Source organism: Caenorhabditis remanei, chromosome II, assembly GCF_010183535.1.
Source record: "Caenorhabditis remanei strain PX506 chromosome II, whole genome shotgun sequence".
Taxonomy (NCBI): Eukaryota; Metazoa; Nematoda; class Chromadorea; order Rhabditida; family Rhabditidae; genus Caenorhabditis; species Caenorhabditis remanei.
In genome coordinates, this window is record NC_071329.1 from 15,335,797 (window position 1) to 15,574,378 (window position 238,582).

A 238,582-nucleotide genomic window follows, 5' to 3' on the forward strand; every position below is an offset into this window, starting at 1 on the left:
TAGTACCGCTCAAAAGGTTATCAACATTGGCTGTTTTCAGTGAAAATGACCAAGTTTGACCATGAATTTCGATGTAACCTGATTGTCCGATAAATTCAATTTTGCATGAGCTGAACAGAGCAAAAACAGCACATCATTTTTGTTTTTGACTATTTTTCCGTAGGGACACCGCCTTCAAAGTTACAAGGTTGTCAAAGTGGAAAGCTTCAAAAGTTCGCTAACATGCCCTGAAATTAGTCGGTTTCAGGGAGAAATGGCTTTGATTACCTGTAACTTTCATGGTAGTGTCCCTACAAAAAAATGGTCAACAACAAAAATTATGTGCTATTTTTGCTCTGTCCAACCCATACAAAATACAGTTTATCGAACAATCAGGTGACAACGAAACACACTGTCAAAGTTGGTCATTTTCCACTGAAAACAGCCAAAGTTGATAACTTTTTGAGGGGTACCGTATACCGGATAATCTTACCATGAAATCTCCGCCCGCCAATTTTTCCATTTTTTAATTAAAAAAATGCTTGAGGAATGACCTTACGGAGCGCCGACGGAGCGTCCTCCCATCTCACAAACTCGCGAAATTTTGTTCGTTAGATTTCATGAGATTTCGATCGACAACAGAATGGTACCATAAGTTACAGCGACCCGACACAAAAAAAACCAAATGGTAGATCAAAATCCCGCCGAACCGTAAGGGTCACGAGGCGCCGCGTCGTATCAAGATGAATTAAAATAAGAATTTGTGTTGTGGTTCGGATCGGGAAAAAGAAAGAAAAAAAATCACAAGTTTGGAATGTATTAATTTTCACGGAACCATTGCAAGCGCGCTCCTCCGGAATCCTCTTTAGTGGACATCTGGACACACAAGGGGAAGGACAGAGAAAATGTCTCTCCGCTACTCGACCCCCCCCCCCCCCCTCCCACTGCGCGCACAAAACAGCCTATCTCTCCTCTTTCCAAACGTGCACGGATGGCCGAGTGGTCTAAGGCGCCAGACTCAAGCGATGAATTGCTTGCCTCGAGTTCGAGGTCTCTCTTCTGGGTGTTCTGGTACTCGTATGGGTGCGTGGGTTCGAATCCCACTTCGTGCAGATATTTTTAGCGTTTTTAGAGAAATTTTTATACATATTTGGAAATTTTTAGAAGAATTTATTCAATTTGAATAGGAAAGTACCCGGAACAAATATTTATAGACTAGAGAAGTTTTCTCATTACTCCTCCTTGAAGCGGTCCTCAATTTGAAGAGTGTGATACACCTTGAGCATGTCTTGATAGACATTCTGGAATTAATATTTTTAATTTATTAATTTTCAAGTTCCGTCGAGATTCATATGAAGAAGAAACTTACAAAAATAGGTGCAATCAACAAAGTGATATCTGCTAATCTCGTGGCCATTTCAAATGGCGCCATATTTTTCGCAACTTGATAATAATTGCTCAATGCACTTGTAATCCCGAAATACTGTTCTCCAGCAACAACTTTTAGCGTCAAAGTTGAATCGAGAATTCCCAATTTCCAAATGCAAAACGATTTCAGAGCGGCATACTCAAAAATGTCGAGTTGCAAACGGGCTAATTGTGTGGTGATGGCGGCTTGGAATTGGTGGATGAAGGCGGTCAGGATACTGTAACAAAATAGGAATCAAGGTTTTTCAAAAGATTTCCTTAGGCTTACTCTTCTCTTTCCGATTTTTCTGTATTAACCCAATCTTGACGGCTGGCACTAATCCACGCAGAGTCCATCCAGAGACTGGCAAATGAACAGTAACGGAATAAGATATTGATATCAGCGGTTTCGAGGAGATCTGTTCCAGGACACATTGTGCAAATGTCGACGGCGAGAGAGTCGGTGCGTTGTTTGGTGGAGATGAATTGTTGGAGGGTGGTCTGGAAAAAAATTGGTTAGGAGTTGGAGAGAAAATAGAGGTTTAAATTGTAATATAAAATATATTATATTTTGGCTTTTACTGTATTCACAAGGCAGGAAAAAAAAACAAAAAATCGATTTTGTGTCGATATTGATAGGTTATGAGAGGAAAACAATTTGGTCAATCAAACATTTTTTGAACCATCGATATTTTTGAATTTTCAGATGCATCTAACAAACTCATATTTAAAAAATTTCCCAATTGTTCTCCACATTTTGAGCCCAAAACTAAGAAAAAACCATTGAAAACTCACAAAGTTACAGATTTTCGAAATTTTCAAACTACCGTAACCCAATCAGTTTTGTGTTGAAATTCATAATATTTATATTTTTGGATCCAGCGTGTTTTTAGCTTTCAGAAAAGTATAATCATGCCTATATTCTAGAAATTTTGCATTTTGGGGCTAGAGACGCAGAGTGTCTGGTATCTCTGCGTTTTAACGTCCTACACTAAATGTCTCATTTTTTTCTGGTTCGCATTTTCCGTTATTCCGATATGGTGTGCTATAACATCAAGGTGCCAAAAATCTGAGCTTCTAGGAATCTGGGCACCGACATTCCAACAAAATATGTTTACTCACCTCTGACAAATCAACCTCTGCTGCCTCCCGACTTGCCATCGCATTCTTGATTTCCTTCACATAATACAACATCAATTCTTCATGTTTTACATTCAATATCGTGCTGAACCTCTCCAATTCTCCGACCTCCGAACTCGTCTCTTCTGGACTCGATTCTCGGATCGAACTTTTCCCAGGAGTATTGTACGCGGATGTTATGTACCCTCTGACGACTTCTCGGACTCCTTCTTTTCTAGATTCCAGAACGTATTTCGGGAGTTTATTGTCGTTACGTTTAGCTTGAACCACTGAAAAGCAGAAATTTGAAACTGGATGGTTTGACTGTTAACTCACTATGTCGTTGCATTCCGACAGCCTCACACTTATCGAATCGACACGAACGACAGATGAATCGGAGGTCTAAAGAAAGCAAGAAAACTTATGTCATCTGGAATTTTTTAAGTATCATACCTTGAGCAATCCGGCATTGATTTGAGAATCTACACAGAAATCTAATGTTGAATGAGACAGTGCGTCGGAAGAATGAGGCGCAAGCCATGCAGACGACGGCGCCGAAGTGAGTGCTAGCTTTGGTAATCCCACAGACAAGGCAGCTTTTCGGGGCTGAAAGTTAAGAAAATAGGGAACATTTGGAAAGGAGTAGGCAGAATTATTATGACGTTCTCATGGTTTACTAAGGACGGTCATTGTGTCACTTTGGAGTTATAGGGTGTGAGCTATATGATTGGAAAGCTGAGAAAACGCTGATTCTAAATATATATTCAGTTTTAGCCCTCGATGTCTGGTATTCGAGAAAAACGAGGTCAAAATTAGCAAAAATGGTAGATTTTCTTTATGACACAGAAATAAATTTTGCTTTTTTTTTTGCAATTTTCAAATCGTTATAACTTACCGGAAATTCTATAATAACCAAATTTTGGAATCTTTAAACATTCAGACATTTGGACACACCGACTTACAGATAGACAGGAAGTTTGTGTTTTTGGTGCAGGCTTAGGCTCAAAAGTCTAATTTTTTCAACGAAATGTTTTTTACAAAAAATGTTCGCGTTTATTTTCAAATCCTTCTAACTCTCTGAAAACTCAACCAAATATAAAGATATTGATATAATTTTGATAATGTTGAAGTTCTTGACTTCATTTTTGATTGAAACTACGATTCAAGGTACTTGGAGCCTTCGGTTTTAAGCCTTAGGCCTAAAAAGGTAATAATTTGTCATTTTCTGAAATTTTGACCTTGTTTTTCTCGAATACCAGACCTCAAGGGCCAAAATTGAATATATATTTGTAATCAGCGTTTTCTCAGCTTTCCAATGATATAAGTCACGTCCCAAAACTCCACACTGACGCTTCCTTAGTTAGAAATCAAAAATCTGAAAATTCTCACCTTTTTTCAAACCATTGACTGAAGGAACCATTTTTCGAATTTAGGGAAAATATTAGAACAACAGACAACACCTATCCACTCCACTCCATCCCGTCCCCCTATTTTATAGCCCCACTCCTCATCCATTTTTGAGAAAAAAAGCGTTTCGCTAGAAAAAGAGTTGCGAAGGACGTCTCGAGACGTTGACCTAAAAGACAATGGACCACTATAAAAAAGTATTTGAAAAAGTATTTGGAAGAAGATCGTGAGATTTCATCTAGTTGACACTTCGCTTTGATCGGTGAAGACAGAGTGAGAGAAGGAGAGAGAGAGAGAGATGGACGGCGAAATATTTCATTGAGATTTAAAGGATTGATATTAATAAAGTGTTTGTTCTAGACGAGAATGGATTGAATCTCGAAGTATTTCGTAAACGGATGAAGCGGAGAAGAATAGTGATGTGTACGTTTGTGTTCAATTGAGATGAGATCATTCAAGATTTTTAGAACGTCAGTAGATTCCTCCAATTCACTCGAATGTTTAAATGTGACGTTACCATATAATTTTCTCAAATAGTTTTATGTACGAAACATTTACAAAAGTTGAGACTGACAAGATAGAAATGCATTTTTCAAATAAACTGGTTTATTATTTGTATGCACAATACTGTTTTAATCGGTCACTCAGCAAAAATCCCAACTCAATATTCCAAAAAATCAAGCGCAAGTCTGAAAGAAATAATTATAGGGTGTCGAATAAGGGTATTACAGGAGCCTGTGGGCTCTTTCTATCTTTTCCTCAAACAATTTGCCCTGCCCTGATCATATCCAATCTCATTTCCAGAACCCCCTCAACCAACTCTCTGCTATAAAACTCCAAACGGATGACGTTCATCATGAAGGCATACATCATGATTGTACAGTACTACAGGTTTCAGATAAAATAAGAAATATTGAGCACATGTCCCGTCGTGAGTGATTGACACAGGGGATACATTGTTAGTTCGGTTTGTGGATAAAAAGTAGGACTTTATTTTAATAGTTGATCGTCCTTTGCATAAACTCCAACGATGTTTTCACCAAAGATGGGCCGTATGAAAACCTTTAAATTGAACAAAGTTACAGTGTCTCAAAGTAACCCAATCAAAAAATTTTGAAAAAAATGAAAAATGTTTGTCATTCGTTGGAAACGAGTTTGTTGCCACTAAAACATATAATGTTGTTCAAGTCTCGGTAAGGCCCATCTTTGGTAAAAACATCGTTGAGATTCTCGCATTTCACTCAGGGTCATTCCCTTGTCAGTTCATTAAGTCGTCCGAAAGCAAAATTTATAAAACAAGTGTCTACAAATTGAAAAGTACAATTATAGTGAAACTATAAAGAAATTTTCATATTTTTCAAGGGCTGGGCCGTGCCGGACTTTTTATTCAAAACTTCCGGCCCGGCCCGTGATTTGACAAGTATGGAATTTCCCTCCCCCCCCCCCATTACAGTTAATATTTGAAGTTAAAAAAATTATCAGACCTCCAACTTAAAATCTAATCTTTTTTAATTAATCTTCTATCCGTTACAAATCTAATATACCACCTTCCAAAAAATCTGTTTCTCTTGCTCGTCTTCGCTCTTCCCAAATCCTCAAATCCTTCAAATCTAATAATCCGGCATTTTACTCTTTTCTATTCAAAACATATGTTCTTCCTATTCTTGAATACGCTTCTGTCATTTTCTGTCTTGCCCCCTCCTCACCTCTCTCTAGACTTCTGGAATCCACTTTACGAGTTTACTCTAGGAAAACTCTCCAACGATGTAATATCTCTTTTTCGTCCTACTCACATCGTCTTGAACTCCTCTCAGTCCACTCTATAAGACACCGTAGACTGAAAGCTCAATTACTCCTTCTTTACAAATTTATTGCTGGCGCATCTCATTTCCCAAACCTCAATTCCTTTATCAGACTGTCAAGTTCTCCTCGAAGACCCATGACCCTCATTAATCTCTCCCCCCTGTCCGATAACTTTTTCTCTTTTATTCTCCCCATTTGGAATGCCATTGTTGCCAATGTTAATAGTTTCCTCTCACCCACCCAGTTTGAATCTTTCCTTGACACTGCCATCACCCGGTTTTAATTATGTACTTTTCCTGGTCTTTTCGTATAATATAGTTCTTTCTCTTTTCCTTTTTTTTTTTGGTCTTTGTTACGGTTTTCTCTTCCCCCTTGCCATTATGTCTGTATTTTCTACCTTTTTCTTCCTTATTCCCTCGATTCTTTATTTCATGTCCCCCTCTTTTTCTTAACTCGAAACTGTCTCGTGAGGGACCGTTTCCAGTCTTTTTGTATCTATATTTTTCTCCTTTCGTCCCAATAAAATAAATCTCTTCCTCTCTCTGTTACTTCAAATCAAGCACAGAATGTGTGACCACTCTTGAGGCCGCCTTCAAATCTTCGATTCAACCTCCAAACAACCTATCAAGCTACATATCTACCGTATATTACCTCTCTATCTACACATAGTCTCCTTATTCCAATCTTTCTCATCTTCAATCTGCTCTCATTTTGAACTGAATTAGAACAGGTTCTTTTTTTTTGACTCGTCAAGTTCTCCCCTTTGTATCCGATTTTTTCGTATGTTGTGAGTAGTATAGACCAAAGAAAATATAAAAACATTGGAATCCATCACGTAATGGAGATCAGATTCTTCTTGATCATGTTAATAATCATCTTTTTGAAATCAAGCTACATCTATTTCTCTTGGCGAGTTGATGGTGTAGATTTATAGTGGAGATTTCAGGAGGTACGGGTACACATCGTTTTCTTTGTTTATTTCTTAATTGGGACAAAGCCAATTGGGTATCTATAGGGTAAATTATCAACTTAGTCAAGTATTTCAATAATACAATAAGCCGTGTCCAGCACTATTCGAGGTACAGTACCGTGCAGTAAGATATACAATTTGGTCTGTGCCAGTTGAAAATGACCAACTTTGAGATGTTGTTACGGTATCACAGATGGTCCTGCAAAGTAAACTATGTATAAACCATACAGAACAAAAGTAGAGCTGTATTTTTGTAGTTGACCATTTTTTTTTGTACGGACACTCCCTAGAGAGTTATGGTCATTTTAAGCAGACAGCATAAAAATCGCACTATTTTGCACTGAAATGCCCTGATTTGAGGGGGAAATTTTTTGTCGATATATAAAAATGAAGCTCTTTTATTGTTCTGTATAGTTTATACATCATTTCTTCTGTGGAACAATCAGTGATACCGTAACACGGTACTGTACATAGATACACTACCCTATTCACTTTGTCTCAATGAAAAAATAAACGAAAAAAACGATGTGTAACAGTATCTCCAGAGATCTTCAGTATACATGTTTTTTTCGTATTTACTAGTCTACAGACGAATTCCTCGCGTATTGGAGAACGGATGTATTGGATGTATCTATGTCTTGAACATCTTCATCAGATTAAGTTTTTGAATTCAGGCTACAAATATTTGTCTCGGCGAGTTGGCGGTGTACATGTATACCGACGATCTCAGGAGATACTGTTACACATCGTTTTATTCGTTTATTTTTTTCTTTGAGACAAAGTGAATCGGGTACCATATTGGGTAATTGGGTACTATAGGGTTTATACATAAGTTACTTTGTGGGACAATCCGGGATACTGCAACACCCTCTCAAAGTTGGTCATTTTCAACTGATAAAGGCCAAATTGTATAACTTACTGCACGGTACTGTATGTAGCAACTCTTTCAAAATACAGTAAGCCGTGTCCAGCAATATCCGAGGTATGATTGTCTCCAATTCCACAAACCCTACACTCTATGAATTCTTTGTTGAAAATTAAATCATTTCTCAAAATGCAAAAACTCAAGGTTTTTCTTATAGCGTATATTCTTTTCTGTCACTGCAACATTCTATCAGAAAACCAAAAAGTTCTTGAAAACGCGCCGACGTCACGCCATCTAGTCCACTCCACCACGTCTTTCCTTTTCGCCTATCCGCCTAGTCAAACCGACTGTCTTCAATATTGATGGGTGTCTAATTCGACCCGGGTGTTTCGATCTCGAATAGGATAACATCTACAAAATCGGGTAGAACCCAAAATTCGAAACATTCGAAAGATCTGTTTCAATCACGAAGCGTCTTTATGAAGAAAGGTCAACATGTTGGATAGATGTTGAGTACTGAAACTTCAATTTATAGGGATAAATAGTGAATAAAAACATGCGAGACTATTTATTGGAAAACTCAAGAACATTGAAAATAAGAATGTACTATAAAATTAAAAGTTACAGTGGAAAAGATTTATATTGTACCGGGAACGAGTTATTGTTATATAGTTATTGTCATATAAAATTGGACTGGTGTCATTCTATGCAGTCTTTGATATTGAGATTACTGTATAGTTGCGAAACGTCTTGGTAGACACTCTGCAATAATTTTTTTCAAACGAAATAACTCCTATTACTCAATTGCTAAACTTACAAACATCGGACCAAGTAATAATGTTATGTCCGCGATTCTTGATGCTATTTCAAATTGTTCCAGATTTTTAGTAGACTGAAATAAAAAATTAGGCACTAAAAAACTTGAATATCATTAAAAAACTGAAATTATGCTGATTTCAAATATATATATATATATATATATATTCAGTTTTTGCCATTGAGGTCTGGGATTCGAAAAACATTTGGTCAAAGTTTGGACGATTGACAACTTGAAAAATATCGGCAGCGTGGTGGGTTTGACATCATGTTTCTCGAATCCTAGGCCTCGAGGACAAAAACTGATTATATATTTGAAATCAGCGTTTTATCATCTTTCCAATGGTACAGGTCACATCCTATACAGTCAATCGGTAGTAAGAGAGCATTGCTACTTACCTGATAATAATGTGCCAACGCACTGGTCACTGCCAAATAATGCTCATTTGCCACTGCCTTCATAGCTGGAGAAGAATCAAGTAGTCCAAGTTTCCAGATGCAGAATGCTTTGAGAGCTGAATATTCATAAAGGTCAGGTTTCAGACGAGCCAGTCCAGAAGTGACAGTTGATTGAAAATGGCGGTTAAAGCGCAAGAATTCACTGGAAAAGATGATGTTGAAAAAAGTTGAGAAAACTCTTTTACATACGTACAGGACCGCTCAAAAAGTTAGGCTGTTTGGAGTGAAAAAACTTTGACAGTGTAATTGACAATTTTTTTGTAAAAACACTATCTTGAAAGTTACAAGTGGTCAAAGTGAAAAGTTCAAAAATTTTGCTTAGTCGATTTCTGGAAGAAATTACTTTGATCACGTGTAACTTTCAAGATAGTGTCCCTAGAAAAACATGGTCAACAATAAAAATGATGTGCTATCTTTGCTCTGTCCAACCCATACAAAATAAAATTTGTCGAACAATCAGGTAACACCGAAATACACTGTCAAAGTTGGTCATTTTCCACTGAAAATAGGCAAAGTTGATACCCTTTCCGACGGTACTGTATCATGTCAAACTCACTCCTTGGTTTTTTCTCTCCCACTCTTTTTCTCCTCAGCTTCATAATTACTGACTGACATTAATGCAGAATCTAACCAAATACTAACAAAGGAGCAATGTTGGAACATCAAGTCCAAGTCACTTCTCTCCAATAAATCAGTTCCAGGACAAACCAAACATAACTCCATAGCGATTTGGTCGGTCAGTTTCTTGGTTAGGAGGAATTGCTCGAGGGCGTCCTGAAAACAAGACGGTATTGGTAGGTCACTTTCAGAATATTTTTGAAAAAAAAACCTGTGGCGATGTACTCGATGAGCCTTGCAGTCTTCTATCCATAGCTCGTTTTGTTTGACCTACGTAAAACATAAGAACTTCCGGATAACTCATTTTCAGAGTTTTGCTGATTCCTGTGGTGGAACTGGTGGGTTGACTGGAATCAGCGTTTCTCACGACTTCCATTCTGGCTACTGTAACGGAACTACATATTGGAACACGTAATTCGAACTCACATTCTTTTTGCATACCCAATTCAAGACACTTTTCGAAATGACAAGATTTGCACTTGAAATCTGGAAAATGTAACTTCGGGTAAAAAACTAAAATTCCAAGGGGTCCGCAACGAAACGATTTGATTTTTTCCGAGTCGCGTTGCGTGCGCGTCGCGGTTAATACTGAAAAATACGACAAATAAAAGTAAAAATTGAATTTGGCACCGTGCCAACAATTGTGCGACGGAGCGCGTTTCCGCGACCTTAAGCCTCACACTTCTGTGCTAACAGAAAACACATGACATAAAACATCACTGTGAAACGAAGCTCCGCCCATTGTTCGCGGTCTCTCGGACTAAAGGAGAAAAGGCGTGATCAAAAACGGAGATTGAGGACACTTCTATTTTTAATTCAAACGCCCCCATTTATTCTTTTTGGACCATATTTTGATGACTCACCGGAAGTTGAAGTTATGGGGCAGTTGTTGGATTTTTGGCACTGATAGGTAAGATTGAATAAAGTTGTCCGTTGAAAGAAGGAAGAACACAACTGACAAATTGTGGAACCAAAATGAGAGTCGATGTTGTCAGATGAATCACAGACAAGGCAGTGGGGAGAATCTGAAATTGAAATGAAACGGTCCGTCGATGCAGCTTTCGACTTTTATTCCTTAAATTCTACATCTTTTGGTTAAAAAATCACTTGATTATCTTGAAAAATCAAAAGGTTACAGATTTTCGAAACATTTCGAAAGTCTCAAAAATTTAAATTAACTGCAACTTGGTCAGTTTTGCTCCATCTTCAAAATTCTTTTCAGCTTCTGAATATACGCTTTACCTTTTTTACGTTAGACCTTTCAAATGAGTCTAATCACAACTAGACTTGAAAAAAATTAGGTCTCACCACGAAAACTACAGTAACCCGAGTTTAAACATGTCTGGGAGGATATGAAAGGAAGTTCAGGCAAGACCTAGGAACTCCAACGGCATTTGTTTTAGCGCTGTCGTTGAATTAAAGATGCACAATTGTCCGAAACCAAACTGACATGTAAATATGTATGATCATACCAAATAACTAAAATATAAATTCACTCACTTTTATTATTCTCTGAAACAGTAGTAGTCATTCCTAGCATCAATATCAGGGAAGTTTCCTTGAAGCAACTAATTCATGACTCCTCTCCCGTTGCTTCTCTCTTTTATACCGAAACATTTTTTTCCGATTTTTATGGTTTTCGATCGGTTAGTAGGTGTCACCATTCCACAAAAAAGAGCTGCGATTTTAAAAGTCGCTATCTGATTTGTAAGTGCCTGGTTGTGTGATGTTCCGATGGAGTGGGCGGCGACACGATCTTTTGGTTTTTAGTGGGTGGGTTACGGTATTTAGGATCGCTTGTTGTCGGAGTGTGCGAATTAGTTTTGGTGGGATTGGTTGTGTGGACAGTCAAATTAGTTGAAAGATAAAAAATAGAGTATAGAATGAAACTCATTTGACGAGGTTTTGATTCTCTCACAAAACTATTGATCTAGTGAATATAATATTGCAGTTATCCTAGAAACCAAGTGAGATATCAAGGGAAAATCAAAGAAAAAGCTGATGACAACAATAATGAGATATTATTTGAGCCACTGCATGCTTGTAATTGGAATTTGTTTTGGTAAAGGATTCTACCAAAAATATTGAGAAATGAACTTTTATTTGAAAACCAACATAATTGTGAAGGGCCGGGTTTTCTTTTTCAAAACTTCCGGCCCTTCTTTTGAAGGAAATTATTATTCTTTTAATTTGAGTAAGTTTGAAGGCGTCTCGCTGAGAAATTAAGTCAATCTTTTTAAAAATTTACTAAAAAACGAGTAAATTGGGAAATTTTTCGGCATGAAAAATTGAAAACTTAAAAAATTATTTGTCAAAAATCCCATATCCTTGAAAAGACGGGTCTGACGGGCGGGACCGTGATTTGAAAAGTATGAAAACCAAAACTTTCTTTTCATTTGGAAGTTCCTCAAAAAACATGGAAGGTTTTACCATTAAAACGTGTAACAAAGCACCCAGCAGTGTCCGTTCACATATTTTAGTTTGTATAAAGACATTGAATAGTTGTCAATTGACCATATATACTTCGATATTTATAGAATATTTCTTCAGTTCGAATAAAAACTTATTAGATATGAAGCCAGTCGAGATATTATGCTGGACAAACAAGATGAGTTGGAAAAAAGCTCCTACAATAGAGCATGTGCTCGTTTTCATTCATTTTAATGACAACTTTTACCTTTTTTGAAAATGTTGTATTTCCAAATTGATTTGGATTTCTTCTTGACACTCATCCACAACGAAATCCGGAAAATAGTAAGGTGTCCGTGACGAAGAATAAATAAATACCGTATTATTCTATTTCTTGATCTTTTCGTCGTCTTTCCGAATGACTTTTATTCGATAAAAGAGACCTTTCAAAGAAAATAAATAGGAGATAGGTGGGAAACACTCTAGTCGTTTTGATGGAGGCACGGATAACTGAACAACGTTTTCGATTATCTGGAACTATACTGAAAAACTGGATAGAAGAACTCATGGCATGCATCAGAGTTGTCCGGAATCCGGATTCCGGAATTCCGGAATTCCGGTTTATTTTTCATTCCGGTTCCGGATTCCGGATTCCGAATTTTGAAAATATGATTCCGGTTCCGGATTCCCAATTCCGGAAACCTAAAAATGACATTCCGTACAACTCTGGCATGCATATTGAATTGTTCTTGAATGAACATTTTGCATTCTCATTCTAATGTACAAATTGGAAAATTCGAAGATTGAAACCTTTGTATGATTCCAGAATAAGCTCTTCCCAATTTCAAATGTTCTAAACATAAAGAAATTGTCTTAAATTCAAACATCCTGCCTAAGTTCTAATAACGTTGGAGTATACCGTGATGTTATCTCTCCGAAAAATTGCTGTAGTGAGAAACGAACTTTGGTAGATGAAGAGAGGAAAAACGTGAAAGATCTCTTCCAAAACGGGAGAGGAGATGGTATCTGTGAATGTCGAGAAGTAATTGAGGGGGATAAAGTCTGTAAAAATGGAATTATAGTTTAGGCGGTATGGCTTTTGAAACAAGAGTCGATGAGACATTATCTAAAACTTTCAGGAACAAACAAAATATTTGTAGGCCTTTTTATCGTGATATTATCACCGCGCGCTTCTTACAAACGCGCTCTACCAAAACCGAAGAAAAATGTGAGAAAAATTGATAGACTCAGAGAAAAAGAGAGGTTTTTCGAGGGAATTCCGATGGATCGCAATTCTAAGAACTGTGCTGAGCCAATATGTAGCTGAAATATTTCAAAAGATAAGTCTAACGATCCGAGTTTCCCAATGAAAGGTCTCCCGGGGAAATCTGGAGATTGAAACTGTTTTCGCAGTGCATCCATTCTGAGCTCCACATGCATAAAATCTGACGCGAACTACCAAGGTTTATACTTTTTTTTGTTTTACTTTTGTTTCAAATAATCAGATTTTGAAATGATGTATCATTACCTTGGAATACCCATCTAGAGCTGATAGTTGTCTGTGTCCAATCCACTGAAATCTACCGCCTAGACTCCAAGATCTCGTTCAAACATTTCTCTCGACAGACATTTTCTTCATTAGAAAAACATCAATGATCTCCTCAATCCCGCTGATCTTTAAATAGTCCGCTTTGGATTTGGAGATTCTGGGGCCGTAGACAGTAGAATATCTTTGAGATACCATCTCCAGACAGCTAGGACGCACTTTTCGTGTTGCTACTGGGGAATTCACGAAAGGACAATCAGATAACTTCATGAAAATTTAAAAAAGGTTAGCTTCCTTCTTACTTAATATATGCTTGGAATCAGCGTTTTCTCAGCTTTCCAATGATATAGGTCACGTCCTATAACTCCACCGTAACTGCATGACCTTCTCTAGTTAACTCAAGGAGTGCATATTGAACACGTATAAAAAATGAACTTTAGGCTCCGCCCACAAAATATCCACGTTTTTCGTAATTAACAAAACAGAACACGTGGAAAACTTTAAAAAAAAACAATTTTATATTCCGCTGGAAAAAATAATCGATAAGAATGCTAACGTGACCTCCACGATTCAAAAAACTAGATTTTGTTTTTTTTTTGTTGATCGAAGAAAATCCACATCAGTTCTGCTTTTGAAATTCGCTTGTGATGACGCCTCAACTCTCTCGTCTTTTTCCGGTGAGTTTTAATTTCAAAAAAAATCTGAACGAGCTGCTCTCAATATGCTTCGGCTGTATGAGGGCAAAGCAAGAAAATATTGAATTTTTGATGGTTAGAACCAGACTTGCAACGGGCCGGGCCGGAATGAAAATTTCTAGGGCCCGGCCCGGCCCGGTGGGCCCGGAAGTTCAGTACTGAAAAAATTCAAATTTTTTTTTCGAAAATTTCCCGATTAAAAAAAAATTTTTTTTTAAACAATTTTTTGTAGGTTTCGAAGGTTTTTGAAAAATATACTTGAGGAAAAATATGAAAAATTATCAGAAAATAAATTTTTGGACAAAAATTGCAGTGAAAAAAGTTCAAAAATTCAAATCCGGGCCGACCGGGCCGGGCCGGGCCGGAGCTTTCTCGGCTCGGCCCGGCCCGGAATTTTGCAAGTCTGGTTAGAACCCTTGATTTTTAGATCAGCAAAATGGCAAAACTCGTTTGTAAATTCACGCTATTTTATGATCGCCACGTTTCATATGAAATAACAAATGAAAAACAAGGAAAAAAAACTGCAGAATAAACGCGTGTGCAGCCCTAATAAACAAAGAAACCACATTGCCTCGAAAGAATTTCATCAGTTTCAGTTTTACAACTCCCTCGGATTGTTGGCTCAAACATCTCTTCAATTGCCAATCAGCATGGAAACAACAAAATCCCTCTTACCGGTGAGAAACGTGAGTGAAACATAAACATATGACGTGGGCACAGTAGGAAAAGATTTGTTGAAGAGTTGAGTTCGGTGGGGGAATAAACGGTCGGGGGAGCAGCCTCGAGATCGGGGACTAACAATAGTTATAGTCCTGTGTTGGAATGTAGAGGCGGAGTCGTTGAAGCAGCTAGGTGACGAGAGCAGACTGTGAGGGTGAGAGATCAGGAGGTGGTCGAGAATGAGAAATTTTTGGGGGTGGATGCTTGCTTCCCGCTGGGCTCAAAGGGGCTACTGTTCAAAAGAGACAGTGTGCGAGCCAATGGAGACGCAGATGTAGTTTGATACGTGGCACAAATGGCTAGGGAGATATAACGTGTGATCGGAAGGGCATTAGAGAGCTATCCTGAACAGGACTTTGAATCTAGCTTCCTCCAAAAAATACTGTTGGGAAAAGCGTGTCATTCCCGGAGGAGGAAGAGGCAATATCTGAGTTCCTACCTGTATCACAAATAAAGTGATTCGGTTTCTTGATTGTTATATCAGAAGACACGGGCTAGTAGGAATCGAGAGTTCGGGCACTTGATACCCGCGAGACCAAGTTCGGGAGGTCAGTGACTGTATGACACAGGCTAGCAGGTTTAAGATATTCTGAGTATCTGAAACTAGCGAAACCACGTTCGGGAGGTCCATGACTGTATGACACAGGCTAGCAGGTTTATGATATTCTGAGTGTCTAAAACTAGCGAAACCACGTTCGGGAGGTCCATGACTGTATGACACAGGCTAGCAGGTTTAAGATATTCTGAGTATCTGAAACTAGCGAAACCACGTTCGGGAGGTCCATGACTGTATGACACAGGCTAGCAGGTTTAAGATATTCTGAGTTTCTGAAACTAGCGAAACCACGTTCGGGAGGTCCATGACTGTATGACACAGGCTAGCAGGTTTAAGATATTCTGAGTATCTGAAACTAGCGAAACCACGTTCGGGAGGTCCATGACTGTATGACACAGGCTAGCAGGTTTAAGATATTCTGAGTTTCTGAAACTAGCGAAACCACGTTCGGGAGGTCCATGACTGTATGACACAGGCTAGCAGGTTTAAGATATTCTGAGTTTCTGAAACTAGCGAAACCACGTTCGGGAGGTCCATGACTGTATGACACAGGCTAGCAGGTTTAAGATATTCTGAGTTTCTGAAACTAGCGAAACCACGTTCGGGAGGTCCATGACTGTATGACACAGGCTAGCAGGTTTAAGATATTCTGAGTGTCTGAAACTAGCGAAACCACGTTCGGGAGGTCCATGACTGTATGACACAGGCTAGCAGGTTTAAGATAATCTGAGTGTCTGTAACTAGCGAAACCACGTTCGGGAGGTTCATGACTGTATGACACAGGCTAGCAGGTTTAAGATATTCTGAGTATCTGAAACTAGCGAAACCACGTTCGGGAGGTCCATGACTGTATGACACAGGCTAGCAGGTTTAAGATATTCTGAGTGTCTGAAACTAGCGAAACCACGTTCGGGAGGTCCATGACTGTATGACACAGGCTAGCAGGTTTGAGATAATCTGAGTGTCTGTAACTAGCGAAACCACGTTCGGGAGGTTCATGACTGTATGACACAGGCTAGCAGGTTTGAGATAATCTGAGTGTCTGTAACTAGCGAAACCACGTTCGGGAGGTTCATGACTGTATGACACAGGCTAGCAGGTTTAAGATATTCTGAGTGTCTGAAACTAGCGAAACCACGTTCGGGAGGTCCATGACTGTATGACACAGGCTAGCAGGTTTAAGATATTCTGAGTATCTGAAACTAGCGAAACCACGTTCGGGAGGTCCATGACTGTATGACACAGGCTAGCAGGTTTATGATATTCTGAGTGTCTAAAACTAGCGAAACCACGTTCGGGAGGTCCATGACTGTATGACACAGGCTAGCAGGTTTAAGATATTCTGAGTGTCTGAAACTAGCGAAACCACGTTCGGGAGGTCCATGACTGTATGACACAGGCTAGCAGGTTTATGATATTCTGAGTGTCTAAAACTAGCGAAACCACGTTCGGGAGGTCCATGACTGTATGACACAGGCTAGCAGGTTTAAGATATTCTGAGTATCTGAAACTAGCGAAACCACGTTCGGGAGGTCCATGACTGTATGACACAGGCTAGCAGGTTTATGATATTCTGAGTGTCTGTAACTAGCGAAACCACGTTCGGGAGGTCAGTGACTGTATGACACAGGCTAGCAGGTTTAAGATATTCTGAGTATCTGAAACTAGCGAAACCACGTTCGGGAGGTCCATGACTGTATGACACAGGCTAGCAGGTTTAAGATATTCTGAGTATCTGAAACTAGCGAAACCACGTTCGGGAGGTCCATGACTGTATGACACAGGCTAGCAGGTTTAAGATATTCTGAGTGTCTGAAACTAGCGAAACCACGTTCGGGAGGTCCATGACTGTATGACACAGGCTAGCAGGTTTATGATATTCTGAGTGTCTAAAACTAGCGAAACCACGTTCGGGAGGTCCATGACTGTATGACACAGGCTAGCAGGTTTAAGATATTCTGAGTATCTGAAACTAGCGAAACCACGTTCGGGAGGTCCATGACTGTATGACACAGGCTAGCAGGTTTATGATATTCTGAGTGTCTGTAACTAGCGAAACCACGTTCGGGAGGTCCATGACTGTATGACACAGGCTAGCAGGTTTAAGATATTCTGAGTATCTGAAACTAGCGAAACCACGTTCGGGAGGTCCATGACTGTATGACACAGGCTAGCAGGTTTAAGATATTCTGAGTGTCTAAAACTAGCGAAACCACGTTCGGGAGGTCCATGACTGTATGACACAGGCTAGCAGGTTTATGATATTCTGAGTGTCTGTAACTAGCGAAACCACGTTCGGGAGGTCCATGACTGTATGACACAGGCTAGCAGGTTTAAGATATTCTGAGTGTCTGAAACTAGCGAAACCACGTTCGGGAGGTCCATGACTGTATGACACAGGCTAGCAGGTTTAAGATATTCTGAGTGTCTAAAACTAGCGAAACCACGTTCGGGAGGTCCATGACTGTATGACACAGGCTAGCAGGTTTATGATATTCTGAGTGTCTGTAACTAGCGAAACCACGTTCGGGAGGTCCATGACTGTATGACACAGGCTAGCAGGTTTAAGATATTCTGAGTGTCTAAAACTAGCGAAACCACGTTCGGGAGGTCCATGACTGTATGACACAGGCTAGCAGGTTTATGATATTCTGAGTGTCTGTAACTAGCGAAACCACGTTCGGGAGGTCCATGACTGTATGACACAGGCTAGCAGGTTTAAGATATTCTGAGTGTCTAAAACTAGCGAAACCACGTTCGGGAGGTCCATGACTGTATGACACAGGCTAGCAGGTTTAAGATATTCTGAGTGTCTAAAACTAGCGAAACCACGTTCGGGAGGTCCATGACTGTATGACACAGGCTAGCAGGTTTATGATATTCTGAGTGTCTGTAACTAGCGAAACCACGTTCGGGAGGTCAGTGACTGTATGACACAGGCTAGCAGGTTTAAGATATTCTGAGTTTCTGAAACTAGCGAAACCACGTTCGGGAGGTCCATGACTGTATGACACAGGCTAGCAGGTTTATGATATTCTGAGTGTCTGTAACTAGCGAAACCACGTTCGGGAGGTCCATGACTGTATGACACAGGCTAGCAGGTTTAAGATATTCTGAGTGTCTAAAACTAGCGAAACCACGTTCGGGAGGTCCATGACTGTATGACACAGGCTAGCAGGTTTAAGATATTCTGAGTGTCTAAAACTAGCGAAACCACGTTCGGGAGGTCCATGACTGTATGACACAGGCTAGCAGGTTTAAGATATTCTGAGTGTCTAAAACTAGCGAAACCACGTTCGGGAGGTCCATGACTGTATGACACAGGCTAGCAGGTTTAAGATATTCTGAGTATCTGAAACTAGCGAAACCACGTTCGGGAGGTCCATGACTGTATGACACAGGCTAGCAGGTTTAAGATATTCTGAGTTTCTGAAACTAGCGAAACCACGTTCGGGAGGTCCATGACTGTATGACACAGGCTAGCAGGTTTATGATATTCTGAGTGTCTGTAACTAGCGAAACCACGTTCGGGAGGTCAGCGACTGTATGACACAGGCTAGCAGGTTTAAGATATTCTGAGTGTCTGTAACTAGCGAAACCACGTTCGGGAGGTCAGTGACTGTATGACACAGGCTAGCAGGTTTAAGATATTCTGAGTGTCTGTAACTAGCGAAACCACGTTCGGGAGGTCAGTGACTGTATGACACAGGCTAGCAGGTTTATGATATTCTGAGTGTCTGTAACTAGCGAAACCACGTTCGGGAGGTCAGTGACTGTATGACACAGGCTAGCAGGTTTAAGATATTCTGAGTATCTGAAACTAGCGAAACCACGTTCGGGAGGTCCATGACTGTATGACACAGGCTAGCAGGTTTAAGATATTCTGAGTATCTGAAACTAGCGAAACCACGTTCGGGAGGTCCATGACTGTATGACACAGGCTAGCAGGTTTAAGATATTCTGAGTTTCTGAAACTAGCGAAACCACGTTCGGGAGGTCAGTGACTGTATGACACAGGCTAGCAGGTTTATGATATTCTGAGTGTCTGTAACTAGCGAAACCACGTTCGGGAGGTCAGTGACTGTATGACACAGGCTAGCAGGTTTAAGATAATCTGAGTGTCTGTAACTAGCGAAACCACGTTCGGGAGGTCAGTGACTGTATGACACAGGCTAGCAGGTTTAAGATATTCTGAGTTTCTGAAACTAGCGAAACCACGTTCGGGAGGTCCATGACTGTATGACACAGGCTAGCAGGTTTAAGATATTCTGAGTTTCTGAAACTAGCGAAACCACGTTCGGGAGGTCAGTGACTGTATGATACAGGCTAGCAGGTTTAAGATATTCTGAGTTTCTGAAACTAGCGAAACCACGTTCGGGAGGTCCATGACTGTATGACACAGGCTAGCAGGTTTAAGATATTCTGAGTATCTGAAACTAGCGAAACCACGTTCGGGAGGTCCATGACTGTATGACACAGGCTAGCAGGTTTAAGATATTCTGAGTTTCTGAAACTAGCGAAACCACGTTCGGGAGGTCCATGACTGTATGACACAGGCTAGCAGGTTTAAGATATTCTGAGTTTCTGAAACTAGCGAAACCACGTTCGGGAGGTCCATGACTGTATGACACAGGCTAGCAGGTTTAAGATATTCTGAGTATCTGAAACTAGCGAAACCACATTCGGGAGGTCCATGACTGTATGACACAGGCTAGCAGGTTTAAGATAATCTGAGTGTCTGTAACTAGCGAAACCACGTTCGGGAGGTTCATGACTGTATGACACAGGCTAGCAGGTTTAAGATATTCTGAGTATCTGAAACTAGCGAAACCACGTTCGGGAGGTCCATGACTGTATGACACAGGCTAGCAGGTTTATGATATTCTGAGTATCTGTAACTAGCGAAACCACGTTCGGGAGGTCCATGACTGTATGACACAGGCTAGCAGGTTTAAGATATTCTGAGTTTCTGAAACTAGCGAAACCACGTTCGGGAGGTCCATGACTGTATGACACAGGCTAGCAGGTTTAAGATATTCTGAGTTTCTGAAACTAGCGAAACCACGTTCGGGAGGTCCATGACTGTATGACACAGGCTAGCAGGTTTAAGATATTCTGAGTTTCTGAAACTAGCGAAACCACGTTCGGGAGGTCCATGACTGTATGACACAGGCTAGCAGGTTTAAGATATTCTGAGTATCTGAAACTAGCGAAACCACATTCGGGAGGTCCATGACTGTATGACACAGGCTAGCAGGTTTGAGATAATCTGAGTGTCTGTAACTAGCGAAACCACGTTCGGGAGGTTCATGACTGTATGACACAGGCTAGCAGGTTTAAGATATTCTGAGTATCTGAAACAAGCGAAACCACGTTCGGGAGGTCCATGACTGTATGACACAGGCTAGCAGGTTTAAGATATTCTGAGTGTCTGAAACTAACGAAACCACGTTCGGGAGGTCCATGACTGTATGACACAGGCTAGCAGGTTTGAGATAATCTGAGTGTCTGTAACTAGCGAAACCACGTTCGGGAGGTTCATGACTGTATGACACAGGCTAGCAGGTTTGAGATAATCTGAGTGTCTGTAACTAGCGAAACCACGTTCGGGAGGTTCATGACTGTATGACACAGGCTAGCAGGTTTAAGATATTCTGAGTGTCTGAAACTAGCGAAACCACGTTCGGGAGGTCCATGACTGTATGACACAGGCTAGCAGGTTTAAGATATTCTGAGTGTCTGAAACTAGCGAAACCACGTTCGGGAGGTCCATGACTGTATGACACAGGCTAGCAGGTTTAAGATAATCTGAGTGTCTGTAACTAGCGAAACCACGTTCGGGAGGTTCATGACTGTATGACACAGGCTAGCAGGTTTAAGATATTCTGAGTATCTGAAACTAGCGAAACCACGTTCGGGAGGTCCATGACTGTATGACACAGGCTAGCAGGTTTATGATATTCTGAGTATCTGTAACTAGCGAAACCACGTTCGGGAGGTCCATGACTGTATGACACAGGCTAGCAGGTTTAAGATATTCTGAGTTTCTGAAACTAGCGAAACCACGTTCGGGAGGTCCATGACTGTATGACACAGGCTAGCAGGTTTAAGATATTCTGAGTATCTGAAACTAGCGAAACCACGTTCGGGAGGTCCATGACTGTATGACACAGGCTAGCAGGTTTAAGATATTCTGAGTTTCTGAAACTAGCGAAACCACGTTCGGGAGGTCCATGACTGTATGACACAGGCTAGCAGGTTTAAGATATTCTGAGTTTCTGAAACTAGCGAAACCACGTTCGGGAGGTCCATGACTGTATGACACAGGCTAGCAGGTTTAAGATATTCTGAGTATCTGAAACTAGCGAAACCACATTCGGGAGGTCCATGACTGTATGACACAGGCTAGCAGGTTTGAGATAATCTGAGTGTCTGTAACTAGCGAAACCACGTTCGGGAGGTTCATGACTGTATGACACAGGCTAGCAGGTTTAAGATATTCTGAGTATCTGAAACAAGCGAAACCACGTTCGGGAGGTCCATGACTGTATGACACAGGCTAGCAGGTTTATGATATTCTGAGTATCTGTAACTAGCGAAACCACGTTCGGGAGGTCCATGACTGTATGACACAGGCTAGCAGGTTTAAGATAATCTGAGTGTCTGTAACTAGCGAAACCACGTTCGGGAGGTCCATGACTGTATGACACAGGCTAGCAGGTTTAAGATATTCTGAGTGTCTGAAACTAGCGAAACCACGTTCGGGAGGTCCATGACTGTATGACACAGGCTAGCAGGTTTAAGATATTCTGAGTGTCTGAAACTAGCGAAACCACGTTCGGGAGGTCCATGACTGTATGACACAGGCTAGCAGGTTTAAGATATTCTGAGTGTCTGAAACTAGCGAAACCACGTTCGGGAGGTCCATGACTGTATGACACAGGCTAGCAGGTTTAAGATATTCTGAGTTTCTGAAACTAGCGAAACCACGTTCGGGAGGTCCATGACTGTATGACACAGGCTAGCAGGTTTAAGATATTCTGAGTATCTGAAACTAGCGAAACCACGTTCGGGAGGTCCATGACTGTATGACACAGGCTAGCAGGTTTAAGATATTCTGAGTTTCTGAAACTAGCGAAACCACGTTCGGGAGGTCCATGACTGTATGACACAGGCTAGCAGGTTTAAGATATTCTGAGTTTCTGAAACTAGCGAAACCACGTTCGGGAGGTCCATGACTGTATGACACAGGCTAGCAGGTTTAAGATATTCTGAGTTTCTGAAACTAGCGAAACCACGTTCGGGAGGTCCATGACTGTATGACACAGGCTAGCAGGTTTAAGATATTCTGAGTGTCTGAAACTAGCGAAACCACGTTCGGGAGGTCCATGACTGTATGACACAGGCTAGCAGGTTTAAGATAATCTGAGTGTCTGTAACTAGCGAAACCACGTTCGGGAGGTTCATGACTGTATGACACAGGCTAGCAGGTTTAAGATATTCTGAGTATCTGAAACTAGCGAAACCACGTTCGGGAGGTCCATGACTGTATGACACAGGCTAGCAGGTTTATGATATTCTGAGTATCTGTAACTAGCGAAACCACGTTCGGGAGGTCCATGACTGTATGACACAGGCTAGCAGGTTTAAGATATTCTGAGTTTCTGAAACTAGCGAAACCACATTCGGGAGGTCCATGACTGTATGACACAGGCTAGCAGGTTTGAGATAATCTGAGTGTCTGTAACTAGCGAAACCACGTTCGGGAGGTTCATGACTGTATGACACAGGCTAGCAGGTTTAAGATAATCTGAGTGTCTGTAACTAGCGAAACCACGTTCGGGAGGTCCATGACTGTATGACACAGGCTAGCAGGTTTATGATATTCTGAGTATCTGAAACAAGCGAAACCACGTTCGGGAGGTCCATGACTGTATGACACAGGCTAGCAGGTTTAAGATATTCTGAGTGTCTGAAACTAGCGAAACCACGTTCGGGAGGTCCATGACTGTATGACACAGGCTAGCAGGTTTGAGATAATCTGAGTGTCCTGTAACTAGCGAAACCACGTTCGGGAGGTTCATGACTGTATGACACAGGCTAGCAGGTTTGAGATAATCTGAGTGTCTGTAACTAGCGAAACCACGTTCGGGGAGGTTCATGACTGTATGACACAGGCTAGCAGGTTTAAGATATTCTGAGTGTCTGAACTAGCGAAACCACGTTCGGGAGGTCCATGACTGTATGACACAGGCTAGCAGGTTTAAGATATTCTGAGTGTCTGAACTAGCGAAACCACGTTCGGGAGGTCCATGACTGTATGACACAGGCTAGCAGGTTTAAGATAATCTGAGTGTCTGTAACTAGCGAACGACTAGCGAAACCACGTTCGGGAGGTTCATGACTGTATGACACAGGCTAGCAGGTTTAAGATATTCTGAGTATCTGAAACTAGCGAAACCACGTTCGGGAGGTCCATGACTGTATGACACAGGCTAGCAGGTTTATGATATTCTGAGTATCTGTAACTAGCGAAACCACGTTCGGGAGGTCCATGACTGTATGACACAGGCTAGCAGGTTTAAGATATTCTGAGTTTCTGAAACTAGCGAAACCACGTTCGGGAGGTCCATGACTGTATGACACAGGCTAGCAGGTTTAAGATATTCTGAGTATCTGAAACTAGCGAAACCACGTTCGGGAGGTCCATGACTGTATGACACAGGCTAGCAGGTTTAAGATATTCTGAGTTTCTGAAACTAGCGAAACCACGTTCGGGAGGTCCATGACTGTATGACACAGGCTAGCAGGTTTAAGATATTCTGAGTTTCTGAAACTAGCGAAACCACGTTCGGGAGGTCCATGACTGTATGACACAGGCTAGCAGGTTTAAGATATTCTGAGTATCTGAAACTAGCGAAACCACATTCGGGAGGTCCATGACTGTATGACACAGGCTAGCAGGTTTGAGATAATCTGAGTGTCTGTAACTAGCGAAACCACGTTCGGGAGGTTCATGACTGTATGACACAGGCTAGCAGGTTTAAGATATTCTGAGTATCTGAAACAAGCGAAACCACGTTCGGGAGGTCCATGACTGTATGACACAGGCTAGCAGGTTTATGATATTCTGAGTATCTGTAACTAGCAAAACCACGTTCGGGAGGTCCATGACTGTATGACACAGGCTAGCAGGTTTAAGATAATCTGAGTGTCTGTAACTAGCGAAACCACGTTCGGGAGGTCCATGACTGTATGACACAGGCTAGCAGGTTTAAGATATTCTGAGTGTCTGAAACTAGCGAAACCACGTTCGGGAGGTCCATGACTGTATGACACAGGCTAGCAGGTTTAAGATATTCTGAGTGTCTGAAACTAGCGAAACCACGTTCGGGAGGTCCATGACTGTATGACACAGGCTAGCAGGTTTAAGATATTCTGAGTTTCTGAAACTAGCGAAACCACGTTCGGGAGGTCCATGACTGTATGACACAGGCTAGCAGGTTTAAGATATTCTGAGTGTCTGAAACTAGCGAAACCACGTTCGGGAGGTCCATGACTGTATGCCACAGGCTAGCAGGTTTAAGATATTCTGAGTGTCTGAAACTAGCGAAACCACGTTCGGGAGGTCCATGACTGTATGACACAGGCTAGCAGGTTTAAGATATTCTGAATGTCTGAAACTAGCGAAACCACGTTCGGGAGGTCCATGACTGTATGACACAGGCTAGCAGGTTTAAGATATTCTGAGTTTCTGAAACTAGCGAAACCACGTTCGGGAGGTCCATGACTGTATGACACAGGCTAGCAGGTTTAAGATATTCTGAGTATCTGAAACTAGCGAAACCACGTTCGGGAGGTCCATGACTGTATGACACAGGCTAGCAGGTTTAAGATATTCTGAGTATCTGTAACTAGCGAAACCACGTTCGGGAGGTCCATGACTGTATGACACAGGCTAGCAGGTTTATGATATTCTGAGTATCTGTAACTAGCGAAACCACGTTCGGGAGGTCCATGACTGTATGACACAGGCTAGCAGGTTTAAGATAATCTGAGTGTCTGTAACTAGCGAAACCACGTTCGGGAGGTCCATGACTGTATGACACAGGCTAGCAGGTTTAAGATATTCTGAGTGTCTGAAACTAGCGAAACCACGTTCGGGAGGTCCATGACTGTATGACACAGGCTAGCAGGTTTAAGATATTCTGAGTGTCTGAAACTAGCGAAACCACGTTCGGGAGGTCAGTGACTGTATGACACAGGCTAGCAGGTTTAAGATATTCTGAGTATCTGTAACTAGCGAAACCACGTTCGGGAGGTCCATGACTGTATGACACAGGCTAGCAGGTTTAAGATATTCTGAGTTTCTGAAACTAGCGAAACCACGTTCGGGAGGTCCATGACTGTATGACACAGGCTAGCAGGTTTAAGATATTCTGAGTGTCTGAAACTAGCGAAACCACGTTCGGGAGGTCCATGACTGTATGACACAGGCTAGCAGGTTTAAGATATTCTGAGTGTCTGAAACTAGCGAAACCACGTTCGGGAGGTCAATGACTGTATGACACAGGCTAGCAGGTTTAAGATATTCTGAGTGTCTGAAACTAGCGAAACCACGTTCGGGAGGTCCATGACTGTATGACACAGGCTAGCAGGTTTAAGATATTCTGAGTGTCTGAAACTAGCGAAACCACGTTCGGGAGGTCCATGACTGTATGACACAGGCTAGCAGGTTTACGATATTCTGAGTGTCTGAAACTAGCGAAACCACGTTCGGGAGGTCCATGACTGTATGACACAGGCTAGCAGGTTTAAGATATTCTGAGTGTCTGAAACTAGCGAAACCACGTTCGGGAGGTCCATGACTGTATGACACAGGCTAGCAGGTTTAAGATAATCTGAGTTTCTGTAACTAGCGAAACCACGTTCGGGAGGTCAGTGACTGTATGACACAGGCTAGCAGGTTTAAGATATTCTGAGTGTCTGAAACTAGCGAAACCACGTTCGGGAGGTCCATGACTGTATGACACAGGCTAGCAGGTTTAAGATATTCTGAGTGTCTGAAACTAGCGAAACCACGTTCGGGAGGTCCATGACTGTATGACACAGGCTAGCAGGTTTAAGATAATCTGAGTTTCTGTAACTAGCGAAACCACGTTCGGGAGGTCAGTGACTGTATGACACAGGCTAGCAGGTTTAAGATATTCTGAGTGTCTGAAACTAGCGACACCACGTTCGGGAGGTCCATGACTGTATGACACAGGCTAGCAGGTTTATGATAATCTGAGTATCTGTAACTAGCGAAACCACGTTCGGGAGGTCCATGACTGTATGACACAGGCTAGCAGGTTTAAGATATTCTGAGTGTCTGAAACTAGCGAAACCACGTTCGGGAGGTCCATGACTGTATGACACAGGCTAGCAGGTTTAAGATATTCTGAGTATCTGAAACTAGCGAAACCACGTTCGGGAGGTCAGTGACTGTATGACACAGGCTAGCAGGTTTAAGATATTCTGAGTGTCTGAAACTAGCGAAACCACGTTCGGGAGGTCCATGACTGTATGACACAGGCTAGCAGGTTTAAGATATTCTGAGTGTCTGAAACTAGCGAAACCACGTTCGGGAGGTCCATGACTGTATGACACAGGCTAGCAGGTTTAAGATAATCTGAGTTTCTGTAACTAGCGAAACCACGTTCGGGAGGTCAGTGACTGTATGACACAGGCTAGCAGGTTTAAGATATTCTGAGTATCTGAAACTAGCGAAACCACGTTCGGGAGGTCAGTGACTGTATGACACAGGCTAGCAGGTTTAAGATATTCTGAGTGTCTGAAACTAGCGAAACCACGTTCGGGAGGTCCATGACTGTATGACACAGGCTAGCAGGTTTAAGATATTCTGAGTATCTGAAACTAGCGAAACCACGTTCGGGAGGTCAGTGACTGTATGACACAGGCTAGCAGGTTTAAGATATTCTGAGTGTCTGAAACTAGCGAAACCACGTTCGGGAGGTCCATGACTGTATGACACAGGCTAGCAGGTTTAAGATAATCTGAGTTTCTGTAACTAGCGAAACCACGTTCGGGAGGTCAGTGACTGTATGACACAGGCTAGCAGGTTTAAGATATTCTGAGTGTCTGAAACTAGCGAAACCACGTTCGGGAGGTCCATGACTGTATGACACAGGCTAGCAGGTTTATGATATTCTGAGTATCTGTAACTAGCGAAACCACGTTCGGGAGGTCCATGACTGTATGACACAGGCTAGCAGGAATCGAGGATCCGCATTTTGAATCAAATCAACTAATCTGAAGTTGTCTGAAATACTATGTAAGCAGTGCAAGACTCTATCAGGTCTAGTTGTCTGTGTCCAATCTACTGAAATCTACAGCCTAGACTGCAAGATCTAGTTCAAACATTTCTCTCGACAGACATTTTTTTCATTAGAAAAACATCAATGATCTCCTCTATCCCTTTGATCTTCGAATAGTCCGCTTTGGATTTGTCACTGGAGATTGTGAGACAGTAGACAGTAGAACATCTCCGGGATACCATCTCCAGACAGCTAGGACGCACTTTTAGTGTTGCGAATCATACAATCAGATAACAAATTCGGGCTCCGCGACAATTCGCAACTGCGACATTCCGCAACTGCGACATTTCGCAACTCACGTAGGTTTCGCAACTGCGACACTTCACAGGTAAAGCGCTGTAGGCGAGCGGTAGGCGAGCGGTAGCTGAAGGGCCGCTGGCATGCGAATGGTATGCGAATGGTAGGCGAACACTGCAAGTAGGTGAATGGTAAGTGAGCGACAGATTGGTGTTTTTGGGTGGAAGCGGTGGTAGCTGAAAGGTAAGCGAGCGATAGTCGAAGAGCGGCGATAGACCAACTGCAGCTAAATGATAGTTTAATACCGCGGAAAAGTGAATGATAACTGAGTGATATTCGAATACCGCGATAAGTGAATTATTGCTGAATGATATTTTCTCTTACATAGAAGAAAAAAATATTGGTTCAACGTATTTAATTTGACAGTTTGTAACTGGAATGAGATAATCGAGCCCGAAAACAGCCTTTGACCTAGGTGCTGTAAATTTTCACGTCTTAATTGTCACTATTTCCTGACCATGTCCTTCTTCTCTTGAGCCCTCTAACACATTCTCCATATTCTCTGAAACTCCAAAGCGAGTTTTCAGATAATTGTTGTTCCTCATTATGAAACAAACTTGGTCTTCCAGTTTCTTTCTCGTGATAATCAGGAAGTTTTCAGTTGACTTATTCTTTGAAGATACCGTAACCCAAACTTTTTTGGAGAAGACTTCCAACGTTTCGAGAATAATTCATTCTATCCCGAAATCAATAAAAGAGTTTTTCAAACAGACTAAGTGAACTCGTTCATACTTTTGAATTCTGTAATTCTTCTCTATACGTTATGGAACTGAACGGACAGCAGACGTTGCGAAGGTTAAGCTACGAGAGGGTTCAGGTGAGAATGAAACTTGGCCAAATGCATGTAGTTATTCTATTTTTTATGAATATCATCTCAAATTGTCATTTACGTTCAATTATTTATCCATTTTTGTCTTTCTTAGTTTTTAACGCGTCGAAACTCATTTTTAGCGAAATAAGGCAACCACGCTCCATTGACACGCATTAGAGAGAAGAGACGCAGACACTGCAGCTGCGTTGGAGTTTTAAAAATTAATTTTTTTTTCCATTTTCTCGCTTGTTTCTTGTGTTTTTCACCGAAATCTTTTGATATTTTGTGCTTTTCCGGGAAATTAAACTACGGCAGAACTACTTTTCTGAAAGTATTCGTAAAATATTGTGCAAAAAATATATTATAACTGAAAATAGCTGCGCCTCGCAAAAATTGAATAAATGCAGAACTGGGAACTGTGCGCTGCTACTCATCTGGTTATTTTTAGTTCTAATCGGAAGCTTAATTACTTTTCAGGTGGATCGGTAAGTGAGGTAAGTTAGTTTTCGAAGAATTAAAAACAACCAGAGACGAGCGATTGACAAAACCGCATAGTCCACAATTTTCGATATTAATTTCTTACAGCTAACAAAAACCATTGACGAATTTCAACTATTTTCAATCAATCCGGAAGGCATCAGGTGAAAATGACTTGTTTGGTTGAAAACTCATTTTAATTTAGTCGAAAACTCTGACTTTTCGCTCGAAATCTGCCTTTTGCCAAAAAAAATTACTGAAAAAACTCTAAAAATGTTTCGTTTTGAAAGAATTTAGCCAAATCTCAAATCTTTTTTCTCATTTTAAACTGAAAACAACTTGAAAAGCGTTTAATTTTATCATTTTTCGCTTACAATTTCAAACGTTTGTCCCAAACTTCTCAATTTGTGTCGAAAACTGGCAGTTCAGCCACGATTATTATTTTCAAGTTGAAAAAGAGTTATAGGTGCACATTTTTCACTGAAATCTTGTAAATTCTGCCGTAGTTCACGTTCAGGAAATGCCAAAATCACTAAAGAAATACTTTGATCACTAAAATACCTCATTTTGTGTATTAATAGAGCAATTTAGAACGAAAACAGTGACCTCTTCACTGTTAACTTTTCTCGATGTATTCGTTTTTAATTAGTAACGCATTCTGAGGTATTTTGAGTTTCTGGCGTATTGACAACATGGTGAAAAACATAAGAAATAAACGAGAAAGGAGAAAGTGCCTGAATGGCTGGATAAAGGGAAGAGAGAACGAAGGAATGGAAGTTTTAGATTATTTCAGATATTACAAAAGGGTCCAAGGAGCGAAAAAAACAGGAAAATGTGCTAGAATTATGTAATTTTTATAGGAAATATTCTAAAATTACACCCATAATGGAGGGGAAACGCTGCCCAAAAATTGAAAAATGGAGCGCTGGTAACTTACCGGTAGGCCGCCCACAGACGTGTGCGTTGTTCCCCCTTCGCCTGCCAGCGGTCGGCAGATAGCTTACCGCTCGCCTATCGCGCTTTACCTGTGTTCGCAACTGCGACATTTCGCAACTAGCCATTTCGCAACTACGACATTCCGCAACCACGGCGTTTCACAACCACACCGCATTTGCATATTTAGGTCAGTTGAAAATGTTGAAACCGGAGGGTCTGGGAACATATTTGAAAACATTAAATAGAAGAAAAAGTTATCTGACCCATTTTTAGACAAAACTAGGTTAAACTATTGCATTTTTTTATAGTTGCGAAACGTCATAGTTGCGGAATGTCGTAGTTGCGAAACGTCGTAGTTGCGGAATGTCGCAGTTGCGAAACGTCGTAGTTGCGAAGTGTCGTAGTTGCGAAACCTACGTGAGTTGCGAAATGTCGCAGTTGCGGAATGTCGCAATTGCGAATTGTCGCGGAGACCAAATTTGAGTTTTTGGTAAGATTTCAAATGAGTAGGTTGGGGATGGTTAAAAGAAATTTATGCTGTTCTTTCACGAGCCTAAGCTTATAGCCAAAAGAAGTACCCCGGAGACGGCGGACATGGACATTTTCAGATTAAACCTGATCTACCTAGATATGATACCTCACCGCATGCATCTCATTTTCCTTTCTTTCGCTTCACCCACAAGTCACTGAAAAAAGAAAGAGAACAAACAAACTAGTTCTCTTCTTCTCTCTTTTCTCTTCTCATGACAAGACCTCATGTTTATAACTGTGGGGGTATAGCTCAGGGGTAGAGCGCTCGCTTTGCATGCGAGAAGTCTGGGGTTCGATTCCCCATACCTCCAAGGAATTTTTTGATTTTTTCTTCTTTTTCACGTGGAATTCATGCATAGACCCATCACAGGTGGTTCGCGATGGAAGCATTGTGCTTTCGCGCGGTGTCGAATATGGGAGCCATAGGAAACTTATGTGCTAGTTATATGCCTGGTATATGGAAGCATGTGGTGGCAGCGGGAAGCATATATGACCCACGCGCGATCCGTGTTATTCTTGCGGTGCATCATGTCGACCGACAGCTCGTACGATGCCCTATTTGATATACTGATATATGTCTGTATCATCCATGAAAGAACAAAAGTGGCCGTTTTTCCGAAAAAAGAACAAAAGTGGCCGTTTTCCTTCGACTCTTAGCTTGTCCTCAGGCCATGTATCTGATATGTGCCGTGAGAGCAAGCCACCTTAGTGATGACTCTGGCAAAATTTAGATCATATTAATAGTATTTCAAATTCATATCGTGGATATATCAAAAAGCAGCAGCCGACATCTCATGACTTCCGCGCGCCACTATATTTAACGTGGTGACGTTTCGATGCCCACCAAGCCGCCACATGGGCGCCGGTTCGTTGCCAAACGCCACTTAGATGCCGGATACGCCCCGACTTGACCTTATTTTCCGTTTCGATCCCATTTCGGTGCCACATCGGCTAACTGCCATTTACCTCGGCTAACTGCCATTTTTCACGGCTAACTGCCGTTTCCAGCAGCTAACTGCCGAAACTCGTGGCTATCTCCCAGATAGGTGCCATCCACGCGCCAAAGATTACGTGTGTATGTGCGAGCTATATGGAAGCACGCAGGATCCGTGCCACAAGCACCACGCCTCGAAGCATATCACTTGCGCGCGCGAACCACATAGTTTTATGCGAGCACATGGGAGGTTATATGCTTCCATTTTGAATATGCCCCATATAGCATCCATCGCGAACCACCTGTGATGCAAAAACAAAAGCAACCCAAATATTATTCTTATCAACTCCCCTCCCTGTCAACTTTCTTATCAAATAGTCTCTATCACTTCAGAACTCGCACGTAGTTTCCCGCCATTTCCGCCCCCTCATCGTGTCCTTCACCTGATCATTTTCCCACAACTATTTGACTTTTCTCTGTTCTTTTTTCGTTCTTTCTCTCTATTTATTTTGTGGTTGTGATGAAAAAAAAGATAGGGGGACACCTTGGGAAAAAGGAAAACGAGAGGAAATGAATGAACACAAACACAAATAGCCACTGATCAGCTTGTCTTTTCTGTGTTCAGACGCGCGTCAGAGGTGCGCCAGATTGGTGTCTTTTTCTTCAAACCAGACGAAGTGTGAATTCCGATTTAAAAGCCGTCATTTATTTTGGAATGTGCTCATTATTTTTTGAATGCTGCAGAAAAAAAGTGGTCTAGATTTTTCTTTGTTTTTTGTTTTGCATTTTTGGAATTTTCAAATTTTCAAAGAATTCTGATTATGAAGAAAAGGAGACAATAGAGACGACAATAGATAATTAGGCTCCTAGGTGTAGAGCTCCATTCTAAAAACACGTCCAAGGCACGCCAGACTCGTTCGAATGTTTTCTGAACCCTTTCAACCCCACCACTACCCATCCTTCACTTTCATATTTTCTGCAAAAGTCATTTGATTTTTAATTTCTTTTTGCCAGCTTTTAACTGCCCACTAAACACCAGATGTTCTTTCTGGTCGTTTTGAAAAGGGGCGACCAATTATTACTCCATCTTGCTCCACTTTTTCTCTGTTTTTTATCGAAAATGAGCGGTTTTTTTTCGTTATAATAGAGGTTTGTCAAAAGATACCACATGCTTATGCATGTTGTTGGAATAGTTGAAAACGAAAAGTTGTAAAATTTAATTGAAGTTTAGAAGAAAAAAAAACGAAGAGAAAGAAATAAAAAGTTCGGGTAGAAAGAACATCAGAACTTTTCAGAAAGTCACGTTTCTCACTTTTTTGTCAGCCGATGCCTTGACTTAGTACTACTGTACTCATTATCAGGTAGGTCATACTTGAAGACATATTTGTCAAGGCCCGGCCCGGGCCGGTCCTAGGGAAAATTTTGAAGGGCCGGCCCAGGTTCAAAAAAAAAAGAACCAATTAAAAATTGTATGACATTCCATTTTTGATGATTTTTCAGAATGTTTTCTTATTCTGAATCCTATTTGAATTTTGGGGCCAATTTTCGGCGCCAATTTATCCGGGAATTAATTCTGCTGAAAAGGCCCGGCGCGGTGCTTCGACAAGAAGAATACTACAACTCGGTTGGATTTGCAAAGGCACATTAGCACAGGGTCATAGAAGTTCATATGAAGCATCTGAGCTCCCTAAAATTAGCGAGAAATTCAAAAAATTTATCCAAAATTTTTTGTGTGTTGAAAAATTTGTATTTTTCCTTTTTGATGAATTCGATATTTTTGCGAGGTTTAACCGAAAATAAAGAGAGAAAAATGGAAGAAAAGCGAGCTTTATTAGAAAAATTTAACTCCGTATCGTTCGTCCGCGTTATAAGCACGCGATTTGGCTGAGCGGCGACTCAATCTGCCATGTCGTGTGCAAACGAGACTTCCGGTTTCGCGGAAAAATAATTGCAATTCATATGGACTAAATATGACCCTGTGCCCAATAAATAGTTCTTCTTCTCCCCAATTTCCTCCCACCCTCAATCCACTTTTTGACCTCCGAATTCCCCGCTTCCAAAAATAACTTTCACTTACGATTAGTGCCTAAATCTATCCAGGAAAGAATCCTTTTAGTATAATGAATTGAGCTAGCAGATTTCATTCTTTTAACTGCACTCTAGAGTTAAAGAATGTCTCTGACGTTGGACTCTTTTTTATTGGATTCAGAGGTCTAGAGTCATCCTTTATTCGATATTAAGGAGAGAAGTGGGTGGTGTGGGTAAATTCTGGAAATCTCGATGATGGTAGTGCGTGGGTTAGCTCTATGTAGACTTAATGTTTCGGAGATATTCCATTCAGTTTCATGAATGAAGTTGAGTTTTGAAAAGCGGCTGCAAATTTTTGATGCGGATTCGAAACGGAAGAATGCGCCGAAGGCACATCAGGATTCTTACTTTTTTTTTATGTCTGTATGTCTGTTTGTGCTGATTGTCATACAAATCTGTGTGATATTAAAGATAACACTCTTTACAAGAAGACAGTTTCATCCTATTTTAGATGCTCCTCTAAAATTGATAGGTAAGAGATTACGCCCCAGTGTTACGCCAGCACAAGGTCATTTTTAGTCCATATGAATTCAATTTTTTCTCGCAAAATCGAAAGTCTAGTGAAGCGCGTTTGCACACTACTTGACACGTTGCCAATTGAGTCGCCGCTCAGTCAAATCGCGTGCTTATAACGTGGACGAACAATAGGGAGTTTAATTTTTTTCGAATGCATCTCACTTTTCTTCCATTTTCTTGCCTTTTTTCGGTTAAACCTCAAACAAAAAATGTCGAATTCATCTCAACACATAAAAAACAATTTGAATAAATTTTTTGAATTTCGCGCTAATTTTACGAATTTTTTTGGAGCGCAGATGCTTCATATGGACTTTCTAGGACCCTGTGAGTTAGTCAGACAAAAGTTTTTTAGTTTTATTATTTCTTTTAACTTTTTGTCATTGTGTCCACCAGCAGACTTTTCACTCCCAAAAAATGAATTTTTGTTCTATAAGCATCATGTTTGCCTTTCTATACCCAAACCAATAGAATTCTCTTCATCTTTCTGAGAACCTTCCCTTCTGATAAAAACCTAGAATAGCAACAAAAAAAAAACAAGATAATGCCAATTTCCCACTTCCCTTCTACATATCTGTTTATTTTATTTTATTTCTTCTATTTCTTCTATTTTTTTTCTGTTTTTTTTTATGTAAATAAGGTTTTATATCTCCTATAAGACCTCCCCCTAAGAGTAAGAAAAAAGCGATGAGACCGAACATTACATTCCGTTTCTTTTTTTCGAAATTGAGTTTGATCATCGCCGTCTCCCGTTTTTCTTTTATTTCTTATACGAAGCCTCATCATTCTGTCTGAAGAGAGAAAGAGAGACCTGCCATATATCCATTCTCTTTTTTTGGACCTGCTCATTATATTTTTTGATGAATGGAAGGGGGGACGGGGGTGTTCATAGTTGGGGACCACGAGCCTTGAAATTATAGGGGGTGTCTTTAGGAGAAGAATGGATATATGTGTGTGTGGGGGATATGATGAAGTGGAACGTTATGTTTGTTATGACTAGGGTCAGGTGCCTGCTTGCTTCACGTCATTTTCTTCGTTTCAGGGAGAAAGTGTACTCACTGGTTGTTGTCCAGAAAACTAATGATTTTGAATAGAGATTTCTTTCTGCTATTTTCAGGACTGCGGTATTTGTCCTAACCCTTCATAATTCTCGTTCACCAGGTTTTGAGACGTTTTAGTATTGAAGGTTGTACTTTCGGAGTGTACTGTAATCTCATTTCATTCCTTATTTTCTCTTTTTCATCATAAGGATACATGTGTTGTATCCGAATACCTAGTCGAACATCTATTCGTTCTAGCACCCCGCGGATTCACAGTCTCCCGATACCCTATATTTCCAAAATTACTCTATTAATCAAACAGTTTTTCAACGAATCCAGACTACCAAACATCGACGTTTCCATTTTGACCCTTTTTCAGAACTGCCCCTTTTTTTAGAACTGTTGTCCTCTAGGTCAGTAATGCTCAGAAAAGTTTACACCTAAAAACCGTGGCTGGGACAGAAAAGTCAATTTTTCGTATATTTGCGATTTTCCAAAATCTACCAAAATAGTTGGAAAAACCTATATTTCCAAAAATGTTTAAAAAATTATTTTATGCCCAAAAATGTTTTCTCAAGTTTTCAGAGGCCTAGCTCCACAATGAAAAAAGTTACAGCCAAAACCATCCCGGTTCGTATACTTTTGCACAGCACTGTGAGAGCGGGTATTAAAACAAGATATATGTCCCGGGAAAATTCTGGAAAATTATAGTCCTGAGAAGGGATATGGGAAAGTTCAGGTAATACTTTTCACCCATATCTATTGCTGAAATATTCCGGGATCATAACTTTTAAAACTGTGCTGTTTCATAACTGAGACATATCCAAACTAGACGAAAAAAAGTCAAATGGAAATTTCGTCTATCTACGAACCTTTACCTAGAAATAATAAGGATTAAGTTATATGAATGCCGAACTCTTAGAAAAAAGATAAATCTTCGATTCTCCTTAATTTTTGGATATCCGTCTTTAAGTTTCTGAAACTTTCCATTATAAATGAACAGTATTAGCTACACCGCTCCAAAGGTTATCAACTTTGCTTGTTTTCAGTTGAAAAAGACTAACTTTGCTAGTGGTTTTCGGTGTCACTTGATTGTCCGACAAATTTTATTTTGTATGGGTTGGACAGAGCAAAAATAGCACATCATTTTTGAAGTTGACCATTTTTCGGTAGGTACACTACCTAAAAAATTACAGATTGTCAAAGTGAAAAGCTCCAAACTTTCGCTAATATGCACCGAAATTAGTTGGTTTCGGGGAGAAATGGCTTTGATGGCCTGTAACTTTCATGATAGTGTTCCTACAAAAAAATGGTCAACTACAAAAATTATGTCTTATTTTTCCTCTGTTCAGCCCATACAAAAATTGGTTTATCGAACAATCAGGTGACACCGAAATAAACTGTCAAAGTTTGTAATTTTCAAAGGAGACAGTCCAAATTCTATATCTTACTGCACGGTACTGTATGTATATCCGTTCATGACACAAGCTACCATGTTGACCACACAGAACTCGGACACAGTCTCTGATGTAGAAACTTGATAGCGATTCTCACTATTCGAGACAAACCGTGAGACCCGCGTACTCCCCGAAGTGTAAATCCACCTGTATCCACACCCAATCGTTACTAATAATATTCAACAGATCCGTGTGTCCGTTTATTTGTCGCCGATCATAACTCCCTCCGTAGTGGACCGATTTTTATGAAACCTAGATAGACAGATTGGAAATTTCCCTTAGATGATGCCCGAACTTTTCTTTTTTCAAAAATATCAAATTTGACGTCTTCTGGAAACGATGTCGATTTCAACAGTAGAAGCCTTCAGAAAAGGTGTGTCCCGACAGGGTGGTTGAAAGCTCAAAACTACTGACTCGGTGTTTCTTGACTGCATTCTCGAGAGCGCCCCGGCCGCGCGTATTTGGTGTAGCGGTCTACGCAGATGACTCTCACCCATGGGGTAGTGAGTTCGTTCCGCCAGGTCCGAAAAGTTTTTTGGTTTTTTGTTTTGATAAGAACATAGACAGTCAGTATATGAAAGTTGTAATTATGGTCGAGGTTTTAGAACAAAAGGGTGGAGCTATCTTTCTATTAACTCTGTACACACCGCTACAATTCTGTCAGAAGGGATGATTGAGGTCCAACTTTGACGGTGTTTAAAAATTCACAATCCTACAAACACCGAGTCAGAAATTGATAGTAGTTAACAATAAACCTTTCGTCCGACTCTTCATGGGGAAGTCGTGCGGCATTGTCGCCGATCGTTTAAAAACTAAAAATGTTTTTCTTTGTTTTTTTAGTTAGTTAGTTTTTATTCGAGATGATGGACCAAAAGCCACTAACACAATCACAATAGAGAAAATAAAAGAAAACGATCAGGAACTTAGTAGATAGACATGTTAAGAGTGAGATATTTAGGGGAATCAAATAGTTTTGTTTTCTTTAAGAACTTTGAGAATTTTTGTGAAGCACTCAGGTACGAATGTAAAGGATTGAAAGCAAAATAGACTGAATAAGGAGCTTCTTTAACTTTTGAACTTAGAAATATGTAAAATAGTTTTAGTTTCGAAGTACTCCAGAGATGAGAGGCGGCATCGCCGCCGAACAGTCCAAAATTTAGGAAGCAGAACGTTTTGGATCAAATTAAACTAAAAAGTAGATTTCCGTGTATATGAAAAAAAATCTTTTAAAAATTTGGGGGAGAGGGGCGGCATCGCCGCTGATAAGTCAAAAACTTCAAAAGAATACTTCAAACGCATCTTTTGAAGATGTGAAAAGGGAATTCTCTTTTGGTAAAAGGTTTTTCAGTCAGGCAAAGAACACATTCCCTGTATTTAATACAGTTAATTATGAGACCCGTGATTTCTGAATGAGGAACATTGTCGTAGCTCGGTTACCTTCAAAAAAGAAGCAAATTCTAGAATAAGAATTTGTTTAAATATGGCCTTAGTTTGCCATATTTGCCATATTCAGAGGAGGGTGGCGGCATCGCCGCCGATCAATCAAAAGTTGAAACTTTATATTCAGAGGATCACCTGCCTATTGATGAGAGGGAAAATAGAGTTACCAAGTTCCTGTTCTTCTACAGTAATTTGTCGAAATCTTATCAGAAAAGTAGGAGTGTTTAAATTGTTCTTTCTGGAGCGGGTTGCTCAGCTAATAAAAACTACCTACAATCGAAGAAAAGTTATAGGACCAGAAGAAAAAGAGAATTCTGATACCCCGATTTTTTGAACCATGTGAGAAGCGCCGCAGGCGCTGTAACACCTAGAAGGGTGGTGTTGAGAAGGAGGTTCAGTCGCCGTCAGGCGACGTGAACCGACTGGTATATAATATTTGATCATCATATAATTTTTGAACTATCCCTCTCTCTCTCTGCCGCGTCTCTTCACCAATCGCCTATCTCTCACTTTCTTCCGTTTCGTCACTCTCAATTGTTTACAGAGCTCATTGCTCTTTCTCTCTCTTTTTTTCGTTTTTCCTTGCCAAGTCTGGCCGGATATTTTTGGTCTACCCCGGGCTTCCGTTTTCCGTGTCTTGGATCTTCTTGGATTGAGAAGAGAAGAAGAAATAAGGAACTCTTTTTTATTTCGTCGTGAATGTTTTTCTTTGAGAATTGGATATTTTATGTGGCATAGGGATAATGATAGGTTGGTACTTATTTTGGTTTCTAGATAATGACAGTTTTTGACTGTCGGTCAGCGTTTCTCGAATATTTGCTGCTTTTGCTTATTCTCCAAAATGCGTCAAAGGCGCGCCGAAGTTGTTTAGTTCAGATACCACTCATCTTTCAGAGTGTTATGGACACATATTGGTCAAGACAGGAAAATGAAAAATGCGTCAAAGGCACCCCAGCCAAACCATGTTCCCATCTTTCCTTCTAATTTCCCAAAGTTCTCAGTTTTCGACATCGACACACCACTGTGCCAGTTTCAAAAAATATGAACCTATTTTTTTGAATTTTTTTGATATTTTTTCATTCTTTCATCGAAGATGCGATCATTTTTGATGATTTCTCAAAATTTCTGCTAATTCTGAATCATAGTCGAAAATTTGACTCAAAAAAATTCAAAAATTTTCAAATAATTAGAAAAAATGTTAGTTTTGAATTTTGGCGCCAATTACCCGGGCTTTGACAAGTATGGTCTTTTTCTCTAATATCAAAGCGATTCAATACATTGAACGCGCCAAAGTCACTCCAGCCAAACCATGTTCCTTTCTTTATTTTTTTCCTAATGTTCTTCCATTTCTCTCCACATTCCCAATTTCCTCTTCTAAGTTTTTCCACTCATATTTCTATTTTTGCTCTCAACTTTTTTCTGCTAATCTTAGGCTTGGCTGCCTTCTGCTTTTAATAAGAAAGTGAAGCCTAAGCAAGAGGAAATCTGACCATGAGAGTGTAAAAATGAGAGAAATGACGGGAAGACTCGCCAGCATTGCGTCGCTTTCCTTATTTGAGCGTTTTGAGAAAAAAACATCAATGTCAGCTTTTGAGTTCTGTTTTCATCTCGTTTTCTCCTGAATTTGAGAAATTTCTTGTACACCTTAGAGTACCGTTCAAAAGGTTATCATTTTTGGTTGTTTTCAGTAGAAAATGACAAACTTTGACAGTGTAAATACAGTTGGTCATTTTCCACTGAAAACAACCAAAATTGATAACCTATTGAGTGGTACTGTAGTTTCCAAGTGTCCCAGTTCTAATCCCTCCCAGTTTCCTCCCACATCCTCTTTTGACCACCACCACCTCTCCTCACATGATCCGGAACCCACCTCATTTCCTTTCCAAACCCCTGACTTCCCGGTTCAAAGTCGCGCTCTCTCTGCAAAAAAATACGTTTTGGAGAGTAAAATGGAAATCAAAAAAGCACGGGACGAAAGCTAAATGTTTTTGGTCAGGAAAAAAACTTTCCCTTTTTTTTTGAAAATTCGATTAGTGAAGCAGGGAAACTGGTTTGGTGGAGGAAAATAGGGAGGATGAGCATTTTGGAGCATTTCGAGCGGAAAGAGTAGAATATATAGTATGCATTTTGTGAATTTTGATGGGGATGAGTTTTGGTATACCTGGATCAGGGTAGAGCGGTATTCCGGCGACGTAACGGGACTCGGGGAAAAAATTCAAATATTTTCTTTGCGGATCCTACGTTGCTATTTTTCCCAAAAAATAAATTAATTTAACACAAATATAGCCATTTTTTAGGAGTTTTTACAACAATATAAGGCCCTAAAAATTACTTTTTATTCCGCCCAAACATTTTTCCCCATCTCAAAAGCCGCATTCCGCTCCAGTTCTCTGGTGCTCATGGCACCTTTCTGCGTTCCACACACTTATTCATCTCTCCAAGATTCTTGATTTTTGTCCACTGTACTTGAAATCTTTTCGCCTGCACTCACTTCTCCTCCAGCTCTCATGACTCAAAAACAGTCTTATGACAATTTTCAAATCCGTTGTCCTTCTGAGACCTAGTCATTATTCACCAATACCCTGACAACTAAGATAAAAAGTACATCTCGAGACTTTCCCAATGAGTGATACTACTGAACATCTTAAATTTGAAAAGCTGGGGTGTCGTTTACGCGGTTTACAATGACTGGAGAAGACTGGGGTGCCTTCGACGCGTGTCTCAAGAGTAAGCTTTCGATTACTGTAATTAATGCTGGTGCGCGTTTGACGCGATTTCGAGATTCATATGACTTTGCAATCTCAAGATCACCGGGTCATAGAAAGTCCACATGAAGCATATGCGCTCCAAAAAATTCGCCAAAAATTAGCGCGAAATTCAAAAAATGTGTCCAACTAGTGTTTTGAAAATTTGTTTTTTTTTTGACGAATTCGATATTTTTCTGCAAGGTTTGCTAGAAAAAAATGGAAGAAAAACGAGAAAATTTTAAACTCCGTATCGTTCGTCTACGTTATAAGCACGCAATTTGGCTGCGCGGCGACTCAACCTGCCAAGTCGTGTGCAAACGAGATTTCGCGGGATAATAATTTGAATTCATATGAACTAAATATGATCCTGCGCATTTTCTCTGTGAATTCACTCGATTTGGAAAAGTTTTCCTGGAAAACCAATTTTTGAAACCATGTTTTTTCAGAAAATTCTTCCTCTTGTTTTCTGCTGGAACGCTAGTCATAAATAAGGTATTTGCATACGTACCACAACAAACACTTGTGTTAAACCTACGACACACAATTCTTGGTTCCCAAAAAAAGAGCCCCCTCCCCTTCATTTTGTGCTCTTTTCATCATAAAACACTCTAATCCACTTGTAATCCTCTCGTGCTGCTTCGGTTAGTAGGGGGATGGACACTTTTTAGGAAAGGAAGAAAGGAACCATTTATTCTGACCCACCGGGAGGGTTTTTTGGTTGGTTGACTGACGTATGGAGTTGAAAGATCGAAAATTGTAGTTTTGGCCAGTTTCGGGGGTTAGTTGTCTTGAATTTTTGGTATCTATGTGTCCCTGTCTCCAGATTTCCAATTTTTAGAACGCTTACTGACTTGTGGACATCTGTCTGTCTGTCTGTCTGTCTGAACGTCCAGATGTCCGCACAACACTTGCAAGTGCGAAATCTGAACCCGGATTCATATAATGCGCACGACTTTTTTTTTACTTTTTTTTGAAAATTTCATCAAACATGGTCAGAAATAGTATGCCTAATCGACTTTTCATCTTTTTCGCCAAAAAATCCATATTTTACAGGCGTTTCCAAGGCAAAAAGCTGATTTTCAGCTCAAAACTGGAATTATGAATAATAAAACCATATTTTTCACCCATTTCCTAGCTAAAAATATAATTTTCAGCTCGTTTTCACTCATTTTTGACACAAAATCCGCTCAAAAATACACTTTTTCCAGGAATTTGTCTGTCTGTCTGTTTGTCGATCTGTGTATCCGAGTGTCCAGATATCCCCACATCCCATTCTCTCATCCTTTCTGCAAACTAACCTCCTCATCCTCCCTCTGATTTTGCAAACAAGCATGCAAGAAGTCCGAAAGTCACGTCATTTTATTATACGGATTAAAAAGATGCCTCCTCCCTCTGCCAATGGCTAATGTTTTCATTTCATCTTTGTTTACCACTTTTTGTTTTGTTTCTCAATTTTGACCCAATTTCCCCCGCCCTCTCTTCTCATTTGCATCACCTCAGTGCATCGTTTTTTGGAGGGTATTTATTGTTTCTGAAAATGGGAAGAAAAGGGAAAGGGGTTGATTGAAACGTTTTGCAAAACTTTGAAGTCTAGGAAAATGTAGCGTTTTTGAGTGTTTATTGGTGTTTACCAATTTTTTGCTCATTCGATGAGGGAAATACAGGGAAATAATAAATCACCAAGGGTTTTTCTGTGACGTGACCTAGTTTTTCAAAAATTGAGATATTCCGAAAAATGAAGATTTTCATCAATTTTTTTCCGGTTTTGCTTGAAAAATGGGCCTTATACACAACTGTAGCAAATTTCATGAAGTTTAAAAAAAAAAAGAAACGTTTCATATAAAAAAAATTGTTGTCCTGAAAAATGTGAAAATGTGACACACCTTCTTTGAAAAATTTAAATTTTCCAAAACCTAGTCCACGAGGAGCTGTCAAAATACATTCCATGTGAAACTTATTCAAGAATCCAGAATTCGAGTTTTCAATCTCGATTTCGGAATTTGGAAAATGAATTTGAATCTGGGATGCTGAGTCCTGAATCTTGAATACTGAATTCAGAATCCTAATTCTTGATTACTATACCCAGACTTCAAAAATCGGAATAAAAAATCTGGAAGAATCTCCTCTTCCAGAAATCAGAATACAGAGTTCAAAATACATCGTCTCGAACTTTGACTCAACTAGTAAGAATTCAAACTCCAAATTCCTTCAAATTCCTGAGTTCTGAATCTCTAATCTTTCACTACAAATACTATACATCATATCATTTCTTATCCATAATTAAACCTTTACACATCACAATGTAAGATCAAATTCGTCACAAACTTTCAAATTTCGGCAACATACAAAACAACTCAAATTGCTAGTTTATCGCCGCTTTCTGAGTAAACTTCTATCTTTGAAACATGCAATTGTTTGATTTTTTTTTCTCGATTTACATTCTTTCATTCTCATTCCTATTCCATTTTTATCACTTCCGTTCTTTTGCTATTTCCATCATCTCTCCGATTTCCTATTCGCTCATTCGCATTTCCTGCGCCGAATATATCTTTTTGCTATTTTTATTCACATTTCGAATATCTATTTTCAAGGTAATTTGCACATTCATATCTGCATATTTTTGCTCTTTTCTCGTGCTTCCGAATCACAAAAAGAAAAAGAAGAGAGAAGAAACTTCCGGTAAAAACAACTTCATCTTTTCTCGTGAATCTGATTTGGATCTCCGGTTGGAAAAAAGAGGAGGAGGAGGTGGTGGGTGTCTTCCCCCCTACAATTTTCATGATTTAGATGCTAAAAGTGATGTCGTTCATAGAAAACGCGTCTGAGGTGCGCCAGACAGTCAAAAAATTACATCTGGCTAACTTGTCAAGGGCCGGCCAGGCTTCAAAAAATGAACCAATTTTTTTCAACTTTTTTAATTTTTCATCGAAAATTTAAAAATATTTTTTCAGAATTTCTTCTTATTCTGCATCGTTTGACTTTTTCGCAAAAAAATTCAAAAAAAAATATTGTATTTTGGCGCGAAGTACCCGGGCCTTGACAAGTATGAGAAAACGCGTCAAAGGTGCGCCAGATGAGATTGTATAGCGTGCCTTTAACGCCTTATTCCCAAAAAAAGCGATTCTATGTTTCGTCTATAGTTTGATCACTAGCTTTTATTTTTGATGTGGATGAAGCTCCGCCCACTTTTTCGCCTCGCCCACTTTCAGTCGTCATGAAAATCTGGCATAGTCGAAATGCAGAGGAATCTTTGTGTCATAGCAAAATAATTTTCATTTTGCAATTTTGAAAATTTTTCAAATATTCCTCCCACTTTTTTCGTCATCACCATTCCCGCCTCCTCGTCTTCTCATCTCTGTTTTTTCTCAATCTATTGACATGTTGCCACCTAATTAATCACATGAAACTGGTTATGAAACACTGAGAAAAGTTGTTCTACATCTTATTAATTTCCGTTAGCCGTCCCCTCCCCCCTCCTCGCTCACCTGACTGAAGATTAGAAGGGGAGAAGATAGATGCATTAGGAATGCGAAGGGTCAAGAATCACCTTAATGTGGGAAAATTTAGATGAGTTGTGACCTGACTGGATAGGATTTTAGTTTAGTGTCAGGCTTGCCACCGAAATTTTTTTAACGGTTTTTTTGGGTTTTTTGGGGTATGTAAACGAACAAATTTTTTTCGCCTCTCAAAAATTAGTTTTTGATTTTTCGGTTTTGGAAAAAAGTCGATTTTTTGGCAGCTTTTCATTATATGAGTATCTATTTTCAGAACTATTTTAGTTTTTCGAGTTTTCCGGAGGTAGGCGAATTTTCGTTTGGTCTTTTTCCTGGTCTGGAACCAAGATTAGAATTTCAGGTACGTTTCAGTTTTCTGACCTCCTCTCCTACTCATTTCCTCTGCCCGGTGTCGAGGCAAACCACAAAAAAAGCATAAAGAATAAAAACCACCTCCTCTTCTTATCTTGGATAATCTCATCAGCTAAGCTATGAGGCTACTAATCTTTGTTGAAAATATCAAGATTTTAATCAGAAGAGATAGAAGATCATCTCATTCTTTTAGCCACTTTCTCCTGTTTTCTGTCGTTTTTGTTCGAGAAAAAAATAGATATCTGGATTTCTTCTGCCCGGAAGTTGGAAGAGGTTTTTTTCTAGCATTCTTGTAGTATCACATCTTTTTTCCTATACTTGTCAAGGCAATGTTTTTGAATTTTTTTGAATTTTTCATTGAAAATGTAAATTTCTTTGATGATTTTTCAGAATTTCTTCCAATTTTGAATGATATTCGGAAATTTGACTTTTTCGCGGAAGAGTTGAAAAAATTTTAATTTCGAGTTTTGGCGCCAAGTACCCGGGCGTTGACGGGTATGTGTTTTTTTTTTCATTTCTTCACTATTGTTCAGTAGAGCGAAGTTAAAAATCATCATAAAATGGAATTCCTTGAACTAACTACGTGATTTTTCCCAAAAACCATTTCTCTGTATTTTCCTTTCTCCACCCCGGATTCCTCGTCTGTCCACTTCTCCAAATACCCTAAGAATGTCCAACAGCTTTACGAAATTCTAGCTTTGGATCAGAGAAGTTTAAATTTCAATCATCTTACCCTAAGGGGGGGGGTCTCCAGCTCATCTTGCCCTTCGTCTACTGATCATCCATCCCACTGGTAGCGAACGTCACGAACGTTCAAAAAGATTACACTGTCTAGTCACTGTCTGTTCGAGCAAAAGGTGTTCGAAAGAAAAGTTAGTCAGAAGATAAGAAGATGATAAGAAAGTACTTCTCACCTTGTCATTTGCATTTGCACACGGGCCCCTGACCCAAGGGGTTCCTGACGCTTTAGGAGTGCAAATTCTTACTGAAGCTTGAAGGCGCATAGCAAAACAGTTTTCATACAGTATACAAATATTATTCAATCAGCCGTTTCCAACCGAATTTAGTGAAGTTTTGGGGTAACGTGGCCGTGTAACTCCGCCCACTTATGTATTAAGCAAGATTTATAAACTTTTTCGTAACCTCCGCGATTTCATCTATCTAATGATATAGGTTGTATTCCAATTTAGGTCTAGACTAGTCACTTGGTAGTCTAGTTTCAGATTTTTTGGAATTTTAAGACAATATGGGCGGAGCCTTACCCTTACCGGTTCATTCAATCCAAGAAGAATTCGAGATTTTTGATTTCTTCTCAGAACCTGATGAATCCCCTCGTTAAGAACGCATTACCGTCTTAGTGACGGCGGGGGTTGCCTCCTATAAAGCCTCCTATAAAATTGGAAGATTATTTCTTCAAAAAATTCTTCAAAAAACACAATTTCTTCTCTCTCCAAACAACAAAAATTGTCCCAGGTAATCCGATCTGTTCCATGTTTTTTTCTTGCATCCGTTCATACAATTTTTTGTTGTTCTCGAACTCTTTTTTCTCGAATTTCATATTTTTGAAAATGTTTATAGTTTGACACCGTCGTTTTATTACAGGTAGTTTGTGTTTCCTGACTCTTGAGGATCTTTTCTTGGTGTCTAGTCCCCAATGTCCCATTGTCTCTAAGGAAAAGTCTTCCCTTCTCGGTGAGCAGGTGCTCATCCTTCCTTTATGTGTTGAGGGACAAAAGAAAAGTGAAAAGATGGAGGAAGACCTCTTGTTGCTAGGCGATTAGGAATACTTATGGGCGGCTTTTTGAGATATTAGATAGGTCAGCTTTTATATTTTGACATTTTTTTGGACAGGGGGGGGGGGGGGGATGACGAGCTGCAGAGCAAAATGAAGGGAAGACCAAATCTTACATTTGTTGTTTTATTTTTCATAGTTGTCAACTTTTTACACTGACCAACAATTACAGTGACAAACTACACTGACCATCTTCTTCCTACTAATGGAATAGTTCTGTCTGTCCGTCCGACGCTTCTCCCTGAATAACTTTTTTCTCTCTGAACCGTTTCAAAAGATGTTTGGGGGTATAACCATGAACCTCCGAGCGCTTCAATTTTTTGGACCCCGGGTGTCGAATTACTGTAGGATTACTGTAGCTACCGTAACCCAAAAATGAAAAAGTGTTTCAAACAGAACGAGGGGAGACCAGACTGGGGTGGTAACAACCTTGACCCCTCAGCATGACACCCAAAAAAAGTTGGGTCGGTTGCTGTAGGATTACGGTAGTTACAGAGTTTTGAACATTAACAGTCGAATCTGAATACCTTGGAAGGTTCAGATCCCCACTGATCGAGTACGTTGATAAATTTATTAGCTCTGTAGTCTCGTACTTTTCCTTGAAGTAATTTGCAGGATTTCCACTGCCATACCCCTGAAAGGGTACTGTAGCTACAGTAACCCAAAAATCGGAAACGCAGGTTAAAACTGAAAATATGGGGCCCATACTTTGGTTGTGACTCCCTGGGCACCTTAACACAATACTCCAAAAATTTGAGCCAGTTTGGCCGCAACATCCAGAAATTCCCGAAAGTTTCCAGAATGTTCCAGAAACTTCTTGAAACTTTCAAAAACTTGAAACTACCAGAGAGTTCTAGAAAATTTCAGAAATTAATAGAACCGTTCAAAAAAATCTAGACTTTTACAGAACCTTACAGTTCAAAATTTTGAATTTCAGCGGGAATTCAAATATTCTAGAACCTTCTAGAAACTTCTAGAGAAGCGTTTGAATTTCGGCGGAATTCAAATATTCTAGAACCTTCTAGAAACTTTTAGAGAAACTTTTGATATTCAGCGGGAATTCAAATATTCTAGAACCTTCTAGAAACTTCTAGAAAAACTTTTGATATTCAGCGGGAATTCAAATATTCTAGAACCTTCTAGAAACTTCTAGAGAAACTTTTGATATTCAGCGGGAATTCAAATATTCTAGAACCTTCTAGAAACTTCTAGAGAAACTTTTGATATTCAGCGGGAATTCAAATATTCTAGAACCTTCTAGAAACTTCTAGAAAAACTTTTGATATTCAGCGGGAATTCAAATATTCTAGAACCTTCTAGAAACTTCTAGAGAAACTTTTGATATTCAGCGGGAATTCAAATATTCTAGAACCTTCTAGAAACTTCTAGAGAAACTTTTGATATTCAGCGGGAATTCAAATATTCTAGAACCTTCTAGAAACTTCTAGAAAAACTTTTGAATTTCGGCGGGAATTCACATATTCTAGAACCTTCTAGAGATTTCTTTACACGAGTTAGTTTCAGTGCTTTGACTACGGGTAAATGGATGAAATCCAGTTTTCCCTGAACTGCCCAAAATTGTTAAGCGGCAAAGCGGCGCACTCAAGAAGAAATCATGAAGCAACAGTCCACAAAGTTGAAAGGAAGAATAAGACTTTCGAGGAACCATCTCAAATGTCCATGTTATGAAAAGTTCCGGTTTTTGCATTGCTGTAGTGTCGGAGAAAGTAATAAACGTAGTAAAATGGTTATATATTCACGAGGAGTTCTTTGGTTTAGTGAAAACACTTTTATCGTTTTTTGGTGTTTTCTTAAAGTTTAGAAAAAAAAGTCAGAGAAATTTTTTTTGGCAGCATCCTCAACAAAAATGAAAGAGAAAGAGAATCATATTAACATTACATTCATCTGAAAAACTTATTTGGATTCAGAAAATTATTTCCAGCAACTCCTACACAACCTTCAAGCCAACTGAATCCAGCGAAAATCGCGGCGTAGCCGCGAATTTTCTGCTGGTCTTACACTAACAAAAATTCCTATATTCTTTTTAATTCGTTATAAAAATAAGTCGTGGCCTAGGATTCGAAAACTCGGCCATCACAGCTAAAACAAGTGCTACCGTAATATTTTGGAAAGGGAAATTTTGAATTTTTTTAAAAATAATTGAAAATCGCTCCAAAAGAGTGACGTCATCCCTTTATGAACGAGTTGACGGATCCGAGGCCAGGACTACCCATTGTAGGGTCTTTTTAAGGATATGCGATTTTAGAAAAAAATTTAATTTAAAGTTTTTCATGATACACGTTTCATCTTCATGATAGTTTAGTTTTTTTTTCAAACTTTTTCTCAAATTTTTTGACTTCCTGTTTCAGCTTGACCTCACACAGTTCCACCCTAATCTGGTCTTTGCTCAGAAATCTACCTGACTCATTGTCTACTGTCTACTGCTTACTGTCTACTAACCACATGATACGGTCTCTGTTCCTCATCTCATTACCACTTTCATTTCCTTATTTTCTATCTTATGGTAGACCGGAAACCAACTCTGAGTAAGACGGGAAATTGAGAAAACTTTACAGTTACGGGGGTGGAGCTAAGGGAGAAGATATATAAGTTGGCCAGATTCTACTACGTACCACGGCGTCTGGGTGTGAGCACTGTAACTCAATGCGCTCCACTAGATTTGGAGGGAAATTCAATTTTAATTTTTTTAAATTAGACGTTCTACTGTGGCATTTTGATGCGCAGTTTAATCGACCAATTATTGAACCGATTTACGCCAGTTTTCCTGCATTTTAGTTCCGTACAACAGCTGAACTTATGATTCTCATCTCCTTCCCTGAAAAAATCTCTGAACCCGAAAGTTGGGAGCATTCTCTAAAAGTGAAGTCATCGGTTCCATTTTCATCATGCTTCACTGAATTGGTTAGTGGGGAAAGATCGACTTGGACTTACTGACCTCTAAGTAAAAGAAACTAGAAAAAAGAAGTTCAGAGAACTCATTGGCTTCATTTTCATGTCTCAGGAGCATTTTTTTGTCTCTATGTACCGACATTCAGATTCCGGCTATCTTCTGACCACAATAGTTGAAAACTCTAAGATCAGAATGCTTATTTGATAGCGTGTACCTAAAAGTTCTCTCAAAATTAGATTTGTCTTATTATCGGATTATCGAGAGCCCAGGTGTCCAAGGTAGCTTTTCCCAGAAAAATTAAGAAAGTTCTGACCGGAAATAGGTTAAAGGGAGAATTTAAAATAAAAAAAGCCAGATCATTTAAAATCGGATATCATTGAAAACTAACTAAAAACTTCTAAAATGTTGAATCAAAACGCGTCAAAGTCACGCCAGATCTTCGATTTAAAATGTTCGGAGTTCCAAAATGCGCAGTAGGCACGTTTTCTTTGAATTTTCTACTCGAAACGGGCCAAAGGCACGCCAGATTCCCGCATTTTTGAACAATTTTTGTTGAAAAATCGGTGTTTTCTGGCTTTTTCAACTCAAAAAAAACCTCATTTTTAGTCCATTTTTAGTGGAAAGTTCACATTCTCAGTTCGAAATGCGCTGAAGGTACGCCAGACAAAAATTTAAATTTTCGAATTTTTTCACTTGAAACGCGTCAAAGGCAGAGTTGCATGGAATTCCGACTTCCGACTTCCGACTTCCGGGCATTTTTATCATTCCGACTTCCGACTTCCGATTTCCGGATAAGAAATTTTCACATCCATGCAACTCTGGTCAAAGGCACACCAGGTTCCCCCGCCCTAAGAATCATAAAACCTATTATCACGTCACGCTTCTTACAACTGCGCTCTACCGAAACCGAAGAAAATTGCATGCGAAATTGAGAGACTCAGAGAAAAAGAGACATCTTTCAAGAGCATTTTGATGGAGTGCAGTTGTAAGAACTGTGACCTGAAAATTCTGAAATTTCAAAGATCACGCCATCTAGTTCTAAAAACTCACGAACCTGCAGCTAGGGAAATAACAGAATCTTGAACATTGACTTCTTCTGAAATTTCGAACATCTCCAAAGATCTCTAAAAACAGAAGTTCCTTTTCTGACTTGTCGATCACTCATTTCTCTCTCTCTCCCACTCAAAATCCTTCCTGTCTCTCTATCCATTCTGTCTGTTGCTGCCTTTTTGCCCGCCGGGCTCTTCTTATTCCTTCGAAAACTTCTCATCTCCGTTTTCGTCTCGTCTTACAGCAAAAAAGAAGAAAAAAGGGTGTGAAAAATGACACAATCTCTGAAAAAGACGAGAATGTGTCTTCTGCAAACTTCTTCTTTTTATTCGCTCTTTTTTTTGTTTGTAGTCACCAATTTTTTTTTCTAATTTTCTCTTTTTCCATTCATTGCGTCGGTGTTGGGAGAGAAGAGTGTCACTTGCACTCTTCCATGGAATATTTTGTTTCAAAAAAAAGTTTTTTGCGTCAGATTTTCCTTTTAGAAAATGTTTGGGTTTTGACCTGGCTTCAAAAAGAAACGTCCGGAAAATTTTCGAAGGCTTTTTGGCCCTGTCCGAAGGCCCAGCTTCAAAAAAAGGACCAATTTTTTTTGACAAATTTTCAGTTTTTCATTGAAAAAGTTTTTAGATAGTTTTGTGGAAAGGGCACGACCTTCTTCGTGCGTTTTTGAAAATTTCGTCGTTTCTGGCGTACCGTTGGCGTGTTTTCCTTGATGTCATGTATTCTATAAATTTTGATTTTTTTAAAGATTTTTTCTGAAATTTCAATGCCAGTCTTCAAAAAATGAACCAATTTTTCATCGAAAATGTGAACATCTTTGATGATTTTTCAGAATTTCTTCTAATTCTGAATGATAGTCGAAAATTTGAAATTTTCGAGAAAAGATTCTAAAAATTCGAAAAATTTTGAATTTCCCGCCAAGTACTCGCGCTTTAACAAGTATGGCTTTCTGCCTGTGTATCTGAATACTTGAATGTCTGTCCATATGTCCATGAGTCCAAATTTCCGTCCATATGTCCGTCTGTTCGTCCGGATGCCCCGTCTGTCTCCATTTCCCACTACCTACATATCTTTGACCTCCTTGATCTATATATCTCATCCTTTTCCATTTCAAATTTACATTTTTCTTCTCTTTCTCTTCAACCAATGGACACGTGCACACATTCCCTTTTTTCTCAATTTCTACACGCTCCGAATAATCAGTCAGGTGATAATATTATATTTGCGTACAACTAGATAATCCGAATCAAAAAAAATCTAATCTGCGCGCACATATGGAATTATCGGATATGCTACAATAAATGTGTGCTTATGTTTTCAGTTTCAGTTTTTCTCTCTTTTTTCAACAACTCTAAAAACGAAAAAACGCAAAAGATATCTGCACGAAGTGGGATTCGAACCCACGCACCCATACGAGTACCAGAACACCCAGAAGAGACCTCGAACTCGAGGCAAGCAATTCATCGCTTGAGTCTGGCGCCTTAGACCACTCGGCCATCCGTGCATGTTTGGGAGGAGGAGAGATAGGTCGTTTTGTGCGCGCTGTGGGAGGGAGGTGGTCAGGTAAATAGTAGCGGTGTGTCCAGATTCCCCATGTGTGTCCAGATGTCCGATCCCTATATTTTGGAGCTATTTTCTTCAGTTTTCTTGCTCATCTTATTTACTTTTTTAAATTGTACTCTGAATCTTCCCTCTTTTTCTTCTTTTTCATACTTTTCAATTTCCTTATGTGACACCAACCCATGATAAGACCAGAAGAAGAAAAAACATCATCATGATTTGATTTGACCTAAAAAGGCACAAGGAAATGGAAAAAGAAACGAGGGAAATGAGAGTTCAACCCACGCGTTTCTTGAGAAATCGACTTGAGAAACAAATGAAATGAAGCAAAGACAAAAAGGGGCGGAGTTTCAGAAAAGTCAGAAAAATGAAACAAGAAGCCAAAGTCTGTTTACGTGTGATCTCATTATTTTCTTTTTTGAGTTAGGTAACGAATGACGTCATGAGTGTGGGAAAGGAAAAGGTTGGCTGAAAATATCAAACTTGTCACGGGCGGTCCGGACCGAAATCGGAATTTTTCTCGGCCCAGAGTATAAAATTCAAAACGTTTTTGAACTAATTTTTTTCCGAAAATGTCTAATTTTTAACTATTCTTCAGAATTTGCGGAAATTCTGAAAAATCATCAAAAATGCTCACGTTTTCGATGAAAAATTGAAAAAATTTCAAAAAAAAATTTGAAAAAAATTGGTTCATTTTTTGAAGTCAGGCCAAATTTTGACAAGTTTGGAAATTATACGGTGTCTGAAACTAAGATGCACCGATATTCCACTAGAAGATCAGAAAAAATTGGAGCGTTGTAGCTGAGTTGGTCTATATCCCAAGAGCTCTGAAAGTCCCGCCCACATTTAGGACACGCCCATTTTCAGCAGAGCCGTCAGCAGAGCCTTGTGATAAGCTGAGCTACCTGGATTCAGTTTCGATTTTTTGAACAAAAAGGGATTTCCAATTTTTCAAAACGTCAGAAAATCGAATTTCGGATACTTGTCAAGGCCCTGCTCGATCGTCCGGAAAATTGGCGCCAAAATTCGAAATTCAAAATTTTCCGATTTTTTTCACGAAAAAGTCAAATTTTCGACTATGATTTACCAGTCGGTTTACGTCGCCTAACGGCGACTAAACCTCCTTCCCTACACCACCCTTCTCTGTTTTACAGCGCCTGCGGCGCTTCTTAGCCGAGCAGTTCGTTCCGATAAAGCACAATTGTAAAATCTCTCCTTTTCAGACTCAAACTCTACAAACTTTCTCAATTACTTTTCTATCCTGATAGAATATGGAATTTAGAATGAGCTGTTTTAGAATTTAATAATTTGAACTTTCTTCCTATGTCTTCCTCCTTTCAAAACAATCTCGCAGAATAACGTGAACTTGATAACTCTTCTTTTTTCCCTTCTCAATAGGCGAGTGATCATGCCGATATATTTCATATTTTTGACTGATCGGCGGCAACGCCGGAATTCTCGGAATATGGTAAACTAAGACGGTGCTTTAACAAATTCTCATCCAAGAATTCATATTTTTTGTAGGCAACCGAGCTACGACGGGTTCTTATTCACATATCAGCTTCTTGAGTAGTGGTCTTCCATTTATTTTAAGCTTCGCTATCAGAAAACATGCTCTCCCGGTTCCTTTAATTCCCATTATGCATGTGAGCGGCGGAGCTGTGCGGAATTCCGACTTCCGACTACCTTCTTTCTTCTTCCGGACTTTTTTTCACTTCCTTCTTCTCTCTTCCGACTTCCCTTTTTAGAAAATTTACTTCCGACTCCCGCTTCAGTCTTCCGGTGAAAATTTTTTGCCACTTCCGACTTTCAAAAAAAACATTTTAGAATTTTCGACTGACTTCCTTCTTCCGTCTTCCTTTTTCAAAAATTTACTTCCCTCTTCCTTCTTCCGACTTCCTTTTTCGAAAATTTTACAGCTCTGATGAGCAGTATTCAAATCTCAAATCGAACTTTCGAAATCGAAAATACCGAATGCTATCGGTCTGGAGCGTTCATGATGAAATATTAACTTTAAGATTACTGTAGTTTTCTGACCCGTGGCCAGCGGGAGTTTTCGGGCTCTTGACCAAATTTTCCTTCAATTTTCTCTCAAATGCAAGATGCGGAGCAGACTTATTGACAAATTTTTTAATCGTTATCTCTGTTTTTCCCTCCATTTAAATCCAAAAGTTCCTCAATAAAATACTTTCCCATAACAAAAAAGCAAAAAAAATTTCCAATTTGACGGGAACGAACTCGCCATCCCTCGCGTAAAAATCATCTGTGTGGACCACTACACCACACACGCGCGGCCGGCGCCTCTCGAGAGTGCACTCAAGAAACACCGAGTCAGTAGGGTTAGGTTGATATTTTGAGCTTTCTACCACCCTGTCGGGACACACCTATTCTCAATGCTGTTTACCGTTGAAATCAGTATTGTCTCCAGAAGACGTCAAATTTGATTTTTTTGAAAAAAGAAAAGTTCGGGCATCAACTAAGTCAAATTTCCAATCTATACATCCAGGTCTCAAAAAAATCGGCCCAATATGGAAGGAGTTATGGCTGGCGACAAACAAATACACAGACGGAATCTGTTGAATATTATTAGTAAAGATAATTAGAAGAAATTCTGAAAAATCATCAAAAATGTTCATATTTTCGATGAAAAATTGAAAAAATGTCAAAAAAGGTTCATTTTTTGAACCCGGGCTTTTGAACCCGCCCGCCTCTTCAAAATTTGCCTTCTGTGCGGCCGGACACTTGGACATCCGGATAAACAGACAGACAGACATCCAAAGAATCCATTTTTTCTCTCAATTTTCTACGTTTTTCTTCTTTGTCCCTTCATTTGTTGTCACTCGTTCCGCAATTTGCCGTCTCTCCTTTCTCAATTGTTTTCCAAAAAAAATTTCCCCCGATTTCCAGGTTTCATTCCAAACCTCTCCTCCAAACTCCAAACTGTTCTCCCCAAAAATGAGTGTGACCCGTCTCGGCGAGGAGATGAACAAGAAGATCTCAATTTCCGACGGCAGCAAGAATCCGCCGTCGAAAAAGAACAGCACAGCTAATGGACATGGACTCAACACTTCGTCGAAAGTTGCCGATGTTCAGGGTCAGTTAGCACGACACTCTTACTACAAGCGCGCTCTACCGAAACCGAAGAAAATTGTGTGCGAAATTGAGAGTTCCAGAGAAAAAGAGACAAGGGCATTTCAGTGGAGCGCAGTTGTAAGAACTGGGCCCATCTAATAGCTGAAATTCACCTAAAAAAGTCATGCTACCGTACTCCCCCCCCCCGGGTTACTGTACAATCCATTTTTCTCAGAGTCCCTTCAGATTTCATTTGCACTTTCCAGATGAAACTCCACCACGTAAGAAGAGTTCACTCAAGGAGAACATTGCCGCAGCATTCCGTTCTCCAGTGTTTCTTGTTCGCAGAGAGGCTACCAAGTGAGTTGGGGAATAGGGTCTGTCGGGATGTAAGTGTGTCCGGATGTCCGAAAGTCGGGTGTGTAGGTTCTCGTGAATCCGGATGTCTCTTTATTTAAACCATTTTTTCAATACTTGTCAAGACCCGGATAATTGGCGCCTGAATTCAAAAGTCCAAAAATGTTTGAACTTTTTGAATTTTTTCGCAAAGATGTCAAATTTTCGACAATCATTCAGAATTAGAAAAAATTCTGAAAAATCATCGAAAATGTTCACATTTTCGGAGAAAACATTTTTTGAAAAATTAGCTTTTTCTAATGTTTCAATTGTTATATCAGGATCCGGTTCTGTAAAATATGGGCTCGATCTTTTTAAAATAGCAATCAAATATTTTCAAAATCTCATTCTAAAATAACTTTTCAAAAAAAGTTTTGCAAAGTTTAATCCTTTTCACAATGTTTCATGTCATCTAATTAACATAATCATGACATTTCTTCCACAGAGCCCGCTGGGAGCAAGTCCGTGAACGTCTCAAACTGTCTCGTGTCAAGATTTCAATGAGGGATCGCAAGCGGAAGGCTTCCAAGTCAAGTTAGTTGTCTTTTTCTGAAAAAATAACTAAAAGGTTATCAGGGATTAAAGAGTCTCGAAATAGCTACAATCATATATCAGATTATGGTGCTCTTTTTGTGTGGAAAATTGGATTGAGTGAGAGAGAAAAGAGGGAGACTAGATTAGTGGTGACATTAACAGAACAAGAGGGAAAAAAGGATGGGAAGCTAAAAAGAAGTGTGTTTTGAGTGGAGAGGCTGAAAATGGAAATATGTAAGTGAAAGGGGAAAATGTTGCATACGGGAAAATTGGAACATGCATTTGAAGGAGACTGGTGCCAAAATTTTCGCATTTTTATTTTTGTCAGTGTAACTTTGTCAGTGTAACTTTTTAAGAAAAAAAAAGAAAATTTCTAACTCACAATCCAAAAGTGCTCCCTGAATATCTCCTATCTGAGATAAAGATCTCACCGTGAAGCTCTTATTCGGACTGGCGATTTTTGTCAAGTTTTGGTAGACCAATTAGATATCTGAAACAATTTTCAGATCATAAGTTGTTTTGATCCACAGATCCCGTATGTCATATTGAAGACATTGAATCTTAAAATGAGCGTTTCGAACCGATAGTTTAGAAAGGAAGCCATGTGTTATGATTTTTTAAGAATCTTCTAATTTTTTGAAAATCTGGGGGCTTCTTTTAAAAAATTATTCTTGAAAATCAAAATATCAGGTCTGGTTTTAAGATATAAGACCTTAAAGTCTAGTTCTATATCCCGTGTTCATGATTCGAAATTCTCAATTTGATAGTCAAGATTCTGAAACCTGAATTCTGGATTCTGAATCCTGTATTCCTAAATTTAAATTCCGAATTCAAAAAAAAATCTGAAACTACCAAATTCAGATAGGAAAATTCTCAGACAATTGAGGTTCTACCAATCTGGCGCGCCCTGGGCGCGTTTTGAATGTTTTACTGAATATTCTCGTGCACTACAAAAGTTTTGGCCAGTGTAAACTGAGCGAAGATTCTGGTTACAATGACCAACTACACTGATAAAGTTGGTCAGTGTACACTCACCTCTGAATTCTGAATTCAGAATTCACGTTTCTTACTTCTACACCCTGCAACCTGAAACCTACTATTCATCCTTCCCATTTTTAAATTTCCAAATTTTCCCCGCTTTTTTCCTTTCTTTATTAGCCCATTGTCTTGGAACGTCTTCTCTCCTCTCCTAAAGCACCAACTAATTGAATTACCTCATCTTTTTTCCCCGTCTTCACTAAAAAACCACTCTTCTTCCAGAATGGGTGTGTAGATCAAAATGAATTGACCCATTTCACTAGAAAAAGCGAACAAAATAAAATGAAACGACGTCGTCGTCGTCGACTCAATTAGTTCCACTAGAAGAAGACGTCTGGTGTCGTAGTCTCGTAGTCGTCATTCCAATTTTCACATTAAAATTTTTTGAAAAATGAGTTGAAATGGTGAAAATGAGTAGGTGGGACGACGAGACGCTTAATTAATTTTCTGTATTCTCTGCGTCTCTCACTCTCTCTCTCTCTCTCTCTCTCTCTCTCTCTCTCTCTCTCTCTCTTCTAGAAGAGGCGGCTCATTGACATTTGCAGAAATGGGCCTTTGTTGTGTGCATCAAATGAAACCTTTTATCTCTTGATCTAAATTTAGAGAGAAAAAGAAGAGGCTTAATTTTCCACTCAAAGCCCTTTTCCACCCTAAAATTTTTTTTGCAGAAAATAGATGATTCTAGAATTTTCGATTTTTTCAGTTTTTCAGTTTTCTATTCGTGATTTCCTCAATGCAGATTACTGTAGGATACTGTTTTTACAAACTTGATGCAATGAGATTATAAGGTTACTGTGGTTTTCGCTGGAATTCTACCGAATCAGGTCGAGTTGGTTAAGAATAGGTTCATTACTGTAGCCAACTGTGGGCTACTGTAGAAACATCAAACTCAGATAGAAGTACTGTAGATTACTGTAGATTACATACTTGTCAAGGCCCGGATACTTGGCGCCAAAATTCAAAATTAAAATTTGTTTCGATTTTTTTGAAAAAAAATTGGTTCATTTTTTGAAGCCAGACCTTCGCTCATTGTCGGGCCGGGCCGAAAACTTGCAAGAAAATTTGCAAGACAGAAAATCCAGAGAAAAATGATTTATCCGCAGTTTAGTCGTTTTCATTTTCGATAAAAACTTTTAGATTTCAAAAGTGTGTCACGGTGATCTTTGCTTGATTTTTTATGTTAAAGGAGGTGAGAACTAGTAAAACCATTTTGGCCCAAAATTCGGAACGTGACTGCTCGGTGGGTCACGAACTCATGACCGACTGCGCATTGGTACAAAACCGCAACCGGCTGAGCTAAGCGGCCGAGAACGCGGCAGCCAACTCAGGGCTGTGATAAATGTGGGTGTCTCTGCCTATCAATCACAATTTCGATGACATTTTTTGCGTTTTCACCTCCTTGAACCATTGACCCCGTTTTTCTCGAATACCAGACCTCGAAGGCGAAAACTGAATATATATTTGGAATCAGCGTTTTCTCAGCTTGCTAATGCTCCTTCACTAGTCAGTTATTTCCCGTTGAAGTATGTAAACTCATTCCAAAAAAGTGGACAACTCTTTGAAAACAAACGTATTTATTTTATCGTCACCTCCAGCTACATTCATCGGAATTCCAGACCCATTAGATCTAGGTCAAATCTCCCAGACACAACTGATCTCTGCTCTAAACCCCCCAGCTGTTTCTTCTCTCCTATCAATAGAGCACATTTTCACCACCGCATTGCTACTTTTCTTCCAAAATCTCAGGAGTCATTTGTTCTGTTTCTTCCCGTCATCATCATCACTATCATCATCAACTATTTGCCACGTGCTTTTGAGAAAATATATATCTGTTGTGTTTTCTTTTCCACGTTTTTTTCTGCTACTTGGTGACGATGATTCTGAAGATTGGAGGAAGAGTCGAAGGCGGGGAGATGTGATGGATGATGATCGAAACTGCTCATAAAAATGTCAAGTGGTGAAGGGGAGGAGAAAGAAAACGAGGAAGAAGCAGCTGGAAGATTTTTCGATATATTTTTTTAGTTGTTTTTGAGGAGTTCTCTGGAATTTATTGTGTGCATTTTGATCTGGTTCTGAGATTATGGGTTTTCAAGAATTTGGCTGTTTTCGTTGGTGAGGCACGCTTCTTACAACCGCGCTCTACCGAAACAAAAAAATTGTGTGCATTATTGAGAGACACAGAGAAAAATAGGCATTTTCAAGGGGATTACGGTGAAGCGCAGTTGTAAGAACTGTGCCGAGTGACTTGGTGACTTAGAACCTTATTTTGAGAAATTTATTTTTGTGAGAGGCCTAGAATCTTGTAGTTTAGAAAGTTAGGCCAGCTAGAAATTCCTCAGGATAGCTATAATTCGAATAGTAGGCACCATACTTTTCAAGGCCCGGATAATTGGCGCCAAAATTCAAATTTTTCGAATTTTCTGAAGTTTTTTGAATTTTTTCTCGAAAAAGATAATATTTTGGACTGTTATTCAGAATTAGAAGAAATTCTGAAAAATCATACAAATTTTCACATTTTCAATGAAAAATTGAAAAAATGTCAAAAATTATTTGAAAATTTTTTTTAAAGCCGAGCTCTTTGCAACCCTAGTATTTGACCTAGTTCAGCACCGGGTGTATGAACCTTGAATAATTGAACATCCGGTTTGAAGGACACACCGACAGGCATTTACCTGATTTACGAAATCTCGGCCCGGGCCGATAATTTGCAAGCGAGGGCCCGGATTCTAGAAGTGTGGACAATTTTTTTCACAAAATTTTTCGACATTTTTTTTCAATTTTTAATCAAAAATAGTCAATAATCCTATGTACGCTTTAGTTTGCAAAAAAATTGAAATAGTTTCAAACAAACTCAAATTTTCAAATTTTTGGCATTTCGTACTTTTTTTTTTACAACGGCGGCCCAGAATGTGATCCTGAAAGTGTGGACATCCGGACACCTGGACACCAAGACCAAGACAGACCAATACCCATTTTCTCTCAAAACCTCCTAAATCATTCCAAAGAACATCCGTCATCAAAACCCGCTTGAACCCGGGTGACTGGTCGTGTCTCCATTTTTCTCCCCATCATCAACAACAATCATTTCATTTGAGCCCATCCATCACCACTATCGTCATTCATTCTTCCGCAAAGATTTATAATTAAAATCGCGTATTTCTTTCTAAATTAACAACCTTTTTGGGGGCGTCTTTGTTTAGAGGACCAAAAGGGGGCGGAGCTTCGGAAAAGGGAGAAAACCCAGAAAACTCTTTGGAGTTGTTTGTGATGGTCAAATGATTTTTCAATTTTTGCTGAAAAGTTGTGAAGAAAATATTTTTTGTTAGTAATCTGTAGATCACACACTTTCTAGGTCTGGTTTTCTATGTCCCCTGTGATTTCTAGGCCATCAAAACACAAAAACTCTTCCCCCCGCCCGAATCTCGACTCCATCTATTTTGCATCTCCCTGGAGGTCGTTATCCTCTTCTCTTTCATGTTGAATGGGGGCCAACGTGAGAGTTTTGTTTTTCCTCTTTATCATAAGTCACTTTTTATATTTCTCCCCGAAGTTTTTTAGCCACTTGGGACCGTTTTTCTTGTGACTTTTTTGGTGTAAATTTATTGCTTTTTCAAGGAGGAATGGATGGGAGTAAAGATCAGTAGTGTGATAGAGTCGAGATTTTTGGGAGGCGGAAGTTGTGGATAACTCTTGTGTTTGAATTGTTTTAAGCAGGGTTTTTGGGAAACACGTCGAAATTGTTGGCCAGGATTTTAAAAGTTGGCCTAACTAGGATCCCGGGTCAAGATTGCTACAGGTCGCGATATATATCATTGGAAAGCTGAAAAAACGCTGATTCCAAATATATATTCAGTTTTTGCCCTTGATGTCTGGTATTCGAGAAAAACTAGGTCAAAGTTTGGACCCGTGAAAAGTCATTACCTTACCGACGTGAGAAAAATATCGGCAGCGTGGTGAGGGCGGTAGTATTTTACCAAACTTTGACCTCTTTTTTCTCGAATACCAGACCTCAAGGGCAAAAACTGAATATAAATTTGAAATCATCGTTTTCTCAGCTTTCTAATGATATAAATCACGTCCCATATCTCCAAACTGCCTCCTAAGCTTTACGTCTTTGAAACTCTAGTTCACCTTATTCTAATCTTCAGTTTCTTGAAGTAGTAAAAGTAGCCTAACCTCCTCAACCTGAAATTCTAGTCCCCAATAATTGGTCTCAGTTTTTCAACTTAGCAAGATGACCGAAGTTTTCAATTCTGCACATTTCTGTCCCTTTCTAACAGATTTCCAAATTGCCGGATTCAAAAATGTGCAAAACTTTTTACAAATCTTTTCAAAATTGTTTAAAATTTTTATCAAAAATAGTCAAAAATCACTCATACGCTTGGGTTTTAAAGGTATTTAAAAACATAGTCAAAATTTTTACTTTTTTTGCGAAAAAATCAAAAAATTCAAATTTTCAAGCTTTTGTACTAATATCCACTGTATGGTATTTCCTAGTACTGTCTTGCAGAACTCAATTTAGTACCGTGGCCTTAATTACTACAATCTGAGACTTTAGCCCCCTTATCTATGACATAGCTTACTCCACCAGTCCCCCAAAAAACAATTTCCACCTAGAGATCAAAAATTCATTAAAACGTCGTCACCACATTAAACTTAAGCTTCCTTTTATCCAAATGCCATATGTCAATTGAAATGTTTCAAAGTAGAAACTTTGCTTATGATGAATTCCGAACACAAAAAGAAAAAACAAATAAAAATATTAGATAAAACTTGCAAAAAAAAAGCCATCCCCCAACAGATGTAGGTTGAAAAACTATTTCTTCTTCGTTTTTCTCTCGTTTTTCGAAAAAGTCATCAAAGAAATATCGAGAGAATCAGATGGGAAGAGAGAGGAACATAAAGTGAACATGTGGCGTAGTCCCCCCTCGTCTTTTTTCTTCCGCCTCTTCATCTTCTTGTTATCAAAATGAAGTTAGGAGAGGAGGGCCCCTTCTTCTTCCTGCCCGGCGGGAAGAAGTCGAATTCTTTCACTCTTTTTCTCTCTTTCATCCCCCTCTTTCTCTCTCTCTGATATCTATTCTGCGTCTCTTCTAATTTCCGGATCTCTCGGGAAATGTTGAGAAGTCACTAATTAGTTTCTGAGGAGGAGGACATGTTGAGAAGAGGATAGATTTGCATTATTATTCTTTTCTGCAAGAAATTATTTTATTCTTTTTTGTTTAGGAGTAGCTAGCTCTTTATGGAAGGGACATGACCTTCTTCGCGCGTTTTTGAGAATTTCATCATTTCTGGCGTACCGTTGACGCGTTTTCGTGTTTTCCTCGATGACATGTATTCTATAAATGTTGAGTTTTTTTTTGATTTTCTGAAATTTTTAGACCCCCTAGTCAAATTATGGAAAGTTTTAGCTTGAATCTTTGGATAAGCATTTTCGTTCAGCTGATTAGTTTGGTGGCCTAACTTTTGATTTTTCGCTTTTTAGGACATCTGATTTAAAGCATATTCGTCAAGACCCGGCCCCCGCGAGGCCCGAAGACCCGGCTTCAAAAATGAACCAATTTTTTTGGATTTTTTTTTGTAAATTTCCCAATTTTTCACCGAAAATGTGAACATTTTTGATAATTTTTCAAAATTTCTTCTAATTCAGAATGATTGTCAAAAATTTCACTTTTTCGCGAAAATAATTCAAACATTTTCAAAAAATTCGAAAAAAATTGAATTTTGAATTTTGGCGCCAAGTGCCCGGGTCTTGACAAGTATTGTTCAACAGATATATTTGGTGGACTAACTTTCGATTTTTTGTTTTTTAGGCCATCTGATTCAAAATTCAACATTCAATAGAAATTTCGAATTTTTCTGAGCTCTATTTTTTTTGAAAAAATTTTTCTGGTTTCTGAGTTTTTCATATATGAATTCTCCCGGAAATCTAAGTTTTTAATTTTGTATCATGGAGTTCTCTGGACTTTGAGATTCTAGAATCAACCATTTTTTTCCAAAAGGGTTCTGCTTTAGAAATTTTCCGATTCTTTTTCAGAATCTCATTGCATTTTCAAATTTTTTTATTTAAAATTCCCCGGGATCCGCATCACTCTCTTTTGATATTCTGAAAGTTCGGATTCTATAAATTCTGAATTCTCACATTTCGAATTCTTCGGAAAAGGGAATATTCATTGTTTTGTTGAATCATCGATTTTTCGAACTTCTTAGCTTGGCACAGTTCTTATAAATGCGCTCCACCGAAATTCCCTTGAAAAATGCCTATTTTTCTCTTAGTCTCTACATTTCACACTTAATTTTCTTTGGTTTCAGTAGAACGCGGTTGTAGGAAGCGTGCCGTCCTAATAAGAACCCCCTTTTTTCTTGTTGATTGACTTATCATTTACCAATACCAGTACCCATTTTCTTATCAATCCCCCCTCCCCCCTTCCGTTTATTTCTATTTTCAAAAAAAATCTACCTAATATCTCCAACATCTGTTACAAAAAGAAGATAGAAGGCATCCTTATCAGCGGTTAGTGGCGGAATAAAAGTCATTGAAGATCACCAATAAAACGACAAGATTCGATTAGTCATTGCCCTCTCCTGGGGAGGAAATTAGACAAATTTGTTCTTTCGAACATTTGTTTCTGATTTTCGTTAAGGTACTTTAGAAACGATTTTGTTGGGTATAAATTGGTCTGTCTGGCCCCGGGAATTTTTTTGGTAGATCAGAAGTGAAGTGAGAGAGTGTGTGAAAAGAGGAGAGTGTCTAGCTTCTCTGCGTCTCCCCCTCCTACTATCTCTTACTGATTTTGCTGCGCATCTTTAAAGGCGCATATCTCAAAATCGTGAATAGCTATCAAAAAGTTGTCAACTACAAAAATGTAGCTCTGCTATTGATCTTCCTAACTAACATAATTTTTCTAAAAACTGCGGCTTCCCCAGGACATACAGTACCGTTCAAAAGGTTATCAACTTTGGCTGTTTTCAGTGGAAAATGACCAACTTTGACAATGTATTTCGGTGTCACTTGATGGTCGGGAAAATTTTATTTTGTATGGGTTGGACAGAGCAAAAATAGCACGTAATTTTTGTAGTTGACCATTTTTTGTAGGGACGTTATCTTGAAAGTTACAGTTCGTGGTGTTTCGTTGACCCGATAAACTCAAATTTTCATCAATTTCCACCCCAAAAACTGAATTTTTCATCATTTTTAACCCGGAAAACTCCATTTTCACCTAAATTACTACTCTAAAAACTGCTCGAATTTAGGTTATCAAAGTCATTTCTCCTTGAAATCGGCTTGGCGAAATTTTGGAGCTTTACACCTTGACAACCTGTAACTTTCATGGCAGTGTCCCTACAAAAAATGGTCAACTTCAAAAATGATGTCCTATTTTTGCTCTGTTTAATCCATACAAAACAACATTTGTCGGACAATCAAATGACACCGAAATACACTGTCAAAAGTGGTCATTTTCCACAGAAAACCGCCAAAATTGATTATCTTTTGAGCGGTACCGTATGACCATCAGTTTCTGATCTACCACAAAAATTCCTGACCAGACTGACCAATTTATACCCAAATCATCCCCTTCAATGAAAATCAGAAACAAGGAACAAATTCGTCTAATTTCTTCTGATTCTTTAAACTTTCTAGTCTGAACTTTGTTCCTCCTCCTCCACCATCTCCGTACCATCCACCGTAGGCGTATCTATCTATTCTCAATAGAGCGTACATACTCCCGTATGAATTGAATTCTCTCCGGACCCATCTATCACTCCATGTCCATCCCCACCCCAAAATGCCCTCTTCATTTGTGTTGCATTCGCCACTCTTCCTCTTCTTTTCTCCAAAAAAAAATTCTAAATTCTTCTGGGGGTTATATTATTGTCCCCACCCCCTTTTGCCTAAGTCTCTCTCAACCCATCTCTTATTTTTCCGACCGGACAACAGACGCCCGGAAAAGGAAAAAAGGAGAAGAAAACGATGAGCCTTTTCCTTTTTTCATTTTTCTCCTTCCCTACCAGACACGTCTTGTTTAGTTGTGTCATTGACCACTTCAAAATGTATATTGTTTTTTTTGGGAAGAAGAATTTTTAGCCCGTTTTTTGGAGCCTTTTTTAAAGCATTTTCGAAAAAGTAACATTTTTTGAGAAAGTTTTTCGTGAGAACTGAAAATTGAGACTGTTTGAAAAGGGTTTGAAAGATCAGAGCTCCCAAAATTTAGTCTGTCCGCAATTTTCCGTGAGATACGGTGTACTGTAAGTCATCTTGCCTACTGAAGGAATGTCACGCTGTACCGTTTTACCAAAACCATTTACGAACCAGTTTTCGTATCAATACGTAGATTTGCGTGCGATGTAGTGTACTGTAGAAAACACCGTACCTCACGAAAAATTACGTACTTTTCAAAAACCTGTGTCCTTCTAAATTCATAAAATCCTACGACTATTTGTGTACTTATCTACTCGAATAAAGAATACGGTACCCCTTTTACCCGCCCACTATCCCAGTCACTTCAAATTATTTCAGATTTGAGATTATGACCTGTCTGAAAACATTAAATCCCACACATCTCATCTCGTTGATTTATGTGAATTTTTCCGTCATATTTTCTCTTTTTCTCTTTCCAAACCGTACTCATCCTCATCTCTCATTTTTTCGGGTTCACCCCGCCCTCACTCTTCGGCTGTGAGAGATCTCAACGAGCTAGCAGCCCCTGGATCACAAAATGCCACTGAAACGCCGATTGCCTCGATCGGTGTCGGCGCCAGTGTTCGAGAAAACGTCGCGGAGGAATGTCATCGATATATTAACTATCAAATTGAGAGATTTCTTGCCGTTTAGTAGTGAGTTTTCAAGCGAGAAATCTGAATCTTTGGGGTCGTCAAGGGAGAATTCTAGGCCATGCTGTTGGGTTTCTAGGCCACGCTGATTTCCAGATAATACATCTTATTCTTGCCTGTTTTCCACTACCGGATGACGTGATTCTCATCGGATTCTCACACAGATTATTCTGTGTGCTCTTTTCTTGTATGTGTATGTGTTTTGTTTTGTCTTCTCCCACCGCACCGGTTTTAGAGAAGAAACGAAAAAATAGTAGACAGATGAGTGAAGGAGACAGAGATTAGTGCGGGTGAGCTGAAAATTAGTTGAGAGGGAGAATCAGAAAGTGGAAATCTTGGAATTGGAATTGGAATTCTGGATTCTGGAATCTGAATTCTGAGGTTCAAAACGCGTCAAAGGCACACCAGACTCCACAAACCTTTCTAAACGCGTCAAAGGCACGCCAGACTCTACAATCCTTTTTAACGCGGCAAAGACACGCCTGACTCCACAAACCCTTTTTCAGCGCGTCAAAGGCACGCCAGAGAGAATCTCATCTGTGTTTTGAAAGGGCATTACATCATTTAGTGCATGTTTTTTGACCTTCGATGTTTTTTTTCTTTTGAATGCTCAACCAAATAAAAATAAAAAAGGAATTGTGGTCAATTTAGAGGAAATTATTGTTATGGATGGTTGAACACATGAGCATTCGAACTTTTTTCTTGGGAGAAAAGAAAGAAAAATAAATATCTGGGTTGGGGTGAGGGGGACTAGAAAAAAAGCTAGCCCATCGGGTTTTGGGATTCTAGGTCATGAAAAAAGTGGGGATTCTGAATTTTTAATTCAGGAGACAGGAGTCCGGACTCGAATGTACCTTTTTTGAATTCTGTGTTCTCGACTCCACAAATATTCTTGAAAACGCGTCAAAGACACGCCAGAGTCCACAAACTTTCTTGGAAGTCTACTTAACCCCACTTCTGCAACAAAAAAAAACCAAAAATCCTCCTTCTCCATTTTTCTAAAAAGTGGTCATTTTCCCTCTCCTAATCCCTTGATTCTTCTCTCTCCTTCGATTTGTTTTCTTAAACAGAGACAGAGACTGACAGTATTTATGTTATTTTACGAACAGAAAAAGGGGATCAAGAGGAGGAGGAAGAAGGAAGGGCTATTCTAGAATGTTCCCCAAAATAGACGACGAAAAGAGTTCTCAGAATATTAAGTACAGGGAAGGGGGTGAAAATAGTTAGTGAAAAGGGGGGAAACGGCACACACTTACATATTACTTTTTCTCGGAGAGAGAAGAAACTGTTTTGGAACAGAAAAAAGGCGTCCGCTGGCGGGAAAAAAGTCAGAAATTCAAGAATTTGTGGATTTTTTTAATTTCTTGATTCTAAACGTTGGGGAATGTGGAAGTACTGTATATGTCCATATGAATTAAAATTATTTTCCCGCGAAACCGGAAGTCTAGTGAAGCGCGTTTGCACACCACTTGGCCGGTTGAGTCGCCGCTCAGCCAAATCGCGTGCTTATAACAAGGATGAACAATAGGGAGGTACATTTTTTGAATACATCTATTTTTCTTCCATTTTATCGAATTCATCAAAAAAGCAAAAAATACAAATTTAAAAAAAAAATATTTTTATTTTTTGAATTTCGCGCTATTTTTACGCAACATTTTTTGGAGCGCAGATGCTTCATATGGACTTTCTAGGATCCTGTGATATTGAAACCAGGATAATCTCTGAAAATACAAGACAACTGAAATTCTGAAATTTGGTAGTTTGAAAAATACAAGTTGAAAATTTGGGAAATTCGGAAATTCTCAGATTAGAAATGTTTTCAAATCTAACTTTGAAAGACTTTCAGGCGTGCCTTTGACGCGTTTTGAAAACTTTTCTGCGCCACGATTTTCAGATTCTGAATTCTCAGGCTTTGCATTCTGAAGTTTTTGTCTTGGATTCTGGGTTCTGAATTTTGAGTGCCTAATTCTGAAGTCATAAATCTGAAATCTGAGTTGTAGCTGTCTGTTTCAGAATTCACCACTTTTTTACATCCGTACTAACCGACACACCGACAGACATCCAGACAAATAACTTCTGAATCTGAATCCCCTGATGACCCCCAAAAAATTCGCATTCGCATTCCAAATCGAATTTCCAAAATTCCCCATTTTTCGAAAAATGGGGAAGCCCCCCGTCGGATTGAGACACACTATCTAAATCAGTGTGGAATTTTGCACTTTTTTATTTCATTAATCCTTCTCGACCTTTCTGCGTCTCTTCTCTCTCACTCTCTCTCCAACTTTTTTCTCTTCTCTCCTTCTCTGAAACTCTCTTGATCTCTCATCTCTAATTAAGTCTTCTTCTTCTTCTTTTGCTCTTTTCTCGGAGCAAAAGAGCACCGATCCATGAAAAGAAATGCAATGACGTGAGGACCTTCTTTGGGATGAAGAGAGGGGGACCTCTTTTTCAGAAAAAGTGTCTCTCGGGATTGGTTGGAATGGGTTTCCAACTGTTTCTCGTACACTTTTTCGTGTGACTTTTCAACTTTTGGAGAGAGAAATTTGAAAAGATTTTGGAATTCTAGAATTCTGGGGGTGTGAAATGTTGGAAAAGGGAATTTTTGTTGTAAAAAAAAAATCTGAAACTAAAAATGTAAAAATCTGAAACTAACAAGCGCGCCTTGGGCGCGTTTTGAAAGAGCTTCTTCTTTGTTTCGAACATCTGGACAAACAGAAACTGGATTCTGAATGCAGAATTCAAGAAAAACTGAAATTTAGACACCTGAAAATGTACGAATGGAAATTTAGATTTGGAAAAAAAAATTGAATTTAAAAAAATCTGAAACTACCAAATCCAGATAGACAAATTCAGGCAATGTAGATTCTTTCTACTAGTCTGGCGCGCCTTGGACGCGATTTTAAGGAGTTTTTAGGATTCTTATACTTGTCAAGGCCTGCACTGGTCCGACCCGAAGGCCCGGCTTCAAAAAAACAACAACATTTTTTCAACATTTTTTTTTTTTTGTAATTTTTCAATTTTATATCGGAAATGTGACCATTTTTGACTATTTTTAGAATTTCTTCTAATTCTGACTGATTGTCGAAAATTTGGACTTTTTCGAGAAAAAATTCGAAACATTCGAAAAAAATTGAATTTTGGATTTTGGCGACAATTACCCGGGCCTAGACAAGTATAGAAAAATTCAACACTTTTCGCAAAATAACTTGAAAAAACTGGAAATTCTAACTCAGACCGTCTAAATATTCGGAAAATCGCAGTACTACCAGTCCGGCGCGCCTTGGGCGCGTTTTGAAGGAGCTTCTATGTTTTAGACATCCGGACAAACATAAAATGGATTCTGAATTTTGGGTTCAGGATTCTAGATTTTTTATTCCGAATTCCGAATTCAAAGAATCTGAATTCTACTTCCTTGATTCTGAATCTGACTCCTCAACTCGGAACACCCCGTCACACAGGCAGACAGTTCTCCCCTCATTTCCCACTTTTTCTCCACTTTTGCCTGTCATTTCCAACCAACCAGAAGATTCAAAAAAAAACAACAAAAACTCTGAAAATGACACATCCAAAGTGTTCCGCTGGTCCCATTCTGAATAATTGATATTCTTCCCCCCTTGTGTTTTTTTTGAAAGGAGGAAAGGATTCCCAATAGAAAAAACACAAGCAGCAAACAATTAGTGTCTCTTTTAGAGGCTATGAGCATATGGACGACAAGCTAATCCGATTTCGACTCGAGAAATTATTTGATGATGATGGAGATTTATGAACACTAACTTTTCCTTTAAATTTTCAACGTGCAGACATTACTCACTCAAAAAATTTGAGACATTTCGATTAGTCAGATTGGTTGGCTTGTCTGGGAAAAGACCAGACCAACAAATTTTTATTATTTTTTTGTTATTATGAGTCAGATTAGGGAAAAAGCGGAGTGGTCAGAAATGAGTAATTCTGATGAGTGTTGGTGGCCGAGGTTTGGAGAGCGTGGCCTAGAAATCAACGTGAAGGAAGATACTGTAGATTTTTATCAAGGCGTCTGGCGTGCCTTTGACGCGTCTTTGTCGAGACTAGGGCCGGGCCGAGGGAAAATTATGAAGACCCAGTCCGGTTTCAAAAAATGAACCAATTTTTTTCAATTTTTTTCTTCAATTTTTCAATATTTTGCCTAAAATGTGAAGATTTTTGATGATGTTTCAGAATTTATTTTAATTCTGAATGATAGTCGAAAATTTGACTGTTTTGCGAGAAAAATTCAAAAAATTTTAGGAAATTTTGAATTTTGAATTTTGAATTTTGAATTTTGAACACCGGGCCTTGACAAGTTGGCGGTAAAGGGACAAGAAATCATATAAATGCATGGCCTAGAATCCGACAACACTGAAAACTAGGCCAGCGATATTTGCTTCTCTATAAACACCCTTGTCTGATGGCCTAGAGACACCACTCTCTGAAAACTAGTCCCGCAACTTCTGACTAATTTCCCTCTGATCTTTGTAATCCACGTCATCCATCCCCCCGTCTCCTCATATTTCCCCGCCGAGACAATTCGCCACTTCCGCTTCTTACCGTAGAAAATTGACCCCCTCTTCTGCCTCTTCTTCCCCCCAAAAAATCATAAAAACGACACTCAAGAGAAATGGAAAATTGACAAGAACCCATAAAACCATACGTCAATTTAATGTGTGCCCGCCCTTTTCACTTATACTGAACGACCGGAGAAAAAAATATATATTCATTTTGACCCGGGATTCCCAAAAAATCTGAATTGAGAGACAAGGAGATGACGCTAGTGAAAGTGTATAGTTCGAAAAAAGGAGAAGAAGAATACGAAGGCGGCGGAAAGAGGGGATGAAAGTGACTTTGATCTGAAAATTGTGGAGAGACGACGTGGTCATTTGGAAGTGAAGATTAGACTAGAAGACGGGTGGAAAGTGACGTTGGAGTGGAAGATTAGGGGGAGCTGAATACAGTAATCTGGACAATCTGGCGTACGTTCACCGTTTTTACAAGCTAATAAGAAGTTTAGTGATCCTAGATAGTTTTGACCACATTTTTCAAGGTCCGTGCTAGGCCGGTCCAAAGACACGGGTTCAAAAAAAACCAATTTTTTCAACTTTTCATCGAAAATTTGAAAATTTTTTATGTGCTCTCAGGATTCCTTCAAATTCTGAATCATAGTCAAAAATTTGACTTTTTAGCAGGAAAAATTCAAAAAATTCGAAAAATGTTGGTGCCATTTTTGAATATTTTTTCTCAAAAATGTCAAATTTTTGATTATCATTCAGAATTAGAAGAAATTCTGTAAAATCATCAAAAATGTTTGCATTTTCGATGAAAAATTGAAAAAAAAAGTCAAAAAAAAATTTGACCTTTTTTAATCCAGATCTTCGGGCCTTCCCGGGTCGGACCTTGACAAGTAAGTATGCAGAAACTAGCTCCCTGACAGCAAGTGACCACTGACTCACCTTTTGTCCCACCCAATTCAATTTAATCCCCTCCATTCAAAAACTTCATTCCCCACTTTCAGACATAGACAAGACGCAAGAAAAATCAAAAATTCACTTTCCCATCCATCCAAACTTTTTACCTCCTTCTACTTCCGGGGAAGGGACAACACGAATAACAATCTCTCTCTCAGTGGAAGGTGTGAAAGTAATTTCAGAGAGACGCCCCGCCCCCTCCGTCCACTTTTTCGAGGTCTTCTCTCTCGTTCTCTCCTTCTGAAAAGCTGTCTATTCAGACGACGTCCATAGAGAAGGCAGTGCTGCTGCTGCTGCCCCGCCGAGTCGATTCATTCAATTCATCTCGATTTCCATTTCTCTTTTTTTGCGTCGGGGGAGCTTCTGCCTGTGACGATGCTGTTTATTTAGTCTTCTTTTGGAGAAGAAGAAGCTCGTCTCCTTTTTTCGGGGGCATTTATTCTCTCTTCTTCGACTTTTTCCTTCGATCTGTTAACAAAACGTCTTGAATATTCAGAATCTTCAAGAATATGAGATCACCTAGAAAACTACTCAAACAGTTGTCAATCTCGAGAGGTAAGAGCCAGATCTAGTAGCACTGTAATCTTTAAAAAGCCTCTTGAAAACACGCCGAAGGTGCGCCAGACGATACCAACACTGAAAACTAGGCCAGAGGTATCCTGTGGCCTAGAGCATACTTGTCAAGGCCCGGCCCGGATAGGCTCGGATAGGCCCGGCTTCCAAAAATGAGCCAATTTTTTCAAATTTTCACCGAAGATGTGAACATTTCTGATGATTTTTCATAACTTCTTCTAATTCTGAATGATAGTCAAAAATTTGACTTTTTCGCGAAAAAAAGTCAAAATTTTTCAAAAGATTTGAATTTTGAATTTTGGCGGCAAGTAACCCTGTTGTGTCACGGACTGTAACCGTTAAAAAATCATCTGAAAACACGCCAAAGGTGCGCCAGATCAAGGTGTCTAGTGTACTGTACCAAATGCGACCATCTTGCCAGACTCTATTCCATTCCATTCTCCATTTGACGCCTACTCCTTTAAGCACTTTGTTAATTCGTTTCCTATCCACACCTACTCTTTTTCTCTTCCATTTTTTTTCTTTTCAACCAATTTTCACGAAAGAAGAATCATTGAGCAGAATGACCTCCATCCCAAGGGAATTTTAATTGACTTATAGTAGATCAAAAGGTTCAGTAAACATTTTCATTGGCTTAAGGCAGCCACCCAAAAAATTGAAGCTGATCGGTTAGTTATAAGACGAAAAAATATGTAGTTTGTTATTTGTCTTTGTATTACTAATACGATTAAATACAAATCTTGTCTCAATTATTTTTCTTTCTTTCCTGAATCCAAAAATTGAGGGTCTTTGAATAACAAGTCGAATTGAATTGTGTTCCATACGAATACAAAAAAGCAGAAGAAGACGTCTCTGGAAATTTGAGATTTTTCTCTTGTCTTTTTTCTTGAAGGGGTCAACGGAAGTTGAAAAGACAAGGGGGGAAATTGGATACCTTCTACTAGGGGGAAAATGTCTAGAACATTTTCGAAAAGATTGGAAGTTCAAAGGGTATACTGTAGTGGGGTTCGGGAGGGAGACGTGAGAATTCAAAAGAGCAGAAATTTTGGGACATTTCCGGGTATGGGCTTTTGAAAAAAAAGACAACCGGAAATAGCAATTTGAGGAGTTTAGGTACTTTTTGGTCAATTTTTTCTCAGAAAATCCAGAAATTTTCCAAAAATTGTGCACTGACGCCTTTGGTCACTGTAACTTTTGCCACTGTAACTTTTGTCACTGTAACTTTGGTCAAATTTTAAGACATTTCCGGGTAGTGACTTTTTGAAAAGAAAAAAAAAAACGGAAATAGCAATTTGGAACGTTTTTTTGACGTTCTTTTTACTTCTTGCCCAATGTTTTCTCAAAAAATCCAGAAAATTTTACAATGACGTCTTTGGTCACTGTAACTTTGTCAGTGTAACTTTTGTCAGTGTAACTTTGTCACTGTAACTTTTGTCACTGTGAATTCGGTCACTTTGGTCATGTCTTTGGTCGGTGTAACTTTGTACTCCACCGGAAATTTGAAATTCTTTCTGTGCTCTTTTCTGTGCTCTTCTTTAAAAAGAAGCTTTTTTCAACCGACCACAACCTCTGTACGATTATCCGACCACTCATTTCCCTTATCCCCAAACTAATCCCTCTCCCTGATTCCAATATCAAAAACCATGTGCTCTCTCTCGACTATATTGGATTGGATCTAACGAAATAACTGAACAATAATTTTTTCTCGATATGCACACACACACACATATGTGTGCATATCCCCTTCGCGAGATAATCTCTTTTGCTTTCTCTCTCGGCGGGGAGCTCCTAGAAAAAGAGCACGAAGATGGCAAAAAGTTGAATATCACGCGCGTCGATAGGATTAAAGGGAGTGAGAGAAAGGAAAAGTGGGGGGCTTCTGAAGGGAGATTGACGTCATGGGAACTTCTGAAGGGAGGAAATTTGAGAAGGTGTTGATGAGGGGAACACTTCTAAGGGGTTAAGATGTAAGTAATTTGAAATTTCTGGGAAAAAGAGCAGAAAGGGGGGGGATCCCTGATAATCAAACTTGCAAACGGGCCGACACGGGTCGACCCGTAACTCGCTTAAAACCAAATCTTATGAGCTGAAAAATATACCAAAATGTAGATCTCGGTGAGTTCTACATATGTCTGTGACTTACCACGGGCCGGATGGCGGATCGTTAATATACCACGGGCCGGACTAGAATGGTTTTTGGCCATTATTCCGACCCGCGGCCCATTAACGATCCGCCATCCGGCCAGTAGTAGGTCACAGACATAGAACTCGCCGAGATCTACATTTTGGTATATTTTTCAGTTCATAAGATTGCGTTTTAAGCGAGTTACGCGACGAAAAATCCAAAAATTTAAATTCCCGCTTAATCCTTCTATTTTCCAGGAGAACGTCGTCGCCGATCCAACGAAAATCAGGCAAACGGAAACGGGTCAACACCGCCAACCTCAGCCAACAATATGAATATGATCTCGCCAAATCAGGTTCCCGCTTCACCCAGACTCAGGTACGTGGCCTAACTTTTCCCCCTTGACCTCGGAATCCTCGGCCACCCGAAAACACTAGGGTCAAAGCGTCAAGCGACCAAATTAGATTCTCGAGTTTTCCCTTCTGGGAGTATACAGCGCCTCGCAGACAGGAAATTGAGTTCACATTTTTTATTTGTAACAACCCAAAAAGCAGATTTTTTTCCTTTTTCGAAAACTTTATTTTTAGACTCAATTTTTCCTCAAAAGGGGGTACAAAGGGACTGAAAATCTTTCAGTCTGAAAAATAGAAGAGTCATTTTCAGTCCAAACGAATGGCAGTTCGCTTTTGACCACGTCATCTACGATGTCGACGGTCGTGCACAGTTCACAAAGTTCTTGCAATCAGAATATTCAGAAGAGAATATCTTGTTCTGGTGAGTTCTTGCTATTATTTGCACGTTACGCTTCTTGCAACCGCGCTCTACCGAAAACTAAGATAATTGCGTGCAAAATGAAAGACGCAGAGAAAAAGACACTTTTCAAGGCCATTTCGGTGGAGCGCAATTGTAAGAAATGTGCCGAGTTAATAGTGACTCCATTTTCTCAACGTTTCCCCTAATTCCAGGTGGGCTGTTGAAGAGCTCAAAGCAGTCGGTGTCTCCGAAGGACGTGCCAAATTCGAGTCGACTGTACAGGAGATGTACGACACATTTATCGCCGCCGAGTCACCACTTGCCATCAATATTGATCATGATACGAGGACTGATATTATTGGATTGTGAGTTTTCCGAATCCAATGTAGTCATTTTCCCACGATTTCGTACTTTTCTTCTCACCGCCGAATCCTTTTCAATTACCCCGTGAGCCAAAAGCCAAAAGTCAAAAAAATGAGAGTTACTACGTCAATATAAGAGATATTTCAATAGATGATGTTTTTTGATATTCTCCATTTGAAGAACCTTTTCATTTTCATTCATTTTTCAGAGTCGAAGGAAAGGATCCATCCACATTCCCAGAGAACATCTACGAGCGGGCACAAGCACATGTATATCGTTTGATGGAGAAGGTTTGTGTGTGAACGGGTTTTAGGATTTTCAGACAAAGGTTTTGTAGCGAAATCTACATATTTTTAGAGTAAAATTCTTGAAAAATTCGGGAGTTTTAAAGAAAGTATTACTGTAGTTTTATAGAGAGAATTTTTGAGCTTTCAAACAAGTTAGATTCTGAAATTTGAGCTACTAAACAATAAATCTGGATTTTAGTAGAAAAGGCGTTGTCTCACTACACTTTCTAAGCTCTCTGGCCTAAAAAGTGTCTGTCTGTGTGTACAAAATGTCCTGATGTCCTAGAATTCAATATTACCGAGTAGCTGAAGACGTTAAGATTCTGAATCCGGCTTCAATTTTTGAAAAATATCAGAATTAATCGATTTCCAGCGACTTTTACCTTTAAAAAAGCAATTATCGGACTTATAATCGCTGTAAATCGTTAAATTTTCACTGTTTTCAAAATCTGAAAACATATTTTGAATCCTCACGTCTTCAGCTTCCCTGGAACATCAAATTCCAGGACATCCGGACGTTTGGGACACACGGCCCATAATCCAAGGGTACATCGAAAAAGGGTACATCGTGATCATAGGGTACATTTAATCGAAGGGTACAGTGAATCTTAGGGTACATCTAGGAGCTATGATCATGGGGTACATCCATAGGGTTATCATAGGGTACATCGAGTCAGAATTTTCATGAAATTTCAGAAGTCTCACAGTTTTCATCAAGTTTTGAAAAAAAAAACTTTACACACTTAGTTCGAGGAGCATATTACTGCTGTTCTCAGAGGGATGACATAATAAGATTTAGCAATTAAGACAATGCTCGAATCAATTATAGAAACTCCAACATGATCATCTTGCAAATGGTTATTAGAGTAATTTATATGTATATCACCCTTCTCAAAAGATCAGTAATATGCTCCTCGAACTAAGTATTTAAAGTTTTTTTTTTCAAAATTTGATGAAAACTGTGAGACTTCTGAAATTTCATGAAAATTCTGACTAGATGTACCCTATGATAACCCTATGGATGTACCCCATGATCATAGCTCCTAGATGTACCCTAAGATTCACTGTACCCTTCGATTAAATGTACCCTATGATCAAATTTTTCATAGATGTACCCTTTTTCGATGTACCCTTGGATTATGGGCCGGGACACACAGATAGACACTTCCTAGCTAAGGAAGGTCATGGCATCAGTTTGGAGTCATATGTGACGTGACCTAATTTTTTCGCAACTTTTCTCAGTAAACCCAGTAGAAATTGCGATCTGAAGACGCTAGAAATTCCCGGAAAATAATCGAAAACTTTTTAAAAAACTTCAAAATTCCTCTCAAATCTTCAACAATTGCCCTCTCATTTCAGGACTGCTTCTCCCGTTTCGTTCACACGAACGCCTACAAGGACGTGGCAAAAAAGTTGTCACTTCCGCAGACATTTCGTTTCAACTGCATCCGACTCCAGCCGGGAGCAGCGGGAGCGACAGCAACAGCGACCAATTAAAAAGACAACTTTCAATTCATTATTCCCCTCCTCCACTTCATCGTCGTCTACACCCTCCACACCCAACACACTCTCTCCCTCTTCTTCCCGCCGTTCGTTTTCTTCCAGATTCTTCCGAAAATCCTCTTCAAAATCGCCCCAACGATCTCAATCACCGAAACATTGATATGCATTGTGCACAGTGTGGCCAGAAATCTAGTCTTTTTGAGCCACAGCTCCCCCCGTTTTTGACTGTTTTATACCCCCAAAAGACGGTTACTTTTCCCTTTTTAATTTAATTTTTTTTCTTGAACTTCTGAATTGATTGAGCTCCCCCTTCTCTGAAACGTAGTAATTATAGTGATCCTCTATTGAATTGGACCTAAACTATTTCTCTCCCACCCGATTTTACAACAGAAAATCTCTATTCCTTCAAGATTTCTTTTCCCGACCAAAACTGAAAATAAACCATTGCTTCTGAATTGGAATTTTTTGTCTCACTTCCGACAGCGAAGCCACGTTGTAGAAAATCAGTTTCTGAAAAATTTCTATTACAAAAATATTCTGGAACAGTCAGGGATGATCCCTGTCAAATGAAACATTCAGTAAAGAGGGGACCGGTTTTATTTTAACCGTTTCTAATATCTGGTTAATGTTAAAAGGAATGGGACAACTTTTTACAGGAACGTGTGGGTCGGGTAACAAAATAAATAATCTAAATATGCGTGTGTCGAGAGGGGAAAAGAAAAAGAAAAGAGGATCACATAAGAGATTGATTTGGAGGGGAACAAATTATTTGTTGCCTTTCGCTCTTCTTCCCGGGGTCTTTCTGGTCTCGGTTGATGGAGCAGCTGGACGAGTTGGAGTTGATGGGCCGGCAGCAGAAGACGTCGATGGCTGCTGGGAATCAGCTGCGAGCTTCTCCTTCCATTCCTTATCCTTCTTCTCTCTTTCCTCAGCGGCGACCTGCTCCTGGTCCAGGAACGCTGCATACTGTGTGGCTGCGTCTGCTCGTTCCACCCGAACTTGTGGCTCCATCCTCTGCCTTACCGTTTGATGGTTCTGTTCCATTTCCTCCGCACGTGCCGCTTGCTTCTTGCGAATCTCCTCGTCAGCCGCTTCGGCCTCCTTCATCTTCTTATCCACCGCATCCTTCATCTGCACAATCTCTTTCTTCGAGTAGAACTGTGGGACCAGGAAGCGTTTGGCGACAGAATCCATTTTGAGATCCAGCTTCTTGCGGTGAGTCTGTTGGTGTTCGAAGCGGAGAGCCCGATGGTGCTTCTTGAAGAAGTCCGACATCTCGGTTCTCGTGGCGTCCGTCATGTCGGTGCAGCGAGCGCGGAGAAGGAGATCTCTGGAAGAAATATAGGTTAATCCATGAAATAATTAATTAGAGAAGGTGTCAGTTTGGAGATGTGAAACGTGATCTATATCATTGGAAAACTGAAAATACGCTGATTTCAAATATATATTCAGTTTTCGCCTCCAATGCCTGGTATTCGAGAAAAACAAGGTTAAAGTTCTGAAAATGTTAAATTATGTCCTCATTGCAATTATTGCCTCTTTTCTAGCGTCCAAAATTCACCATTTTCATATTAGATTGTGCAAAAACTCTCAAAAATGGCTAAAAACCGCATATTTCCATCAATTTTCAGTGTTTGAATTTAAAAACGAGTCAAAGGTGCACCAGGCATCCCATTTTTAAGAGGAGAACATCTGGAAAGAAAACGCGTCAAAGTAGCGCTTGACTACCCATTTTTCGAACTTTTGGACTGTCGAAGCGCATCAAAAGAAAAAGGTGCGCCTGATAATGTAATTTTGAGATAAACTCGTCGACGGCGCACCAGAAAATTTCAAAAACGGGCCAGAAGCACGCCAGACAACTTATTTTTAAGTCATCATGCGAAAAGTTTTTGCCATTTTTTGCAATTTTCGCCTATTTTACCGAACTTTCAAATTGTTTTTCTCGAATACAAGACCTCGAGGGCAAAAACTGAATGTATATTTGAAATCAGCGTTTTCTCAGCTTATCAACGAAACAGGTCACGCCTATTAACTCCAAACGGACTACATGACCTTCTCTAATAAGTCAAGAACTCACTGAATCTTCAGCAGCGTGTCCTCGTTGAAGTCGAGCGTGCTTTGATCGAAGTCCTCTTCGTTGAGCTCCTTCCATTCAGTCATGAGGATGACTCGCTTCTTGAGATAGATGTAGACCGCGAGCAACGCGTCGACGAGCTCATGCTCATGAGGGAGTTTCTTCTCCGATTCCTCTCGACTCTTCTTATCTTCTTTCGCTTCATTCTCTTGAAGTTTGGATGGCAAAGGATAGGAATTTGATGGCTTATCGAGGATTCCACGCAGTTTCTTCCCTCCCGCCGCTGTTGTTCTTTCCTTGAGAACTGTTGCGTACAGCTCCTCCTCATCTGTCCACTCTTCTCCACCACAGTCCTCATCTTCGTGTTGGTACCGCTTACGGTCTCCGACAGGTGGCTCTGAAAGTTGAAAATTTGTTTTAGTAGTGAAGTTGTTTTGGGTATACTTGCAAACCGGGCCGGCGCGTAACTCGCTTAAAACGCAACATTATCGGCTGAAAAATATACCAAAATGTAGATCTCGACGAGTTCTATTTCTTTGACCTACTAATGGAAGGATGACAGATCGGTATTATGCCGCGGGCCGGGAAAAAGTGCCAAAAAAGGATAAAAACAGCCATTACCGTAATGTGCCGTGGGCCTGGCTAGAATTTGGTTATATTTTTCGGCGCATAACATTGCGTTTTAAGCGAGTTACGCGCCGGCCCGTTTCGACCCGGTTTGCAAGTATGGTTTTGGGTGTTACCTGCGAAAGTGAAGTGGATGCTGTAGAGCAGATAGGCAGCCCGTCCGGCGACTTTGTCGTTCATCGCATGTTTAGCGACAAGCTTTAGCAGCTCGATTCCATTAGCCTCGTAGAATTTTAGCCATGCTTCTGGAGACGAGCGGACGATTGAGGAGATAGCAGAGAGAACACTTAAAAAGATGTGCGTCTTCATCGTCGCGTAGTTCTTCAAGAGCTCGACATATGTTCGGAAGACTTCCGACTCGGCGATGGCCTTCTGGAACTCGGGACGGTTCTCAGCGATTTGTGGAATGAGACGGAGGTAGAGAAGTTGAACTTCTTCGTCTTTGGCGAGCTAAAAACAGGAAATTAAATGAATTGAGGTTCTTGGAAGCAACTCGCCGTCAAATTGGCGATAGCCTCAAGGCCTCTTGCTGAGACGAACTGATCGGCGAAGTTTCCGAGAATGAGATAGTCCTCGAGTTGATCGGCGAGTTCCTGTAAGAAAGGATATGTCTATAGGTATTTTGATGTTTTGGGGTCACTTTATACCATACTTGCAAACCGGGTCGGCACGTAATTCGCTTCACACTGAGTTTATGAGATGAGAAATATACCAAAATATAGGTCTCGGCAAGTTCTATGTCATCGGCTTACTACGAACTGCGTGGCAATTTAAACATTTGCGTTTTTGTGTTAAAAAACGGTTTTTTTAATAGATTTTAAAGGTATCTAGTGGTTTTCGGGTGAGTTTATGCGGTTTCTGTCGACTTTTCACTCTCAAAAGTGCTAAAAATCGTTAAAATGAGAACATCTTGGCAATGTTTTTTTTGAGAAAAATCGATTTTTGTGGTTTTCAAGCGATTTCAAACGATTTTTAACACTAATGTTGCAAAAAACACATTAGCGACTAGTCATCCGACACGTATACTGGTTTTTTAGGCATTCTCGGTTTTTGACATTTTTTCCGGCCAACGACATGTTAACGACTAGCTCGTAGTAAGTCGATGACATAGAGCTCGCCAAGATCTACATTTTGGTATATTCATCAGCTCATAATATTGCGGTATAAGCGAGTTACGCGCCGACTCGTGTTGGCTCGTTTCGGCAAGGTTTAAAGCTAACAAAAGTGGCAAATTTAAGTGGATTATGCTATTCTTCTCCCTATTTCTGTTTCCGCGCCGACAAACCTTCGCTGCGGCGATCTTCGCCGGATTTTTGGCGAATTCCGTCGGATCCTCTCCGCCAAGAAGGAAGAATTGTGTGAAGAGGCATGGTCCTTGGTTGCCACCCATCGTGCTGCGCATCGCCAACTCGAGGAATTGCATATCCTAAAATGATTTATAATAGAAAATGCTAGAAAATTAGGATTTCAATACATTCGGCTTCAATTTCGTCACGTCATCATCTCTCGGCGGTTCCAGATCGAACGATTGTCCCGGTTCGGTGACACTTGTCGAGAGAGCCAACAGTTTCTTCCATGGATCGACGGTGGTCTCAGCGGACGTCATTGTAGAATCACTGAAAGCAAAAAGACATTAAGTTATGGAGATCGGGACAAAAAGACAACATTTTACGGAAATTTGATGGAATTACGGGAAAATTGGACAATATATTTCAGAAATTTCGGCGCTGGTGCGAAAATTGACAAAAATAAAGTAAATCCTGACGATTTCCGGGTTTTTAAACCACGAAAACAGCAGAAATACAACATTTTAAGAAAAATTGATGAAAGTATGTGAAAATTGGACAAAATGTGCCAAAAACTGCGGCATCGATGCGAAAAATGACAAAAAAAGGAATAATCTGACGACAATTGCTTGATTTCAACACACAAAAAAACAAAACATCGAAAATTGAGCGGGCTGCGATTTTTCAAAAAGTCTTTCCCGCTGTGAAAGTTTGTCAAAGTCATTTTTACAACAAAAACATGTTGAAAACTAACAACTTTTTGTCTCGTAAAACTTGAAAGTGCCAAATAAAATTTTTGAAAACAAAAACTAGCCTTACATTCCACTTTTAGGTGAGCAATTAATTTTTTTCTAGAAAAATCTCGAATTTATTCCGAAAATCGAGGTGGCCGCGGCCGAGGAAACGAACGAATTCTCAGAAGAGCGCGCTTGCTTGGAGTGACGTCATCGTCAAATTTACGGCGGCTAATTCAGCTTTTTAAAGAAAAATTACGCTTTTGGAAGGGAATTTGTGTATTTTCAGTGTTAATTGAGCTAGAGTTCTTGTGGAATTTTTTTTTTCGACGTAAAATTAAACAAACTTCATCGAAATGTTGCAAAAATTACAATGTAGCCGTTGTTTTCATCGACTATCCGTTTTTCAATAGTTTTTTAATTTGTTTCGATAGTTTCTGTAATAGTTCGATTCAAATATCATCTTCCTGCTAGTTCACCGCAATTTCAGAGGTTTCATCGAGCATTTCAGAATAACGTCCGGCTACCGCGGCAATTTTTGTTCAAATTCTCGATTTTGAGAAGATTCTGCCTCAAAGTCAAACAAAAACTCGCCTTTTCACTTTATTAAAACAAAAATATAAATTATAGAATAACATTACAATGAAAAACTCCAAAAATCGCGTTTCGAAGGAAAAACAACTAAAAAATTACAAGAAATTACAAAGAACATTTCTCAGACAATATTTAGATAATTCATGATCTTCCGGATCTTCATCAATCACCCACTCTCCATTCCGATCCCGTTTAATAATTCCTTCCCAATTTCTTTTAGTTTCTGGATGGATTCCGATGAAATCTATTTTTTCCGAGTTCCAAGTGAGTAAAACATGATAATTTATGGGAATTGACAAAATATTGATAGCAATGCAAGCATATCGAGTGAAACTGAAGTTTTCGATTAAGCTATCTTCTTTCAAATAATAATTATAGAAGATTTGTCGTTTTTTATTGATTTTTTGGTTGCTTCAACTCGTAAGATCCCAACTTCCAACCAAAAACTGCAACATGAGAATGGAGTATTCCATATTTCCCAATTCCTCTCTTTTCGTTGTTATAGAAATAACCATACTTGTCAAATCACGGGCCGGCCCGGGCCGGGCCGGGCCCTCGGAAAATTTCAGGGCCCGGGCCGGCCCGCAGGGCCCGCAGCAAGCTTTTTTTTCAATATTTTGACGGGCCGGGCCGGGCCGGGCCGGGCCGGAAGATTTTTTTAGCGGGCCCGGCCCGGCCCGGCCCGTGACAAGTATGGAAATAACTAATGTTTCCAATATGTGAAACCCAATCTGGCAGTTTATTCTCTCCGAGACCTCCTGCCGTTTCCCTTGACCTCGCGTTTTCATAATTTCTCTCTACCCGGGTTTTTAAACAAACTGCGCCTTTCCTTTCTTTCATCATTCTTTATCAATCAATTGTTCAATAACATATTATTATCATTCAGTAATAATTCGTTGCAACAAGGTATCATTCGGACCGGGTATTTCAATACAAAAATATTTAAAAGTTAGACAGAAATCGTAGAGAGCGTGTAGAATTTGAAAGACGTAATATTGTTGCAATTCTTTGAGTTCCTGGAAAATATGTATTACACATTCACAGGGGTGCGAGGCGTAAGGTCCGCAACGAAAAGTTTTGAAATTACCGGCCCAGTCGCGATGCGTGTGCGTCGCGTTTTTCATCAAAATATACAACAAACACACGCTAAACTTGAACTTGGCACTCAGCCAAGTCAGTTTTTGGCACCGTGCCAACCGCTGAGCGACGGAGCGCGTTTAAGCGACCTTGCGTTTTGCAGCCCTGTGCACATTAAGTTTCTTGCGAACTCAGATGTATATGAATGTCTTTAAAAATACATACCTTTTTTTCAATTCTGTAAAGTTATCAAAAAGTTGTCAGCTATAAAATTGAAGCCAATAATTTGAATAATTTTACTATTATCGAAATAAAAAAGTTCCGACATTTTTTCCCCCTCGGTTATTATCAAATTTTGGCTTGAGTCTGCAAACACCGAGGGGGAAAAAATGTCGGAACTTTTTTGTTGCGACAATAGTACATAATTAAAATTCTGACACTATCCCAAGCAGAATCACTCACCCCACACCAGTGCATGGTGATTGCAACACAAATAATCGTTCCAATATAATATTGGAATTTCATATTGAATCGAATGAATGCTTGCAATATACATGTGTTTTGAACAAGATGTATAATATAACCAATGTTGATTAGGCAGTAAAAAGTGTATTCGATCTGAAATAGTTTTTATTCTTATAGGTGTACTAAGGCACGATAATTCAAAGTGAACCTATACAAACGCGCTTTTTTGAGAAAAATCGCTTACCTAAATTTTCTTGTTCAAACTGAAAAACTTGACAAAAAATAGGTTTTAGGAAAAATATAATCGAGAAAGGCCAATTTTTTGAAGAAACAAAAAATATTGAAAAATTGCAATTTAGGCGTCAAATAATATTACCAAAACGTAGTCTCAACAAAGCGCGTTTGCATAGGTTAAGATTGAATCATCGTGCTAAGGTAAACACTGATTTTTTCATAGAATAATGTACGTGTGCCTGTGAGTTTATTTTCATATTGAAATTTTTTTTTGGTTGGAACCCCGCTGAGAATGATCGCAGATGATCCTTCGCTGGCCGAAGAAATTTGGCGTTGTGACCTAGAAATTCAACTTCGGCCCTATGTTTTCCACGTCTTTTTTCCAGAAAATGAACTCACAGACACACATACATCATTCTATGAAAAAATCAGAGTTGACCTAGTATACATTTAAACTAAAAAAATTAGAATAGATGAAAATTAATAATGACCTACCTGCCCCCTTAAATCAAGTACAAACGAGATAGAAAGATGAAGGGTTGAATAAATAATCGTTCCAAAAATCACATATCTTATTTGCTCTTTATAGTAATCCACTGGAAAAATATCTTCTTCTGTAACATCTTGACTTACTAAAGAGTCGAGAAGTTTGTATCCGATCAGCACACAAATTACAATAGAATAAATGCAGTCACTCAAATTGACAGCAGTTGTCAAGAACCAAATAATCCAAATGAATTCAGTTGAAAGAAGAAATGGTACAAATGGGATTTCATTGAAGGATTGGAAAATGGAGAGGAGCATGAATTGGTTCGACGGTTTGGGGGGAAAGGGAGAAAATCGACAGAAGGGGATAAAGGGGTGGTGGCAGATGGTGGGGGGGGGGGGGGGGGGGGGGGAAGGGTACACAGAGGAGAGCTGGCCACCACGGAGAACACCAGGAATGAGGTTGTTCTAAATTAACGTAGGGGACAGTGAATTGGAGATGGACTAAAATCATTTCAGAAACAGTGAGCCAGATTATGTTCGGCTCTTTGGCATCATACCAAATGTTCAAAAATAGCTTTATTACTTTATAAAAACAAAACATATAAATAATGCAACAAGATTACAAGAAAAAGCAAAAACAAAAAATTGTAGAGGTGTTGAAAGAAAAGTTTAAAAATACAAGAAATTACAAACAGACAAATAAGCAAATTTGTCAGACAACAGATAATTCATGATCTTGTGGGCTTTCATCAATCACCCACTCTCCATTTCGATCCCTTTTAATCACTCCTTCCCAATTTCTTTTAGTTTCTGGATGGATTCCGATGAAATCGAGCTTCTCCAAGTTCCAAGTGAGTAGAACATTATAGTTTATCGGAATTGACAAAATGTTGATAGCAATACAAGCATATCGAATGAAATTGAAGTTTTCCAATAATTTTTCTTCTTTCAAATCACTAATATAAGCGTAAAACAATACGAAGCACCCAATTCCCATCAAAAAATGAAATAAGAACAACAGATAGCTCTGTCGTCTAGAAATTCTCGTGGTCTTCTTTAAGAAAAGTTGAAAATCACAAAAGCATATCCCCAGATGCTCAAAGATTGAGATGGGTAGATAATAAAGAAGCGCGAGAATTGTAATTTCGATGATGTTTGGGGCCTGAAATAAGTAATTGTATTCAATGTAGAACAGGATAAAATATAGTTGCAAACCGGGCTGAAACGGGCCACTCGCTTGAAACGCAATATTACGAGCTGAAAATATACCAAAATGTAGATATCGCCGAACTCTATCTCTGTGACCTAATACGGGCCGGATGGCGGATCGGTAATGTGCCGCGGGCCATGAAAGAGTGCCAAGAACGCGATAATGGCCAAGAAAGTCATTCTAGCTCTGCCCGCTGCACATTACCGATCCGCGATCCGGCCCGTATTAGGTCACAGAGATAGAACTCGCCGAGATCTACATTTTGGTATACAGTACCGCTCAAAAGTATATTAACTTTTTGTTTTTTGATCATAACTTATCTCAAATAGGTCCGATTGAGCTGAAACTTTGGGAAAACATTTATTGTAGAGTTTTTAATATATTTACACAAAATTTGGGTAAAAAATCATGTTCCAAAAGTTTTTTGCACAATTTTCGAAAATCTCAAAAATGCGAAAAAATGGCATATTTTTGTTTAAATGATCAGTGTATCGAAAACAGGCTGTAGAAACAGTGTTTATGATAGTTTTCCGTAAGAAATAGTCTAGTTCTTCAATTTTTGAGTACTGGTCCGCAATCCTAGGCATGCTTTCCATGTATCCCATTCCGGCAAAGTATGGTGATTGAGACATTTGGAGTTTTGAAGTTCGAACTACTGTAAAATAGTTTATTTTCATAGAAAACAGTAGCGGTTTACCCGAAACTGTTCAAAAAACGATAAAGAACAATTTAGAAATAACCCGATTCTGATACAAGCTTTCAATCAGTTTTTGGAGACGTTCAAACGTCAACTAGAGGTTCTCCGGAATGGCAATCTGACACGTTCCGGATCGAAATTTCATAATTATCTGGAACCCTTCTCATCAAAACTTCCGACAATTATTATTTCAGTATCTGTCAATATTTTGAACCGTATTCTGAAGCACAAATTTGTAATTGAGAGCTCTGCCATTCTCTGCAAATTAGTAAATGGCATTTCAAAAAACTCAAAATTTTTTAATTATTTTTTTTTCTCAAGAAATAGTGTCTAGCTGATTATTTTTTAGTTTTCTACATCAGAAAAAGACTTCAATAGATTTTTAACAATTAAAAACCTATTGAATCACGTTTTATTATATTTTCATACTGTAGACAAAAACTGCAGTTAGAACGTGGATACAGCGTAGTTACTTTTTAGTGTGCACATACTTTCAAACAAATTTGTGCTTCAGAATACGGTTCAAAATATTGACAGATACTGAAATAATAATTGTCGGAAGTTTTGATGAGAAGGGTTCCAGATAATTATGAAATTTCGATCCGGAACGTGTCAGATTGCCATTCCGGAGAACCTCTAGTTGACGTTTGAACGTCTCCAAAAACTGATTGAAAGCTTGTATCAGAATCGGGTTATTTCTAAATTGTTCTTTATCGTTTTTTGAACAGTTTCGGGTAAACCGCTACTGTTTTCTATGAAAATAAACTATTTTACAGTAGTTCGAACTTCAAAACTCCAAATGTCTCAATCACCATACTTTGCCGGAATGGGATACATGGAAAGCATGCCTAGGATTGCGGACCAGTACTCAAAAATTGAAGAACTAGACTATGTCTTACGGAAAACTATCATAAACACTGTTTCTACAGCCTGTTTTCGATACACTGATCATTTAAACAAAAATATGCCATTTTTTCGCATTTTTGAGATTTTCGAAAATTGTGCAAAAAACTTTTGGAACATGATTTTTTACCCAAATTTTGTGTAAATATATTAAAAACTCTACAATAAATGTTTTCCCAAAGTTTCAGCTCAATCGGACCTATTTGAGATAAGTTATGATCAAAAAACAAAAAGTTAATATACTTTTGAGCGGTACTGTATTTTTCATTGCATAATATTGCGTTTCAAGTGAATTATGCACCGACCCGGTTCCCAAGTATGGAAAACTTACATTTTCGTGGAATCCAGTTGGAAAACAACTATTGATGATAAGGATTACATTCAACAAGAATATAGAAATCGCCAATAAATACCGATGGCGAATGAAATTTTTCGGATTCTGTCGATCATTTCCGCATATCAAGAAGAAAATAGCTCGCAGGTTGAATGACACAATGAAAAGATGGGCGGTCATAGAAAATCGACATTTATCGGTAGGGTATACATAATCCAAGTGGATAGTAGCAATAATGTAGAGTGCTATGGTAACAGAAAATACGTAGAGAATATAAAACGTTAAAGATGTTACACTCATAGAAAATTTGAACAGAAAAGAGTGAATGAATGAAAGAAAGAGATGATGAATATTGATTTTCTTATAATGGGGTTCTGGGAAATCGGAGAGAATCGGTCGCATTGGAGTAATCCTTCATACAACTGGTGTCTTATGATCTTCTGAAGTCTGATCTACTTCACTTTGGTCCATTTTCATGACTCCTTTCCACTCCTTTCCAGTTTCTGGGTGATATCCTTCAAACTCTAGTTTTTCAGAATTCGAAGCACGAAGAGCAAGATAAGTTGCGGGGATTGAGAGTACATTGATAGTAGTACAAGCGTATCGAACAAAATGGAAATTGGAAATCAACGCCTCTTTTCCAAAATCTTGAGCGTCAATTAAGAAAAATCTGATGCATCCAACTTCGATCAGCAAATGATATACGATTAGTTTCAAAATTAGACATGGATTAGAAAACCATCCAGTCTTCAGATGGCTCAGTCGAAGTCTTCTAGCGAATAAATCAGAAACAAGGAACAATGCGAATGGTAGCCAGGTGAGAATCCCCAGCAAGGCGAAAGTCATCACGGTAGGTAGCTGAAAACGGGATTCATTAGGATTTGGATTGAAAAAAAAATACTTGTCAGGGCCCGGCGACTTGGCGCCAAAATTCAAGTTTTTGAATTTTTTCGCGAAAAGGCCAAATTTCCGAATATCATTCAGAATTAAACGAAATTCTGAAAAATTATCAAAAATGATAACATTTTCGATGAAAAGTGAAAAAATTTCAGCCGGACCTTTTTTTTTTGACATTTTTCAATTTTTCCTCGAAAATAAGAACAATTTTCTATGATTTTTCAGAATTTCTTATAATTCTAAATGAAAGTCGAAAATTCTACTTTTTCGCGAAAAAAAAAATCAAAAATTGCACCAAAAAGCCACCAAAATTCATAATTCACCAAATTGACACCAAAATATAAAATTAAAAATTTTGCGATTTTTTTGAAATTTTTTTCACGAAAAAGTCAAATTTCCAACTATCATTCAGAAATTAACGAAATTCTGGAAAATCATCAAAAATGATAGCATTTTTGATGAAAAATTTCAAAAAATTTCAAAAAAATTAGTCCATTTTTTGGAGCCGGGCCGGGCCTTGACAAGTATGCAATAAAAAAAACCGTACAAATTTCGGGAGCACGTTGAGCCCTTCCAAACTAGCCAGAATGAGGGAAGCATTGAATGCAAACAGCGTAATGACCAACATCCATCGATTGAGAATAAAAATTTTCGGGGTCTGTCTATAGTGTATGAAAACAGTACTCAACGGCATGGTTGACACCAAAATTTGAAAGTTTTTCAACCCCCAAGTGAATTCCATCGGTTTGACCAAATCCAAATGAATTGAAACAATTGTGTATAGCAGGATTAGAAGTAGAAATAGATAGAGGTTGTGAACTATAGTTGATGTTTGAAGCATTGTTGCAGGCTGTCAGAAGAAGAGAGGTGAATAAATGAGAGGGAAAATTGAGGCGATAAGGGAGACCACGAGACCACCTGGTAGAGAACTAAATAAAAACGGGAGAATTGAGAGAGGTGTATGTTTGCATTAGTGCGCAGGAGAATGCATGAAAGGCGGAAAGTGAAAACGCCAACTTTTTCAAAATGGCAGAGAATCAGAAGTTTTCATTAATAGGATACAAAATATAGGCTGAACAGAGCAAAAGTAGCTGATCATTTTTGTAGTTGATCATTTTTTTGTAGGGACACTATTTTGAAAGTTACAGGTTGTCAAAGTGAAAACCTCCAAAATTTCCCTAATATTTACATATGCATTGAAATTAGTCGGTTTCAGAGAGAAATGAGAAATTTGATTACCTGTAACTTTTATGATATTCTCCCTACAAAAAAGTTGCCAACTACAAAAATGATGTTATTGTTCAAAGAGTTCTTCGTAGGGCACTACTATTAGACGGGCAGTTCAAATAGAGTTTTAACACCTCCAACGTCTAGCCAAACACTAGGATATCTGGACAAACAGACCACCCACTGCTGTCTTCTCTCACTAATAGCACCCAACAATAGATACATTTATTCCGTCTCCTCTACATTTTACCTTACTCTTTTTGAAATATGGGTAAAGTATCTTTCCTTCTTTACTATCTCTATTTGTTCATTTTCTCAATATTTCTATTCATTATTGCATCAATTCATTTGGACCTTATCAATCCCCAGAAAAACAGTTCTGCCGCTACTGTGTGTGAACTTTGGACTTTATCCTACCTGTTGTCCTTAAAATTATATAAAGAAGATGGTAGACAGACACCGGAAAGTTTCATTCGAATCAGATGTCTATCGGTTATTTCAGTGATTTTATTAGCTCTTTGCCTTATTTTTAACAGTTTGAAGACTCTAATTATGGAGCCCGTTTATGTAAGTTTAGAAGAAAAGTTGAAATTCAAAAGTAGTTGTATTCCAGACACCTGTAATCGTCGCAATATGCATAATATCCATCTTCATTCTTCTTATCTATCAGTCAATATCACTCTTTCTGCATTTTGGTATTTCTTGTCGCTATTTCCAACTTTTCTATGTGAAAACTGCACGGTTTTCCAAGACACAATGGCTCCTGTTATTCTTGTTTCACACTGTGTTGAGTGTTGGATGCTATGGACTTTTCTGTATTGATGCTACCATCCTAGATAAGGATGAACTAATCGACAATTTTTATTTCATTCGATATGTTTGTATTGCTATCAATATACTCTCTATGCCTATGACTTATCATTTTCTACTCGCTTGGAATTCTGAAAAGCTGGAATTTGTTGGAATTCATCCGGAGACAAAATTGCATTGGAAAGGAGTTATGAGAAAGATGGAAGATGGGAAATGGGAAGTAGATCAGACTCCAGGAGATCATGATTTGTATGTTGTATAAGGGACTTGTGTTGATTGGTATGCTTTTTTGAATAAATATGTTCATTAATTTGTTTTGGCCTTTCGAGCGGTACTGTAGATATAGGTTATGAACAGGGAGTCAGAAGAAGGGAGGTGATAATAGAGACCACCGGGTGGGAAACCAAATAAAACCTGGAGGACTGAAGGAGGTGTATGTTTGCTTGAGCACGCAATAAGATGCATGAAACGCGGTAAGTGGAATTGCCAAAAATTAATGAACATATTTATTCAAAACATCACACCATCTCCACAAAAATCATTCAGACAACACACAAATCATGATCTTCTGGAGACTGATCGACTTCCCATTTCCCATCTTCCATCTTTCTCATAACTCCTTTCCAATGCAATTTTGTCTCCGGATGAATTCCAACAAAATCCAGTTTCTCAGAATTCCAAGCGAGTAGAAAATGATAAGTCATGGGCATTGAAAGTAGATTAATAGCAATAGAAACATATCGAATGAAATGAAAATTGTCGATTAGTCCATCTGTCTCAAGGATGTTAGCATCAATACAAAAGAGTCCATAGCAGCCAACACTCAACAAAGTGTGAAACAGGAATAGTAGGAGCCATTGTGTCTTGGTAAACCGTGCAGATTTCATATGGAAAAGTCGGAAATCATCATAAGAAAGACCGATTTGAAGCAAGAGTGATATCGTCTGATAGACGAGAAGAATGAAGATGGATAATAGGACGAATAAAGGTGTCTAAAAAACAACTATTTCTGAATGTCAACGTTTTCTTCAAAACTTACCCAAATGGGCTGCATAATTAGAGTCTTTAAACTGTTGAAAATAAAGCAAAAAGCTAATAAAAGCACTGAAATAAGCGAAAGACATCTGACTCGAATAAAACTTTCCGGTGTCTGTCTAGTACTTTTACATAACTTTAAAGACAGCAGGTATGACAACATCCAAAGTTCGACCAGAGCACCGGCCGAACTCTTTTCCTGGGGATTGATGAAATCCAAATGAATTGGTGTAATAACGTATAGAAATATTTTGAAAAGGAACAAATAGAGGTAGTAAAGAATGAAAGATATGAGACCCATTTCACAAGAAGAGAAAGGAAAAATATAGAGAAGAATAGGGGGAACAAGTGTTTCGATTGTTGAGTGGGTTCTATTAGTGAGATAACAGTGAGTGGTCTGTTTGTCCAGATATCGTTGTGTTTGGCTAGACGTTGTAGGTATTAAAACTCTATTCGAGGTGCCCCTCGAATAGTGGTGCCCCTCTTATACAGTTGCCCTTCAGCAATTTAAACTTTTCTCTAATATCATCATTAACTAGTTCGAATTGTTCTCTCATATTTCAGCATTTTTGTTGTCATAAACGTAGTTTGCTAGAAAATTTCAGAAAATAAATTCGTCATTAAGAGGACTGAGAGAGGTGTATGTTTGCTTGAGTGCGCGAGAGGTTGTTGCATGGAAGGCGATAAGTGGAATTGCCAAAAGAGAACATATTTATTCAAAACATCACACCATCTTAACAAAAATCATTTAGACATTACACAAATCATGATCTCCTGGAGACTGATCCACTTCCCATTTCCCATCTTCCATCTTTCTCATATCTCCTTTCCAATGCACTTTTGTCTCCGGATGAATTCCAACAAACTGCAACTTGTCCGAACTCCAAGCAAGCAGTGATTGATAAGTCATAGGAATTGAAAATAGATTGATAGCAATACAAACATATCGAATGAAATGGAAATTGTCGATCAGTCCATCCTTCTTAAGGGTGTTAGCATCGATACAGAAAAGTCCATAGCAGCCAACACTCAACACAGTGTGAAACAGGAATAGTAGGAGCCATTGTATCTTGGAAAGCCGTGCAGTTTTTATATGGAAAAGTTGGAAATCGTCATAAGAATGACCAATATGCAGCAAGAATGATTTTGGTTGATAGATGAGAAGAATGAAACTGGATGTTGCGACGTTTGAATGTATCTAAAGACTATTATTTTTGAATGCCAATTTTTGTTCAAAACTTACATAACCGGGCTTCATAAATAGAGAATCTAAACTGTTGAAAATAAAGCAAAAAGCTAATAAAAGTATTGAAATAAGCGATAGATATCTGATTCGAATGAAACTTGCGGGCGTCTGCCTAGTCTTTCTATGTAACTTTAAGGACAGCATGTTTGATATAATCCAAATAAAATACAGAGCCGTGCCCCAACTCTTTTTGGCACTGTTCTAGAACGCCGGAACGAAAAAAAAATCCCGGAACCAAAAAAAAATCCAGGAACCAAAATTTTAATTCTATTTTTTGAATTTTTGCGGAGATATAATGTTTCAGAGCACCGAAAAGAGACTGAAAAGTAAAACGGAAAGTCAGTACGGGCCCAAAAGAGATACCAGTTCTGAGGAAGTGGTGCAAAGGCTTTAGTTGTGACGAGGAAGTTTTATGGAGGATTGGTGGAAACCTGCCCCTCAACCATAAGGATGTTTCACTGACTGCTATCTGTGTACATATTATGATCTGAAAGAGGCACACAAACAGAGATCGATAAACCTTTTATTGTATAGGTTAGCTATGATTAGTGCAAGCTGGTAGTTGTTATCTTCGGTTGACGGCTGGTTGGTAGTCGGAGAGTGTGGTGTCTTACTGTGAAATTGCTGATACTCACATAGCTGAATTCCCAAATCTCGAGCTTCCTTGCTTGTAGGTGTTATTCGATCTTTTCTTGATCATTAGTAGTTGGAATTAGACTGCTGGTACTGAATTTGTCCTTTGACGACTGCTTGTATTGAAGTTTTCATCTTCTGTTTGTACTTCCTCGCTACTCCAAGTTGTTTCGTGTGGCTATCCTCGTCGCGAGGCCTAGCTTCTGATGTTGGTCGGAATTAGCGGTTGGTATGACTTGTAGTTGTGACTTGTTCACTTTCATATAACTGTTCCAGAAGAGCTCCTTCACAGAAGGTCCATTCCAGTGTGGTAGGTCAGATGGTTGTAATTTTCAGGAGTTTGATATCCAGAAAATGAGTTGTGAAACAGTGAAGTTGTTGAAATTGTTTGAAATTCCAGCTGAAGTTGCTTGTCTGCTTCCTCCTATTAGGTGGGTTTGACGTTGACAACTTGGCTCCTAAACCCGGGAATCGTTGACTTCTTGTTGATGAATCCGGTTAATCCTTAGCTATCCGTGGACTGATGTTCCTGGCTTCCTCTCGTTGACTAACTGATCCATAATCTTACTGAAGATGATATGGGAAGTAGATGACCTTTTCTTCCTGGCTTTCTTCCGTTGTTCAACGAATCCTTGAATCCTCGAGACAAAGAATCGTGAATTGTCGTTGGGCTGTCTTCTGGTGATTGAGATGATTGATGAAGACATGAGACTTTAAATAGACCTGTTGAAAAATTATTAAAGAATTGACTAGAAAAAGAAAGACTTGTTGACTTTTTAGCCAGAGTTTTCAAGTTCTTTGCCAACTGGATCTGAACTTGAACCTGATTGTAACATTTTTGCTAAAAGTGGACATAAGATTCTGACTTAACGGGCAACCAGCTGATGATTTGCTGGTAAGACTTTGCACCACTTCCTCAGAACTGGTATCTCTTTTGGGCCCGTACTGACTTTCCGTTTTACTTTTCAGTCTCTTTTCGGAGCTCTGAAGCATTATATTTATTTATTTTTATTTATTTATTTATTTACTTCAAGGGATAGGAGGCTATAAGATACAAAGAAGACTTGAAACATATCCCTCACGAGATAGTCTCAAGTAAAGAAAAAAAAAATGGACTAATAAGGTGCATGTCATAAAAAGAGTAACGGGGGGGGGAAGGCAACAATTGAAATGAATACAACGGGTTCGAACTAAGATATGGAATTGCGATCAAGGGGAATTAAAGGAACTAGGCAATTAAAGGCAGGGAATAGAAAAAAAACTGTTAATTATGCAACAAGAAGGGAGCAAGAAATATTAGAACCGGATGATTGAGGAATCAAGTAAAATGATAAATTGTGAGGGAGAAAGAAAAATATTTACATTGTAGGTAATGGCATTCCAAAACGGAACAGTAAAAGAGAAAAAGTTATCAGATAGAGTTATCAGATACCTTTCAAAGTTATCAGATACCTTTATAAAAAGTTATCAGATACCTTTCAATAACAACTCGCGTAGATTTATCGAGAAGCTTGGCAGCTTCGCGAGCAATGTCCAAAGAGTTGATTGTGGCGACCGGAGCAATAGGTGCTGTGACTGGCGGGAACTTCGAAGGCGGATCGACGAGTGCAGGAGAATCGGTGGAGGAAAAATGGTGCTGGAAGATTGGATCGGCAAGAGGAGACATCAGAAAGTTGTTCGCATGATTCGGCCACTTCCAGAGCTAACTTGTTTTGTCCCGATTCAATTATTGCTCCGCGCAGCTGGTTTACAAGGGAGGTGAGGGCGACAACTTGGTTGTGGAGTTCCTTATACGCAGAATATGGTACAAATTGAAGAGGAAGATCATCATCCGAAGAAGTCAGCTTCCGTTTGTGAGCAGGGCGATTGAACGCCATTGAGGAAGAAAAAAAATCAATGAAGACCGAATAGAGTAGAGAAAGGGAGGACGAAAAAAGAGAAAGGGAGGACGAAAAAAGAGAGAAAGGGAGGACGAAAAAGAGAAAGGGAGGACGAAAAAAGAGAGAAAGGGAGGACGAAAAAAGAGAAAGGGAGGACGAAAAAAGAGAGAAAGGGAGGACGAAAAAGAGAAAGGGAGGACGAAAAAAGAGAGAAAGGGAGGACGAAAAAAGATATCTCTGCAAAAATTCAAATAATAGAAGGGAAAGTTTGGTTCCGGGATTTTTTTTTCGTCCCGGGATTTTTTTTTGGTCCCGGGATTTTTTTTTCGTTCCGGGATTTTTTTTCGTTCCTGGATTTTTCTTTTTGTTCCGGGATTTTTTTTTTGTTCCGGCGTTCTAGAACAGTGCCCTCTTTTTCTGGGGACTGATAAGGTCCCAACGAATTGATGTAATAATGAATAGAAATATGGAGAAAAAGAACAAATAGAGACTGTAAAGAATAAAAGATATAGCACCCATATTTCGAAAAGAGAATGGTAAAATGTAGAAGAGAGTCAAGAGAACAAGGGTATCGATTGTTGGGTGCTATTAGTGAGGGATAGCTGTGGGAGGTCTGTTGTCCAGATATCGTTGTGTTTGGCTGGACGTTGTAGGTGTTAAAACTCTGCAACTCTCCATTGTTCATCTTCATACATAGTTTCTCATTGCTCTCCATCTCGCCTTAATAACCAGAAAAATTTCAACAAACTTCAGTTTATAGGAACTCCGTGAAGCCTGAATATCCCAAATTGTAGTAATTGCCCAAAACATCAAAACTACAACAAAAATAATTTATCAAAATAGAAATTTGCATCAAAAGTATAGAAATAACACGAACTAATGCTCCAAATTGCTCTGGAACATTGAACGTTGAACAATACAATTCAAAACGTGAATACGTTATGATTTTCTGGAGTTTGATCCACTTCCCATGTTCCATCTGGATTCCTTTTCATCGATCCCGTCCACTTTTCATATGTTTCTGGATAGAATCCTTTGAATCTCAGCCGGGCTTAGTTCCACAAAAGAATCGCTCGATAACTCATTGGAATCAAAAGGATGTTAATTAGTTGACAAACAATTCTAATAAATTGAAAATTCAGAACCAACTCTTTCTTTCCCAGAGAACTTTCATCAAACAAAAATAGGGTGGTGTATAAAACAGCTAGTACAGTATGAAATCCTAGTAGAACTAATCATTGTTTTGTGGAAAGTTTTGTAGATTTCAAATGATAAAATTTAAGATCTTCATCAATAGAATCAACGTGAAAGAATATTGAAATATGAAGATAAATTATGACAATAACCAGCATACAAGTAACTACTATCTGAAAGAAAAGTTTTGAATTTTGGATCAGATTCTAAGAAAAGAGACTGATTGAAAAACTTACATTTTCCCACAATCCAACAAGCCGAATCACACTGTTAACGATCATCAAAATATTGAGAGCAATCATGGCTCCAGCCAACAGATATGTATCTATGTCTCACAAACCATTCGATTGTTGGTAGTAGTTTAGTATTGGCCATAATTAATGCAAGGCAAGTAGAGATGTAATACAGTATAATAGCACATATAGTGAAGAAATGAAGCGATGGGAGGAATGAGACAGAATACTTTGAATTTCAGATTTTCAGAACTTCGATGTTACTGACAGGTGTTGAGAAAGTGTATTCGGATCCAATGTTTTCAAGTCCAGTTTTTCAGAATTCTAACTCATAGGCGTCGTAACAATTTTGGTTACATGAAATTAGGGATTCATAAATGTGTGATCAACTTCTTTTCCTTAAAAAATTATTTCTCGGAACGGTTAGGTAATTAGGAATGTCTCAAGTACTATAAAAATGCGATTGCTGAAATTTTTCTCCCGTTTTAAAGAAAAATTATACAAAGATGTAGAGTTTTCATCAACTTTTACTGTCTGCATTCATTCGTTTCAAAAGATGATGTACCATAAGAACAATAAGAACCATTGTAGTTGGAAATCCCAGAAGTCTTCAGTCTTTTTGAGACATTGTAGTAGTTTCAAGAAGCTTAAAACATAAAATAACTTTATTGGAATAAAACAAACATGAAGAAAACAACGAATCGACCAAAACATTTTTTATCACACAATAAAGATATTATGATCTTCTGGACTATGATCAAACTCCCACGTTCCATCTTGATTCCTCTTCATCAACCCCGTCCATTCCCTCGTTGTGTTTGGGTACTTTCCTTTGAATTTCAATTTGTCAGAGTTCCACAAAAGAATCGCATGATAACTCATCGGAATTGACAGGATGTTTAGAACTTGGCAAAAACATCTAACAAGTCGAAAATTCAGAACCAACTCTTCTTTTCCCAGAGAACTTCCATCAAATAGAAAGAGGAGTGCATATAAAGAAGCTAGGAGAATATGAAATCCGAATAATACTAACCATTGTTTTTTGGAAAGTTTTGTTGATTTCAAATGAGAAAATCTAAGCTCTACATCAGCGCAGTGAAAGAATATTGAAATGGGAATATACATTAAGACAATAACCAGCATACAAGTAACTACTATCTGAAAATAAGGGTTTTTGAAATATGGATTAAATTCTGAGAAAAGAGACTAATAGAAACACTTACATTTTCCCACAATCCAACAAGCCGGATAACACTGTTAACTATTATTAAAACATTGAGAGCAATCATGGCTCCAGCCAACATATATCTATGTCTCACAAACCATTCGGTTGTTGGTAGTAGTTTTTTTCTGCCCTTCACTCTTATTGCAAAGTAAGTAGGGAGGTAGTACAGCAAAATAACCAATGAAGAGTAGAAATTTTTCTCGTGGTCATCATATAGCCAATGAATATGAAGTCCGATAGGTAGCGTGAACAACATCATGAAAAAAAACAAATAGGTCCAATAGAATTCTGTGGATATCATTCCCATTTCGGAAAAAAATGGAAAGACGTTATGATGTTTTTAAATCTTGTACTAGTACTATTGATTTGCCCCTCGGGATTGTAGCCTCTGGGAAAACGAGTGCAAACGAGTGACCAGATGGGGATGAAAGATCTGACAGGTCTGTGAATGACAAATCTGTACTAGTACAGGCCGAATACAGTACCTTCCAATTCGTTTAAGAGATGAAGGTTAGAGAGATGAGAGGGATGAGACAGAATATTTTGAATTTCAGATTTTCAAAACTTCGACGTTAATTACAGGTCTGACCTAGTATAGAATTCCTTTCCGCTGGGAAAGTGTACTCGGATCTAATGTTTGTAATTCCAGTATCTCAGAATTCCAACTCGAAACAATATTTTACATGGAAAAGGGTTTAGATCATTCATAAAGATGTGATCAACTATTTTTTCTTAAAATTTGTTTTTCGGAACGGTTATGCAATTAGGAACGTCTTGAGTACTGTAAAACTGAGGTCACTGAAGATTTTTCTCCCTCTTTGAATCACAATCATACAAACATGTAGAGTCGCATTCATTTGTATTAAAAGATGGTAAACCATAAGAAGAATAAGAACCACACGTTCAGTCTTTTTGAGATAAATTGAAATAACTTTATTTGAATAAAACAAATACAATGAAGACATCGGCCAAAACAATTTTTATTACAAGACATTATGATCTTCTGAAGTCTGATCAATCTCCCACGTTCCATCTGAATTCCTTTTCATCAATCCCGTCCATTTATAGATGCTCCTGGATACTTTCCTATGAATCTCAATTTGTCAGAGTTCCACAAAAGAATCGCATGATAACTCATTGGAATCAAAAGGATGTTAATAGCTTGGCAAAACGATCTAACTAGTCGATAATTCTTAACCAACTCTTTCTTTCCCAGAGAACTTCCATCAAATAGAAATAGCATCCTCTTGCGCACTCACTATCAGGCGAACATACACTTCTCTCAGGCCCCCCGTTGTTATTTGGTTTCCTACCCTGTTGTCTCCATTATCACCTCCATTTTCCTTATAATTTATTCACCTCCTTTCTTCTGACTTCCTGCAACAATTCTGCAAGTATCAACTATCGTTTACAACCTATATCTACAGTACCGCTCAAAAAGCCAAAAAATTAATGAACATATTTATTCAAAATATCACATCAATCAACAAAAATAATTCAGACATGACACAAATCATGATCTCCTGGAGTCTGATCCACTTCCCATTTCCCATCTTCCATCTTTCTCATAACTCCTTTCCAATGCAATTTAGTCTCAGGATGAATTCCAACAAACTTCAGTTTTTCAGAATTCCAAGCAAGCAGTGATTGATAAGTCATGGGCATAGAAAGTATATTGATAGCAATACAAACATATCGAATAAAATGAAGATTGTTGATAAGTCCATCCTTCTTAAGGGTGTTAGCATCAATACAAAAAAGTCCATAGCATCCAACACTCAACACAGTGTGAAACAGGAATAGTAGGAACCATTGTATCTTGGAAAGCCGTGCAGTTTTTATATGGAAAAGTTCGAAATCGCCATACGAAAAACCAAGATGCAGCAAGAATGATATATTCGGATAGATGAGAAGAATGAAGATGAAAATTCTGACGATAACGGCTATCTGGAAAACAACTATTTTTGAATGTAAACTTTTCTTCAAAACTTACATAACCGGGCACTATGATTACAGTATCGAGACTGCTTAAAATAAAGCAAAATGCTAATAAAAGCACTGAAATAATCGATAGACATCTGATTCGAATGAAACTTTCCGGTGTCTGTCTAGTATTTTTAAGTAACAAGAACAGCAGGAATGAAATGTTCCAAATAAAATACAGAACACCGGCCCAAGTATTATTGTCGAGAGGACAGATGAGGTCGTAATGAATCATTGCAATAGCGAATAAAAATAATGAGAAAAGGGACAAATAGAGATTGTAAAGATAGAAAGATACTTCACCCATATTCCAAAAAAAGAAAGGTAGAATGTAGAAGAGAGTCAAGAGAACAAGGGTATCGATTGTTGGGTGCTATTAGCGAGGGACAGCTGTGGGTGGTCTGTTTGCCCAGATATCAGAGTGTCTAGGAGGAGATTGTAGGTGTTAATCCTTAAGCATAATTACGCAGGAGCTGTCAAATTAGAAATTTTTCTTCACATGCTGTCAAAATGAAAAGCTCCGAAATTTTGCTAGAATAATTTCTAGGTCACAACGCCAATTTTCTTTTGCCAGCGAAATAGCCAGACTCACCAACGATCGCTCTCAGCGGGTTTCAGATCGAGTTGAAAAATTCTTTCGATGTGAAAATGAACTCACAGACACACATACTTTCAATGAATACATTTATTCAAAACATCACATTAAAAAACAAAAATCACAAATCCCAATCATTGTCACAGTCACAATCATTGCCAGACAGAAATAAATCATGATCTTCTGGAGTCTGATCCACTTCCCAATTCCCATCTTCCATCTTTCTCATAACTCCTTTCCAATACAGTTTAGTCTGCGGATGAATTCCAACAAATTCCAGCTTCTCAGAATTCCAAGCGAGTAGAAAATGATAAGTCATGGGTATAGAGAGTATATTGATAGCAATACAAGCATATCGGATGAAATGAAAATTGTCGATTAGTCCATCTGTCTCAAGGATGTTAGCATCAATACAAAAGAGTCCATAGCATCCAACACTCAACAAAGTGTGAAACAGGAATAGTAGGAGCCATTGTGTCTTGGAAAGCCGTGCAGTTTTTACATGGAAAAGTTTGAAATCGCCATACGAAAGACCAAGATGAAGCCAGAATGGTATTGACTGATAGATAAGAAGAATGAAAATGGATATTCTGACAATAACGGCTATCTGGAAAACAACTATTTCTGAATGTCAACTTTTTTTCAAAACTTACATATACGGGCACCATGATTAGAGTCTTCAAACTGTTAAAAATGAAGCAAAAGCATAATAAAAGAACTGAAATAATCGATAGACATCTGATTCGAATAAAACTTTCCGGTGTCTGCCTAGTATCTTTATGGAAATCAATGAACGTTATGTTTGATATAATCCAAATAAAATACAGAGCCGTGCCCCAGCTCTTTTCCTGGGGATTGAAAAGGTCCAAATGATTTGATGCAATAATGAACAGAAATATGGGGAAAAATAACAAATAGAGACTGTAAAGAATGAAAGATATAGCACCCATATTTCGAAAAGAGAATGGTAAAATGTAGAGGAGACTCAAGGGAATTAATATATCGATTGTGGGGTGCTATTAGTGAGAGACAGCAGTGGATGGATGGTCTGTTTGTTCAGATATCAGAGTGACGTGGAAGGTGTTACAACTCTATTTGAGGTAGGTACTCTCAAATAGTGGTACTCAAGAATTGCCAAATTTAAATATTTAAAAGATTATATACAGATCATCGTAGATCAGTTATGCCTGGCTCCCAAATATTTGGCCTCAAAATTACAACAAAAACCAATCATCACAATAGTAATTTTATTCATAAGTACAGCAATAACATAAACACGAAAAGATGACATTGATAGTGCTCCAAATCGCTCTGGAACATTGAACAATAAAACTCAAACAATGAATCAAAACAACGACTCGACCAAAACAATTTTTATCACACAATAAAGACATTATGATCTTCTGGAGTCTGGTCAATCTCCCATGTTCCATCTGGATTCCTCTTCATCAACCCCGTCCACTTTCTCGTTGTATTCGGATATTTTCCTTTGAATCTCAATTTGTCCGAGTTCCATATAAGAATCGCTTGATAACTCATTGGAATCGAAAGAATATTTATAACTTGGCAAAAATATCTAATGAATCGAAAATTCTGAGCCAACTCTTTCTTTCCCAGACAACTTTCATCAAATAGAAATAGTGTTGTATAAAAAACAGCCAGCAGAGTATGAAATCCAAGTAGTACTAACCATTGTTTTTTGGAAAGTTTTGTAGATTTCAAATAAGAACATTCAAATTCAATGGTGTTAATGTGAAACAACGTTGAAAAGGGTAAATACATGATGCCCACAGCCACCATAAAAGTAACTACTATCTGAAAACAAGGATTTTTGAAATTTGGGATAGATTAGATTCTGACAAGGGAAGTCTTTGGAGACGCGACACTCAAACTATCCATGTGGTAATAGGTACTACGGGGAGTCCATTTCTGCCATCAAAACCGGCTAAACGCCCCTGCGAGCCAAGTTATGAGCTCTCAAACGTTTCATATTTATGAGCGTTTTTTCATGTAATTCCATTTCGACAAGTAGAAAACCCAATAGGAACCGCGCGGTGGCGTATATGCGGCCGATTTGGAATTCCATGTGAAAAAGCTTGACAATATGAAAAGTTTGAGAGCCCATAACTCGGCTCGCAGAGACATTCAGCAGGTTTTGATGGCAGAAATGGACTCCCCGTTGTCGAAAGTACCTGTGATTAAATTAGTAGATAGTTTGTAAGCCGTGCCTCCAAAGACTTCCCTTGTTAGAAAAAATCTGATAGAAAAACTTACATTCTCCCATAATCCAACAAGGCGGAAAACACTGTTAACTATCATCAAAATATTCAGAATAATCATGGCTCCAGCCAACAAGTATCTATGTCTTACAAACCGTTTGGCTGCTGTTGCTACTAGATTATTGTTGCTCAACACAGCTAATCCAAGTAAAAAAGAGATGTACCACAGAAAAAGCACAGATGGAGAGTATAAATTTTTCTCGTCATCATACAGCAAATGTAGATGAAGTACAATAGACAAAGGCATGGAAAACATTGCGAAAATAATCAGATAGATCTCATAGCATACTGTAGATTTTTTTCCCATTTTGGAACAATGGAAAAACGTTACGACGTTTTGAATCTGGTAATGGTACTATTGATTTGCCCGTCAGGTTTTTAGCCTCTGGGAAAACAAGTGCAAACGACTGGCCAGGTGGGGATGAAAGATCTGACATGACGGGATGCCTTCCAATCCGTTAAAAAAATGAAGGTTAAAGGGATGAGATGGATGACACAGAGTACTCGGCTTGTCAGAACTCCAACTCGCAGGCGCCGTAACAATATTTGTTACATGATCAACTCACTCCCATTGTGTTGCAAATCGAAAAATGAGATAAAATGAAATAACTTTATTGGAATAGTACAAACACAATGAAGACAACGACTGGACCAAAACAATTTTTATCACACAACAAAAACATTATGGTCTTCTGGAGTCTGGTCAATCTCCCACTTTCCATGGATTCCTCTTCACCAATCCCGCCCACCTCCTCGTTGTTTTTGAATACCATCCTTTGAATCTCAGCCGGTCAGAGTTTCACGAAAGAATTGCTTGATAACTCATTGGAATCGAACATATATTTATAACTTGGCAGAAAGCTTTGATCATTAGAAAATTCTGAACCAACTCTTTTTTTTCCAGAGAACTCCCATCAAATAGAAATAGGGCTGTATAGAAAGCAGCTAGTGCAGTATGAAATCTGAATAGTAATAACCATTGTTTTTTGGAAAGTTTTGTAGATTTTGAATGAGAAAATTCAAATTCAGTGCAATTACAGTGAAAAAGTATTGAAATGGGAATATACATTATGACAATAGTCAGCATAAAAGTAACTACTATCTGAAAGAAAAGTTTTTGAATTTTGAGATTGATCAAATTCTAATAAAAAAGCTAATAGAAAAACTTACATTTTCCCAGAATCCAACAAGGCCAATAACACTGTTAGCAATCATCAAAATATTGAGAGCAATCATGGCTCCAGCCAACATATATCTATGTCTCACAAACCATTCGGCTGCTGCTGATAACAGTTTATTGTTGAGCATCCCAATTAAGACAAGGCTAGGAGGGATGTAAAAAAGAAAAATAGCAGATATAGATTTGCCCTATTTCTTGTCATCATATAGCAAATGTAGATGAAATATAATAAGTAGCATGGACAAACTCGTGAAAGTAATCAAATGCAGCCTATAGCATACTGTAGATATTTTCCCACGATGTTTTTGAATCTGGTACTGGTACTATTGATTTGCCACTCAGAATTGTAGTCTCTGAGAAAAACAAGTGGAAGCGATTGACCAGATGGATGGGGATAAAAGATCTGACAGGTCTGTACTAGTACAGGACGGGATGCCTTCCAATATGTTGAAGAAATGAAGATTAGAGAGATGAGACAGAACGTTTTGAATTTCAAATTATCGAAACTTCGATGTTAATGACAAGTTTGACCTAGTATAGAATTCCTTTCCGCTGAAAAAGTGTATCCGGATCCAATGTTTTCAATTCCAGTTTCTCAGAATTCCAACTGAAAGAGGGTTTAGATGATTCATGAACATTAACTATTAATCCGGAGGGAGTTAGGCCAGTCCGAAAAATCCACCCAAATTTCCTACTGACCCCAAATAGTCTGGTTGCACCAGACCCAATCGTTAAAAAAATATTTCTCGAAACGGTTAGGCAATTAGGAATGCCTCGAATACTATAAAACTGAGATTACTGAAGATTTTTCTCTCATTTTGAATCACAATCATACAAACATGTAGAGTCGCATTCATTTGTATCAGAAGATGGTAAAACATAAGAAGAATAAGAGTCACTATAGTTTGGAAATCCCAGAAGTCTTCACACGTTCAGTATTTTGAAGACAAAATATAATAACTTTATTTGAATAAAAGAAACACAATGAAGACAACGACTGGACCAAAACAAATTTTATCACACAATTAAGACGTTATGATCTTCTGGACTCTGATCAATTTCCCATGTTCCATCTGGATTCCTCTTCATCAATCCCGCCCACTCCATCGTTGTCGGATACCATTCTTTGAATTTCAATTTGTCAGAGTTCCATAAAAGAATTGCTTGATAACTCATTGGAATCGACATGATGTTAATTAGTTGGCAAAAATATCTAATGAATTGAAAATTCAGAACAAACTCTTTGTTTCCCAGACAACTTTCATCAAATAAAAATAGGATTGCATATAAAGCAGCTAGTACAGTATGAAATCCGAATAGTAATAACCATTGTTTTTTAGAAAGTTTTGTAGATTTCAAATGAGAAAATAAAAAGTCAGTGCAGCAGTCAAAGTGAAACCATGTTGAAATGGGAAGATAGATTATGACAATAGCCAGCATACAAGCCACTACAATCTGAAAATAAGATATTTGAATTCTCGATCTGATTCTAAGAAAAAAAACTTTTAAAGACTTACATTTTCCCACAATCCAACAAGGTGAATAACACTGTTAATTAGTATCAAAATATTGAAAGCAATCATGGCTGCAGCCAACAGATATCTATGTCTCACAAACCATTTGGCTGCTGTTGGTAGGTGTTCATTGTTTAGAATCTCACTATCAGTTAAGACAAGGCAAATAGAGATGAAATACAGCGTAACAGCATTCAGAGAGTAGAAATGCTTCTCGTCATCATATAGCCAATGTAAATGAAGTACAATAGGTAGCATGGACAAAATCGTGAAAGTAATTAGGTAGATCTTATAGCATATTTTTCCCATTTTGGAAAAATGGAAAGACGTGACGACGTTTTTGAATCTGGTACTGGTACTATTGATTTGCCCCTCAGGAGTGTAGCCTCTGGGAAAACAAGTGCCAACGATTGGCCAGATAGATGGGGATAAAAGGATTGACAGGTATGTGAATGACACGTCTGTACTGGTACAGGTCGAGATGCCTTTCAATCCGTTAAAGAAATGAAGGTTAACGGGGTGAGAGGGATGAGAAAGAAAACTTTGAATTTCAGATTTTCAGAACTTCGATGTTAATGATTTCATTGTAGTTTGGAAATCCCAGAAGTCTTATCACGTTCAGTCGTTTTGAAATAAAATAAAATAACTTTATTTGAATAAAACAAATACAATGAAGTCATCGACCCAAACAATTTTTATCACACAACAAAGGCATTATGATCTTCTGGAGTTTGATCCACTTCCCATGTTCCATCTGGATTCCTTTTCATCAATCCCGTCCACTTTATAGATGTTCCTGGATACTTTCCTATGAATCTCAATTTGTCAGAGTTCCACAAAAGAATCGCATGATAACTTATTGGAATCGAAAGGATGTTAATTAGTTGACAAATAAATTTAATTAATCGAAAATTCAAAATCAATTCTTCCTTTCCCAGAGAGCTTTCATCAAATAGGAACAAGGTTGTGTATAAAGCAGCTAGAACTATATGAACACCGAATAGTACTAACCATTGTTTTTTGGAAAGTTTTGTAGATTTCAAGGGAGAAAATTTGAGATCTACATCCATGGGATTAAAGTGAAAGCATGTTGAAAGGGGGATATACATTATGACAATAGCCAGCATACAAGTAACTACTATCTGAAAACAGGGATTTTTGAAATTTGGCATATAAAAGATTCTTTTTTGAAAAACTTACATTTTCCCACAATCCAACTAGACGAATAACACTGTTAACGATCATCAAAATATTGAAAGCAATCATGGCTCCAGCCAACATATATCTATCTCTTACAAACCATTCGGCTGTTGGTAGTTGTTCATTGTCAATCATCGTAATAAATGCAAGGCAAGTAGGCATGTAATAAAGCAAAATAACCAATAAATAGAATCTAGTTTTCTCGTCATCATATATCCAATGTATATGAAGTCCAATAGGTAGCATGGACAAAACCGTGAAAGTAATCAGGTAGATCTTATAGCATATTTGTCCCATTTTGGAAAAATGGAAAGACGTGACGGCGTTTATAAACCTGGTACTGGTACTATTGATTTTCCTTTGTCAGAATTGTAACCTCTAGGAAAACGAGTGCAAACGATTGGCCAGATGGTGATGAAAGGTCTGACAGGACGGGATGCCTTCCAATCCGTTAAAGAACAGAAATGTATTAATTTCCCTCCAATAGACTCTGGGAAGTCAAGTGCTAACGACTAGCCAGCTCTGAGTCCCTGAATCCTTCCATTGATTTTCCCCCTCAATTCAACAAAAGGAAAAATGGGATTAATCTGGAAAGTTGAATACATGTCCCTCCAATTTTTTTTGTGCTCTTTTCTCTCTTTTGTCGTTGGAGAGAGCACTCGTTATATCTATCAAGACTATTCACAAATAGAATGGACCGTCCTAACTTGGACATTATGCCCTACAATTTCCTTTTTTCGGATGTTTTTTTTGGAGCGACACGAGAGACATGACGCCAAAATGTTTATTCGTCACAGAATTTTAATAGCGGTGACGAGTGTTCTGCTTAATTTGTTGATCCCTTTCAGTGGTATCATTGGACATTTTGCAGGGAGTATTGGAAATGTGAGTTCATTCATTAATTAATTAATTAAATTAATTAAATTTCAGGCCGTTACCACTATCATCAAATACATCTTACTATCCTACTTCCCCATTGCTTTCCTGAATCATATGGATATTCTGTACCGATCATTCCTCTTATCCCACACCAAAACCACTAAAATCTCTTGGCCTCAGGTGTTTCTTATTGTTATTTTCTACATTATAATCATGTTTTTACACTCGAAAATCTGCCAAATCCACCTAGATTTTTTCGAAACCGATGAAAAACTCATCGGCTTTCGATGGCTTCACTCATTTTGTTTTCTAATCTATATGCTGACAGTTCCCGTGGTTTACCGTGCATTTGTCGCTTGGAATTCTGATGTTTTGGATTTCAATGGGTTGCATCCAGAAACTGGAAGAGCTTGGACTGGAACAATGAAGAAGGATGAGAGAGGAGAGTGGATTGTGGATGGAAGTCCGGAGGATCATGGAGTCTCTTATTCAAGGAATCAAGGTATCAGGTTGCTAGGAATTAATGAATGATTTGTGTATGGAATGTTGTGACTTTAAGAATTTAATAAAGTTTATGGTTGAAAGGAATTTTTTTTGTTTTTCCGTAAAGTTATAATTTTTTGCATCAAGTGGCCTATTTTCCCAAAATCTGAGGATTCTAGGTCACCAATCTTGAAATTGACGGCTTTGTAGTTAATTTGAGCTTGATAAACGCTAAAATCGGCCAATTTAAACTAATTTTCAACTTAATTTTAACAGAAAATCACAATTTTTAACGTTAGAAAGCTAAAGTAGAGTTGAGGAACCAGTTCTTCAGAAAATCGGGTTTCTAGGCTATTAATGGACGTTTTTGAGTAATTTTCGCTCATTTTCCGATTAAAAACTTTGAAAATAGGAAATTTTTGATGGTTTTAGATCAATTTTCACTCAAAAACACACGAGTAACTGCTCGTGCTATCGGAAATCCATTTTATTTTATGTCTGTCTGTCGCGCTGTGTGTCCAGATGTCTCTTCATGACTCTCTTATGTAACTTATCAATTTTCATACCGTGGCATCGACTCAAAGCTGATAAGATTGGCGGAACATCAATAAAAAAGTTTCAAAATTTATTCAATACTAAATGAGATCAAAAAAAAAATTATACATAATACTAATGAGTCATGTCGGAAGCTTTTCAAATTTCAAAACTCCTTATCTTCCTCCAAACACTGGCGAGAACATTGGGCTGAGATGATGTGGAACTTGAGCCCATCCGAGAGATGTTGGTCCGCCGACCATGTTGTCAGTTACCACATTGTTGACGACTCCATTGGAATTCCAGTAGCTCGGACTTTGACGGCGTTGACGGATGAGTCCAGCAGATACTGATACAGAAGACAAGACGAGGGCGAAGAATAGGACAGTGACGATTTTGGAGAAGGAGAACATTTTGTAGTGAGCTTGAAGCTGTTTGTGGTTTGGTTTGTAACCTTAGCTTTTACCTATCCTTTTATACTTTTGAGCCTACATAGCTTGATAAGAAATGGGCGGAGCTTGTCATTTTCTCATTTTCTATCTCTCACCTAACCCACCCCGATAAGATGACGATTGTTTATCACATTTCCTTCTTGTCAGTGACATCGAATAAGAGAAAAGAGAAACTTCTAGAAAAACGACAGTCTATTTTCATTCACGTCAAAAACAGATGGTAGATCATTTATCAGTTTTGATCTTTGAAAAGCAAGCATTCAGAAGATCAAACGACTAAAAGCTCAAGGGGATTCCCCTTTGTTGATTTGATTCTTTGACTTTCTTACACTTTTATAGAGGGGAAGACGGTGACTTTCCGATTTGGTTTGGTTTTGCACGTAGGCCACGGATTTGAATGAAAAAGAAGTGGTATGGAGTTTGAAGTCTGTCAAGTGAGAATTATTGTCGTGATGATATCTGAAGCGGTAAATTTTCTAATAAATTTGAATTGACAGTTTTCAAAAATCAGTTTTTAGATGAAAATGAATAACTTTGTGAGTGTGAGACAACTTTGCTGATAGTATCACAATATTGATTCTTTACGGAATCCCTAGATCACAAGTAGGGCTACATTTTTGTAGTTAACAACTTTTTTGTACGGACACTCCCCTAGCAAGTTATGGTCATTTTTAGATGACAGCTCAAAAATCACTCTATTTTGCACTGAAATGGGCCGATTTGAGGGAAACATTACTTTGTCGATATGTAACTCTCTAGAGAGTGTCCGTACAAAAAAGTTGTCAACTAGTAAAATGAAGCTGTACCTTTGTTATGTATGGTTTATACATAATTTACTTTTTGGGACAATAAAGTGATCGCTAGCACCTGACATCCCAGAGGCACTTGGACGGAAATTAATACATTTCTGTTCCTTTAACGGAGTGAAAGGCATTCCGTCCTGTACTAGTACAGACCTGTCATTCACAGACCTGTCAATCCTTTTGTCCTCATCTATCTGGCCAATCGCTTGCACTCGTTTTCCCAGAGGCTACAATCCTGAGCGGCAAATCAACAGTACCAGTACCAGATTCAAAAAACGTTTTAACGTCTTTCCATTTTTCCAAAATGGGACAAATATCTAGAGAACACTATTGGATGTATTTGGTTGCTTTCACAGTTTGGTTAATGATAACTTTTTTATTTCATTTCCATTTTCTGTATGATGACGAGAAATGGGACTTTTCTACATGTGCTATTCATCTGTATTTCATCACTACTTTCCTTGCATTAATTGTGTTGAGCAACAGTAGACTACCAACAGCCAAATGGTTTGTGAGACATAGATATCTGTTGGCTGGAGCCATGATTGCTCTCAATATTTTGATACTAATTAACAGTGTTATTCCGCTACTCGGATTCTGAAAAAATGTAAGTTTTTCTATTAGTTTTCTTTTCTTTTTTAGTATCAAATCCAAATTTCAAAAACTTTTCTTTCAGATAGTAGTTACTTGTATGCTGGCAATTGTCATGATCTGCAATCGCATCAAATCTGATTTTGCTCATAAGCTTTCAGTTCATCAACATGGTTTCTTAGCTAAACGGTCCTGCGCCTCTTCTTTAGTTCAGGTCATATCCAATTACAATATTATTCTTAAAACTCACAAAACCCTTGATGTAGTGTTCTTTGATTTCCAGAAAGCTTTTGACCAAGTTCCCCACAACCTTCTTCTCAACAAGCTTTCCTCTTTTGGCATTTCCCCTCCCTTTGTAGCATGGTTTTCTCACTTTCTTTCCTCTAGATCCTTTTCCGTTAAAGTCAACAGCTTCATTGATCCCTCTTCCGCATCTATCTCCTCGGGGGTTCCCCAAGGTTCCGTATCTGGCCCTTTACTCTTTCTCTTGTTCATCAACGATTTGTTACTCAGTTTGAATGATATTCCTCACCTGCATATGGCTGCCTATGCTGATGATATTAAAATCTACTCTCACCTCCCGTCCAGTCTTCAAGCAGGCATTGATTTAGTCTCTACATGGGCTGAATCCAATTTCCTTCCTCTTGCTCATTCCAAAACGGGTTTACTTCGCTTAGGTTCTCTCAACCCTCATCATCAGTTCCTTATCGCGGGTTCTCCCATTCTGGACTCAAACTCCGTTCGTGATCTTGGCTTGCTTGTTGAACCTGATCTCAAGTTCCGTGCTCACATTAGTCGAACCGTGGCTCTTGCCCGACTTCGTTGCTCCCAGATTTTAAAATCCTTCAAGTCTAATAATCCTGCTTTCTACTCATTCTTATTTAAAACTTATGTTCTTCCTATCTTGGAGTATTGCTCTGTTATTTTCTGCCTTTCCCCCTCATCTCATCTCTCTAGACTTCTGGAATCCACCCTCAGAGTATACTCTAGAAAAACTCTCCAGCGTTGCAACATCTCTTTCTCTTCCTACTCGCAACGTCTTGAACTCCTCTCAATGCACTCCATTAGACACCGTAGACTCAAATCCCAATTACTCTTACTTTACAAATTCATTGCTGGCGCATCTCACTTCCCCTTCCTTAACACCTATGTCAGACTCTCAAACTCTCCCAGAAGACCCATGTCTCTTGTCTATCTATCTCCTCTATCTGATAACTTTTTCTCTTTTACTGTTCCGTTTTGGAATGCCATTACCTGCAATGTAAATATTTTTCTTTCTCCCTCACAATTTATCATTTTACTTGATTCCTCAATCACCCGGTTCTAATATTTCTTGCTCCCTTCTTGTTGCATAATTAACAGTTTTTTTTTCTATTCCCTGCCTTTAATTGCCTAGTTCCTTTAATTCCCCTTGATCGCAATTCCATATCTCAGTTCGAACCCGTTGTATTCATTTCAATTGTTGCCTTCCCCCCCCGTTACTCTTTTTATGACATGCACCTTATTAGTCCATTTTTTTTTCTTTACTTGAGACTATCTCGTGAGGGATATGTTTCAAGTCTTCTTTGTATCTTATAGCCTCCTATCCCTTGAAGTAAATAAATAAATAAATAAATAAATATATCTTCCCATTTCAATATTCTTCCACTGTAATGGCACTATCTTAGGATTTCAATTATTTCATTTGAAATCTACAAAACTTTCCACAAAGCAATGTTTAGTACTATTTGGATTTCATACTGTATTAGGTGCTTTATACGCAACCTTATTTCTATTTGATGAACATTTTCTGGGAAAAAAAGAGTTGGTTAATAACTTTATAATGATCAAATCTTTCTGCCAAGTTATAAATATATGTTCGATTCCAATGAGTTATCAAGCGATTCTTTCATGGAACTCTGACAAATTGAAATTCAAAGGAAAATATCCAAATACATCGAGAAAATGGACGGGATTGATGAAGCGGAGACCAGGTGGAACGTGGGAGATTGATCAGACTCCAGAAAATCATAATGTCTTTGTTGTGTGATAAAAAGTGTTTCGATCTTGGTCAAGTCGTTGTCTTCATTAGGTTTGTTTTATTCCAATAAAGTTATTTTATCCCACTTTTCGATTTGCAACATTATGTTAAAAAATGTTTTATAAATAACCAAAATAAGGAAGCAGGAAGCATGTTTCAGTGACGATTCCAAAATTTGATTCTAAGCTTCTTAAAACCATACTTGCAAGGGGCCGGGCCGGGCCGATTTGAGAATTTTCACCGGCCCGGGTCACAGTACAAAAATTTTAAAATTTGAATTTTTTTGATTTTTTCGCAAAAAAGTCGAATTTTTGACTATGTTTTTATATATCGATAAAACTCAAGTGTAGATAGGATTTTAGGCTATTTTTGATGAAAATTTTAAAAAATTTCAAAAAATTTTGTGAAAAAATTGTGCTCATTTTTTGACTCCGGGTCGACCGGGCCGGGCCGAGCCGGGCTGGGCCGATATTTTGTAAGTATGATTGAAACTACTACAATGTCTACCATCCCAGAGTGAATGACATCCGGACTTACAGACACACAAACAGAGATTCACATTTTCCTTTTTCCCCCAATTCACCCCTTCTCAACCAACTTCGTGCTAGTTTGTGTTTGATTTGTTCTCTGTTGTATCCCTTTTTTCTCTCTGTTGATGTATCGAATAGATAAGATCAGACTTTCAAACATCATTCCGAAAAACCAAACCATTTCTTGTTTTCGTATGATGATACAGTTTTTTTCTCATTTGCAAGATCACGTGGGGGCGGAACGGAAACGGAATTGTAGTGATGATGATGATGAAACGGTGTCAATGACAAAGATGGGAATGACGAGGTTTTGGAAAAAGGGTTTGGAATTTTATTTCGGAGATCAGTTTGTGAGGAGAGACAACACAGGGAACGATCAGTTGAGAGAGGAGATCATTGGAATTGTAAAGTGAATTTGGGAAGTTTCGTAGGCGACCGGACAGAAGATACGTTTAAAAAAAAGTGAACTGGAAAATAGTTATTTTTTAATAATAGTAAAAGTGTAGAACGAATATCGACGGAGACAGCAAACTACTTCAAGACTACTGCTCCAAGACTCAATATCTAAAAACATAAAAAAAATTGGCTTAAATATTTCCATACTCCGACAAATTATACAAAGAGGATTCTCCCAGACAATGATAGACCGGCATGTCTAGTCTACGGCGTCTAAAATTTATTCCAACTGTCACGTAGGCACAAACTTTCATCATCAATGGGTATATTATCATCATGTGGGTTACAGGTAAGATGATAGATCAACAAAAAGCTGATGAAATTTTCTTGGACTATGATCTGATTGAAGTCGATGTGTGGAGCTTTACGGATGTCTTCGTAAAGATAGATTTGGATATTAGATATATGATGAGCTGTTGCAATCCGGGCACAGATAAAAAGTTACAGTGTCGTGCAGCGAGATATACAATTTGGCCTTTTTTAGTTGAAAATGACCGACTTTGAGTGGGTGTTACGGTATGACTGCTTGTCCCACAATAAAAATTAAGTAAAAACCATACAGAGCAAAGGTAGAGATTTGTTTTTGTAGTTGATAACTTTTTTATACAAGCACTCCCTAGAGAGTTACATATTAGCAAAGTAATTTTTCCTTCAAATTGTTCCATTTCAAGACCTCCGTATCCCCTTGTAGTTTGTGTCCTCTTCTGAGAAGGTTGATAGATCATTCTCTCCTATTCCATTGACTAACACCAGCCCCATTATCCTTCTCATCAAGAAATGACACACAGTATGAAACCTAGCCCCGCCCACTTTCAAACTATTCCATCTCTGATAGTGAGTCCACTATAAAAGCACATGTTCGCACTTATCCATATCACAACCACCCATAACTACAAAGAATGTTCTCTTTCTCCAAAATTGCCACTGTCTTCCTCCTGGCTCTCTTCTTGTCTTCTGTATCCGTATCAGCTGGACTCATCCGTCAACGCCGTCAAAGTTACTGGAACTCAAATGGCGTCGTCCACAATGTGGTCACTGACAACATGGCCGGTGGACCAACATCTCTCGGATGGGCTCAAGTTCCACATCGCCTTAGCCCAATGTTCTCGCCAATCTTCGGAGGACGTTAAGGAAGAAATTGGATAGATTATTGGATAGATGTACGAACTTCTCGACTGTCTTCTAGACAATGGATCTCTGGATTTCTTCAAGAAATGTTTGAATAATTGTATATATTCTTATGATTGCTTTATTTGCTGTAATTTTGTAATAATAACTGTAATTATTGGAATAAAGTATGAAATTGATAATTTTTCTACTCCAAAAAACTATCATGCCCAAAAAATCGCCACACGAAATGATATCATCTTCAAGCGACCCAAACGAGACAACCAGCTTACGTGCCAAACTGAAAGAAAAATTAGGAACCGATGCGTTCAGACACACACTAGACACCGAATCGAACAAATTAGCGATCAACGGGGGAATACCTTTTGCGATGAAAAGTGGGAAGTGAGAGAAAAATTAATAAAGTAAAAAGAGGAACTGTTAAAATTGAACTAACTACAGTACCTTGGAGTAAGATAAACAATTTGGTATTTTTCAGTTGAAAAAGACCGAGAGGGTGTTACGGTATCACAGGTTGCCCCACAGAGTAAATTATGTATAAACCATACAGAACAAAAGTAGAGCATCATTTTTGTAGTTGACAACTTTGTAGTACGGACACTCCCTAGAGAGTTATGGTCATTTTAGAGGGAAAGCCCAAAAATCGCACTATTTTGCACTAAAATGGGACAACTTGAGGAAGAAATTACATTGTCGATATGTAACTCTCTAGGGAGTGCTTGTACGAAAAAGTTGTCAACTACAAAAATAAAGCTTTAACTTTGTTCTGTATGGTTTATACATAATTTACTTTGTGGAACAATCAATGATACTGTAACACCCTCGCGTGTCAATCGGTCTGTTTTTCCGTATTTCCGTACCGTCTTCCTTTGATCTATTCAGTTAAACACATTTTGCGGCAACTCTTCTAGATCATTCTCTGTGTCACCACCTGGTCAGACTGATCTTCGAAATAAGCCACCCCGAATTGCATCAACTTCCACCCACATCATCTCCGAATTCCTCCATGTCGTTGACATCCACCACGTGACCGGATTCTCTTGCAGGAAACTGTCTCGTCATGTTATGAGACGGTTTGGTGTTTGACAATTAAAGGAATTTTCTGTGTTATCAATCACTTTGAGTGATTAACAAGAAAGCGTCGATATGAATAGAATATCGAAATATCAATGTCGGTGACTATTAGAAGTTATATGACAGAGATCACAAAGGTAGAAATGGGTGTGGGGAGAGGAAGAAAGATCTTTGAAATACAATAATTAGCTGTTTTTGTATTAAGAAAGGTATCAATTAACCTTGTGTGATTACGGTACCTTGGAGTAAGATATGCAATTTATCCTTTTTCAGTAGAAAACGACCAACTTTGAGAAGGTGTTACGGTATCACTGATTGTCCCACTGAGTAAAATTTTTTAAAGATCATACAGAAAAAAACGTAGAGCTTCATTTTTGTAGTTGATAACTTCTTTGTAATGACACTCCCTAGCAAGTTACATATCGACAAAGTAAAATGAAAACGCGCCAACGTCACTCCAGCCTCCCAGACAACCGTTCTCAAAATACTCTACGTCATCTGATCATTTTTCGATTCTCAGCTGCTTTTCCCAGCTACAACTTCACATGAATACGTGACTCTACTCCCCGAAATCTCCGAATTGTCATCATTTTCAACTTTTCAAACCCACAATAAAAATTGTCTGATCAGATATGAAAGATAAGAAGCCTACGTGCCAAAATGGACCAAATTTTCGAGCGAATGGAGGTCTTCTTGGGAAAAAGTGATGTCATATCAAGAAATAAGTAGGGGTGACGTTCGAGAACTTTCTAATAGTAGATTATGTTTGTTTGGTGTTTGGTAGGGGCGAGAGAATGTCGAGGACATCTGGACAAACAGGAATACGGACAGACAAAGACTGGGATTATGGACTTTTGGGAAAATAGGAAGCTTATGAGATTTCTGAATGACTTAACATATAAAATTTCAAAAAATCCATATTTGAGAATGCCTGGATAATTGGCATCAAAATTCAAAATTCAATTTTTTTCGAATTTTTTGAAATGTTTTGAGTTTTTCCGCGAAAATGTCAAATTTTCGACTATGATTCAGAATTAGAAAGAAATTCTGAAAATTCATCGAAAATGTTCACATTTTTGATGAAAAATTTAAAAAAAAATTCACTTTTTGTATGTATCCGTTTGAGCCGGGTCGGACCTTCAAATTTTCCGTCGGATTTTCAGACATCCGGACTTCCAGACACATATTTCAGATTCTTCTTAAGCTCCGCCCCTCCATTTCCATATGCAAATCATTCATACTTTCACCCTAATCTATCAAAACTAGTAACTACTATACACAGAAGCTGACAAGTGATTCTCTATAAAAGAAATCTGATTATCAGATTAGCAACTAAATCTCAATCACCAAATCATAATGCATTCTACAGTACCCCTCCTCATTCTCATTCTCTCCGTTACTCTGGTAACTCCCCAGCGCCCAAATCGTTACCAGTACTACCATCAATACCCTCAACAAGTCTACAACCAATACTACAATAACCCATACTACAGTAATCCATTTGGAAGACAACATGTAGTGCATGACGTCGTCGCTGACAGTGTATGGGGTGGGCCGACAAGTTTAGGTATGGTTTCAGAAGTTTTCGCACCCGAAAATATTTGTTTTTTTCACAGGTTGGGCACAAGTCCCTCGCTACGCCAGTCCACAGTTTTCACCGGTCTATGGAGGTTGATTTTTTGTAATCTTCTGAAAATTGTGAAAATTGTTATTGTCCCTGTAATAAATTATACATTTTTGCCAAAAAATGTTTTTGGTTTCTTTGTCTTCTGCTGTCGTAAAAAGGTGTAGAGATCGTTAACAGCTGACAGGACAGTCCATTGATAAGGGCAGTGGGGGGGAGGGTAAGTGACCAGAGGCTCCGCCCACACTTGATCATTATCATCATGTAAAAGATATAAACAACCGAGAGGCTAAGAGTATAAATAAGAGGTTTGAAACCTGAGAACATCAAAACCAAACCAATTACAAAATGTTCTCCTTCTCCAAAATCGTCTCCTTCGTATTATTGGCCCTCTTCCTGTCTTCTGTGTCAGCTGGACTCATTCGTGTCCGTCGCCAGAACTACTATTCCAGTGGAGTCGTCAACAACATGGTCTCGGATCCACTCATCGGAGGATCCACATCTCTCGGATGGGCTCAAGTCCCACATGTCTACAGTCCAATGTTCTCGCCAGTCTTCGGAAAATAGATGATCTATGTTGGATGTATCGTGTACAAATTCTCTCTGATGTGGATATTTGATCTCTAGATATTATTTTGGAACTGTATACATATATAACTTTGAAATAACGTAATAAATTATTGGACTTACATAAAATGGATTTGACTCAAAAACTCTTTGAAAGTGAATATCTGGCTTCTGCGCATTTTCCATTTTGAATGTCCTGACAGGTGTTTTAGCACAGAATTTTAGATTTTAGTAGGAAAATTTAAGTTTTCAGCTGAAAAATCTGTTTAGAAGATAGTTTAAACCAGTTTTTTAAACTCTAAAACTCCTATTTCCGGCTAAAAATGAATTTCTGGCGCATCTTCAGCGCATTTTCCGTTTTGGGCTTCCTGACAGGTGTTTTAGCACGGAATTTGGTTTTTTAGCACGAAAATTTAAGTTTTTTTAAATCTGAAAAATCTGTTTAGAAGACAATTTAAACCAGTTTTTTTAAACTCTAAAACTCCAATTTCCGGCTGAAAAATGAATTTCTGGCGCACCTTCGGCGCGTTTTTTGTTTTTACGTCCTGACGTTCAAAAAAGGTGTGTTTGATATCAAATGTTGAGTTTTTGTTAGCAAAATTTGAGTTTTAGCCTCAAACTCACAGTTCGAAGCCTTTTTTATTCAATTTTTCACTAAAAATCTCAATTTTTGGAAAATCGTCCTGATGTCTTCATATTTTCAGTAACATTTTCATCCTCGACCTACTATCCGATCTAATCTATTCCTCTCATCTGTCCCACTCGTTTTCCCGCAAAACCTTCCCCAGCCAAAATTTCTTGCAAAACTCACGTACGCCCGTTTCTTGCTGGCTTGACGCCAAGGACGGATAGAGATCGAAGATTCGATTCACATGCTATACAACTAATAGTTTATAGAAGGAATCTGAATCAGAAAACAGAAGTTGATGGCTGTAGGAGAGAAGAGGAATGTGGATGGAGTAGATATTTACTATCAATAGACCTCCCCGCAAGAATTGAAACTATGTCTTTAGTTTAGTCTTGTATGTACAAAATAAGATATACTACATATGTATCAATAAGTTTATTTGGTCAAAAAGTTTTTATACATGTGAAAAAATAGAGATCAATTTCACCGGAGGCGTACACGATACTTCCATCATCTATTTTCCGAAAACCGGCGAGAACATTGGACTGGCGACATGTGGGACTTGAGCCCATCCGAGAGATGTGGATCCTCCGATCAGTGGATCCGAGACCACATTGTTGACGACTCCACTGGAATAATAGTTCTGGCGACGGACACGAATGAGTCCAGCTGACACTGAAGAGAGAAAGAGAGCCAAGAATACGAAGGAGACGATTTTGGAGAGGGAGAACATTTTGTTGTAAGAAACTTGAGAAAGTTTGTTGTCTATAGTGTCCTCTTGGTATGTTTTTATACTTATTCAAAAGAAAGGCGGGGCGAATCTCAAGAAAAGGCTTATCATTTTGGGTATATCAGTCAGATGTTGATCATCTAAACCTCTGGTGGTCTGAAACTGAATGATGTCATTTAGGTGAAAAGGAATGAAACAATAAACATGAGTAGTAATGGAGAGAAAAATATAACTGATTGTTTTCACTGATCATAAATAGAAGTTGAGGGGGAGTACACCTAAAATAGTTTCATTTAGGAACCGTTTCTTTGAAAATTGCTTCCGAAAATTATTTCGACATTTTTTCAATTTTTCATCGAAAATGTGAACATTTTAAATAATTGTTCAGAAATTCTACTAATTCCGCATCAAATCACTTTTTCACAAAAAAAATTTAAAAAATTTATTTTTGATTTTTGATACCAATTATCTGGGCCTTGACAAGTATGGTCCAGATTTTCCCAATTTCAAGCTGAACTTTGAGTAAGGTATTCCCCAACTGACCCCTTCATATCTTTCTAATTTGATGTCTAGTTTGTGACTGAACGGTTTCAATTTTTTTCTCAGTTGTCACGTAGGCACTTCTCACCAAAGATTGTATCTGAATGAATAGATGATACCGAGATCATGTCACTTTCTGATGAGAACGGATTCAATTTCTTTCGATAATGTCACGTAAGCATTTTTCTGATCAGAATTTGTGTCGGAACAAAAAGATGCAGGAGATCATGACGTGTTTTGATGACAATTCAAACTAGATAGATATTTGTCAGAAAATGCATTTTGTAGCAAGCTGAAATCGTTTCGTTATAATAGAGGAACTTTATTCGGACTAGAGTGACGTGTATGGGGTTGGAGTCAGTACTCGATGTTTTGTTCATTGAAGTCAATCCTTCTTTTTCTAGTGCAGGTTGCAAAACCACATGTTGATACCTTCACTGACAGTAATGTAAACGAGTTCAATGAATTATTCAGGGAATCATTTTCAGATAATTTTAAGATTCTGCTCCCACTCATCGGCATGTTTACCAATGGTATGCTAGGCACATGTGTTCCATGAGAATCTAATTAAACACATAACAACATCTGTTCCCCCTCTCTCTGAAAAACATGTTAACACATTTTCGTCTCTGATCGACTGAACGATTTCCACGACAAAAAATCTTGCATACTGCACGTAGTCAGTTGATTGACAGATATTGGATAGAGTGATTAGAAAGGAATGGGAACAGATGATGACTAGTGGATAGTCACATGTGGTTCAGATGTGTAGATGGGAGGTGATGATGGAAAATGATAAATGCGGAACGGGTGGAAAACGAGATGGTGAATGGAGAAATACATTTATATGCATATGGAATATTGTTCAGGTAAAGTACAGGTGGTAAGGCTTTTTCAGAGAATTAGCATCTCAATTTATTAGCACGACACGCTTCTTACAACCGCGCTCTACCGAAATCGAAGAAAAGTGTGTGCGAAAATGAGAGACATTTTTCAAGGAAATTTTGGTAGAGCGCAGTTGTAAGAACTGTGCCAAGCTAATACCCCATTTAATAATTTTTCAGCGGGTTTCAAATTTTTCTGTCCAAATGTTTCACTGAAATGTTCTATGAGGCACCGTTTGGTCCTTCTCTACGCTCACCACTTTGAGCATGTAAATACTCTGATCATGAAATTCTACTCAGCTTGTTCACCTATCCCACATAAGAACGGAAATCTGTACCAACGTGATCTTAGCTTGCTGCAAAATGCATTTTCTGACGAATGTCTACAGTTCGAGTAGTCATCAAAAAGTGTTATGATATCGGTATCATCTATTCATTCAGATACAATCTTTGGTGAGAAGTGCTTACGTGACATTTTGAAAGAAAATTGAAACCGTTCAGTCACAAACTAGACATCAAATTGGAAAGAGATGAAGGCGTCAGTTGGGGAATACCTTACTCAAAGTTCAGCTTGAAATTGGGAAAATCTGGACCATATTTGTCAAGGTCTGTTCTGTTCGCAGCGGTATATCTCAATTCTCACAGGAAATACCAAAAATCTGCAATCTGACAAAATATAGCTTAATATTTACAGAATATTTCTTCAGCTAATGCTCCAAACTCTTTCTACCCATACCTGTTTACATTTTGTTCAATGTTTCTTGTTTTTTTCAATTAAAGTTTCAAATCCGTAACAGTTTATTCACAAAAATCACCAAATCATGTACATAATACTGAAGACAAGAGATCACAAAGAAAGAAAGTTATTTTTTTAAATGAATTATTTTCCGAATACTGGTGAGAACATTGGACTGTAGACGTGTGGAACTTGAGCCCATCCGAGAGATGTTGGTCCACCGGCCATGTTGTCAGTTACCACATTGTTGACGACTCCATTTGAATTCCAGTAGCTCTGACGACGGACACGAATAAGACCAGCTGACACAGATCCAGAAGAGAGGAAGAGGGCCAAGAATACGAAGGAGACGATTTTGGAGAAGGAGAACATTTTGTAATTGGTTTGTAGAAGCTTGAGAAGCTTTTTGGTTCGAAATGAGTGACCACCCTCTTTAAATACTCAGCCATATTTGTCAGCATGAAAGGTGGGCGGAGCTTATCAGTCTCTTATCACATATGGTTAGCCTCTTATCGTTTGTACTCATGTTTGTCTATCACTATCAGAGGGCGTACCCTAATTTTTCTTATCTGTATCAGTTGTTGTCTCTCTTATCAGTTTTTGGTCTATCAACTGTTTTCCGTCTTATCAATAAAATGAGAAAAACCTCATAAACTTTTGTCGTCATGAGGTGAACAATAAACCGTTAGAAGCATGCAGTGGGTGATAGATCAGAAAGCTTGTCGCGGACATGAAAATGTGACCAGGGGAATTTGACCAACATTGGATGAAACAGAAATGAGGTGGAGAAACAATAATGAATGAATGAGGAGATACCATATGTGATAAGAGACTTATAAGCTCCGCCCACCTTTCATGCTGACAAATATGGGGGTATTTAAAGAGAGTGATCACTCATTTCAAACCAAAAAGCTTCTCAAGTTTCTACAAACCAACATAAAATGTTCTCCTTCTCCAAAATCGCCACCTTCGTATTCTTGGCCCTCTTCCTGTCTTCAGTATCTGTGTCAGCTGGTCTTATTCGTGTCCGCCGTCAGAGCTATTGGACCTCGAATGGAGTCGTCAACAACGTGGTCACTGACAACATGGCTGGAGGACCAACTTCTCTCGGATGGGCTCAAGTTCCACACGTCTACAGTCCAATGTTCTCACCAGTCTTCGGAAAATAATTCATTAAAAAAAAGACTTTCTTTCTTTGTGATCTCTTGTCTTCAGTATTATGTACATGATTTGGTGATTTTTGTGAATAAACTGTTACGGATTTGAAACTTTAATTGAAAAAAAACAAGAAACATTGAACAAAATGTAAAAAGGTACGGTTAGAAAGAGTTTGGAGCATCCTATCTCGGCTGTCTTTAAAGATATGAAAACTTTTTCAGCTGATGAAATATTTTGTAAATATTAACCATTTGTCAGTTCGCAGCTTTTTGATATTTCTTTTGGGAATAAAGACACAACTAGGTGTGCCTCTATTACAGGTTTTACGGTATTTCAAATTTTGGGTGCAGTTAGCAACAGGAATCAGATTATTTCCTATTCGGGGGTTTGAAAAACGTTTTTGATTGGATGAAAATAGGATTGGGGTGATAAGACAAGTTGTTTCAATTTTCGAACCTAGACACGTCACAACAAAGAATAATTGTTTTTACAAATGTTTACTCTCCTTCGACACTTTCTTTTTTTATTCACATTTCCTTTTCCGATTCAAATTTCTCACATATCTTCTTGGCTGGACCGTAAAAGCATACTTGCAACGGGCCGGGCCGGCCCGATTTGAGATTTTTCACCGGCCCGACCCGGGCCGATATTTTGCAAGTATGCGTAAAAGGTATTCCCTATCTGACCCCTTCATCTCTTTCCAATTTGATGTCTAGTTTGTGACTGAACGGTTTTAATTTTCTTCCAAAATGTCTCAATTAACACCCCCTACAGTCTCCTATTATCTCTTCATCTGTAGACATTGTGACGTGGCAGATGGTATCTGACCTGCCCCCTTTTCTATTCACTCTGCAACCTCATTATTTCCTTCATTCCTTTTAGAGAATGCCTCTCCCTCTCTCTTATCCCGGCCTTCGATGCGTTTTGGAGCATTTGGAAGCAGTGAAGCGGTAGGTCTAGTATTTGTGTAATTCATCCAGTATCATGTTATTTTCAGAGCACATATAATTGCTCGTTCCCCAGGTTATCGACGAGTAGATAAGTTAATTACACTTTATCCAGAGAGTCTTAATATTGGAAGAGGTTATCAACTCGCTATCAACAAATTATTAATTACGTGTGATAAGGATGAAGTTAAATTCTATATGAATATGAAAACATTCAGCCGACAGAAAGCGGAAACCCAAGGCGAGAAAATGGGGAAATTGATCAACTTTTATATTCGTGGAAGATCAAAAATCCGTGTGCACAAGTTGAATTGGGTTCACAGTTCGCTCCCAGATTTCTTGCCTGCCGATCTGAAATTTAGAGTGAATTCTTTGGAAGCACGTTTCCGTGAAGATTTCGAAGCAGCAATTCCATTAATAGACCCTTGTAGTTTTCCTCTTAAAACAGTGGTTACTATCCCCAACCTCTTAAACTTCGACATCCAAATCGTCCAGTTAGCAGAAACTCTTATTCTGGATTTTGTTATTGATGAAATAGTCACAGTTGAAGACCTTAAAAAACTTAACAACAGGAAAGTGGTATTTGAATGCTTCAACTCCAAAATTGATTTGGTTTCATTGATTAAGTACCAAGTTAATACTAGAAAAGTGGTTGAGACCACTTTTGTGATTTCAACAGGTGCCAAAAGTTTCATCAATGATATGCTACGTCAGTTCGAACTTGCGTTTGGGGAATACAGAAGTGATTTGGATGGAATTAATGAGAGGTATGTCAAATATATGAAAATCATCAATTATTAGTGTTCAGATTTATTCCCGCATTGTCAAAGTTCTCCATCTCAATCAACAACGAGTCTAGAATCCAAGTGTACGCAATCAAGGATCCAGACGAAGATTTTCCCTATAAACTAATTGTGAAACCAGTGCCAGAAATCTCTGGATTATAATCTGTCTCTATTGAAATTGTGAATCCTTGTTTCTAAGTTACCCCCACTGTAACTTTTCCACTTTCTTTTATTGCAACAATAAAATAAACATCAAATGGAATCAGATATTGCAATACAAGGTATACACGTCGTATGCATTGTAAAAGCACTCGAAACAAGTTTTTGAGTTACTGTAGTCCTTGTGACGGGACCGGAATGTCTGTATTCTCATGAATGCTGCGGACTACTCGAATCGAAATATTGAAGATTCTTGTTGGATTGATAGTAAACGAACAGCCATCTAAATAATTCTTCAGATCCTAACCGGGCATTTATTTGCTCAAATCGTGTTCCCACACTAGGATTATCTGCAATGACAGATTATGTTTGACCTGAAATCTCCTACTTTAAAGATATGAAAATTTTTTCGAAGAAATATTCTATGAGTACTAAGTTATATTTTCTCTGTTTCCAACATTTTGATATTTCTTTTGGGAACCGAGATATATGCGAACAGACTCCGCTATATTGCAGGTTTTACAGTATTTCAAAACGTTTTGTGAAAAGAGCAACAATTTTTTTCTGATAATTCCCTTTTCGGGGGTTTCAAAAACGTTTTCAACTAAATAGAAGTAGGATTGTAGGTGGTTGGAAAAATCGTTTCAATTTTCGAATCTGGACACGTCCCCGACAACGAAGAGCACATTTTCCCAAATGTTTAGTTTCATTTGGAACAACAATTAAAAAAATTACCGTTTCAAAAAGTTATTCCCCAGCTGACTCCCTCATCACAGACAATATTGATGTCTAGTTTGTGACTGAACGATTTTAATTTTCTTTCAATATGTCACGTACGCACTTCTCATCAAAGATCGTATCTGAATGAATAGATGATACCGAAATCTAGAACGGTTTCAATTTCCTTCGATATTGTCACGTATGCATTTTCTGATCAGAATTTGTGTCGGAACAAAAAGATGCAGGAGATCATGACGTGTTTTGATGACAATTCAAACTAGATAGATATTTGTCAGAAAATGCATTTTGTAGCAAGCTAATATCGTAATGTCATAATAGAGGAATTTCATTCAGATTGATGTAACGTAGATGTGTTTGGTGCAAAACCACATATTGATACCTGCACTGACAGTACTGTAAAAAAGTTCAACAAATTATTTGTCGGATCATTGTCAGATTACTTTCAGACATGCAAGATTCTGGAACACTTTTAACATTCCTGATAACTAAACATTGTCTTAAAATTGTTCGCATATTCACTAACGCTATGCCAGGCACATGTGTTCCATGGGAATCTAATACAATATCTGTTCCCCTTTCTGAAAAACATGTTAACACATTTTCGTCTCTGATCAACTAAATGATTTCCGCGTTTTGCAAGTTTACACTTTCTTTTTTAAAATTTACCTTTTCAAAAAGGTATTCCCCAACTGACACCTCATCTGTTGCCAATTTGATGTCTAGTTTGTGACTGAACGGTTTTAATTTTCTTCTCAGTAGTCACGTAAGCACTTCTCACCAAAGATTGTATCTGAATGAAGAGATGATACCGAGATCATGACACTTTTTGTTGACAATTCGAACTAAATAGATATTTGTCAGAAAATGCATTTTGTAGCAAGCTAGGATCACGTTGATACAGATTTCTAATTCTATAATGATGTCATGGTTATGCTTTAGAACAACTAAATTATTGAGAGTAATCATAGTGAGTTCATAAGAAGCAAATAAACTGACTCGATTTCTCAAAAATAATGAAGTTGGAAGATGGATACCTGATTCTGTTTTCCTGATAATGAATTACAGGATCTCGTTCTGAAAAATCGGTTTTCGGCGTTTTTTCTTTCAATGAGATTTGTAGGAAATATTAGCTCAGCGGTTGTAAGACGCGTGTTGTGCTAAGATGTCATCAGACATGTTTAGTTTGAAGGCAATTCTCTTGTGGTATTTTTTGAAATTTCACTATAAAAGAAAGCTCAAAATATATCCGTAAATGTTTATTCAGAAATAATCAAAACCATTCAATACTGTCAATAAGAGATCAAAAGGCAAAAGAAATAACGATAATCGCTTCAAATATCCATAATTCCAAATCCATCCGCTTATTTTCCGAACACTGGTGAGAACATTGGACTATAAATATGTGGAACTTGCGCCCATCCGAGAGAAGTGGATCCTCCAATCATATTGTCGGATACCATATTATTGACGACTCCATTCGAGTACCAGTAGTCTTCGATAGCACGACGATCACGATGCATCAATCCAGCGGATACTGTAGATAGGAGAAGGGCCAAGAATAGAAAGACAAAAGTGGCTTTTGAGGAGAAAGAGAGCATTTTGTAGTTGAGTTGGGAGAAACTTGAAAGTTGTTTGTGGTTTCAAATGGTTTACCTATCTTCTTTTATACTGTAGCTTCGTCGGAATTCTCGAGAGAAAAGAGGCGGGGCGTATCCGTTTCTTATCAAGGTCTATCCGTCAGCTGCTGATAGATCAAACCATTCGGAAATTTGAGACTTTGGGTTTGTAGGGGGACAGATACGGGAATGATGATGACGGTTTTTTGTTTTTTTTTTCAGAGGAGGGCGACTATAGAGTTACAGTAACCAAAAACGGGTGTCGACAATGATAAAACTGTAGAGAACTACAGTAATCCAAAATCCTACTGTAGTTCTGAACGGTAGATATTTTTGTTGCTAACGACATGTTACGTGATATGGTGCATCTGTATTCTGTCAATAATTAAGTTAATTTTGAGATTTTCAGCTTATTGTGATTGTTTTCAACAATTTTAATGTAATAATCTGCGTTTCTGGCGTTTTATGACTACGAATGTGTTTTTCTCGAATTTTGAAACTTTGTCCATTTTCTCGCGAGGTATGGTGCATCTACAGTAGCCTGAAGTGGAATTTTGAGATTTTCAGCATACTGTGACTGATTTAAAACAATTTTAGTATGAAAATCTTGGTTTCTGACGTTTTTTGGGTCTAGAAACATGTTTTTTTGAGTTTTTTGAAAATTTGTGAATTTTGTATGGTGCATCTACAGCAACCTGATATGAAAACTTGCGACTTTAGTAAATTGAGGGCATTTTAGCAAAAATTTTGATGTCGGAATCTACTTTTTCGAGTTTTTTATGTCTATGAATGTGTTGTTCTCGGAATTTTGAAATTTCGTGCATTTTGCCGTGAGTTCTGGTGCATATACAGTAACCTATTTTGAAAATTCAAGATTTTAGCACATTTAGGGTATTTTAGCAATAATTTTGATGTCGGAATCAAATTTTTTGCCGTTTTTATGCCTATGAATGTGTTTTTCTCGGAGTTTTGAAATTTTCTACATTTTGCTCTGAGATATGATGCATCTACAGTAACCTAGTTTTAAAATTCAATATTTTAGCTAATTTCTGATTTAGTATATAGGCCAATTTGATCCAAAATAGAATTTTGTCAAATATTCGTACTCACAAAAAAACATTCTACCGTACCCTACCTCCTCGTCACAATTAGATTACAAACACAATCACAAATAGTAATTTGAAAATATATCAGAGATCTCTTATCACTTTCTGGCCTCATATTTCACATTTTCATGGCCGACCGTTTATTTTTTTGCAGAAGAAATCACTTATTTGTGTGAGATAGCGATCTCTTAATTATCAGAAAGTGATGAAACGGAAGATGAGATGGGACAGAGATCACTGATTTAGGAAATGAGAAGGCACAAGAGACATCTGGACGAACAGACAAAGTGACGGGCACTACGACTGATCAATAACTAAGCGCTGATCCGGATGATATTAGTGCATGTCATACACTCCAAAAAACAGCTCAAATACGCACGAGCCGAGGTTTTTCCATATAAAACTACTACTATTTCTTGTTTTCCGTCAATCATCATGCAAGTCAAGAATCAAATTTTCTGCCAAGAATGCACAAAAGTGTTCCATGACAATTACGATATTCTGAATGTACTTGGTAACGGATCATTCGGAGTTGTATTCCACTCGCAAAGGAAGCGAGACGAGCAACAGTTTGCGGTGAAGAGGGTCGATTTGGATGCGTGAGTTTCTTAAAGAATTTGTAGAGCTAACTACAGTACCGTGCAGTCAGATATACAATCTGACAGTTGAAAATGACCAAAGGTGTTACGGCATCACTTCTTGTCCCACAATGTAAATTATGTATAAACCATACAGAACAAAGGTAGATCTTCATTTTTGTAGTTGACAACTTTTTGTTAGCTCCGTCTTCTTTTGAGATATGCGCCTTTAAAGATGGTAACTCCATGAAGCAAGAAGATGCGCTCTTTTTTCCTTTCAAAGGCGCATATCTCAAAAATGGGCGGAGCTAACAAAAAGTTGTTAACTACAAAAATGAAGCTCTACCTTAGTTCTGTGTGGTTTATACATAATTTACTTTGTGGGACAATCAGTGATACCGTAACACACTTCGACATTGTCAACGGAAAAAAGCCAAAATGTATGCACGGACTGTAAGTAGGTTCAAAATTTGCCTGTTTTTTTTCAGTGCTACCCTCCCGCTAGCCGCCCGTGAAGTCAACAACATCTCCTCAATCGGCCGCCATCCTGGATATATAATTTTCGAGGAAGTGTTCTGGAATGAGCATCACACTGAACCAGCTGGTCACCTATACATTGTCATGGAACTCTGTGAACAGATCACTCTGAGAGAATGGCTGAAAGAGAGTAACACTGCACAGAGCCGCCCATGGAACTTGATTAAAGACTGGATAAAACAGTTAGCTTGTGCTTTGGACCATCTTCATCAGAAAGGGTTCATCCATAGAGATCTGAAACCTGCCAACGTGTTCTTTGCAATTGGTATGGACTTGAAAAAGTTGAAGATTGGAGATTTTGGGTTGGCAGTGAGAGCAATGCAGAACGGAGGTTTGAAGTAAGTTTGCTATTCTTGTTATAGGACGTAACTTATATAATTGGAAATCTGAGAAAACGCTGATTTCAAATATATATTCAGTTTTTGTCCTCGAGGTCTGGTATTCGAGAAAAACGAGGTCAAAGTTTGGACCACTGACAAGTCACCTTAACGACCTGTGCAAACTTTGACCTTGTTTTTCTCGAATTCCAGGCCTCGATGGCAAAAACTGAATATATACTTGGAATCAGCGTTTTCTCAGCTTTCCAATTATATAGATCACGGGGCCTTCCCTAGTCAGATACCCCCACACATTCACTAATTTGAGAAACGAGGAAACCGAGCAAAACCACACCGCCGGAGCCGGCACACCTTACTACATGGCTCCAGAGCAAACGAGCAAAGTCTATGACGAGAAAGTGGATATTTTCGCGTTGGGACTAATCTCGGCTGAGCTGATAATTCTGGATTCGCCGACGCAAGGGTTCTGCACAAATGACATAATAAGAAGTGGTCAATGGCCGCGGGAGTGGATGGATTATCCAGATGCGGTGGGTTCATGGTTGTGTTTGTTCATATTGGTGTATTTACAGCTCCAATTTCTCTCCGAACTCACATCGCTAAACCCTGTGGAACGCCCAACTGCCGCTCAAATCCTGATTCATCCATTTATCCAGTAGCTATTCTTGTATTCTTTCATCATCTGTCATTGCATTTATTTTCTTTAATTCGTCATTCTTCAACCCAAATTAAGTTTGATTGATAGAACGATCAGTCTTCCAAACATCAAACCAAAAAACCCCACAATAAATCGTTTGCAAGATCAAATCATCACGTGGGGAGGGAACATGTCATTGACAAGAATTCAGATGACGTTGAGATGATATGATTCAGAGAATTTATCGGAGATCTATGGGTGACACAGAGAAGTTTCATAGTGAGATAGAGGTGATCATTGAAATAAGGACAGTATCAGGCCGTGAGATACACAATTTGGCCTTTTTGGTCCAATATATTTTTCATACAAAATCCAGATTCAAAATTAAAAAGTTATAGATTTTCGAAAATTTTCGAAAATCGAAAATCACTAAAATTATAGTAACTCTCTCACTTTTCATCCAAAATTTATACAACTTCTATTTTCAAAATCCTGTTTTCACAGCGGTTCAGAAAAGTACCCACAAGCCCTGGTTCTGACCACTTTTAGGTCCCACCACGAAAACTACAGTATCCCTCGTAAATCGTGTCAAAACCCAATTTCAGAATATAGGCTTGTGGGTACTTTTTTGAAAGCTCTCGATCTCCTGAATTCGAATTTTTTACTTTTCAGCAGCCCAGCCGCGAGTGCCGCGCTGAAATTCACGGATTTAGGTTTCACAATATTCAGCATTAGAATGGGGCGATTTGAGGGAGAAATTACTTTGTCGACATGTAACTCTCTAGGGATTGTCCCTGCAAAAAAGTTGTCAACTACAAAAAGGAAGCTCTACTTTTGTTCTGTGTGGTTTATAAATAATTCACTTTAAACAATTGTTTTTGATGCCGAAACACCCTTTTAAAGTTGATCATTTTCAACTGAAAATACCAAACTGTATATCATTTTGCACGGTACGTGTAATGATCCATAAACTAAAACATTTATTTTTGAAAAAAAATGTGAGCAATTCAAGCTAATGAAAAAATACCAAATAAGCAACAGAAAATCACACAGAAATTTAGAAGGAGTGATTGTCGAGAACTTGCTTTTGAACGGTGACGTTTGCCAAAATGGCGTCGTGGTTTCCGATCATCTGGAAAAAGGAAGTTAGGTTCTACCCATTCTACAATTAAAACTCACGTCGTTCTTCTCAGCATCAGCTCCAAGAATTTGCGAGTTGAGAGTGCCACAGTTGTTAGTCCACTTGACCTTATCGTCAGATGGTCCGTAGATAGAGAAGATGTTGGCACCTTCGTAGCGTTGCGAAGTGGTGCTAAATAGCAGAAGATACAATTTGGTAGATTCTCAAAAACTTACCTAGTAGGGTTGATGTTCTGTAAGAAAGTGGAAGTGCAGTAGAGTCCGTTGTTGGTGTTGCAAGCATTGAACAATGGAAGAACGCAGGTTCCAGATCCACGATTTGCTCCAGCCACCGAGACATAGGTCTCCACAATACTAGTCAATGGTAGTCCAACGTTAATTGAAGTGTTGTCCACACAAGTTCCTCCGAGAATTGCTTTTCTGGCGATAGGGGATCCGAGGGAATACCCGACAACGTCAACTTTCTGCTGAGTGAACGCATTTACAGCGATGATCATATTTCTGATTTGTTGAACGAAGGCACATTCCATTTTGACATTGATCACGTTGACAGCTGGTCCCGCACCGTAAGTGGTTGCATAGACTGTCTCCTCGGACCATCCGTTGGCCTTGAAGAAGTTTCTTTGGGGATTGAATGTTCCTGCAGTGTTGGTGATACCATGGACAAGGACTAGTGGACGTTTGCTGAAAACTTCTTTGTCAATCTGCGCATCCAGATGTTGCCAAGACTTACTTAGTAGCACTCAAACCGTCATGAGAACCTCCTCCGTAACTGCCATCAGCTCCCAAATCAGTTCTTGCCAAAGCAGTCAGCACGGTTTGTCCATAAGTTGCATTGATGAAATCGCGGAAGCTTGTGGAGAAATCCGCCGATACAGTGCTTGCCAACACGACAAGAAGCACAAATTTTAGAAGAGAAGCCATTGGGAGTTGGTGGAGTAGAGACTGGAGAAGTCTCTGACAAATTTTCCGCTCATTTCGACTGTTCTTTTATAGTCAGGTAGACAGATGAGACCAAAGTTTGATAAGGTTCTAGACAAGAGTGAAACAATTTGAAATTTGAATTTAAAATCAACAGATTTTCATAAATTTAAGTTCGGAAAGAGCGAAAACAGAATGGAAATGACATGAAACAAGGTAGGAGTGTGTAGTTTTGTTTTAGTGAGTGGAGAGAGAGATTTTGAGTCTGGCACGTAAAATATCGCGTTCCATTTTATAGATATTCATACAAAAATGAGATACAGACAACTTGAAACTTGTGCTCAGATATAGGAGTAGAGTATTTACATAGGTGTCCATACAATATAGGTATCGGACGATTGAACTGATTTTTGGTTTGAGTTATTCCATATGATTTCACATCTTGTCAAAATTAACATTTAGAGAATTTTACATTTTTTGAACTTGTCTTGCCAAATGACAATTTGTCACTAGTCAGATTTCTAATTGTCAAATTGTCAAATTTCTGTCAAATGTCAAATTGTCAAATTGGTCTGGTCAAATGTGACACTTGTCAATTTTCGGACGTGTCAAAATGTCAAATTCTTGTCAAATTCCGGTCGTCAAATTTTCTGATCAACTATTGTCAAGGAAAAGTACCAATTTTTGAGGAAATTTTATGAATAAAAAAAGTTTAACGTTAAAAAATCCAATTTCTTGATGCATAACTAGTTTTTGTTTGAATTCTGAATTATAGTCAGAAATTCGACATTATCGGATTTCAAAAAAATCTTCTAATTTGGAGAAAAATTCCTATTTACAGTACCGCTCAAAAGTATATTAACTTTTTGTTTTTTGATCATAACTTATCTCAAATAGGTCCGATTGAGCTGAAACTTTGGGAAAACATTTATTGTAGAGTTTTTAATATATTTACACAAAATTTGGGTAAAAAATCATGTTCCAAAAGTTTTTTGCACAATTTTCGAAAATCTCAAAAATGCGAAAAAATGGCATATTTTTGTTTAAATGATCAGTGTATCGAAAACAGGCTGTAGAAACAGTGTTTATGATAGTTTTCCGTAAGACATAGTCTAGTTCTTCAATTTTTGAGTACTGGTCCGCAATCCTAGGCATGCTTTCCATGTATCCCATTCCGGCAAAGTATGGTGATTGAGACATTTGGAGTTTTGAAGTTCGAACTACTGTAAAATAGTTTATTTTCATAGAAAACAGTAGCGGTTTACCCGAAACTGTTCAAAAAACGATAAAGAACAATTTAGAAATAACCCGATTCTGATACAAGCTTTCAATCAGTTTTTGGAGACGTTCAAACGTCAACTAGAGGTTCTCCGGAATGGCAATCTGACACGTTCCGGATCGAAATTTCATAATTATCTGGAACCCTTCTCATCAAAACTTCCGACAATTATTATTTCAGTATCTGTCAATATTTTGAACCGTATTCTGAAGCACAAATTTGTTTGAAAGTATGTGCACACTAAAAAGTAACTACGCTGTATCCACGTTCTAACTGCAGTTTTTGTCTACAGTATGAAAATATAATAAAACGTGATTCAATAGGTTTTTAATTGTTAAAAATCTATTGAAGTCTTTTTCTGATGTAGAAAACTAAAAAATAATCAGCTAGACACTATTTCTTGAGAAAAAAAAATAATTAAAAAATTTTGAGTTTTTTGAAATGCCATTTACTAATTTGCAGAGAATGGCAGAGCTCTCAATTACAAATTTGTGCTTCAGAATACGGTTCAAAATATTGACAGATACTGAAATAATAATTGTCGGAAGTTTTGATGAGAAGGGTTCCAGATAATTATGAAATTTCGATCCGGAACGTGTCAGATTGCCATTCCGGAGAACCTCTAGTTGACGTTTGAACGTCTCCAAAAACTGATTGAAAGCTTGTATCAGAATCGGGTTATTTCTAAATTGTTCTTTATCGTTTTTTGAACAGTTTCGGGTAAACCGCTACTGTTTTCTATGAAAATAAACTATTTTACAGTAGTTCGAACTTCAAAACTCCAAATGTCTCAATCACCATACTTTGCCGGAATGGGATACATGGAAAGCATGCCTAGGATTGCGGACCAGTACTCAAAAATTGAAGAACTAGACTATTTCTTACGGAAAACTATCATAAACACTGTTTCTACAGCCTGTTTTCGATACACTGATCATTTAAACAAAAATATGCCATTTTTTCGCATTTTTGAGATTTTCGAAAATTGTGCAAAAAACTTTTGGAACATGATTTTTTACCCAAATTTTGTGTAAATATATTAAAAACTCTACAATAAATGTTTTCCCAAAGTTTCAGCTCAATCGGACCTATTTGAGATAAGTTATGATCAAAAAACAAAAAGTTAATATACTTTTGAGCGGTACTGTAGGACCGACCCGGTCCGACACAAGTTTGCCCATCCCAAAATTCTATAATTCTTGGTGACTGAAAAATTATTTTTTGCCGAAAAATCCTTCAGTGTACATATGTATATCTTTTCACACCCAAATCTGTATTCCTGCGTAGATATATTTTTTCCTTTACAATTATGCTCAACTTCATTTCCTCATGTACACACTATCTCATTCATATATTCCAATCATTCTCTCTAGTTTCCGACCCTATAATCTTCTTTTGTCTATTGCGAAGTTTAAAAAGTCTAGAATTATGCAAATGAGTTGCGTCTCCCAGACCAATCTGTTTCCGTAAATAACAAAGATCATTTTGACACAAATAATCTGATTTATTCCAGTCAGAATACAGAGATGAATCAAGAAAAATAAAGAAGTAACGATTAATTCGACGTAGTGATGCCCTTTGACTCAGAGTAGGTAGCTGAAATAAAAGCATCAACTAAGTTTTCTATAAATCAGACTCACTTTTCTCCGAAGTGACGTCATCTCTACAATTCTTGAACTTGCAGAACATGTTGCTCACAGCTCCGACCCCTTCATTCCCGAATCCATTTCCACCACAAGAAACTACCAACTGGGCACATATTTGGCTTTGAGACACTACTTCGAACCCGCTCTAAATATTTGAGATTTTGATTCCTAGACGTTAACTTTATGAATTCGCTCAGCAGAGTTCTTACAACTGCGCTTCACTGAAACCCCCCCCCCCTGAAAAATGCCTCTTTTTCTCTGAGTCTCTCAATTTCGCCCACTATTTTCTTCGGTTTCACTAGAGCGCTGTTGTAAGAAGCGTGCCGTGCTAAATAGATCACATACATATAACACAATATTGTCGCAAACTTGTCCTATCTCAGGCCTGCAATCCACCAAATAGGTGCCACATCCCTCATTGGACATCTGTCTGAAATTTTATTTAATCTTGATGACTGAAGGCAGTTCCACTAACTTAAGAACTGGTCTTGTTAACTTCACATTGTCATTAAGCAGTATGTTCTCGAAGTCGGTACAGTGTCCATTGCAACCTGAAAATGTTTTAATGCTCTTTAATTCTTTTGGGAGACTCACGATCTGAAGTTGTTGAGGCAAGTGACACTGTGTAGTCAGTTGACTCGACAGATACAGTAGCTGAAATCTTACATTATTTTGTTACACTTTTGAAGCTGTGCCTCACATTCGGTGCCATTCACTGTCGTGGTGAAACTGTATTCGGATACGGTAGAAAGGGACGGAGTAGCTGAAAAATTTCACATTTGAACAAGTGTTTCAAAAAACTCAGAGTAGGTAGCTCACTTTCCTCTGATGTACTTGTGACGTTATCTCTACAATTCTTGAACTTGCAGAACATGTTGCTCACAACTCCGACTCCTTCGTTCCCAAACCCATTTCCAGCACAAGAAACTGGCAACTGGGCACACACTGGGCTCTGGGACACTACTTCGAGTCCGTTCTAAACTTTTGAGATTTTGATTTTGAACTCTCGCTCACATACATATAACAAAATATTGTCACAAATCTGTCCTTTCTCCGGTCTGCAATCCACAAAATAGGTGCCACAACCCTCGTTGGAAATTTGTCTGAAATTTTATTTAATCTTGATGACCGGAGGCAGTTCCACTAACCTGAGAACCGGTCTTGTTAATTTTACATTGTCATTTAGCAATACTTTTTCGAAATCGGTACAGTGTCCATTGCATCCTGAAAATGTTGAAATGCACTCATCTTAATGGGAGACTCACGATCTGATGTAGTTGAAGCTAGTGACACTGTGTAATCAGTTGACTCAGAGTACGCAGTAGCTAAAACCCAACATTATTTTGTCACACCGCTGAAACTGTGTCTCACATTCGATACTATTCACTGTCGTGGTGAGAGTATATTCGGATACGGTAGAAGGGGACGTAGTAGCTGAAAAACTTTATATTTGAAGGTCTGTTTCAAGAAAAACTGTACGATCTCAACTTACTCGGAATATAGCAATCCTCTGAATAGCAAGAAAACTCAGTTTGGACTCTGAAATTTCATAAACTACATTTATTAAATTTGCCGAGAACACTAACTCTTCATTCCACATATACTTCCCTTCCGGACTACATGTCAATTCCAAATGAGGCCAAACAGTTCCGTCATCATTTGTGACTCGTTTGAATGACCCATCTGGGAGATAACTCTAAAATTTTTTCTGAAATTCATAGATAATAAGCTTAATTACGTCTAGAACCGCATCAGAACATTCTGGAATATCACATGCCACCACTGTCACTACACATCCATTTTCGTGGAAGTTTCTGCAACGATTTTGGGTTAGAATTTTGTCTGAAAGGCTACCTACCCCATGATAATTGGGGCTGGTGTGTTATTCCTGCTAACAAGTTTCAGAGATAAGGGATCACATGACTTGCAGTCTGAAAATGTAAGTTTAGAAATTTGAATATTTAAATGCGTTCGAAATCACTTTCAGAAGCAGGAGTTGTGGATTCAGCTGCCTCAATGCTCACAAAGAATTGAGAATTGACTAGAAATATAAAGAGAAGTCCAGGGAAATTCATGTTACAGTACATAACACTGATGTATGAGTTCTCTGCTAGAGAATATCATATGAATTATTCAAAAAATTATGAATAGAAAGGAGAGTTAATTAGTATGCATGTAATTAGTTATCTGTAATTGTGATGTGTTGGATGAGGTTGAACAGTTGAACTCTATGTATCATGATTTGAAGAAACGAAAGATAATCGTTCTATCGTAGTGAAGTGATTTCAGAAAAATTTACTACACGGAAGAATTTCTAATTTTTCCCGATTTTGCTTGAAAATGCTAATTTTTTCCTCTTTTTTTAAAACTAAATACTTTTTTATCACTGTTTCTAGCGTATTTTCAAGCGCTTTTTCAACCAAATTCCCTTTCTTGTTTACGAGGAGTACACGGCCGCTTTTTCGAAAATTCTCCAATTTCGTTCAAAACTAGTCATTATCTCCCGGTTTTACGTCATGTATCAGTTTGACAACTTTATTTATTGCAAAATCTATCTAAAAATCAGAAAAAGTAGTTATTTTCACCAAAAAAAGCGTTCTTCTTGACTCCATTAATTTTGACGATACTCTTCTTGTCCACAAGGAATACACGACGGAATTCCAGAAATTTCGTTCAAAACCATAATTTTCGGCTGGTAAAACGGATTTTCCATACTGCCTTGAAACTGAATATGCGAATCTGTCTGGAAGTCAGGAGCACTGATTTTGATGGAACAAGCTGTAATGTGTTGAAAAATTTTATTTTTCATTTTTTTTAGGAATTCGAAATTTTTTGTGCGAGGTTTAACCGAAAAAAGCGAAAAAAAATGGAATAAAAATGAGCTTTGATCGAAAAATTTAACTCCCTATTGTTCGTCCATGTTATAAGCACGCGATTTGGCTGAGCGGCGACTTAGCCTGCCAAGTAGTGTGCAAACGCGCTTCACGGTTTGGCGGGAGAATAATTCGAGGACATATGGGCAAAAAATGACCCTATGGCAAATTACCAAGATAATTTCAGGTACACATAACATTCAAAAAGAATAAACAGATTTATTAAGCAACACACTTAAATTACTCAACAATCGAAGTTGCCGTTTCCATCTTCTTACAACCAGAATGCGTGCAGAATAGTTCCTTGATACTTCTGAAAACCTCTCCATTGTTGAAATCACATTAGAAAATAGTACTCACCTCCCACCAGCTCCAAATTTCCCATTTCTCAGACACTGAATCTCTCCCTCCACCAAAGTCCCATTAGTTTCAGCCAGGGTATACAACTGGTCATCGCTAGCTATGTATTGGATAGCAAACGAGTCACAAGAATCCACGGTATAGAGATTACAAGACACGGCGTGCGCTTTGCAGGAGCAGTCTTCTGTGGCGATGTCGCTGAAATTCTTGAGAAAGGTCAAATGGGGATATTGGTTGTAGTGACTTACTAGTACCAAGGCTTCACTTTGCCAGTAGAGTTAGCGTAGTTGAAGACGTCAGAAATTTGGCAGGTGAAGCATACTAAAAATTTGAGTTATCAGATCTGGTCAGGAACTCATAACTAACTAGGAAAGGCCTCCGAGTGATAGTAGAGTTATAGGATATGACCTATATCATTGGAAATCTGAGAAAACTCCGGTTTCAAAAATGTATTCAGTTTTTGGCTTCGAGATCTGGTATTCAAGAAAAACAAGGTCAAACAGACCGCATTACTACCACTCACAGCACATGTCGGTGAGGTTATGACTTGTCAACGGTCCAAGCTTTGACCTTGTTTTTCTCGAATACCATTCCTCCATGGCAAAAACTGAATTTATATATTTGAAATCAGCGTTTTCTCACCTTTCCAATGATTTATGTCACGTCATATAACTCCACGGTCACTCGAGGCCTTCCCTGGTAAGGAAACTCACAATCCTCGCCCATCGTCGTCGTCGCCATAGTTGTCGTGGGCTCCTCCTCTGTAGTCGTAGTCTCCATCCGACAATTCGTGTACATACAAAATATTTCATCGATTAGACTAGCCCCATCCGTTGCCAAATATTCTCCGAATTTTAGTTAACGATTCCTCACCTCAAACTGATGTCATATTTCAGAAACCACATTTTCAAAATCTGTTTACTTCAACGCTATGCACACAATATCATGTTATCAGTTACCATTTTATTATAATTCTGAAACTTCCGCCGCAAGGTGTCATCCTCTATATAAACTCCCTGATAAGAATCTGACTTCATCTTCTGCTCTCCCACACAATGCAACTTTTTATAGTTGCAATCTTCTCTTTCTGCATTGCATTTGTTGCATGCTCCACCCCAGTATGCATGCATGGGTTCACTCTGGCCAACAACAAGTGCTTAAAACTATACACCAATGAAACCACTTACGACGCACTCTCTGACTCGTTCGAGCATCGATCAACAGACCATGTTCACCCGAAAAAAGTCGACCATCTCCGATTTGCCAATCCTTTTGATCAAAGATAGTATCAAGTGTTCTCAGCAAATTGGGGTACTTTTTGGCCAGGTCCGTCACCTGGGTACCTAGAAAAATCAAAAAATCGATATTTTTCGAAAATTTTTCCTGAAGGAGTTAGGAATGAAATCTCAACGGGAAATTAATGTAGACACTATTTTAAGCATTTTTTGTGTTCAGAACAAAATTCCAGCTCAACACCTTCATAGTGAAAATTTTGAAAATTTATGAAATTTTCGGGTTTTTTTCATGAAATCGTTTTTATCTCGGCAGGGACACGAGAAGACGGGCTTTTTTATTTTAAATTCGGAATCTACATAAAATTTGGTATTGGAAACATGCTGTCCCTACTCGTATCTCTAGACCTAAAAAAAGATTTTTTGGGAAGAATGAGAAAAACTGCGATTTTAATTTTCGAGGTCCTCCGGTAAATTATTTTTGATGTTCCAAAACAAAGGTTTTTTGAATTTTTTTATTCAGTCATGTCATTTTATTTTATTCCGAACGCGATTTTCGATCATACCACAAAAAATTTTTCGAAAAAATTGAATTTTTTGAATTTTTGAAATTTTTTCCTGAAATGAATCATTTGAACTGAAATATGAAGGATAACATTATAAAATTAGAAGGATATGATTGAAACATAATTTAGGTTTATGAAAAAACTAATTTCCATCATCGGGTCATCTGCAACGTACGATTTCATGATGAAATTTAGAGAAATGTTCAACTACGGTAGTTGATGCATAGGAACTTTGTACTTGCAACGTTATTTGGCAAAAGACTGTGTTGAAAATGACAGAAAACATAAGAAAACTGCAAAAATTGATTAATATAGCAAGACTTTCGAAAAAAAAATTGAAAAAAAGAGACTCATACATGTTCAATGGTCTGACCTTTTTTGGAAGTCAGAAAAGGTTTTTTTCAATTTTTTTTTCGAAAGTCTTGCTATATTAATCAATTTTTGCAGTTTTCTTATGTGTGCTGTCATTTTCAACACAGTCCTTTGCCAAATAACGTTGCAAGTACAAAGTTCCTATGCATCAACTACCGTAGTTGAACATTTCTCTAAATTTCATCATGAAATCGTACGTTGCAGATGACCCGATGATGGAAATTATTTTTTTCATAAACCTAAATTATGTTTCAATCATATCCTTCTAATTTTATAATGTTATCCTTCATATTTCAGTTCAAATGATTCATTTCAGGAAAAAATTTCAAAAATTCAAAAAATTCAATTTTTTCGAAAAATTTTTTGTGGTATGATCGAAAATCGCGTTCGGAATAAAATAAAATGACATGACTGAATAAAAAAATTCAAAAAACCTTTGTTTTGGAACATCAAAAATAATTTACCGGAGGACCTCGAAAATTAAAATCCAAGTTTTTCTCATACTTTCCAAAAAATCTTTTTTTAGGTCTAGAGATACGAGTAGGGACAGCATGTTTCCAATACCAAATTTTATGTAGATTCCGAATTTATAATAAAAAAGCCCGTCTTCTCGTGTCCCTGCCGAGATAAAAACGATTTCATGAAAAAAACCCGAAAATTTCATAAATTTTCAAAATTTTCACTATGAAGGTGTTGAGCTGGAATTTTGTTCTGAACACAAAAAATGCTTAAAATAGTGTCTACATTAATTTCCCGTTGAGATTTCATTCCTAACTCCTTCAGGAAAAATTTTCGAAAAATATCGATTTTTTGATTTTTCTAGGTACCCAGGTGACGGACCTGGCCAAAAAGTACCCCAATTTGCTGAGAACACTTGATACTATCTTTGATCAAAAGGATTGGCAAATCGGAGATGGTCGACTTTTTTCGGGTGAACATGGTCTGTTGATCGATGCTCGAACGAGTCAGAGAGTGCGTCTTACAAACTAGCAGAACAATCTTGTAAAACTTTCGGAGCTACATTGGTCACTCCCAAGAATTTGAATGTGAGTTATCACAAGTTTCAGAATAGTTTCCAAAAAAGTTTCCAGGATAACCGTGCCATAACAACTTTCATCGGATCGTCCGCATCTTTAGTATGGATGGGTTTATACTGTCTCGACAGTAATCCTTCGAAATATTTGTGGGATGATGCCTCGGGCTCTGCAGATAGTTATAATAGTTTTGCAAGTGGTGAGTTCCAAATTTTTCGGATAGATAACAATTTGTCGTTTATGACAATGAAGAAGCAGTGAAATAACAAATTTCATAAGTGAGACATCGAAAAATAAGAAGTTTTTGTTTTTTTCTGGTTATGCTATGCCTAGATTTTCGCTTACTTGCAAACCGGACCGAAACAGGGCGTCCCGGGCCGGCCCGTAACTCGTTTGAAACGCAATATTGAGAGCTGGAAAACATACCAAAATGTAGATTTCGGCGAGTTCTATGTGACCGACCATCTTCAAGCCGGAAGGATGTTCGTTAATGCCCCGCGGGCCGAACCAGAATGGTTTCCTGGCCATTTTGGCACTTGATCCCCCCGGGACGCTCCGATCCTTAGTAGGTCTTAGACGTAGATCGTGCTGAAAGTAAATACTTTTCAGGCGTTTTGGTTTCTAAATGTTAACGCTTTTTCCTTGCGAGTTTCCTATCAACGATCAAATACCTCGATTTTGACTTTTTGATTTCTCTCGTAAACTGATAAGGGCATATTAATACGACTTCCAGGTTTCCCTCTCGTCGATATCGGAAAATGTGTTTACTACTCGGCGCAAGGGGCGTTGGCAGGAAAATGGTTGAGCGGGGACTGCGAAAAAGAAACGAGAGCTTATGTTTGTGAACTGCCTCATACTTATGCAGGTGATCCCATCCGCTGATTCATCTCGTTTATGTTTGTTTTAAGATTCTTGTCAGTTCAATTATAACGGTCACTGCTACACCATCCATAATCCAACGACCTTTGTTCAAGCTCAATTTATTTGTGAGCAGGAATGCGGAAATCTGGCTTCGATTACATCTGCAAACGAGAACAGATACCTCCAAACACTAACGAATAATCTGGTTATGGATAGTTATCTGATAGGTGGAATGTGGCCATCTATCAACGTATTCAACTGGATTGATGGATCTGCTACAAACTACAATAATATAGATCGATATGCTTCATATAATGCAAACTGTATGGCAGTCTCCAACTCAGCGTCACTCTCCGTGCCGCCTGGATATTGGTATAGTACTAGTTGTACTACTACTCATACCTTCATCTGCAAACGACCTGCTGGTGTTAAATGTAGTGGAACTCCTCCTCCAGTGACTATCACCCCAGTCCCATCAAACCCATCATTCTGCAACTCTACACTTCTCCTTGCACCTGGAGTCATCACGACCCCCAATTTTCCACAAAATTATGCTAACAACCAGTTCTGTTCATATCAATTGAATACCCTAGGATCCTACAACATTCTTCTCCATTTTACTAGTTTCCCAGACTGAAAATTGTTGTGATTACGTCTCTGTTTATGACGGAGATTCGACGAGCAGTCGAAGAATTGGAACTTACCAAGGAAGCTATTCGCCATTCAGTGTGTCCTCAACTGGAAACACAATGTTTGTCACATTCCAAACGGACTCGAGTAACGTTTACCCAGGATTTTCAGCCAGATATATATCATACACTCAATACTCAGGTTGAAAATTGAACTGATTGAATTGATAAAGATGTTATTTTGAAAAAAATGTTAATGTTCGAACCGAAAAATTAGCTTTGAGCAATGAAGTTGTAAATAGCAATTTCAAAGTCGCAGTGAAAAATCCAAAATGAGTTGAGAGGCAAAAAAGTTACATGAAATTTTTTTTTCCCACAAGTAAACATAATGGTTGTTTCATAACTTCCAGTATTAACTGCTGTTGGGTAATATCGGAATGATAATGGACAATTTAATTTTGGCTGAACTCACACTCACGATTCGAGTGCATCCGGTCCAATAAGAGCAGGAACAAAAAGTCGCATTTGGTTCGTCTCGATTCGCAAATTATTCGCAAAGTTCGCGAGACAAAGCGAGCTGTTCGCATGTCACGCGTTGATCATTTCTACCGATGATTTTCTGAAAATAAAAATTTGTTAATTAAAATCGTGAACTTTTCCAAAATAATGAAATAAACATTTTAGAAAAATAAATAGAAATGAGAGTAGAAAAAGTTCACGTTTTTAATTAACAAATTTTTATTTTCAGAAAATCAACGGTAGAAATGATCAGCGCGTGACATGCGAACAGTTCGCTTTGTCTCGCGAACTTTGCGAGTAATTTGCGAGAAATGAACTTTCCGAACATTTTGCGAATCGAGACGAACCGAACCGAGACGAATCGGGACGAATTGAGACCGCATTCCCGCGGTACTCGCATGAACTCTCCTCGCGGGACAGGGTGTCTTGCGATGCAACACTCTAATCCTGTTTCGACTTGCGAGAGAGTGCATTGACTTGTTACTGGCCAGGCCGGGAAAAATAAATAAAAAATAAAATGAATATTCTTGGTCCGGACCGCTCAGCCCGTTTTGAAAATTTTTTTTGGATAGTTTTTGAAATTTTTTTTCAACTTTTATTACTTTTTGTCGAATAAACCTGTGATTCATTTTATAATGAGAAAACATTTCATTGAGTTAAGAGAGCAGATAAAGTGCCGAAAACTAGTGTACAACCCGATATAGTTATTCTAAAAATGGTTTCGACATAAACCATGAAAAATAACAGTCCATATCGCAACATGTGAACAGAAAGTGGGGGCAATAAATATGTCATCAAATCGCATTGAAAAACATCAGCTTTTCCGAAATGGTGGGAGACTAGAAACAAGTCCGAAAAACGCATTTGATTTCGCTGATGTCTGTACTAAAATTAACGCGTTTATACTTAAAGACAAAAAATACTAAAAACTCACATATCCATCCATTTATATAATCCGTCGTTTGCACAAGCAAGTATAGCGTAAGCCTCACTCCCACCATCTGCGATTGAATGGTCCCCAGTTGGATTGACCACCTGAAATTTCCTGAATTTCTAGAAATCAATATTTTATCACTTACAAACATTTCTGTTGTATCGCATTGCTTGCCGTCTGATCGGATACAACCTACCTCTGTCCGTAAACAGCCATCAACTGGATCTCTTGGTCTAAATAACTAATATATTATAGTTACTATATTAGTTACTAGAGTTATTAGAACCATTTTATTAACTAATATAGTTAAAAAAATTTGTTGTAACTTACGTGGTAGAGTAGTCGGCACCAACGTCGCCAGCCGGATCAAAAGTAACTGGAATATCGTCTATGTTGCATTGATCGCACACTGAAAAACAGTAAACACGGTGCTTGAAAAGGAAACTTATTTGATGTCTCTAGTAGAAGAGACCTCGTTAAAGATGAAATGAATACGTACTGGTTTCTGCTGCAGCTGTAGTACTTTGTGCTGTTACAGGTCCAGCGGTAGCCATAGGTGTGGTATCCATAGGTGTATTATCCATAGGCGTAGTAGCCATAGGTGTATCATCCATAGGCGTAGTAGCCATAGGTGTAGTGGCCATATCATCCGTGGGTACTTCTGTTTCATCTGTAGGAAGATTAGCAGCAGTTGAACTTATAGAAACTTCTTCCGGAGCTATCATTCGGACACACATTTCAACAAAAATAGGTATAGATAGAGAAATTAGAACAATACGGAGAAACATTTTTTTTCACGTATTTCGTCACCTGCAATAGAATGAATAAATATGAGTTTGACTGTCTAGCGAGCATAAGTGAGTATACCTCCATACTTTCATATGTATCTCAGCTGAAACAAGTCCGTTTTGCATAAACTTTTTTTTCAAAGATAGCTGAAGTATCCAGTAAAATTGACATAAGTTTTTTGTTTGAGGTGATCAGCTGATTTTTAAGATTATCAACTTTTCCTGATCTTGATTTCAAAATCCAAAAAAAAACTTTTTATTTTTGAACTGGACCCTATGATTTTTCAAGTCGAAAATGTTGAGTAACGTTCATAAAAACAAAATATTATGTTAGAATGCTTCTGTGAATCTTCATCATCGTGCTACAGCTCCAGAAGTCCAAAGTGGGTTTTCCTATATAAACCATACTGAAAGGCGCGCAAACGTTGAAAACGAATATCAATGCTTACGTTAGAGATCTATGATTATGTTAGATAGTCTAGACTGATAGGAGAAGGAGAATAGGAGATGGATTGTGATTCGGATGAGAAGGAAAAATGAATGAAGATGGAGGGGCTATCGTGTGAAAAGAGGGTAGCTGATAAGGATGATAACGGGCAACTAGCCAAAAGATCAAGATTGTTGTCGATATGATATTCAAAAGCGATCTTTCTTTCAAATTGTTGTCATGGACAAGTTTCGCGATATCGCAAAGTGTCTTTAGATTCCTCCTTCGTAAGACTTTTCTGAGCCCTTTGATCTTTCCATGTTCTGTGCTTGAAAAGTGAAAATGTTTTCCACTGAGTCGTCTCGTCACTATAAAAAGTCAAAGTCATTGAGGCAGAATCTTTATATTTTCAAACTTGTCAATGGCCGGGCCGGACCGAAATTGGAATTTTTCGTCGGCCCGGGTTTTGAAATTCCAAAATTTTTTGAACTCAATTTGGAACGAAATTTTGAAATTTTTTGAATTTTTTTTTAAATGTCGAATTTTTGACTATACTTGGCTAGGAAACCTTCACCGAGACCGTTTTGCTAGAATTCGTTCTACTATACTTTTCTCTGTGCATTTTTTTCTCATTTTACTGAAGCTTAGAAACTCGGAGGCTTTCATATTCTCATCTACAAAAAATGCACTTAAAGTTTTTTTCGAAAGTTTTTAGATTGATCGGCGGCGATGCCGCCTCCCTCCCCAAATATTTTCAATTTCTACGTTTAAAAGTTAAACAACACTTATCCAGTCTATCTTCTCCCGTCTATCTTCAGTATATCTTTTCTCACATTCATTCAGTCTCTTAATTTAATTTTAATTTCAGTCGTTCTCTTTTGTATCTGAACGCGTTTCACCAAACTGAAGGTCAGAAGTCTGAGAATTTCATTTTCATATTAGGTTGATGCATAAGTTTCTTTCTTTTTTTAAGGTGTGACTTTGACCCCCGGTCTCTAAGCGATGAGGTTGTTTTTCAACCCAAACTTTTTTTGCATTTTTATGACCTCTTTAGTGACTAACATATAATGTTTCAAGTTGGTGCCTAGACAGTCCGCTCGTGAAAACGATGGCTTTTTTGATCGCCAACCAAATGCCTGTTTTGGAAAGTTTTTTGATTTTTGTCGCATTGGTATCGAAATGATAAGATCTTCATAAGAAATTGAACGCAATTTATAGAACAAGATTTAATCTTGTTATCTCATTTTAGTTTCAGTCGGAATGTTGAAAACAAAAAAGTTGTGATAAGACGATCGCCAGCAACGAGAAACCATGGTTCAGCTGGGTTCAAACAGATTACAGAAACATTTGAAAGAGTATTTATGTCAAACTATGTGTAAAAGTTAGAGGATAACATGAGTAAATTATGTCTTGAAAAAGTTTTTGAAAAAGCCATCAAATTAAGTGATAAAACTTGGCTGATAAATTTCTTATGATTTTTGCGCTTTCGAGAAATTTTGTGTCCTAGACCTGAGTGGAGTCTAGGTCTCTTCTGAACGCTCACAAATAAGTCTGAATTATTTTATTGTAAGTAATCAATAGCACACACATTGATCTAAAAATGTGCAAAATATCTAGTGGATTGCTTTAGAGGTAGGAGCAGTAGGCCTCATCAAACTCAAAAATTGCCTGATTTTGATGATGTTGACTTCGGGCTTCCTGCGAAAAAGGACAAATGATGTGAATATTATAAACAAAATAAATTTAGAAACATCAATGTCTACTTTACTCAATAACCAACATTTCCGCCAATTTCCCTATCTACAGTTAAAGAAATATCGAAAATACTCGCACACTCCTAAATTGCTGATCCTAACCTTTCATCAAGGACCCGCACTGAACTATCGTTGCTTAGTTGGAATGCCTTTATTTGCTTTTTTTAAATAACTTTTTTTGTTTGTATTAATTCTGAATAGCTCACCCATTCTTGTCAACATTTTCTAGGAAAAAAATGGAGACAAAAAATGGTACCAAAAAAGGGTTCCTCAAGTGTTTTGACGTGCCTCCGGCTGAGATTAGGCGGATGGTGGACGTCAAGTCACAGGTATAATCACAATGAGTTATCTTCTTCCTACTAATGGAATAGTTCTGTGTGTGTGTCCGTCCGACGTTTCTTCCTAAATAACTTTTTTCGCTTCGAACCGTTTCAAAAGATGTTTTGGGGTAAACACATGAACCTCCGAGCGCTTCAATTTTTTGTACCCCGGGCACCAGATTACTGTAGGATTACTGAAGCTACCGTAACCCAAAAAATGAAAAAGGGTTCCAAACAAAACGAGGGGAGACCAGACTGGGGTGGTAACAACCTTGACCCCTCAGCACGACACCCAAAAAAAGTTGGGCCGGTTACTGTAGGATTACGGTAGTTACAGAGTTTTGAACAATAACAGTCGAATCTGAATACCTTGGAAGGTTCAGATCCCCACTGCTCTAATACGTTGATAAATTTGTTAACTCTATAGTCCCGTACTTTCTATCGGGACACTTTGCAGATTTTCCACTGCCATACCCCTGAAGGGGTACTGTAGCTACCGTAACCCAAAAATCGGGAAAGCAGGTGCAAACTGAATATACGGGGCCAATACTTTGGTTGTGACTCCCTGGGCACCTTAACGCAATTCTCCAAAAATTTGAGCCAGTTTGGCCGCAACATCCAGAAATTTCCAAAAGTTTCCAGAATGTTCCAGAAACTTCTAAAAACTTCCAGATACATCTGGAAAGTTCTAGAAAGTTCTAGAAAACTTTTGAATTTTGGCGGGAATTCAAATATTCCAGAACCTTCTAGAAACTTCCAGATACATCTGGAAAGTTCTAGAAAGATCTAGAAAACTTTTGAATTTTGGCGGGAATTCAAATATTCCAGAAACTTCTAAAAACTTCCAGATACATCTGGAAAGTTCTAGAAACTTCTAGAAAACTTTTGAATTTTGGCGGGAATTCAAATATTCTGGAACCTTCTAGAAACTTCTAGAAAAACTTTTGAATTTTGGCGGGAATTCAAACATTCCAGAACCTTCTAGAAACTTCTAGAAAAACTTTTGAATTTTGGCGGGAATTCAAATATTCCAGAACCTTCTAGAAACTTCTAGAAAACTTTTGAATTTTGGCGGGAATTCAAATATTCTGGAACCTTCTAGAAACTTCTAGAAAAACTTTTGAATTTTGGCGGGAATTCAAATATTCCAGAACCTTCTAGAAACTTCCAGATACATCTGGAAAGTTCTAGAAAGATCTAGAAAACTTTTGAATTTTGGCGGGAATTCAAATATTCCAGAAACTTCTAAAAACTTCCAGATACATCTGGAAAGTTCTAGAAACTTCTAGAAAACTTTTGAATTTTGGCGGGAATTCAAATATTCCAGAACCTTCTAGAAACTTCTAGAAAACTTTTGAATTTCGGCGGGAATTCAAATATTCCAGAACCTTCTAGAAACTTCTAGAAAACTTTTGAATTTTGGCGGGAATTCAAATATTCTGGAATCTTCTAGAAACTTCTAGAAAACTTTTGAATTTTGGCGGGAATTCAAATATTCCAGAACCTTCCAGAATCTTCTAGAAAACTTTTGAATTTTGGCGGGAATTCAAATATTCTGGAATCTTCTAGAAACTTCTAGAAAACTTTTGAATTTTGGCGGGAATTCAAATATTCTGGAACCTTCTAGAAACTTCTAGAAAAACTTTTGAATTTTGGCGGGAATTCAAACATTCCAGAACCTTCTAGAAACTTCTAGAAAACTTTTGAATTTTGGCGGGAATTCAAATATTCTGGAATCTTCTAGAAACTTCTAGAAAACTTTTGAATTTTGGCGGGAATTCAAATATTCTGGAATCTTCTAGAAACTTCTAGAAAACTTTTGAATTTTGGCGGGAATTCAAATATTCCAGAACCTTCTAGAAACTTCTAGAAAAACTTTTGAATTTTGGCGGGAATTCAAATATTCCAGAACCTTCTAGAAACTTCTAGAAAAACTTTTGAATTTTGGCGGGAATTCAAATATTCCAGAACCTTCCAGAAAATCTTTTGAATTCCGGCGGGAATTCAAATATTCCAGAATCTTCTAGAGACTTCTAGAAAACTTTTGAATTTTGGCGGGAATTCAAATATTCTGGAATCTTCTAGAAACTTCTAGAAAACTTTTGAATTCCGGCGGGAATTTAAATTTTCGAGTTTTGCCGATAGTTCAAACGTTCTGAAAACTTCCAGAAACTCCCAGAAAAACTTTTATATTTTGGCGGGCTTTCGATTCGAAAAATTTTTGTGACGTCTCAATGTTTTTGGGACGCTCAAACAATTGAAAGGACGTCTAAGTGTTTCAAGCGATATTTCTTTTTTTTAAGAACATCTAAACTAAAATAGAGCCAAAAGACTTCAATCGAAAAACAGAATATAGAGAAGCAACCAACAAAGCTGATTAGAAGAGCAACCCTTTCGAAGAAGTGTCCATGAATAGATGTCTCAAAATCGTCTCACTTTTGACTTTCCAGCAGCGTCTTTTCGATTTTTCATCTTTCATCAAACATGTCAAAGAGATGTTTCTAGACTCTTTAGTTTTGGTGCTTTGACAACGGGTAAGTAGAGGGAATCCAAAGTTTTCTCTGAGAACTCCGGAATGTCGAGATTAATTCTTTTGAAGTTCTGAGGTGTGATGGCCAAATTTGCAAAGCTCTCATACGGCCGACCGAGGAAGGCCGCGGCCTCGGGTCAGCTTTGCCTCCAACAACTAAAAAAAACAGCGGCCGGGTGAGCTGCTGTGAAACTGACTGAAACTTTGTTGTAGAGCCGGAATCAAGAATACCTAAAGTGAAAAGGTCAGAAATCTTTTGTACCGCATCTTATGCTAAACGACAAAGCAGTGCAATTAAGAAGAAATAATGAAAAAACAGATAAGTCAAAACGAACAGTAAAGTTATAAGAAAATTGCATTATTTCATTCATCTCAAAAGCTTTTTTGGATTTAGAAGGAGTTTTCCAGCAGTTTCTACTTACAAACTTCAAGTCATCTAAGTCCAGCGAAAATCGCGGCGTAGCCGCGAATTTCCTGCTGGTTGGTACTAACCAACAATGTTTCTTATTATGTGAACTATTAGTCTTCTAGAAATTTCATACCAAAAATTACCCAAAAAAAGAAAGAAATTTATGCATCAACCTAATACTTTCAAAAAATGCACTTAAAGTTTTATTAGAACGTTTTTGAAAAAAATACTCATCCTATAATTCATTTCGTGAATTTTCGGGATACTGACAAATTTCTCATACAATTTTCTATCAAATGCAAGATCAGGTGCACAGGTACTGACATAATTATTTTATTTTTAGAATGCGGATTAACAAATTTTTCATCACAATCACTTATATTCCCTCAATTTTAATACAAAAGCTCCTCAATAAATTACTTTGCCATAGCAAAAAAAGCAACCAAAAAAAAACATTTCGACCTGGCGGGAACGAACTTACAACCCAGTGCGCGAGAGTCATCTGCGTATACAGGCAAACCGCTCCGAATGAATATTGGTCCAAACGCCGATGAACACTCGGCGTCAAAACGATACCAAAAAAGACATCAAATTTGGTCCTAATTTGGACCAATTTTGATCCTCGGCGGTCGGCAGCGGAAAGTTTGGGCAGGGGTTCCACGGATGAGAATTTTCTGGCGCTTTCTAATTGTTTTTGACTTTTTATGTAAATTTTAGAAAATTTACAAAAATAATCATTCAAATTTTTTGTATTTTAAATTCCATTTTAATTTTTAAAAACGTTTAGGATTTTTTTAAAGAACTCGCAGTTGTGGAAATAATATAGAGAAAACATTTAGAAATATAGAGAAAACATTTAGCGCAGGCCGGAATCCAATCTTTGAAAGCTCTTTTGAAAGGAACAATGTTTAATTCTTAAAATTTTCGAAATAAAACTAACCTCGAAAAATAGAAGAAAATGAAATAAATAATTGAAAAATGAATGAGTGCCAACTCATCCACATTTGATCCTCGTTTCTTCCTCGGCGCTTTTGAGAAACTCCCAAAACTGAGGACGCCCGCAATTGACCCGCGTTTGAACCTCAAAACTGCTCTGGTCCCGTTGCATAAAATTAGGACCACGTTTGGTCCAAATTTCGCCCTTCACCGGCTTTGGAATTCAATATGAAAAAGCTTGACAATATGAAACGTTTGAGAGCCCATAACTCGGCTCGCAGAGGCATTTAACAGGTTTTGATGGCAGAAATGGAGTCCACGTAGTCGAAAGTACCTATAACCAAATTTTTAGGTCGTTTGAATGCCGCGTCTCCAAAGAGTTCCCTTGTGAGAGCTCATAATCAATCGGATTTTTTCTGGACAACATCTTCATGACCTACGTCATCATCCGCATCATCTTCACCTACATCAGATCCAAAGCAATAATACATAACTGACACCTTCGAAATGTGTATTTTTTTCTTTGTTTTTAACATGATTGTCCTTCGTTTTTGGTTTTTTTATAAATTTGATAAATTTAAGAGTTCTAATGAAATATATATTTAAGCAAAACAGGAGAAAAAAAACGAATCGATGCGAGAATCTGAACCGCGCTTTCCCCAACCCTCCCTCAAGTCTTGACCTACTTTTACGTAACACTTGTGGGAGATGTGTGCCTAGACTTGTAAGAGGCTTCTGCTAGACTTGGCAACACTTGCCAGCAGGAATGTACAGTAACTTTGCTAGTGTGAAATACGTAATCATCGGCGAAAGCGCCTCAATCATGCCGGGATGAGAGGAGGCGGCCCGGGATGGGTGTTAAGTCGTTCATTGTCCGGACCTGGGAATGCTTACTTGCGCAGATCTATGTTGACTCATTATTTGTTTTTAAAAAATTATATACCCATATTTTTATTCTATGTACATTCTAATTATTTACTGATTCCGAAATTGATAAACGACGCAAGAGAAGTCAAGCAGTAGATTACAGATATTTACAGAAGAGAGCTGAAAGAGTCCGTCTACACGGCAGACCGATCCCTTGACAGTGGACACTTCCCGTAGAAAAGACAAACACCTGGTAGATGAAGAAAATGCTTACACAAAGCATCGAATTGTTTTCGATAGGAAGAAACCGTGCAGAATCTGATTCATTCGTGATTCATTTGTGATGATGTTTCATTTTTAGTTGTCACATTATAAAACATCCGTCGTGTATCCTTGTGATTTTCTATATAAACCATACTGAAAGGCATCATTCATCGTTTCTATTCATGCAATTCGCTGTTATCCCATTCGTTCTCTTTTCTATTTTCCATACTGTGACTGCTGCAAGTACTCCAGTATGCACAAGTGGATTCACCTTAATTAATAACAAATGCCTAAAGCTGTATACAACTCCTGCAAGTCACTCCGCAGCTGAAGAATCTTGTAGGAGCGTTGGAGCCACATTAGTGACTGTCAAAAATGAAAATGTTGGTCCTGAATAGAATGAAATCGAAAATTTATTTTTCAGGAAAATCAAGCGTTCACCAGTATTGTTGGTTCTACTGTTTCTTTTGTATGGATGGGTTTATATTGTCTGAACAGTGATCCTACAAAATGCTTATGGGACGATGGTACTGGATCCGCACGGATGTACAATAACTTTGCTAGTGGTACGTATTGAAAAACCTAGGCTTTATGGCACTTAAAAATTCTGTGAGGTCTATTAATAATTTTTCAGGTTTCCCACTTGTCGATATCGGAAAATGTGTCTACTACTCTGTGCGAGGGGTATTAGCAGGAAAATGGGTTAGCGGAGATTGTGACGTCGCTCTAAGAGCATACGTATGTGAATTGCCGTATACTTTTGCAGGTGAATATATCTCATTTCATTTTTGTGAAATTTTTTAATAGATACTTCAGATAACTGTCCTTACAATTACAACGGATTCTGTTATTCCATTCATAACGCGTCGGCTTCATTTCTTATAGCACAAGAGATATGTGAACATGAATGCGGGAATCTTGTTTCAATAACTTCTGAAATGGAAAACAGATATGTTACCACGATGGGGAGTCGCGGGATAACTTCTAATTACGTATACATAGGAGCAATGTTTCCAAGGTCTAACGCGTTTGCTTGGATTGATGGATCAGTTTGGAGTTATAATAATATTGATCCTTTCCACACTCCCAGTAGCGGTTATTGTGCGACCATTGGGAATTCAAAAACAAGCAACTATGGTTTTTGGACGAGCGTTCCCTGCAATTGGGCTCATCCTTTCATTTGCAAACGTCCTGCTGGAACTCAGTGTCTTCAGAATCAACCAACTGTAACAGTTACTCCTGTTCCGAACCAGCCACCGTACTGTAACTCTTCCCTCCTTCTCGCTCCTGGAGTCATTGCTTCTCCCAATTATCCACAAAATTATGACAACAATCTATTCTGTTCTTACCAATTGGCCACTCTTGGGTCCTACAAGATTTTTCTCAGATTCAGCAAATTTATCACTGAATCAAATGATGATATCGTTAAAGTTTACGATGGCGCCTCTTCGAATAAGCCTCTTTTGGGATCATACAGTGGCAACTTGAGCTCATTTGGTTTAGTTTCGACCGGAAATACGATGTATGTCACATTCAAGACTGATGGGAGTAACGTAGCTCAAGGATTTTTTACCAGGTTTTTGGTGTATACCGGTCTCTGAACATATTAATGTTAATAAATATTTTTGGCAATCTGACATTTGTATTTGTATTTTTATTCTGGTTAAAAGATTACCAATAAACGGGCGAGAGGCTGAGAATGATACCATTAATGTTTACGATGGTGACTCTTCGAATAAAACTCTTTCAAGGATTTGGCCAGATATGCGGATTTTCAGCCAGATATGCATCATACACTCCCTACTCAGGTTGAAAATTGTAATAATTTTAATGAAGCTTTTCGGTAATGTCGGAAAGATAATGAAAATAATTTGTTTCTGGCTAAATTCAACCACGATTTAGAAGTGTCCGGTTTGATGAGTGCAAGAACAAGAAGTCACAGCTCAGAGAATTTTGCAAGAATTTCCGACTACAGTTTCTCAATTTCCTTACTGTAAATATCACTTACCTAGTGCTTGACTTCTTTTTTAAAAAATATTTTCAGTGAAAAATTAGAATGTAGAGTAAAAATATGGAAAACTAATTTTAAAAAACAAATATTGAGACAACATAGGCACAAGTGAACATTCCCAGGTCCGGCCAACGTAGAAGCCGTTTTCAGGCCTCTTCCTCTAATCCCGGCATGATTGCGACGCTCTCACCGATCTGAAACTTCTTGCTTCCTAATCCTGGTTTTAACCAAAAATTAAAATCATTCGGCAAAAACGCTACAACAGGTGGCATTAATGACACTTTCAGCGGCGCAGACGCCATTTTAACCGCAACAAACGTCATTTCGACGGCGGCAGACAAACACCTGATTGATAAAGAATCTGCTTACTTAACGCATCAAATCTGATAATAACAGGCATAATCTGATAATCTGATTGTCGATGATGCATCGAGTGGTACAATAGTTGGTATAATATTGCTTTTTAAAGTTTGTTATATTATTCATACTTCATGTATTATAATAATCTTCTATATTGTTTATGTTTTATAATAAGGTTTTGGTTGTATAATAAGGCATTATAAAAGCCGACCATAACCATATAAGAAAGCCAGAATTTGGAAATTTCTAATTTCGAATAACAAAATACGGAAAACTTTAAAATTTCTGTGACTTTTCACAGGAAAAATTGCTTTTCGCAAATATTGGATTATCCCTGTGAAATTCAATATTTTTGAACAGAAAAAGTTGCAATCAGAACAAATGATGATATTTCTTGTGGGGATTTCCAGTAAAATAACAACTATGAGTTTTTCCTGTTTCGCGAAACATAAAATTTACATTTTGTAAAACATAACACCATTGATAAAATAAATACGTGAACTTTATTCGAATATCAAAAGCACTGAATTGGCAGCCTTGCCAACTCTGTGAAAAACAAATGAATTGAAAGAAAAATATAAAGAACACGTGAACTACACAGGGAGGAAAAGGATTCCCAGAATCGGCAAAGTTGCAGATCCTGTTATTAAAAAAAGATATTCCAGAATATTTAATTAAGTGAACTTTGGGACAGTAGGAGAAGAACATCTTCGTGGTTCAAATCGCTCTTCGAAAAGAAAGATGTTGATAAGAGCAGTAGAAGCCAATCGATGATTTGTATTAAATATCTTCAAGTCTCGTTGTCTGAAATTACCATCTGGATTATAGAGCTCTTTGGTTTTTACTACGAACCTCTTTAAAGTAAAATTCCAGTTGCTTCGAAATAATTTCAGTGATAAACCACCACTTATGTATATGTTTTGCAGATGTATTAGAGAACAAATTGATAGGTTCGGTCCTGAAATACGAATTTTTACAATGCATGCGCCTTACCTGTCCGCGAGAAGAACACTTATCCAAAATCTTCTTAATCCGAAAATGACAAACACTGCAGAATGAGAAATGAATTTTTGACATTCAAATAAATATCAGCGAAGAAATATCGTCGAAAAAATATCAACGTGCTCTAGATTTATAAAAACTCAGTTTTAGAGCAATGTTTGTCATTCTCTGACATGTGAGTGGAAAGATTTTGGATAAGTGTTCTTCTCGCGGACAGGTAAGGCGCATGCATTGTAAAAATTCGTATTTCAGGACCGAACCTATCAATTTGTTCTCTAATACATCTGCAAAACATATACATAAGTGGTGGTTTATCACTGAAATTATTTCGAAGCAACTGGAATTTTACTTTAAAGAGGTTCGTAGTAAAAACCAAAGAGCTCTATAATCCAGATGGTAATTTCAGACAACGAGTCTTGAAGATATTTAATACAAATCATCGATTGGCTTCTACTGCTCTTATCAACATCTTTCTTTTCGAAGAGGGATTTGAACCACGAAGATGTTCTTCTCCTACTGTCCCAAAGTTCACTTAATTAAATATTCTGGAATATCTTTTTTTAATAACAGGATCTGCAACTTTGCCGATTCTGGAAATCCTTTTCCTCCCTGTGTAGTTCACGTGTTCTTTATATTTTTCTTTCAATTCATTTGTTTTTCACAGAGTTGGCAAGGCTGCCAATTCAGTGCTTTTGATATTCGTATAAAGTTCACGTATTTATTTTGTCCGTGGTGTTGGGTTATAATACTGTATGTTTTATAAGGAATATAAATTGAAAGGAGCACAGAATTATTACCTTTTCGAATAAAATATGATATATCTGATCGAACCGCAAAAATCTCCCAGAATCTTTTAGGAATTCATGTTTTCTTGATTTTCGCTGGTGCCCCAAGAAATATTAGAAAACTTTGATTTTGAAGTTTCAATTTAAAAATTTCCAAATTCTGGCTTTCTTATATCACTCGTGTCAGTTTATATTCTAATGCTTCTATATAATAAATCCTAATAATACTCCGTGGTATTCTTGACACTGATGTATTCTTGACACTGATCAGCATTATGAAACATCGGTCGTGCACTCGCTTCTTGTGATTTCCTATATTAACCATACTGATAAAACATCATTCATGGTTTCTATTCATGCAATTCGCAGTGATCCCATTTGTTCTCTTTTATATTTTCTATACTGCAAGTGCTGCCAATACTCCAGTATGCACAAACGGATTCACCTTAATTAATAATAAATGTCTAAAGCTGTATACAACTCCTGCAAGTCACTCCGCAGCCGAAGAATCTTGCCGGAACGTTGGAGCAACATTAGTGACTGTCAAAAATGAAAATGTTAGTTGGTCGGGGCTAAAATGAAACTGAAACATGATTTTGAAGAATAATCAAGCGATCACCACTATTGTGGGATCCACTGCTTCTCTTGTATGGATGGGTCTGTATTGTTTGGACAGTGATCCATCAAAATGCTTATGGGATGATGGTACAGGATCCGCTGAAATGTACAGTAACTTTGCTAGTGGTAGGTACAGAAAATCACTGCACCTAAACAATTCTGTGAAATTTACATATTAATCGTTTCTCAGTTTTTCCACTTGTTGATAGCGGTAAATGTGTCTACTACTCTGTGCGAGGGTATTAGCAGGAAAATGGGTCAGTGGAGATTGTGACAACGATCCAAAAGCTTACGTATGTGAATTGCCGTATACTTTCGCAGGTGAATATATCTCATTTCATTTTTGTGAAATTTTTAAAGAGATGCTTCAGATAACTGTGCTTACAATTACAACGGATTTTGTTATTCCATTCATAGCTCGGCTGCATTTGTTCAAGCACAAGAGATATGTGAACAGGAGTACGGAAATCTTGTTTCAATAACTTCTGAAATGGAAAACAGATATGTTTCCAGGATAGGAAATCGCGGGATACCATCAGATTACATACTGATAGGTGCAATGTGACCAAGGTCCAACGCGTTTTCTTGGATTGATGGATCTGTTTGGAGTTACAATAACATTGATATTTCCACCTCTCGCGGTAGCGACGGTACTTGTGTGGTCACTGTGAATTCAGCAAGAAACTCTCATTCCATTGGATTTTGGGTGAGCACTACTTCCAGTAGTTCTTGGCCTTTCATTTGCAAACGTCCTGCTGGAGTTCAGTGTCCTCCGAACCAGCCAGTGGTTACGGTCACTCCTGTTCCTAACCAGCCATCTTACTGTAACTCTTCCCTCCTTCTCGCTCCTGGAGTTATCACATCCCCCAATTATCCAGAAAACTATGACAATAATCTATTCTGTTCTTACCAATTGGCCACTCTTGGATCCTACAAGATTCTTCTCAAATTTGACGAATTTATCACTGAATCAAATGATGATATCGTTAGAGTTTACGACGGCGACTCTTCGGATAAACCTCTATTGGGAACTTACAGTGGAAACTTGAACCCATTCGGTTTAGTTTCAACTGGAAATACGATGTATGTCACATTCAAGACTGATGAGAGTAACGTAGCTCAAGGATTTTTTACCAGGTTTTTGGTGTATTCCGGTCTCTGAACATATTAAAGTTAATAAATATTTTTGGCAACCTGACTTTTGTATTTGTATTTTTATTCTGGTTAAAAGATTACCAATAAACGGGCGAGAGACTAATAATGAGTCTTTCACGGGTGGGTTAAAGTAAGAAATACGGGCAACAATTATAATGAATGACCGGTAAAAGGAGAATAGTACAGTAAAATATATATGTAAACTAATATAAAAGACATTTTGAATCAAGAAAGAAAGTAATGCGGGGAAGGGTGGTTTGAGAGTAAAGAGTAAGTTTTAATAGCGGGTAATACTAGACATAATTAGGATACAGAATTAGGAAGGAGGGAGAAAATATGAGGTTTGGGTGCTGAAGGAATTCCACAGGGGAATGTTGTGAGAAAAAAAGTCAGAGCAATTGGATTTAAAACAAACAATATTCAAAATGCGCCGGGGGGAAGAGGAGAACCGGACATGCGAATCTAGGTTTGAAAAGTATGAGGTAACACTAAGAAATTTATACAGAAGGAGGAGCTGGGCTTTTAGTCTACTATGGCGCATAAAGAAGAGATTACGTTGAGCTAGCCGATCGGAATAGGAGAAATAAGTTATGTTGCAGCGTTAAAAGATTTTCCTGGTGAATAATCGGTAAAGAAGTTTCTAGCGATAACGATAATTTGTAGGAGGAGTACGATTCGAAAAATGTTTGCATTAATTTCTCTCTGTGAAAAGTTCAAAATGACGTTTTTGTGTGCACAGAGTGATTCTAGAAATGAGTTGTGAGGGAAAAGGTTACATCGATGATCACTGATAACATTTAAAAAATGGAGCATTGCGGTACATGTCATAATTTTCATTGGTAACTACTGTTGGCTAATATCGGAAAGATAATGAACAATTGAATTTTGGCTAAACTGATACCTCGATTTGGGTGCATCCGGCTCGAGAGCAGGAACAAGAATAAACAGCTGCGAGATTCAGAGAATCTTTTTCGTAAGATTGGCTCGTGCGCCGTCGAAATGGCTAGAATTTTTAAAGTTCCGGCTAATGAACGGCTCAAACTTCTTGCTTCCTAATCTTGCGCCAATTCGTTAATTATTCGGCAAAAACACCATAGCGGTGGCATTAATGCCACTTTCAGCGGCGCTTAGGTCATTTTGACCGGCACAAACGTCATTTCAACTGCGACAGACAAACACCTGATTGATAAAGAATATGCTTACTCAACGCATCAAATCTGATAATAACAAGCATAATCTGATAATCTGATGTTAATTGTCAGCATTATGAAACATCAATCTTGTACCCAACTCTTCTGATTTCCTATTTAAAACATTCTGAAAGGCATCATTCATCGTTTCTATTCATGCAATTCGCCGTTGTCCCATTCGTTTTCTTTTCTATTTTCTATACTGCGTTTGCTGCAAGCACTCCAGTATGCACAAATGGATTCACCTTAATCAATAACAAATGCCTAAAGCTGTATACAACTCCTGCAAGTTACTCCGCAGCCGAAGAATCTTGCCGAAGCGTTGGAGCCACATTAGTGACTGTCAAAAATGCAAATGTTAGTTGGTCGGGGCAAGAATGAAACTGATGTGAAACATGATTTTGAAGGATAATCAAGCGATCACCACTATTGTGGGATCCACTGTTTCTCTTGTATGGATGGGTTTGTATTGTCTGGACAATGATCCTTCTAAGTGCTTATGGGACGATTCTACTGGATCCGCAGGGATGTACAGTAACTTTGCAAGTGGTAGGTATTGAAATCCTTCGACTCCACCTAAAAAAAAATCTGTGAGATCTATTAATAGCTTTACAGGTTTCCCACTTGTCAATATTGGAAAATGTGTCTACTACTCTGTGCGAGGAGTATTAGCAGGAAAATGGGTTAGCGGAGATTGTGACAACGATCCAACAGCATTCGTTTGTGAATTGCCGTATACTATTGCAGGTGAATATATCTTTTTGTGAATGTTTTAAATAGCTGTTTCAGATAACTGTGCTTACAATTACAACGGATTTTGTTATTCCATTCATAGCTCGGCTGCATTTGTTCAAGCACAAGAGACATGTGAAAAAGAGTGCGGAAATCTTGTTTCAATAACTTCTGAAATGGAAAACCGATATGTTTCCACGATAGGAAGTCGCGGGATATCTTCAGATTATTTACTCATTGGAGCAATGTGGCCGTGGTCCGACATGTTTGCTTGGGTTGATGGATCTGTTTGGAGTTACAATAACATAGATCCATCCAACACTCCCAATAGTGGTACTTGTATGGTCATTGTGAATTCAAGAGCAAGCTCCAAAGCATTTGGTTTTTGGGAGGGTACCACTTCCAGTAATGCTTGGCCTTTCATTTGCAAACGTCCTGCTGGAGCTCAGTGTCCTCCGAACCAGCCATTGGTTAAGGTCACTCCTGTTCCAAACCAGCCATCATATTGTAATTCTGCACTCCTTCTTGCACCTGGAGTCATTACATCCCCCAATTATCCACACAACTATGATAACAATCACTTCTGCTCTTACCAATTGGCCACTCTAGGATCCTACAAGATTCTTCTCAAATTTGACGAGTTTATCACTGAATCAAATGATGATATCGTTAGAGTTTACGATGGCGACTCTTCGGATAAACCTCTATTGGGAACTTACAGTGGAAACTTGAACCCATTCAGTTTAGTTTCAACTGGAAATACGATGTATGTCACATTCAAGACTGATGCGTTCAACAATTTTCAAGGATTTTCTGCCAGGTTTTTGTCGTATTCCGGTCTCTGAACCTGTTAAAGTGAATAAATAGTTTTGGAAAATTGACTTGTTCATTGTTTACAAAATCGTGAAATTTCGGCTTCGGGGCAATGCGCAACGAGACATTTCGTAGCCTTTTTCAAAGATAACTTGACTTTTCCAGATAATTAACTTTTTGAGAAGTAAAAAAGTGTATTTTTGTGGTTTTGATAAAGGTGTGTTATGGCCTGGTGGCCTGAGCAAGATAATGTCTCTCAAAACGAACCTAAAGCAAATATATCTTGGTTCAATGAAGCGTTTTGCTAAACGAATGAATAAATTGTTAACCCATAGTACTACACAGTTTTCTAGAGGAAGAAAACGTGCAGAATTGGACTTTTGTTACAATTTTTGTTTAGATAACAACATTATGAAGCATTCGTCATGTACCTACCTCCAGTACATACTGATAAGACTCACTCATCGCTTTTTCATTCATGAAACTCGGCGTTTTTCTATTCTTTCTTTTTTCCATTTTCTATACTTCATTTGCTGCAAGTACTCTAGTATGCACAAACGGGTTCACCTTGATTAACTCTAAATGTCTCAAGTTTTTCCCACATCCAGGAAGTTATGCCACAGCGGAAGCATCTTGTCGGAGCGTTGGAGCAACATTAGCGACTGTTAAAAATGCAAATGTTAGTTGGTCCTAACTAGAATGAAATTGAAATATTGTTTTGCAGGAGAATCAAGCGATTGCCACTTTTGTGGATCGCAGGGTTGAAGCTTTATGGATAGGTCTGTTCTGTTTTGAGAATGATCCCTCAAAATGTTTATGGGACGATGGTACAGGATCAGCAGGAATATACAGTAATTTTGCAAGTGGTAGGTCAAGAGAAGGGTAATGAAAAAGTATAATACAGGCAAATCAGTTTGAAACCTTCCATCCATACATATATTTTTTTTAGGTTTCCCACGCGTTGAAGTCGGTAAATGTGTCTATTATTCGGGACGTGGAGTGTTGATGGGACAATGGATTAGCGGGGACTGCCTGGGGCTGCAGAAAGACATACAATCTCATGTGTGTGAATTGCCCCCTACAATGAAAGGTGAGAATAATATATTTTCAATAGTGTGAGCTTTACCATTTCAGATAACTGCGCTTACAACTACAACGGATTTTGTTATTCCCTTCATAGCCCCGCTTCATTTGTTGACGCCCAAGAGGCATGTGAAAAAGAGTGCGGGAATCTTGTGTCAATAACTTCTGAAATGGAAAACAGATATGTCTCCATAATAGCAAGTAATGGAACATCTTCAGACCGTGCATATATTGGAGCAATGTGGCCATCGCCTGATTTTTTATCTTGGATAGATGGATCCGTTTGGAGTTATAATAAAGTGGTCCCTTCTATATCACGTGGCAGTGCCAACTGTATGGTCCTTTCAACTTCAACATTGACCGCCGATCCGTTCGGTTTCTGGACAAACACCAATTGCAATAGTGTTTGGCCTTTTATTTGTAAACGTCCTGCTGGAACTCAGTGTACTCAGAATCCACCAGTGGTTACAGTCACTCCAGTGCCTCCAACTCAATCTTTTTGCAACGCGGGACTACTCCAAGCACCCGGCGTCTTCACATCCCCCAATTATCCACAAAATTATGACAACAATCTATTCTGTTCTTACCAATTGGCCACTCTAGGATCCTATAAGATTCTTCACAAATTCACCGAGTTTATCACTGAAGAAATGTATGATATCGTTGAGGTTTACGATGGCGACTCTTCAAATCAACCTCTTTTAGGATCATACAGTGGCAATCTGGGCTTATTCACTGTAAATGGGTCCGTCACGTGGGTACCTAGGAAAATCAAAAAATCGATATTTTTCGAAAATTTTTCCTGAAGAAGTTAGCTATGAAATCTCAACGGGAAATTATTGTAGACACTATTTTAAGCATTTTTTATGTTCAGAAGAAAATTCCAGCTCAACACCTTCATTGTGAAAATTTTCAAAATATATGAAATTTTTGGGTTTTTTTCATGAAATCGTTTTTATCTCGTCAGTGACACGAGAAGACGGGCTTTTTTATTTTAAATTCGGAATTTACATAAAATTTAGTATTGGAAACATGCTTTCCCTACTCGTATCTCTAGACCTAAAAAAAGATTTTTTGTGAAGAATGAGAAAAACTGCGATTTTAACTTTCAAGTCCTTCCAGTAAATTTATTTTGATGTTTCAAAGTAATGGTTTTTTGAAGTTTTTCATTCAATCATGCTATTTTTATTCAGTTCCGGTACAATTTTCGATCATACCACAAAAAATTTTTTCGAAAAAATTGAATTTTTTGATTTCTGAAAATTTTCTACCGAATTGAATCATTCCGACTGAAATGTTAAGGATAGCATTATAAAATCAGGAGAATATAACTGGAATATTCTTTAGATTCATAAAAAACTTGATTTCCACTGTCGGGTCACCTGCTACTTACGTGTTCATGGTGAAATTCAGCGAAATTTTTAACTTGGGAAGTTGGTGCAACGGTACTTCATACTTGCAACGTTATTCTGACAGAGAATTGCGGTGAATATGACAGGAATAGTGAGAAAACGGCAAAAATTGATAGATTCTGCAAGATTTTCAAAAAAAGCTTCAAAAACTAGGACTCATAAATGTTCAATGGTCTGACCTTTTTATGGATATCAGGAAAAAACTATTCAAGTAGAAAATTTTCAGAAATCAAAAAATTCAATTTTTTCGAAAAAAATTTTTGTGGTATGATCGAAAATTGTACCGGAACTGAATAAAAATAGCATGATTGAATGAAAAACTTCAAAAAACCATTATTTTGAAACATCAAAATAAATTTACTGGAAGGACTTGAAAGTTAAAATCGCAGTTTTTCTCATTCTTCACAAAAAATATTTTTTTAGGTCTAGAGATACGAGTAGGGAAAGCATGTTTCCAATACTAAATTTTATGTAAATTCCGAATTTAAAATAAAAAAGCCCGTCTTCTCGTGTCACTGACGAGATAAAAACGATTTCATGAAAAAAACCCAAAAATTTCATATATTTTGAAAATTTTCACAATGAAGGTGTTGAGCTGGAATTTTCTTCTGAACACAAAAAATGCTTATAATAGTGTCTACAACAATTTCCCGTTGAGATTTCATAGCTAACTTCTTCAGGAAAATTTTTCGAAAAATATCGATTTTTTGATTTTCCTAGGTACCCACGTGACGGACCCGGCCAAAAAGTACCCCAATTTGCTGACAACATTTGATACTATCTTTGATCAAAATTATAGGCAAATCGGAGATTCTCAACTTTTTTCGTGTGCCTACGGGTGATCGAACGAGTCAGAGAGTGCGTCATAAATCTTTTTGCCAATTGTCCTTTGTTCCATTATTGATAACAATCTGAAATTAAACTGAAGCAAAAACTCAAATTGCTACATATTTCAAGGAAAATAATAGGTAAACGAGAAAGTACCCGTTTTTTTTGTCTGAAATTTTCATACATTCCAGACTAGGAGAATTCACATCCAACAAAAAGTCTGAATGAAGTGCAAGTTACTCTCGTTTTTCGTCTTCATTCCATTTGTTGGTCCATTCGTGTGTTGCATCCGTTTATCGTTTTGGATCATTATAGTGCTTCCCGACCAGAACAATGAAATTACATTCTGTGAATTTGATAGGATTGCATGAAGAGGAAACTAGAGGAAGAAAAAAGGCAAATAAACAGCGCAGGTGGATCGAGCGCAATGAAAAACAGAGAGATCTCAAAAAGAGAAGAGGAGCATGAAAAACGCCTTTCAGTTCAATAAAAAAGTCACTTAAGTTTCAAATGATAGTCGTATTAACATGATGATGAGAAAATGAAGTGGAAAAATACCTACCTCCATTTATTTTCAGCTCATTTTCTTCTTAAATACGAAAACTCTCATAAAAAAGACAAGCACATGACAGATAAAGAATTTGCTTACACAATTAGTTTTCGAGAGGAAGAAACGATGCAGAATTTGACTTTTGATCTAATTCACTGTTAATTGTCAACATTATGAAACATCCGTCGTGTAACCACCTCTTGTAGTTTCCTATATAAGCAATAGTGATAAGGCTCAGTCATCGCTTTTTTAATGCAATTCGCCGTCATCGCATTCTTTCTCTTTCCTATTTTCTATACTGCGTTTGCTGCAAGTACTCCAGTATGCACGAACGGATTCACCTTAATCAATTCTAAATGCCTAAAGCTGTATACAACTCCGTCAAGTTACTCCGCAGCCGAAGAATCTTGCCGGAGCGTTGGAGCTACATTAGTGACTGTCAAAAATGCAAATGTTAGTTGTTCCTAGCTAGATTGCAATCAAAACATTATTATTTAGGATAATCAAGCGATCACCACTATTGTGGGATCCACTGTTTCTCTTGTATGGATGGGTTTGTATTGTCTGGACAGTGATCCTTCAAAATGCTTATGGGACGATTCTACTGGATCAGCAGGAATATACAGTAACTTTGCAAGTGGTAGGTATTGAATATCTGGATGTTTGTCTACGACAACAGTGTAGGAACTTGAGAAAGCAATTGTCACAGGCCAATTTCTATCCTGTCTCTTCTCCCTTTTCCTCGGGATCTATCTCTCTATTGAAAAGATTAATTACCATCTGCCCCGCGGGAGTGTAAACAATAGGGCTTCCATTCGGCAGGGTAAAATTCGGGGACCCGCTACCCGCCCGGGGGGGGGGGGGGAGGACGTTTATGCGTGACCGGGGTCGTGGGAGAACAAAAAATTTCGCGAATGAGAGAATTCATTATGCCGATTTTCACGTTTATCCCCCGCCCGGGCGGGTAATGGCGAGTAAATAAAAAGATTGCAATCATCAAAAATGTACCTAAACAGACTGAAATAATAAAAGTCCAGAGCTGGCGCGACCTGCTTTTTAAACAATAATAAGTGGCTTTTTTGCTTCTGGAGGTAGACGATTAAGGAAGAAGTTTTCCAAGCTTATCACCGAGTTCCAAGCTTCTTTGAGCCATTTTTCAATCATTGAATAGGTTTCTGTGTAGAACTCATTCTAAACCTTGTTAGTATTTCGACCGGCAAATTTGAAGATGACTCAATTTTTTGAAAAATAACATTTTGAAAATTGCTGAACATTGCAAATCAACTTGTTCTTTTCTGACTTGATTCCGAAAAACAAACAATAATCAATTTTTGAAAATAGTTTTTCAGGTTTCCCGCTTGTCGATATCGGAAAATGTGTCTACTACTCTGTGCAAGGAGCATTAGCAGGAAAATGGGTTAGCGGAGATTGTGACAACGATCCAAGAGCATACGTATGTGAATTGCCGTATACCGTCGCAGGTGAACATATCTAATTCCATTTTGTGAAGGTTTTAATAGATGTTTCAGATAACTGTACTTACAATTACAACGGATTTTGTTATTCCCTTCATAGCTCGGCTGCATTTGTTCAAGCACAAGAGACATGTGAACAGGAATGTGGAAATCTTGTTTCAATAACTTCTGAAATGGAAAACCGTTATATTGCCACGATAGAAAATCCCTGGACAAATTCAGATTGGGTATACATAGGAGCAATGTTTCCAAGGTCCAACGCGTTTGCTTGGATTGATGGATCTGTTTGGAGTTACAATAATATTGATCCTTCCATATCTCCCAATAGCGGTAATTGTGCGGCCATTGGGAATTCAAAAGCAAGCTCCTATGGTTTTTGGGTGGACACGTTTTGCAGTGATGCTTGGCCTTTTATTTGCAAACGTCCTGCTGGAGCTCAGTGTCCTCCAAATCAACCAACTGTAACAGTTACTCCTGTTCCTAACCAGCCATCTTACTGTAACTCTACACTTCTACTCGCGCCTGGAGTCATCACATCCCCCAATTATCCACAAAATTATGACAACAATCTATTCTGTTCATACCAATTGGCAACGCTAGGATCCTACAAAATTCTTCTCCAATTTAGCGGATTTATCACTGAATCAAGCGATGATATCGTTAAAGTTTACGATGGCGACTCTTCGTATAAACCTCTTTTGGGATCATACAGTGGTAACTTGGGCTCATTCAATGTAGTTTCGACTGGCAACACGGTGTATGTCACATTCAAGACTGATGGGAGTAATGTTTTTCAAGGATTTTCTGCCAGGTTTTTGGTGTATTCCGGTTCATAAACCTATTAAAGTGAATAAATATTTTTGGCAATTGACTGATTCATTATTTATAACAGTGTGAAATCTCGAGGAAACAAAGTTAAAACAGTATTTTTGATGAGAAAAAAATGTCGCAAAAAAGGAAAGAGCGTATTCTACCGCTAGGCGCGCCTACATTACAGGTTTTACGGTATTCTATTTCGTAAAATTCCTCGAACTTTGGTCGGTGTCAAAGATCCATTCAAGTTAGTAGCTAAACAGAAGAAGCTATCCGCATTCACCTAATCCTTTTGAATTGAATGGGTCGTGACCTTTCGGAGAAAGAGAGATTCAATACATCAGAAGAGACAAAGAAAATCATATACAGTGCTGGCCATAATTCTATCCCCTTTTGGTTTTTTCAGCATAACTTTTTTATTAGTTATCCGATTGATCTGAAAATTTTTCAGCCTACGGTAAGCATCTATACGCAAGATTGCAGACAGAAATTGCATCATCCAATAAAAAATTTTTAGCGTTTTTTTCGATTTTTCGATATTTTCACTTTTTCACGTTTTTCACTTTTTCCAGTTTTTAATTATTTGTGTTTTTCTGAAAAGTCCAAAGTGCATGTTCTGACTTGAAAGTTGATGTTTAGGTATGACTAGACCAACAAACAACAAGAACTTCCCGCTTTCTGTCAAGACCGCCATCTTTCGTGGTCATCTGAATGGACAGTCAACCAAGATGCTTGCTGCTCAGTTTCAGTGCTCACCTTCAGGAATCCGTAAACTTATCAAGAGGTGTCTTGATCAGGTAAATGTTAAAAAACACTTGTTTAAATCATACAAACGTTTAGAACACGTTTGAGCTGGCAAAACACCCAGGAAGACCTCGAAAAACCACCCATGTGATGGATCGCAACATCATCCGAGCGTCAAGAGAGGATCCTCGTAGGACCTCAACGGACATCCAAGTCGTCGTGACTTCTCCGAATGAACCAGTACCATCCAGAAGAACAATCCGAAGACGTCTCCAAGCTCAAGGACTTCATGGAAGGCGTCCAGTCAAAAAACCGTTCATCAGTGAGAAGAATCGCAGAAGCCGTGTTGAGTGGGCAAAAGCTCATTTGAGCTGGGGACGTCAGGAGTGGGCAAAACACGTCTGGTCCGACGAATCCAAGTTCAATTTGTTCGGCAGCGACGGAAACACATGGATTCGTCGTCCGATTGGAACCAGATTTGATCCCAAGTATCAAACACCGACAGTCAAACATGGGGGTGGATCGTGCATGGTTTGGGGATGTTTTTCCAGCCAAGGCATGGGTCCTCTACGAAGAATCGTTGGTATCATGGATCGATTCCAGTATGAAGATATTTTGGAGAATACGATGAGACCATGGGCACTTCAAAATGTCGGCAGAGCTTACGTCTTCCAGCAAGACAACGATCCGAAGCATACTTCTCTCCATGTTCGCTCGTGGTTTCAACGTCGTCGTGTGGATCTTCTGGAGTGGCCAAGCCAAAGTCCGGACTTGAATCCGATTGAACATATGTGGGAAGAGCTCGAACGTCGACTATCTGGAGTTAGAGCCACAAATGCGGACCAAAAATTCGCGCAACTCGAAGCCGCCTGGATGGCAATCCCGAAGTCGGTGATCGACAAGCTTCTGGACTCGATGCCGAGACGTTGCCAAGCCGTTATTGATTCTCGTGGATACGCAACGAAGTATTGAACTTATAAATTTTGTTTCTGGTCATTTTCTTTTTTATTTTTCATTTCCGTGACTCTATTTAGCCGATCTCTTATTTTTGTTGATTTTCTTGGTTTTTTGAAAAAAGATGAAATTTTTAAAATTTTTAAAAATATTTTAAAACCAATTTGTTTTTACATATTTTTTACCTTTATACACATTGCTGCCAAGTTTCAGATCAATCGGATAACTAATAAAAAAGTTATGCTGAAAAAACCAGAAGGGGATAGAATTATGGCCAGCACTGTAGGTGATCATGCACTTTGCCGCATTTGGTGAGATCTGGTCGGAAACGGATATTATCGTTCTCAATTTTGTGTCACACCCGAAGGAAAAAGCGAAAATGGGAACGACAAACGAAAACGAAAGTGATTAGATCGGTGTGGTTTGTTGTCTTTTCTCAAGAAATGATTCTCTGCGTTCCGTGATGTTTTTCATCAAGTAGTCAGTCATTCTTAAAATGGCTTCAGATGACTTACTGTATAGTTGTCGAACAATATTCCCCTATTTTTATTGAATTAATTTCTCTATAATTTTCTATTGTTTGAAAGGTGAGAAACTTTGTTTTCAAAAGGGTCAGATAATTTTCTATGTATTTGTTATGAATTTTCAACTTTTAATATTTTTAGACATAGTCTTGTATCAAAAAAGTATTTGTTTGCTAGTTTCGAGGCGGAAAATAAGAATTTTCTGCTTCCAGACCTCGTGATTATAAAATCGTTTTTATAGGCTTGACGCTTACGGACATGGTCTTTTCTGGCATCGGGTTCTATTCAATCAGTTAGGGATCCTGAGAACTACTACAGCTTCCCGGCTCAACATAAAACTGTCTTCTGAAACATGAATACAGTAGCCCACGTAGGCTTCGAATTTTCATACAGATTGTACGACACAAGGGGTTTGAGTACTCCAAGAGTGGTTTGAGTGGTCAGCATTTGTGAGTATGCTATTTTAAATCAAACATTTTTAATTTGAAATTCAGGAAACTGCTTACGTCTGCTACAGAACAGGTCAAGTGGGCCGGAAAAGTCAAAACCAGAATCAATTTATAAAGGAAAGGCGTTGTCAGTTATTAGTTCCATTCAATTAATAAATCGTTTGTTTATATACCACTTGTTTTACGTTCTTCTATAATTAGCTTTAAAACATGTTGAGTTATTTCAGTTTTTGATCTAAAAAACCTTACCGTGTTACATTTTCAAACGACTAATAGTGAACATTGATGTGGATTTCAAACAAAATATTTTTGTGAAGCCATTTCTTTATTAACAAACGCTATTAACAAACGCAAACGGCTGAATGTTTGTTTGTCAGTCGCCGATCCTACCCCCCTCCCTACTGAACCGATTTTCTTTAAATTTGGACCAAAAGATCAGAAATTTTCTCTTAATGATGCCCGCCTTTTTCTTTTTTTAAAATTCTCAAAATGGCGTCATCTGGGACAGAAAAACTGATAAAGAATGTGGACAGCGGAAAAAGGGGGAGATATGGTCGACAAAGCGTCGGCTTTCTTTCCTCGTCGCGGCCGGCATTTTTCTTGGCCCGCATGGTACGACTTTTTTTTTTCGAAAAACATTTTTTTTTTTCAGCAGTAATTTTTGAAAAAGTGGTTTTTGGGGCATTTTCTGCAAAAATTCGACTGAATTGATGATTTTTATTCGTTCTACAGTGAATTTAGTGATAAAAAAAGCACTTGAAAATTATTTTTGGGGTGCAAAAATTTTAAAAAAATTTCCACCCGGGCCGACAAAATTTTTCCTCGGCCCGTCAAATAACAAGTATGGTTTGTTCGACGTGAACCGACTAGTGTAGATTAAATGTAAAGTTTTTTTTCAGTTGACTTTCCGTACTGGTGGTTTTTGAAGCGTCACCGATATACTAACGCCCCCACAAGGTAATAGAAAAGCAAAAATAGTTTTTTTTGTTGCTGTTTTGCTACATTGTGATTACGTCTATTAAAGAAGTTACCTTAATGTACGAAGTTTGAAAATCTCAACATAATCTGCAGTACCGTGCAGTCAGAAATAAAATTTGGCCTCTTTCAGTTGAAAATGACCAACTTTGAGAGGGTGTTACGGCATCACTGATTGTCCCACAAAGTAAATTATTTATAAACCATACACAACAGAGGTAGAGCTTCATTTTTGACAACTTTTTTTGACTCTCTAGGGTGTGAGTTGGTCATTTTAAACTGAAAAAGACAAAAATGTATATCTTCATTCATGGTACTATAGAAGTTACGTCTGATAAAAGGAGGTGGTAACAGATGTGAGGAAGAACTTTTTTGGCTCTTTCAAGATCCTTAAGTTTTAAATTTAAAAATAAAAAGTACCGACAGAAATGTGATTTCCAAAAAGTGACGAAATGTGTATTGATAACAATATTTGCTCTGATAGTGAGAGTTTACGTAAACTTTTGATCTGGAGTCATTGGTCTTGTGGACTGAAACTTGTGTGTAGAAACTTCGTGAACGCACCAAGACTCAATTGTTTTTTCAGCTCCAAATTTTCCCATCTAAACCGTTCTTTTAACCTCCTCCATTCTAATTCAGGTTTCCCACACATCGATGTTGGCAAATGTGTGTATTATTCTGTGCAGGGAGCACTAGCAGGAAAATGGTTTAGTGGTGACTGTGAAAATGAGACGAAGGCTTATATATGCGAGCTGCCAATCACACATACAGGTAGACTTCTTCATAATCGTTTTTCGTACATCCCCTGTTTCAGATGACTGCAAATACAACAACAATGGTCACTGATGCACTTTCCACAACACACCAACTGCATTCGTTTAAGCTCAGGAAGCCTGCGAGAAGGAATGTGGAAACCTGGTATCTGTGACATCCGATAATACTAGCCAAGAACGTGCTTTATGATATTTTCTACTCAAAATTTGAATTTTTAGGAAAGCTGTGTAGCGGGCCGGATCCGGATAATCTAGAGTGTTCCCAAACTCTACTTTAGATGATGTGACGATGTTCTGTTTTTTCCCTCGCTCTTCAATACAGAAGTCAATTGGGTTTCAATTGAGAGCTGAATTGACATGATGATGAACAGATGCACTGGAAAAAAAGATACATACCTAGAGACACCAACATTTTTTTCAAACTCAATTTTTCATAAAAATTTTCCTCCTGGCCTGTTCTTCAGGTATATCGAAGTAAATTCCCAAAAATTTTCCCGAAAATATTCACATTCTCCGAAGTTACAGGACCTTTTTAATCAGCCATGGTTTCTACTGAATTCTCTTGGGGAATTCTTTCGTTTTCCTGACCACGAAAAAAAATTTTTCTGTTTTCACGTTCAATCCGTCAAATTTTTGCAAAATTTAGTAAAGTTCGAACCAGAAACCCTTTGAATAAAATCACCGCGTGTTATCCAATGAACTAAATGACCACAAATGTGACGTTGATAATAGGAGAATATATTTTTGACGTGATTCAAGAGAATTTTTTGAAGGATTTTCAGCATATTTTGAGATAAAACATCAAAGATCTAAAGTTCTACAATACGGATTTTTTAATTTCTAAGTGGGTCTAGATCGAAATTTTGCGTAGATTCTGATTCCGTCGAGAAACGATGCGAGTCTGGCTTGCATTAACCTGAAATATCGGGAAAACTGATTTTCATTTTGAATCTGTTGTCTTCCAACATAGAAGAAATCACATTTTACGAATCAACGGTTTTCCAATTCTTGGCCCCAGGTACCTGAAGAGATTTCATTGAATTCTACGTACTCGATTACATAAGGTCAAAAGTTTTCATTCTGTTTTATCGTACTGGGCTCTCAGGGCAGACCGTCAAACATTTAAATAACCTCCCCATGACGTCCCAAGAGAAGAAAATGAATAACTCCGGCCACGTTCATTGCGGTCCCTATACATACCTCTATTCATCATTTTCATCTCATTTCATTACCACTTTTTATCTGAATTTGTCTAACTTCCAAACTGCCAACTCCCATTTCGTGCATGAATGCTGTTATCAGTTGTCATACTGCTTATTGGAACATCCTTCATAGAAATACGAAAACTCTCATAAAAAAAGACAAGCGCATGATAGATAAAAATGTGCTTACACAACGCATCAAATAGTTTTCGAGAGGAAGAAACTCTGCAAAATTTGACTTTTCGTCTAATTCACTGTTAGTTGTCAACATTATGAAACATCCGCCGTGTAGCCACCTCTTGTGATTTCCTATATAAACCACAATGATAAGGTTCATTCATCGCTTTTTCCTTCATGCAATTCGCTCTTATCCCATTTGCTCTCTTGCCTATTTTCTATACTACGTTTGCTGTAAATACTCCAGTATGCACAAATGGATACACCTTAATTAACAATAAATGCCTAGCGTTGTATACAATTCCGGCAAGTTATTCAGCAGCCGAAGAATCTTGCCGAAGCGTTGGAGCAACATTAGTGACTGTCAAAAATGAAAATGCTAGTTGGTCCCAACTAGAATGGAATCGAAACATTATTTTTGCAGGATAATGAAGCGATCACCAGTTTTGTGGGATGCACTGTTTCTCTTGTATGGATCGGTCTGTATTGTGTGGACAATGATCCTTCAAAATGCTTATGGGATGATGGTACAGGATCCGCTGGAGTGTACAGTAACTTTGCTAGTGGTAGGTATTGAAAACCTCATACTTGCAACGGGCAGGGCTATGACGAGAATTTTCACGGCCGGCTGAAAAAAAATTTGAACAAAACTTTTTGAATTTTTTTTTCCAAAAACGTCGAATTTTTGACTATACTTCAAAATTCAGTCAAATTCTTATAATGCATCAAAAATTTGAATTTTTAAATGTAAAATTTCGAAACATTTCAAAAAAATTGCTAAAAAATAGGTACATTTTCTTGAAGCCGGGCCTTCGAGCCTTGCCGGCCGGACCGTAAATTTGCAAGTATGAAAAACCGAAGTTTTATTGCACCCAAAAAATTATGTGAGGTCTACGACAACATAAGGCTCTATTCCAGAATACTGTAAAACCTCTAATAGAGTGGCCCCTAGCAAACCCGATTCAACGCGGTATATCTTGTTTTTTAAAGGAGATATCAAAAAGTTGCAACAAACTAAATATAGCTGAATACTTATAAAATATTTCTTCAGTTGGAAAAAATTTGATAGCTCTTAAGGCAGTTGAGATATTGCGCTCTAAACTCTTGCTACCGAGGGGCAGCTCTATTAGAGGCTTTACGGTAGGCAATTTTAGAAATCGTTTCTCAGGTTTCCCACATATCAATATCGGAAAATGTGTCTACTACTCTGCGCAAGGGACATTAGCAGGAAAATGGGTTAGCGGAGATTGCGAAAACGATACAAGAGCATACGTATGTGAATTGCCGTATACCATCGCAGGTGAATATATCAAATTTTATTTTTGTGAAATTTTTCATTGCTGTTTCAGATGACTGTACTTACAATTACAACGGATTTTGTTATTCCCTTCATAGCTCGGCTCCATTTGTTCAAGCACAAGAGACATGTGAACAGGAGTGCGGAAATCTTGTTTCAATAACTTCTGAAATGGAAAACAGATATGTTTCCATAATAGGAAGTCGCGGGATAAATTCAGTTTACGTACTCATAGGAGGAATGTGTCCAAGTTCCAACGCGTTTGCTTGGATTGATGGATCTGTTTGGAGTTACAATAACATTGATCCTGCTCAGTCTCTCGGTGCCGGTTACTGTATGATCACTACAAATTCAAAAACAACATCCTTATCATTTGGTTTTTGGGGAAGCGCTTCTTGCAATGATGCGTTTCCTTTTATATGCAAACGTCCTGCTGGAACTCAGTGTCCTCCAAATCAACCAGTTATAGCAGTTACTCCTGTTCCTAACCAGCCATCTTACTGTAACTCTACACTTCTACTCGCGCCTGGAGTCATCACATCCCCCAATTATCCACAAAATTATGACAACAATCTATTCTGTTCATACCAATTGGCCACTCTTGGATCCTACAAAATTCTTCTCAAATTTACCGGATTCATCACTGAATACGGTAGGGATATCGTTCAAGTTTACGATGGCGACTCTTCGGATAAACCTCTTTTGGGAACTTACAGTGGAAACTTGAACCCATTTAATTTAGTTTCGACTGGAAACACGATGTATGTCACATTCAAGACTGATCGGAGTGCCGTTTATCAAGGATTTACTACCAAAGTTTTGTCGTATTCCGGTCCCTTAACCTAAGTTAATAAATATTTTTGGCAATTGACTGTTTTATTATTTATAAAGACGTGAAATCTTACAGAAACAAAGTTAAAACAGTATTTTCAAGGAGGAGAACAGGTCGCAGAAAAATAAAAATTGTACTCTTTCTCTGATGCTATTATTTCACACTTATTATCTTTCCATGTTCTGTGCTTGAAAAGTGATAATGTCTTCCAATGACTCGTCTCGTCACTATAAAAAGTCAAACAAAATCATTGAGTCAGACAATCTTCACATTTTCAATATGCGGTTTCCCATATTATTTTCCATTTTTCTTTCTCTAGTCATATCTATCTCCAGTGACCCTGTATGTACCAATGGGTTCACGTTAGTTAATAATAAATGTCTGAAATTATTTACTAATGCCATTAGCTATAAAGTCGCAGAGAGATCTTGCATGGACTATGGAGCAACATTGGTGACTATAAAGAATGCTAATGTGAGTTTTTTTCTTTTGGGGACGCATTGGTTTAATGTGTTTTCAGGACAACCACGCAGTCTCCACTATCGCGGGTACCTCTGTTGCACTTTTATGGATGGGATTGTACTGTTTCGATAGTGATCCTTCGAAATGTCTATGGGATGATTCCACAGGATCCGCTGATATGTATAACAGTTTTGCTGCTGGTAAGTTTTATTTTGAAGAAGTGACCGGAATAAGTCAAATTTGAAATCTTCTACGTAATCAAGAAGTTGTACCAGATAAAAGGAGTTGAGTTGGTAACAGCTGTAAAGGAGAAGTTTTTGGTACCTTTGAGATCTTTAAACTAAAAATTTTGAAAATGAAGATTGCAAACAAAAATGTAATTTCCAAAAAAAAAGACGAAATGTGTACTGATAACAATATTTGTCAAGATAGCATGCGTAAACTTTTGATCTAGAGTCATTAGCTAGACACATTTCTTACAATTGCACTCCACTACAATGCTTTGAAAAAATGCCTCTTTTTCTCTGAGTCTCTCAATTTCGCATGCAATTTTCTCGGGTTTCGGTAGAGCGCGGTTGTAAGCAGCGTATCGTGCTACTATTGGCCTTCTGAAACTTGTGAGTAGAGACTGTGTTAATAATGTCTTGCACAAGCCCTGAAGCCTCTTCTACGACTTCTGATAACACCCTCTAACCGAATCATTCAGGTTTCCCACAAATCGCCGTCGGTAAATGTGTGTATTACTCGGTGCAGGGAGCTCTAGCAGGAAAATGGTTGAGTGGAGACTGTGAAAAAGAGACGAAAGCTTACATATGCGAGCTGCCAATCACACGTGCAGGTAGATTTTTTCTTATCAATTTTTTGATTCAATTGAACATTACAGATGACTGCAAATACAACTACAATGGTCACTGCTACACTTTCCACGACGTTCCAACCGCATTCGTTCAAGCTCAAGAAGCCTGCGAGAAGGACTGTGGAAACCTGGCATCTGTGACATCTGCTAACGAAAACCGGTACATTGCCACATTATCCAATCGCTTGTTTTCTGGAAATTTCTATATCGGAGGCTTGTGGCCGTCTTCAAATGTGTTCTATTGGTTTGATGGATCCGCTTGGAACTACAACAACATAGACCCCTCATACTCTCATAACGCAAATTGTATTGCAGTCTCTAACTCTATCGCCAGTTCAGTGGCCTCTGGTCTTTGGTTCAGTATCAAATGTCACATCCCTTACAGTTTTGTTTGTAAACGACCAGCTGGAACAAAGTGTAGTGGCAACCAGCCAATCGCTCCGGTGACACCAGTCCCTCCAACTCAATCCTTCTGCAACTCTTCACTTCTACTTTCACCTGGAGTCATCACATCTCCAAATTTTCCATTTAGTTATGACAATTCCGAATTCTGCTCCTACCAACTCGCCACCCTTGGATCCTATAACGTTCTCCTCAGATTCTCAGACTTTGCTACAGTGAAAGGAGTGGATTTTGTGAATGTTTACGACGGAGACTCAGTAGACAGTAAGCTTCTGGGGACCTACACGGGACAGTTCGATGCATTCAGTCTGGTGTCTTCTGGTAATACAATGCTTGTGACGTTCAAGAGTGGATCAGGGAAGACGGCGCAGGGATTCAGTGCGAGATTCACTTCTTATTCGTATGGACGATAATGTATAAATTTGTTGATTTTTGTTATTTTTTTCAGTAAAACTTAAGAAGATACATCAGTTTTTCGAAATCAGTTTTTTTGGCACAAAACGAAACTTTGTCATAACTATTCAAGTTTACTTCAAAACTGCTTGAAATCTAGATTGAAACGGTCAAAACGCGTTAAATGAGTATAATCATGCAACAAGTTTTGTCTTGCCACGAAAAGTGGTTTGAAGGTACAAACCGTAATTTCGTGGCGGGACTAAACTTATTGCAAGCATAGGCATGATTATACTCATTCAAACCGGTTTGAAGCGCTGAGTTCAATAATTGTAGTTTTAATGAGCTTGAAACAAAAGAAAGAGAAATACAACAGTTTTCTCAAAATGAGTTTTTTCACAATACAAATACAGTAGCGATCATAGGTGAGTACACCTGCATACTTTCATATGTATCTCAGCTGAAATAAGTCCGTTTTATATAAACTTTTTCTTCAAAGATAGCTGAAACATTCAGCAATACGAAAATCAGTTTTTTGAAATAGTTCGAATTCTGATTTTTTTTGATAATCGATTTTTCCTGATCGTAATTTGAAAATTCGAAAAAAAAACTTTTTATTTTTCTCTTGGAGTTATTAATTTTTTAATGTCAAAATGTTGGAAAGCGCTCAAATAAACAAAAAATTGTGTTGAATCGGCATTCTACTTTCTGAGCATCGTGCCACAGCTCCAGAAGTCAGAAGTAGCGCCCTCGGGAAAATCATCATAACTCATCAAAAAATAGCCCAAATTAGTTGAAACATGTACCAAAAGATGTATCTTGAGCTTTTCTACAAACAAACATCGAAAATTAAATTTTTAGAAAAAATAATTTTTCTAATTTTTTTCACTCAAAATTTTTTTGATTCCCATTTTTTCCTAATTTTCGATGTTTTCTGGCTATAAAACGAACAAAGGATCCACATATGTGTTTTATTTTGTGTGATGAAGCATTTTGTATCCAGTTTGTAGGAGGTATGTTCGTTTTACAGCCAGAAAACATCGAAAATTAGGAAAAATGGGAATCAACAAATTTTTGAGTGAAAAAAATTAGAAACATTATTTTTTCTGAAAATGTGACATTTTAATGTTCGTTTGTAGAAAAGCTCAAGACACATTTTTTGGTACATGTTTCGACTAATTTGGGCCATTTTTTGATGAGTTATGATGATTTTCCCGAGGGCGCTACTTATGACTTCTGGAGCTGTGGCACGATGCTCAGAAAGTAGAATGCCGATTCAACACAATTTTTTTGTTTATTCGAGTGTTTTCCAACATTTTGACGTCAAAACCTTAATAACTCCAATAGAAAAAATAAAAAGTTTTTTTTTCGAATTTTCAATTCACGATTAGGAAAAATCGATTATCAAAAAAAATCAGAATTCGAACTATTTCAAAAAACTGATTTTCGTATTGCTGAATGTTTCAGCTAGCTTTGAAAAAATAGTTTATGTAAAACGGACTTATTTCAGCTGATATACATATGAAAGTATGCAGGTGTACTCACCTATGATCGCTACTGTATCTGTCATTTATCACCGTGACTACCTTCGAACCGCTCAAAACCCAGATTTCTGAATTTGAGACGTCGAGACGCTTAGAACGAGTATAATCACGCCATGGTTTGGAACTAGTTGGGTCTCGCCACAATAAGTGGTTTAAAGGCGCATACCGTAGTTTCGTGGTGAGACTCAAAATGAACAGAACTAGGACATGATTATACTCATTCGAAAGGTCTCGATGCGATAAATCTGAAAATCATAGTTTCATCAGCTTTTATTACGTCCCAGAAAAAAATATAAGTATGTCTCTGCAAATATAATGTTCAAATATTTATTGGAATAATAAAACAGTTATGAATGATAAACATACGAAGAGAAACTTGCAGTGAATCCTTGATAATTGTTGGTCTTGTCCGATCTGAATGTGACGAGCATACTATTTCCAGTCGAGACCAAACTGAATGCTGGCACAGGTCCACTGTAGTTTCCAAACAAGTAACTATTTGTATTATCTCCATCATACACGGCAACATAATCGAACTTGGCTTCAGTGACAAAACTTGTGAATTTCAGCAAGATGTTATAAGCTCCAAGAGTTGTCAACTGATACGTACAGTACACATTATTATCGTAGTATCTCGGATAATTCGGAGATGTGATGGTTCCAGGTGCCATGAGAAGGGTACTGTTACAGTAAGATGGGTTAGAAGGGACAGGAGTTACAGTAACCGCAGGAGGATTCGCTGGACATTGGACTCCTGCAGGTCTCTTGCACATGTATCCATAAGAAGCTCCACAATCTACAGTATACCAAGTTCCAGCAGACACATTATTACTAGTTCCGAATGACATGGCAACACAGTTTCCAGTTTGAAGAGCGGTGGTATCAAAATTGTTATAAGACCAAAGAGACCCGTCGAACCATGAATATGAGTTTTTGGAAGTCTTGGTGGCTCCGATGAGGATACTTCCAGTTCCAGATTGGAGGAAGAGGGAATTGATATAACGATTCTCGTTGGCAGACCGGATTGAGACAAGGTTTCCACAGTGTTCTTCGCAATTTTCCTGGGCGACGATGAATGGAGCGGCCGGGAAATGGGTGTAGCAGTAGCCATTATAGTTGTTGCCACAGTTATCTGGAAAATAAAAAAGAGTTAAGTGCCAAAAAGCAAAGATGGGCTAAACCGGGCCTTCGGGCCTTCCCAGGCCTTCCCGGGCCTCGGCAAGTACAAAATTATCCAACCAACCTGCATAACTAGTCGGCAGCTCACAAACGAATGCTCTCGTCTCATTCTGACAATCCGCACTGTACCACCTTCCCACCATGGATGATTGCAACGAGTAAACCACACACTTCCCAGTTTCAATTTGTGGGTATGCACTCAAAAAGTTGTCGTATAGTTCACTGGAACCACTTGCATCATCCCAAAGGCATTTGGTGACGTCATTTCCGAAACAGTAGAGACCCATCCATATAGAGTAAGTGGAGGTTCCGACTATTGTTTGAACGGCACGGTTGTCCTGAAAATGGAAAAATTATGAAAAGTAGAAATCACAATCAATTATATTACCATGAAATACAGTACCGTTCGAAAGGTTATCAACTTTGGTTGTTTTCAGTGAAAATTACCAACTTTGACAGTGTATGTCGGTGTCACCTGATTGTCTGACAAATTTTATTTTGTATGGGTTGGACAGAGCAAAAATAGCACATCATTTTTGTTGTTGACCATTTTTCGGTAGGTACATTATCTTGAAAGTTACAGGGTGTCAAAGTGGAAAGCTCCAAAATTTCCCTAATTCGCACTGAAATTAGTCGGTTTCAGGGAATAAATTACTTTGATTACCTGTAACTTTCAAGATAGTGTACCTACAAAAAAATGATGAACTACAAAAATTATGTGCTATTTTTGCTTTGTCTAACCCATACAAAATAAAATTTGTCGGACAATTAGGTGACACCGAAATACACTGTCAAAGTTGGTCATTTTCAACTGAAAAAAAGTCAAATTTCATATCTTATTTAACGGTACTGTATCAGGAAATAAATACACAAATCTTCTAAAACTCACGATAGCATTCTTCACAGTCACCAACGTCGCCCCATAATTCATGCAAGTCCTCTCTGCAGATCTATGACTTGCACCTGTCGCGAAAAATCTCCAACACTTTCCATTGACCAGCGTGAATCCATTTGTGCAGATTGGTGTCCCCGCAGTAGCCAGAGCCAATTGAGGGAGAATGAGGAGAGCAAGGAAAGCAATAAACTGGTGAAGCATCTCGACAAGAATGTCGTAAAACACTTCGACTTATTTATATTGGCTAGGAGTTGATGTCATTTCATTTTGTGTTATCAGTAAGTTGCAGAATACTCTAAGATTGATTACGGGCGGTTTTCCGGTAAACCTTTGGCTTTTCTTTGGCGCAAAAGAGTTTGAAAAGAATGTAGTTAGTATGAACAGATAAGAAAAGAGGTGTGGGTGATAAGAACGACTAAAACTGCCGTCATATTTTATAAAACCAAATATTTTGGTTTTTGGTTCTTGTATTGCCTGTGTCTTATTTTTAAAATTTGTAAACCTGTTGTTCAACAATTACAGGGGTGCGAAGCAAAAGGGTCGCATTGCGTACGCGTCGCGGTTTTTATTGAAAGATACGTCAAATAAGCGTTATATTTCAATTTGGCACCATGCCAACCGTTGTGCGACGGAGCGCTTTTCCGCGAACTTACTGTGAAAAAGTAAAAAATATCCAATTTTTTATAGAACATTTCCTCTGTTAGATAAATAAATAAGCTGAAAGAGAACAAGATGAACAATATCAATGTTTATTTAATCCCAAAATTAAAAAAAAATTACTTGGTATTTGCAGCTCTCCATAACACGAGTGGGGCAGTCGTTGAGGAAAGTGGGGCAGTCGTTGGGGAAACCCAGCTTCTGCCTCATTTTCTCCACTATTTCAATCTTTATCTTCTGGTTTGGACGGTGCGTGCAAGTCAGGTTGATGATGTAGTTGTGGATGAAGGGTCGACTTCTTGGTTTGGGTTCATTGATAGCCATCATCTGGAATTTGAAACTAATAATTTTTAAACTTACAAATGCGGGTACGTTTATCTATAACATTTGAGATTTTTTATCGTTATTCGAGTTGAAAGTTTGAAAAATGTTTTGTACTTATACCAATATCAGATACTCACCCAACAATACCAGTCCCATTCGCAGATGTCTGTAGTGAGGACGAGCCTCATTTGTTTAGGATGAACTACTGTAAATGAATATGTTGAAATCAAAACGGACAGTCTATAAACTCACAAAATCTAGCTCAATGCCGGAGGCAACTTGTTTTCCGGAATGGACTTCCAAGTCGTAGTCGAAGGGGGACAGCGTGATTAAGCTGAAATTAAGATAGTTTAGGCACAGAAATCTTGAGTTTGATGAGATATATTTTTCTTGACAACCATGGGAAATGCTTAGAATTACTCATACACAGTCTGAGATGATCGCTAAATTTCATCTCTCTTGGTAGAATGTGAACTAAAAATGTAATCTCCCAAAAAGTTTTAGCAGTCAGTTTCCCTACTTACAATTTTGCCCATGAATCTAACAATCAGAGGTTTTCAGTTGAAATTGTCTAACTCCGACAATGTTTCACGGTGCTACTGGTTGTCCCACCAAACAAATTTTTACTGGATCATACAGAACAAAGGTAGAGCTCAATTTTTGTAGTTGATAACTTTTTTGTACAAGCGCTCCCTAGCAAGTTACGTATTGTCAAAGTAATTTTTCCCTCAAATCGTTTCATTTCAGTAGAGTGATTTTTGAGCTGTCGCTTTAAAATGACCTTAACTCTCTAGGGAGTGTCCGTACAAAAAAGTTGTCAACTACAAAAATGAAGTTCTACCATTGTTCTCTATGATTGGTACATAATTCACTTTGTGTGACAATCAATAATACCGTGAAACACTCTCAAAGTTGGACAATTTCAACTGAAAACTGCTAAACTTATTAGAATTAGTCACTTACCATCTCAACGTTCAATAATAATAAAAAAGTGATTCAATAAAAATCAGGGGATTAAATATATCGACCGGTTCATTCAGTCTTGTGGGGAGTAAATGTGTTTTCCCTTGAGCTCTCTTCCCCTTTTATACGGGATTCGTATTCTTGTGAGGGTTCTTTCCATTAGTAACCAGGCAACTCGTTGAAAGTGAAGAGAGAGAAATAAAGTATACGGGAGTTGTCTGTTACTTTTTCAAATGATTTATTTTGTATGTATTCTTTCGTAGAAGTGGATATAGGATACGAGTCTGGTAACCGGGAAACCCGAAAAAGAGAAGTGACCATTTGGAATAAAGTACATATCAAGTTTAGATTTATTACTTTGTTGACGGCTATGTAACATTTATTTCAAATATTGTATCGTCAGATTTATTGAAATCTGTAAACAAAGGGAAATTTCATATGTAACAAACTTTCTTTAAAAAACTATAATTCAAACTCACTCCAAAAAATGTCAAACGACACTCCGAAATCCCGCCAGTGCGTGTTGTTTACCGTAAATCTACACGACAGTCGCCCGCTGAATCTGCACCATTTCACGGCCTTCAATCAGTGCCATCTCGAGAAAAAGCGATGCAAGCGCGCTCCGCGGCATTTTGGCGCGAAGCAGAAAAATTTAAATAAAATTATTTTTACCGAGAAAGTTTTAACCTGTAAACGGGCGTTTTTCGATGGAAAAGACAGATTTTGAACACAACTTCAGCAGTTATAAGATAAATACAATCGTTTTAAATCAGAAATCGCCAATATTTTCGGTTTTCGATAGCTTTGAAGACAAATAGACGCAATTCGGCCATTTGCAAAGGAAAATTATGTTTTCGTTCGCATATTTCGTTCAATTTCAACGTTTCCTGTTTAATTTCGCAGTCGGTATCAATCAATTACACTCTCACTCGACATTTGAATTGTGAAAAAAATTCCAACCGAAAAAAAGCAAGGATATCAAAATTTTATTGCAAAAAAATATATAAACAAAGAAAATTTGAGTTAATTCCTTAGCCTTCGATGTTGTTTCAATAGTTCCTCTCCGAGACGACACGTTGAAATGTTCCGAGAACCTCTCCTGGAAGAAGTTCAACTCAACTACGATTTTAGAATAAAAGGATAGGCACATAAAGGAAAAATGAACCTGTCGGAGAAAGCATGAAGAGTCCATCAAAATTTGGGCATCTAATGTCGCTGGCAAGTTCGGTGAAGGCAGAGGATTGTTGAGTTATCTAAAATAATGAATTTTTTCACTGAATTATATTGAAAAACTCTCAATTTAGCGAAAAATCGTATGTTTGATCTTGTTTCTTACCTTTCAATTTCTCTTCAATCATCGCAGCAGTCGCCATTTCTCGTAGTTCGGGTGGAACGTCCTTCTTTCTGTAAAACTTTACTTTTCTGCCCCGGAAATCGATGAATTTTCTTACAATCGTCGCGAAAAGAAGAAAAATAGAAATAGTTATTCCATATAATTATTATTTTAACAAAAAAGTTTCATTAAAATACATAATTAATTGTTAAAACGGTGAGAAAATTAAAAATTGCGGCTGAAAAAAGCTGAAAACGCAAACGCGCTCCGCTGAGAAACGTCATTTCCCGCTTTTTTTTTTGAATCGAGATGGCACTGATTGAAGGCCGTGCCATTTTAACCCGTTTTCAGCAATTTTTTGACAAATTTAATTCAAAAAACGTTTTCCAGACACTTCGGGTTACCAAATGCTCAGCAGACACATTTTATGTGCTCTCGAGCCGGTGCTTCGACGAGTCAAGCAGTTTTCCACACATCCACCATGAATTCGGTGCTACCAAGGGTAATAATTTGCATTTAAAGTTGAAAAAAGTATAGAAAGTCGTGTTAAACACGCAAAAAAATATCGAAATTAAATTTTTACAGGCTAAACCACTCATCGAGGAGTTACCGCCAACACCTATAAGAAAGAAAAACCGCCCAGACACTCAAATATTGGATTTGTCTGAGAAAACGCACAAAAAGGACATTGACATCATTGGTAACTATGAAAAATGCAGAAATTATTAAAATTTTCCTTTTTTTCAGTAACAGACCAATACTTTCAACAATGGTATAAAATGGAGACGAAAGCGTTGGCTGCCGACTATTTGTCACTGTGCAAGTCGAAATTAAGTCTTTTCGTAGCTTCTACAGGTATAAAACATAATGAATTTCAACAAAAAAAGTTCGTTTTTAGCTACTTGTGGATTTTGATGTCGCCAGTGCCCGTCGCATTTGCTCCACTTGCCGCAGCGACAGTAGGTAAGGTTTATTGACATATTTTCGAGTTTCAGGGAACATTCTTTGGAAATTCCGTCACTTCCGACGAAGTAACTGGTCTCAATGGAATAAGGTTGCTCGTTTTTTTGAGAATCTGCTGGCCACATCTTTATGAGCATTGAATTGACTATCTCGTCTGCCACTAAAAGTTTTGTAAAGCTCCTGACGTCAGACTGAAAATGTCAGGCTGAAAAATTATCGAAAATCACAATCTGAGATACTATTCAGCTTATTTTCTGTCACTCTTTCTAAAAATTCGTGAAATACTCAAAATTTTTGCTGATTTCCATCAGGATTCGTATAATATTGCTCGTGATTCGCGAAAAATCTATATCTAGGCAGTTTTCCTCTATAAGAAGTTACCAAAACCGGTTTCGTACTCTTTTGTGGTGAAATCAACATTTTCTCGGCCGGTTTCAACTGAAATAGCTTATTTCTGAATCGAATGTGCTAGAAACAACAAAAACTCGAAAGATATAACTACTTATCGATTTTCTGTCAGTTTACATGCTTTTTTATAAGTTTTTTCGGCAAAGTCGGTAAACTTCGGAGAGCGAGTAGCAAAACTATTGATTTTCTAAAAACTTTCCGTTAATGTGAGCTTATAAATTTATTTTCAAAGAAAATGAGTGAAAAACTAGTCATTGTCGTATTCTTTGCGGTATTTTCTCAATAAAAAAACAAGAATTCCGTTCATTTTCTTGCTGAAAGTTGGCATTGATAGTTTGAACCTACTTTTAATCCTTAAAAATTGTTTTCGATAACTGGAAGAGTCCTTTGCTGAGGAGACCGTGCTCTTATTCCAGAAAATCATCTATACAGTCACTTGTCCAAGGGGAAACGGTCGAAACAAGTTTTTTGTTGCCAAAGATTGATATTTTCTGAATTAAAATAAGAAAAAATATAACCCAAATTCAATAAAAGAGGCAGAAATTCTCTAAAAAGCGTTTTCTTCTCGGTAATTCCGCGATGAATTTCTTATTTGCTATTTTCAGTGAATTATTTTTTGCAAATCGTTCATTACTGTCCTTGACTGAGTGGAGGTTTGGAGTAACACAAACGGCAAGAGTCATGTAAAATTCGGATTTTTTGAACGAGCAAGTATTAATAGCTGCTGTGACACGTTTAATATTTTTTCAGCACGGTCCCTCACTCTTGAAGTTGCTCTTGATATCAACCTAAAGCTGCAATTTTGATGCATTGGAAGAGATCCCTCCATTTTATATTTATTTTTTGAAAGAAAAACCAAGTAAAAACATTTAAGAATAATAAAAATAATTTTTATTATTTGCCGTTCAGTGCCGTGAATCCATCGTTATCATGGTTTTTCCTGTAATAAAATTATTTAATTTCGATTTATAACTTTTTCCTGAAATTTCTCACCTTCTGTTCCGCCGAAGAAGGAGAATCCGCGGCAGCAGTTGGTGGATCCGATGAGGAGTCATCCTAAAAATTGAAACATATCAAAGAGCCCTCAATAGCTTGATTCCAATGAGTTCCCTTCTTAACCTGTTTATTTATAAAAATCCCTCTTACTCACATCGTCTTCCCAATACTCGTCGTCCTCCCAATACTCGTCGTAGGGACTATTTAGGATGTGGTCATATAGGAAGAAAAAATCGTCGGTCGCCCGATCGGTCTGAAAAAAGTAGTTTTATGTAGGGACCGCAACGAAAGGGCGGAGTTTTTTTTATTGGAGCTCCATGGGGAGGATATCAAAATGTTTGGTGGACTGTCCTGCCATTCCAGTACGATAGAATGAATTGTAAACTATCTTGAGGCAATCTAATAAGTAGAATTCAATGAACTTACTCACGCTTTACCCAAATAATTCGTTTCTCAGAAAACGCAAAAAATGTTCGACTCGATCAGAAAATGTCACGTTGAGATCGTTGCAGGTCAGACTCGCATATATATTTTTTTTAACGGTTTCAAGCAGTTCTTGATATATTTACTCTAATAGGTTTTGAAAGAAAATTCGATTTTCGTGTTGTCGGATTTTTTTGGGAGCCAACTGAACTTCGAGGTATCACTTCCGAAAATTTACAGCGATGACCTTATAATTTTTAAGCATAATATTGTTGCTCCTTTTATGAGGTATCTGCGATTGAAATTAGGAATGGTGGAACTTCGAAACACATGGTTTTTGAAAGGTCGAAAGAGAGTGAGCTCAGCATGAAACCTAGTTTTGACGAAATTTCGGTTCAATTCAGATCAACCTCGCATGATTTTTTGACGGATTCGAGTTCTACGCAAAATTTCGATCTAGATCCCATTGGAAAGAAAAATTTCGTGTTGTCGAATTTCAGATACCGTAAAAACTGTATTAGAGCGACATGTCGCTCTATTTTTCAACCGCCTCTTAGATAATATTTGTGGTTTCAGAGACTCATTAAAGTTAAACGGAAAAAAACTTTTTTGAAAGTTCTACTTGTTGATCTAGAGGGTACTATTCACGCTGCTTCTAATCAAGAAAATACACTGGGATACTCATATTCATGAATCCTGAGTATAAATGGGTGTCGTTCTATTAGAGGTGTCGCTCTAATACAGTTTTTACGATATTTGATGTTTTATCTCAAAATATGCTGAAAATCATTTCAAAAACAAAAAACTCACGGCGTTCGTATCTGCAAAGATTAATTCTAGGTGCCCATCTCTATATTGTAACCTTATATTACTGTACTTCCCGTTCTGGCACAAAATGGGATCAGAAAGAAGAAATACGAAGAGGAAGACGAAGAGCTTCATGATGAGAAGGAGAATGGATGAAAGTGGAAAAAGATGCGGCGAAAAGATGTTTCGGGAAACGACATCCATGGTGATGAGCGCCCGATGAATTCACATGATCTTCCGAAAATCTCATGTTTATGCAATGTTCCGAAGAGCCAACAAAATTATGATTGTCTAACATGGTCGATTATTCATGGAGAGTGTAGACCGAAAGTATAGCTTTAATTTTTTTTATTTTACATTTTTGTATCCCTAGAGAGTTATGGTCATTTTTAGACGACAGCTCAAAAATAACTTTATTTTGCACCGAAATTGGTCGATTTGAGGGAGACATATTACTTTGTCAATATGTAACTTGCTAGAGAGTGCCCTTGCGAATAAGTTGTTAACTACAAAAATAAAGCTATACTTTTGATCTACGTACTGCATAAAAAGTAAAGTAGGATTATGTCAGACTAACGGAGAAAAGGCTCTTCAGCGCCTCCCATGAACGACAAATATTACAGGTCGAAAATTATGGAACTGCGTGTTTTCTGAAGACATCTGAATTAGTGTTTTAGAAGGAATCTGTGGTTAGTTTCTTTAACAATTTTCTATTGGTTTTCGATTTTCCAATCTGAAAAATCGGAATTCTGAAAGTCCTGAAAAATGATTCAAAGCATTTTACATCCCATCGGATCTTTTATTGAAAGTCGAACATATTCTATCGAGACTGGTCTTTGAATACTTATTTATTTCAGGAACTAAAAAAACAAGGAAGACTTGAACAAGTCCACAGTTTCAAGTGAAAAAATTGATGTGAGATAGGAAGCGAGGGACAATGACCGGGGAAAGAAAAATAAAAAGATTAAAAACGTCGACGATACGGGAGCGAAAATAAATTGGGGAAACTAGACAATGGTAGGAAGAGGCGGAGAATAGTAGAAACATGAACAACTAGAAAAGAAGAGAAAGGAAAAGTTAGAATCAGGGGATAGAGGAGTCAAGTTATAAATTAAAAATTGTGAGGAGGGGAAGAAAATAAGAGAAGGAGATAGATAAGAGCCATGGGTCTTCTGGGAGAATTTGACAATTTGACGACAAGTTGTCCTGGTGGTTCCTTCCGATCCTCGAATTAGGCTCTCACTGGCTTTTCCACCATTTCCACAGATCACGTATTCTTCACGAGCGTAACCAGAGGAAGAGGCAGTTGACAACACCAACTTTGAGAGTGTTCCTCGGTGTCGGTGATTGTTTCCAAAAGAAATTTTGCATAGATGTACAATTACTTTTGATCTGTGTATTTTATGCAAAATCTACTTTGGGAGACAATCAGCGACACCGAGAAACACTCTCAAAGTTGGTCATTTTCATCTGAAATTAGCTATCGGTGTAGTGTATTCACGAATGATAACTTATGTTAATACATTTTTACGGCATTAAATTGCCATAAAAATGTATTAAGTAGCACAATTTGTAAATACCTCCATTTGAGTAAAGCACTGTTCTCATTTAATCTGACGAGAGAAATCTTCGGAGTGTTCACTTCCAAATAACTTAAGAATTTGGTGCCTGATACTTTCGAGTCCTAAGATCCCGAATCTGAAATAAAATTCTGCTAAATCCTTCTCTGAGCCGAGTTATGAGCCGTCAAATTTTTCCTATGGTTAAGCTTTTTTTTCGAAAGGATTACTCATAACTCGGCTCACAGAAGAATTTAACAAAAATCTATTTTAGATTCGGAATCAATGGACTCGAAAGTATCAGGTGCCAAATTTTTGAGTCCTTTTTTTTTCTTCGAGGACATCCCTTGTGAAAGACACGGTAACGTGACAAGTTGAGTTGACAACCATCAATGTTTTCTTAACATTTAATGTTCCTGTCGAGTTACTAGAGGATCTATTCACAAACAATAACTTGTGCTATTTAATACATTTTTATGTTATTAAATTGCCATAAAAATGCATTAAATAGCACAAGTTATTGTTCGTGAATAGAACCATAATGAACCTACTCACAAGTTGCAAAAAAGAAACAAAACTATTTTTAATACTAGCAAAAATAGTTGTTTGCTTTTTTGCTACCTTGTGAATAAGTCTATAATCATGCTATTCACAACCTTTAAAAAAATGTACTTTAACACAAGAAAAGTGTAAATTAATTCACATTTTCTTGTATAAAAATACATTTTTTACAAGTTGTGAATAAATGGTTTTTTTAATCCAAAGTACCTACATGGCCTGAAATAAATAAAAAGACGAGAGTTTTCCCATAAAATATTTATTATCCCAAAATACCAAAAGAACAATTTAAAAACAATCAAACCTCAACTTATAAAATTATAAGAAGTTGGGCACTCATTAAGAGTGCCCAACTTTTTACGCATCCTTTCAAAAACCTCCTCCATTATTTTCGGATTTGGTTTGAAGGTGCAGGTGACGAACACGATTCGATCGATCTCGTGCCGTTTAAACGGCACGGGAGAATCGATTTCTTCCGTGGGGCTCATCAATGCGATCTTCTGCAAGAAATTCAAGTTCTTCCTGTTTGACCAGCTATATCTTCACGATGAGGCCAGTACTATTAATGCAGACGCGCCCGAAATAATGTAACCTTCTTGTCAACAGAGCGCGGCTGTATTGGTAGTCCCTGCCTCATCGTTCTGACTTTTGAAGAGAAAAAAAGGGATAGTCTGAGTTGGAGTTGGCTTTACGAGTGAAGACAGATGTCGTTTTATGACAATTTTCCCCCGGATTCCGGATATGTAATCAGTTTTTTTCAATAGGAAGCTATGAGCAAAGTTATTCACGTTTTTTCGAAAACCTGGTGTAAAAGTGAGAAGTTTCGGGAGTCTCAAAATTTATTGACAGTGCATCCCTCTTACAACTGCGCTCCACCACAAACGAGAGACTTTTGGCGAAAGACGCCTACACGGATTTTCACAGTTTTTGAACTATTCCACATTTTTAAGGGTAAAGTATTTTTTGTGAATTGTTATGAAAAAAATGTAGAGTTGGTCAAAAACTGTGAGCCAAAACTCTCTCATTTGCGGTAGGGCGCAGTTGTAAGAGGGATGCACTGCTAATAAATTTTGAGACTCCCGAAACTTCTCACTTTTGCACCAGGTTTTCGAAAAAACGTAAATAAGTTTTGTCGGGGACTTCCGTTGCAAAAACTGATAACATTTTCGGAATCAGCGTAAAATTTGTTAAACGGCAGCATTTGCCCCATCTCGACCATTTCCTAGTAAGGTCTCTATCCAGACGGAACAATCTCCGTTTGTTCCTTCTTCAAGCTAGATTCGCTCACCTTCTCCTCATCGTAGAGGACGATGAAGACGTCGAAGGATGGGTAGTCCTTCATGAGCCGTCTGACCATCACCGTCTCCCAGGCAGAGGTATCCGTGGTGATCACGTGTTTCATATTGAACACGTTCTGAGCCTCGGTGTACGTGAAGGGGACTGCCTGGATGCTTGGGCGCATTCCGGGGGTTTTGCATTGGAACAACTGAAAAATAAGAAGTTGAGTCAAGACTACTCATGGTTTAAAATTTACCCGTGGCCTGGTGAAGATCTTGTTGAGGTCGCTGTCTCCTATTGCGATCGAGAATTTGTTGGAGCATGTTGGGAACGTCTGAAATTGAATTTTTGCATGTTTGGAAATGTCTTGAATATATGTAGTGAGGTCTTGCGAGAATTTTCTGGCAGACGTTCACAATTTGGAGAAAATGTTCGTATTAGCTCGGTACAGTTCTTACAACTGCGCTCTACCGAAATCTCATTGAGAAATATCTCTTTTTCTCTGAGCCTCTCAATTTTGCAAGCAATACTTGTTCATTTCGGTAGAGCGCGGTTGTAAGACGCGTGTCGTTCCAATATCTCTTGAACACGACATGTGCCGAGCAGAGCCAAGGCTCGCGAGACGAGAAGAACCAAGGCTCACAACGCTCGCCGGGTATCAATGCTCGCCAGACGTCAAGATCAATCCCAACTAGATATCAACTAACCAGAGAGTACTCCGGGAAGATAGTTCTGAAGTTCGGCTTCTCGCTGGTTCCATCGAATACATATTTTGTTGACTTAGTGCTACTGGTGCCTGTAATATTGTCATTTTCAGCATCATCTTGAAACTTCCAGTTTTTTTGAATAAACCAAAAGTTTGTCTAGAACTTACCGGCTCCTGGCAAGAGGGTGGATACTGGAATCTGGTTGCCGGGTTTCGTGATGATGGAGGTTTCTGAAAATGAGGTTTCTTGAGATTCATCAGACGCTTTTCCAAGATTGTAATGAAAAATCTTAATAGCTACTAAACCAACCCGAGGACGAAGAAATCGAGGAGGTGATTGGTGGGGTCAGGGTTCCAAAGCTCGTGGGGAGTCCGAAGGACGTCGGGATTGGGGTTTCTGTAAAATTTATAATCCGTTTTGGATGAAATGTTGGCAATTTTTCATTGAAAATGCCCTATCTACGAACCGGTTCTTCCAACGGTCTCCGACTCCGTGGTACCGGCTGTGGCTTCTTGTGATGTTGTCGTGGGTGTAGTTGATTGGGATGACGAATCAGACGCAGTGGTGGTGACTTCTGGAGCATCAGTGGCTTTATCACGGGTGGTGTCTTGAGCTTCTGTTGGAGACGGAGTTGGCTTGATAGTGGTGGAAGCAGTGGTGGTGGTGGTGACTACCGGAGATGGATCTGAAGACACTTATGATTCACCAATAACTATTATGCGTTATTACTCTCGACGTCAACGGTGTGAGGCCCTTGAGTTTTTGTCGTTGATGGAGTTGGTTTGGTGGTGGAAGCAGTGGTAGTGGTGGTGACTCCTTGAACAGTGTCTGAAAAAACCTTCAATTTGCCTGTCGTTGTATATCCTCATTACTTTCGATGTCGATGATTTGAGGCTTCTTGGTCTGTGTGCTGGTTGAGGTCTGAACAGTGCGGCTAGTAGATTCAGGAGCGGGGTCTGAGAAAGAGTTATTTTATTTGGTACCAATTCCCGACTGGTCAGCTTACTCTCGATGTGAGGTTCCTGAGTTACAGCTCCTGTTGAAGTGGAGGACTTGGTGCTGACGGTAGATGATGTAGAGACCACTGGAACGGTGTCTGAAAAATTGGTTCATTTGTTGTTCTGAGCAGAGAAGAGCATAGTTTACTCTCGATATCCACGAAGTGAGGTTCTTTGGCTCCCGATGTTGTAGATTTGATAGTAGTGGTACCGGCAGGGACAGTATCTGAAACAATCATTAATTTTTTGTCTTGTCTTTGGTCCAATTGCTGATTTACTTTCGATGACGACGAAATGTTGCGTTGGCTCGGATTTGGTGGTAGTGGCAGTAGTGGTGGTGGCAGTACTGGTGGTAGGAACCGGAACTGTGTCTGAGAAAGCAACAAATATTGATCCGTCAATAACTTTAATTGGGTCGGATTACTTATGATTTCAACAAAATGTGGTTCTTGGGACTTGGCTGTGGATGAGGTGGATGATGTGAGGACGGTAGATGTGGAGGAAACTTTTGGCATCGTATCTGAAATAAACCACATCTCATTGATCCATGACTGGAAAATAGACGCACTTTCGATGACGACGAAGTGCGGGGTCTGAGTTGTGACTGTAGAAGAAGTGGGTATGGTGGAAGCAGTGGAGAGTTTTGGCACGGTATCTGAAATTTCAAATTAAAAAAATTGCTGGAAAACGAATGAATGGCTTGCTCTCAATCTCCACGAAATGTATCTTCTGGGTTGTGGTGGTAGATGGGGTTGGAGTGGAAGACGTGGTGGATTCAGAAGTCGAAGTTGTTGAGTCAGAAGCCGTTGATGATGGGACAGATGTCGAGGATGGTGTCGAAGAGGTCATGGAAGAGGAACTCGAATCTGAAAAGGAAACTTGTGTGCTTTTCTAGTCATAAGTGTCGCCAAACCAGTAGCGGAGCTCGATGCCGTAGAAGTTGTTGAGCCTTCAGTAGAAGTGGAAGACACATGAGAAGTAGTTCCAGATGACGTTGCGGGTGAAGTGTTTGAGGTGGATTTGGTAGAAGTAGAAGGCTCAGAGCTGGTAGAGGTCACATCTGAAATAGTTTTCTTTTTGGTGACACGAAACTTGTTCGGTTATTTACCAGGTGTCGTGGTGGAACCGACGGTTGTCTCGGTGGTCGAGGAAGATGGCTGAGTTGATGTTCCGACGGTAGAAGTCACTGGAGCTCTTGTGGTTGATGACGATTGAGAAGTCACAGTTTCAGCTGGAGTTGATGTTTGAGACAACGTAGAAGATCTTGGAACGCCAGAGCTCGACTCTGTAAATTTCCTTTTTCTATGTTGGTTTCCTATATGTCATTCAAACCGGTAGAGGTCTCGGAAGTGGATGAACTGAAATGAGTGCTGGTAGAGCTAGAGCCATCTGTAACTGAAAATTCATAAGCCAAATAACAGTTTTCTGTAATACCAGTCGTGGATTCCTGAGCTCGAGTAGTTGGAACGGCCTGAGTAGTTTTTGTAGATGATGTTGGCTCAATGGTTGAAGACACAATATCCAGAAGCGTGTTTCCAGAAGGAGAGGTTCGAACCGATGGAGTTCCAGTGGTGGACGATGTCTCTGAAAGACGATGCACGGATTTTTTAATTCTTCCAATTATTTCCATTGACATCATTTTCTATTTTTTGGAGTCCAAAAAGCATTTGACATCTCATTATTTTCGGGGGTACAGTACATCTTTTTGTCTGCGCAGGTGTTTCAGCGGAAAACATTGAAGAGTAAACGGAAAATCATAAAATTACCATGGCAATTAGAAAAAAGAGTCCCGTGCCAGGAATACAAGACCTCCGAAAAATCAAAAAATCAAAACATATCGTGTCATTCTTAAATCACAGTATGACTCGAGATAAAAAGATAAGCACGGTCTTCATAAAAGAACTGCAAGGAAAATTTAGACCTACTCTCACAAAACGAAATTGTAAAGAAATTTGTAGGTATAGCTTTAATTGTTTAATTTTCAGTGAAAAGCTCTAGGTCGGGAGTAAGAAAAAAGAAATTATTCTGAGTGGATTAATCACCAGTTCGATGCGAAAAGTCCTGGTTTCAGATATTATTTCAGGTCGAAATAGCAGTTTTCATTTTTCATTTCGTAAGCATCTATCAGCGTTTTATCTCTCAACATTATCAAATGAATGATAGCTTGAAACATCCTACAGAAGTTTTGATACATTTCTAACCAACGAATTTTAAATTTGGCTCATTAGTTTCTAAAAAAATCGATCACATTTCGAACACTTTGCGATTTTTCATTATTTTCTTGGAAACTAATAAGCCAAATCTGAAACCCGTCGATCAGAAATGTGTGAAAACTTTTATAGCATGTTTTAAGCTATCACTCGTTTGATTATGTTCAGAAATAAAAACGCTGATAGATATTTACGAAACCAAAAATGAAAAACTGTCATTTCGGCCTGAAATAATATCTGAAACCTGGATTTTTTCATTGAGTGGGTCGATAATGCACTGAAATTTTCTAACTTCCGACCTAGAGGTTCACACTAAAAATTAAACAAATAAAATTGTACACATGCAATTTTCTCAAAAATTTCGTTTTGTGAGAGTAGAGCCGAAAATTTTCTTGCAGTTGTTTTTTGAAAACCGTGATGAGGAATAAAAAATAATAGCATTTAAATTAAAACGAAAAAAGAATGAATGAATTTATGATTTGATCCTCCATAATGACATGGAACATTGGGATGGCATTATTGAAGCCTTGCCATTTCGCGCGTCATTATTGGTTTCCGTTTCTTATCGTACAGTTAGTAAAAATCTATGCGTACCCTCGTTCATGCATTACTGATAGTGAGATATTTGAGTTTAGAACGCGGAAAAATAGAACTGTGATAAAACAAAACTGTGAAATTATAGAATAGGTAAAAAACTGTTACAAGCCGGAACATTGGAAAAAAATAACTCTGTTTCGGGTTTTGAAAATTTCTATTGGGTTTGTCTAACATAGTTTTATTCAGTTTTTTGTTGACAATTAAATAGACAAAGACTAATTCTTCATGAAATAAGTGCTTTAGTTGACATTTCGTCTCGAAAATTGGTTCTAATTCTTCTAAAAAGTCAAGAATACAAACGCGCTTTATTTGAACTGAAGTTCCATTTTGTAGCAGTTGTATTTTGTAACAGTTCCATTGTGTTCAGTTCTATTTTGTAGCAGTTCCATAGAAGTTCCATTTAGTTTCACTTTGTTCAGTTCTATTTTTGTCTGTTCTATATTTTCACAGTTTTGTAATGTCACCGTTCTCTTCTTCCGAGTTCTAAAGTCAAATTCGCAAGCATTACTCTTTTTTTCTTCTTTTCTTTCTAAACCCCTCGAATTTCTAATTCATATGACCCCCCTCCTCCCACCCCAGATGTATTTCTTTTCAAACAGCACAAAGAGCAAAGTGCATTTTAATTGCATCTCATCATGTTTTCATATGAGGGTAAAAGCTTTTCTTTTTCGACATATGCTTTTAGCGGAATACATGGCGGAAGAAAGGAGAATAATGAGATTGTTATGGCAATATAAAAAGAAGACCGGAAGGTAATGGAGGAAAAGGATGATGCACTTACATTTTTAATCAAATTTTTACTCGTTACCATTTAGTCAGTTACCTTTTTCGGAGCGATAAAATGTTTTTGTGGCTTAGAGACCTACGGAATGACATCAGTAATTGTAGTTAAAAGCTTTCTGGAACTAGTTGTAAACACTAGTGGTTTTCTTTACTAACTGTTTGTTTTATGTTATTTCATTTTCATCATTATTGTTTCCTTTCCCACCAAATAATTTCATTGACATCATTTTCTATTTTTTGTAGTCAACATCACTTGAGTCCAAAAAGCCGAGAGCATTTTTATGACATTATTTTCGGGGGTACGGTAGGAGCTTTTCTTAGCGCACGTGTTTTAGCGGAAAACATTGACGAATAAACGGAGAATGATGGCATTGCCATGGAAATTGAGAAAAAGAGTCCCGTGCCAGATCGGGATACATGTCCCCGAGAAATCAAAAGTTCAAAACATCCAGAACACTTTCGGAATAGGGAAGAATAAATAAGTTCTATTAGACAAAAACCAGTTCATTAGAAGAAAGTTTCTAGTTAGCGAAATGAAAAATTTTAGCTCGGCACAGCTCTTACAACTGCGCTCCACCGTAATGCCCTTGAAAAATGTCCCTTTTTCTCCGAGTCTCTCAAATTCGCACTCAATTTTCTGCGGTTTCGGTCGATCGCGGTTGTAAGAAGCGCCCCGGGCTGTTATTCAAAGAGGAAATTTATCCAAAACTCAATATTCACTAAACCAGACGAACCAGGACCGTTATTCTGAACATAAGTACAGCGGACCATACGCCTCGCATCCCTGTGTTCAGCGCATTAGCTTTGATTAATAGATAATTAGATTTTTCCCTGAACCTATTACCCGTTTAGAACGAGAAAAACATGAGAACAAATAAACTAACCGGTGGATGTTGTTCCAACTGTTGATGTCTTGATAGCCGACGTTCCGGTGGTTGAGGCATCCAAAGTTGTTGTTCCCGTAGTTCCAGTAGTTGTTTCCGATGTAGTTGACGTCAATGTAGTTGAGGCGCTCGACGACTCTGTTGGAGTAGCAGTTGACGATGAACCGGTCGAAGTGAAGGTTGACGACGTCTCAGTGGAGGAGATCGTAGATGAGACATCAGTGGTTGAAGTTGATGAGGTTGAGGGTTGAGTAGTTGAAACGGAAGAGGATGATCCAGTAGTAGAACTTGATGTTGGCAATTTGGTAGTTGGGATAGTTGTCGACGGTCCGGTGGTAGTGGCAGTTGAAGACAGACCAGTAGTGATTCTAGTAGTCGATGATGTTGACGAGGTTGTAGTGGTACAAGTGTCCGGGAACAAAAAGACGTCGGATGGCTGTAATGTAAGTATCGCGATGATTAAGCACTCATTAATTTAACTTACAAAGTATTCGAGTTGTTCCACGTACGCTGCGTAGGCAGTTGTAAGCAAGAAAGGCAACAAGGTTTTGAAGGAGATCATCATCTTGAAAAGGAGAATGAGAAATATGAACTTCGGAGCCCCTTTTATAAAGCCAGATATTGCTATGGGCAACGGCGGAGAAACAAGGGACGAACATCCAATCGGAGACGAGAAGATTCGTATACGGTGGTTGAGTCGACGTGGGAATGAATCTGAAAGTCAGTCACTAGTCTTTAACATAGATCGACATTGATATCAATCGATTCGCAAATATTTTGATAAACAACCAACTGAATCAGTGAAAATTGAAATTTTGGTAAGCAAGAACACAAACAACTTTTTGTATTATCATAACCAACTTTTTTCGCCTCCCCGTAATTTTAATCACAAGTATTTTCGAATCTTGCTGAAATTTACTTCCGGGTCTTCCGCTACCGTAATCTTCAACTTCCTTGTGCGCTCGGATTTCCATGGAGATCGCACATCATTTGAATTTGTCTGGTCCCGTTTCTTATAACACGTGTATTAGTCTTCGCGCAGATTTAATGGGCTCAGAGAAACAATGAATCAATGAGAAAATTGAGAAATTCGTGACCGGTCAAATTGAGATCAAAGGGTATGAGGAACAATTTAGAATATCAGAAAACTGAATCCGATGAAATCAAAAAGTCTTTCACGTCGTCACTTTTTAGGAAACAGCCCGTATCTTTTTATGACGTGGATCAATCTGGAAACGAACAACACGTTCGGAATCCCCTATTTTTACTGAATCCGATGGTATCAAAAAGTCTTTCACTTCGCCACTTTTTAGGAAACAGCCCGTATCTTTTTATGACGTGGATCAATCTGGAAACGAACAACACGTTCGGAATCCCCTATTTTTACTGAATCCGATGGTATCAAAAAGTCTTTCACGTCGCCACTTTTTAGGAAACAGCCCGTATCTTTTTATGACGTGGATCAATCTGGAAACGAACAACACGTTCGGAATCCCCTATTTTTTCCGAATTCGATGTGTGTCTAACCGGTTTTGACACAGATAAGAATGGTGGGGGAAGTTAATTTCATAAAAAGTACCCTGTTTTTAGGAATTTCAATTATAATTTTATTGATTTCTAGATTTAAAAAAAGTCCTGTTTTTAGGAATTTCAGTCATATTTTCGTTGATTTCTAACCCGGGAGGATTCAAACCCGCGTCTACTGAAGAAAACTTCAGCCCGGATAGTATAGACTCCTTCACCCTCTGGTCGAAGTGTGTCTAACCGGTTCCGACACAGATAAGAATGGTGGGGAAAGTTAATTTCATAAAAAGTACCCTGTTTTTTGGAATTTAAATTATAATTTTATTGATTTCTAGATTTAAAAAAGTCCTGTTTTTTGGAATTTCAGTCATAATTTTATTGATTTCTAGATTTAAAAAAAGTCCTGTTTTTAGGAATTTCAGTCATATTTTTGTTGATTTCTAGATTTAAAAAAGTCCTGTTTTTAGGAATTTCAATCATAATTTTATTGATTTCTAGATTTAAAAAAAGTCATGTTTTTTGGAATTTAAATTATAATTTTATTGATTTCTAGATTTAAAAAAAGTCCTGTTTTTAGGAATTTCAATCATAATTTTATTGATTTCTAGATTTAAAAAAGTCCTGTTTTTTGGAATTTCAATTATAATTTCGTTGATTTCTAGATTAAAAAAAGTCATGTTTTTTGGAATTTCAGTCATATTTTCGTTGATTTCTAACCCGGGAGGATTCAAACCCGCGTCTACTGAAGAAAACTTCAGCCCGGATAGTATAGACTCCTTCACCCTCTGGTCGAAGTGTGTCTAACCGGTTCCGACACAGATAAGAATGGTGGGGAAAGTTAATTTCATAAAAAGTACCCTGTTTTTTGGAATTTAAATTATAATTTTATTGATTTCTAGATTTAAAAAAGTCCTGTTTTTTGGAATTTCAGTCATAATTTTATTGATTTCTAGATTTAAAAAAAGTCCTGTTTTTAGGAATTTCAATCATAATTTTATTGATTTCTAGATTTAAAAAAGTCCTGTTTTTTGGAATTTCAATTATAATTTCGTTGATTTCTAGATTAAAAAAAAGTCATGTTTTTAAGAATTTCAGTCATATTTTCGTTGATTTCTAACCCGGGAGGATTCAAACCCGCGTCTACTGAAGAAAACTTCAGCCCGGATAGTATAGACTCCTTCACCCTCTGGTCGAAGTGTGTCTAACCGGTTCCGACACAGATAAGAATGGTGGGGAAAGTTAATTTCATAAAAAGTACCCTGTTTTTTGGAATTTAAATTATAATTTTATTGATTTCTAGATTTAAAAAAGTCCTGTTTTTTGGAATTTCAGTCATATTTTCGTTGATTTCTAGATTTAAAAAAAGTCATGTTTTTAGGAATTTCAGTCATATTTTCGTTGATTTCTAACCCGGGAGGATTCAAACCCGCGTCTACTGAAGAAAACTTCAGCCCGGATAGTATAGACTCCTTCACCCTCTGGTCGAAGTGTGTCTAACCGGTTCCGACACAGATAAGAATGGTGGGGAAAGTTAATTTCATAAAAAGTACCCTGTTTTTAGGAATTTCAATTATAATTTCGTTGATTTCTAGATTTAAAAAAAGTCATGTTTTTTGGAATTTCAATTATAATTTCGTTGATTTCTAGATTTAAAAAAGTCCTGTTTTTAGGAATTTCAATCATAATTTTATTGATTTCTAGATTTAAAAAAAGTCATGTTTTTTGGAATTTAAATTATAATTTTATTGATTTCTAGATTTAAAAAAAGTCCTGTTTTTAGGAATTTCAATCATAATTTTATTGATTTCTAGATTTAAAAAAGTCCTGTTTTTTGGAATTTCAATTATAATTTCGTTGATTTCTAGATTAAAAAAAGTCATGTTTTTTGGAATTTCAGTCATATTTTCGTTGATTTCTAACCCGGGAGGATTCAAACCCGCGTCTACTGAAGAAAACTTCAGCCCGGATAGTATAGACTCCTTCACCCTCTGGTCGAAGTGTGTCTAACCGGTTCCGACACAGATAAGAATGGTGGGGAAAGTTAATTTCATAAAAAGTACCCTGTTTTTTGGAATTTAAATTATAATTTTATTGATTTCTAGATTTAAAAAAGTCCTGTTTTTTGGAATTTCAGTCATAATTTTATTGATTTCTAGATTTAAAAAAAGTCCTGTTTTTAGGAATTTCAATCATAATTTTATTGATTTCTAGATTTAAAAAAGTCCTGTTTTTTGGAATTTCAATTATAATTTCGTTGATTTCTAGATTAAAAAAAAGTCATGTTTTTAAGAATTTCAGTCATATTTTCGTTGATTTCTAACCCGGGAGGATTCAAACCCGCGTCTACTGAAGAAAACTTCAGCCCGGATAGTATAGACTCCTTCACCCTCTGGTCGAAGTGTGTCTAACCGGTTCCGACACAGATAAGAATGGTGGGGAAAGTTAATTTCATAAAAAGTACCCTGTTTTTTGGAATTTAAATTATAATTTTATTGATTTCTAGATTTAAAAAAGTCCTGTTTTTTGGAATTTCAGTCATATTTTCGTTGATTTCTAGATTTAAAAAAAGTCATGTTTTTAGGAATTTCAGTCATATTTTCGTTGATTTCTAACCCGGGAGGATTCAAACCCGCGTCTACTGAAGAAAACTTCAGCCCGGATAGTATAGACTCCTTCACCCTCTGGTCGAAGTGTGTCTAACCGGTTCCGACACAGATAAGAATGGTGGGGAAAGTTAATTTCATAAAAAGTACCCTGTTTTTAGGAATTTCAATTATAATTTCGTTGATTTCTAGATTTAAAAAAAGTCATGTTTTTTGGAATTTCAATTATAATTTCGTTGATTTCTAGATTTAAAAAAAGTCATGTTTTTTGGAATTTCAGTCATATTTTCGTTGATTTCTAACCCGGGAGGATTCAAACCCGCGTCTACTGAAGAAAACTTCAGCCCGGATAGTATAGACTCCTTCACCCTCTGGTCGAAGTGTGTCTAACCGGTTCCGACACAGATAAGAATGGTGGGGAAAGTTAATTTCATAAAAAGTACCCTGTTTTTTGGAATTTAAATTATAATTTTATTGATTTCTAGATTTAAAAAAGTCCTGTTTTTTGGAATTTCAGTCATATTTTCGTTGATTTCTAGATTTAAAAAAAGTCATGTTTTTAGGAATTTCAGTCATATTTTCGTCGATTTCTAGATTTAAAAAAAGTCATGTTTTTAGGAATTTCAGTCATATTTTCGTTGATTTCTAACCCGGGAGGATTCAAACCCGCGTCTACTGAAGAAAACTTCAGCCCGGATAGTATAGACTCCTTCACCCTCTGGTCGAAGTGTGTCTAACCGGTTCCGACACAGATAAGAATGGTGGGGAAAGTTAATTTCATAAAAAGTACCCTGTTTTTTGGAATTTAAATTATAATTTTATTGATTTCTAGATTTAAAAAAGTCCTGTTTTTTGGAATTTCAGTCATATTTTCGTTGATTTCTAGATTTAAAAAAAGTCATGTTTTTAGGAATTTCAGTCATATTTTCGTTGATTTCTAGATTTAAAAAAAGTCATGTTTTTAGGAATTTCAGTCATATTTTCGTCGATTTCTAGATTTAAAAAAAGTCATGTTTTTAGGAATTTCAGTCATATTTTCGTTGATTTCTAACCCGGGAGGATTCAAACCCGCGTCTACTGAAGAAAACTTCAGCCCGGATAGTATAGACTCCTTCACCCTCTGGTCGAAGTGTGTCTAACCGGTTCCGACACAGATAAGAATGGTGGGGAAAGTTAATTTCATAAAAAGTACCCTGTTTTTTGGAATTTAAATTATAATTTTATTGATTTCTAGATTTAAAAAAGTCCTGTTTTTTGGAATTTCAGTCATATTTTCGTTGATTTCTAGATTTAAAAAAAGTCATGTTTTTAGGAATTTCAGTCATATTTTCGTTGATTTCTAGATTTAAAAAAGTCCTGTTTTTTGGAATTTCAGTCATATTTTCGTTGATTTCTAGATTTAAAAAAAGTCATGTTTTTAGGAATTTCAGTCATATTTTCGTCGATTTCTAGATTTAAAAAAAGTCATGTTTTTAGGAATTTCAGTCATATTTTCGTTGATTTCTAACCCGGGAGGATTCAAACCCGCGTCTACTGAAGAAAACTTCAGCCCGGATAGTATAGACTCCTTCACCCTCTGGTCGAAGTGTGTCTAACCGGTTCCGACACAGATAAGAATGGTGGGGAAAGTTAATTTCATAAAAAGTACCCTGTTTTTTGGAATTTAAATTATAATTTTATTGATTTCTAGATTTAAAAAAGTCCTGTTTTTTGGAATTTCAGTCATATTTTCGTTGATTTCTAGATTTAAAAAAAGTCATGTTTTTAGGAATTTCAGTCATATTTTCGTTGATTTCTAGATTTAAAAAAGTCCTGTTTTTTGGAATTTCAGTCATATTTTCGTTGATTTCTAGATTTAAAAAAAGTCATGTTTTTAGGAATTTCAGTCATATTTTCGTTGATTTCTAGATTAAAAAAAAGTCATGTTTTTAGGAATTTCAGTCATATTTTCGTTGATTTCTAACCCGGGAGGATTCAAACCCGCGTCTACTGAAGAAAACTTCAGCCCGGATAGTATAGACTCCTTCACCCTCTGGTCGAAGTGTGTCTAACCGGTTCCGACACAGATAAGAATGGTGGGGAAAGTTAATTTCATAAAAAGTACCCTGTTTTTTGGAATTTAAATTATAATTTTATTGATTTCTAGATTTAAAAAAGTCCTGTTTTTTGGAATTTCAGTCATATTTTCGTTGATTTCTAGATTTAAAAAAAGTCATGTTTTTAGGAATTTCAGTCATATTTTCGTTGATTTCTAGATTTAAAAAAGTCCTGTTTTTTGGAATTTCAGTCATATTTTCGTTGATTTCTAGATTTAAAAAAAGTCATGTTTTTAGGAATTTCAGTCATATTTTCGTTGATTTCTAGATTTAAAAAAGTCCTGTTTTTTGGAATTTCAGTCATATTTTCGTTGATTTCTAGATTTAAAAAAAGTCTTGTTTTTTGGAATTTCAATTATAATTTCGTTGATTTCTAGATTTAAAAAAAGTCATGTTTTTTGGAATTTCAGTCATATTTTCGTTGATTTCTAACCCGGGAGGATTCAAACCCGCGTCTACTGAAGAAAACTTCAGCCCGGATAGTATAGACTCCTTCACCCTCTGGTCGAAGTGTGTCTAACCGGTTCCGACACAGATAAGAATGGTGGGGAAAGTTAATTTCATAAAAAGTACCCTGTTTTTTGGAATTTAAATTATAATTTTATTGATTTCTAGATTTAAAAAAGTCCTGTTTTTTGGAATTTCAGTCATATTTTCGTTGATTTCCAGATTTAAAAAAAGTCATGTTTTTAGGAATTTCAGTCATATTTTCGTTGATTTCTAGATTTAAAAAAAGTCATGTTTTTAGGAATTTCAGTCATATTTTCGTTGATTTCTAACCCGGGAGGATTCAAACCCGCGTCTACTGAAGAAAACTTCAGCCCGGATAGTATAGACTCCTTCACCCTCTGGTCGAAGTGTGTCTAACCGGTTCCGACACAGATAAGAATGGTGGGGAAAGTTAATTTCATAAAAAGTACCCTGTTTTTTGGAATTTAAATTATAATTTTATTGATTTCTAGATTTAAAAAAGTCCTGTTTTTTGGAATTTCAATTATAATTTCGTTGATTTCTAGATTTAAAAAAAGTCATGTTTTTAGGAATTTCAGTCATATTTTCGTTGATTTCTAACCCGGGAGGATTCAAACCCGCGTCTACTGAAGAAAACTTCAGCCCGGATAGTATAGACTCCTTCACCCTCTGGTCGAAGTGTGTCTAACCGGTTCCGACACAGATAAGAATGGTGGGGAAAGTTAATTTCATAAAAAGTACCCTGTTTTTTGGAATTTAAATTATAATTTTATTAATTTCTAGATTTAAAAAAAGTCCTGTTTTTAGGAATTTCAATTATAATTTCGTTGATTTTTAGATTTAAAAAAAGTCATGTTTTTTGGAATTTCAATTATAATTTCGTTGATTTCTAGATTTAAAAAAAGTCATGTTTTTAGGAATTTCAGTCATATTTTCGTTGATTTCCAGATTTAAAAAAAGTCCTGTTTTTAGGAATTTCAATTATAATTTCGTTGATTTTTAGATTTAAAAAAAGTCATGTTTTTTGGAATTTCAATTATAATTTCGTTGATTTCTAGATTTAAAAAAAGTCATGTTTTTAGGAATTTCAGTCATATTTTCGTTGATTTCTAGATTTAAAAAAAGTCATGTTTTTAGGAATTTCAGTCATATTTTCGTTGATTTCTAACCCGGGAGGATTCAAACCCGCGTCTACTGAAGAAAACTTCAGCCCGGATAGTATAGACTCCTTCACCCTCTGGTCGAAGTGTGTCTAACCGGTTCCGACACAGATAAGAATGGTGGGGAAAGTTAATTTCATAAAAAGTACCCTGTTTTTAGGAATTTCAATTATAATTTCGTTGATTTCTAGATTTAAAAAAAGTCATGTTTTTTGGAATTTCAATTATAATTTCGTTGATTTCTAGATTTAAAAAAAGTCATGGTTTTAGGAATTTCAGTCATATTTTCGTTGATTTCTAACCCGGGAGGATTCAAACCCGCGTCTACTGAAGAAAACTTCAGCCCGGATAGTATAGACTCCTTCACCCTCTGGTCGAAGTGTGTCTAACCGGTTCCGACACAGATAAGAATGGTGGGGAAAGTTAATTTCATAAAAAGTACCCTGTTTTTTGGAATTTAAATTATAATTTTATTAATTTCTAGATTTAAAAAAAGTCCTGTTTTTAGGAATTTCAATTATAATTTCGTTGATTTTTAGATTTAAAAAAAGTCATGTTTTTTGGAATTTCAATTATAATTTCGTTGATTTCTAGATTTAAAAAAAGTCATGTTTTTAGGAATTTCAGTCATATTTTCGTTGATTTCTAGATTTAAAAAAAGTCATGTTTTTAGGAATTTCAGTCATATTTTCGTTGATTTCTAACCCGGGAGGATTCAAACCCGCGTCTACTGAAGAAAACTTCAGCCCGGATAGTATAGACTCCTTCACCCTCTGGTCGAAGTGTGTCTAACCGGTTCCGACACAGATAAGAATGGTGGGGAAAGTTAATTTCATAAAAAGTACCCTGTTTTTAGGAATTTCAATTATAATTTCGTTGATTTCTAGATTTAAAAAAAGTCATGTTTTTTGGAATTTCAATTATAATTTCGTTGATTTCTAGATTTAAAAAAAGTCATGTTTTTAGGAATTTCAGTCATATTTTCGTTGATTTCTAACCCGGGAGGATTCAAACCCGCGTCTACTGAAGAAAACTTCAGCCCGGATAGTATAGACTCCTTCACCCTCTGGTCGAAGTGTGTCTAACCGGTTCCGACACAGATAAGAATGGTGGGGAAAGTTAATTTCATAAAAAGTACCCTGTTTTTTGGAATTTAAATTATAATTTTATTAATTTCTAGATTTAAAAAAGTCCTGTTTTTTGGAATTTCAGTCATATTTTCGTTGATTTCTAGATTTAAAAAAAGTCATGTTTTTAGGAATTTCAGTCATATTTTCGTTGATTTCTAGATTTAAAAAAAGTCATGTTTTTAGGAATTTCAGTCATATTTTCGTTGATTTCTAGATTTAAAAAAAGTCATGCTTTTAGGAATTTCAGTCATATTTTCGTTGATTTCTAACCCGGGAGGATTCAAACCCGCGTCTACTGAAGAAAACTTCAGCCCGGATAGTATAGACTCCTTCACCCTCTGGTCGAAGTGTGTCTAACCGGTTCCGACACAGATAAGAATGGTGGGGAAAGTTAATTTCATAAAAAGTACCCTGTTTTTTGGAATTTAAATTATAATTTTATTGATTTCTAGATTTAAAAAAGTCCTGTTTTTTGGAATTTCAGTCATATTTTCGTTGATTTCTAGATTTAAAAAAAGTCATGTTTTTAGGAATTTCAGTCATATTTTCGTTGATTTCTAGATTTAAAAAAAGTCATGTTTTTAGGAATTTCAGTCATATTTTCGTTGATTTCTAGATTTAAAAAAAGTCATGTTTTTAGGAATTTCAGTCATATTTTCGTTGATTTCTAACCCGGGAGGATTCAAACCCGCGTCTACTGAAGAAAACTTCAGCCCGGATAGTATAGACTCCTTCACCCTCTGGTCGAAGTGTGTCTAACCGGTTCCGACACAGATAAGAATGGTGGGGAAAGTTAATTTCATAAAAAGTACCCTGTTTTTTGGAATTTAAATTATAATTTTATTGATTTCTAGATTTAAAAAAGTCCTGTTTTTTGGAATTTCAGTCATATTTTCGTTGATTTCTAGATTTAAAAAAAGTCATGTTTTTAGGAATTTCAGTCATATTTTCGTTGATTTCTAGATTTAAAAAAAGTCATGTTTTTAGGAATTTCAGTCATATTTTCGTTGATTTCTAGATTTAAAAAAAGTCATGCTTTTAGGAATTTCAGTCATATTTTCGTTGATTTCTAACCCGGGAGGATTCAAACCCGCGTCTACTGAAGAAAACTTCAGCCCGAATAGTATAGACTCCTTCACCCTCTGGTCGAAGTGTGTCTAACCGATACCGACACAGATAAGAATGGTGGGGAAAGTTAATTTCATAAAAAGTACCCTGTTTTTAGGAATTTCAATTATAATTTCGTTGATTTCTAGATTTTAAAAAAGTCATGTTTTTTGGAATTTCAATTATAATTTCGTTGATTTCTAGATTTTAAAAAAGTCCTGTTTTTAGGAATTTCAATCATAATTTTATTGATTTCTAGATTTAAAAAAAAGTCATGCTTTTAGGAATTTCAGTCATATTTTCGTTGATTTCTATCCCGGGAGGATTCAAACCCGCGTCTACTGAAGTAACCTTCAGCCCGGGTATTATAGACTACTACATCCTCTGATCGACAAGTCTAACCGGTACCGACACAGATAAGAATGGTGGGGGAAGTCAAAGTTAAGAGTGGTAAAGTATCTCGATTCTAGGGTTTATAACTTACGTCTATCAAATTGATCGTCTTGTGATTCGTCTCGATCCATTGCTTTTTTGTCCACCGTTTGTTGCACTCGATCATTCCTGATCTATCACGACTGTTGGTTTGCTCTTCATGCGCTGTGGTTTACCACTGAAAAAGAAAACATTAATTCATAAACGAACTAAGCAAATGGGGAATATATGTACGAGATAAATCATGGTTATGTGGATATCTCAAAGATGGTCAAAAAGATAAAACAGAAGAGTCACCATCCAGTACGGGAAAATGGTGGACGACTGAGCCAAGAAGATGAGATGAGGAGACTGGGGGATCAGTGGGCGGAGTCTAGCAGCCATCTGTTGGTCTAATAGGATAAGTGATTTCCCATGGAGATAAGTGAGCTGGTGGTTTGTGTGAACAGTAATGAGACAATAGGCAAGTGACTATCTATTTTATGTTGTCTTGGGAAAGGGCATGAAAAAATGAGAAAAGAGGTGGATGAGGTCAAACAAAAACGTGAATATTCAAACGAAAAAGAAGTTGCGTGACAGGAGACGATAGTCATCTGGCAAAGGACAGGTGGGACCTCTTATCCGGCCGTTCAAGGTTCTAAGTTTCCCCCAAATTCATCCGTTCGGACAGATTTCCCAAGAAGATAAGGAGGCAGATGGTGACACGTCAAGAACACAAAACGTGAGAAAAACGTCGAATTTGAGAGAAAGTCACTATAATTTATATCAAAACAGAAACGTAACTTTTTGATGAAATAATCAATTTATTTCAACGCCACGCGGCTAAACCCTACAATAAAACAAGAAAACTGTAAATTTGGTATAAAAACCAAAACGTACCTCCGCCAGCGCCCAAGGGTGCCGAAATTCTTCACTTTGTAAGCGAAATTAACAAAAATAGCGACGAGAAATGTGCGTATTTGCCAACCGTACAGAATGTACATACTATAAAAAATCAACAAGGATTCTTACTGTGTAAAAAATAATGTTTCGACAAGGAAAATTCAAACGAATGTGAAATGAAACGATAGTCATCCAGGGGGGAAGGACAGATAAGGGAAATTAACTAAAATAGCGACGAAAAATGCGCGCGTGCCCGTAGGTCAACGCGGCAACACAGTGACATACGAAGTGGGTCTAGAAACTCAAGTGATTTTAAAGGGGGACTTCGGTATTAAAGAAATGTTTACCAGGGGTGTGCGGAATGGAATTCGAAAATCCGAAAAATTCCGAAAATCGGCTCATTTTCGGAACGGAATTCCGATCGGAATATTCCGAAAAAAAAATTCGGAACGGAATTCCGATCGGAACATTCCGAAAAAAATTCGGAATGGAAGAGAAAGTACTGTATTAAAGGCGCATGAGCACTTTTCATGACGGGTCTCGAACAGATTTTTTCCGCAGTTTTCAGGCGGTTTTTTCTTAAATTTTCGTCTTTTCGCAGTGTTTTTTTAAACAAAAAAACGGTTTTCAGCATTCGATATGGGTAAATGGGACAGTCTGTTGAAAAAAAACTTCCGAAATCGGAATATTCCAACATTCCGAAAGTCCGAAAATCCGAAATTCGGACAATTCCGAAATTCCGAAATTTTGAAATTCGGACAATTCCGAGATTCCGAAATTCCGAAATTTTTAAACTCGGACATTTTTTAGTGTCCGAAATTCCGAAATTTTCCTGTCCGCACACCCCTGCACGGTACCAAGCGTATAGAATGTACGGTAACAAATTAACAAGGATGGTTACTGTGAAAAATATAAAGTTTCGACAAGGATTTTCAAAAAAAAATTAACGCAAGCGCATAAAGTTGCCTGTTAATTAAAACTACCGTACATCTATAATTTTGTTGATTTCTAGATCTGGAGGATTCAAACCCGCGTCTACTGAAGTAAACCTCAGCCCGGATAAGTATAGACTATTACAGCACCTTGCTCGATCAGTCTAAACGGAACCTTCTAAAACGATACTGTTCCCAAAATTTTTTTAAATAGTTAGATGTACGGTAGTTTTAATTAACAGGTGTACGGTATACAGGTGTTCTGTAAAATCATAATTAGGTGTACATATAACTAGGTGTACAGGTGTACGGTATGAGAGCGGTTTTATTCAGAACATTTTTAAATTATAGGTAATCAGGTATACTGTATGCCGCTGCACAGATAAGGTACTTGTGTACCAGGGAATTATGAACGGGGTATGATGAATTACAGGTAGGCCTTGCAGGCTTTTTTCAGAAAATTACAGGTACACAGGTTTTCCTTGTGATGTCATCTTTTGCGTGTAAAATTCTTCTTGGGAGGGTGGGTGTAAAGTTTTCCTTACATTCTACTGGTCTCTTCAAACTAGAGTCTTTAACTTGAAATCTAAAAAATTATGAAATTTTCATTCAACAACAAAGCAATTTCATACCCCGAGACTGTTTCGAATCGCTCCTCTCTGTTTTCTCAATCTGCTCAACAATCGATTTCCAAAACTGTCACTGAAACAAAAAAAAACATATTTTCTAACTATCAAAGTGAGGCGTTTTTTTTTCAGATCGAATTTGGTTTCCATTGTCGAACTTATCTGTTTATAGTCATATTTTATTCTGGAGAGACTTATTTCCTCGATGACCCGTTAACCCCTTTATTGAAAAATCCCGAAAAATTGACAAAATTAAAAAATACCATTAAAGAGTTCCCATAAAACACAAATTAAAAGTAAAACACACAAACTAAAAGTAAAAATTTCAAATTAAGATCTTAATGCTGCTAGTCTAGCTTGGGTTATTTGTTCTGCCATACCCGCACCATACACCTTAGAATAGCACCAGTAGTACACAAATCGCGTCATCTCCGAAAACTTGAACGTTGGGCAGTTTCCAATAGCGGGGTCACAGAGAAGAGTTGCGTTGAGGAAGTGATACTAAAAATCCACTTTTTAGATTTTAGTGACATTTTGTGTAATTAAAGGGGGGCTGAAATAATATTTTTATTTCAGATTATGATTCTTCAGACAGTGGTGATATAAGAGAAAAGTGTAAATCACTGGAGGGCAACTGTATTAGAGGGGCACCTCAATTAGAGGGTGCAACTCTATTGTTCAAAGGGCCCGTCGGAGGGCACCACTATTAGAGCGGCACTTCAAATTGAAAGACACCTCAAATACAGTTTTTACGGTACTTCACAAAAGCGTTATATTTCAATTTGGCACCATGTCAACCGTTGTGCGACGGAGCGCGTTTCCGCAAACTTACTGTGGAAAAATAAAAAAATATCGCAAATTTTTTTTTAGAACACTTCCTCTGTTAGATATCTAAATAAGTTGAAAAAGAACAAGATGAACAATATCAATGTTTATTTAATCCCAAAATTAAAAAAAAAATTACATGGTATTCGCAGCGTTCCACAAAACAAGTGGTTTCCCCAGCTTCTGCCTCATTTTCTCCACTATTTCAATCCTTATCTTCTGGTTTGGACGGTGCGTGCAAGTGAGGAGGATGATGCAGTTGGCGATGAAGGGTCGACTTCTTGGTTTGGGTTCATTGATAGCCATCATCTGGAATTTGAAACTAATAATTTTGAAACTTACAAATGCGGGTACGTTTATCTATGACATTTGAGATTTTTTATCGTTATTCGAGTTGAAAGTTTAAAAAATGTTTTTGTACTTATACCAATATCAGATACTCACCCAACAACACCGGTCCCAGACGGAGATGTCTGTTGTGAGGACGAGCCTCATTGGTTTAGGATGAACTACTGTAAAAGAATATGTTGAAATCTAAACGGACAGTCTATAAACTCACAAAATCTAGCTCAATGCCGGAGGCAACTTGTTTTCCGGAATGGACTTCCAAGTCGTAGTCGAAGGGGGACAGAGTGATTAAGCTGAAATTAAGATTGTTTAGACACAGAAATCTTGAGTTTGATGAGATATATTTTTCTTGGCAACCATGGGAAATGTTTAGAATTACTCATACACAGTCTCAGATGATCTCCAAATTTCATCTATCTTGGTAGAATGAGAACTAAAAATGTATTCTTCCAGAAAATTACAGCAGTCAGTTTCCCTACTTACAATTTTGCCCATGATTCTAACAATCAGAGGTTTTCAGTTGAAATTGTCTAACTCCGACAATGTTTCACGGTGCTACCGGTTGTCCCACCGAATAAATTTTAACTGGATCGTACAGAACAAAGGTAGAGCTTCATTTTTGTAGTGGACAACTTTTTTGTATGGACACTCCCTAGCAAGTTACGCATCGACAAAGTAATTTCTCCCTCAAATCGTCCCGGAATGATTTTTGAGCTGTCTTCTTAAAATGACCATAACTCTCTAGGGAGCACTCGTACGAAAAAGTTGTCAACTATAAAAATGAAGTTCTACTTTTGTTCTCTATGGTTGATACAAAATTCACTTTGTAGGACAATCAGTAATACCGTGAAACACTCTCAAAGTTGGACAATTTCAACTGAAAACGGCTAGAACTTTAATTGAATTTTCAAGTCACTCACCATCTCAACGTTCAATAATAATAAAAAAGTGATTCAATAAAAATCAGGGGGATTAAATATATCGACCGGTTCATTCAGTCTTGTGGGGGAGTAAATGTGTTTTCCCTTTGACTCTCTTCCCCTTTTATACGGGATTCGTATTCATGTGAAGGTTGTGTCCATTAGTAACCAGGCAACTAGTTGAAAGCGAACGAAAGTATACGGGAGTAAGGCTTCCGTTCGGTCCAGTCGGGTTCGGTCCGACCCCCGACCGACCGCCGACCCGACCGACTGCCGACCGACCGAGCCGACCGAGGTCCGCATTTGCGCGTGAAGTGTTTGCGTATTTTCGGCGGAAGTTTAAATTTATTTTATTTTTCTCACAAATTTCAGAATTTTCCGAAATTCAATTTGAGAAAAACGCGCTGATAATTGTGTGAAAACATAATTCATTTTGAAAAATTTGACGAATTTCGAGCGATTTTTGAAAAAATCGAAATAATAAACCGGTGCTCATTAAAAATTGCACTATGACCGATAATTGGATTTAAAAATTGTTGGAAGTACTAATTTCGTTCAAGTTATTCCTAATTTATTTCAATTTTTGTCATTCTTGTCCGGAAAAATGACAGTTTTCAGTCGCTTTCTTTCTTCAAAAATTGTCGTCAAATATAGCGCATGCAGACAGAAAAAATTGCGTAGGTCGGCGATCGGTCGGTCGGGGGTCGGTCAGGTCGGTTAAAAAATTGGACCGAATGGAAGCCTTATACGGGAGTTGTCTGCTACTTCTTCAAATGATTTATTTTGTATGTATTCTTTCGTAGAAGTGGATGTAGGATACGAGTCTGGTAACCGGGAAACCCGAAAAAGAGAAGTGACCATTTGGAAGATTTATTACTTTGTTGAAGGCTCTGTAACATTTATTTCAAATATTGTATCGCCAGATGACGTGGATCAATCTGGAAGCCTACGACACGTTCGGAATCTCCTATTTTTTCCGAATCCGATGATATCAAAAAATCTTTCACGTCGTCACTTTTTAGGAAACAGCCCGTATCTTTTTATGACGTGGATCAATCTGAAAACGGACGACACGTTCGGAATCCCCTATTTTTTCCGAATCCGATGATATCAACAAATCTTTCACGTCGTCACTTTTTAGGAAACAGCCCGTATCTTTTTATGACGTGGATCAATCTGAAAACGGACGACACGTTCGGAATCCCCTATTTTTTCCGAATCCGATGATATCAACAAATCTTTCACGTCGTCACTTTTTAGGAAACAGCCCGTATCTTTTTATGACGTGGATCAATCTGGAAACGGACAACACGTTCGGAATCCCCTATTTTTACTGAATCCGATGGTATCAAAAAATCATTCTCGTCGTCACTTTTTAGGAAACAGCCCGTATCTTTTTATGACGTGGATCAATCTGAAAACGGACGACACGTTCGGAATCCCCTATTTTTTCCGAATCCGAAGATATCAACAAATATTTCACGTCGTCACTTTTTAGGAAACAGCCCGTATCTTTTTATGACGTGGATCAATCTGAAAACGGACAACACGTTCGGAATCCCCTATTTTTTCCGAATCCGATGATATCAACAAATCTTTCACGTCGTCACTTTTTAGGAAACAGCCCGTATCTTTTTATGACGTGGATCAATCTGAAAACGGACGACACGTTCGGAATCCCCTATTTTTTCCGAATCCGAAGATATCAACAAATATTTCACGTCGTCACTTTTTAGGAAACAGCCCGTATCTTTTTATGACGTGGATCAATCTGAAAACGGACAACACGTTCGGAATCCCCTATTTTTACTGAATCCGATGGTATCAAAAAATCATTCACGTCGTCACTTTTTAGGAAACAGCCCGTATCTTTTTATGACGTGGATCAATCTGAAAACGGACGACACGTTCGGAATCTCCTATTTTTTCCGAATCCGATGATATCAACAAATCTTTCACGTCGTCACTTTTTAGGAAACAGCCCGTATCTTTTTATGACGTGGATCAATCTGAAAACGGACAACACGTTCGGAATCCCCTATTTTTACTGAATCCGATGGTATCAACAAATCTTTCACGTCGTCACTTTTTAGGAAACAGCCCGTACCTTTTTATGACGTGGATCAATCTGAAAACGGACGACACGTTCGGAATCCCCTATTTTTTCCGAATCCGATGATATCAACAAATCTTTCACGTCGTCACTTTTTAGGAAACAGCCCGTATCTTTTTATGACGTGGATCAATCTGAAAACGGACGACACGTTCGGAATCTCCTATTTTTTCCGAATCCGATGATATCAACAAATCTTTCACGTCGTCACTTTTTAGGAAACAGCCCGTATCTTTTTATGACGTGGATCAATCTGGAAACGAACAACACGTTTAGAATCCCCTATTTTTTCTGAATCCAGTGATATCAAAAAGTCTTTCACGTCGTCACTTTTTAGGAAACAGCCCGTATCTTTTTATGACGTGGATCAATCTGAAAACGGACGACACGTTCGGAATCCCCTATTTTTTCCGAATCCGATGATATCAACAAATCTTTCACGTCGTCACTTTTTAGGAAACAGCCCGTATCTTTTTATGACGTGGATCAATCTGAAAACGGACGACACGTTCGGAATCTCCTATTTTTTCCGAATCCGATGATATCAACAAATCTTTCACGTCGTCACTTTTTAGGAAACAGCCCGTATCTTTTTATGACGTGGATCAATCTGGAAACGAACAACACGTTTAGAATCCCCTATTTTTTCTGAATCCAGTGATATCAAAAAGTCTTTCACGTCGTCACTTTTTAGGAAACAGCCCGTATCTTTTTATGACGTGGATCAATCTGAAAACGGACAACACGTTCGGAATCCCCTATTTTTACTGAATCCGATGGTATCGAAAAGTCTTTCACGTCGTCACTTTTTAGGAAACAGCCCGTACCTTTTTATGACGTGGATCAATCTGAAAACGGACGACACGTTCGGAATCTCCTATTTTTTCCGAATCCGATGATATCAACAAATCTTTCACGTCGTCACTTTTTAGGAAACAGCCCGTATCTTTTTATGACGTGGATCAATCTGGAAACGAACAACACGTTTAGAATCCCCTATTTTTTCTGAATCCAGTGATATCAAAAAGTCTTTCACGTCGTCACTTTTTAGGAAACAGCCCGTATCTTTTTATGACGTGGATCAATCTGAAAACGGACAACACGTTCGGAATCCCCTATTTTTACTGAATCCGATGGTATCGAAAAGTCTTTCACGTCGTCACTTTTTAGGAAACAGCCCGTACCTTTTTATGACGTGGATCAATCTGAAAACGGACGACACGTTCGGAATCCCCTATTTTTTCCGAATCCGATGATATCAACAAATCTTTCACGTCGTCACTTTTTAGGAAACAGCCCGTATCTTTTTATGACGTGGATCAATCTGAAAACGGACGACACGTTCGGAATCTCCTATTTTTTCCGAATCCGATGATATCAACAAATCTTTCACGTCGTCACTTTTTAGGAAACAGCCCGTATCTTTTTATGACGTGGATCAATCTGGAAACGAACAACACGTTTAGAATCCCCTATTTTTTCTGAATCCAGTGATATCAAAAAGTCTTTCACGTCGTCACTTTTTAGGAAACAGCCCGTATCTTTTTATGACGTGGATCAATCTGAAAACGGACGACACGTTCGGAATCCCCTATTTTTTCCGAATCCGATGATATCAACAAATCTTTCACGTCGTCACTTTTTAGGAAACAGCCCGTATCTTTTTATGACGTGGATCAATCTGAAAACGGACGACACGTTCGGAATCTCCTATTTTTTCCGAATCCGATGATATCAACAAATCTTTCACGTCGTCACTTTTTAGGAAACAGCCCGTATCTTTTTATGACGTGGATCAATCTGGAAACGAACAACACGTTTAGAATCCCCTATTTTTTCTGAATCCAGTGATATCAAAAAGTCTTTCACGTCGTCACTTTTTAGGAAACAGCCCGTATCTTTTTATGACGTGGATCAATCTGGAAACGAACAACACGTTTAGAATCCCCTATTTTTTCTGAATCCAGTGATATCAAAAAGTCTTTCACGTCGTCACTTTTTAGGAAACAGCCCGTATCTTTTTATGACGTGGATCAATCTGAAAACGAACAACACGTTCGGAATCCCCTATTTTTACTGAATCCGATGGTATCGAAAAGTCTTTCACGTCGTCACTTTTTAGGAAACAGCCCGTATCTTTTTATGACGTGGATCAATCTGGAAACGAACAACACGTTTAGAATCCCCTATTTTTTCTGAATCCAGTGATATCAAAAAGTCTTTCACGTCGTCACTTTTTAGGAAGCAGCCCGTATCTTTTTATGACGTGGATCAATCTGAAAACGAACAACACGTTCGGAATCCCCTATTTTTACTGAATCCGATGGTATCGAAAAGTCTTTCACGTCGTCACTTTTTAGGAAACAGCCCGTATCTTTTTATGACGTGGATCAATCTGGAAACGAACAACACGTTTAGAATCCTCTATTTTTTCTGAATCCAGTGATATCAACAAATCTTTCACGTCGTCACTTTTTAGGAAACAGCCCGTATCTTTTTATGACGTGGATCAATCTGAAAACGGACGACACGTTCGGAATCTCCTATTTTTTCCGAATCCGATGATATCAACAAATCTTTCACGTCGTCACTTTTTAGGAAACAGCCCGTATCTTTTTATGACGTGGATCAATCTGAAAACGGACGACACGTTCGGAATCTCCTATTTTTACTGAATCCGATGGTATCAAAAAATCATTCACGTCGTCACTTTTTAGGAAACAGCCCGTATCTTTTTATGACGTGGATCAATCTGAAAACGGACGACACGTTCGGAATCTCCTATTTTTTCCGAATCCGATGATATCAACAAATCTTTCACGTCGTCACTTTTTAGGAAACAGCCCGTATCTTTTTATGACGTGGATCAATCTGAAAACGGACAACACGTTCGGAATCCCCTATTTTTACTGAATCCGATGGTATCAACAAATCTTTCACGTCGTCACTTTTTAGGAAACAGCCCGTACCTTTTTATGACGTGGATCAATCTGAAAACGGACGACACGTTCGGAATCCCCTATTTTTTCCGAATCCGATGATATCAAAAAGTCTTTCACGTCGTCACTTTTTAGGAAACAGCCCGTATCTTTTTATGACGTGGATCAATCTGAAAACGGACGACACGTTCGGAATCCCCTATTTTTTCTGAATCCAGTGATATCAAAAAGTCTTTCACGTCGTCACTTTTTAGGAAACAGCCCGTATCTTTTTATGACGTGGATCAATCTGGAAACGAACAACACGTTCGGAATCCCCTATTTTTTCCGAATCCAGTGATATCAAAAAGTCTTTCACGTCGTCACTTTTTAGGAAACAGCCCGTATCTTTTTATGACGTGGATCAATCTGGAAACGAACAACACGTTTAGAATCCCCTATTTTTTCTGAATCCAGTGATATCAAAAAGTCTTTCACGTCGTCACTTTTTAGGAAACAGCCCGTATCTTTTTATGACGTGGATCAATCTGAAAACGGACGACACGTTCGGAATCCCCTATTTTTTCCGAATCCAGTGATATCAAAAAGTCTTTCACGTCGTCACTTTTTAGGAAACAGCCCGTATCTTTTTATGACGTGGATCAATCTGGAAACGAACAACACGTTTAGAATCCCCTATTTTTTCTGAATCCAGTGATATCAAAAAGTCTTTCACGTCGTCACTTTTTAGGAAACAGCCCGTATCTTTTTATGACGTGGATCAATCTGGAAACGAACAACACGTTTAGAATCCTCTATTTTTTCTGAATCCAGTGATATCAACAAATCTTTCACGTCGTCACTTTTTAGGAAACAGCCCAGATCTTTTTATGACGTGGATCAATCTGGAAACGAACAACACGTTTAGAATCCCCTATTTTTTCTGAATCCAGTGATATCAAAAAGTCTTTCACGTCGTCACTTTTTAGGAAACAGCCCGTATCTTTTTATGACGTGGATCAATCTGGAAACGAACAACACGTTTAGAATCCTCTATTTTTTCTGAATCCAGTGATATCAAAAAGTCTTTCACGTCGTCACTTTTTAGGAAACAGCCCGTATCTTTTTATGACGTGGATCAATCTGAAAACGGACGACACGTTCGGAATCCCCTATTTTTTCCGAATCCAGTGATATCAAAAAGTCTTTCACGTCGTCACTTTTTAGGAAACAGCCCGTATCTTTTTATGACGTGGATCAATCTGGAAACCAACAACACGTTCGGAATCCCCTATTTTTTCCGAATCCAGTGATATCAAAAAGTCTTTCACGTCGTCACTTTTTAGGAAACAGCCCGTATCTTTTTATGACGTGGATCAATCTGGAAACGAACAACACGTTTAGAATCCCCTATTTTTTCTGAATCCAGTGATATCAAAAAGTCTTTCACGTCGTCACTTTTTAGGAAACAGCCCGTATCTTTTTATGACGTGGATCAATCTGGAAACGAACAACACGTTTAGAATCCTCTATTTTTTCTGAATCCAGTGATATCAAAAAAGTCTTTCACGTCGTCACTTTTTAGGAAACAGCCCGTATCTTTTTATGACGTGGATCAATCTGAAAACGGACGACACGTTCGGAATCCCCTATTTTTTCCGAATCCAGTGATATCAAAAAGTCTTTCACGTCGTCACTTTTTAGGAAACAGCCCGTATCTTTTTATGACGTGGATCAATCTGGAAACCAACAACACGTTCGGAATCCCCTATTTTTTCCGAATCCAGTGATATCAAAAAGTCTTTCACGTCGTCACTTTTTAGGAAACAGCCCGTATCTTTTTATGACGTGGATCAATCTGAAAACGGACGACACGTTCGGAATCCCCTATTTTTTCCGAATCCAGTGATATCAAAAAGTCTTTCACGTCGTCACTTTTTAGGAAACAGCCCGTATCTTTTTATGACGTGGATCAATCTGGAAACGAACAACACGTTCGGAATCCCCTATTTTTTCCGAATCCAGTGATATCAAAAAGTCTTTCACGTCGCCACTTTTTAGGAAACAGCCCGTATCTTTTTATGACGTGGATCAATCTGGAAACGAACAACACGTTCGGAATCCCCTATTTTTTCCGAATCCGATGATATCAAAAAATCTTTCACGTCGCCACTTTTAAGGAAACAGCCCGTATCGTTTTATGACGTGGATCAATCTGGAAACGAACAACACGTTTAGAATCCTCTATTTTTACTGAATCCGATGGTATCAAAAAATCATTCACGTCGCCACTTTTTAGAAAACCGCCAATCTTCGAATATCGAATTTCATATTGAATCGAGTGGATGCTTGCAATATGTATGTGTTTTGAACAAGATGTATAATGTAGCCGATGTTGATTAGGCAGTAAAAAGTGAATTCGATCTGAAATAGCTTTTATTCTGAAAGGTGTATGTACTATGTAGGGTCAACTCAGACTTTTTCATAGAATAATGCATGTGTGTCTGTGAGTTCATTTTCATATCGAAAGAATTTATTATTCGATCTGAAACCCGTCGAGAGCAATCGCAGGCGAGTTTGAACATTTCGCTGACTATTGAAAAATTGGTGTTGTGGCCTAGAAATTCGACTTCGACCGTATGTGTTTCCGTTAGTTAATTTTTTCAGAAAATGAGCTCACAGACACAAATACATTATTCTATGAAAAAAGCAGAGTTGACCTTAGTATTCCTCAAAACTAAGAAATTGGAAGAGATGATAATCAGTAATGACCTACCTGCCCACTTAAATCAAGTACAAACGAGATAGAAAGATGAAGTGTAAAATAAATAATCGTTCCAAAAGTCACAAATCTGATTTGTTCTTTATAGTAATCCACCGGAAGAATACCTTCTTCTGTAATATCTTGACTTTCGAAAGAGTCGAGATATTTGTATCCGATCAGCACACAAAGTAGAATGGAATATATACTGTCACTCAAATTGACAGCAGTTGTTAAGAACCAAAGAATCCAAATGAATTCAGTTGAAATAAGAAAAGGCACAAATGGGAAGAGTCTGCTCTAGATTAACGTAGGGAACAGTTAATTGGAGAAGACCTCTCAAAGAATTCACATCTGGTAACAACCTGTGTCACCGTATAATGCCCTCAAAGCTGATTGATTTTAACGGAAAAGAGCATCTCCCATACAAGTCGCTTATTTTCATCCCAGTTTAAAGCAAGAGTATTAATGACTTATATCGCATTTGGATTTGATGGCGAGCCCATGCCTTCTCTGGACTGTCTTTATTCGTGGTTTTTAGCGGGTTCCATACATTGACTAACTTTAGTACTCTTTCTTGTATGGGAAACATCTGAAATGTGGAAATTTAAAGAAAGTTTACCACCCGATGTTTAGTCAACTATTAACCCTTAGATGTGAAAATCGTTCCTGTTTATTTTTCTCCTTTCTCATCAGATTATATTCCTTCCCAGTTTCAGAAAGTTTCAAGCCCTTTCCGATATTTGACTCAGATATACTTCTTTGTGAATGTAATTTCCCTGAACCCCCATTTTTCCCCAATTTATTTAAATATAAAAAAATAATCAAAATATCAAAAGAAATATAAATAATGCATGAAAAAAAATATAAATAATATCCCAATATTAAAAGTGATCAATCCCAGTATTAAAAGCTGATCAATTCTTCAAATGGTCAATGAATGCTTCGACATTGTTGACAGTTTGTCCGTCAGTCCCTTCTCTGTAGCATATCAAAACGGAGAAACTCTCGATGTCTTGGAAACTTTCTGGAAGACAATTTCCAAGATCTTCATCACAATATTCGGTAGTGCTGAGGACTGCGACCTAAAAAGTCAAAAAAGTTTTCAAGATTTTTCAGGATATTAGATAAGAATTTTGTGGAAACTACTGAAAGATAAAAAAACTGTTACCTGATCTCCGGAGTACACTAAGAATATTCCAAGTTGTCTTGCATTTTGAATCAACCACCACATTCCGTATCTCGTATCGTACTCCTCCTTGGTGAACATTTTCATGAAAACATGATCAAATATTTTATAGTGACCGTCATACATGTGGTGCCGTGACATGAGTTTGGTGTATGGAGGCTGATTGCACAACAGGAATCTCTGAAAAAAAAGACGTTTTTCTTTCAAAAGAAAACAAAAACAACCTTAGAAGTAGCGCTTGTATCTACAGTAGGATAAGTTTCGCAACTGTTTCTAACTTCCGGCTCACTATTCATGCATTTTCTATAACCGTACGTGTAACATTTTTGAGTTGGAGTGCTCTGAAACAATGAGGTCTTATGTAAATGATGAAGATATTTAAGAACTTACACTCTCAGTCGGTACCGAACCTTCAGATGGCATGAGATCAGCAGTAGAAGTCATTGGAGGTTTTAGGGGCTGCAAAATGTTTAGTTTTTTTTAATATACAAAGATATAATTTTTTGCTCTTAATGGTAAGAAACTCAGGTTAAACTATAACCTCTCAATATTTTATTCTCGTTCCTTACCCATTCTACTGTGGTGCCAGTAGAGGTCATTGAAGAAGTTCCAGCAGACGAAGAGGGAGTAGATTGCAATGTTTCTGTTGTCGTCACATGTTCCGAACTTGCACTCTCAGGAGGTACCCAACCTTCAGATGGTGTGAGGCCAGCAGTAGAAGCCATTGGCATTTTCGGAGGCTGAAAAAGTTTTGTTTTGCTAGTGCAAAGTAGTATACATACATTTTTGTTCCTAGAAAACTTTGGCGATACTAAACCCCCCTCAATATTTTATTCCCATTTCTCACCCAATTAGGTGTGTTCCTAGGTTTTCCGGCGGTTTTAGTAGAGGTCTTTGAAGAAGTAACTGCCGAAGAAGAGGGAGAAGATTTCGAAGTTGCCGTAGTTTCTGACGTTGTTGATGGCGCTTCTGTTTCCGTTGTAGAGCTTTTCGAAGTTGAAGTAGGGAAAGTAGAAGACGAGGTGGCTGGCTGAGGAGTAGTAGAAGAAGTCTGCATAGTTTCTGGTGTTGTCAAATCCTCTGAATCAGTCGTAGTGGACGCCGATGTTGATGTGGCTCTTATCGTGGTGACTTTCGGCGTTTCGGTTGGCTGGGGAGAGGAAGAAGAAACCCTCGAAGTTGTTGGTGTGATCACATTCTCAGAATCATTGATTTGCTGATGTTTTGTCGTAGTTGGATCTGATGTGGACGTTGTCACTGTAGTTGTAGTTTCTGAAGCACTAGTGGGCAAAGACGACGTCATATCTGTCTGTTGAGAAGGAGAAGAAGATTGCTCAACTGCTCGAGTTATCACATTTTCCACGTCCACAATTTGCCAATTTTTAGCCGTTGTTGGTACCGATGTTGACGATGTTTCCGCAGTTGTGACTTCCAAAGTTTCAGAAGATGAAGTTGACGGAATCTCAGTTGAGCGAGTAGTAGAAGAGGAAGAGGAAGAAGAAGAAGAAGATTGTTCAGTTGTCACATTTTCCAAGTCTTCGATTTTTACAGTAGTGGTCGCCGTGGTTTCGACGGTCATCGATGGTTGAGAAGTGATTGGTGAACTGGATTCAGACGTTGTTGGGCCGAACGAAGTTTCAGTGTTTGTAGTGGTTTCACTGGATACGACAGTAGTTGACTGTTGGGAAGAGCTTGAAGAATCGAAGTCGGTCGTTGTCGGACTTGTAGTCTCTGTTGGGGTTGATGGAGAATTTGATGTTGATGAAGGGGAAGTTACAGAATCAGAAGTAGATCCTGAGGTAGTCGACGAACTAGTTGATACAGTGGACGGACTCGATGTTGATTCAGATGAAGACGAAGTAGTTGGTGCTGTAGCCGTTTCCGATGAAGTAAATGAGGTCGAAGTGACCGGTCCAGTGGCTGTGCTTGGTTTCGCAGAAGTTGAAGAAACCGAAGAAGATGCAGTTGGAGTAGTTGGAGTAGTCAGCATTTCGGTAAACAGAGCAGAATCTAAAGTTAGAAGGGATTCAATAGAAGTTGGGATGCTTGATGATTTCAGTGATTCAGCTATGATTGTAGTCGTAATGACTTCGGTAGCAACAGTAGACTCAATTGTTGACGAAGTGAGCGTGGCATCAGTGAAATCTTTCAGAGTAGATGAAGAGGAAGCAGAATATGTAGTAGGAGTAGTAGTTGCAGTTGAAGTGATTGGTTCGGTAGCTGTGGTGGATGTGGTGGTTGAGGCATCCAAAGTTGTTGTTCCAGTAGTTGAGGGAGTTGTTTCCGATGTGGTAGACGTCAATGTAGTTGAGGTGGTCGATGGCTTTGTTGGAGTTGCAGTTGACGAAGAACCGGTTGAAGCGAAGGTTGACGACGTATCAGTGGAAGAGATAGTAGTAGAGGTATCAGTGGTTGACGTTGGAGAGATTGACGATTGAGTAGTTGAAATGGAAGAGGATGAAAGAGTTGTAGAACTTGATATTGGTAGTGCGGTAGTTGGGATAGTTGTCGACGGTCCGGTGGTAGTTGCAGTTGATGACAGACCAGTAGTGGTTCTAGTAGTCGATGCTGTTGACGAGGTTGTAGTGGTACAAGTTTCCGGGAACAAAAAGACGTCGGATGGCTGTAATGTAGGTATCGTGATTCTCCTTATTATACCGTAAAAATCATACATGCAAAATTCCGAGCCGGCCCGGCCCGGTCAGGTCGGCTGAAAAAATGCATGACGAAGAAAGATTTTTGCCATTTTGATGTCTCAAAACTCGCTTCAGACTGATTTTTCAGACATGACACCAAGAGAAATTTCTATTGAATTGTACTGAAACGACGAGGAGCAATTTTGGCAATTCTAGGTCTCATGACTGGCTTCAGACGCATTTTCAGATACATATGACCCTAACTAGGGAATGTTCCAGACGGAATTTGGCCTTTCAAATTGGTTCATATTCTATAAGGTTCTATATACTTCTGAACACGCTGATTCCGAATATGTGATCCAATTTTGCAGAACGCTTCACTGTTTTATCGCGACGGTGCAAATGCCAAAAATGAAAGTGATACAATTATTTTCCTGAAAACTGTTTTTACTAGAAAAAATTACTAATGTGCTTTTTCAACCTCAATGCACACGTATTACACAGAGAAAAATAGAAAAATAGAGTCTAAAATTGATTTTCAGCCTCTTGAAAAATGCGATTATCGCACTAGAAATGACTTAAAATGCATATATCTCAGTTCAGTGAAGCGTTCCGAATCAGCGTGTTCAGAAGTACCTTATAGAACATGAGCCAATTTGAAAGGCCAAATTACTTCTGGAACATTCCCTAGTAAGAGAAATTCCTCTCTTCCCTGGTTTCCTGAATCAATTCACATCAAAAATCCAAAATTTTGGCATAGTTGGGTCCCCCTTTAAAAAATTTTTCAGGCCTGGTGCAACTCTGGTAAAAACTGTATTACAAGCGCTCCTCTGGTGGCGCACCCTCAATGTGTTATCCTTTTTCCAAGTTCGTGAAAAAAAGCAAAAATAAAACCCCTTTTTTCGTTCAAAGTACTGCAGGTTTTTGCATACTTGTCACGGCCCGGGCTGGCCCGTCAAAATAGTGAAATTTTTTTTCGTCGTTTTCCCATTGTTTGGTCTTTTACTACTTTATGGCAAACATATTATTGATTAGAAATTATAAAAAGACAACAAGTGAAAACGGATTTTTAAAGATTTAATTAAACGTTTTGATCAATTTTCTATGATTAAAATTGAGATTTTCAACATTTTCTGCATTTTTCAAATATTTTTTAATTTAATCTTTAAAGAAATTGTGCGCGGTAATTCAAAAATCAATTTCCAAGACTTTCAATTCTTTTTTTCAAAAAATTTTCAAAAATAATTTTTTGCTCCGGGCTCTGAAATTGTAATTTCGTCAGGGAAAACGTTAGTTTGGTTGAAAATTGATAACTAAAAAGACAGGTTCAAAAATAGAGGCCCACCCTCTATTAGAGGCGACCCTGTAATAAAGGCACACTTTTGAAAGAGTTTGAAAAATAGAGTCGTATGCGCCTCTATTGCTGTATTACGGTAACTTACAAAGTATTCCAGTTGTTCCACGTAGACCGCGTAGGCAGTAAGTATGAAAGGCAACAAGATTTTGAGGGAGATGATCATCTTGAAAAGGAGAATGAGAAATATGAATTTCGGAGCCCCTTTTATAAAGCCAGATATTGCTATGGGCAACGGCGGAGAAACTAGCGGCAAACATCCAATCGGAGCCGAGAAGATTCGTATACGGTGGTTGAGTAGATGTGGGAATGAATCTGAAAGTCAGTCACTAGTCTTAAACATAGATCGACATTGATACCAACTGATTGACACGTGCTTTGATGACCACTACACTGAATCAGTGAAAATTGAAGTTTTGGTAAGCAAGAACACAAATAACTTTTTGTATTACTATATCCAACTTTTTCTGCTTCCCCGTAATTTTTAACACAGCTATTTTCGAATATAGCTAAAATTTACTTTCGAGTCTTCTGCTACCGTAATCCTACACATCCTTGTCCGCTCGGATTTCCATGGAGATCGCACATCATTTGAATTTGTCTGGTCCCGTTTCTTATAACACGTGTATTAGTCTTCGCGCAGAATTAATGGGCTCACGGAAACAATGAATCAATGAGAAAATTGAGAAATTCGTGACCGGTCAAATTGAAATCAGAGGGTATGAGCAACTTGTTGGAATATCAAGAAAGATTAGATCCATACGTTTCCCCATCTGGAGATATAAAATCGAGTGTAATAGTAATTGTATCTATTTCATGTTTTAAGTCAACGGTTCCCTTGCTAGAATTTTTTAACGTCATGAAAGGAGTTTTTAAATAAATTTGAGGGTTTCTAGAGGGAATTGTTTGAGAAAAGTTGGAAAAATGGTCGATCATCCGGTCTCATAACTAATTGAACCGATATACAACACATTAAATTGTTTTCAATAGCAGAAAAAAGGTTCAGCGGGAGCGTTCTTTTTGAGAAGTTGTCTGATGAGCTACAGTATCTTCTGTTTTCCTTCTGTTTCCGTAGTTTATAGCCCACGTCAACACACATTGAAAATGCGAAAACGGGACCTCATTAATATTTTTACAATGCGCTCTTTCCTTATGAAACGTGTATTAGAATCCGCAAAACAACAATGAGCTCAAGGAAACAAGGTGTACTGTAACCTGTCAAATTGAGATCAAGACGATCACTAGAAGATCAAACAAGTAGTTCATGCTTGTATTAGAAACATTCAGGAGTTCAGAAATATTTCCATTGAATGAGAATAAATTTTGAAACGAGCCAGACCAAAAAAGGTTTTGCTGCTGAGTATCCTAATACTGAGCAACGAAATACCGTAGTGGCGCATGCGCCTCTATTTTTCAAATCCTTTCTGAAAGTGCGCCTCTATTACAGGGGTGATTCTAATAGAGGGTGCACCTCTATTTTTCAAACTGTCTATTTGGCTATTTATAAAATCTGAAGTCATTTATTTTCAACCAAGTTAACATTTTCTCTGACAAACACAAAAACCCCAAAATTTGCAAAACTTTAAACGAAAACATTTTGTTTTATATTGTTTTTTTTCACATACTCCAAAAAATTATTTCAAACTAGAAAAATATTTCAAACATATTGAAGGTGCGCCACTGTCAGAGGTACGCTTCTATTACAGTGTTTACCGTGGGTAACTGATTTCCAAGAATCTGAAATTGAACCCTCTTTCATTTTTCTTAAAGTTCTTCTTTTTCGTTATTAAACCAATGCAATTGTTCTGTTGAGGCTCATCTAGCGTTCTAAAGTTCTCATTGATCGAATTCTGGAGTCTACGTACAAAATTCGAATGTGTACCGTACTCATATTGTTCACTGATAGTGAGGTCAACGTTTCATGATCACCGTATTGTGGATTCTCATTTGTCTCACGAATTCAAGATTTTCTGGATTACAATTGCATCAATTAGTTACTCTATTCTCTCTCTCTTTCCCAAGGCTAGATTCTATTGTGGTATTCTCTATTTCGTAATACCCGGTAAAAATCTGAAACAAGACACGAGCCTGAAAATTAACATTACCAATATTTATTCAAGATGAAATCAATTGAGAAAACATGGTAAATTCAGATTCAGGCAACAAGAAAAATCTGAATGAGACGATTGAGATCGTTTTAGTCTATAATCTAAGAAAGTATCCCGGTATCCCAGTGGTTATGTGCAAGGCCAACATCATTTTGGTATTCGAAGCTTATGGAACCCACACACATCTTGGCCCAAATCTCTCGACTCTTCTTAGGTTTCCAATGGGGAAAGTTGGAGTTACGAAGTTGCCCACCTTGGTAACAGCCTCACAGTACATCTGAATAAAAGCGGAATGTATTTACGCGTAACTTTCATTAATTAAACTCACAAAGTTTTTGTTCTCCCAGAATACAACGAAAGAAGCGTTTCCGGCAGCTTGGAACTCTAGGTAACAGCCGTTCATCCAAGTTGTTGTTGTATAGTCAGCCGTAGGGTCGTTTCCATCAAATTTCAGCAACTTCTGAAATATGCGTATTTTGGTTTGGTTTTTCGATTAAACTATTATTAAAGTTGGAAAAAAAGTACATTTTGTTCAATTTCTGCCGAACTATCATTGTCAAAAATATATACCGTAAATACTGTATTATAACGGCATGCCGTTATATTTTTCAACTGCCTCCGAGAGAAATTATGTGGTTTCAGAAACTCATTAAAATTGAACGAAAAAACTTTTTTGGACGTTCTATTTGCTGATCTAGAAGTGACCAAACACGTTGCTACTAATCAGAACCAAGAAAAAACCCCCTGATAAACATTTTTATCGATTGTGAGTAGAGATGGGGTGCCGTTATAATACAGGTGCCGTTCTATTGCAGGTGCCGTTATAATACAGTATTTACGGTATCTGTGTTACTCTTACCCTGCTGTAGCTCGCATAGCCATTCAATCTCGAGTACATGGAGTTGACATCTGGGATTGGAACAGTTTGAAACTGAGAGTAAAGATCCGGTTGAGTCATTATCTGGAAAAACTGAACTGCTTTGAAAGAACTTGCCGAGTATCATTACCATCGGTTGTAGGGTTAGAAAAATGAAGAAGAATTTCAAGAGCATGAACATGGTTTCCGTCGTGAAATTTTCGAATAAAATGCTCACTCGTTTTTGTTTCTTCTCTTGCCATGCAAAGCTCCGCCCATGACAATAGGCGGAGCCAGAGCCCGAGCCAATGGCAAGCACGCCTCCCTATCCTACCGTGTATACAGAAACAATTCGAGGACATTTTGAATAAACTAGTTGGGAAAAATTCTCACTACGCAAAACAATATATTAATTTGATTTAAAACTTTGAAAATCTGTTGAAACGGCGCTTCATTAAAATGGCTTTCTAAAAACTGGTTTCGACTTTGATAAGTGAGTCATGAATCTATTTGGCCTGTTCTTATTTTGTTTAACTCGATTCTCTTAGTATGTTTGAAAAACATTATGAGAAGTAAGTGAAAAAATTTTATTATGTGAAGAGAATGAAATGGCGGAACCAATGTGCGCAAAACCTAAGAACAGTTGAATTGTAGATACAAAAATGTAAAGATGGTCGTTGTGGTAACACGAAACTTGACCGTAGAGATAACAATGATGTATGACACTTGCATTTAACATTAAAACTTCCCACTGGTGTGATCTCTTTTTTTGAGCTTAAATACAATTTGTCCACTCACAACGCAACGCGCTGATTTCTGTTCTGAAAAAGAAAGTGAATTTTCGAAGAAAGAACTTTGAAGCTACTTACACTCCCATCCACGAGTATGTGCCATCGTTGGCACATGTGAAAGTTACAGAAACAGCGTTCCCAGTTGTTTCATCTACGACTTCTTGCTCTCCAGTTGGGGTTGTCGCCTATATGCTTGTTTTTATCATCCGATAACGTTTTCGGAGAAGAATTCACTTACAAACATTTGACTTGAATCACAAACCAAAGAGTCTGTCCTTCCACAGTTTGTATACGTTCGTATGCACCCGTCGACTGGATCTCTTGGTCTGTTGTAATTGAGACAGTAATGAAAAGCATATATGCATTTAACTCACTGAGAGATAAACTCGGTACCTGTTTCCGTCATAGTCGGTGCAATATCATCAATATTACACTGATCGCACACTGCAAATGAAATAATTTATAGTGAAAGAACGTATACAAGAGTTCTTGCTTTTGTTTCGTAAAGACAACTATTAAGTATGCTACCGATTCTGTTTGCTTGTTTCCGAGAGATTGTGAAAATTTATCCATCTTTAGGAGCAAAAAGTTCAACTTTTTCGTGGCAAGTTTAGCTTCCTTTGCTTATAAGTAAGAGTTGTTTCGAAACTACGAAATCCAAAACAAAGCCAAGACGCTTGTTAGATGAGAACGTACTGGTCTCTGCAGGAGCTGTTGTACTCTCCGCTTCTTCCGTTGTTGCAGCACCAGTGGTTGGCTCTTCAGTGGGCTCTTCGGTTGGCTCTTCCGTCGGTAGTGTGGCCGCAGTAGAACTTATAGAAACGTCGTCAGGGGGTATCATCCTAACACACGCTTTAACAAAAATTAGCATAAATAGAGAAATTAGAAATATTCGGAGCATTTTCTCCCGTGATTCGTGACCTGGAATAGAATAATTAGAGATGAAAGCGTGACAGCATTTTTACTTTGGGAACTGACAAGTTTCCATGATTTCAATTCATCGTGAATGTCGTTCAAATAATGAATGACGAGTATAGCTTTGACCTGCTCTCTTTTTTTGCTTCGATTTTTTTCGAATGATAGACATCATCTTCCGATTTTTTAAAATAAACTAATAACTTTGAAAACATGTAAAATATGTTTTTAGAGTTTATAGAGAAAAGACCAACTTTAAATTAAGTAAACTTTAATTTATGGAAAAAAAATATTTCAATAATGACATCACTTTTTTAAAGTCAAAATTGGCAAGAACTTTTCTAATTTTTTTAACGGTTAGTGTCGAAAGTCTGATAAGAGAACGCTAAAATTTTGAAGTGTTTTCGTTTTGTTTTGAAACATTGTGAAGCTAACTAATAAGAAAACATACCATGAACAATTTTTGAAATGAATCATATCTGAAAATTCCAGAAAAAAACAAAAATTTGGGGAAGTTTCTTCTTGATTCGGAAATGCAACGCCAAGCCAACGCACGAACAGTTACATATATTTCAAAAAAGAAAGAAGATAAGAACGTTCTTCATGGAAAGAAAACTAAGAACATTAAACAAAACAGAATCCAATCAGACACCGAAACAGCATCTTACATCGCTTCTCTATTAGTTTATAAAAAATTTGCTGCTTATCAAGTATTAAAACTTTAAAAAAAAAACGTCAGGAGATCTTCGAATCGGCTATGCCGCAATGTTATCTGCCAAGTCGTTTTTAGACTGCTGGTTCTAGAGAGTGCGTCTTTGTTGTAAGTAATGACCATAAATACCGAATCTAAATACTTTTCACGTCAACTAGCTGACAGGAAATGATTATTGATATAGATAGGGGCGGCAATGAACGTGGGCGGAGTTTTCCATTGTCTTCTCTTGGGGCGTCATGGGGAGGTTATTGAAATGTTTGACGGACTGTCCTGAGAACCCAGAACGCTAAAACAGAATGAAAACTGTTTACCCCTATGTAATCAATTACGTAGAATCCAATGAACACATTTTCGTTTCACCCAAATGTTTAGTTTTCTCAGAAAACTTTTTTTTCAGAATATTTCAAATTAAAATTTTTTTTTCAGAATATTTTAAATTTTTTGGAAAGTCACAACACTATATAAGTCAGTTTAAAATCCATTCATCTCATTTTCGTCTTCATCTCAAGTTATGCGAGCTTCACCTCTCCTACCCACAATCGATGCCTTATAAGAAGGAAATGAAGAGCGCCAACATTGCAAAATGTCTTGATATTCAGCAATCATGTATCAACAAGATCGGTATGGATCTCAAAATCAGTCGTGGAAGTGTCCAAACTATCAACAAAAAAAATACTTCGACCTCAAATCCTACAAAATGTGGCAAGGACAGTCACTTTCCGCCCAATCCATAGCTTCAGGTCTTGAAAAATCAAAGAAGTTGCTTGCGGATCTGCAGGTGCACCGCGTTTCGGACGTGATCTGGACTACCGTGAAAGTTTTCACGATTGAACCTTTTTCCAATCGTCAAAAGTAGAAACTATTGTTGTCACAAGCTGACCGAAGGCATCTCAAACGTTTCTAAGCACATGACCGCCTTTTTCCTAAAAATGTCATGGCATGGCACGCCGTGGCATGTGACAGTACTAGATTAGGTCACGTCACACAGTACCAAACCAACAAAACTCATCCTCTCTTAAGTTTTCCTGGCTACTGGTGCGCTTCAAAAAATTTACAATGATGACCTTATATTTTTTCGAATGATATCGTTGGTCCTTCTATGAGGTACCTGCAGTTGAAATAAAGAATGATGCAGGTTCGAAATACATGGTTTTTGAAAGGTCGAAAGACAGTGAGCTCAGCATGAAAACTGGTTTTTACAAAACTTCGGTGCAATCCAGATCAGACTCGCATGATTTTTTAACGGACTCTAACTCTCCGCAAAATTTTGATCTAGATCCACTTGGAAACAAAATATCGTATTGTCGAACTTTAGATATTTGATGTTTTATCTCAAAATATGCTGAAAGTCATTCAAAAAACTCTCTTGAATTTTAAAAAATCACGTCAATAATATATTTTCTTATTGTCTGCGTTACATTTGTTCTCATTTGGTTCAGTGGATAACACGGGGTGGTTTTATTCAAAGGGTTTCTCGTTCGAACTTTCCTAATTTTTGCAAAACTTTGACAAATGTTACGTGAAAAGAGAAAATATTTTTTGCGTGGTCAGGAAAACGAAAGAATTCCCAAAGAGAAATTCAGTAGAAATCATGGATCACAAAAAGGCCTATAACTTCGGAGAATGTGAATATCTTTGGAAAAAATTGGGAATGTGCTTCTATTCACCAGAAGAACAAGTCAGGATAAAAATTGTAATGGAAAATTTAGTTTGAAAAAAAATGTTGCGGTCTCTAAGCATACAGATCAAAGGTAGAGCTTCATTTTTGTTGTTGACAACTGTGTAACTTGCTAGGGGGTGCTCGTATAAAAATGGTGTCAACTACAAAAATGAAGCACTACCTTTGATATGTATAATTCTGTAAAATCTACCTAATGGGAGAATCAGTATTTCCGTGACACACTCTCAAAGTTGGACAATTTCAACAGAAAACGACCAAAATTTACAACTTTTTGGCCGGTACTGTACTTTGGATACTAACAGGTTTCATTACGCATTACATTTTCATGGATGAGGAATAAAGCTTTGACCTGCGCGCTCTCTCTCTCTGCTTCGATGTTTTCTGATTAATAGACATCATGCCATCTTTCGATATTTTCAAATAAAGAAATTAATTTGAAAGCATGCAAGATGTGGCTTAGAGGTCTTAGAGAACTCAGTAATCTTAATTTAGGTTCACTTCAATTTAAAGAAAACCGTAAAAACTGTGTTTGAGTTGCCCCTCAATTTGAAGTGCCCCTCTAATAGTGGTGCCCTCCGACGGACCGTTTTAACAATAAAGGTGCACCCTCTTCGGCATAAAAAACAAATGAAATCGAACAAATTCAAAAAATAGTTGGGTATCGAGGTCGGGCGAATTCGTCGACGAAAAATAGAAGTGCACCCTCTATTTGAATTGCCCCTATAATATAGTTGCACTACGACGGACCATTTGAACTATAGAGTTGCATGCACCTCAAATACAGTTTTTACGGTATGATGTATTTCAATAATAAACTTATTTGAAATCAAAAGTGGCAAGAAGAATGTCTTTTCTTATTTTTTAACGATTAGTATCAAAATGTCTGGTAAGAAAACGCTGAAAATCTGAAGTGTCTCCGTTTTGTTTTTGAAAAATTGCGGAGCTAACTAGTAAGAAAACATATTATGAACAATTTTTGAAATGAATCATATTTGAAAACTTCAGAAAAAACCTAAAATTTGGAGAAGTTTCTTCTTGAAAAGAACTTTGTCCAATGGCAGAAATCGATGAATATCAAGCCTGAAGTAAGAAATCACTGATACAAAATGTTGAACAGAAACTGGATTTCCTTCGATTCTCCAATATCTACAAAAAAAAACTGCGGAATGCTGCTGAAGCTGATCAACGAATCATAAAAGTTATATATATATATATATATATATATATATATATATTCTATGTCTCATTAGGGAAGGATCCCGAGCAACACAAAAAAATTTGAAAAAAATAAGAAAAAAATTGATTTTGGAAGTCTCGAAAATTCTCGTTTTTGCACTGGGACGCCACAAAAACGCGTATAACTTTTTTCACGAGATCGTTTAGCAAAAATAGAATACAGGTTTGAAATCAGCGCAAAATTTCCGCTCTAGTGATATATATATATATTTATTTATTTATTTATTTAAAATACGTTTAAAATACGTACGTATATCTCGACTTGTAACTCCATCTAGACCAGGCTTGGTCGAGGTCGGGAAATCGGGATACTCGATTTCTCGGTTTTCTCGAAACTTTTCGGGAAAATTTCCCGACGAGAATTTTCCCGAACATTTTTTTCGATAATTTTTCCCTACTGGAAATTTCCCGAAAAATTTCGAGAAAATCGGGAAATGTTTTGTAACAGTAATATTTAAAAGTTGAAAAATTTCCATTCCTTTTTACATGTTGTCAACCGCTTTGTTGTTTTTATACAAAATACTTTTTCAAATTTCACCTACGGTGCTCCAAAATAGAAAAATGTTGAGTGTAGAAAGTTTTTCGATACTGAAAAAACAAGTATACATTGTTAATGAAAATATAATCTATCGAAAAATAGGTTTTTTAAGTTATTTGAAATCATTTTGAAAAAATTCCCGAACTTACCGAAAAATGCTCGATTTTCCCGAAAAAAATTCTCGAGAAAAATTTCGAGTACGTATGATTTCTATGAGTTTATGTTTATCGTATGATTATCGTATTATTTTATGATTATCGTATTATCGTATGATTTCTCGAAAAAAAATTCGGGAAAAAATTCGGGTACTCGATTTCCCGAAAAAAAAATTCGAGAAATTTTTTCATTCTCGGTTTTCCCGAAAAGTTTTTTCTCGACCAAGCCTGATCTTAACTCGGGATCCTTCCCTAGTCAGTCTATGTCTTTATTCGCATTCACTTTAAACCACCGTTTTCTAGAGAGTGCCGCTTTGTTCAAGTCATAAATTATCGGAAATTATTAAACCGAATCAACTACGACTTTTCGCATCATAGTCTGATTATTGCTATCAAGATACCAACATATGAGTAAACTTTTGTAAATGACACTTTTTCGAACATGACGTTCTCATTTTCTATAGTTTTTAAATCACTAATTTTGGTTACAATGCGAAAATCATAGTGTTTGAAACTGCATACTCTCAAAAATGTATTTCACGCTACAATACCGGCCAAAAGGTTGTTTGTTTTCATGGAAGATGAGCGACATCAAGAGTGTCACTTACTGACTCAAAATACAAACTTTTATAGAAAATGCAGATCAAATCTATAGCTCCCATTCAAATTTGACTTTTTTTCTGTTCGAAACTTCTTGGAAAAAAGATCTCTAGGCTAAAAAGTTGATAAAAATAAACTGACCTACAAAAATGTTGACGAATGGAACAAAAGACATCAGTTGCTGACTCTTTTGTACGGTATCTACGTACCGGATCCTCAACTTCTTCTAATCCGTCCCACCCCCTTCTTCGTTCTGAAATAACCGCCCCTTTGGAAATCGGTTCGTCAGTTATGTCTTCAGCCTCTGTAAAAGTTTGACTACTCTCTGACCAAGTTGACTGTTTTCCAAAATGACCGGAAAAAGTGGGACGCACCATTTTGAGAGCTAGTTTAAAAATATCACTAGTTTGGCCGAAAATAGATCGATGATCACAATAAATTATTTTGATATAACTTTACAGGGTTTTCTGCAAATAAAAGAGAAATAATACAAAAAAAGCTCTGAGTTTGACCTACACATCCTAGACATTGTATTTAAATACCTGTGTGCACTTTGACCTAAAGAAAAATATCAATAAAAATATTTTTTCCACAACTGAATTTTACATTTTTAGATTGATAGCCAAGGTATTCCTGTGATTCACCCCAAAACGCCTCTCTTAGTCGTCTTTTTTTCCGTCTGTTTTATAAAAAAAGATTTGATTTTCTTACTGTCACTCTTCACGACGTTGCTGTAGTGTTCTGTGTGAAAATGATCTTTTGGATCTTTTATTTGCTATTTTGACCATTTCAAAAACACAAGACAAGAACATGAAACATCTCTTCCGTTGCCATTGGATTCGCATGTCATTATTTTTCATTCGGGAAGAAGAGCTTTTAGGGAATCGTGGTCTATCATATGACTATTAAGAAGAACACAAAATGGAGCATCGAGAAAACATAGATAATCTATTTTGCCATGGCTACCCGTGAAAAACGTGCTCCGGGCACAAAAACAAGAAGAAATGAGATGATCGGGAACAAATTGAAAAAAGGAGACAGTGAGAAGGGATCGAAGAAAACTAGAATTCAAAATTGAAAAAAAAGCGAAATTAAATGAAAGACACCTAATTACGATTGGCAATGAGATTAGTAGAAGAATAGAAATTTAAAGTGGTCTTGGAGGTCAATCTGAAATTATACTTGTCAAGCCGGGCCGACGATTTTTCTTGAATAACTTTTTTTCCAAAAAAAAAATCGTACAAGGTTGGACGTGCCTATCGAGCTATCATCCAACCTTGTACGATTTTTTTTTTGAAAAAAAGTTATTCAATTAAAACCGTCGGCCCGGCTGAAAAAAAAACCAAGACATTTTTGAGTGTGACCTGGTTATTTTAGTAAGCAGTACGTTAAATACTAAAAGTATCAAAAAGAAATACTTTTAAGCGTGTTCAGATTTCCGATATATCCAGAGACGTCCCAGACGTTTTCAGAGAAACTTTTGTATTTATAGACATAAGTTTTTGGGAGTTTTCCGAACACGAGGCTAAGTAGACATCTTTGTACTGTCCTTGAAACACTCACAAAACAGATTCCTCTTTCCGAATTTGAACATTAAAACGGAGAAGAGAGAACCCAGAGATTTGAATCCATTTTCATCGTGGGAGGTCGACCTCTTCGCAATGGGTAACTGGTCAATTTCTGGTGTGACAAAATTTTTGTGTCATCGATTTCAGCTTTGAAATTGTGAAAACAAAGGCTCAGCACCTACTTGCCCGATTCTCTCATTAGAACTGGCAAATGGGTGAGCCTATCTTGTTGTGCTCATAGACTTTCTTAGTGTTATTATTCTTATATTATAAAAATAGTTTTTCACACAAAGGAGACATTATGTTCTCCACGAAATGATGGATCGAACAAGTGGCATATGAGATCTCTTAAATTATTCTGGAAATCAACTTTCATCTGATCCAATTGGAGATAGAAGATTAAGATTATTAATAAAAGTTCGAAGAGAAAAATTCCATGAAAATGAATATGCCAGATGTTCTTCAGACCATTGGGGTTGTTCATGGCATGTAAAAATATTTTTAATCTAGATTTTCCCCTTTTTTTTCGACAGTCATGTTCCCCTTGTGACAGGTCGAGAAAGTAGTCGTTAAACAAAGATTTGTAAAAAAAAATAATTTCTCGACGGTCATGAACAAGAAAAAATTTATTGAAAGACACTTTTACAAGACCTGAATAACCATCCAACCCTCGGTGAAATCACTTCATCCCTTGTACTTCTATCTGTAGTTTCTTATCTATTTTTTGCTTTTAAATTTTTTCAGTCATATTTCTAAGATGTTAATCAGATATCATTCTTATATATAAAAGACAAGTGGTGTTTGTCTGTTTGTCTGAGGCACTGTCCGCAGCGGTTTTGGAAAGAGAAGAGAAACTTAGTCAGCGGGCAAAACCGAACTGGCGTGCTTCGGACAACGACCGCCGCTTTAGACCACTCGGCCATGCGAGCACATTTGAAAGTCAATGACCACGTGAATGAAGAGAGACCAGCCGGCTCAACCGCTGAAGGCGGGGGAGACAGGCTGGTTATAAATACGTCTTTATCCCCTCCGTCTCTCACTGAAAAAACATACCGTAGTGCGGCCACAAAGTAATTGGATGTCTATTTCCTGATTGGTTGTCTAATGCTGTGAGTAATGAAGGAGACGTACAAAATAATATTTTTTCTTACTGAGAAAATTGTTTTAATAGAAAAAGGGTATACTGTATGCACTAGTGACTTTCATCTCGGGCTTTATCTTTCTAATATACAGAGTGGCTAATAAGTAAACAACGCTTTTGTGAGATTAAAATCCATGATAATCGGCGTGAAAACGCTTCAGCTAACAAAAAAGTTGTTAATAGTTTGAATATACGTATTGAGTATAATTTTTTTCTCGAATTTAATCTGGGCTGACGATTAGATTTTCACTATTGAACCTTTTTCGTGAAAAGCAGAAACTATTGCTATCAGAAGAGGATAGCAAGTCCCCAAGACGTCACCAGACCCATGAACGCCTTTTTCCTAAAACTGTGATGGTATGGCCCGCGGTGACATCTGACTGTAGAGC

At 37.9% G+C, this 238,582-nt stretch overlaps 45 protein-coding genes across 45 annotated transcripts; 18 read left to right on the forward strand and 27 right to left on the reverse strand.

Annotated features, from left to right (window-relative positions):
- Positions 1–1,211: 1,211 nt before the first annotated feature.
- GCK72_007137 (uncharacterized protein) lies at positions 1,212–3,925 on the reverse strand (the record flags this gene model as incomplete). The annotated part of the gene is made up of 7 exons (XM_003099872.2): positions 1,212–1,280; positions 1,349–1,625; positions 1,676–1,887; positions 2,509–2,795; positions 2,842–2,907; positions 2,959–3,111; positions 3,895–3,925. 7 exons carry the CDS (start codon positions 3,923–3,925, stop codon positions 1,212–1,214), a joined length of 1,095 nt encoding a protein of 364 aa, XP_003099920.2.
- A 4,324-nt stretch (positions 3,926–8,249) lies between these two features.
- On the reverse strand, positions 8,250–9,819 carry GCK72_007138 (uncharacterized protein; the record flags this gene model as incomplete). The annotated part of the gene is made up of 5 exons (XM_003099876.2): positions 8,250–8,312; positions 8,368–8,442; positions 8,766–8,967; positions 9,382–9,599; positions 9,655–9,819. 5 exons carry the CDS (start codon positions 9,817–9,819, stop codon positions 8,250–8,252), a joined length of 723 nt encoding a protein of 240 aa, XP_003099924.2.
- A 45,335-nt stretch (positions 9,820–55,154) lies between these two features.
- Positions 55,155–56,206, forward strand: GCK72_007139 (uncharacterized protein; the record flags this gene model as incomplete). The annotated part of the gene is made up of 3 exons (XM_003099821.1): positions 55,155–55,293; positions 55,538–55,631; positions 56,113–56,206. The coding sequence occupies 3 exons, from the start codon at positions 55,155–55,157 to the stop codon at positions 56,204–56,206; spliced, it is 327 nt and encodes a 108-aa protein (XP_003099869.1).
- Positions 56,207–72,057: 15,851 nt separating this feature from the next.
- On the forward strand, positions 72,058–77,146 carry GCK72_007140 (uncharacterized protein; the record flags this gene model as incomplete). Its single annotated transcript, XM_003099863.2, has 6 exons — positions 72,058–72,103; positions 74,504–74,624; positions 74,910–75,020; positions 75,212–75,364; positions 75,571–75,652; positions 77,009–77,146. The coding sequence occupies 6 exons, from the start codon at positions 72,058–72,060 to the stop codon at positions 77,144–77,146; spliced, it is 651 nt and encodes a 216-aa protein (XP_003099911.1).
- Positions 77,147–77,917: 771 nt separating this feature from the next.
- On the reverse strand, positions 77,918–81,459 carry GCK72_007141 (uncharacterized protein; the record flags this gene model as incomplete). Its single annotated transcript, XM_003099859.2, has 6 exons — positions 77,918–78,482; positions 79,230–79,623; positions 79,970–80,303; positions 80,351–80,446; positions 81,139–81,279; positions 81,328–81,459. The coding sequence occupies 6 exons, from the start codon at positions 81,457–81,459 to the stop codon at positions 77,918–77,920; spliced, it is 1,662 nt and encodes a 553-aa protein (XP_003099907.2).
- A 3,985-nt stretch (positions 81,460–85,444) lies between these two features.
- Positions 85,445–85,729, reverse strand: GCK72_007142 (uncharacterized protein; the record flags this gene model as incomplete). Its single annotated transcript, XM_003099840.2, has 1 exon — positions 85,445–85,729. One exon carries the CDS (start codon positions 85,727–85,729, stop codon positions 85,445–85,447), a length of 285 nt encoding a protein of 94 aa, XP_003099888.2.
- Positions 85,730–88,290: 2,561 nt separating this feature from the next.
- Positions 88,291–89,401, reverse strand: GCK72_007143 (uncharacterized protein; the record flags this gene model as incomplete). Its single annotated transcript, XM_053726003.1, has 2 exons — positions 88,291–88,734; positions 89,321–89,401. 2 exons carry the CDS (start codon positions 89,399–89,401, stop codon positions 88,291–88,293), a joined length of 525 nt encoding a protein of 174 aa, XP_053590197.1.
- A 1,509-nt stretch (positions 89,402–90,910) lies between these two features.
- Positions 90,911–92,757, forward strand: GCK72_007144 (uncharacterized protein; the record flags this gene model as incomplete). Its single annotated transcript, XM_053726004.1, has 2 exons — positions 90,911–91,059; positions 92,598–92,757. 2 exons carry the CDS (start codon positions 90,911–90,913, stop codon positions 92,755–92,757), a joined length of 309 nt encoding a protein of 102 aa, XP_053590198.1.
- GCK72_007145 (uncharacterized protein) lies at positions 91,353–91,864 on the reverse strand (the record flags this gene model as incomplete). The annotated part of the gene is made up of 2 exons (XM_003099881.2): positions 91,353–91,802; positions 91,850–91,864. The coding sequence occupies 2 exons, from the start codon at positions 91,862–91,864 to the stop codon at positions 91,353–91,355; spliced, it is 465 nt and encodes a 154-aa protein (XP_003099929.2).
- On the reverse strand, positions 92,594–93,103 carry GCK72_007146 (uncharacterized protein; the record flags this gene model as incomplete). Its single annotated transcript, XM_003099802.2, has 2 exons — positions 92,594–93,043; positions 93,089–93,103. The coding sequence occupies 2 exons, from the start codon at positions 93,101–93,103 to the stop codon at positions 92,594–92,596; spliced, it is 465 nt and encodes a 154-aa protein (XP_003099850.2).
- Positions 93,104–95,223: 2,120 nt separating this feature from the next.
- On the reverse strand, positions 95,224–95,601 carry GCK72_007147 (uncharacterized protein; the record flags this gene model as incomplete). Its single annotated transcript, XM_053726005.1, has 1 exon — positions 95,224–95,601. The coding sequence occupies one exon, from the start codon at positions 95,599–95,601 to the stop codon at positions 95,224–95,226; it is 378 nt and encodes a 125-aa protein (XP_053590199.1).
- Positions 95,602–99,753: 4,152 nt separating this feature from the next.
- Positions 99,754–100,474, reverse strand: GCK72_007148 (uncharacterized protein; the record flags this gene model as incomplete). The annotated part of the gene is made up of 2 exons (XM_003099907.2): positions 99,754–100,203; positions 100,250–100,474. 2 exons carry the CDS (start codon positions 100,472–100,474, stop codon positions 99,754–99,756), a joined length of 675 nt encoding a protein of 224 aa, XP_003099955.2.
- Positions 100,475–100,955: 481 nt separating this feature from the next.
- Positions 100,956–104,421, reverse strand: GCK72_007149 (uncharacterized protein; the record flags this gene model as incomplete). The annotated part of the gene is made up of 2 exons (XM_053726006.1): positions 100,956–101,441; positions 104,284–104,421. The coding sequence occupies 2 exons, from the start codon at positions 104,419–104,421 to the stop codon at positions 100,956–100,958; spliced, it is 624 nt and encodes a 207-aa protein (XP_053590200.1).
- Positions 104,422–105,310: 889 nt separating this feature from the next.
- GCK72_007150 (uncharacterized protein) lies at positions 105,311–106,065 on the reverse strand (the record flags this gene model as incomplete). Its single annotated transcript, XM_003099895.2, has 2 exons — positions 105,311–105,748; positions 105,811–106,065. The coding sequence occupies 2 exons, from the start codon at positions 106,063–106,065 to the stop codon at positions 105,311–105,313; spliced, it is 693 nt and encodes a 230-aa protein (XP_003099943.2).
- Positions 106,066–106,505: 440 nt separating this feature from the next.
- On the reverse strand, positions 106,506–107,142 carry GCK72_007151 (uncharacterized protein; the record flags this gene model as incomplete). Its single annotated transcript, XM_003099801.2, has 2 exons — positions 106,506–106,949; positions 107,008–107,142. 2 exons carry the CDS (start codon positions 107,140–107,142, stop codon positions 106,506–106,508), a joined length of 579 nt encoding a protein of 192 aa, XP_003099849.2.
- A 1,062-nt stretch (positions 107,143–108,204) lies between these two features.
- On the forward strand, positions 108,205–108,417 carry GCK72_007152 (uncharacterized protein; the record flags this gene model as incomplete). Its single annotated transcript, XM_003099865.2, has 1 exon — positions 108,205–108,417. The coding sequence occupies one exon, from the start codon at positions 108,205–108,207 to the stop codon at positions 108,415–108,417; it is 213 nt and encodes a 70-aa protein (XP_003099913.2).
- A 662-nt stretch (positions 108,418–109,079) lies between these two features.
- Positions 109,080–109,316, reverse strand: GCK72_007153 (uncharacterized protein; the record flags this gene model as incomplete). Its single annotated transcript, XM_003099806.2, has 1 exon — positions 109,080–109,316. The coding sequence occupies one exon, from the start codon at positions 109,314–109,316 to the stop codon at positions 109,080–109,082; it is 237 nt and encodes a 78-aa protein (XP_003099854.2).
- Positions 109,317–114,654: 5,338 nt separating this feature from the next.
- Positions 114,655–114,885, forward strand: GCK72_007154 (uncharacterized protein; the record flags this gene model as incomplete). The annotated part of the gene is made up of 1 exon (XM_003099830.2): positions 114,655–114,885. One exon carries the CDS (start codon positions 114,655–114,657, stop codon positions 114,883–114,885), a length of 231 nt encoding a protein of 76 aa, XP_003099878.2.
- Positions 114,886–117,313: 2,428 nt separating this feature from the next.
- GCK72_007155 (uncharacterized protein) lies at positions 117,314–117,632 on the forward strand (the record flags this gene model as incomplete). Its single annotated transcript, XM_003099846.2, has 2 exons — positions 117,314–117,524; positions 117,574–117,632. 2 exons carry the CDS (start codon positions 117,314–117,316, stop codon positions 117,630–117,632), a joined length of 270 nt encoding a protein of 89 aa, XP_003099894.2.
- Positions 117,633–117,929: 297 nt separating this feature from the next.
- GCK72_007156 (uncharacterized protein) lies at positions 117,930–118,148 on the forward strand (the record flags this gene model as incomplete). The annotated part of the gene is made up of 1 exon (XM_003099835.2): positions 117,930–118,148. The coding sequence occupies one exon, from the start codon at positions 117,930–117,932 to the stop codon at positions 118,146–118,148; it is 219 nt and encodes a 72-aa protein (XP_003099883.2).
- Positions 118,149–119,290: 1,142 nt separating this feature from the next.
- Positions 119,291–119,509, reverse strand: GCK72_007157 (uncharacterized protein; the record flags this gene model as incomplete). The annotated part of the gene is made up of 1 exon (XM_003099800.2): positions 119,291–119,509. One exon carries the CDS (start codon positions 119,507–119,509, stop codon positions 119,291–119,293), a length of 219 nt encoding a protein of 72 aa, XP_003099848.2.
- Positions 119,510–121,810: 2,301 nt separating this feature from the next.
- Positions 121,811–122,038, reverse strand: GCK72_007158 (uncharacterized protein; the record flags this gene model as incomplete). Its single annotated transcript, XM_003099883.2, has 1 exon — positions 121,811–122,038. The coding sequence occupies one exon, from the start codon at positions 122,036–122,038 to the stop codon at positions 121,811–121,813; it is 228 nt and encodes a 75-aa protein (XP_003099931.1).
- A 569-nt stretch (positions 122,039–122,607) lies between these two features.
- GCK72_007159 (uncharacterized protein) lies at positions 122,608–122,835 on the forward strand (the record flags this gene model as incomplete). Its single annotated transcript, XM_003099880.2, has 1 exon — positions 122,608–122,835. One exon carries the CDS (start codon positions 122,608–122,610, stop codon positions 122,833–122,835), a length of 228 nt encoding a protein of 75 aa, XP_003099928.2.
- An 874-nt stretch (positions 122,836–123,709) lies between these two features.
- Positions 123,710–124,718, forward strand: GCK72_007160 (uncharacterized protein; the record flags this gene model as incomplete). Its single annotated transcript, XM_053726007.1, has 3 exons — positions 123,710–123,774; positions 123,822–124,538; positions 124,631–124,718. The coding sequence occupies 3 exons, from the start codon at positions 123,710–123,712 to the stop codon at positions 124,716–124,718; spliced, it is 870 nt and encodes a 289-aa protein (XP_053590201.1).
- A 2,099-nt stretch (positions 124,719–126,817) lies between these two features.
- On the reverse strand, positions 126,818–127,054 carry GCK72_007161 (uncharacterized protein; the record flags this gene model as incomplete). The annotated part of the gene is made up of 1 exon (XM_003099906.2): positions 126,818–127,054. One exon carries the CDS (start codon positions 127,052–127,054, stop codon positions 126,818–126,820), a length of 237 nt encoding a protein of 78 aa, XP_003099954.1.
- A 1,559-nt stretch (positions 127,055–128,613) lies between these two features.
- GCK72_007162 (uncharacterized protein) lies at positions 128,614–130,290 on the forward strand (the record flags this gene model as incomplete). Its single annotated transcript, XM_053726008.1, has 4 exons — positions 128,614–128,777; positions 129,245–129,631; positions 129,939–130,161; positions 130,204–130,290. The coding sequence occupies 4 exons, from the start codon at positions 128,614–128,616 to the stop codon at positions 130,288–130,290; spliced, it is 861 nt and encodes a 286-aa protein (XP_053590202.1).
- Positions 130,291–131,325: 1,035 nt separating this feature from the next.
- On the reverse strand, positions 131,326–132,332 carry GCK72_007163 (uncharacterized protein; the record flags this gene model as incomplete). The annotated part of the gene is made up of 4 exons (XM_003099871.2): positions 131,326–131,400; positions 131,448–131,580; positions 131,625–132,092; positions 132,142–132,332. 4 exons carry the CDS (start codon positions 132,330–132,332, stop codon positions 131,326–131,328), a joined length of 867 nt encoding a protein of 288 aa, XP_003099919.2.
- A 2,831-nt stretch (positions 132,333–135,163) lies between these two features.
- On the reverse strand, positions 135,164–137,329 carry GCK72_007164 (uncharacterized protein; the record flags this gene model as incomplete). Its single annotated transcript, XM_053726009.1, has 15 exons — positions 135,164–135,204; positions 135,249–135,399; positions 135,600–135,684; positions 135,730–135,805; positions 135,849–135,908; positions 135,955–136,017; positions 136,074–136,230; positions 136,273–136,357; positions 136,447–136,579; positions 136,626–136,688; positions 136,747–136,793; positions 136,841–136,950; positions 136,993–137,068; positions 137,113–137,185; positions 137,236–137,329. The coding sequence occupies 15 exons, from the start codon at positions 137,327–137,329 to the stop codon at positions 135,164–135,166; spliced, it is 1,314 nt and encodes a 437-aa protein (XP_053590203.1).
- Positions 137,330–138,367: 1,038 nt separating this feature from the next.
- On the reverse strand, positions 138,368–139,285 carry GCK72_007165 (uncharacterized protein; the record flags this gene model as incomplete). Its single annotated transcript, XM_053726010.1, has 5 exons — positions 138,368–138,440; positions 138,488–138,685; positions 138,736–138,808; positions 139,011–139,094; positions 139,201–139,285. 5 exons carry the CDS (start codon positions 139,283–139,285, stop codon positions 138,368–138,370), a joined length of 513 nt encoding a protein of 170 aa, XP_053590204.1.
- A 2,514-nt stretch (positions 139,286–141,799) lies between these two features.
- GCK72_007166 (uncharacterized protein) lies at positions 141,800–143,189 on the forward strand (the record flags this gene model as incomplete). The annotated part of the gene is made up of 3 exons (XM_053726011.1): positions 141,800–141,890; positions 142,425–142,556; positions 142,600–143,189. The coding sequence occupies 3 exons, from the start codon at positions 141,800–141,802 to the stop codon at positions 143,187–143,189; spliced, it is 813 nt and encodes a 270-aa protein (XP_053590205.1).
- Positions 143,190–144,630: 1,441 nt separating this feature from the next.
- GCK72_007167 (uncharacterized protein) lies at positions 144,631–145,371 on the reverse strand (the record flags this gene model as incomplete). The annotated part of the gene is made up of 4 exons (XM_053726012.1): positions 144,631–144,735; positions 144,780–144,867; positions 144,965–145,043; positions 145,134–145,371. 4 exons carry the CDS (start codon positions 145,369–145,371, stop codon positions 144,631–144,633), a joined length of 510 nt encoding a protein of 169 aa, XP_053590206.1.
- Positions 145,372–153,111: 7,740 nt separating this feature from the next.
- Positions 153,112–154,530, forward strand: GCK72_007168 (uncharacterized protein; the record flags this gene model as incomplete). Its single annotated transcript, XM_053726013.1, has 4 exons — positions 153,112–153,291; positions 153,354–153,495; positions 153,564–153,695; positions 153,746–154,530. The coding sequence occupies 4 exons, from the start codon at positions 153,112–153,114 to the stop codon at positions 154,528–154,530; spliced, it is 1,239 nt and encodes a 412-aa protein (XP_053590207.1).
- A 2,913-nt stretch (positions 154,531–157,443) lies between these two features.
- GCK72_007169 (uncharacterized protein) lies at positions 157,444–158,867 on the forward strand (the record flags this gene model as incomplete). The annotated part of the gene is made up of 3 exons (XM_053726014.1): positions 157,444–157,644; positions 157,690–157,831; positions 158,584–158,867. The coding sequence occupies 3 exons, from the start codon at positions 157,444–157,446 to the stop codon at positions 158,865–158,867; spliced, it is 627 nt and encodes a 208-aa protein (XP_053590208.1).
- Positions 158,868–160,206: 1,339 nt separating this feature from the next.
- Positions 160,207–163,444, forward strand: GCK72_007170 (uncharacterized protein; the record flags this gene model as incomplete). Its single annotated transcript, XM_053726015.1, has 9 exons — positions 160,207–160,407; positions 160,458–160,599; positions 160,666–160,797; positions 160,840–161,619; positions 162,204–162,274; positions 162,320–162,461; positions 162,545–162,685; positions 162,730–163,330; positions 163,384–163,444. 9 exons carry the CDS (start codon positions 160,207–160,209, stop codon positions 163,442–163,444), a joined length of 2,271 nt encoding a protein of 756 aa, XP_053590209.1.
- A 2,276-nt stretch (positions 163,445–165,720) lies between these two features.
- Positions 165,721–167,779, forward strand: GCK72_007171 (uncharacterized protein; the record flags this gene model as incomplete). Its single annotated transcript, XM_053726016.1, has 4 exons — positions 165,721–165,921; positions 165,967–166,108; positions 166,818–166,949; positions 166,998–167,779. 4 exons carry the CDS (start codon positions 165,721–165,723, stop codon positions 167,777–167,779), a joined length of 1,257 nt encoding a protein of 418 aa, XP_053590210.1.
- Positions 167,780–173,731: 5,952 nt separating this feature from the next.
- On the forward strand, positions 173,732–175,697 carry GCK72_007172 (uncharacterized protein; the record flags this gene model as incomplete). The annotated part of the gene is made up of 4 exons (XM_053726017.1): positions 173,732–173,911; positions 173,979–174,120; positions 174,723–174,854; positions 174,904–175,697. The coding sequence occupies 4 exons, from the start codon at positions 173,732–173,734 to the stop codon at positions 175,695–175,697; spliced, it is 1,248 nt and encodes a 415-aa protein (XP_053590211.1).
- Positions 175,698–176,115: 418 nt separating this feature from the next.
- On the forward strand, positions 176,116–177,816 carry GCK72_007173 (uncharacterized protein; the record flags this gene model as incomplete). Its single annotated transcript, XM_003103860.2, has 4 exons — positions 176,116–176,157; positions 176,204–176,345; positions 176,852–176,983; positions 177,029–177,816. The coding sequence occupies 4 exons, from the start codon at positions 176,116–176,118 to the stop codon at positions 177,814–177,816; spliced, it is 1,104 nt and encodes a 367-aa protein (XP_003103908.2).
- Positions 177,817–179,687: 1,871 nt separating this feature from the next.
- On the reverse strand, positions 179,688–188,423 carry GCK72_007174 (uncharacterized protein; the record flags this gene model as incomplete). Its single annotated transcript, XM_053726018.1, has 9 exons — positions 179,688–180,472; positions 180,584–180,857; positions 181,409–181,615; positions 182,195–182,398; positions 182,533–182,600; positions 184,524–184,611; positions 187,056–187,118; positions 187,213–187,311; positions 188,292–188,423. 9 exons carry the CDS (start codon positions 188,421–188,423, stop codon positions 179,688–179,690), a joined length of 1,920 nt encoding a protein of 639 aa, XP_053590212.1.
- On the forward strand, positions 185,119–185,606 carry GCK72_007175 (uncharacterized protein; the record flags this gene model as incomplete). Its single annotated transcript, XM_053726019.1, has 4 exons — positions 185,119–185,193; positions 185,277–185,391; positions 185,439–185,546; positions 185,590–185,606. The coding sequence occupies 4 exons, from the start codon at positions 185,119–185,121 to the stop codon at positions 185,604–185,606; spliced, it is 315 nt and encodes a 104-aa protein (XP_053590213.1).
- Positions 188,424–190,710: 2,287 nt separating the features above from the next.
- GCK72_007176 (uncharacterized protein) lies at positions 190,711–195,027 on the reverse strand (the record flags this gene model as incomplete). The annotated part of the gene is made up of 18 exons (XM_053726020.1): positions 190,711–190,905; positions 191,694–191,891; positions 191,940–192,017; positions 192,391–192,479; positions 192,558–192,620; positions 192,700–192,786; positions 192,857–193,075; positions 193,120–193,218; positions 193,263–193,346; positions 193,397–193,486; positions 193,537–193,614; positions 193,667–193,759; positions 193,813–193,908; positions 193,957–194,043; positions 194,302–194,448; positions 194,497–194,673; positions 194,721–194,777; positions 194,823–195,027. The coding sequence occupies 18 exons, from the start codon at positions 195,025–195,027 to the stop codon at positions 190,711–190,713; spliced, it is 2,142 nt and encodes a 713-aa protein (XP_053590214.1).
- A 2,830-nt stretch (positions 195,028–197,857) lies between these two features.
- GCK72_007177 (uncharacterized protein) lies at positions 197,858–198,427 on the reverse strand (the record flags this gene model as incomplete). The annotated part of the gene is made up of 2 exons (XM_053726021.1): positions 197,858–198,298; positions 198,347–198,427. 2 exons carry the CDS (start codon positions 198,425–198,427, stop codon positions 197,858–197,860), a joined length of 522 nt encoding a protein of 173 aa, XP_053590215.1.
- A 13,358-nt stretch (positions 198,428–211,785) lies between these two features.
- GCK72_007178 (uncharacterized protein) lies at positions 211,786–212,145 on the reverse strand (the record flags this gene model as incomplete). The annotated part of the gene is made up of 2 exons (XM_003103718.1): positions 211,786–211,959; positions 212,095–212,145. The coding sequence occupies 2 exons, from the start codon at positions 212,143–212,145 to the stop codon at positions 211,786–211,788; spliced, it is 225 nt and encodes a 74-aa protein (XP_003103766.1).
- A 9,482-nt stretch (positions 212,146–221,627) lies between these two features.
- On the reverse strand, positions 221,628–226,055 carry GCK72_007179 (uncharacterized protein; the record flags this gene model as incomplete). Its single annotated transcript, XM_053726022.1, has 7 exons — positions 221,628–221,795; positions 221,882–222,079; positions 222,124–222,240; positions 222,290–222,358; positions 222,469–222,639; positions 222,747–224,522; positions 225,978–226,055. The coding sequence occupies 7 exons, from the start codon at positions 226,053–226,055 to the stop codon at positions 221,628–221,630; spliced, it is 2,577 nt and encodes an 858-aa protein (XP_053590216.1).
- Positions 226,056–228,163: 2,108 nt separating this feature from the next.
- GCK72_007180 (uncharacterized protein) lies at positions 228,164–229,055 on the reverse strand (the record flags this gene model as incomplete). The annotated part of the gene is made up of 4 exons (XM_053726023.1): positions 228,164–228,274; positions 228,326–228,457; positions 228,857–228,958; positions 229,005–229,055. The coding sequence occupies 4 exons, from the start codon at positions 229,053–229,055 to the stop codon at positions 228,164–228,166; spliced, it is 396 nt and encodes a 131-aa protein (XP_053590217.1).
- A 573-nt stretch (positions 229,056–229,628) lies between these two features.
- GCK72_007181 (uncharacterized protein) lies at positions 229,629–230,485 on the reverse strand (the record flags this gene model as incomplete). The annotated part of the gene is made up of 5 exons (XM_003103778.2): positions 229,629–229,674; positions 229,723–229,829; positions 229,883–229,970; positions 230,019–230,088; positions 230,341–230,485. 5 exons carry the CDS (start codon positions 230,483–230,485, stop codon positions 229,629–229,631), a joined length of 456 nt encoding a protein of 151 aa, XP_003103826.2.
- Positions 230,486–238,582: the final 8,097 nt, after the last annotated feature.